At 44.1% G+C, this 235,545-nt stretch overlaps 2 protein-coding genes and 3 long non-coding RNA genes across 9 annotated transcripts; 2 read left to right on the top strand and 3 right to left on the bottom strand.

Annotated features, from left to right (window-relative positions):
- The first annotated feature begins 8,282 nt into the window (after nt 1–8,282).
- LOC309523507 lies at nt 8,283–14,463 on the top strand. The gene is made up of 2 exons (XR_014215424.1): nt 8,283–8,369; nt 13,231–14,463. It is a non-coding gene; the product is annotated as an uncharacterized lncRNA (long non-coding RNA).
- A 23,314-nt stretch (nt 14,464–37,777) lies between these two features.
- On the bottom strand, nt 37,778–47,450 carry LOC309523488. 2 transcript variants are annotated; one of them, XR_014215401.1, is made up of 2 exons: nt 42,773–47,450; nt 37,778–37,854 (listed from the first exon to the last, which is right to left on the bottom strand). It is a non-coding gene; the product is annotated as an uncharacterized lncRNA (long non-coding RNA). The 2 variants fall into 2 exon arrangements; XR_014215402.1 differs by lacking the exon at nt 42,773–47,450 and adding an exon at nt 38,426–39,273.
- Nucleotides 47,451–53,521: 6,071 nt separating this feature from the next.
- VMA21 (vacuolar ATPase assembly factor VMA21) lies at nt 53,522–62,401 on the bottom strand. Of its 2 annotated transcripts, none has more exons than XM_082207337.1 (3): nt 62,243–62,401; nt 57,630–57,739; nt 53,522–55,374 (listed from the first exon to the last, which is right to left on the bottom strand). In XM_082207337.1, exons 1-3 carry the CDS (start codon nt 62,293–62,295, stop codon nt 55,232–55,234), a joined length of 306 nt encoding a protein of 101 aa, XP_082063463.1. In that variant the 5' UTR covers nt 62,296–62,401; the 3' UTR covers nt 53,522–55,231. The 2 variants fall into 2 exon arrangements, with proteins under 2 accessions (XP_082063463.1, XP_082063464.1); XM_082207338.1 differs by lacking the exon at nt 62,243–62,401 and adding an exon at nt 62,121–62,214.
- Nucleotides 62,402–64,053: 1,652 nt separating this feature from the next.
- LOC309523492 lies at nt 64,054–173,812 on the top strand. The gene is made up of 5 exons (XR_014215406.1): nt 64,054–64,074; nt 114,518–114,614; nt 116,257–116,361; nt 169,412–169,554; nt 172,198–173,812. It is a non-coding gene; the product is annotated as an uncharacterized lncRNA (long non-coding RNA).
- GPR50 (G protein-coupled receptor 50) lies at nt 141,857–217,091 on the bottom strand (the record flags this gene model as incomplete). 3 transcript variants are annotated; one of them, XM_082207304.1, is made up of 3 exons in its annotated part: nt 141,857–148,043; nt 198,436–198,491; nt 216,568–217,091. In XM_082207304.1, the coding sequence occupies 2 exons, from the start codon at nt 198,440–198,442 to the stop codon at nt 147,178–147,180; spliced, it is 873 nt and encodes a 290-aa protein (XP_082063430.1). In that variant the 3' UTR covers nt 141,857–147,177. The 3 variants fall into 3 exon arrangements, 2 of the variants coding, with proteins under 2 accessions (XP_082063430.1, XP_082063429.1); XM_082207303.1 differs by lacking the exons at nt 198,436–198,491; nt 216,568–217,091 and adding an exon at nt 190,321–190,477; XR_014215353.1 differs by lacking the exons at nt 141,857–148,043; nt 198,436–198,491 and adding an exon at nt 210,656–212,896.
- Nucleotides 217,092–235,545: the final 18,454 nt, after the last annotated feature.

Below are 235,545 nucleotides of genomic sequence, written 5' to 3'. Positions count from 1 at the left end.
AAGTCTGCCCAAAGGAAAGTGCTATTCAGTCCAACTAAATATGATGATAGAAAGAGAGTGAAGCACATAGAATAATGCTTAACTTTGGCTGCATTCAGACAGCACTTTATTCAGTCTTCCTAGTTCCTTATCTGTTATTTTTTGTGTTTTAAGTGATTTTTCATGTATAAGCAGTTCTGGAATCTAGTGGAATCTAGCAGAAGTTTAGTGCTCATATTGGAAACCGCCCTATGAACATTGGATGAAGGGAGGTATAGAAAATAAATATAATATAAATAAATTTCCATGTTAATTGTTTCAAGAGAGAGAAAATGGTTAACTCAGAAAATTGTAGGAGTTCTGCACTGTAATTTTCCCACAGTTTTCATGATCACACCACTGCTGCTCCCATAAGGAAATTTGCAGCACTATTCTGGCATATAGTGATTTGTCACAATTTAAAATTTAGCATGGCATGGTGGTATATGAATAAAAAAAGCCACAGTTCCATAACACAACAGTGTAAAAGAAATGCTAGAATACAAGACAGAAGTACTAGAATTATAACCAGTAAAACTAACACAGGGATACTAATACATTGAAAGCAATGGGATTTCAAAGTTTTACAATCTTGTCCTAAACAGATTGACTGAAAGACCACTCTAGAAATGGCCTCAAACCAGGATTATCTGCCTTTTGGGGGGAGCTCTCCAAGGTTCTGCAGAATCTGTCCCAGGAATTCATTCACACAGAAGAGGCCCAATACAGGCATCATTCTGCTTAACCATGGTTCTGCAGTTTAAAAACACCCAATGTGTTTGCAGAGTCCTTCCTCCTCCCTTCTTGAGGGGCCATTCCTGCATCACTTTCAGTATTGCAGCCAATTACTGTGAGTGTAACACTGTCATCAGTGTTTTTGCTAACCTTAGTTAGCTGAAAGTATGACTTGTGGATTTGCACCTAATCAAACAGTTTGGAGGTAACCATGGTTAACAAAACCCACCCAACCCAAAAGGAAATGTGCTTATAAGCCAAAGCTAGCCCTGAAGCTAAAAGGAAGTAGGGATTTCTATGAGAAAGGAAAGGAAAGGAAAGGAAAGGAAAGGAAAGGAAAGGAAAGGAAAGGGGAGGAGCACATGAATCACTCCTACTTAGCTAACCATGGTTAGGCAAGCAAGGTGTGTTGCACCTGCACTGGGCTGTTATGAGAAAGACAGCCCCTTTTCTGTTACTTCCCCAAGCTAACCACATGCAAATCACTTCCAGGAGCTCACGATGCAAAGTTTAGTTTCTTAAAACCATGTGATTAGCTACCAGTTGATTAGCTACCGGGCCATAGATTATGATTAGTATTGTGTAGTAGGTTGAAGACTTGACTTTCTAGAATTTCAAGACTGACACAGAAAGTGAAATGAGCAGGTTTCATCCCTTACTAGAACACACCTATTTAACTTTTGGCATATGCAACTGTGAGGCATGCACAAGTCAAAGACTCCAGCAATTCACAGAGAAGAGGCATTTGTCCTCCTGATCTCTCAAAGAAAACAAATCCAAGAAGCAACAGTCACAATCCAACAAAGACTTAAGGATACTTAATTCTCCATTGGATTGTGGCCATTTTAATTTTATAAGATTTGCCATGACTTCTAAACACGTAACTTGTACTTTTCCTTTTTTTCTCATAAACTTTGAGAGTAAACACACAACTTTGTGAACAAAGTCTAATCAGATAACACAGTCCTTCTCAGAGGCATCTGATGTGTGAGAACTGGAACCCCAAATGCAAACATTGGAACACTTTTATAGCTACAAACTAAACCCATAAATTCATATATGACCTTGTGGTAAAATGATTTCAGTTTCATTTGCTTCTGGATAACTTGTGAGCAGCCATTTTGCTTCCTGAAGCAAAGGACAAGATGGTGCCCCCTGTATTTCCCAAGTACAGAAGCCACCTGGGCTGGAAGGTTATTCTTTCTTTAATGCAAACAGTAGCAGGATACCTAAGTGGGTGCAAAACAGGATCTGTGATACACACACACACCTCTTCCCTCCAACAGCGGTGAATAGCTAGGGAGTTCAGGAAGAATGCTGCTACCTCCCCAAGCATCTATAATCAGAGGCGCTATTATGCCTGATTGTCCTGATCCACTAAGCCCAAAGAAGGGCTTGTGGGAGTGTTTGGTTGCAGGGATACTAAAAAAGGATGTCAAAAGCACCGGAGCAATCAGTTCTAGTGCTTTATTAAAAGAAAAAATGTAGGCTTACTGTAAAGCAGCCTGCCAGGTCTCACAGCTTTTACAAATGTGGGATGGATACCGCAGCAAGGAGATGGCTTGTTTGCACTGAAGCAAACATGTGCACATCCTTTATGCATAAAGCAACAAGTGTCAGTTTGGCCTGGACTCCCATCGCACCTGGCCAGTGAGGCCATAGGTGGCAACTGTCCAGAGCTTCTCCCCTCTCTGGGCCTAGAGCCCAGCATCCCAAGGTCCAGAACATTCCTATTCTCCTCAGATCTAGGCTGAGGGAACCATAGGTTAAGGGTGTTGAGAGTTGTTAGAAGATGCTCTGTTCTCCTCAGAGAGCTACAGTTCCCAGAGTTCCCTGAGAAGAGGGATTGACCATTAAACCACTCTGGGAATTGTAGATCTGAATAACAACAACTCCAACAACTCTCAGCGCATTTAACAAAACACCGTTCTCGGGATTCTTTGGGGGAAGCCATGACTGTCTAAAGTGGTAGGATACTGCATGAAAAGTATGGTGTGGATTTGGCCTCAGTGTTAGCACCCTGACACTAGCAGGCATCAGCCCTGCCTTTCTTTTAGACTATCTGGATAGGGAAGCCACCATTTTAATTTTCCACAACACTCCTGGCTTAGCATTGTTCAGGCCCAGAGGCCAAATGCAACCCTCCAGGCCTCTCTGCTTGGTTCTTGGGATTCCATCAGGCCACACAGCTTCTTGGAATGTGTCATTAAACTGGGATAATGCCTCTTGCTTGCTCAAAAGGTGCATGGAGGCATGTGTGAGTGTAGAAATCTCTGCCTTTTGGATGGCTGAATGTAACCTTCTGTATAAAGGGAAGAGTCGCATACAGTGTTCTGCCTACCATTCCAGGCAGCACCTTCCCCCTCACCCCACTGGTTTGTAGGCCCTGGAAGGGAACGCAGTCCTTGGGCCGAAAAATACCTCCCACCCCTACTCTAGAGCAGTGGTCCTCAACTGATCCAGACCCAAGACCACCCACTTAACTCAATGCTGAAATATGGGACCTATTTCCACATTTCATTCACATTTAATAGTGTTAATAAGGCACACTATTAACCCTAAAATGGATATTAACATAGCAATATCCATAGTGTTGATTCAACATTACTACTGAATTATATATATTGAATATACTGAGTTTTATATATACGGCTTGTGCCTTTCTTTCTGCCATTGAAACTGGTAAAATAAACATCTCACCAGAATAACATGTCCTAGTCCAGGCATGCACGCAATGTTCCTTTGGTCTGGGTCAGTCTAAGTGTGGCCTTGCAAACCACCTGGGGGCCCTGACTTACTGGCTGAAGACCTATGGCCTAGGGCATGTGGGTAATTTAAATGGTTTCCAGCTGCCTGGTACTGTTTCAGAGCACTGCTGCTGTCCCTGGCAGCTGGGAAGTTTGTCAGGATCCATCAAGGTAGGAGGGGACCCAAAGGAAAGGAATGGGCCCACGATCCTGCTCCAAACCTGCATACAGCCTGTTCCAAACAACTTCAATTACTCTTGCCTTCATTTGCTTGGGGAGGCAGCTGCCCCTTCTTCATCCCAATGCTTATTCAGCACAGCTGCCAAGTCCAGACCTGGATTAAGTTCCAGTGCCTTTAAGTGTTGCATAGGCATGAGAAGGTTGTTGGGCGTTTTAAATGCTTAAGTGGTGTAGTGGGTGGAGAAGCCACACCCTGTGGAATTTTCCATTCTGTACCATTCTTAAAGTTGCAGGAGGCACCTCCAGATCTGGACCTCAGTTCTATTTATGCACACAATATATATTCACCAATTGCCTCATGACACTGTAGGGCAACCCTAGCATTAAAAGTAGGGCTACAGTGTTCATTCACTTAAAATGGTGAGATTCATTGATGGAAAGTTTTCAGTTGATTAAGCAGGCACTCCTTAGGCAGGAGACAAAGAGATGGAGGTGTTGAAAGACTTGCAGAAGGCCCCAGGTCTAATTTCTAGCATCCCCAGACACTGGAAGATGGTACATGCTTTGAATGTGGAAAGTCCAAGGCTCAAACCCAAGAATCTTCAGGTAGGGTGGGAGAGACTCCTGAATGAAACTGTGGTGAGCCATTGCAAGTCAATTTGTACAGTAGTGAGATGGACCATTGGTGGGACTCACTTTAAGGCAGCTTCCTATGTCCGTATGGACTGTTACTACCAGTCAGCGTAGACAACAGTGGGCTAGGTGGACAAATCGTCTTTGGTGGAACCTCTCTCCCCATCCTCCCAGCTACTTCCATTTGGCGTCCAAAACAGAGGGGCTCCCATCACTATGACCTCCTCTATCTAGTCTCCATTGGCCAGATTATTGACATATAGAATTTGGAACCAATAACTAATAATCTTACAGGGTCATTATTTAATCTTTTCCATTTTTTAAAAAAGTTAAATGCCTGTATACTCCAATTTCCTTTTAACATCAGAATATGGGCCCAGGGTGAGTACATACTCAGCCATACTAAGCATTATGTACATGAAGCAAATGGGTTTGAAATATTCCCAACCAACAAGTAAGGTGTTATTCTAAGTGTTTTGGGTTCTCTATAAGTAATGGGATCTCCTTATACTAGGATTTCCCAAACTTGAAACTCCAGCTGGTTTTGGACTACAACCCCCATCATCCCTAGCTAGCAGGACCAGTGGTCAGGGATGATGGGAATTGTAGCTGGATACCCAAGTTTTGGAAAGCCTTTCCAATGAGAGGCACCTCAGCAGCCTGAAATGTTATGCAGTGGAGGGTAATAACACTTTATTATTTTTTAGAGACATCTAACCAAGTCATTCTCAGAGCTGATCCACTGAAATTAATTATTTAAGTTATTGCAGCCCATTGTTTCTCATCTAGTCTGAGTATAGCTAACATTGGATATCATCCTTTGTTTTGTGCCCTTAAAAGATAACTTGGGATTCCTTTAACTCTAAGTAACCCAACCCCTCTGCATGATTTGGTGCCGGGGCTGGGCAGCAAAGTAAAAAACTGAAAGGTGGAACAGGCCAGTTTCTCACAAAAGAAGGAGAAGAATAGTAGATGTACATTTTTCCTGATACCTCAGGTGGCCCCTTCATGGATCACTGCCTTGTCGTGGCGAAGGGGCTTGAATAACTCAGAGAAGCTATGAACTATGCCCAGCAGGGCACCCAAGATGGGCAGGTCATAGTGGAGAGTTTTGACCAAACGTGATCCACCTGGAGCAGGAACCAGCAAGCCACTCCAGTATCCCTGCCAAGAAAATTCCATGGACAAAGGCAACAGGCATATAAAAGTTATGATGCTGGAAGATGAGCCCCTCAGGTCGGAAGGCGTCCAACATGCTACTGAGGAAGAGCGGAGGACAAGTACAAGTAGATTCGGAGCTGATGAAGCGGCAGGGCCAAAGCCGAAAGGACGCTCAGTTGCGGAAATGCCTGGAAGCGAAAGGAAAGTCCAATGCTGTAAAGAAAAATATTGCATAGGATGAGTTTGACCAAACTGCGGGAGGCAGTGGAAGACAGGAGTGCCTGGCGTGCTCTGGTCCATTGGGTCACGAAGAGTCGGACACGACAAAACGACTAAACAACAACAACAACAACAACAACACATTTTTGGGACATACTCTTTGTAAAATGAAAGCTGGCAATTTGGGGATGTGGTTTGCTTGTGGGGGGCGGCTTTCCCCCACCACCACCAGTGGACTGGCTAGGGACCATCTTGTGTCTTTTAAGAAATTCTCGCAGTGTATGCAACAAGAGGGAATACGCTGAAGTGTGGCATTCCAAGGCTACCCCTTAAAATAAATCTCACAGGAAGAAAAAGTAAACAAAACGATAACGGCACCTGATTTTTGCAGCTTTAACAGTTTGAGAAGTGTGAATAAAGGTATTCGCCAAATGAGGTTAAGTTTTACAACAGTGCATACACACACACACACACACACACACACACACACACACGCATTTCAGATTGCCCCATTTCAACACACTTTACAAACAAATGAGCTCACACAACCATAAAAGAGGTAGCTGTGAGTTTTATTAAGCTCTGTTTAGAGAAATTAGAAAGTGTGACTGGGAAAATATAGGCAATAGAAATAAAGAAAAAGATAAAAGGACACTTTGAGTGACTCTTGCTGTTTTAGTTCTTTATTTAGATTTGGAGGTTTTTTGCTCCATGTCCACATATTGGGAAGTGAAACCCTGCCGTGGCCTCCTATTGAGTGTGCCCTGGATGGAAGAAGAAACTTGTCCAGCTATTCATAGATTAGAATGGAATTGCGAGTGCTCCAATTGGAGAACAGCCTTTACCGAAGGTGGTCATTGACTTTGAAGACGCTCAAACTCAGGATGAAAGGGAGAAACATGCTAAGAGGAAAGCACATTTGGCAAGCCCTCACTATGATCAACTCCTGCCCAGAAACCTACGTCCCCACTGTGGAAGGACGTGTGGATCCAGAATTGGCCTCCACAGTCACTTACGGACTCATCGTTAAAACCATGTTCATGGAAGACAATCTTACTCAGCTATGAGTGATCACCTAAGAAGAAGATACACAGACATTACAGGCTTGCCCTTGCTTGTTCCTTGCTGCTGCTGTGAGTGCTGGAAGAAAGACCTACTCCCTGCTGCAAGACCCATTTCCACCTGGCCTAGGGGGTGGGGCCCAGACTCACCCTGGACAGCTAAAAGAGGCCCCCGGAAGGCCACGGGGACATTGCTGGAACAACTCTTGGGCTGGGGCAACTGGCTGTTTTAAAATGTTTTAAACAATGCTATTTTAGGTTCCTCTGTTTCATTTTCGTTGGGTTGTTGTTGGTTGAATATTTAGTTGGGGTTGGTGATTAATTTGGGTATAACTGTTTGTTATTGTTGTTGTTATTGTTATTTCTTGATTTATTGGTTTGTTTGTTGCTTGTATAGGATATTTTATTTTTTAATGTTTGATGTTTCGTTGTGTTTTATATGTTGTAAGCCGCCCAGATTGGCTGGGGAAATCCAGCCAGATGGGCGGTATATAAATTTATAACAACAACAACAACAACAACAACAACAACTCCACTTGGCAACTCCCTTCTCATCCCCCCCCACTAACCCCTTAGAGCAGAGCCTTCCAAGCTTTTCATGTTGGTGACACACTTTTTAGACATGCATCATTTCGTGAAACAGTAATTCAGCTTTACTTGCAAACAGGAGGTTAAACTAACCCCTTTACAGCCCCGGGAGGAGCACGGGGAGCGTTCGTACAATACACCTACACACTGCAGCCGACACACTAATGTGTTGTGACACAGAGTTTGGAAAGTTCTGCCTTAGAACTTTTACTTCCTACTCTGTGCAACTCCTTGCCACCTTCCCAACCACATTTCTGAAGCTGCCTCTCTAGTCTGTTCAGCGGCCTCACTTGCCACTCTTGTTTCCACTTTCACCCCAGTGTCTGTGCCTCCTTTTTCTTTCTTCTGTGCAACCCTCCATTCACTACAAAGCACCCCTATGGTAACCTCCTGCATCCTCCTCCTCCCACACATCACAACTGCTAAACTCATTTTTCATATTTTGTCCAGTTATGAAGCCACAGTCCCTTCCTATTCTCCAGACCCTCTTATGCCCTTGCTTTCATTTTTCACCCCAAACTATTTAGTCCTTTTTGTAACCCACTTTGCACCTCTTGTTTTCACCTTCACCCCCTTTACCTTGTCCCCTACTCTTTACCTTTCTCAGCTGTCCTTTGCACACAGGGTACCCCGATTTTCCATGCCTCGCCCTCTCTTCTATTCTGCAGTTTTCTTTAACACCCCATGCTGATATATGTTGCTGCATCTTTAAGATGAATAGAATCTTTAACAGCAAGCCTGTCAGCTTGTTCAGTTGATGGATGTTACACATATATGGGTGTTGCTTGTTAGTAAAATATCTCTTCTGAATCACTACACTGAATCTGGAACTCCATATTGAAAACAACACATGGTGCCAGGAGTGAAATACATTCTGTGAAGGTACTGTATAATATTTGAGGCTTCAGCATCCTTTATCTCTCTCATACAAGGCAACTGAGGAATGGAAGAGGGAGACATATGAGTGCAGCAAGAAAGGAGAAACACTGAGAGGACAGAAGTGTTTGGTTTGTATGGGCTTTATTAGGTAGGTGAGGAAATATAATTAACTATGTTTTATTCCTTCACAGACGCACATGTGTGGGTGAACAGACAAAAGGACCAGTTTTTAAAACGTGGGGCCAAGCAGAGTTTAAATTCCATCTTCTGCAGTTTAATTTCGGGAAGCTTTTAATGTTTAATAGACGATTGTATTTTAATATTCTGTTGGAAGCTGTCCAGAGTGGCTGGGGAAACCCAGCCAGATGGGCGGGGTATAAATAAATTATTATTATTATTATTATTTACTACTACTACTACTACTACTACTACTACTACTATCAATTGAAGGCATAGGAATTAGCCATTAAGGCTGATCTCCCCCTTTTTTTAGCCTGTTTATCAAAGAAACAGGCTACAGACTGAAAAGTAAGTTCAAACATATAGTTTGCTTACAGCCAAGTATTTGTCCTTAGCAGCAACAGCAGTACAAATAAGTGCAGGAAAAATACTTGCATTTACAGCAAAAACCATTTCAGGCATGTGCCTGATGTTACTGGAGCAAGTGGACAGACATTCGTTTCTATGGCTGGTTGAAAAGAGAGAGATAAAAGGAAGGAACAGGAAATACTTCTTTTGCTTCTTCCCTCTCAGAAGCAGAGGGGAAAGGACATCACACAGAGCCTTCTCTACCAATTTCATTTCTATGGTCTGAATTTGCCTATCAGCGATACATCTCTATGGTGTTAACCCTTCCACATGTAACTAGCAAGAACATGCATTGTTAGATTGGACTGCTTATCTCCCACAGTTTTTAACAGCAGCAGAGGTTTGAGTAAAGCAGGGGTGAAGAAACACTAAGGTTTTGACAAATGGGCTACCAAAAACACGTGAGGTAAACAGTGGAAGTCTTTTAAAAATATTTTAATTAAGATAGATAAGGATATGATGAAAATACATAACTGAACATAAATATAGATTGGAAATGGCTGTGTATAGTGAATACTTATCTACTTTTAAAATTCACATTCTTGATCTTATTTCTTCCTTTTCTTTATCTTCTTCTTCTTTTCTTTTATATTTTACCTTTCATTTCTTTTCTTTATTGTGAATATTGTTTTGTAGAGGTGCAAATAATTGTAAATATCAGAAGAGGTAAAATGTTTTCTAGTTTTTTATTGGTTACATGTATTTTCCTTTTTTTCTATATTTGTATTTTTTTCTAATTTGTACTCAATAAAATTAATAAGAAAGAAAGAAAGAAAGCTCATCCCGTGTCCATCTCCTTGTCCCACTTGGCGGCGTCAGGCAAGTTCATGTTTTGTCACATGAAATCAAGGAACATGGAGGCCTGCAGTAACCGGCCCAGCCTCTGGAAGTGCCGTGTACGGTAGGAGAGACTCCACAGCTGCTTTGATCCCTTCGTATTGCAAGAGGCTCTCTGGCGTCTCATGCTTGAGGAGGGTTTCCACCACTGCCTGAGCCTCGAGGTAGTTCCACGAGTTTGTGTTCCACGTGATGGAAAACTTTAACACAGCCTCTGGAAGAAGGGGTTTGGGGAAGACACGTCAGGAAGGAGTGCAAGTTGCAGGCAGCGTGGCCACCTTGAACCAACACACCTCTCTTGCGAAGCGTGGCCAGGTCTGGGCACACATCTGACCTGCGCCTTTCTTCAAGGCAGGGAAGCAGATCCAGCACCCCTCCCCACCTAGTAGAAACAATTAATGATGGGAGGGGTGACTGAGTTTATTCCAGACTACATGGCTTGCAGGAATGGGTTTTACAGTGGTGCCTCGCAAGACGAAAATAATCCGTTCTGCGAGTCTCTTCGTCTTGCGGTTTTTTTGTCTTGCGAAGCAAGCCCATTAGCGGATTAGCGGATTAGCGCTATTAGCGGCTTAGCGGATCAGATGATAAGCAGCTTAGCGGCTTAGCGCATCAGCTGTTAAGCGGCTTAGGGGATCAGCTGATAAGCGGCTTAGGGGATCAGCTGTTAAGAGGCTTAGCAGTTTAGGATCAGCTGATAAGCGGCTTAGCGGCTCGGGAAAAAGGAAAAAAACCCCGCAGGAACTCGCAAGACATTTTCGTCTTGAGAAGCAAGCCCATAGGAAATTCGTTTTGCGAAGCACCTCCAAAACAGAAAACCCTTTCGTCTAGCGGGTTTTCCGTCTTGCGAGGCATTCGTCTTGCGGGGCACCACTGTATAATATTTATAAAAGTACAACAACAACAATATGCATTATAATCTTTGCTCTAGTATTACAGAGCTGGTGGAGCTAATTTGTGGCTGTGTACCCACCATACATTAAAAGCATTATTGCTTCTCTCCTGTAAGAATCCTAGGAACTGTGGATTACCCTTCTACCGCATAGCTACAATTTGTAGCACCCTTTACAAACTGCAATTCCCAGGATTCTTTGGGAGAAATGTGCTTTTAATGCCTGTTTTTCCTGCAGCAGGCATGCTCAGCTACCCCTCTGGAAGCTCAATCCCACAGAAAGCTGTGACGGCCACCAACTTGGATGGTTTTATGCAGGAAAGGCTATCAATGGCCACTAGGAACGATGGCTATGCTCTACCTCCACAGTCAGTGGCAGTAACGTTTGTGAACAGTAGTTGCTGGAAGATGCAGGAAGGGAATACAGAATGCTCTTGTTTCCACAGGCCTCCGGTTGGCCACTGTGAGAACAGGATGCTGGACTAGACAGGCCAATGTGGCCTCATCCAGCAGGGACTTCTTATGTCCTTACGTGGTTCAAGGGTAGAGATGGTGAGAAGGCATCTTCCAAAGCAATCCCACCCCGCAAATAGCTTGGGAGCCTTCTTGCCTCTAGCCTAGCCCTCACCCCTTTTCCTGTTCCCGCTGGAGTCTTCTTTTGCTTGCCACGCCTGCGGGCTCTCTTCTGGCCAACGCTGCCAATGACAGATCTTAAAAACTTGGGGTCGGTGAGATTCTGCAATCGCAGCACCTTGTGCCTGCTGGACCTCCTGAGCGGAGCGGGTTGTGTCTTGCTCCTCGTGAAGTAGGGTGAAATGTGAGGAGTGTTGCAAGCCAGTGCAGAGGCAGAAGGTCTGGCCGAGATGGTGGAGCACGGCTTCTCTGTCAGGGGCTTCTTCCTAACCCAGTAGAACACCAGTATCATATGCCTCTTAGATGGGTTGGACATGCTGAAGAAGGTGCTGGAGGCCCAAAGACCAGGGTAACTTCAAAGTGGAGGACGCAGCAGGCAGTTCCCTAGCAATGGTGCCAAATCCAAGCAAATGTTAGCTCCAGTCCTGTTAAATCGATCCAGCAATTATGAACGTTAAATAAGGGATTAATTCCTCAGGCAGTATGAAAAGACTTTCTGTGGCTTTTTAATAGATGGGAGCCCCCAACTACTGCCACTGTTGACAACCTGTTGCCCCTTCACTCTGCTTGAACAGGTTATGTCACAATGGTTCCTTCATCAGGTGTTTGTGAGCATGAAAATGCTGTTGGGAGTTTCAGCAGTGAAGGCTCAGGCATAACATACCGTTTGAAAGTCTGAACATTTCCTCTTTTTTATTTAACAAAATTTATATACCACTTTTATAATTTATATACAAATTGTTAGGAGAGTAAGTTAAAAATATACTGTAGTTTATTCACTTATAGGCTAGTTTAGACACTTTATTCCTTCTTATGCTTCTATCCCACCTTTCCTCCACAGAGCATACACACTTCAGCCTCCACCTTCTCCATTTTATCCTGACAGCAATATTGTGAGCTAGGGCCATAGCTCAGTGGTAGAACAACTGCTTAGCAGGCAGAAGGCATCAGGTTCAGTCCCCAGCAGCTCCTGGTGGGACTGGGAGCGCTCCCTCTGCGCTTCGGAGGCATTCGCTCCAGAGGACGCACACACATTTCCCCTTAATTTTTGGAGGGGGAAAGGTGCATCCTATAGAGTGAAAAATACAGTAAGTTTGTTATTGGTATGAGCTTTCGTGTGCATACACACTTCATCCCATACCAATAACAAACTTAGTTGGTCTCTAAGGTGCTACTGGAAGGATTTTTTTTATTTTGTTTCGACTATGGCAGACCAACATGGCTACCTACCTGTAACTAGAACTAAGGGATTGCTAGTAAAGGATGACATCACAGAAACTAACACCAGAAAGCCATCACAACAGTTTTTTCCAAACTCCCTTCTCACTGTACTCAAACCTGCCACTTCCTTCCTCCACCAATGTTCCTTCCTGCTCACTCTACTCAAACGTCTGCCAATGTTTAAAATCACCACTGTTTTCCTCTCAGCTTTTTGAATGGGAAATATAGACTACAACCCAAACTTAATATTGTTCATGATTGTGCAGTGGAGGACCTATTGGTGTTTTGGTACAATGCATTTTCCCTGATCAAAATAGGATGCCTGCTATATTTTCCCTACTTCTAAGCATGCCTTATTTTGTGTCAGGGGTGAACTCTGTTTCCACTTCCATTTTGTTGTGAATGGGTGGGGGGCATGTTCCTCCCATTGTTGGTTCTACTGGTTTTAGAAAGGCAGGTCTATAACACAGGTCTATAAAAAAATGTTGCAGTGTGAAGCACCAAGTGTCCAAGATACCAGCCACTCCATTCCTCTTCACCCATTTTTCTATTCCAGCCCCACTCTTGATAGTCACTCAGCATTCCATAGCTTCTCCATTGGGCTGTGTTATGGCCATGGGTGGGAACGTTTGAAATATTTGTTTGTACTTCTGCAAACCTTGAAGCTTCCACGAGGTAGCTGATACCTTCTCCTACTATGTGGGTGGTGCCACTTTGGCGATATAATCATTGGAATTTATCAATTGAATATCAAAAATAGAGAAAATTGTATCCTCTCTCTCTCTCTCTCTCTCTCTCTCTCTCTCTCTCTCTCTTTCTTTTATGAACTTGAGGGCAGCATCCATAGGAGTTATCCAGCGATCTACCTTCCAGACAGAACCAGAACCAAACCTGCTTTGGTTCAGCAAACTTTCTACATCATCTGCCTCAGGCCAGATCTTGGGATAGATACTGTGTCTGTGTAAGAAGGGGGAACCCCTTCTTTTCTGGATGGAAATTGGTTTAAAATGGAATGCTGTTGAATGGAAAATTCAGTCCAGTACTGTGGTGAAGAGTGAAACAAGCGAATATACTTTTGTATTTCACAGGCTCTCTATTTTATATAACCTGGTAATACACAAATAGACTTTTCATTAACTGATAATAGGTCCAGATGTAGAACAGCATTCAGTCTGTTCTACATCTGTAACTGTGAGTAACGCCCCAGAAGAGCATTGACATATGTAGGTCAGGAAGGCCACAATGACCTACATCATTATCACCTCTGCATTTTGGCAGTGAGAGGAGGTGGCAACCCAACTACAGAACACTTGAAAGCTCTTTCACAGCAGATGCAGGAGGAGAAATTGCACATGCTGTTTTTGAAAAGGATGTGCTAAGCTCCTCCAAAATGAGAGATTTGCAAGTAATCATAAAGCTGACAGAACCAAAGGGTGGGGGGCTGCTTTGGGTGCAGAAGGTTCAATCCCCAGCATCTCCAGGTAGAGCTTGGGAAAATACTTTCTGTCTGAAACCCTGGAAAGCTACTGCCAGTCAGGGCATGCAGTACTGAGCTAGATGTAGCAATGGTCTGACTCTGTGTAAAGCAGCTTCCTAAACGTTCAAATGGTGTTCATAAAAGTTAAAGATGTTTTCAGTGTGCGATATAAGCCAGTCTGGTTTATGTAGGTTGCAGTTTTGGCATTAGACATTTTGGCCCCTGAAGATCAAAGGCAAAGAGCTCCAGGGATAGGAACGTTTGATCCCTAGAGCTTACTAAACAATGGATGATATGCAGTCCAAGGGCTGATTCACACAACATTTTTGCTTTGAATCTCTGTCTCTCATGTTTTGAGCCTGACACTCTTAAGCACTTTCACCACACTGCCTGTGGTTTTATTCACATTTTCCCCCCGTTGCTCAGATATTTTCATTATTTAACCGCATTATTTTATTTTGGTCATTTTCTGTTATTGTAATTTTAAATTTTGTTGTATGCTACTTTGACATTCTTCTATTTTGGTGGAGAAAGCAGCAGATTCATTTTAACATGAACCAAACATCAAAGCAATAAATAGCAGTTTGAAGAGGAGAGGGCTCTAAAAGTTATTTTATTTAATTGTTTGGTTTATGTCATTTGTATAATGCACTTTCTACATGCACATTTGTACATGTGTTTTTTTGTTATGGATTACTTGACTGGAAAACTGCACTGCAACATTCGCAGAAGAGCGGATTTTGAAGGATGGCTGTGTTTCAGGTCTCAGATGTTTTCATAATGTGTGAATTAGGTAAGCACAGCACTAAATGGGAATCACTTTCTAAGCCATTCCTAATCAAGCAGTGCATAATCTAACCTAAACAAATCATAATGAATACTCAATAAACAAGTCATATGGTGGAGCCCAAGGAATATCCATACATAAAAACTTATCTTACGGTAAAGGTCAAGGGACCCGTGACCGTTAGGTCCAGTTGCAGACAACTCTGGGGTTGCGGTGCTCATCTGGCTTTACTGGCTGAGGGAGGTGGCATACAGCTTCTGGGTCATGTGGCCAGCATGACTAAGCCACTTCTGGCAAACCAGAGCAGCGCATGGAAACGCCGTTTACCTTCCCGCTGGAGCAGTACCTATTTATCTACTTGCACTTTTTGGGGTGCTTTTGAACTGCTAGGTTGGCAGGAGCAGGGACCGAGCAACGGGAGCTCACCCCGTTGCAGGGATTCAAACTGCTGACCTTCTGATCGGCAAGCCCAAGAGGCTCAGTGGTTTACACCACAGTGCCACCCATGTCCATTTCAATTCCACATGCCACTTACAACAGAAGAGCAGTGATTGGTCAGTGGTAGAATTGGACAGCCTGGAAGCTGCTCTTTTCTAAAGCAGATCCACATTAAGAAAAGACCCCAAACTTATTGAACTGTATAAAACTTGAATGGTTTCACATCAGTGCACCCAAATCCCTATATGTGGATCATGACTAGATTCCAAGAAAACACAGCCCACACGCAGATCAAAGCAGTAATTCATGCACATAACTATATTGATGAAGAAAGCACTGCCCCACTTCTAAACACTGACAGCAGAGCACAGTTAAACTCCAGGGTGCTCTAATAGGCTGCTAGAGAGAATTAACAGGAAGCAGTCTTTAATTAAGATCTTTGGAGGGGAAAGAAAGAAAAAGCTAACGACCCACTGGGATTGTGGAGAGCGTAGCAAATGTTCCCGATTCACAGTCATTCAGTTTTACAGCACTGACGTTGAGGCAACTAAACATGGTGTCAGGCTTATTAGGAGGAAGCAGACGCCCCAGGCAAGCTGGTCTAAATGGCTGAGAAGTCTATCACACCTACAGAAAGTGGCCGAGTTGCTTGCTTATAAAATCACAACAACACCTCTATCAGTCGCAACTTTGCTAGGGATGAACATAAGGGAGAGGCCTGAACTTTGCATGCAGACAGTCCCAGAATCAAAATCTTGGGTGTCATCCACACAAAATACATTTAGCATGCTCTCATACCACTAAGAGTCAAGGCTTCTGCAAAAGAATCCAGAGATCTGTTGCTTGTTAACGAAAGTAATGTGGTGGCAAATTCAGAAGCACATGTCCCTTCGTGGTAGTTATAGCCATGCCCCTTTCTAAGGTTTTAATCTTATATAGTAATAGTAGTAGTAGTAATTGTATTACAATGATGAATGCAGGTCTCAATGTGCTGCCTTTCAGTTAGATCTACTGTTTTCTGTGCATGTATATAGGCTAATGATTTGGAGAGCTCCAATATCTTATTTTTGAATGACTTCAGTTGTGTTTTCCTTGATGTTCCATTGTACATAAGAAAATGTACATACTATTCTCTGGTAACTGAAGCACCTTGTGTTTTCAATGTTCCTAAATTCTTAGTTTTGGGGGATGCAGGAAAATTGTCCCTTGATGTAAGGTAAGGGACCCCTGGCAGTTAAGTCCAGTCGCAGACAATTCTGGGGTTGTGGCGCTCATCTCACTTTACAGGCCGAGGGAGTTGGCATTTGTCCACAGACAGTTTTTTCCGGGTCATGTGGCCAGCATGCCTAAGCCGCTTCTGGCAAACCAGAGCAGCGCACGGAAACGCTGTTTACCTTCCCGCCGGAGCGGTACCTATTTATAGATTTGCACTGGTGTGCTTTCAAACTGCTAGGTTGGCTGGAGTTGGGACCAAACAACGGGAGCTCACCCCATCACAGGGATTTGGACCACCAACCTTCTGATCAGCAAGCCCAAAAGGCTCAGAGCTCAGAGGCCAAACCAGGGAGAAGAGTCGGTGGAAGAAGACTGGAGGAAATTTAAAATTTATTTGCAGAAACATTGTAAAATTTTTGAATGTTGATGACATTGAAATGAACTGAAGGGGCTCTAGCAACAAGGCAAAAAGTATGAGGGGATTAATAATAGATAAACTAATAGAATATGAATTTGCTGAACCAAATTTAAAAGGGATACAAAAATGGGAGACGTGAGGAAGTCAGGAAAATAAGTTAACTAAAGTGGAGAGATTAAGAAAGAGGGAAATTTTGTTTTTCTTTTATATGTGTTTTCTTTTTTGTGTTTAATGTTTGTATTTTTGTATTTTGTATTTTTGTACTCTTGTATTTTGTATCTGTTTTGCTCTTGTTTTTTGTTTTTTCTAAATTTTTCTACTGTTAAAACCTATTAAAATATTATTTAGAGAGAGAGAGAGAGAGAGAGAGAGAGAGAGAGAGAGAGAGAGCTCAGAGGCCACAGCACCACCTGCGTCCCTTGATGTAGGGTTGCCATATTTCAAACAATGGAAATACAGAATGAAAAGTTGTTGAATTTTTTGGGGGGCAAAATCACAAAAAGGGCGTTTTTAAGTTGTTGTTTTTTATGGGAGATTGGCAAAAACAGCACTGCCAACATGGGCTAGGAGCCAATCCCAAGGGGATGAGTCACCTTATTTCACTGTGAATAGCTCCAATCGGCACAAAGGGAGAGAAGACTCAGTAGCCATAAATTTCCCTTTCATGCTGACTGGGTGGTTCCACATACTGTACCCTCTTCTCCCCAGGACATTCCCCTCACTTTGCACTCTCCTTGAGTGCTTTTGCCTGGCTGGAATATGTCACTGGGTGAAACATGGGAGCAAGGTGAGAGAGTATGTGCAGAAAACAGCCTACTGTGCAAAGGTTTTAAAAAGTGCAGACTTTGCTCCGCCCTGTTTTTTAACCTCTGTCCCTGCCCACCGGTGGCATGTGGCTGCTGGAAGGTTGCTCACAATGGAATGTGCCCCTCAGGCTCTATGCTTCCATGACAAGCTCGAACAGCACAGAAGGATTATTCGTCACGTATGCAAAGTTTATGTTCTGTATCTTGTAGAATTCTGCATGTTTTGGCACAAAATACCAACTTGGTTTATTCATTGGGAACCCTGTGGTCTTAGCTCAGTCAGTAGAGCATGGGACTCTTAATCTCAAGGTTGTGGGTTCAAGCCCCGAGTTGGGCAAAAATATTACTGCCTTGAAGAGGGTTGAACCAGATGACTGCCGTGGTCCCATCCAACTCTACAGTTCTATGATTCTAACTCCCATTTTCCCTAACCATTTGGCTGAAGCTGGTGAGAACTGGAGTCCAGCAACATATGGGGTGCCACAGGATCCCCAGTCCTGGTCCAGCCATCCCCACACAAAATCATCAGAACAATTCTGTTCCACCAACATACTGGGGTGGGGTATGCCATCACTTCCTGGCTCAATCATTGGTCCTCTGAGATGCCCTAGGTTAGTTTTATGGAATTATGCGAGCAACATTTCCTCAGCTATTCTGCTTCCTTTGCTCTCTTGCTTTCCTATTTAAATGACACGCTTTTACTCTAGTCACACTGACCTCTTTTTTATTTTATTCTTCCTTAAGGGAGCAACACATTTTCTTCTCCCTCCCTGCCTAGACTAAAGCCTCTTACGCTTAGTAACCTGACACATTTCCTATGTGGGAGCCTAGTTAGAATGTGGAATTCTTTTCTTTAGAACCGACATAAATGTTAGCAAGAAAACCTCATCACAGAAGGGGGGTGGGAGGGAGGGAGAAAGAGAGAGCAATATTCCGCAGTGCCTAATGCAACTTGAGAAAACTGGTATCAGTAGATGCTCCAGGCAGGAATCCTGCTGACCTCTCTCTCTTTTGCATGAAAAAATGTGTGAGCATATTGCAGGAGCATTTAAAAGCATCCAGTCTCAGTGGTGAGCTGTAATCTTCAAGAGGCTTGTCTCATACAGACTTCTGCACCTTTGTGGTAATGTAATTAAAAATGCACTTGAGTCTGGTGGAATTGGAATTAGGCTATCGCCTTTCTAATAAACCTGTGTATCTGCTGATTCCCAAGCAGAGTTGCAGGTCCAATGTTCTGAGGCTCAGGGGACCCCGTTTCCCTGGGAGAAGTGAGGCAAAGCAAGAAAACAGTCACACTACATTATTATTAGCAAGTATCCAGTGCTAACCCTACTTGGAACAGACCCATTGAAATTAGTAGACATGACTTAAAAGGTAAAGGTAAAGGTAAAGGTACCCGTGACGTTAGGTCTAGTCGCGGACGACTCTGGGGTTGCGGCACTCATCTCGCATTATTGGCCGAGGGAGCCAGTGTACAGCTTCCGGGTCTTGTGACCAGCATGACTAAGCTGCTTCTGGCGAACCAGAGCAGCGCACGGAAACACCGTTTACCTTCCCGCCGGAGTGGTACCTATTTATCTACTTGCACTTTGACATGCTTCTGAACTACTAGGTTGGCAGGAGCTGGGACCGAGCAACGGGAGCTCACCCCATCACGGGGACTCGAACCGCCAACCTTCTGATCAGCAAGTCCTAGGCTCTGTGGTTTAACCCACAGCGCCACCCGCATCCCAATCCTAAACCAGTTAATTACTGCTGTGTGAATAAGTGGCTCCTTTCAATGTCAAACTAGTGCATTTTTAATTTTTTTTTATCTTTATTGAGTTTATAAACAAAAATAATAATAAGAAGAAAGAATATACAAATAGCAAAGAATTTCCCATAAAGGAAAAAGGTAGCATTTAAGTTTACAAACTACTCAAATCTATGTTCGAGTTCAATTAATCGTAGCTGCCTAAATATAATTTAATATGCCTATATACAATGTAACAAACAGAAATAAAAAGAAATGTGAATAATTTTGATTAAGTCCATCATACTCTTCCTGCTGTAACCATTAGATCCAAACATCGCCTTCCTACTTACCGTATATCCAGTATTTAATTTCGTCATTATTGTTTTTTGTATTAATACCATATGTTGTTATTCTGTAATGTCAGAATCAAACTAGTGCATTAAATGACCTTGTAGTTCTGGTGTTCAGGGATTGTAGCACATCAGTGCCCAATTATCCAAGGGACATCCTCGATGACTAGGTAATCAGTAGAATGCAAAAATTGGAGTGATATTTCCATATAGTTACACAGATACACCTGGGTAATGATCAGGCTATGTTTGAAGAGGAAATAGGAAGTTTTGAGTATTCGAGTTAGCACAGCACATACATTCCTGGCAAAATTTTGGTATGGAAAGAAGGGAGGAGACAAATTCTTCCTGATTTTGTAACATGCAAATTGTCTTCAAAGTATATAACAATGGCCTCAACTGGATCCATTTAACCCCCACCATTTTGCTGCAAGTGTTTGTGCCTTAAAAAACCCCCACAATTCCCCATTGCGTTAAAAAACTGTCCGTCACTTAAGCTCTGCCCCTCTTGCTGCGTAGGAGGTGAACGTTTCTCTGAAGGGGATTTAACACAGTTATATAAAATAACAGAAAGCCATCCCAAATTGCTGAAGATAGATTATAGCTGCAGCTTTTGAGCTTCTGCTAGTGTCAGTGGAATATTCCTGAAAATGATTATAATTATGAGACACATAAATAAATGTAAATACTGGCAGTTATTAAGTCAGCATACAGAAACATAAGCAAACCCTGAAACAAAATAACAGCAGGAAGCAGCAAGCAATGGAGTGAAAGTGTTCTAGTTAGACCATCCAACCTAAGCAATGGAAGATGTCAAGAAATCCTTGAAGTATGGATCCTCAGGACTGAATCTTGAGGGCTCAATCACATGAGAGCTCACTCCCGCCGCCTCCACAGATCCTGCAAGACGAACCAATAAATATATGTGAAGACGTCACCTCGTGCCCTCTCCCAAAGCCTTTGAAATGCTGGGGTCAGCTGTAAGGCCAAAGTCCATGTTGCTTGGTAAACCAGACGAAGCAGAACAATTTTGACTAAAAATCTGATGCAGCCCTAGTGCCTCTTGCAGATTATGCATCAGATTGCGTGTCAGTTTCTTTTCCAGCCACAGTGATCTGCCTAAGTCCAGCACACCAATTCTCTAATATAATCAGGACTCTCCCCCCAGCTGGAACTTGCTGGAACTCAGTTCCTGCACCGCTCAGGAGGGTGCCATTGCCATTCTAAGAGAACAAGGGAGGTGTTCATGGCGAGTTCCGGCACCTCTTTTTTCTAGAAAAATTGCACTGAATATAATGATGATAATTATTTGCTAGTGCTAATGATTCTGCCCACTCCCTGCTTGTGCAAGAGATTGCCCCCAGCCATCTGGAGCAGACTGGAGGTGGGGGCAGCAGAGACTGAAGCAGGGCAAGCAAGGAGAAGCCCTGCTAGGTGAGCAGACATCGCCTCATGCAGTGGCAGAGCTTCATGCTATGGCAACGGGGGTTGGGGAGAGGCGTGATGGAGAGCAGGCGTGGGCGTGGCATGCTGCCTGCAGGGGTGTGGCAACCAGCGCAGGCAGGGGGGGACAGCTGTGATGGCACCCCACCGGGATCGCGCTGCCAGGGGTGGGGTGCTCCCACCCCCCTTCCTCTGCCAGTGGCCTCATGTTACATTGGCTCCCTCTCATTATTTGTTGGTGTTTTAATTGTGGTGTTTTGTATTTTAAACATTTGCTTGCTTTGTAAGCTATGTAGATTATTTTTAGTGTGTGTGTGTGTGTGTGTGTGTGTGTGTGATCCAAATAAGTTCTGATCTAAGTAGAGCCACTGAAATTAATGTGCTCTAAGTAAGTCATGTCTGGACACGGGTGGCGCTGTGGTTTAAGGCTTGCCGATCAGAAGGTCAGCGGTTCGAATCCCCGTGGGGGGTGAGCTCCCGTTGCTCGGTCCCTGCTCCTGCTCACCTATCAGTTTGAAAGCACGTCAAAGTGCAAGTAGATAAATAGGTACCGCTCTGGCGGTACCTGAAGGATGGCCAGCTCCTGCATGAACCTGCCCAGAAGCCAAGAGCATGGTTGGAAGGCCTTCTCCAGATGCCCTCATCAGTGGCCAGGAGATGCCAGGGCTCTAATTCACAGCTGTTGGGTTTGCATGCAGCTGAACTGCGTGTTACAGTATCTGCCCAGCCACATTGTGGGTGGGTGTATACCAATATCTCCACTTCCTTGTTCACTCACCTGGGGCATGTGTGGGGAGGAGACCTAACTAAGGGGAGGGTTTTCAAGAGGGTTATCAAGTACCCACACCCAGCAGCCTCTAGAATCAATCTGGATAAAAACAGCATCCTGAGGACAACCGTGCACAATTCTATACTGGGAGACCTGCTTTGTGCTACCAACGGTAAAGTGTGAACACAGCCTCAGTCACAACAAACACTCCAGCACACACAGTCAATGTATGTCAACCCAAAGGGAAATTAACAGTCCTAATTACAGGAGAAGGAGATTGCACTCTCCTGCTGGCAGGGTATCTGGAGTACCTTCCTTGAGTGCCAAGTGGGTTATTCCCCCCTCCTTTTTTAAATTCTAAAACACAAACACAGGTAATTTACATTTGAAAGGACATCATGTCCTTTTTCATTTAAAGCCTGCTGCTGCCCTGGAGGATAGAGTTACCTAAGGAGAAAACAAGCAGCTTTGCAGCTCAAACGCCCATAGAAAGTTCCTTGCCCATCTATATGAAGCAGGCCTTTGGTGTTCTGTAACACATAATGGAGCAGGTATTGTTATCTATTGTAGCAAAAAAATAATAGAGCCTGGGGACATACAAGGCAACTGAAGAAGAAAGGTGTGAAAGGAAATGTCCAGAAGGCATCTTTTTAAAAATCTAATTATAGTGTGTGTGTGTGTGTGTGTGTGTGTGTGTTTAAAAAAAGCGAAAGGCTGCTCTCCCTGAAATAAACCACTAATTCTGAAAGCAAAGCCACACAAGCACACTTTGGCTGCAAATCAGGAATTCTTCCAAAACAAGATTTCAGAAACTTTCCAAACATCAGGTCAAGGTCAATGAGCAGATTTTAAGTTGGCCAACTTTTATGCCAAAGATTTATGAGCTCAGAGAATCTAGCTGCAGGAACAAAATAACACCCTTTGACTCAAGAGGAACGCTTTTGTTTTGATTTCAGTTAAATTAAAACAAAAAAGACTCCCGGGAAAAATAAAACCAATCTCATTGACTGAGTGCTAAAACCCAAACTTCCAGATGAGTTGTACCTTTCTAAATCTAGTTGAGTGCATTGTGGGAATGCCATGGACATACCGGTAATTTATCTTGATTTCAGAAAAGCATTTGACAAAGCTACAGATTTTGGTTTGAAAATTGATTAAATGTGGGCTTAATCATACTACCAGGTAGGTTCACAACTTAAGGGAAAACCATATTCAAAGAGTGCTTATCAGTCGTTCCTCATAATGAGTAGCACTGTTCAAATAGAATAGGGTTTGTTCTCTGCTACTCACAGAGCTAGGACTATGGAGACAGCCATAGTTCAATGGCACAGCACATGATCTCCATGCAGAATGTCACAAATTCAATCCTTTGTGTCTCCAGACTAGGTAACAAAGGGCTCATATATGCAACCCTGGAGTGTTGCAGCCAGTCAGTAAAGACCAGGGATGAGGGTTGAGAATTGTGCTCAGTACAATATTGTGGATGGGGAACTTGTGGCCCTCCAAACCTGTGGGATGGCAACTCCCATTGCCCCTTACCATTGGTTGAACTTGAGCTGCCTTTGACTAGTGGGAGTTGGACTCTTAACAACATCTGGAGGGACATGGCTCCCCATTGATGATGCTGAGCTACTTAGAACAGTGTAGTCTGATTTGGCATAAAGGAGTTGCTTCCTTATGTTAAAGTGCATGGACACAAAGAGAAAAGATGTCCCAAGTATGGTGGAAAGCATTTTACTTCTAAAACTGACATGGAGGAGGTCTTACATGGACCTAATTAGGTTTGACTTTGCCAGATGCAAACTCCCCCCTTACACACACACCAAAAAATAATAATAAATAAAATAACACCAAGGTTGCACCAGAGGCTAATAGGATAGATATATACACTCTCCCTTTGATTCTATAAAGGTAAAGGTAAAGGGACCCCTAACCATTAGGTCCAGTTGTGGCTGACTCTGGGGTTGCGGTGCTCATCTTGCTTTGTTGGCCGAGGGAGCCGGAGTACAGCTTCTGGGTCATGTGGCCAGCATGACTAAGCCGCTTCTGGCAAACCAGAGCAGCGCATGGAAACACCGTTTACCTTCCCGCTGGAGCGGTACCTGTTTATCTACTTGCACTTTGACGTGCTTTCAAACTGCTAGGTTGGCAGGAGCAGGGACTGAGCAATGGGAGTTCACCCCGTCGCGGGGATTTGAACCGCCAACCTTCTGATCAGCAAGTCCTAGACTCTGTGGTTTAAACCTTGCCATTATTTGGATCTCTCACTAGTAAGGAAAAGCAGTCATTTTCACTTACTGAACACTGATGCTCAGCTCCCCGTTATCAGATTCCAAACTACTTTTGCAAGGCAGCCGCGCAGAAACACATCCTGCACTTATTTTGGCACGAGTTTCAAAAGAAAGGGCAAGTTCAATCAGATATGCCTCGGCTTTCTTCATCTTCTTTTCACAGCACTGCCCAAAATCATTTATGGGGGTGTGTGTTTTTTGTGTTGTGTTGTTGTTGTTTTTTAAAAAAAGACCCATTTCAGCCCGACAGGTCACAGTAGCATAAACATGATCAAGGGAGGAGGGAGAGGAAGGAGAGGAATGGCAGCCTGGCAAACAGTCAGAACTTGTTGTTCCTGACCCAGTAACCTACTTTCCAGAGCACCACGTAACCGCAAAAGCAACTCCAGCTCCCAACAGAGATGTATCAACTCTTATTTAACTTCTGCATGGGCAGAGGCGGGAGTAGATGGGAGGGAGGGGAGACCCTGGGCAGCGAAGAGACGGGAAGGGGGGGGGCAGCTTGCTGGGATGCGGTCATCGTCACTGACTTCACTCTGGCCACAAAAGCCATTTCGAAGACTAGACAGGAACAGCAGAGGACTTTTCCAATCTGACATCATTCAGAACTACTGTCTGGCTCTGCAGTTCCAACTGTCAGCAAATGGTCATTCTTGCAACAGGCAGAAGCGGTTAGGATTCTTATCCCTTCAAGTCACCATGAATTCCTTGCCAGATTTTATTCCTTGGCTTTGTTCTAGGCAAGCAGCAGGGATCTTTGGGGTGTGGGGAGGTGAGAGAGAGAGAGAGAGAGAGAGAGAGAGAGAGAGAGAGAGAGAGAGAGAGAAAGAAAGAAAGAAAGAAAGAAAGAAAGAAAGAAAGAAAGAAAGAAAGAAAGAAAGAAAGAAAAGGCTTTGCAGTGCTCAAGCTATGGGGGGTGGGAGTGGAAGAGGGTTGTTGTAAGTTCAGTGCACAGGCCTCATCCCCTGATGCCTGCTTCCTCCTACTCCTCAGAGCTGGGCTATTAGGACAATTGGGCCACTATCCCCAACAACTTCAGTCTGCTTTATATGCCAGGACCCACATGCCTGCCTTCTTCCTTACACCCAGTCCAAGGGTTGGCACTTAGAATCATATAACTGTACAGCTGGAAGGGACCCTGAGGGTCATCTAGTCCAACCCCCTGCAATGAAGGAATCCTGCCCATAGCTGTCCCTAGGTAGGCTCGAATCACCAACCTTCTGGATAACAGCCGGACGCACTGACCCATTGTGCCACACGTGAATTCTCCTTCTTTGTCTCTGTGTTGCCCCTTGTACAACTCAGCAGGGGGCTGAACTAGAATTAGTTGGCTCTGCCTGTCAATGGCTCTTATTGGTGCCAGCTCCACCTACCATTGATCTTTTGCCTCTGGCCCTGTCCAGTACTGGCACGTGGCCCCTGGAAAGTTGTCCTTGTTCCAACTGTCCCCCCTGCACTAATTTCCTTATTGAAATCCTAGCTTAGTCAGTACAACATGATATTTTTTAATCTCAAGGTAATGGGTTCAAGCCCCATGTTGGGCAAAAGATTCCTGCGTTGTTTCATTGCTTGTTTTATTTATTGCATTTATATAATGCCTTTATCTTCCAAGGAGGTCACGGAGCAGCACGTGGTTCTCCTCTTCTCCATTTCATGCCCACCACAACCCTGAGAGGTGGGCTAGGCTAAGAGATGTCCCAAGGTTACCCAGGGAGCTTCATAACCGAGTGGGGATTTGAACCCTGGTCTCTCACAGGTCATAGCCCAACCCTCTTAACCACATTGTCATAGGTTGGACTAGTTGACACTCGTGGTCCCTTCCAACTCTACAATTCTTTGATTCCATACCAACTGTTAATGCGGGTGGAGTGTGGGAGAGAAGCAGCAATCTGGTATCCATACAGTGCCTGTTCTCCTCCCTAGAGAGGAGACCTTTTGATAAAGGTAATCAGGAAAACAACACATAGCAAATTGACAGGAGAGGAACCTCCAACTTGGGCAAGGGAGCAAATGTGGCCCTCCATCTCTATTGGGCCCTTGGAGCTTTCCCAGGGCAACACATCCTTTTATTCAGGCCACACCGCTCAATGGCCCTGCTTCAGATCTGCACTGTTTTTGCCTGGGTGGAATGTGCCTTTGAATGGGTGTGTTCATACTGCTGCGGGAAAACACTTCAGCCTTTCAAATTTCAACGGCGCCCTCCGCAAGGCCAAAATTTGGCACCCTCCACCATCACCTCTTGCCTTCTGTTCTGCTCGATTCACAATGTCATAGTTGCGTCTGCCCTGCGATGTCCCCTTAGGCTTCCTGCTGCCACCGCCACCCCCGCTTGCCGTTCACATCAGCACAGCTTCATTAGTGTCAGATTGGTTTCAGTGTGCGTGTACACATCAGGGGGGCGTTGGCAGCGCAAGAATGTCTTTACCCCCAACGATGAACGGCTTAAGGACTTCAACTGGAGCGGAGCTGAGTTAAGGAAAAATGCATCCAACGGTAGTAACTTATAGCAAAAGTACAGGATGCTTATTGCATTGTGGGTAATGTTGCATGATCCTGGATTAAAAACCCAGCACTGGAAATGCAGCAAGTTCACAGTAAACAGTGGTGCAAACACAGCTAGTGTTTCTTGCTTGCTTGGATGAATGGAGGAATGGACATAGCCGGGGGGGGGCAATAAAAATCAACAAAAATACATAGCAAACTGAGGTTCTGCCCCCCACAACAAAAGGCCTCTCTCCCCCTAATAAAAGCCAACCCCCCCAAAAAAAAACAACCTGGCTACGCCCATGGATGGAGGATGCAGTGGGTTGAGCGAGTGTGTGTAGAAACTCGCCTACTGCACAAAGGTAGAATTAGTCACTCATTGCTCTCCCCACTTCTGCTTCTAGTCCTGCCCACCTCTGGGGTAAAGGATTAAACAGCCCCTTTCCCAGTGCCATTGCTACAATAAAAATAATGGTGTTAATTAAAACCCCTCAACAGTCCCACACACTCTTGAAAAGTAATGTCAACAAAGCCATGACAGGGGTCCTGTGCCATCCGGGTGTCTGTTTTGGCTCTTATCTTGGAAACAATTGCTCTTTTTTTAAACAAAACAAAGTAAAAAGTTGCCCCTTTGGTTCATTTCCTCTCTTCCTCCTGCTTAGGAAAAACAAACAGCTTGAATTATCTGGTGGCAAGAAAAAGGCAATAAAACTGAACTGGAGCATGTTTGCAGGGCAAAAGTTTCAATGAATCATTCCAGAAAGATACGGGCGTGCTTTTTATCTGCCTCCTCCTCCGCTGCCGACTGCATACCACTCTGCAGCGCCCTTCCATAAATTTCCAGCGGTTTGGATCTAGGCACAGAGAATGAAAGGCAAAGAAATAACAGCAGCTAAATATAGGCTTCTTTTTCTTAAGTTTCCAAGTGGTACAGCTAGCACTGTTTTTTTGCTCCTGCAGTACACTTATCTCTTGTGCCGGGCCTTAGCTCTACAAATTGATTTTCCGTTTGCTGGGAGCCAGCCCTGATGAGGTCATCGGTTTCAGTTTTTGAAGCTAAACCCAAACTACCATGTACTGAATAATTGTTCGATGATCAAACACTACTTTGTGGTTAAACCAGAATGCCAGCTCTGCCTTTCGCTTGCAGCTTCATCTAGCTGTGGTGGAGACAACATGAAACATTGCAAACTGGTTTCCAGGAAAGTCATGGGGAAGGCCCTAGGAAGATGCACCTACTCTGAGCCCAATTCCCCAGCCCTTTCTGCTGCAAAGGACTGGACTCCCTCACTGCAAATAAGCAGCTTTCTCCATGACAATGCTGTCTGTTACATTTAGTGCCTGCCTTTGCTCCAAGGAAAGTACAGTATAGGGAAGCCTGGGGCCATCCAGACATCACTTGCTAGGACTGATGGGAGTTGTAGTTCAACAACATCCGGAGAGCCAAAAGCTTCCCATTTCTGCTCTATGGATAAGGGGTCACTTGTGTGCCAAAAAATTTGAAAAATATATATATTTCCCCCTGCAAGAAACAAAACAAAAACCAGGACAGATTTGCATGAAATTCATATGCACTAAGTCAGAGGTTTTCAACCTTTTTGAATCCATGGCTCCTTTGACCAACTATCTTCTTTCTGTGGCATGCCTGTGGGACTCAGGAGCCCAGTTATGTCACCCCTTGCCTGCAGAGCTAGCAGCTTCTCACCCTTTCTCAAACACCCTCCCTTGGGGAGGGTTCCCTCAGCCTCCTCTCCTTGGGAGTTCTCTGGGCAGTCTCTGAGATGCCTCCCACCCTCCACCCCCCAGACCCAAACAGAGGTGCCTCCTCACACTACCCAAAAGGAGCCTGGAAAGCACCCACTGGCCAGCCCCAGAGGCACTATTCACCTGGGGAGCTTGTAGCCAGGGCTGCTGCACCAAACAGCTGTGCAAACCTTGGGGAGGCAGAGATGCAAGAGGGCATCAGAGGAGGGAGGGAGGGAAAGAGGGACAGAGGCCAGTGTTGCCCGCGGCACCCATGACCATCATTCAAGGTACCCCAAAGTGCCACAGCACACTGGTTGAAAACCACTGGGTTAAAGCATCGTGCTGATAATGCCAAGCTTGCAAGTTAGATCCCTGTATGGAACAACTGCATTGCAGTTGGTACGACTAGATCAGCCTTTCTCAACCTGGGGGGTCCCCAGATGTTGTTGAACTACAACTCCCATCACCCCTAGCTAGCAAGGCCAGAGCTCAGGGATGATGGGAGTTGTAGTCCAACAACATCTGGACTAGATGGTGCTCAAAGTCCCTTCCAACTCTACAATTCTTTGATTCTATGACCAGGCAGCCATTCAAGTAGAGAACTGTCCTATGCAAAGCAGGACACATGGCCACCCTTTCTACAGAGACAAAGGTGCAATACATTAGTCCCCCTTTCCTAATTTTTCCTTGCAACAACCCTGTGGAGTAGGTTTGGTTCCATCACTCTTAACTGCTGAAGCCCTCAGTCTTTCACACAGACTAGCTGCAGTGCCCAAACATACAAGGATCTCCACCGGCACCCAAACAACCCTTGACATCCGCTCATTTTAGGATTTGGGGAGAGGAGACAAGGTGTGGTTCAAACCCTCCACATTTGCTGTTATTCGGCAAGGGTATAAGAGCTCTACCATTGGTTGATTGGGACATCACTCCTTCTCAGCCTCTTCCTCCACTTTGGCAATACAGTGGTACCTCGGTTACATGCGCTTCAGGTTACATACGCTTCAGGTTACAGACTCCGCTAACCCAGAATAATAATAATAATAATTTATTATTTGTACCCCGCCCATCTGGCTGGGTTTCCCCAGCTACTCTGGGCGGCTTCCATAGAAACCAAAAAAACACTAAAATATCATACATTAAAAACTTCCCTGAACAGGGCTGCCTTAAGATGTCTTCTGAATGTCAGGTAGTTGTTTATCGTTTTGACATCTGATGGGAGGGCATTCCACAGGGCGGGCACCACTACCGAAAAGGCCCTCTGCCTGGTTCCCTGTAGCTTTGCTTCTCGCAATGAGGGAACCGCCAGAAGGCCCTCGGCGCTGGATCTCAGTGTCCGGGCAGAATGATGGGGGAGGAGACACTCCTTCAGGTATACTGGGCCGAAGCCATTTAGGGCTTTAAAGGTCAACAGCAGCACTTTGAATTGTGCTCAGAAACGTACTGGGAGCCAATGTAGGTCTTTCAAGACCGGTGTTATGTGGTCTCGGCGGCCGCCCCCAGTCACCAGTCTATAGTGAAATAGTACCTCAGGTTAAGAACTTTGCTTTAGGATGAGAACAGAAAACGTGTTCCGGCGGCGCAGCAGGCCCCATTAGCTAAAGTGGTGCTTCAGGTTAAGAACGGTTTCAGTTTAAGAACGGACCTCCGGAACGAATTAAGTACTTAACCCGAGGTACCGCTGTATTGGAAATTTTTGTTCCATAAACCTAAATATACACATTTGGAATAGGGAATGTACCAAGTGGGTTGCTGGTAAATAAAAGCCCCCGCCCCTGCTCTCAAAGGAGCTAAATGCCCCCCCCCCATTTTAAATCATATTTATTTTATTTAAATAAAGTGGTATGTATGTATGAGTTCCAGTCATGTTAACCCAGCTCTCAGAGGGGCTTCCAAAAACCAGTTATAAGGCAGACCAGGCCCTTAGGCTAAGAATCTGAGACACACACCACAGAAGGAAGAAGTACTGAGAGTGGGGAGGAAGAAGCAAACTTGGGTCCTAGTTCTTGAAGTTCTTTCAACAACAGCTAGAGTGGAAACTGTTCTGGGAAAGGATGAGTTGCTAAATCTCTCAGCAAAGCCAGTGGAGCAGCCCTGCTTCCCTTCTCTTCCTCTGCTTGCATTAAAAAAATTAGCCCGGGACATTTTGGAATAAAAATATTTTTATTCCAAAATGTCCCAGTAATTAGAGGAAGTGCAATATTTAAAAATTGGCAAAAAAATCTATCTAAATTTATATGGCAAGGTGAAAGACCGAGAATTAGATTTAAATTGTTAACAGACAGAAAAGACAGAGGAGGTTTCTTGGTCCCAAATCTAAGACTGTACTATGAAGCCTCGTGCCTGTGCTGGCTTAGAGAATGGGTCACTTTAAAAAACACAGATCTGCTAGATTTAGAAGGCTTCGACCTAAGATTTGGGTGGCATGCTTATCTCTGGCAGAATAACGAAAAGGTACATAAAGGCTTCTCAAACCACATGATTAGAGGCGCACTGTTAGAAGTGCGGGAAAAGAACAAAAAACTATTGGAAAAAAATACCCCCTGGTGGCTATCGCCTATTGACATATTAACTATTAAAAAAACAAACATGGAAGGTGAGAGATTGACCTATGAAGATCTCCTGGAAAGATCGGATAGAGGATGGAAAATTAGACCCTATGAAGAATTGAAAAGCAAATTGACAGGTTGGCTGCAGTACCATCAGATTAATGCCCTATGGAAGGAATACAGAAAAATTGGAATGAATGAGAAAAAAATCTAAATTTCAGGTAGATATAATAGAAAGTAAAACTAAATTGCTATCTAAAATGTATAATCAACTGTTAGATTGGGACACCAAAGATGAAGAGGTTAAAGAAGTTATGGTAAAATGGGCCATAGATATTGGATATATTTTGGATTTTGAAAAATGGACGAAGTTGTGGTCTAAAGGAATGAAATTTACTGCCTGTACTGCCCTCAGAGAAAATATGGAAAAGATGATGTATCGTTGGTACATCACCCCTGTGAAATTACAAAAAATGTATAAGATCGGGGACAGAAGGTGTTGGAAATGTAAATCTAAAGAGAGAAGCGCCTACCACATGTGGTGGAAATGCGAAGAAGTTAAAAAATTTTGGGATTCCATCTACAATGAACTAAAGAAAATACTTAAATACACCTTTGTCAAAAAGCCTGAAGCCTTCCTTCTGGGAATGATCGGAGAGGAGATTAAGAAAGAAGATTACGTAATGTTTCAGTATGCGACTGTAGCTGCCAGGATTCTATTAGCACAAAATTGGAAAACCCCAAATATCCCGACTATCAAAGATTGGCAAATTAAATTATTTGAGTATATGGATTTAGCAAAAATGACGCAGAACATTAGACAGCAAAAAGGTAGAAAGTTTATTGATGAATGGTCTAAATTTATAACATATGCAGAAACAAATTCTAGAGATATAAAAATCACAGTAGGCGCAATATAACTCTTGCGATGTGCAGATGTTATATAATGAAAAACTGCAGATTGGATTTAACATTCACATAACCCAAGACCGAGATGGAGGGAAGTCAACTGTTATTTATTGTAATGTTTGGTTTTTTTGGTTGGTTAAGGTGTTTCTAATTTGGCTGATGTTTTCTTTTGTTTTTGGTATGTGTTTGTTATTGTTCCTTTTTTCGTTGTTGTTGTTTGGTAATAGAAAATGAATAAAAAGAAGTTTTTTTAAAAAAATTGGCCCGGGGTAGGCAAGGCAGTGCCCTGCAGAAACAGAGGGGAAAGGAGATAAAAGAGAGAAAATAAAGAAATGTGAGACCAATTACACAGACCTGCTCTGCATAAACATGCTCTTTTGTGTATTGTTCAAACAAGGTAGGTAACACTTAGGTGTGTTAATTCCTGCAGCAACAGGCACCCACAAGGTATAGCCAGAGTGTGCCATGCTCATGAACAAAACACAAAACTGGCTTGTTTTCAAAACATTAATCAGTCCAGTATTTATTTCAACATTTCTGAGAACTAGCTTTAGCTTTAGTTTCATCAGGCATCTTGATCCACCTTCATTGTTCAGCTAGGTTTACATTTCTCAGCTCCCACAACACATTTGAGACAAGTTTCTAAACTATAAACGTTTCTTTGTTTCATTTAGGGACCTTTTGAGAATGAAATGGAGTCTCTTCTCTAGGAGGAGGGAGATGCTGATCTCTTCCTCTTAGAGATCACATCCATTCTTCAAAAACTAGAGCACGGGTTGACAAACTAAGGTCTGCGGGCTAGATCAGGCCCAATTGCCTTCTGGATCCAGCCCACGGATGGTCCAGGAATCACCACATGGATCACCAGCGCACGCATTCTTTCCCTTTCCCTCACATGGCGGTGGTGGCAGAAACGTCTCCCCCCTCCTAGCTTCTCCCTGCCCTGCCTAGAGGAGGAAGGGTAAGTAGTAACCAAATAAACCCGTGTTGCAAAGAGAACGTCAGCAATGTCTAGGCAACACGATGACCATGGGCATATGCAATAGACAATCTTTCTAGAATTCCTTCAAACCATAACAAGTACAAAATGAAATCTTTAGTCTCAAAGTCTCTGAAAATCTTTTAATGAAGTGAGGTACCAGACTGTGTATGATGAAAGACAAGATGTGAAGCTTTGTGTATTCAGCAAATATGATGTCCAACATTGAACAGTGATTCTGGATATTCACTACTGTTTCGTAGAATTCTTTGTAAGCGTGGTGGGAGGATATAGAATTGCTTCATAAACCCAACTTATTTCGAATTAATGTATGTAAATGAAAATATCAAATGCTGTGGAACAGTGCTCATGTTCCCCATGACTACATTATTACATGAGCACTGTTCCACAGCATTTGATATTTTCATTTACATACATTCATTCAAAATAAGATGGGTTTATGAAGCAATTCCATATTCTCCCACCATGCTGACAAAGAATTCTACGAAACAGTAGTCAATAACCAGAATCACTGTTCAGTGTTGGACGTCATATTTGCTGAATACACAAAGATTCACACCTTCTTTCATTGTACACAGTCTCGTACCTCGCTTCATTTAAAGATTTTCAGAGACTTTGAGACTAAAGATTTCATTTTGTACTAGTTATGGTTTGAAGGAATTCTATAAAGATTGTCTATTGCGTATGTACCTGGTCATCGTGTTGCCTAGAGAAGGAAGGGGGCTGGGCTTTGTTGGTGCCAACAGCAGCAAGTGCTCAAGCGGCCGCCATTTTAAGCAGCCACTCTCTGGAGCCCTTTCGCGCTCTGCTCATCGTTCCTCCGTTGCCGCCAGCCCCTGATACTCGCAAGGCACAGGTAAGCAGCCACCGGGGCTTGTGTTGCTCTTGCACCCCCCCCCAAATATAGTCTGTCCCCCCCAAAGGTCTGAGGGACAGTGGACCGGCCCCCTGCTAAAAAAGTTTGCTGACCCCTGAACTAGAATATTCATTGCTTGGTCATACTAGGATGTACAACAAAGGTGAAACCCATTTGATTCAACTTTTATTTAGATGCTCTCAAAGTACTATCATTTTAGAATCATTGGCACTATACACCTATGGAATGACAAGAACAATACTATAAATGAAGAGTCTCAGGCTGAGGATCAAATGCTGACCTCCAGGACTCTCTCTCCAGCCCTTAGGACTCCTAACCCAGACCTCTCACCAGTCCTAACCTGTGGGATGTTCCCTTCTTTAAGATGCAACCTCCACCATTCCTGACCATAGGGCATGTTGCCTAGGGCTGAGAGAAACTGTAGTCCAACACATCTGGAAGGTGCTATGCTGCAGAAGGCTGTTTTAGGATTTCTTACTGAGAATTAACCTGCTGAGGAACGGCTGCTGCTGGGTTCTCAGCACACCTCTTGGAAGCCACGCAGAAGTGGAGACAGAGCCTTTTATTTGAAAGCATCCATCTTCTGAACCACTTTTGAAATTAGGTAGCGGGTGCTTCAGATGGATTGGTCAAAGTTGGAATATTGGCACATCAAGCTCAATATTGCCCATTCCAATCGGTACCCTGGCACCTCAGCTCTCTATCCTAAAGTTTTCGAGACCTGGATAGGGCTGACAAAAGTTGGAGTCCGATGACATCTGGAGGGACACATATTCCCCATCCCTGGTTTACTGAAACAAGTCATTGCCAATGTCCACGGTTTATGAAGCTGCTCTGTTTCAACAAAGAAATAAAGCATAAGAATAACCACAGTTTAGGGTTCAGATGCAACACTAGGCTGTGGTGCATGGAGGCAAAAGCTTGCCATTTCTTCCTTGCAGCCACACCAGAGTGGAGATGAAGAGAGTGCCAGAGCTTTCTCTAGACTTATCCTAGAGTTGGTTTCCTCCAACTTGGGTGTGTGACCCAAGACCAGAAAACCACAGGCCTTCTGCATACAGTGCACCTGTCCCTGAGCTATGCTTTACCTCTGACATGGTTAACTGTTGTCTTTGATAAACTGATGCACACGAGAGCAAGGATTTTAAAAACCAAGCACCACATAGGGCAAAGCTCAGTGTGAACTTGTTTATCAATGCTTCCAAAAAAAGTATGTTTTCTTTGATGTCAGCTGCTTGCTTGGGTGTCAAAAAGGAAATGAGACAAGGGGAGGTGGAGGCAGGGGGGCTGGGCTGTGGAAGTGTTTTCATTCTATATTCTGGCTTCTGCCCCCCCCCCACAAAGAGATCTCCTGGGGAAGAGCACAGAACAAAGAGAAACACACAGTCAAATGTTTAATTCATACCCAAGATCATCGGAAGACACCTATGTATCAAAATAAGCTATGTTGGTGATACTCATATGTGCCTTCCCTGCTCCTGCCAACCTAGCAGTTTGAAAACACGTCAAAGTGCAAGTAGATAAATAGGTACCACTCCAGTGGGAAGGTAAACGGCGTTTCCATGTACTGCTCTGGTTCGCCACATGACCCAGAAGCTGTACGCTGGCTCCCTTGGCCAATAAAGCAAGATGAGAGCCACAACCCCAGAGTCGGTCACGACTGGACCTAATGGTCAGGGGTCCCTTTACCTTTAGTTATATCTGAGCATGAGGCTGGGCCAGTGGGTTATAATCAGGCCCTTTTTTCAGGCAGAACTCACTGGAACTCAATTCTGGCACCTCTCAGGTGGGCACCACTGCCATAATAAGAGAACAAGGGAGTCGTTTATGGTGAGTTTCAGCACCTCTTTTTCTAGCAATGTAGCATTGGTTATACCTTGTTTGGGATGAGATGATCTTCTAGCTGTGCTGTTTGGCGGAAGAACGTTGGACTGACTGTTTGAAGCTGCTTTTGCCAAGAAAGCTCATTGAGATGTGGGGCAAGGTGGTGGTGGGGACAGGGAGAGAAGAAAACTACTTTATACATTTGGAAGACATTTATTAGTACTACTAAATTAGCTGGTGGGAAGAGAGGCATAAAACACAGCAAATTGTTTCAGTTTGAGATGAAATGTGCAAAAAATGCCTCAAAGCTCTAAATTTTTGCAGACCTGCAATTTTTTAATTTATTTTTTAAATTTGCAGATGGTTTTGGTAAGTATTTTTTTCCGTGCTCCTTTAGGGCATATTAGTAGCTTCCTGAATAATGAGTCATTGCAGTTCAGTTAAATCATAGTGGGCTGTAAAATTGTAAGGGATCCATCACTTTTTATAGCACTCTGGTTCTTAAAATAAAAAACAAGAGCAGGCCAGAAATTATATTTCTCTACTTTTACCTTTGGATAGCCTTGTGCCCCATATTCAGTGAAACATTTAAATTGAGTAAGAAGATCTGTGGAAAGTTAGCAATGAGAGAGAGAGAGAGAGAGAGAGAGAGAGAGAGAGAGAGAGCTGTTAGGATTTTTCAGCTCCAAACACACTATACAGACTATACACACCATAGATTTAAAGACATTTAACCACCCACAAAGAATCCTGGGAACTGTAGTTTCTTAAGGGTGCTGGGAATTGTAGCTATGTAAAGCATAAGGATTTTTTTTGGGGGGGTGGAGTGCTTAAATTTATTATATATACAGTATGCTAAGCACGCAACTGCTGTAAATTATGGTTGAATAGTTTAGCTCTCTCCTCCATAGCTAACACTCCTGCTTTTTCCAAACTGGTATTCCCCAGCTGTTTTGGACCATAAGTTCTCTAAGCACCACCCATTGTGCTGCTATACAAAATAAATGACCACAAATCTGGCATCAATAATGGCAATGGTGAAAGACAAGTGGGAAAACATTTTAGCCTCCTGGAACACTCTAGAAGCACACTTATACCACTTGGAACAGTCATGGATAATCCTGGGAACTGTAGTTTGCTAAGGGTGCTGGGAATTGTAGCTCTGTGAGCTAGGCACCCTTAACAAACTGCAGTTCCCAGGATTGGGGAAGCCATGATTCCCAGCCCACCCACCCCCTGCTTTCAAAGACCCCCCAAATGTGTTCTCTTTCAAGTGAATGTTAACAACTTTAATATTCCAGTTACCTTTCTAAAAACAATAATTTTAGATGCTGCTGTTTCAACTGCCAACTTGCTGATCTTGTTTTTAATGTTTTATTGCTCGCTGTTTTGCTGTGAGCCACCTTACAATGGGTTTGCTCTACAAGGCAGGGTATAAATACTACATTGGGTGCACAAACCTATACATGTGTACTCAGGAGTAAGTAAATCCCATTGAGTTTGGGGATTTACTCCCAGGTAAGTGGGTGTAGGATTGCACCCTAAATAAAGAACTGATCTTTTAAAAATGTCCAGATATGAACTATAGCTGCTCATCTGTATACAAACACACCTGCTACTTAATACACTCCCTTAACTGAGAGCAGCTGCCTAAGAATACATCAAAGCCCTCCCTCAAAATAACACCTGGATCAAATAGTTTTTTATTCCTAACTGTCCAGCGAAAGTTTATAACTCTGGCGGTTATAGTGGAGGGTGGCAGAGGGCAGGGGAAATAAAGGGGTGCATTTAATTGCATGACACCAAATAGAAATCCAATCTAACACCCTCACTCTCTCCGTGATGGTCTTATGAACTTGTTGCTTACTGAAATGAACTGAAAGTCAGCCCCAGCAAATTCTTGTTTTCACTCTTGGTGGGTGGAGGCGGGGGGAGGAAAGGAATCCATAAGTGTTGCAAACAATTTGTTTCAGTTCCTGCCCGAGTCCAATGCCAATTTGCGAGACGTAGTACAAATGAATCCTGAACCTTCAGCATAGACATTAAAACTCTTATGCAAGGCGTAATCCTCTCACTGACTCCTTTATTCGCTGATTTTAAGGTCTGTGGCACAGCAACCAGTCTCAGTTTGCACATGAATGTGTGTGTTTTAAAGACAGAAATAAGATTCTATCTACCAGGTAATTTTCTCATTGACACCTGTGGTTGTCTTTGTGAAGAAAGTCTGGTACCTGGCCGATTAGCAACAACAGAGAAGTGCTTCTGGGTACTAATATTTTGTTGCAGCTTCTGAGTCTCTTGCTGTCTTCATCTACTGCCAACTAAATCACTGCCCTTAAGTCGTCTGCCGAGGCAAAGGATAATCATGTTAAATTTACACTGCACAGCCGCAGTTTAATTAGACACCGTTATACAACTCACATTAACCATCCTGTAAATGCCCTTTACGAAATGAGGATTGTTTTTGGAGGGGTTACTCTTTGTTCTTTTCTCTCTCTTTTTGACATCACAAAAGGAAATTAAAGCCATAAATCTCATAAAAAGGAGGACTAGAGCTCTTAACAAAAAACACCAAGACTGTGTTGACTTTAAAAAATGCTCCTGCATGTGGTCACTTTGCAACAGAGGCAGAGAAAACAAACATGACGTGAAGAAATAAGATGTTCTGCAAATAAAAAAGTGCAAAATGTTTTATTAAAAAGGTATTTCCTTGTTACCAAAACATGTAGCGGTAACATATAATAATATGATCCAGCCAAAGTTGAGCATTTTGAAGTCCAAAGGATACTGAAGAGAGACTTAAGACACAAAGCTGATGCCAGGTGACCAGGGCAGGAAGTTTTTGCAAAAAGGAAGCATGTTGGATTCCACATGCCCCTCCCCTTTGGGGTATTGATGTGGCACAAATGACTTACCTGATGTGTCTGGCCAAGTGAGCTAGTAACTCTGTAGGCTTACAAAGCTGCGTGAAGCAGATACTTAAATATCTTACATTTAAATCAATGGGACTTTGAAGGACCTAACTCCCTCATTCAAAAACCTTCAGGCGTGGTAAGATAGGGAGGGAACAAGGGATAAAAATCATTTCATAATAAATGGCTGGCCAGGTACCTAAGAGATGCAGCTGAAGCAATGCAAGTTAATTTGGATAATTAATCCTTTGCAATTTAGCAAATGAAAAACAAGCTAATACGGAGGCATCTCCTCCACACTCCGCCCCCCCCTCCCCGGATTTCTTGTATGTACTTGTTGGGTAGGACCATAGCTCAGTGGTAGAGCAGCTGGCCTTTTCATGCAGAAGGTGTCAGGTTCAAGCCCTGGAGACCTGCAGTGGGGATGGTCAGAGGTCCTGCCTGAAAACCTGAAGAGCTTCTGCCAGTACTGCATTTGTCCAAGACAAATTCCTATGTTCCTAGGGTTCACTTTCCCCTCATTTCGGTCTCCTACGGAGCTTGTATGAGGATGGCCTGAATGCTTTTCTCGTCTTTGCTGCCCTTCAGAAAGCAAATAGCCAGTGCAGGATTCACGGGCCAGGCTGCTCATTGGGGCAAGAATGTTTGAGCATGTTGCACTGATCTGGGCCCAACTGCACTGGCTGCCCATCAGTTTCTGGGCCCAATTCAAAGTGCTGGTTTTAACCTGTAAAGCCTTAAACGGTTTAGGCAGGGGTCAGCAAACTTTTTCAGCAGGGGGCTGGTCCACTGACCCTCAGACCTTGTGGGGGCTGGACTATATTTGGAGGGGGGGGGGGTGAACAAATTCCTATGCCCCTCCAAGTGTCCCGATTTTCCAGGGACAGTCCCAGAATTACAGAAGCTGTCCCTGTTTCTGATTTGATCCAGGAATTTGATCCCACTTTTCCTTAGGACATCCCTATTTTCATCAGAGAAATGTTGGAGGGTGTGGAGTTATCTGACCCCTGAGCCATGTGAAGGCAGCCCTGCATAGGGAAGTTTTTTTTTTTTAAAAAAATGTTTATTATGTTTTTATATATGTTGGAAGCCTCCCAGAGTGGCTGGGGCAACCCAGTCAGATAGGAGGGGTATTATTATTATTGTTATTGTTATTGTTATTGTTATTATTATTATTAAATAGGACATCCCTATTTTCATCAGATAAATGTTGGAAGATAAGCTCCTCCACAAGAGGTCTGGAAGGTGGCAACACAAGAAACGGACCTTTTCTGTAGTGGCTTCAGATTTGTGAAATGCTCTCCCCAAGGAGATTCACCTTGTGCCTTCATTACGTATAATTAGGCACCAGGCAAAAACGTTTCTCTGTAACCAGGCCCTGGGCTGATTAAACAATCTATAGCCTTTGAAATGTGTTTGTAGGAGGGGGTTATTGGTTTTGCTTTGGTTTTTGTTTATTATGTATTTTGTATTCTCATTGGCAAAATATAAATAAATAAATAAATAAATATTATTTTATTTATACCCTGCCCTCCCCCACCAAGACCGGGCTCAGGGCAGCTAACACCAAATATAAAACAGATTGCTTGAAATACAACTTAAAAACAAGATTAAAATACAACATCAAAATGCAGCCTCATTTCAGCAGAAACTCAAAAACTTTTTTGGGGGATGAAAACGTCAAGTCTTCAACAAGGCCAGCTATCCAGACTGGTCCTACGTGGCCCAGAAAAAAGCCAGGGAAGTCCCCAAGTAGGAGTTCTATCACAGAAGGGAAAAGGAAAAAAGAAAGAGGGGGAGGGAATCAAATTGGCTCCAAGCCAAAGGCCAGGTGGAACAACTCTGTCTTACAGGCCCTGCGGAAAGAAATCAGATCCTGCAGGGCCCTGGTCTCGTGAGGCAGAGCGTTCCACCAGACCGGAGCCAGAGTTGAAAAGGCCCTGGCTCTGGTTGAAGCCAATCTGACTTCCTTAGGACCCGGGACCTCTAGGGTGTTGCTATTTATGGACCTTGAGGCTCTCCGTGGGGTATACCGGGAGAGGCGGTCCCGAAGGTACGAGGGTCCTAGGCCGTGAAGGGCTTTAATGGTCAAAACTAGCACCTTAAACCTGACCCTGTACTCCACCAGGAGCCAGTGCAGCTTGAAAAGCACTGGGTGAATATGCTCCCATGGCAGAGACCCCGTGAGGAGCCTCGCTGCAGCATTCTGTACCCGCTGGAGTTTCTGGGACAGCTTCAAGGGCAGCCCCATGTAGAGCGAATTACAGTAGTCAAGCCTGGAGGTGACCGTCGCATGGATCACTGTGGCCAGGTCGGGGAGGGAAAGGTAAGGGAAGGGAAGGGAAGGGAAGGGAAAGGTAATATTATTATAAAATAATAATAATATAATTAGTCTATTGCGATGTGAAGCAATCTTGTGAGCTTCATTCACAAGAAAAAAGAGCATATTCGAACCTCTTTGGCAAGCCAAAAAAAAGAAGCAGGCTGAGCTAGTTCCCTTCTTGCTCAAGAGACGAGCTTCATTGCTTCATGACGTGCACAGATTGCAGGTCACTGTGCCTTTGCAAATTGTCAGGAAAGTGGATTGGAAAACGTTGTCGTGACCTGCCAATCAAATCTGTAGCCTGCATCACTCCCGTGTCTACTTTGGAAGGTTCACATCACAACCCAGAAGGGGACAAAGCAAATATAGCCAAACGAATGTAGTTTATACAGACTATATTCCTCACCCTGCTTCTTTATGGGAGTGGATAGCACATTGACATGCTATGTCCATTTAAAATGTGGGCTTGGTTTTTTTGTGGTGGTGGGGTTATTGGGTTGTTTTTATTTTGATTAGGTATTTTGTGGTTTTATATTTTGATTTTATTCTGTGAACCATCCTGAGACCTCCAGGTATAGGGTGGTATATAAATAAATAAATAAATAAATAAATAATAATAATCCCTTGCAAAGCCATCCTAAAAATTAAGCATCACAGAACTGAGTGGGGTTTTGGGGAAGGGCTGTAACAGCGCCTGAGGTCCCAGGTTCAATCCTTGGTGTCTCTAGGTAGGGCTGGGAATGGCCCCTGAAACCCTGGAGAACTGCTGCCAGTCAGTGTAAGCAAAACTGAACTAGAGGGATCTTGCATGCTGGTGTGCTGTGCCCAGCCAGAATCCAGGTGCACTTCTCTTGCAGCAAGGTTCATTTCCCCCTCCCTCTTAAATTTAAAATAAATTTTAAAAAGACTGTGTGGGTGGTAGATTGCTGCAATTGACGAGCACTTTTATAGCCTCTGCAACCAAAACCATATGCAGCCTTTTAATCATTTGTATCCTCACCATCCCTTTGTGAAAACAAAAGAACCTTACCTTTTATTTGTACTCATTTGCCTTTGCAGCCATGGGCTGACACACGCAACCGGGAGGCAATATAGCATAATAATTATATTGCAACATTTCTCCTCTCTGTGCCCAGAGATTGTTGTTTTATACAGCATTGTGCTGGAAAATAATTGCTGGTTTCCTATTGCTCTCATCGTCACCCGCCACCCTGCTCCATAGCAACTTAAATTTGCAATCAGAATCACTGGGCACTTTCAGGGTGAGCTCATGATGAGATAAGATGTGGGTGATAGTGACACATCAGACATGGAACCATATATATATATAACCCGCTGATGCATTTGCCATTGGTTGCATTAGAATACTAAAGCCTTTTCACAACTTCTTTTCCTCCAGGAGGGTGGAATGCTGGTTGGCGAGACCTTTCTGTGCATCTCTCCCCCTTCAGAGCACAGACAGGTGAAAGGGTCTTTTCTGTTGGGGACCCAGGATGTGGAACTCCCTGCTGCAGGAGATTCACATGCACACGTTGCTCTGATGGCTTTAAAAGAGGATGGAACAAGTTCACGGAAGATAAAGTTATATCAGTGGCTACGGAGCCTGATGGCTAGGTTCTAATCTCCACTTGAAGAGGCAGTGTGAATACCAGTGGTTGCTGGAAACCACAGGTGAGAACCCTTTTGTGCTCAGCTCCTGCTTTTGGGTTTCCCACACACATCTGGTTGGCCACTGTGAGATGCTGGACTAGGTAGGCCACAGTTCCAGGCAAGGTCTAAAAGAAGGCAAGGGTGATTCCTGCTGAACCTCTACTGGTAGGTAAATGCACAGGGCTGGGCCTTCCACACTAAAGGCGGACCAAACATGAGGGTATGGGGAGCCACCAGAAGTGCCCCATCAGAGAATCTTAGTGATCAAGTTGTTTAGGGCTTTGTGAATTAACACAAGAACCCTCATTTTGGCTTAGGGGCCAAGTGTAGCCCTCCCAGTCTACCAGTTTATACCTCTCACCAACCTTACTTCTCACTTGCTCTTGAGCATTTCTGCCCCTCTGGAATGTGCCTTTGAACTTGTATAATGCCTCTTGCCTGCCTGCCTGAAGCACAGAGAGTGGTGGTTGAGTGTGTGCAGACACTAGCCTACTGTACAATGGTAGAGCTAATATGCTTTGCTCCACCCGCTTTGCCTCTAGCCCTACCCACCACCGGCATGTGACCCTCAGAAGGTGGCCCATGGGTTGAGAAAGGCTCAACATCCCTGTGACAGGAGTGAGCCAGGAGTAATTCACACTGAGCAACCTGGAGTTAACTCTTTATTAGCAAAACAGGATCTGCACAGCAACTCAGGTCTTGCCCCCATGAAGCAATTGGTCCCTGCCTCCCCATAGCTGGCTATGTCTCCTCTTCTCCAGGGTGTTTTCCAAGCGCCTGAGTGTCTGCTTTTGCTCCTCCTGCTTCATGCCTCTCCTGGTTCTTGGAGACCCGGGGGAAGGGAAGCTTGCTGCAGCAGGAGGGACAGACACCTGTGACTCTTTCACCAGCCAGACTCCTCTCTGCCTCTTGGCCTTCCTCCTCCCACTCGCCTTCTTCTGCCTCTGATTCTGGACTTCTCTCTGCCACAGACTCTCCTTTCTCACTAAGCCCCATTACCTCTTCAGTTTCTGCACCTCCTCTTCCTCACCTTCTCCCCCTTCTCCTTCTGACCACTCATCTTTGCCCCACCACCACTCCTGGCTCTGAGCTTTCTTCCCTTGGGGGTTCCCCAGCTGGTTCCTCCCACCATTCCTCTGGGTCCAACCAGTCCATGACACCTTACTGCAGAATAGCCCTCCCCAACTTAGAACCCTTCAGGTGCTTTGGGCTACAGCTCTCATTAACCCCAGACAGGGAGTTGTAGCTCAAAACATTTGGAGGGCCCCAGAGAGAGGCTCTGAGGCCCTGTAGCTCCAGGTGCTCTAGACTATGCATCTACAAGCCAATGCTGATGCCAACCTAGTGACACATCTGCCACATCAAAGCTACTCTCAGTACTGAATCCTATGCAGCCCTAGTGCCTTGTATCACTGGGTCGGCCAGTTCAGTTTGGTTCCTCCCACACTGGGTTCCTCACCATGGTGGCTGATGATAGCTTAGGAAGTACAGCATAATGGCAAAGAGCATTAGCTAGAATTTCCTACCACCAGCCCCCCGAAAACTAGAGCTTCTCCTAAATCACTCTGGTTCATACTTTCCCCTAGTGACAAATTTCCAAGGCAAGCTGCTATCATCACAGCTGCCCACAGGATAAGAAAGATCGTGTGTTGCTCACCATACCAGGTGTTGTAAGTCTTGCCAAGATCTCAAATGCATAGCCCTCCTAAGTGCCCCCAAACTGCTAGGAACGTATTATTCATTACTGTTTATCTGATTTCTTTACTGGCCCTTCACCATCAGGTTCCAAGGTGAGTGACAGAAATTTAAAGTTCGCTGTTAAAAACAGTTTATAACAAATTACAGTCACAGGAATAGGAGTGGCAATGGAGCTTGTGTCATAGTGCTAGAAAATGTTCTTTGAGAGAAATGGCAGTGAGCTAGATGTGAAAATGGCCTGACATAGGACATGGCAGTTTCACTGATTATTGTCACAAGCCATCTTCAGAGGCAGCCCCACATTTAATGTGTTGCAGTAATCTAGCCTACGGGTCACCAGAGCATAGACTACAGAAGTTAGGCTATCCCTGTCCAGACAGGGGAGCAGCTGCAGCTGATGGAAGGGACTCTGTGCCACTGAGGCCACCTGGACCACAAGTGACAGCAAAGGATCCCCCAAACTGCATACCCTCTCCTTGAGAAGGAGTGTATCTCCCCCCACATCCATCCATCCATCCATCCATCCATCCAGAGGAAGCGCCTGCTAGCAGTATTCTCTGTCTTTTCTGGATTGAGCCTCAGTTTGTTGGCCCGCATCCAGTCCATTACTAAGGCAAGGCAGGGTCCAGCACATTCCCTGCCCACCTGTAAAGGAGAAGTAGAGTTGTGTGCCAACAGCATATTGCTGACAATGTACTCCAAAACTCCAGATAACCCCACTCAGTGGTTTCATGCAGATGTTAAACAGTGTAGGGCATAAAATCAAACCCTGAGGAACCCCACAATGAAGTCTCCATGGGGCTGAAGAGCACTCCCCAAGCATCACCTTCTGGAAATGACCATCCAAGTAGGACCAGAACCACCACAAAGTGGTGCCACCCACCATGAGCTCAGACAGCTGTTGCTACAGGATACCATAGTCCAGGCATAGGCAAACTTGGCCCTCCAGATGTTTTGAAACTACAATTCTCATCATCCCTGACCACTGGTCCTGTTAGCTAGGGATGATGGGAGTTGTAGTCCTAAAAAACATCTGAAGGGTCGAGTTTGCCTATGCCTGCCACAGTTGATAGCACTGAAGTCCATTGAGAGCTTGAGGAGAATTAACAGGGATACATTTCACCTGCATCTCTCCTGACAGAGGTCATCATACAGGGTGGACAAAGCAGTTTCCATGCCAACACTGGGCCTAAACCCCAATTTTAATTGATCTAGAAAATCAGTTTCCTCCAAGAGTCCTTGGATCTGGCATGACCTCCCACACAAGAACCTTGCCCAAAAAAGGGAGATTGGCAGCTGGCTGGTAGTTACTTAGATTAGAATTCATTGCATCTTCCTGTCGCTGAATCTGGCTCTGCCTCCTCTTGACCTCGCTGCCTTCTGCGCTGCCAGTCCCAGTGGGCACCAGCCACTGATGCCCTTTCCTGAGCTGGAATTGGCACCACCCCAGTGGCTGCACTACAACGGATGCTGTGCTCTGATCCAGGAGGACAGCTTATATTTTCTTCCTCTTGCTGGTGTAGTGACCTGGTTTTGTCAAGTTTATTTTCCTCCCTTCATCTCTGATGTCTTTTCATGAAGAAGATTTCCATGGCCTTCTCCAAGGCTCAAAGTCTGATTAAAACAAAGCCAAACACATAACAATAATGAACAAAGCAGAGAAGAAGAATCTCCCCTTTACAGATTACATCCACAGGATTCAGCAGGTATATACTGTGCCCTATTTAATTTCGTTTGTGATCCAGTTGTTCAAAGTGTCTTGCTCCTATATAAGACGTGCATATCCCCAGGGAATTGTAGTTCTGCATATCCTCAAGGTAACGTATTCTGCTGATGAACACAATTTACATAGCAGTGATGAACCAGGCAAAACGCAGCTCCTGGATATATATTTTTCCAGAGCAAGAATGGTGATGTGAACTCTCCTTGCTCAGGCAAGTGAATGAGGTAATAGTGACGGATTCCAGGTTCCTTTGTAGCGGATTAGCATAGAGCAGGTGTGGGGAACTTTGGGAATGTTACTGAACTACAACTCCCATCATCCCTAGTCATGGGCCATGCTTGCTGGAGCTAATGGGAGTTGTAGTCCAGCAATCCCTGGAGGGCCAAAAGTTCGTCAATCCCTGCGTTATATGAAACTATTTACCTGCTTGGTATCCATTATTTGAGAAGTGACAACAAATTGACAATCTTAGACTTCAGACTTAATGGTCATTGGGGGCAGCATTAGATGACCATGTGCGTTATGTCAGTTGTGAAGCACACAATTAACATTTCTCTTTTTCTCTCTCTCTCATGCTCCCCAACCATTCTGTTTCATCCCATGCTTTGGCATACCCCTCAACTGCCCCAGTAAAACCAGGCCTCTCCTTCCTTGGGGGTTTGTAAGCAGAGGTTGGATGGCCACCTGTCAGGGATGCTTTAGTTAAGATTCCTGCATTGCAGGGGGTTGGAATAGATGACCCTTGGGGGTCCCTTCCAACTCTACAATGCTATGATTCTATGATGTGTGGGAGGGGAGAGGATTAAACACCTCCACTACAGCATTGTGATCCCAATTCATATGGCCCATAAGCCATAGCTTAATAGTGGAGCACATGCTGTCCATGCAAAAAAAAAATAAAAAAAAAAAATCCCAGGTTCAGCCCCCAACATCTCCATTTAAGGTTTCAGGAATAGGACCTGCCTGAAACTATAAAGCACCACTTCCAGTCTTGCATAGTTAATATTGTCTTGGGTGGGGCCAACCATCTGGCTCCTTAAAAGGCAGCTTCTTAAGTTCATTAAAAAGGTGTGGGCAATCACAGTCATAGATCTCCCATCATGTCATGCTTCATGGTGCCAGAAGGGAATGCTCCCTAAAGGAAAAGCTTTTTTTTTTTATGATGACGCTTTGAATCTGCTGCGGGTGAGCTTCTTATGTGACACCTAGTGGCCAGAAGGAGAATAGGAAGAAACAACATCTGTCCCTTAGGTTGCATACACCTGTACAACTGCATCTTGCACAGGGTTTACTTTCTGGAGATGGCATGCTTGCACAAAAACATGTATGCCTGAACCGCACCCTTGGAACCACCCCTGCACAACAATCCGTACCTTTCAGAGCTGGCATGCCAAGCGGCCCTTACAGGGCTCTGGTATGCTCTCTTGCCAGATCTCATGGAGCTGTCCAAGTTCTCCTTGAGATTTCCTCAGAGCATCCAAGAGCCTGGTAAGCAAGGTAAAGGGACCCCTGACAATTAAGTCCAGTTGCAAATGACTGGGGTTGCGGCGCTCATCTTGCTTTACTGGCCAAGGGAGCCAGTGTTTGTCAACAGTTTTTCCAGGTCATGTGGCCAACATGACTAAGCCACTTCTGGCGAACCAGAGCAGCGCACGGAAACGCCATTTACCTTCCCGCCAGAGCGGTACCTATTTATCTACTTGCACTTTAACGTGCTTTTGAACTGCTAGGTTGGCAGGAGCAAGGACTGAACAATGGGAGCTCACCCCGTCGCGGGGATTTGAACTGCCGACCTGATCAGCAAACCCTAGGCTCAGTGGTTTAGACCACAGTGCCACCTGCGTCCCGGTAAGCAAGGAGGAGAGTTTAAAAGCCAAGAGAACCCAATGCAAAAGGAGCTTTTAATCTTCCCACTTTGCATGCAATTAATTTGTGCCATTCCAACTGGCTAGCTTTCAACCATGCAAGGTTGAAATTGTGCAAGTTAACTGCAAGTGAAATGCATATTTAAAGCACAAAGAATCTTGGAAACTGTAGTTTATCCCTTGCTGAGCTGCAATTCCCAGAGTTCCTTGGTAAGAGGGATTTATTGTTAAAGCACTCTGGGAAGTGTAGCTTAGTGCAGGGAATAGGAATATCTGAACAGCTCTCGTCACCCTTAACAACTACATCTCCCAGGATTCTTTTGAGAAAGCCGTGATGGTTTGAAGTGGAATGATACTGCTTTAAATGTCTAGAGCAGGTAGGGCAAGTTGGTCTGATCTAGCAGGACTCTTCTTAAGAAGACTAAACCTCTGCTGATTCACCTTTCAAGAGAAGAAGAGTTAAAAGAACAGATTCAGCTCTTTTCTAGGCACACCATAGCACAGGAGTGGGGAATGTTTCTCTGCATGAGGGCCGCATAAACTTCTGCGAACTGAATGCTAGTTGTGGATTTGACTAGAGGGAAAATAGGTGGAGCAATGAATTATTATTTTTTAACCTTTATACAGGTGGATAGTTTTCACACACGCTCACACACAGCAGTCTGTCTTCCACATCCAGGCAAAAACAGTCAAGGAGGGTGAGAAGCAGGCTCTGGTAAGAGTCCTGAAGGCCAGATACAGAGGCCTGGAAAGCCACTCCCCATCCCCAGTTTTGGGATTCCCCCGCAGAACCATAGGGACACCGATGTACATACTGAGCTCTGAAAACAAGGGGTACTTGCTGCTCCTTAAGTCAGAAATTGTCAAGATAGACACAAGAGCACTGAAGTAGCATTACTGGATCAGGAGAAAGTCCATATAGCCTGCTCTGTGTTTGCAAGACTCCAAAGTACCACCACAGCAAGGTTGATTCCTCCCCCCCCCCCGTCATGTTAGGGCAGGGATAGTCCTAGACATTTTGCTGCCTGAGGCAAATTGACAAGATGGTGCCCTCCCCTCGTGGTGTGTCCAGAAGCTGATTAGATTATTGGTTGTTGACTCTTTGCCCTGAGGGAGAGCAGGCAAGTTTAAGACTTGCATGACAAGGCACTGCGGAACACGTAGCTTTGACTTCCATCAGAAATGGATTGGTCAAGGGGGTCAAGGGAACAGCTAGGGCTATATGTATCTGCTATCCAAGGTGATTGCCTCAATCTGCCTACTATTGGTAGGGCTGGCTCTGTGCATTGGTAATATTACTGGCAGACTAGAAATGAACGAGACAAAAGCTATGGTGAACTGTGCATGCAGCGTGCACTGTACACGATCTGGAAATAAATAAAAATGGGGGATTCCTAATGCATTGGTTCCACTTCTGAATGGAAGCCATGGTGATTTGGAACTTCAAAAACTAAGAAATCTGGATGAAAAATATTTCGGAAGCATCATCACAAATCCAGTAACTAGATCCTTCTCTCTCCTCCCCCAGCTTTATCATTCCCTCTATTTCCAGTGTTCAGGCTGTGAGTGCTATTGATGACGCAGGCAAAATGGTGCCACCTGCACGCATAAGACAGAGGGATGCATTAGCAGACTTGGAGAAAGTCCAAGCTTTTTGCAGCAACACTATACAGGGGGGGGGGCTGGAGAGACCCCAACCCCCCCCAAATAACAACAGTGAGGGCAGAGTATGATTAGTGGCTACAGAAGGTTCATCATTTGGGAAGGGGGCTGGAAAATGAAAGGGATGTAAATGGAATATTCTATAAAACGGCAGAGTTGTCCTGAAGCCTCAACAAGAACACTCCACACCACAGCTCTCTGTAGCTGTGTAAGAAACTAAAGTGCACTTTACTTACCGCAAATAGCGAAGTGGTTGTCTTCCTCTGACACGGGCACAAACGCATATCGATTTCCACTGAGATAGGAAATTCTGAATTTTCTTATCCTGAGAACTCAGTATGCCAAGAACCTCAATGACTGGGCAAGTCAGCTTTTATTTTTTTTAAAGAAGACGTCACATCTCACTTCTAACTTGTTAGCTGGGGGTGGAATAGAGATAAGTTTTGGCTTTAACATGTGAGTCACTGCTGTAAGAGGATATGAAGTTCAGGCTTGTGTCTCAGAATCAATTGATTGCTTCTGCTGTACATTTCAGAGAGGTTCTTGAGGATGAAAGAGACTGGAGGGGGTGGCAGACTGTTCCACCAGTTGTTCAGCGAAAACTGGACAGTGGAGAGGATAATCTTTATTTAATAATCTTTATTATTAAAGAACATAGGGGGAAACATCCCAATATAATGAAGAAAATATCAGCAGAATGTGAGCCTGTTTGGGGATTTATTTCTTTTCAAAGAGGGTTTTTGGGAACAACTGCCTCATCGGGTGCACACTGAGGAGTAGCTGAGAGACGTAAGACTGATGGACATGTCTTTTCCCGTACTTTTGACAACAGCACCGTTGCCTTGGGATAGATATGGGATCAGGAAGCTTCAGCTCTCCAGCTGTTGTTGAGCTCCAGCTATCACAGCCAACACACAGGGATGGTGTGAGTTGGGCCTATGTGGAAGGTCAAAGGTTCTCCACACCCCGCTCTCTAGGACACTCAACCTCTTAATTCCTATTCCCTACTGCAGGGATGGGGAAATTCTGGCCCTCTAGATCAGGGGTTGGCAAGGTTTACCTCGCCTGGGCTGGTTCACTCCAGCAGAAATCTCTCTGTGGGCCGGATTGCGCGCATGTGAGCCAGTGCACGATTTCTGGCACCAGAGTCCCCACGCACTGCCAGTTTAGCGCAGTGCGCAGCAACTCACCGAGTAGGCGGCTCAGCTTGGGGGCAGCTCGTGGGTTTGTTAAATGACCCTGTGGGCCGCTTGTGGCCCATGGGCCTTACGTTGCCTACCCCTGCTCTATATGCTTTTGGGGCTCAAACTCTCATTAGTCTCAAGTTAGCATAGCCAGTGGGCAAGGATGATAGGAGCTGTGGTCCAACAATGTCTGGAAGACCACTAGTTTCTCATCCCTGCACTAGAAACTCCCCACCCTCCACCAAATCTCATTTTCAAGACACAGCCTTCTGGTATAGGCACCTGATTGGACCACAAACAAGCATACAAAGCCCATTTGTCTTTAGAATGCACAAGGCATACATGTCCTCCAGGAGAATTGCCCTCAGTTGAGGAGCCTGTATTCCCACTGTTGTTCTGCTGGAACATGATGAAGAGAAAGGTCGCCGCTCTCATTCATGACGTCTTCCTTTTAGAAAAGTCTAAGAGCTGCTTAATGAAAATCGTGCTTAAACATCTGCTCTCCCTTCCTGCTGAGCGTCGCTGCTGCCAAGCATGCTTGGAACAGTGGTGGAGCACTTCAGTACAGCAGCTCCACTCATTTCTTTCCTTGTACAAGCTGCTGCTCTCCCATTGAAAACATGGAGAGAGGATAAATTCAGAGCTCAATCAGCAGCCATTGACCAGAAGTCACAAAATAGGAAAAAGTGAATGCAGGCAGGAATTTATCATATATCCAGGCTTGTTTTTTAACAGAAGGTGCCAGGTGCCGGTCTTTATCACTAATCAGTCCCTATGTTCACTGGGCGATAGTCTGAGTCAATTAGGTTCTCTGCGGTTCCATACTTTTTGTCCCTACCGTTGCCTTTGTACCTCTTTAAATTCTGCACTTTTAACTTTTGTTTTACTTGTAAGCTGCTGTGTACAGAAATTTGCCCATAAGAGAGACGTCAACAAGTCATAAATGAATACATAAATAAAAGTAACAATTAAAGAGAGAAAATGGTAGAGAAAAGGAAGCATTTTTACAGAAAATGTTTTGGTAGGGGGAACAGGTGGGTGAGCTCTCACCACCTCAGGCCAAGATGCATTGGAGGAAGTTGCTTGCACGACTAAAAAAATGTTGTGAACATACGAAGCTACTTGATACAGAGTCAGACCACTGATCTATCTAGCTCAGTATTGTCCACACCAACTGTTTCCCAGCCCTACAAGGAAATGCTGGGCATTGAACCTGGGACCTTCAGTACGCAAGAAGGAATATAGGAAGCTGCCCTATACCAAGTGATAAATTTGGCCCATTTAGCTCAGTAGTATTGGACTGGCAGCAGCTCTCCAGGCTTCCAAGTGGGGTTCTCTCGCAGCCCTACCAGGAGATGCCAGGGATTGAACATGGGACCTTCTGCATGTAAAGCAAGTGCTCCAGCACTGAGCTATGACTGTCTAGTCACACATAAGAGACTGCTGCGTAAAGTATTAAAAATGGAATCGAGCTTCAAGGGTTTCTATTCCACTTAATTCCTCTGCCTCCATTTGAGTGACTCTTTTAACAGACAAGCATGGCATTCCTGATCTAGTGGCAGGAAGCAAAGTGTTAAAAGATGCATTACATCCTTTGCTACCTAGCAGGTAAAGTATGTGTCGTAAAATTTCCTATTTCAAAAAAAGAACAAGAGGAGCCATCATTCAAGCTTATTACTGGAGTGGGTTAAGCAGAGGAAGAACACAGCACGTTGTCTACCCAAGGTTTCAAGAGTTTTGTAATTGTATCCCAGAAATAGGTACTTTAAGAACTGCGTCTGGACCCCAGTTAGTGCCCAACACTGTCAGCACCAGCCACTGTTAGATTATCATAACATACTGTAGGCAGCAATAGGCACATTTATAAAGCAAAGGGTTGCGGTTCTTCCAAGTTCATTTGGAAGCTGGCTAAAAGTTTAGGCAAATCCCCTTCCTGCTCCTTCATCTGCAAGAATACACTACTTGTATTTTTCCAGTGTTAAATAAAAGGTCTTCCCTGTGACTTCTGAAGAATGAAATAATATAGAACAACTGTTTTGATATGATTCAAAGTTTCAGTTTCCAATATAAGGATACTTCCAAGAACATCTAAGTGTACCTCCTTGCTGCTTGTCATTCCATTGTCCCAAACACATACACAGATCAGAAGAAACCAGAATATAAGCAAACATGTATGCCATATTATCTATTCCACATTATTAAGAGTGTGTTGGAACAGGACGGAATGACAAGCAGCAAGCAGAAATCTTTGTCTATGGAAAGGAGTACGGGAGCCAATTACTGAAAAAAGAAAAATCACGTAAGACTCACTGTAAGAGAAAAGCATTCATTCTCCCAGACAGTATGCTGAGTACATATTAGGAACTTGACAACATGGCTATGCTGAAAGCAGTTTTCTCACTTGAAGAATGCCTATTCTGGTGGACAGGGCTTAATGCAGGCATGCACCAAGGATCCTCACCCGGTGTGTCATAAGAGCCAATGTATAGAAAGTAATCAGGAAAACTACAGAACTGAAGGTAAGATATTACTTTGCAAACATGCTGGCTAGCAAGTGATGATTCAACAGCAACCGTTTCATTTTTTGCATTTACTTTTGAGTCCACAATTAATTTATGCTATATGCTTAAAGGTAAAGGTAAAGGTACCCCTGCCCGAACGGGCCAGTCTTGACAGACTCTGGGGTTTGTGCGCCCATCTCACATTTATTGGCCGGGGGCCAGCGCTGTCCGGGGACACTTCCGGGTCACGTGGCCAGCGTGACAACGCTGCTCTGGCGAGCCAGAGCCGCACACGGAACGCCGTTTACCTTCCCGCTGGTAAGCGGTACCTATTTATCTACTTGCCCCCGGGGGTGCTTTCAAACTGCTAGGTGGGCAGGCACTGGGACCGAGCAGCGGGAGCGCACCCCGCCGCGGGGATTCGAACCGCCGACCTTTCGATCGGCAAGCCCTAGGCGTTGAGGCTTTAGCCCACAGCGCCACCCGCGTCCCCTGCTATATGCTTATGTTTTATTAAAAAGGTTCACAATACATCAATTCCATAGATAAGGGAAGAGAAATTTCAACACAATATACTATAAAATAAATTTGCAATTCAAATGAACCAGCAGCACGTTGCCCAACATTAGATTCCTCCTCCTTTAAAAAGGATACATCTTATTTACAGACTCCCTTAAGACACTGTCACTATTCTACATCCTTATGTTTTAAAATATTCCTAGTGATTTATAGTAACACAAGTAGGAGGTTCTCATTTGTAAACATTTTCAATCCCAGGATTTATCTCTTAGGTTAGGATTTAAAAACAGAGTATATAAAACTTGGAAGGGTAATGATAAAATATTCAAGATTCAGGAAAGTTGTGCAAGTTAATTTCACCTTAAGGAAAAATTTGTCCTTAAGCAGCACTTCACATTAGCTACTGAAACAGGTCAATTCCCAGCTGCACATTGGTGCATTTCAGCTGTGCTTGTGTGCTGAATCCTGTGTAGCAGGTTCCAGTGAAAATCAAGAAGTGATTTTGGATCAGTGCTGTCACCAGTCTAATCAATAAAAGTGGCAATTTGTTCAAAAGATTTGTGCATTTGTCCATGATTACACATGCATTCGTAGCTATACTAAGAAACTCATTTATCGACAAAGACACAGGTTGAGGAAGAAGAGCAATGGCTATCTGGCAAGATTATGGAAAAGGTGACAGTATGAAATGTTAAAGATATTTTAAAGTATCAGTTGTGAGAGGGCAACACAAATCAGTTACATTTATTAAAACAAACTGTGGGGGTGTTATCCACTCAAGTTTTAGTCAGAGCCGAGCCACTGAAATTAACAGGTCTAAGTTAATCATGTCCACTAAATTCAATGGCCCTGGGTCTCAACAAATAATGCACAAACATTTTTAGGACTGCCTAACACTATTACCGAAATCTATGGTAACGCTGTCAGTGGTAATTCTACCACAGTTCTTGGAAATTAGGCAAAACATTCCATTGTTGAGGAAAAGCATTTCTTGGAAGGGGTTAACTGAATTAAGAGTCAAGATTAGGGTAGACTCTATGCTTTGTGGGGAAAGGTATCCTACATTAAAAGCCACCATGCAAAACTGTGCTAACAGGTGGACTGAAGTTACAAGCTCCTGGACAGGACTCAATGCATCCTTCCTTCTCCATCAAAACGTATACGGAGCCACTTTTTCAAGCACCTGGTGTTCTGTTTAACCATGAAGTGTAGCCAGCATACTGTCAGTCAAGGCTCCTGAAGTTGACCCCAACCCCCATCTAAAAGACACAGGAATAAAATCTATTTCAAAGAACTTCAACCATTTTTGATCCAGACTCTGTTGGCGAAGCTCTGAAATTCTTCATGTTCAACTTTACGAATTATCTAGATGTTCATTTCAAAGCAGTTCTAGGCAGGTTACTAAGCAAGCCAATGTTTCCCAGGAGCTCTCTGCAGACAGATTGTGAAAATTGATTCCAGGGTACTCCTGTTGAGGCTCCCTTCTAGTCTTCCCAACTCTGCCAGGTCTTGAGGCTCATGAAGTCAGAGATGTAATTTAAAAACTAAAAACGCTACTGGAATGGGGGAATGATGCAACCCCATCTTGTCCCATTTCAAACACCGACTATTAGACTTTACACTCTGGGGCTTCGCTCCACCTGGAAACATCCCCTCCTTGCCTGCCACGCTGCAGCGGCGACTTTTAGTCCTGCTTCCCTTCCCGCCATTGCCGTGAGCCTTCGTTCCATGCCACGTAGACAAAAAGAGCGAGCACGACGTGAACAGCTATCACAGCAACTATTGCGGCATAAAAATAGCTGTCTCTGCTTGACATTCCAAAGGAACCTAAAAGAACAAAGGGGGTGGGAGAGAGAAGAAGCATTAAAACTTACAGGAAGCCAGTAAAAAAAAATCAGCCAATGCCTTCATATTTTCTAGTGACCAAATTATTTAAATGATAAAAAGATTGTATGATTAGGGCAGAAGTGGCTAAAGTAAAACTATATCTTCCTTTTAAGGCCCTCAGCTTCTATAAAACCCTTCCAGTGTCATAAATATGTCCTTGATTTGAGGGTTTTCTATGGTTCACACAACAGCTGCAACCTAGAGAAGATTATCAGTGCTTGAGTCTTGAATCCTATCCTCATTTACAAGACAGTAAGCCTAAATGAAACTTACTTCTGAGTAGACATGCAAAGTCTGTGCTGCAAGAATGTTTTTAGTCATGATAAGTTTCACTTATGAAGAAAGCAACACACAGAGGTAAATCATGTATATTGACATTCTTCCATGATCAACATATGCAAACAAAATGGACTTCTTTACTCCATGCCAGCCTTCACTAACTTGGTGCCCCCAAGTGTTCTAGACTACAACTCCCATTGGCTGATGCAAGTTGTAATCCAAACCATCTGGAGGGCACTAGGTAGGTGAAGACTGCCACACACCACCTCAGTTATATTCAACACCTTCTTCTGCCCATTAATAGCAGCGAACAGAAGCTCTGAAGTTAAGTTATGCACATTTTAAAATTATTACTACTGGGAAGGGAGAGAGGGTACAACTTAGCAGCCCTACCAAAACATACACAAATATATCAGCCACGCCCTTATTTTCAGTGTTTATGCTCCGAACATTCAAGATGGGTTACAATAAACTTTAAAAAATGAACACAAGTTTTTGACACCAGCAAGATCACAGGCCAAGTGCCTGTGGGCTGCTGCTAAGTGGCAGGGCACCTTAGCAGTGGGTACCAGCCGTGGGAAAAAGCAGCCCCCGATAATTCGTGTGCCAAGGAACAACAGTCTGCCAATGGCACTACGCCAGCCAGGCAGAGAGGGAATCTCCTTGGGTGAAGTTATGCATGTTTTGTTAAAATGTTTTTGCTTGCAGTTAAATTGTTTTTAGTACATATTGGGAGTACTTGCACTGAAGGTGTGGGCTATAAATAATATAAAGAAAGAAATGTAGAGAACAGATTTTGCAGTGCTGTTTGGAAAACATACATAAAAAGGAGAGACCACATATATTCCAAGAAAACAGATGTTACATTTCTGGGTACATTTTCATGAGTATGTTTTTCCATTTCCAGAGTCTAAACCAGAGGATGACTCAGAGGACGGAGAAAATTTGTAAACTGCTTCTGTTCAGCTATGTAATGACAACTGCCCTTTCATCCAATAAATTGTATTTGGAAATTTCTAAAACTCACTTTAGTAATTTAGGAGGAGCTCTGCTTGTCCCAATTTTCTAACTGAAAGGATAAGATAACTTCTGGTTTCTACGAGAAGCACTGCTCTATCTCCAACACAAAATATATATCTAGACACTACCAAAAAAGTGGTTTTCCAACTTTTCCCCCTGTGGAGCACTGGAACATTGTTGAGGATCATAGAATAATAGAATTTTAGAGTTGGAAGAGACCCTGAGGGTCATCTAGTCCAAATCCCTACAATGCAATGCAATGCAGGAATCTTTGGAGCTCGAACACACAATCCCAAGATTAAGAGTCTCAGGTTCTATCGTTCTATCGACTGAGCTATAAGAAGCCACTTAGGGATTTTTCAGCCCACAGTCCCAATTGTAATGCACTGTGCTAGATGCTTTTAATTGCATTTTTATTATTTCTTTTATTTTGTTAACATTGTAATATCTTAAAAATACAATATAAGAAATGAAAGAAGCAATAAAAACACAATGAAAAATCAATATGAATATTTAATGCAATGGATGTCCTGTCTTCCAACTTCAGCCACAAATCCATTGACAAGTTACAGACAATTTTATGGGAGACACTGCCATAAATTGTTTTCAAAACAAGTTTTACGAAAAATTTGGTTTCTACATTGCACAAAAATTTAGAATGGCACAGAAAAGCCTCTTCCTTCAGTGTTTTGATACTTTAACATCTTGACAAATGCTTCAACAAAATATTCAGAGATCGTTGCTATTATTCAAATCCTGAGAATACAAAACCCAAAGAAATGCTGCTTACCATATAACAATATGTAATTTTTAAAAATAATCCAAATAATTGATTTACTTTTAAGATAAAAAAGCAAAGATAACAAAAAGAAGCAGGTAGTAATAAAGAAAATTACCTTCAAATACGTATACCTTTGATGAGAAATACAGCCCAATGGGTAACATAATCATTAAAGTAGTGAAGAACAGGAGCGTTCTTAGGGTCGAAGCTAATGAAGTTTCATTTCTGCAAGAAACAAATCACAGTGTGAGAAACTTGAGCAGGGCCAGGCCTGACATATGGAACATCCAATGTTCATTTAACCTGGCGTTTGTAGGATGGATGAGGTGCAAGGAAGACAGTTAAGAAAGTAAGGAGGCAAAACAGTGTTTGCTGAAAAAGCATGTTAGGAGTGTAACAACTGATAAGTGAAAATGAATAACCAAGCAGGCTCATACTGCGGTAATCTGAATGCTAAGAAGAAGGTAATAATACAATGTCTTAGTACTGTGCCATGAGGCATCTCTTGATCCCACCACACCCTGGGTGGACAGGGGATCCTACTGCAGTAGTAATGAAAATGTTTTTGCTTTAGAGTTAGGACTCTATTTGTATTAGTCCCACCCAGAAACAGACTAGGCAGCACCGGATCTGCTGGATCCTTAGCTGGCCCCACTGCCCTCACATGATGGTAACGGGCCCAATCCAGGCTTCTTTGCGGTATCAGCCCTGCTGCTGCTGTAGTGAAGGGGCATTTTCCTGTTTCTGCTGTCATGACCAACATGAATAGCTGGGCTGCTCTGTGAAGCCCTGCCACTGCAAGACAGGGGTTAGGATTGTAGCCTACTTTTAGTTGTTCTGAAATCAACCAATAAATGATGGATTTACTTGTGGAATTACACTTCTCAGAACTGCTGAACAAGTCTACTACTGGTAATTAATACTGTCTATGGGAAACAATTAAGGCTATTGTTTTTGACAGACACTATGAAGATGCGCCAATATGTATGCCATATTGTTCAATTTAATGACTATTGATAGGAATTTTAAAATTCTCAAAGTCTACAAACAAGATAACATTTACTCTAATGCTAATACTAAAGTTTTCTATCGAGTGAAAGCTGCATTCCTGGCAAGTATTACAACCAGAATTAACAAGCAATCAAATACCTCTCAATGGATTAACAAGTGATCAAACAGCTCCCTCTGGATACCAGCTGCATACATATTGAGGAAGGAAAATATGTACCGTATTTTTCGCTCTATAGGATGCACTTTTTTCCCTCCAAAAATGAAGGGGAAATGTGTGTGCGTCCTATGGAGTGAATGCAGGCTTTTGCTGAAGCCTGGAGAGCGAGAGGGGTCAGTGCGCACGGACCCCTCTCGCTCTCCAGGCTTCAGGAAGCTATCCGCAAGCCTTGGGAGCCCGGCGGGAGTTCCCGCTGGGCTCAGAAGGCTTGCAGATAGCAGTAAGCTCCGGGAGCGACGGCGAGGTTGCACGCAATCTTGCCACCACTCCTGGACCCCTTCTGGGGGCTGGGGTCGGGGGAAGCTCGGGCTTCCCCCGCCCCAGCCCCAGGACTAAAGAAGCAGCCAAGACAGTCAGCGGGATGGATAATTCCCCCCCTTTATTTCCCGCCCCCCCAACTAGATGCACCCTATGGTCCGGTGTGCCCTATAGAGCGAAAAATACGGTAATTTAAACATAGATCACCTGCATTTTAAAGGGCATGTTTTCACAGAAGCAAGTGCTATTTCAGATGCTGCTGTGAGAATGCATCTCACAACCAATTTAACACAACTGCACAACCGGTGACCCACCACAGAGATCCATGTGTGCAGAAAAATACCAGCACCTCTCTTTTCCACACAGGAATCTCCATTCAATTTGATGGAGGAGCCAACCTGCATGCGCAGATGAGTATGGGTTGTATCCAGTGCTGGTCCTGCTCAGAGTTAAACCCACTGAAATGAATGAACATGACTAACTTAGGTCCATTAATTTCAGTAATTCTACACTAAGTATAACTTAGTTGTGTGCAACCCTATGTGGCATTTTACACTAAGCATCTTTATTTTAGGCATGATAGATTTACAGGCATACTGGAGTAACTGGGCTTGCTTCCAAATTTGCTGGATGAGGCAAATGGCTGGGAATTGTGTGCATCCAATTTTTCACTTTAGTCTTTAAAGACCTAAATGACTTAGGACCCAAATATATGAAAGTTTCCTCACCTACATACCCTCTCAGCCAATAAGAATAGCAAAGGGAGCCCTCTTGGTACTTCCCCCACTTTTTGAAATGTGGGGAATGGCAGCCTAGAAGAGGATTTTCTCCGCAGCAGCCCCTAAACTGTGGAATGCTGTTCCCACTCCGGCACCTTTCATCATACACTGAAGATGAATTTCTTTACTCTGGCCTCTTGACCAGAGTGGTGGTGGTGTTGTATTTATTTACTTATATTCTGCCTTTTTCCCTAACAGGGACTCCAAGTGGCTTATAGATAAAATAAGAACAGCTAAAAGGGAGGGGGTCCATTAAATTCTTCTTCTGATTGCATATTGTTTTAACAGATTTTGATCTTTTGTTTCTATATTGTTGTAGTCCTCTCTGGGACCTTATGGAGAAGGGTTGGTAAGAAATCCAATACATTTTAACCATTCACAAGTTTTTTGGAGCCAGTATAATGGAGTGAGACTCTGTATAGAAACATTGTTCTATATTTTTGTTTGCTTTCAGCCCCTTGCATTCTGACACAAAAGGGCCAAGTTCTATAGAAGTCTTTGTTAACCAAAAACAACTGAAAAATATAAAATAAAGATACTGTTTTAATAAGATTTTGCTTCAGCATTGAAATGCCTATGATGCAACACTGCAACCTAGTGGAAACTGGAAATTTCTTAGCTGCTACTGTGAATCACAAATGCAAGCACATTTTAGTAGTACTTTAGGCTCCATAAGCAAATACAGCATTTGGTTTGTTATGTTAGATTTTACATTCAATCTGATACACGAATCACAGCTTATTTTTATGTGGGCTTCCACTAGTCAATGCTTGCTTTGTTGAGTTAGTTGTTTATACCAAAATAAAGTGACCTGGCCAAATCTAAATGTCAAAAACAGGTGCATTTAGATAATGTAAACTGGCTTATACTGGTCACCTCCTGCTTACATACAGAGGTACTCTGGGCTGACTTGTCTGAACAGCATTTGCTCCTTGAGATCTACGTAACGAGCCAGAATGGTGTGGTTAGAGCTTCAGACTTTGGCTGGAAAGATCTGGATTCAAACGTCAACTCAGCTACAAACCTTACTGGGTGACCTTGCCCAGTATATCCATAAGGTATACTGTTTAAAGAGCTATAGGCTGCCACCATGAATAAGAGGTAATATGAATTCCAGTCATGATCAGTTGTCAAGGTTAAAACTGACAAGAAATTTTGTTTTGTCATAAACTACATGTGGCAACAGGAACACTTGTTTTTGTTTTAAATAACAGTGTTTTGATAATTTTAATTTCAGTAACGAACATATTTAAAAGATAACTTTGAAAAAGGCCTTCTGGTTTTTTGATTATCATATCCAACCCCCCGCCAGGACAATTTTCAATCCAACCCTCTTTCTCCTCATGCTTTCCAGAGGCCTGCATGATCAAACTGAAGTACAACACACACACCCTGCCAAAACCAAACCACATGCTATCCCAAAATGAAGACAATACCCTATCCCACTGTTCCACCGCCCCTACTGTGGTATTCAGCAGCATACTGCCTCCAATTCTCCAGGATGTTCTTTAATTTTTTATTAAATCCATCATCTCAGCTTTCCACTAAATGGGCGTTCCGTACAGCCAATCATCAGGTAGCTGCTGATAAAGACATTTCCTCCAGGTTTGCCTAAATCACCCTTTAAATCCATCATAGCTAGTGACTATCCCCACTTATGCCTATGGGCTGCACCAAAAAGCTAGCATGGTAAGTCAAATAGCTCAGTTGGTAGGGCATGAGACTCTTAATCTCAGGGCTGTTGGCTTGAACCCCACATTGGGCAAAGATTCCTGCATTGCAGGGGGTTGCACAAGATGACCCTCCCAACTCTCATGAGATAACATTCCACTCCATCCCTCTCCCCTTGACAGGAAGTCTCTGCAGCAATCCCTGACACCTCTAGGTAGGGCTGAGGAGGCCCCACACCTGAAACCCCAAAGAGCTGTTGCCAGCCAGTATAGAAACCAAGCGTTCAGGTATCTGAATGAACACCCTCCCGCCAGTAGAGATTCAGAGGGCACCTTCTTGTACCAATCTCTGCTATTCCGCCAGGCAATCCAAGAGAGCTTCCCCTACCCACCCCCTAATAACGGCTTTTGGGGTGTTGTTTTTAAAAAGAAAATCCTTCCCACCCACCCACGCCTTTAACTTTTTATTGCAAATAAATCGATTACACTGAGCCACATAGACCAGTGGCCTGGCTCGGTATTAAGGCAGCTTCCTATGTCCCTGTTTCGTTTCCTCATTTTGACGTGCAGGGAACTCCCCAACCCCCCCCCCATATCAGTCACTGGAAAGCCACGCACGTCGCCCCCCCCCCGTCAAAGCAAGCGAAGGCCACAATCCTACGTTCACTTACCTGGGAGTAAACCTCATCGAAGCCAACGGGGCTTACCTCTGAGTAGGCATACCCAGCACTCTCCCCCTCCATTCCCCCCCGCTCCCCCCCTCCATTTTATGTTATTTGTTTTAATTTATAACCTGGGATCGGGAGGCGAGAGCGCGTTCAGGGCGGCCTTGTCGTAGCGCTCCATGACAGGGACGGTATGAGCCTTTTTACCCCCTGGGTAGGAAGGGAACAGGAGAAGCTGCGCGCGCCGAGAGAATCCTGGTCAGCTGACGCCTTCCCTTCCCATCCTCCACCGCGGCTGCCGGTCACGTGACGGCGGGCAAAAAGAAAGAAAAAAGGCTCGCCGGCGTCGCTTTGCAGAAGGGAGGAGAGCGAGAGAGGTGCCTAGACTGTCTCTCACGGTTTCGGGAAATGCCTAGACCGTCTCACAGAGCGCCCTCTTGGGAGCCCCAGAGGTAGAGGTAGAAATGATAAATGAAAAGCCTTCGGATGTGAATAGGGCTGTGAGGGACTGGGGGCGACAAGCGGATGTAACCGGTTTTAGTCCTACTCGGAGCAGATCCGCCTAAAGAATCCTTTAATATCGGGGTGGAGGGGGGTGGGGTGGGCTAGTCTAGGCTGAGTGCGCACGCGTTCGAAGCGCAGCCTCTTCCGCAAAGTATTATGGGAAATGTTGTTTGCACCTCATATTTCAAAGTGCGCTTCTTTCCTTCAAAGGATTCTGGGAAATGTAGTTTGTCCCTCAGAATTCTCAACAGCAATTAATGCATTACAGTGCCCAGAGTTCTTAGAATCATAGAATCATAGAGTTGGAAGAGACCACAAGGGCCATCGAGTCCAACCCCCTGCCAAGAAGGAAATGTGTTTGTTCGTTTCAGTTGTGCTTTTGAGATACAGTGGTGTACTGTATTAGTTGGTTATAACCCAATTTTTTATATATTTTTTATTTTTAATTACTTTGTGGCCAGTGCAGCCTGTTTCATACAGGTTCATCTGCAGATAGCATTTGTACTTAAAAAACCCCCCAGCAACAGTACAAATTCACTGGGAAAATATTAATACACTATATCTTAAACAGCAATTAAGATATTCTCCATAAAAAAATCTGTGTCAAGAATGACTGATTAATACATATAAAGATTTATATACAGAACTACTTTAAAACAATCTCATAAGTGGGTGATATGAAATGGTATAAGATGCCTTTTTAAAACAGCAATAAAAACAGATTTTAAAATGGTAGATATAACAGACTGGCCAAAATGTAGTTGAAAACAGTGCATAAAAAAATTAGATGTCTAAGCAGGCTTGCCACTTTTCAACCTGGGGTTCCCAGAGCAGGTAATTAAAATCAAGCTCTTAAAACATCCAATTAGCAACAATTATTACTAAAACAGTGGATGTTAGGAACACTGCATAAAATCAAAGCCATAAGATTAAAAAGTAATCACAACAACTGTATTATTTATTTAAGACATTTATGTCCCACATTTCTTCCAAGAAACTCATAAGTAGCATATATTGTTCCCTAGCCCCTTTTATCCTTGTACCCTGTGATGTAGGCTGACAGCTAATTACTGGCCTAATATCACATTGGCTATGTTTGTGCAACACTCTACTATGCAATACGATATAATAAGCATTAATAGAACACTCTATGGTGGCTATTAACAATATCAGCCTTGCATATAACTGTCAGGCTGTATCTCTTTTCATAGCTTTTTGGCTCCCATGTTTACAACCTCTCTCTCTCTCTCTCTCTCTCTCTCTCTCTCTCTCTGTGTGTGTGTGTGTAACATACCTAGGCTTGCCAGAACTGAATTCTCCAGGTTTGCCTGGCCACTCCCAGGTGGCAGTGACTCCGAGGCCTGGCTGGGGGGGGGGGATTCACAAACAGTTTTTAGGGCTTTCTGGGGTAACCCTAACTGTACCCCTTCAGCAGGAGGAGAGCTTGTATATCCTGGTAGGTGAGAGCGCCTTACATTTTAATTATATTATTATTAAGAAGACTGTGCAAGACTGTTGGGCGCAAAGAGTCCCTGGAGTGGCTTGTGGTCGGTAACAATAGTGAAAGGCTGACCATAAAGGAAGTCATGAAACTTTTTGACTCCCTTAACTATTGCCAAACCTTCCTTGTCGATCTGGGCGTAGTTGCGCTCCGCCGATGTCAGAGTTTAGGAGAAGTAAGCCACTGGGACTTCCCTCCCATCTGGAAGCTGGTGGCCCAGTACTGCGCCTACTCCATAAGGGGAAGCGTCGCAAGCCAGCACCACTGGGAGCATTTCATCAAAGTGTGCCACTGGGTTGGGCACAAGCAAGTCTTTGACCCCTCGGAACGCCTTGGCCAGTCGAGGGCCCCAGACCCACTGCACTTTTTTGTTCAGGAGCCTGTGCAAAGGCTCAGCTACGGCTACCTTGTGTGGCAGGAACACGTGGTAAAAATTAAGAAGTCCCAAGAAGGCTTGTAACTCTGCCTTGCTCTTTGGGTCTGGGGCGTCGCAAATGGTGCACACTTTGTCCTCTGCTGGATGGAGGCCGTCCGTGTCAACCCAGAACTCCAGGAAATCCACACTGCTCACTCCCAACAGGCACTTTTTCTGTTTTACCTTAACTCCTGCCGCCTGGAACCATTGGAGCACTATCCGTAATCCGGCGGCAAATTCCTCTCTCAACTGTGTAGCTATCAGCACATCGTTGAAAAACGGCGTGATTCCGTGGATGCCTTTATGGAGACGGTCCATTAGGCTCTGAAATAACCCTGGGACCATGCTAACTCCAAACTGTAGGTGTTTGACCCTGAAAGCACCCCCATGAGTCATGATTGTCTGGGCGTCTGTGGTGGCCTCGTCAACAGTTAGCTGCTGATAAGCTTGCGCTAAATCCAGCTTCCCAAAGATCTTTGCTCCAGCCAGGGTTGCTAACATGTGGCTCACCACCAGAACCGGGTACGTGTGGTCCTGTAAGACCCGGTTCAGGGTGCATTTGTAATTGCCACAGATACGGACTGAGCCGTCCGGCTTAACCAGTGTGATTATTGGAGTTTCCCAGGTTCCTGAAGCTACCGGCTCTAAGACCCCTTGGGCGACTAAGTGATCAAGCGCCTCATCAATCTTGGGTTTAAGCACAGACGGGACTCTACAGGCCTTGACCCGAATGGGTTGCACCGTAGGGTTGAACCACAGGGAAATCTGGGGTTCCGTCGAAGACTGATGGAAACTCCTTGCAGATCAATTTGAAATCTGCCCCTGGGGAAATCTGATTAAGCCCTGAAATACCTAAGCCTAACGGTCCAAACCATTCTAGGCCTAGAAGGCTAGTGAGTGGGCCTTCAGTTACGATGAGGTTCAAATTCTTAGTGTACTTCTTAAATTGGACCTTGAAGGTCCAATTTCATCCCCTTTAGCTGGATTCTTTTTCTCTGGAAGTCCCGCAGCACTACGGGGGCCGGGCAGAGAGGAGGGCCACCCTTTCGAGCAAAGCTCTTTCAGAGTCTTAGCAGATATTATGGAGTAGGATGAGCCAGTATCCAGCTCCATAGTACACCGGGTTCCCTCTATCTTGAGTTGTACCCTAAGCTTATTGGACCCTGGGGACGGAAATTTAAGTACCCTAGCTGGAGAGGTGGACTGTAACTCCTCCTCTATGAAGGCCTTGTGGACACGTTGCTTGGGTCATGTTCCGGAGGTCTTGGAGCGGGCAGACTCGACCAATGTGCCCAGTCTTCCCACAGCAGTGACATGTGGCATCCCGGAACCTGCATGTCCAACGCTCCTGGTTTTCTCCACATCTGGCGTGTGTCAGACGCACAGTCAGGTGCGTCAGATGGTCGCTGATTCAACAATGCTCTCGTAGCTTGGGAGCGGTGGTGTCGGTCGGATTGGTCCGAAGCTCAGTGGACATCCTTATTGTAGGAATCTGCGGAAGACGACCGGTCTTGCTGGATGCGGTGAGTTCTCTTTTCAGTACGTGGGCTGTGGACCGCCTCGTTGGCATTATCCTTCTCAAAGGCAGTGGCCATATTCATTGCTTCCATCATCATGATGTTGTCTTTTGCCAGAAGCTTGCTGTCTCGCACGCCACTGATGAACCTTTTGAGAAGTCATTCCTTGATGTCAGCGAATTGGCAATACATCGCAATCGCCCAGAGCACTGTGATGTATTCACTCGCTGACTCTTGCACTTGTTGCTTTCTCTGTGCAAAGTCGTAGCAGCGGTGGTTCTTAGTTGGCTGAAGCGTGAGGTGTCTTGTCATAGCCTGTGTCAGCTCATTGAAAGTGCATGCCTCTATGTCCCTGGGTGCCATTAGACCTTCCAGTAGAGTGATGGCGGAACTTCCCAGCACCGTCAGTAGCACATCCACCTTGTCTGCCTCCCTAGTGAAGCTTTGTAGTCGGACGTAGCTCCTTATTCGGTGGAGCCACTGCGACCATTCTGCAGGATGGCTCATATCGAAGTCCAGTGGCAGCTGACTATGAGTAGTGGCCATCTTTGGACAGGAGCAGTCACTTGTGTGATTGTGGGTGGTTGCGAAGATGCGGCAGGTGCGGTCTCGTTTTTGGGACTATTTGCTGAGTCCAGCGTGGTAGTAAGTTTGCGCTAACTGTGAGGCTGCAGGCAACGGTTCTGCGGTGCGGTCTTGGGCCTCTGGCAGCCAGCGGGAGTTCATCTATCCCATCCTAGTCGCCAATGTTAAATGTTAAGAAAAAGTCAGAAGTCCAAGGCAGTATAAGTTCCTCAACTATGTTTATTCAACATTTGTAAGCGACAACAGCTTACTCATAGGAAAACAAGAACCGAATGACTGGACAACACAATAATAATAACGAGCATGAACTGACCGTTGACAGTTGACAGTTGAAAGTGCATGCACTTACTTGCCATTAGAACGTTCGTCTACCAAAGCTTATACGATTGGTTAGAATGCGCCTTGTAACATAAAATGTGTTAAACCCAATACATAACATAGACGCTTCAGGATACAGACTCCACTAACCCAGAAATAGTACCTCAGGTTAAGAACTTTGCTTCAGGATGAGAACAGAAATCGGGCAGCAGCGGCACAGTGGCAGTGGGAGGCCCCATTAGCCAAAGTGGTACCTCAGGGTAAGAACAGTTTCAGGTTAAGAACGGACCTCCAGAACGAATTAAGTTCTTAACCCGAGGTACCACTGTATACCCTGCCATTTTCACTGAAAGGACTCAAGGAAGCTTACAGACAAATATGAGAACCACTGAAAACTCAGAAACAACCAACCATTAAAGACATTGATAGAAAAACAAATGTATACATATCTTAAAGGTAAAGGTGAAGGACCCATAGACGATTAAATCCAGTCGAATTTGACTATGGGGTATGGCACTCAGGCTGAGGGAGCTGGCGTTTGTCCACAGACAGCTTTCCAGGTCATTTGGCCGGCATGACTAAACCACTTCTGGTGCAACGGGACACCACGATGAGTGCCAGAGTGCACGGAAATGCCATTTGCCTTCCTGCAGTGGTGGTATGCATTTATCTACTTGCACAGGTTTGCTTTTCGAACTGCTAAGTTAGCATATAGTATACATATCTAAAATCTATTAAAAACATACAAATAATTACAATAAGAATAGCCACAGTACAAGATGTTCTTCATGGCTGTCAGTTGGTGTGTGCTTGTCGGTGTCAAGGGTACGTTTCGAATGTGATCAAAATGGGCTCCAGTGGAGGGAGCCATGAGTGCTAATAGGCACCTGGTGTGAAGTGAGAGGAGCGCATAAGGAGCAAGAGCTGTGCTGCGTCTGCCGCCCACAGCAACTCCTGGATGGCCTTTTGTTTTTATCAACTGAGCTGGAGGAAGCAAGCGGAAAGATTGATCAGGGGAGACCAGAATGCTGAGAGACCATGGAAACTGAAGTCTGGACTGGAGGAGGTATTGATTATTTATTTTCATTTGGAGTGGAGTGGAGTGGGGATGAGGTGAATCATTTAAGGGAGAAAACAGGTGAGGTGTGGGCTGCCTCTGAGGCAGAAGAAAATAAAACTCTGGGTTGGGAAGTTCTGGCATAAGTTTTGGTGAGGAGGGTATAGTTAGTCAGGTAAATGCATAAGCTACTGACTGCCAATTGCATCATTAGCACCAGCTGTTCGCAAGCACCGTTAAGCATAGGCTCTATAAGTGTCTCAGAAGGAATGATCCCCTCACTTCAGCTGGATCTGGGAACATCCATTTTTGCTATGGATCTTAATTTCCAGGCTGTGACATATCTGCTCATTTGTATTTGATTTTGTGTTTCTTATTGGAATGACATGCTATCAGATACTTAATATAATCATGCTTGATGGCATCACTGGGGCCTGACTCTAGGTCTCAGGTTTGGGCCATGAAATCTCAGGGTCTGGGATGCTCCTGACCTGGCAACCCAAAATGCACCCATCATCCCAATGTGAATGATATAATACGTTATGCATATAGTTCTGCCACAGCGAACCCATACCTAAGCCCACTTACTAGTTAGAAAGGTTATAGTCCTATGTCTTCTCAGAAATAAGTTGCATTTAATTCAGTGGGGCTTACTGTGTGGTAAGTGGGGTGAGGATTGCAACGTAAGACCCGTTTCACTCAATGAGATTTCTCGGCAAAAATACTTAGAATATGCAATTAATTCATAAGTCACTGTGTTGAAGGGGGGTGACTCCCAAGTAAGTGTGTACAGGATTGCAGCCTAACAGTGGAAGCCCGATTGTACAGAATGTAACTTACTTCTGTGTGGATGGCATTATGATTCTCCTGCAAGTCTGTTAAGGTGCTCTTTTAGGCTTCAGTCCTAAACCACTTCCTCTGGAGTAAGCTCTCATTGAACTCAATGGGGTTTACTTCTGAATAAACATTTTTTAGGATTGCATTTATTATTTGTACCCTGTTCATCTGGCTGGGTCTCCCCAGCCACTCTGGGTGGCTTCCAACAAAGATTAAAAATACATTAAAATGCCACACATTAAAAACTTCCCTGAACAGGGCTGCCTTTAGATGTCTTCTAAATGTCAGGTAGCTGTTTATCTCTTTGACATCTGATGGAAGGGCGTTCCACAGGGCGGACACCACTAAATAATTGTATGCATGTGTTTTAACAGAGTAATTAATGTATAGGTAAGTATATTAGAGGAAGTAAGGAAAATGTTAGGCAGAGAACGAGAGAGAGTGGGTTTGGAATGTTGGTCGTGAATGGTGCTTGGATTGGAGTTTAAAAAGCAAGTCTGACTACTGATGGCAAGACAGTGGAGGCTCAGTTTAGCTGAGTTTGGAGTCAGTTGAGCTGGAGTTGAATTTGGGAGTGGGTGGTTGATAGCATGAGAGTTGGTGGTGAATGGGGAGCAAAATTCTTTTATCTAAAATAGGGTTAGTAGTGTATTAGCCATTTTGTATAAACAACAAGGTAATAAGATAAACTGAAAACATATGCTTTACATCAGTGTTTCCCAAAGTGGGCCATACCGTCCCCAGGGGCCCTGGAACGATTCAGGGGGGCGGTAGTATCCTCAGGTGCAATCAGGAGGCATTGAATAAAAATAAGGGGGCTATGGAAGCATAAAGAAAGAAGAGAAGAGAAATTAGAAAAAAACATGTTTCATCTGTTGTGTAATGACACTTACTGCCAGGTTGGGCATCTGTTGTGGAATGGTGACAACACCTCTCATGGATCTAGTGGTCATGCTGGGGTGTGTGTGTGTGTGTGTGTTTCCCAGCCTAGGGTGAACTCTTTTTGGCTTCATTCAAGCTCAGGAATTGGATTGCAGCTTGCCTGCCTATTTGGCCAATGGGTGGTGGGCTGCGGATTTTTCTATCTTCAGGGTGTCTTATTTACAATAACATCTTTCTTTGCTATGTGTAGGACATAGGTAGAAATATAGTTACCTAAAGGAAGCGCAAATTTGTTGCCGCATCTTTTTATTTGTTTGCTTAAAGAAGGTAGATTTCCAAGAGGGTGCTGAAGATTGTTTTCTAAAAAGGGGGTGGTAGGCCAAATAAGTTTGGGAACCTCTGCTTTACACCAAGTAATTATAAAACCCTTTTAATTATTGATGTTTAACAAATGGTTGCGTTATACCACATGTCTCATATTTGGCTATGCTGTGAGTGGAATATTAAGATAAATAGAATCTGTGGCGGCAGCAGGAATAAAGGGAGGGTATAGAAATATCTGTTGAAACCCAGATCTGAACTGTACATTTTGTTAAGAGTGGGAGGACTATACAGGGGAGCTTGGTGCAGTGCCAGAGCACCACATACGCTGGCAGAGGCTTCCATAGACCCTAGCAGGTTTTACATATGTATAGCTGGGAGGGGGTGTGTGTTAACAGTGAGGCCAAAAGGTCATGAGATGCAAGAGGTACAGACTGTGACATTTCTCTGCAAATGTTTGTGACATTTTAACAGGCATGCCTGCCAGCAGGGATTGTCTTCTATTTTGGTTTTGTGCTGTGTGCCAAGTGCCTTTAGAAATAATAATTCATTTGTAATTAGGATTAGAGTGCAATATTATACAGTAATTATATTTCATAAGAATGTGACCTTTTTGCAAAGCCCCTTGCCAGAAGACAGCAAGTAAGTGGCATAGATAAGTGTATGTGTCAAGTGGGTTGCTTTGTTCCTGAAAGAATTGCAACCAGTCCACATGTGGTTCGAGTAGCATTTCATTCAACAGGGAATGCTTGGTCTAGATGCATAGCAGAATACACACACCCATGAAGAGGCTCTTCAGGCAAAATGGCTCTAGCCCAGGTCCCATCTGCATTATGCATTTAAAGTAGAGCCAAGACTCCCCCTACCCCAGGAGTTTAAGGGTATTGAGAGGAGTTAGGAGACTAGATAGAACAATGATCTGACTCAGTATAAAGCAGCAAGTGAAGCATTTCCTGGCATGGAGCTCAAGCATGCCCTCCAACATTTGGGGAAGTGTCTTAGCTCAGTGATAGAGCATCTGGTTTGCAGGTATAAGGTCCCATCATCTCCAGACAATGCTAGGATGGACAGTTCAGAAATCCCGGAGAGCTGCTGTGTGGACAGGACTGAGCTAGATGGGCCAGTGGTCTAATTCAGTAGTGTTATAGATTTGGGAGGGGAACACCCCCCCCCCCAAAGCAACCCAAGAAATTAATCAGTGGTGGATTTTTGATGATTTGTAACGTGAAGGGAGAAATACAAACTTCAGAGGAATTCTTGGGCTAGTCTATGCAAAATGGCCTGACCAGGCTGGGGCCATTAAGAAACAAAGAGGGCCATTGGCAATGCAAGAGCACTGTCCTTCCCCTCCTGCCCTGAGGTGCGAACAGAAACAGGGGTTTGGAAGGTTGTGTTTGAGGTGACAAGAAAAGGGAGACTGGTAGCAAGGGGTTATGAGAAAGAAGAAGAGACTGGGATCCATTTTGGCGCAGGATGGCTGAAGGCGGGGTGCGCTGCTACAGGGACAAGTCCCTCTTGAAATGACCATGCTGTAAGATCTGGACTCCCTCCATGCAGACTGCAGGTGTAAATAGGTGAACAAGCCATGTTTCTTAAAGCTACTACAGTCTCCTCTATATCTTAATTCTCCAAACGACCACAGACCCTGGGGGAGTTCTTAGAGTAACATAGGCTCTTGCCACCACTCAGCAGAGAGAGCGGGAGGGACCCAACTTTTGTAACAGTATATGTAGCTTCCTATATTCACATATAAGCTTCTAACATGAGTTTGACCAAACTGCAGGAGGCAGTGGAAGACAGGAGTGCCTGGCGTGCTCTGGTCCATGGAGTCACGAAGAGTCGGACACGACTAAACAACAAACATTCACATACTCCTAATCTTTACAAAAGAGGATTTTAGCTTTTGGTCGTAATGTAGAAATGCACAGGCAACTCGTCTTAAGACTCTGCTAGTAACTTGCTTGTGAATGTTATTTACAAAGCTGGTGATGAGCAACCACTTTTCCGAGTTGCTAAGAAGCACTCTTCTTTAGTAAAAATTGAGAGGAGGAAGTTACTTAACATCCTTTAAAAGCAGTTCCATCAGGGCTGAGATTCTTCAGCCTCTTCTCTGCTTGTCTTTAGGCATAACAAAATGTTCTGTTGCCAAATAAAAGAGCCATCAGTACATGAAATGCTAAGACAACAATCAATAGTGTTCTTATTAATCATACAAGTGGATGCAGTTCAAGTTGTGGAAGTAATCTGCATTACCCTCTTCATTGTGAACGAGCCTGCTTTGATGGAAAGCTTTTAGGTTCCCAGTCATTTTAGAACTCTCTTAATTCCTTTATGCATCCCGGCCCATAAACGTCTCTCGAGCTGTTGCTCTTGGCATGTTTTTTTTAAAAAAAATTAATGTAGTGATACCCATTACTGTGCAGGTGAAATTATAACAGTTACTCTTTCAAAGCCCAGAAGCTGGAATTCAGATTCTACTCACTGAACATTGTCTGATAATGTACTAAATAAAACAATTGCTTAAATGGCCCTACTTCTGAGTGAGGTGGAGAGTGGAAACACACCAATGCAATTAACAGCATGGCTCTTTCGAACCTTGGAGGCACATTTGGAAACCTAAGAAACTGTAGTAAATACATATTTCACAGAATAAAACCTAAGAATCCTCAACATCCCCCCCAAAAAAACTCCAGGCAAAACACCTACACCCCCACAAAGACAAAAACACTGACAGAGAAACTGGCAATATCTTCCCCAAACAGGCAACTTCCCAAGCAAACAACCCCCCCCCCCGCAAAGGCAGTATACTCATTTAAAGGTAATTGGGAGCATGGCCTTGGAGGTGTGCCTAGGTCAGTGTTTCCCAACCGGTGTTCCGCGGCACACTAGTGTGCCGTGAGACACCGGCTGGTGTGCCGTGGGAGGGAGGCGGGCGAGTCGGGCGGCGAGAGGCGGCGGCGGCGAGGATCCGCGTCGAGCCGGGGGCGGCTCCGCGGTGGTGGTGCCGAGCGGCGGGGCAGCGCGCGCAAAAGGGAGGAGCGCGAGACAGCGGAGGAGGAGGAGGCCGGCATGTCCGGGCAGCAGCAGCAACAGCAGCAGCAGCAACTCCCGGCGACGGCTCCTCCTCCGCCCGCTATCGCCGCCACCACCACAACAGCCGCCGCCGCCTCAGCTGCCGCCGTCCCTCAGTCCCTCGCTCTGCTGCCTCCTCCCACCCCGGCAAGGGGAAGGGAAAAAACGTTCACTTTTGTGCGTCCCTCCCGGCGTGACGCTGCGCGCTGACGTCACGGGGCGGGGCTTTAATGGTGGTGTGCCGCGAGATTTTTTTCCGGTAAACAGGTGTGCCGTTGCCCAAAAACGTTTGGGAAACACTGGCCTAGGTCCTAGGAGGATGCCCGAGGGTGCTCCATTAAGCACCCTAGCTTTAGAGGAAAGGTTAAGCAGCTAGGTGGTTGGATGCAAAAGAGGGCAGGGCTTTGACACCTTGAATAGTTATGCAAAAGAGGGAGTTTTGGCAACACTTACTGAAATTGCATCTTCTACCATGACAAGATAACAGTTATTGACCATAAAATCACAATATTAACAACACAACACAATTTAAGCTCACAGAATTATAACTATGTGATGTTTTTAAACAAATATTTACTGAGTTTTTAAAAATAATAATACAGTGGTACCCCGCAAGACGAACGCCTCACAAGACGGAAAACCCGCTAGACGAAAGGGTTTTCCGTTTTGGAGGCGCTTCGCAAGACGAATTTCCCTATGGGCTTGCTTCGCAAGACGACAGCCCATAGGGAAATCTCCGGGACAGCGGGGAAGCGCAGCGCGTCTTCCCCACTGTCCTCGGACCTCCTCCGAAGCCTGGCGGCGGGGCGGGGACACCTCCTCCCGCCGCCATCGGGCTTCGGAAGGCTCCTCCGAAGCCGGGCGGTGGGGCGGGAACACCTTCTGAAGGCGGGCGGGGGGCGAAAGTCTTTGCTCCCCCCTGCCTGCCTGTCCCGGAGGGCTTTTGAAGGACCTCTTCTGAAGGCTGGCGGGGGGAAAAAGTTTTTGTCCCCCCTGCCTGCCTTCCAGGGGCTTTTAAATCGCCCCGGACAGCGGAGAAGTCCTCCGCTGTCCTGGGGCGATTTTAAAATGCCGCCCACCAGCATTTTAAGATCGCCCGGACAGCGGAGAAGTCCTCCGCTGTCCCGGGGTTTTTTAAAATGCTGGGGGTGGGAAGAAAAGCCCTTGTCCCCCCCCCAGCCTTCAGAAGAGGTCTGGGGACAGACTGTTCCCGGACCTGGTCTGAAGGCGGTTTCCCTAGGAACGCATTAATTGATTTTCAATGCATTCCTATGGGAAACCGTGCATCGCAAGACGAAAAACTCGCAAGACGAAGAGACTTGCGGAACGAATTAATTTCGTCTTGCGAGGCACCACTGTACAAGAACCATTAAACACTTATCCAGCAGTACATCTTATGGTGTTTGTTCTATCCGTTGACTTTAGACATAAGCTCACACATTCAGTGTTCAAATCTATTAGTTAACGTAACCTCTCCACTGAGAAGACTGAGTGGTTTGTATAACAAGATCTTGGTTTTGGTCATTAACATAGTTAAAGAAAGGGGTCCACGTTTCTTGGAAGGTGAAATATACTTGGAGTTGAGTGTGAATTTCATGCTCTTTATTCTGCTCATAGTAGCAATGAGTGAATCTTTCCCCAAAACGTCTAGCTATACAGTATATACAGTATATACATTTACACAATGGGCCCTGTGTGATTGGCTAATTCCAGGCTGCTCCTTTAGGCCAATCAAGTTGCAGATTCACCTCCTCCAGAAGTCTGATTGGCTGCTCCTGCAGGCCAGTCAGGTTGCTGATTCACTTCATCCAGGAGCCTGATTGGCTGCTCCTGCAGGCCAATCATGTCGCTGATTCACTTGGTTGATTCACTTGATCCACCTGGAGCTGGATTGGGCGGCTCCTGCGGACTAATCAGACTGCTGCATTCTGGATTCTATTGTTCTAGGATTCAGCTCAGTACCTACCAGAAGGTGTGTCTCTTCATTATCCCTTCCGTTGCCTTCCTGTGTCTGGTGAGATGTTCAGACACTGCTGTATCCCAGATATTATTTTCCCATATCTTCAGGGGTATCAAAAAGAAGCAACAGTGCAAAAGTCACTGAGGGCTGGTGTGGTCTAGTATTTAGAGTGTCAGACTCAGTCCTGGGACACCAGAGTTCCAATTCCCATCCAGCCATGGAATTCACTGGGTGGAGATGGGCCAGTCACAGTCTCTCACCTTAACCTCATTGTTGTGAGGAGAAAATGCAGGGAGGGATGAACTATGTCATCTTAAGCTCCTTGGACTAAAGGTGGGATATAAATGCCATATGAAATGAAATCAAAACACAGCTTAAGCCAAAGCCAATAAACCAGCGACATAATCAGTCAAATTATCCCTGTTTTTTTTTTTATCCCCGTTTAAAAGCCATTATGTTTATTTATTGTGGCACGGTGTATAGGAATTACTGCGTTATCAGGGTGATTCTTTTACTTAGCTGAAATACATGGCACGGATGTAGTAACAACCTGATCCACGTCCCCTCCTCTGCTCTAAAGCTATTAATCATTGTGGCGACAGGTCAGTTATTTACACTTGCCAATTTTTAATTTTTTTTTTAAAAAAAATATCTTCAGAGCGATCTGGAATTACAAGGAATTAAATATATGCAAGCTAGATTAGCAGTGTACATTTAGTTTGCTAATTGGGCCTGGGTTTTAATTGCACTCTTCATAATGATTTGAAGACTCCATCTGAAATAATTTACTTTAGCAGCAAATGTTTTACTGCCAACAGAGTAAATAATATACTGAAAATAAGGGTTGCATGCTTTTCAAAGATCAATTCTGACCAGCAAGAAAAGCATTGGGATGAGAGATTTCTTGTACATCAGTCTTAACAGAGAAACAATCTAACTGGAAATAGGAAAATAATTAGCAATTATTTTCATATTTTAGTAAGATTGCTTCTCCATACAGACTGTTGTGTATGCGATGGTTATCCAAATAGCATATTGTATATCAGAACTGAAAACAGAAGCCTGTGAGCCGTTTTCTGAAGCTGTCATCTTCTGTAATGGCAGTAGAAAAAAATAAAAATGCTAAGAATTGTTTCGCTTTTCATAAAATTTCCTTGATATTACTACTGTAATAACCCTGCCTAGAAAGTGCTTTTTCATCAGAGACAACACAGGAAAAAAGGCAGAGAGGTATGTTCTTTCACTTCCACACTGCCCTGCATTTAGGGAGAACAAATCAAAGGCATATGTATAGGATGGGAGAGAGATGCTTTTTGCAGTGGTATGATTACCTTGAATATAACCCCGCAGTGTTATTCAGCTGCAAATAAAGCTAATGCAATCTCAGGTTTCCTCCAGATGTCCTTGTTATCCATGCATTCATGATTATTTGTGCTCATGATGGTATTGGGACAGTTACCTGCCATCACACTTTCAATACTGTTTGGACCTGCAAAGGTTTTGGGATGGACACACTACTTTCTTTCCAATCAGCGTAACTTGTTTCAGTCCTGTAACTTCCAGTAAAAAAAGTCCAGTTTTTATACCACAGAAGATCTATCTATCTGTCTATCTATCTATTCACAGTGGACCCTCTGGATACGAATTTAATTTGTTCTGGGAGTCCGTGTGCACCCCATAAAATCCGTATCCAGAGGCGCCACTTCTGCACATGAGCGAGTGGTGAAACCCGGAAAAACACTTCCGGGTTTGCCACTTTCGCAAGCCGAAGTTTACGTTACTCGAGAGTAACATAACCCAAGGGTCTTCTGTATTTATTTTGTCCTGCTTCTGCTGTGCTGTAGTGCAAAAATAACCCTCCCAGTGGCAATAATACAATAACAATTGGGAAGCATCACAGACCAACTTATAAAGAGGAATGATGTGTGGATGTCCCAGTATAAACCCACCACTAAAGTACTATTACTGCATCAATGACATGTAGCAGAATATACCAGCCAAAAAACTTTCACCAGACTGCATTAACAGAAGCATAATGACCACATTATGAGATGTAATAAGCCCTTTTGAGGCATTCCCCTGCATGTGATTGCAGTGGCGCGAAGAGGAGACTTACCCTGTCCCTCTCTTGCATCTGTTGGTTTATGGTAAAAGGAAAAGAATAAATATGGTAAAATAAAACAAGAATTCTCTGGTTTACCTAGATCCAGGTTTGGAGCAAGCACTATTTGGTTAGAAAGCCCCAGCAGAGATTTAAAATCACAAAACGTAGCAAAGTAAAGTGTGGAAATGTAGGCTGTTAGACCTTTAAAATATGCCCTTCTGAGTTACTTCCAAAGTTTACCACTTCCCTAGTATAGAAAAAGACCACACGCTTGGTGAGTTAAAAATGGTTTACTTAGAAACTCTCCAAAGGTCAGATTTATGTGTATTTCCATATATCAGTCGGAAAACAAAGGCAGTAAAACTTATAACGGTTGAGTAGAGCCTTCTCTCTCTCTCTCTCTCTCTCTCTCTCTCTCTCTCTCTCTCTGTGTGTGTGTGTGTGCATGAGCATAGCCAGTATTTCTGTTGGGGGGGGGGGCAGAACCAGCGTGATTAGTCAGCTAAGTATTTCTATTGTTTTACTCCCTCCCCGGCTACACCCATCTGTCTGTGTGCTTGTACATACGTGTGTAGGTGGGGCTTGGGCATGAATCCTTGGAATATGATTGGGCGCAATTCTCTACTCTCCTGGAAAGTGGAATTCATTGGGGCATATTTCTGGATAAACATGGATTGTGCTGCTTGGGTGTTGCAAGCATTTTCCTGTTTTCATATATCTGTATTTCCTCCTAATAGGGAAAAACACCCTAATTTTCATATATTGTACTATTGCCCAAACTAGTCCTAGTCAAGGTGTTCCAAGACTGTGGTAAATGGACCACCAGTAGTCCATGAGCTTTGTTCATGCAGTCCACAGCATGTCAACCTTAAATATCAATATCAATTTTTAATTGTACTTGTATTGCTTCTTTTAATCCATCCTATTTTATTGTACAGTTGTACCTTGGTTCTCAAACGGAATCAGTTCGAAAACCAAGGCACGGCTTCCGATTGACTGCAGGAGCTTTTTGCACTCAAGCGGAAGCCGCGTCGGGCATTCGGCTTCTAACAAATGTTTGCAAACCAGAACACTCACTTCCGTGTTTGTGGCGTTTGGGAGCCAAAACGTTCCGAGTCGCAAGGCATTCGACAGCCAAGGTCCGACTGTATTACGGTCTGAATTCTGCTGAATGTAAATTGTAGTACAATGAACAAAAGAAGCAATTTAAATACATTTAAAATCATACAGAATATAGCACAAGACACTGCAATTGCTGCAACAGGTAATTTGTGCTCTGAGAAGGCCATGAGTAGTTTTCAAGTGCCGTGGGGTGGGGTGTTTGGCAACTGCTTGTCTTATCCTGGTTGTAGTCTTGCCTCTAAGGTCCTCTAGATGGAGCTGCTAAGAAGGAAATGAAGGCAGGAATCTCCATTGCTCCTCAGTATCTCAAGAGAGGTAGCAAGCCATGTGTTGATGTTTGCAAAGAGTTTTTAAAAGGAGTGAAAATTAGAAAATTCTAATGAAGCCACAGACTTTCTTCCTCCTCTTGCAATGTATTTTGCAGGCTGCCCAAATCAGGTTTGTTTGTTTTGCAAGAAGGTTGCTCCAATAAATGTCAATCATCCCACCTGGCAATTCATCCCAGTTCCTAAGAAGACATAGTTGGAGTCAAGCAGCAGTTTCCAAAACCCTAGGGAGAAGGTGGATCATGACCTTATAGAGGAATGGGCTGCACAAGCCAGTGTATTATAAACACCAACCATTGGTGTCAAGTCTTGATGTGTTTATTGGTTTCTAAAAGGGCAGATATGGCAGGAGACTTTTCACACAGCCACTGGGAGCATCGGAGCTGCAATGCAAGGGGTGCATTTGGCAGCTTTATTCAGAGAAATAGCAGGTCTTAAAATTAATAAAGATAAAACCAAACTCCTGGTAAAATAAATGAAGGTTGAGAGTAAAAATAAATTACAAAGTTTATCATACTTAAAGATCGAAAACAATATTAAATATTTGGGTATGTGGTTAACAGCAAAGAATATAAATTTGTATAAAGATATTTACAGTGGTACCTCTGATTGCGGATGGGATCTGTTCCGGAGCTCCGGTCAGATCCCAAGGTTTCTGCAACTAGAAGTGCCTGTTCTGCGCATATGTGTAGCACGATAGACAGTGGCTGCACATGCACATGATGCGTAGAACACTTCTGTGCTTTGTGTAGAGCACTTCTATGCATATGCAAGCTGTGAAACCTGGAAAAATACTTCTTGGTTTGCCACTTTCGCAACCCGAAGTTTATGTTTTTTTATATATATATAAAATTTTTATTGGTTTTTCAGTTTTTATAAACACAAACAATACAAAATACAAACAAACACACAAACGAACATGTATAATTTCATATCCCTTTTTCTTAAACCTTACTTTGCCGACTTCCCCATACCTCCTCTTTCTACATCCCAATTTCCAAAATTATTTCAGCAAATGCTAAAACTTGGTTTTATCAAATTTTCCCCTTATTCTTTTCTTTTACTTAATCTTTTACAGCTGTAGACCCCTTTCCCCCCCTAAAATCTCGACATTTTAGCACTCATTAATTTTACAATGTCTCTTAAGATAATCTTTGAATTTCTTCCAATCTTCCTCCGCCGTCTCTTTCCCCTGGTCACGGATTCTGCCGGTCATTTCAGCCAGTCCCATATAGTCTATCACCTTCATCTGCCATTCTTCCAGAGTGGGTAGATCTTGAGTCTTCCAATGCTTTGCGATAAGTACTCTTGCTGCTGTGGTGGCGTACATAAAAAAAGTTCTATCTTTCTTTGACACCAATTGGCCGACAATGCCCAAGAGAAAGGCCTCTGGTTTCTTAGGGAAGGTACATTTAAGTACCTTTTTCATTTCATTATATATCATTTCCCAGAAAGCCTTAATCTCAACCCGAAGTTTATGTTACCCAAGGGTAACATAAGCTGAGGTTCTACTGTACTTGAAAACTTGGGAGGATATTAAAAGGAATTTGCAAATAGGGAGTAGAATGAAACTTTCATTATTGGGTAGAGTGTTGACCCTTAAAATGAATGTACAGTGGTACCTTTGGTTACATATGCTTCAGGTTACAGACTCCGCTAACCCAGAAATATTACTGGGAGCCATCATGGTGTAGTGGTTAAGAGCAGTAGTCTTGTAATCTGGTGAACCGGGTTTGCTTCCCCACTCCTCCACATGCAGCTGCTGGGTGACTTTGGGCCAGTCACACTTCTTTGAAGTCTCTCAGCCCCATTCACCTCACAGAGTATTTGTTGTGGGGGAGGAAGGGAAAGGAGATTGTTAGCCGCTTTGGGACTCCTGAAGGGGAGTGAAAGGCGGGATATCAAATCCAAACTCTTCTTCTTCTACCTCGGGTTAAGAACTTTGCTTCAGGACGAGAACAGAAATTGTGCAGTGGCAGTGCAGCGGCAGCAGGCGGCCCCATTAGCTAAAGTGGTGCTTCAGGTTAAGAACAGTTTCAGGTTAAGAACAGACCTCCAGAACGAATTAAATTCTTAACCCAAGGTACCACTGTATTGCCACTGATGTTATTTTTGGTTCAGTCAATACCAGAGATGTTAGCAACATGGTTGCAATATCATCATCTGAATAAAGTATTTAAAGAGGATATAAAGCAGGGGTTTGGGGAACAAACATCACAACTAGAGACCTGTTAAACTGAAATGTTAAAGTGCTGACTAAACTGTATAAGAAGCTATTGGAATGAGAGACAAAGGATGAACAAGTGAAATCTTCAGTGATACCCTGGGCAATAGATATTGGTTATAATATAGAAATGGATGCATGGGAACGTTTATTGAACATGGATTTAAAATTTACAGCATGTTATAGTTTAAGAGAAAACTATATGAAAATGTCATATAGATGATACATAACACCTAGTAGCTTGGCAAAAATGTATAAATCCAAATTTAATATGTGCTGGGAAAGATGGTACGTTTTTCATATGTGGTGGTCTTGTAGTAAGGTTAAATCCTATTGAGAAATTATATATAATGAACTTTAAAAGATGTTTGCAATAATATTTATTTAAAAAACAAAAGCTTTTCTTTTGGGAATTATAGGATCAAAACCACCGAAACTGTATAGAAATTTATGTGTGCAGCCACAGCTGCAAGAATGTTATTTGCCCAAAAAAGGAAGGAAGAAGAGGTATCAACAAGAGAAGAATGGATACAGAAGTTAATGGACTACGCAGAAATAGTGAAACTTACCAGGAGAATAAGAAATCGAGATACCAATTTTTTTGTAGAAAGGAATGGAAATGGTTTATTGAATATTTACAAACAAACTGTAAACAGATCAAGAAATTGGCAGGATTAATGTAAAAACCTGCAGTTTCAAAATATATAAAAGAATATGTTAATATAATTTGAGTATGCAGGAAGATGAAAAGAAATGTAAAGAACCACAGAAAGAGGGGTAAGGGAGTCGGAGTTTGAAATGTTAAAATTATGATTGAATAATTGTTGTAATGTATATATAAATGAAAAGTATTATTATTATTATTATTATTATTATTATTATTATTAAGTACTTTTCTGAATCTGTCTCTCTTTACCCCAGCCTTCTTTACCAGAACACCTGGGAGATTTTTTAGTACCCACCCTATTCTTGTTTGTTTTACAACTTTATCATTATTACTTTAGACTATATATATATATATATATGCTTTCGTAGATTTTCACGGGTACAGGAATGCAGGTTTTGGTGTCTTCGGGTGTCTTCCCGTGTAAGAGTCGGGGTGTCTGGGCGACGTTTCGACGAGGTCTCACTCGTCATCTTCAGGCTGGTGCTTTCGGCTTCTTGTTACTGGAACAGAGCAGAATCTGGTGTTTGAGTTCCTATAAATACTGTTGAGGGGTGTGGTGTATAGCCTCCAACGTTCTGGGCAGAGAGGAAGTTCCTAGATTAGTGTGCCTTTTCTTCTTTTGTTCCTTAATTACTTGAGGGATATCTTGAGTGATTTCATGAGTGATATTCTGAATACCAAATTGCTCTTTAACATGGAACATCACCACAAGAGAATAATAACATATCCAAATAAGAGAATAACATATCCAAATTGCTCTTTAACATGGAACATCACCACAAGAGAATAATCATGGAAGCCATCGAGATAGAAAAACACCCTCACAACATGAACAAACGTGACGACACGTCCCGCCTGCCACACATCTGGAAATTAGCCCTCCCCACAAAAACCGACACCAGAACCAGAGGCACACAGAACGCCGTCACCAATCAACCACACCAGACCCAAACCCAGACCCTCTCCACAGACATATTACAAACTCCATCCAGTAGCCAAACTATAGTGGCACCTCCGGATGCTGCACCCCCCTGCAATCCCTACACAGATCTGGCTGGCACAAGGCACAAAATCACAGCTCGCCCCTATACACGAAGCCAAGCCAGAGCACAACTAAATGCAGCACAGCCATCTTCTCAGAAAAACTCTTCACAAGCTCAAGAGGTCAAGACACGAAAGCTTTAGCAACTAATCTACACTTAATGACCCACCCAGTGGTATTCAGAATATCACTCATGAAATCACTCAAGATATCCCTCAAGTAATTAAGGAACAAAAGAAGAAAAGGCACACTAATCTAGGAACTTCCTCTCTGCCCAGAACGTTGGAGGCTATACACCACACCCCTCAACAGTATTTATAGGAACTCAAACACCAGATTCTGCTCTGTTCCAGTAACAAGAAGCCGAAAGCACCAGCCTGAAGATGACGAGTGAGACCTCGTCGAAACGTCGCCCAGACACCCCGACTCTTACACGGGAAGACACCCGAAGACACCAAAACCATATATATATATATATATATATATATATATATATATATATATAGCTTAATTGCAATTGTCTCTAAGTGGTGTACAATTAGTTAAAAAATGAGGGGTACAGTTAAAACTTATAAAATCAGAATTCAGTTAAGATGCCTGCTGGAATAGAAAAAGTCTTCATTAACATCACTGTAAATTACTGTAATTCGCTCTGGAGCCTTATGGAGAAGGAGAGGTAAAAATCACCGTTGTCATCATCATCTGCTGGAGAACTATACATTTTTCAAAGCACTATTATGCCACTTTGACTGTCTTGGCTGTCCCCCCTCCAAAATAAAAAATAAAAAATCCTGGGATGTGTATATTGTTAAGGACTCAGAGTTATTAGGAGACTCAATTTCTCCTTCCAGAATTTCAATTTTCAGAGCAATTTAACAATCAGTCCCTCTTCCAGGATTCTTTGGCAGAAGCCATGACTATTAAAGTAGTAGAATAGTCCTTTAAACGTGTGGTGCGGATGTTGAAAAATTGGTTCTAGAACCTGTAGAGCAATCCTAACCATGCCTACTTAGACGTAAATCACATTGAATTCAGGTAAGAGCAGGAGGGAAATTCAGTTCAGTTCAGTTTGCATTTAAAGGCAGTCTTGCCTAACTCACACTTTATGAAAATTAAAATAAATACACAAACTGAAACAGCGCTCCATTGATACTTACACTTCTATGAATTTTGCAGTGCAGTTCTCCAGCCATGAAATGTGTTCAAAATGTGCACACATTCATGAAACAAACATACAAAATGCATTATATTTGGATAAATGGCACTGTGAAAATGGGCACACAAATGTTGCACGGGCAAAGTTGCACACAAATGTGCATACAGTCATACCTCGGGTTGAAGTAGCTTCGGGATAAGTATTTTCTGGTTGCGCGCTGCGGCAACCAGGAGCTCGTTACTTCCGGGTTTCACCACTCGCACATGCACAGACAGTCAAAATGACGTTATGCACAGAAGCAGCAAATTGCGACACATGCAGGCGCGGGTTGTGTTCGCTTCTGGATGCAAACAGGGCTCTGGAATGGATCCCTTTCACATCCAGAGGTACCAGTGTATTAGGAGAATTCACAGTAATGTGAATTTAACATACAGTGTATAAAATGGAAAACTGACATAAACTGAAATTGGCAGATTCTCCCTTCCCTGCTTCCAGGTAAATGAGGTTAGGATCACCCAAATCAGCCTAAGTCCCACCTTGAAAGGCCACTGAATTTTGCCTCTCTGTTTTCTCTCTATTATCTCCAGCTTTACTTTCCCCATTCTATTCACTCATCTTTAACTTTGCATCAAGCCTGGCATGTGCAGGAAAGTTTATTATGCCCCATCTGCGCCAGTCTAGTTACATGCCCAGTGAATTATTTCTGGAAAGAATCAGTCCAGCACAAGTAATTTCAATAAAACAACCTTTATACTTTAGGAAATATAGATGTAATATTGCTGCAGTTTAATAGCAAAGACTAGAGCCTCTGTGATAATATCTTTAAAGTGTAATTTTGTGGTAGGCCTTTTCATTGCAAATGGGAAATACATTGTTGCATGCTACCCCAGCCTCTGAGTGGTGCGAAATTCCAGAGGTTCCGGGCGCTTATCCAGGGTTCGGTTTCCTTGGAATAAAGGACAGAAGAGACTGTGGTGTCTTTAGGATACAGTGGTGCCTCGCAAGACGAAATTAATTCATTCCGCAAGTTTTTTCTTCTTTCAAGTTTTTCGTCTTGCGAAGCATGGTTTCCCATAGGAATGCATTGAAAATCAATCAATGCGTTCCTATGGAGACCGTCCAGGGACAGAGGGGAAGCGCCGCTCTGTCCCCTCTTTTGAAGCAAGGGGCTGCAGGGAGAAGATAGCTTCTCCCCGCAGCCCCTTCAAAAGAGGTCTGGGGACAGCGGGAAGCGCTTCCCGCTGTCCCTGGACCTGGGGCTGCGGGGAGAAGATCGCTTCTCCCCGCAGCCCCTTGCTTCAAAAGAGGTCCGGGGACAGTGGGGAAGACCCGCTGTCCCCGGAGGTTGCGGGGGAAGCTTCGTTTTGCGAAGCAAGCCCATAGGGAAATTCGTCTTGCGAGGCAACTCGAAAACGAAAAAACCTTTCGTTTTGTGAGTTTTTCGTCTCGCGAGGCGTTCGTCTTGCGGGGCACCACTGTATATAGTTTGTTTATACATAGATACAATCTGAGCCTAGGATGGAAGGGCTCACAGCATTAACACCCCAAGAGGGTCTTGCTTCTCCCATGGCCTGTTGCAGAATACCTGGGGGAATAAACCCACCAGTCTGGATCCATTATGTTTCTAAATGGCAGCTTCTGAAAATCACAGAAAGGGAGGTCAGGAATGCCTTCAGGTCCTGCCTGTGGGCATCTGGTTGGCCACTGTGAGAACAGGACACTGAAATAGATAAACCACTAGCTTGATCTAGCAGGGCTGCTCTTAGGTTCTTAATCTGAGCATGATCCACTCTGCCGTTTGAATGCTTACAGCACAAAGCAGATATTGAGAGTTGTGTGGGAAGGAGCCACTCTAAATTTGCCCTAGTTTTGGCTGTGGCTGGAGTTAAGTGGTTGTCTGATCATTTCTCAGAAACTAGCCGACCAACCAAGCGTTGAAAAGCTCAGACAATATATAGTTTTAATATGTTTTCTCTTTTTAAAATTATAGCTAAGTAACATGCTGAAGCAACCTGGTGGATTAAATTGTAATTCTGAGAAAGAAAGAGAAACTAGCATCTATCCCATTTACATTCATTCTAATGCCAGCTCATAAATTACTCCCCTTTCAGGTAGGGAACATTCAGCCACATCCGTAAATTAAACGAAATGTAGAATTGAATGTTCTTTGGAGATGCATTTAGTTCTCTATAAAGTCCAGCTTACATTTACTTGATGTAACTGGTTGAGTGCAATGGTTTTGTGGGGTAATGAAAATGAAGTGATTCATTGTATTTGCTAGTAGGGGTGTCAAAACAAAAATAACAGCCCCAGACTGGAAGGCAGAAATTATGTTGATTGGCTTTTTCTGGTATGGTGGGTATTAATGGCACTGGAACAGGGTCGGGGGAAATAAGATGGTATCCCAAGGGACAGCACAAGTAGGGGGTCAAGTGAGCATTAAATGTCTCTGCTAGGATATCCATATGTCTTACTTTCCAGAAGAAAGTATTGTTGTATGCATCCAAATCTCCAAGCAGTGAGATACTCCATGTTTTCCACAGCTTATCCACTGTTCAGTTTCATTTGAATGGAGGTCCATGGAGACTGTAATGTCTTTAGAATATACCGTATTTTACCGTGTATAAGACAATATTTTATCCTTAGAGATAATAGTCAGAAATTGTGTTTTGTCTTATACACAGATAGCAGAGGGAGGTTGAGCAATTGGTGGCAGCAGTCAGCAGGAGATTTTCAGCGCCGACTGGGGGTGTGATTGGTTTCTGTGGCAAGGCCTGCTGACAATTGGGTGTGGCTGCATCAATTGGGCGGGCTATTTACGGCATCGGTGAGGCATGCGTGCAATCGGCTGTTTTTGCATTGAGCATGCAGGTTGGCTTTGGGTGGCAAGCATTCATATGATTGGCAGCTGCGGTGATGCATGCGATTTGCATTGGTGGGCAGGTTGTAGAGTGACTGGCCCAACAACTTTGGGCAATTTCCTCCCCAATTTTTTTTGTTGTGGTCCAAAAAAATAGGGGTCGTCTTATACATGGGGGTGTATAATATACACGGAAAAATATGGTACTGTTTTATTTACACACATATATAACCTGAGCATATCACGGAAGGAAGTGCCCACAGCATTACCGTATTTTTTGCTCCATAACACTCACATTTTTCCTCCTAGAAAGTAAGGGGAAATGTCTGTGCGTGTTATGGAGCGAATGCCTACGGGTGGCGGGGGGGATCTGCTGCAGTCGTGAGCAGAGGATCCATGGTTCCCTTTCCTTCCCTCCTCCGTGGCTCGCTTTGAAACAGCAAAGCGGGAGAAGAGCCACTGAGTGGGGAGGAGAGAGGGACAGAGAGCCTGCTTACTTTAAAGGAGCAAAGTGGGAGAGGAGAGGAGCCGCTTACACAAGTGTAAGCGGCTCCTGTCCGGTTGGCTTCTTTAAAGCAAGCAGGCTCTCTGTCCCTCTCTCCTCCCCACTCAGCTGGCTAAATAGCAGCAAAGTTTTTCAGCTCACTAAGCTGGGGAGGTGGGAGAGAAGCAGAGCCTGCTTGCTTTAAAGGAGCAAAGCGGGAGAGGAGAGGAGCCTTCTCCTCTTATACCCCTTGCCTGCATTATTAGCAGCATCCTTCTCCACACACCCCATGCGTGCTCCTTGTCCCTTGAGTGCTTTTCCTTCCCTCCCCACTTAAAACGTGGTTACAAAGCACAGATCCACATGGATCCTCAGGATTTTTGCATTGGGCTGCCCCAAACTCACCGTCAGATCACATGTCTGGGCCACAGCATGAACCACAAAAATCATATACCCACTGTTTCATTTAGAATATTTTTTTTCTTGTTTTCCTCCTCTAAAAACTATGTGCGTGTTATGGTAGGGTGCGTGTTATAGAGCGAAAATTACGGTAACACTCCAATAGATCTTGATTTCCCATTAGGTTCCCACAGAGTTCCTCAGATCATTGCTTTGGGTCAACCACAGAGCAGAAGAATCCTCTTTTTCCTTTCCACTCCCAAGCTTCAGTCAAACTCACCACCACACAAACTGTGGCTATTATTCTTCTACCTTACAAGGTGATGCCACTTCCAACTTCCATTTGTCTCTATGGCAACAGGGCAGACTCTTTGGACACGTAAATGGTGGTTCTTCACTGGCCAGCTAAAAGAATTATTTTTACAAAGAAACTGGTCTGACTGGTTTAGTATGTTTCCTCTTATAGATTCTAACCCCGCAGATACAAGAACATAGATCTGGAAGGGACCCTTAGAAATCATCCGGTCTGACCCACCAATCCTATAACTTTGGGAATTAGACTCTAGTTCCCATTTGCAAAGTATGCGGAAAATAGCCCTGGTTCATTTCACCCTTTAATTAGTTCTCTTTTCCTTAAAAAACTACGCAAGACACTCTCTTTTAAAGTTTAAAAGAACATGCAACTTTTACTTACTGTAGTGTACAGACAGGGGTACCTTTACCTTTACTTTTACCTTTACTTGCAGTTGCAGATTAATTATACTGTGCAGGTGGATGTTTCTTAAAATGCTAATACGTCTTTCATAGATTAAACTGTTGCAGACTAACTAACTGAGGCAGACAGCAGCACATCAGAACATACCTGCTGCTCTAACTGCTAAGACTCTTTATACCAACTGGCATAACTGCCTCAGGTGAATGACAGCATAGAATTCTACAGCTCTTGCAATTAACCCTTTACATATGCATTTTGGATGCTAACATCCCACATCCTATAATAGTATGTTTCTAGGGTGTGCAGAAGGTAGATCTTTTGATTCCGCACAAATAACACCGCAACATTCATTAAACACTCCCCTGAGCATGCATAGTGGCTATCTCAAGTGTATGTACCATTCTTAGGGTGAGTGCTGCTTTAAAAACTAGCAATGGGATTGTGCATTCTAAGCTTTTGATTGCTGTTGTTGCTAAACTAAGCTGCTGAGATGAAGAAAGTTTTGTGTGACGGGTCTGAACCCAGTTTTGGTACTGAAAACAAAATCCTGTGCCAAGCATTTGCTCAGAGGTACCCTGTACTTTAATTATTTGCCCACATCTGCTCTCCTGCACCTTTTTTTTTTTTTTTTGCACCTGGCTCTGGTTGCGGTTTTCCAGTTAAAAACCCCCAACCTTGTTGTCTGCCCACTCCTGCTCCTCTCTCTGAAGGGCTGTCTAGTCAAGATAAAGAGTAATCTGAGGCACTGAGTTCCACACAACATTGGGGAATAACATTGGCTGCTTGTTTGTGTGTATGATGTCACACGTGACACCATCCATGTCGGGAGGAGGCCATGAGGCCTGGGGCAGACCTCTGCTGCTGTGGGTAGGCACGACAGGGCCCTCCACCACCACCATGGACAGGGCCTAGCCACTCAAGATTGGGGAGGCTCAGTTCTATCTCCACATACTTGGGGGGGGGCTGAGCTGTCCTCAACCCCATAGAGTTGGGGCCCATGGTAGGGAGAGCAGCAGCAGTTGTCCATCAACTGTTACTCTCAGGACAGAGGACTGAGAGTTGTATCCTGTAGCGCTAAGTTAAAGTCGCTCAGCAGTATGCTTGTTACAGTGGTGAAATGTATTGTACCAGCTGCACAAGAGAATGCATAAGCAGATTGCAGTCTCTGCACAGTTTATTGGGCAATGAGCTTCTATGGGCACAACTCTTGCATTGTATTCCTGTGTTGTGCAATGTTCTAATTCCCCTAGTGGACAGAGAAAGCTGGATACAGCTCTGAGCAGGCAGACAGGTAATCTGACCACAGTCCCTTTTTTTTGCTATGGTGAGATGTAATCTGTTTCTTGTTAAATTTCAGCCATTGTTTCTAAGTTTGCATATATAAAATTAATTAGCATATACTATTTTATGCAAGTTTGTGTCCTCTTCTTTTGGTGATACATATGTGGTCACCTTGGTCTCTAAATTGGACTGATAGTAAAATGTGATGGACAGTAAGAATGCTGTATTGCATATTAAAGGAAACATATGAAAGCAAGTATATGGTAGATGAAAATGCAGTTGATGAAAAAAAAAATCGGGTCCAAACTTTGAGAATTCTCTGGAACCTTTAAGGGTTGCACAATCTGATAGATAGCTTCATGTTTTCCTGCTATTGCAGCACATGGTGCCAAGAAAAAAAATGCATTTAGCAAAAGCCACCCTTTTATACAACTTGTTAAAGTGCAGCAGCCCATTAAGGACCTGCACTTGGCAACAAAGTAAATGTGATTTGAGCTAGTTGGAAATGCCAGCTGGGTTTCAGCCCTTGGGCAGAATAGATAATAGGAAACAGGTCTTCATATAAATATAAACCTGCCGTGTCCTTTTGGAAAAATGGCAAACCACTCTACCAGCAATTCCAACCATGTTTGACCTAAATGACACTTGCAAGCAAGTAGCTAACCTCCTGTTGTTGACTTGTCTTCAGAACATAACTAAAAGCTTTGGCGATGTCTCCCACCCACCTGTAAGCTTTCTATAGCCCAGATTTCCAGAAGAGCAGGTGGGAGGCAACAACTGCAAAGTAAACATAATTTGTGTATAATGACTGCGCACTTAAGCCATGTTTTCCTGCAGCCTTGTTTTGAGCAATGGTTTGCTGTTGCCTATAAAGCTGGGGAAGATGAAGCCTCATGGGCAGAGAGATAATGTACTGCTGCATGCCACTCCAATCTCTGTGTGGTGTGCGATTGCAGGGGTTCCAGATACTTACGCTGGGTTCGGTTTCCTTGGAGTGAAGGACAGCGGACATGGTGATGTCTATGTGATATGGTTCATTTACATATATACAGCCTGATTCTAAGATAGAGGGGCTCACAGCATTAACACCCCAGAAGGTATTGCTTCTCCCATAGTCATAGCCTTAGATTTAAACAGAAATCATGCATGGCTCTGGCTCTCTGGCTTCTACCAGCTTCTGCCTGCTTCTAGCTCAGCTCTGTGTCACACACCTGCGGGAGACTGCAGGAGGAGGAGAAGGAGCCAGCACTGGAGCTGCACCACCTTCTGCTCTGTGCTTCGCCTCTGCTCTTTTTGGACATGGGGGGCAGCCCCAACTCCCAAAATATAGAAGGGGGGCAAAGGAGCTGGAGCTCGTGCCCCTGAAGATGGGTTAAGACCATAGCTCGGTTGTAGAGCATCTGTGTTGCATGCAAAAGGTCCCAATTTCAATCCCCAGCATCTCTGGGTAAGGCTGTAAAAACTCCCTGCCCCAAACCCATGGGAGTGATGCTTCCAGTCAATATAGATAATAGTGAACTAGGCGGAACAATGATCTGATAGTTCCACTGATATAAGGCAGTTTCCTATGTTCCTTTAGTGGGGAAGATCCATAGGTGATAAAACATCCCCATAGCGTTCAGAAAAGTTCACATGAAGCCAACCATTTATTTGTCTGATGCTGAGAATGCTGGGGCAGCTTCTGCTGAATGAAACTCTGTTAAGGGTTCAGAATAGTTCTTTTGTTCCATTTTTAGTTACTGGAACCTGGTTATCCTGTGCCATCAGCTGCTTATTATAGATCTCAAAAAATTTCCACATGACCCCTGTTTAGGCATCTACCTGGCTGACGTAACAGAGCTCGTTTGGGAACAAAGGTGAATTTATTTTGAACAGAGACAGGAACAAAGAGGCAGGATCACTGCTGAAACTCTGTTACGGAGTGTTTCTAGAGTTGGTTGGTGTATCTGTGCTTTTGGCAGCTCCCCTAATTTCTTCTGGCACAAATTAATTTTTTGTTTGGCCAAATGTCAGTGCGGCTCTGAGATCTGAGTTGCATTGACATTTGTCAAACAGAGATTAAATCAGTGATGTGATTTTTTGGCAGATAGCTCAGTGGGTAGAGCATGAGACTCTTCATCTCAGGGCTGTGGGTTTGAGTCTCATGTTGGGCAAAATATCCCTGCATTGCAGGGGGTTGGACTAGATGACCCTCACTGACCTCTTCCAACCCTACAATTCTATGATTCTATGACCCTTCTCTTTGCTGCTATTGATTTTCCTGATTACATTTGTGACAGATGTTAGACAGAGGTCTCATCAAACAATCTGGAATTTCATGCAGGTGGTTTACAAGAGGATGGAGTTCATCTTGGCATTCCACTTGAAGGAGCACATCTAAAGGGGAGAGAAAGAGAGCCAAGTTAAGATAGCCCCTTCCAAGCAAGGATGGGGAACCTGTGACTCTCCAAGTGTTGTTGGGCTCCAGCTCCCATCAGCCTCAGCTGTCATGCTCAGGGATGATGGGAGTTGCTGTCCAACAATATCTTGAGGTCTACAGGTCCCCTCCACCCAACGAAGACTAAGGGCACTAAAAGCATCACACATCAAAGGGTTGGGTAATGTGATATAGTTAGACTACAACTTCTGTTGTCTTTGGCCATTGGCCATGCTGCAGCTGATGGGAGTTTGAGTTTCAGTCCAACCACATCTGGTTGGCAACAGGTTCACACTCCTGGGCTGAAGGCACTGTGTGAGCACCTGCAAAAGCCACAAGTTAGGAGTGGAGGCAGAGCAGAATATTTAAAGGTGAACGGGCCTGTTTTTCTAGAGAAAAGGTTTTTAACGTGCAATCTGTAGCATTATTTTCAAAGCAGCAAGGAAGCTGGGGTATTGCTTACAGCTACTTGCAATGTGCAAACAGTCATCAGATTTTATATACAGTGGTACCTCGGGTTACATACGCTTCAGGTTACAGACTCCGCTAACCCAGAAATAGTGCTCCAGGTTAAGAACTTTGCTTCAGGATGAGAACAGAAATCGTGCTCTGGTGGCGCGGCAGCAGCAGGAGGCCCCATTAGCTAAAGTGGTGCTTCAGGTTAAGAACAGTTTCAGGTTAAGAACGGACCTCCAGAACGAATTAAGTACTTAACCTGAGGTACCACTGTATAGAAAAGATTAACCTAACAAAATTTTAATAAAGAAAAAAAAAAGTCAAGGACATTTCATTTTTAAAAGTATCCTGAATAAACCTCAGTGTTCTTAACTTGTGTTCCTCAGGCTGCACTCCTGAACACACTTAGCTAGGAAAAAGTCCCATTCAACACAATGGATGTTACTTTTGAGTAGGCATGTATGATATTGCTGTGTATATCTATATATAAACACATTTATTTAGGAATAATTCCCATTGAGCTCAGTGGAACTTTCTTCCAAGTAAATAAACATAGCATCAGGCTGAAAATCTTGTTTAAAAAATAAGGAACAGCCAAAGTTTTAAAAGTATCAATGTTATTACCATCTTCAAGTAAAAGCTCTTCTGTCTGAGGAATGCTAATGCAACCGAATTTGAAGAAGTAGTAGTACCGTTGTTTCCAATTACAGAGATATTTGTGGGAGTACTTCCCTAACCTGTGTTTGGTAGAAAGTGACCCTGAGCTCTAAATGCAGACAGCTCTTTGTATCTACTTCATCTGTCCAATATAGTCTCAAATGGGGTTGCAAATGACATCTCACCTGCAGCACTTGAATACTCATCTGTTCAACAAACTAATTTCCTACAAGGCTGAACTTCAGAGTGCCAAAGAGGGTAGCAGATTATCTCTGTACAAAATAGGATCGCCCAGCAGACATTAATAATAAACCATTAAATCCTTCCATTGCAGATTATAGGAATAAGAGATTTGAAACTAGCTACAACACTGAACAACAACTTGTTTTGCTGCAGAACATGTCTTAAGAGGCAAACAAATTTCAAAACCCACTTTAGAAAATGACCCACTGTTCTGTATTACAGAGAAGCTTTTGAAGTCAATTAGACCCTGATTATTTGTACACTGTAGACAAATATTTTAAAAAAACAAAATGATTTTTATTTTATTTTTTTGCTGTGGTCATCTACTTGTCAGCTTCCAACTTAAAAAGGAGGGATATGAAAATAAACAAGCACATTTTCTATCCCTGTGAAGAGAGCCCTTCCTTAAAGCATTTTAATCAAATCAGGGTTTGTACATATTAGTGGCAAAAATACAGTGGGGTTGTTTCCACTCATGCTGCTATTTAAGTTGCATTTTCATATTGCTTTACACATCAGAGAGAGGCAGGGGGTGTCTTCATCAAATGTGCATTACCTGATTTGTTTCCCCACGTCTGCAACCCCCTGAACTATTTTTCAACAAAGTTGTTGGCTGCACATGTGCAATGGTATCTCAAATATTCACACCATAACTGTCAACTTTCAGATTTGAAAATAAGGGATCAGCAGCCTCACCTGTCCTGGGGACAGTCTATGGGATATCCAACAATCCGGGATAGCAGCGGGAAGCAGCAGGAAACGGCGCTAGAATAAGGGAATTTCCCGCAAAAAAGGGGAAGGTTGACCGCTATGGTTCACACCTCAGCTTAACTGCAGTTTATGTTGGTGGAAGCTAGTTTGAGGGATAATGCACCAAGCAGCAGTATTTCTCAAGAAACTACAGAATACCTGTGGCTTGTGGCTAATGTAATTTGTACAAAGGCCAGGGTAAAGAGGTGTGTCTTAAGGTAGCGTTGGGGAAAACTCCTGCTTCAAGCCATGGAGAATCATTGCCAGCCACTATAGACAATACAAAGCTAGATCAATCAGTGAGTTTGACTCAGGCCACATTTATACCATACTTTTAAAGCACTATGGAGCCACTTCAAACATGGGACTCAGCTACATTAGTAAAGAAAAAGTGTTTTATACGCATTATAACACTGTGACACCAGATGGCACTGTGGAGTCCTGTCTTTTGCCAACGTGATTTCCCAATATGAGGTTTACAACGTGTTTAACTGAATTTCAATTTTGATGTGTCTAGAGCCAGCCAAACACAGCTTCCCCCAAAGAATTCTGGGTGCTGCATTTTGATAAGAGTGCTGAGCGTTCTTAGGAGGCCCTATTCTCCTCAGAGAACCACAATCCCCCAAATTTCCTGGGAAGAGGGCTTGCCTATTAAACCACTTTGGGAGTTGTAGTTGGGAGGGAAATAAGGGTCTCCTAACCACTGCTCCCAGAAATCTTCAACTGAAGTGGTAACATAGAGCTTTAGATATATGGTGTGACTGTGGCCACAGTATAAGGCAAGGCAACTTTCTTTATTTCTTTTTCCCAGCCATCCATTCATTACAGTCTGACACTAAACTTCTATCCTGATCAATTAAACTATTTATGCTCAGCAGAGAACATTGTTGGCTTTTCAAGCAGATTTCTTCTGCTTATTGGCTCTGATGGTGAGTCAAGGCGATCCACTCATTTCCTTCACTTTATATGACTTCCTTGACTGACTTTCTCCTTGAGGAGCTGGGCATGTTTGTCAACGGCAGTCATGTTGCACCAATGTTGCATCGTGCTGCTAGCCAGGACAAAATCAGAAGGAAGAATCGAAGGAGGTATAAAAAGAATTATTTCCCCCGCTGCTGGAAGTTAACAGTCCTGTCTATTATTTTCCGATGGCAGCAGAAGATTTGTTTAGTTCCTGAAACAGCCTTGGGCAAGGGAATGGAACATTTATGCAATAATGAGCTAAATGACTTAAGAAGAGTCCCTCTGGATTAAGCTGAATGCACACCGTGAGCTGTCCAACATCTTGCTTCCAACAGCAGTGAGCCATGTGTTTTTTTGCCAAGCCTACAAGCAGGACAGGGCAATAGCCCTGTGCCACAGTTTGTCTTCTAGAATCTATCATTCGGAGGTATCATCCGACATAGAGATCCCTTTTTATTACCCCTCCCTTTAATAGCAAGCTCAAGCATTGAGTGCCAATGCCCAGTGGTTCTCAAAAGGGTGTGGCATGCTGCATTACTGTGGCAGGGAAGGATGGCAAGTGTGGCGATAAGATTCAAGGACAATTAAAGAAACATTTAAAAATTTCAATGTAGTATAGTATAGCTTTTAAAAAAATGCTTTATTTGCCGAATATAGATAGGTATCTTTTCAAAGTGAAAGCAAGAGTATCTCACCGCTCGTTGAGTTTGTATACATACTGAGGGTACATTTGTAAGATGCTCGTTTGTAACTACATTTTGGGAATGAATCTTGTAGCTGCATTGTTTCATACTTTCTGGATTTCTCATGATCCTATCATATAGTCGTTGTGTTCCATGTTATAAATCAAGCATTGCTAGGAGTTGTTTGTGATTTTCCCCTTCAGTGCATTTCTTATCAATTTAAAAATTGGTTTGGTGTGAGCAGATTTTTATTCTGAAAGAGTGGCCCAGAGGAAAAAGGTTTGAGAACCACAGGGTTTGACAGTCAAAATGGGGACTCTGGGAAACAAAAGAGAGGTGTCTGCAAGGTCAAGGGAAACCCAAATTTTATGTAAGTGCCAAAATCCTTCCACAAGGTCACTCCCCCCTCCCAGCAACAGTACAAAGGGGTCTGAGTATGTTCATGGGTCCCAGAATACTCTCTGCCTGTTAGAGGGGAGAATGGAAATAATGCAAGGAACATAATCCTGGAACACGGCATTGTGGGGGGCCTGCAACTCTGAAGAGGAGCACTTTATGCTGCAACACTGGGTTGCAGGTCCCATGTGTAAATGCCAGTGGCCATTCATAGATGATTCTCCATTAATTTGACAACTTCCCATTTTAAAGCTAAGTATGACAAAGAAGCCCTAACTTAACGACAGCATATTTTGGAAGACCAGTAAATGAAGATACATGTGTATGTTTCTTTCTGATGATATATACTGGTGTATATATAAATATAAGAATATTTCAATATCCAAACTACCCTCATTCTTAAAAGTAATTCTGCAGGCTGCAGTCCTGCTGCTTAAACTCTATCTGCATATAAGTAAAATTTCAGCAGCCCAAGAGTCACAAATCTGACCAATCATTTCCAAAATTGGTGACGTTCCATGGTGATGTTTAAGGGTTACATCCAACTACTTTCTACTCAGAGTAAATTCATTGGAATTAATGGACCTGAGATAGTCTATTAATTTCAGTGGGTCTATTTTTTTGGATAATATTTTTATTGATTTTTTACATAACAAATTTAAATTCGCATCCATCCATCACCTCCTCATTTAGGATTCTCTGAATCCCTTGACTTCCCTCAGCTCTTCCATGGTTATCATTATCAATCCAATTTTCTATCTGCTTATCTTATTTTCTCTAATTTATTAAAAGTATATTGTCCATTTTCCTCCTTTTTTTTTGTACATTACAAGCATTACTCGAATCCTGCCAAAGTTTTTTAGTTGTTTACACTGTTCGCTTAAGTACATTATAATTTTTTCCCATTCCTTCTTAAAAATTTCCTCTTCCTGGTTTCTGATTTTCCCAGACATTTTCGCCATTTCAGCATGGTCCATCATCTTCATCAGCTATTCATCTCTGGTTGGAACTTCATCTTCTTTCCATCTCTGGGCCGGTAGTATTCTCGCTGCTGTTGCTGCATACATGAATAATCTTTTTTGCTCTCTCAGAATCTCTGTACCTGAAATGACTTACAAAAATGCCTTTGGTTTTCCCCTACAAATGTTATTTTAAATATTTTTTTCAAGTCATTATAAATAATTTCCCAGAATGCTTTAGTTATCTTGCGCGTCCACCATATATGGTAGAATGTGCCTTCTTTCTCCTTACATTTCCAGCAAACATTAGAAGCACTTCTATACATTTTCACTAATTTTACTGGTGTTAAATATCACCTATACATCATTTTGAGCATTGGATAGAACCCCCAGGATTAATAGATTCAACCACACACAAAAACACATTTGGAAGAACAACCCCCCCCCCTACAAAAAAGGTAAAACTGTGAAATCTAAAGCAAGTACCCAGGAAAGCAGAGTTCGTGAGTCCCTGGATGTTCTTTTCCCACTGCTAACTGCTTCCCCCTGAAAATCGAAACAGCTTGTGACATATAGCGCAAAGTACTCAGAGTGAAGTCCCAGCTCCTAATATTGTATTTTCTTTTTGGAAGACAGACAGTTCTCTTACCACATACACAAATATTGATCTGTTCTTCTTGGCTGCCTACTGTGACATGGCAGCCTTGCTGCTTTTTACACCAACAGAAGGTGTATGATTCTTTGATTCTAAACAGGTGGTCTGGAAGTATGGGTGAGGGAGAGATTGATTCAGTTTGCATTTAATGGTGAATCTACAAAAAAAAATCTCAATGAATAATACATGAACACAGCTATCCTTTAGAATTCTCTGTAACCCGAATTTTGTGATGTAGTTGTCCGGTCAAACTATGGGTACAAAAATATTAGGGGAAAGTATGCATTGAACTAGGACGCGAGTGGCGCTGTGGGTAAAACCTCAGCACCTAGGACTTGCCAATCGCATGGTCAGCGGTTCGAATCCCCGCGGCGGGGTGAGCTCCCGTTGTTCGGTCCCAGCTCCTGCCCACCTAGCAGTTCGAAAGCACCCCTAAGTGCATGTAGATAAATAGGTACCGCTTTATAGCGGGAAGGTAAATGGCATTTCCATGTGCTGCCCTGGTGCCGGTTCACCAGAGCAACTTCGTCACAGTGGCCACATGACCCGGAAGTCTCTGCGGACAGCGCTGGCTCCCGGCCTCTAGAGTGAGATGAGTGCACAACCCTAGAGTCTGTCAAGACTGGCCCGTACGGGCAGGGGTACCTTCACCTTTACCTTTTATGCATTAAACAATGTATTATGGAAAATGGCATAACAAAATGCATTGTATATGGGGAAACAGCTTGCAAAAATGTGTACATGAGTTAAAACTATATGAAAATGAGAATGGCGGGGGAGGTGTCACAAATTGCAGAGAACCACATCTAAGTCTGGAAAAATGAGAAATGGATAGGATCAAAATGGACAGATACTTCTATCTCTGTTTGAAAGCAATCTCAGAGAGAATGTTTGCTATTTAGTACAGGCTAGAACCTGCTCTGCACTTGTCCCTCTGCGGATGTTAGAAATAGGATGCTTTTGATCCTTCTGCTCTTTTGAATTTGTCCATCTGGAATGTGGCTGATCCCTGCTCTCATTTTCATTATCTGGGTTGATCTAGGAATGTTGTGTGGGGAAGAATGAACCTGCCTTTGTTACTGTACCTATCAAAACCAGCCCGGTCATTTCCAGCCACACAATTTTATGATCCTAGAAAATAAATTTACAAATTCCCCCAGAAACATGAAAAGCAGAATACTAGGTTTTGTGACTCATTTCATAAGCAGACGTAAAAGAAAATATGTTGTGTTTCTTATCACTGTAATATAAAAGGGAAGGATCTATCATTCTGGTAAATCGATAGAAGAAACAGATGTCCCAGGAAGTGATGGTTGATTTTCTTTGAAGGATATTTACTGCTTGTTTATCTCACCTTTGCTTAAGTGCCATACACACTTCCCCCTCCAGTCCTTTAATCTTCACAACAATCAAGTAAGATGGGTTTGTCTCGAAGAAAGTAACCGACCCATGATCACCCAGTGAGCTCCATGGCTGAGTGGAGACTTAAACTCAGGTCCCTCTCTTCCTAGTCTTCAGATATGTATGCACCATATCAAAAGCATGTCACACCCACTCAAAAGAATCCTGAGAGCTGTAGGTGATTAAGGATGCTGGGAATGGTAGCTCTCCAAGTAGTAAACTACAGTTCTCAGGATTCTTAGTGGTTTCAATGTGCTTTAAATGTATGGCATGTATGCAACCTGACACTAATTCCTAAAGAGAAGTCTGGCTTGGAAAAAGACTGAAGTCTTTAATCAAAGCTCCTGTTTATGTTTGCTGTAAGAAGGACAAGCAACAACAACTGATGCTTAAGCAATTGCTTGTCACCTGCTGGATGTGAAAATCCATCTGATTGTTATTAAGGCTGATTAAATTTGCAATGCTGATAGATCTGTAGCAAGTCTCCCCCTCTACCTTCCCATGGCTTGAGGTGATGTCATCAAAGTGTGTGGCAATAACATTGGCAGGGCTGGAACTGGGGTCGAAAGAGTCCTGACTTTCTGGGAGATTTCTCATTCACTCTAGAATAAATTCTATGTTACATTTTAATTACAATTCTGAGTCCTGGGGCTTCCATACTCAGCTTGCTACCTGTATGCCTAGGCTCCTCGGGGCAGTTGGGGGAAATGTATAATGACAGCTCATAACTGTCCAGACCCTCCAAGTGTTCCTATTCTCCAGGGATATTTTTGATTTAGAGATTTGATCTTGGAATGTCCCGCTTTCCCTAGGATGTCCCTATTTTCATTGGAGAAACGTATGGAATTACCCAACCCCTGAGCCACCTGAAGGCAATCCTGTAAAGGGAAGTTTTTGTTCTTTTTTAACATTTTATTTTATTTTATTATGTTATTATATATGTTGGCAGCTGCCCAGAGTGGCTGGGGTAATCCAGTAAAGTGTGTGGGGTATAAATAGTAAAATTATCATTATGGAATGGGACATCCCTATTTTCATCAGAGAAATGTTGGAGGGTATGAACTGTCTGCTACCTGGAGTGGGAACCCCAGAATTGGCATCGGCACCACTGGGATCTTCCAGGAGCCCTGGAGCCCTGGCAGGTGCCTGCTAGTGTCAGGAGATGCTGATGCCAGGCCTGGATAGCTGCATCATATACCCTCAGATATTATCCCATGCAGATATTTCTTCCTGATTTACTTACCACACCACATTTGTTTTTCAATGTGTTTGTGTAGCAACGGGGACTGTACGTTGTCACAAATGATTCAAGGTAATTCTTATCGTAGCAGTGTTTTCCCTTTCTGGTTAAATGTCTGCAGGCTCCTCATACCTCAGCCAGACATTTATTTACATACCCCTCTCTTGCCCTGCTTCCTCCGTGCGCCGGCTACATTTCTCATCATTAGTTTTGCTTTTGCAGCCACAATTTTATTTGTTAATCTTGCAAACTGAGTGCAGGTCAAGATGGCTGCATGCCAGCATTATAGGTTGCGGGGAGCAAAACAAAAAATGAAAAACAAGCAGCACGTGTCAAGATGAGATGGGAATTACAGGAAGGTCCTGGTACCTTGCCAAATAGCAATGCATAATGCGTACTCTGTTGTCAGAGAAACGTGGCCTGACTCCCATACCTTTTGGGACGTTCCCCATTAGTACTGCTCTCAGAAGGCTACAGGAAGAGGGTGTTTGTTTGTTTGTTTGTTTGTTTGTTTGTTTTACCAAGGTTGTGTTTAGTCGTTTAGTCATGTCCGACTCTTCGTAACCCCATGGACCAGAGCACGCCAGGCATTCCTGTCTTTCACTGCCTCCGACACTTTGGTCAAACTCATGTTGGTAGCTTCGAGAACACTGTCTAACCATCTCACCCTCTGTTGTCCCCTTCTCCTTGTGCCCTCAATCTTTCCCAACATCAGGGTCTTTTCTAGGGAGTCTTCTCTTCTCATGAGGTGGCCAAAGTATTGGCGCCTCAGCTTCAGGATCTCCTTCCAGTGAGGACTCAGGGCTGATTTCCTTCAGAATGGAGACGTTTGATCTTCTTGCAGTCCATGGGACTCTCAAGAGTCTCCTCCAGCACCATAATTCAAAAGCATCAATTCTTCGGCGATCAGCCTTTTTTATGGTCCAGCTCTCACTTCCATACATCGCTACTGGGAAAACCATAGCTTTAACTATACAGACCTTTGTTGGCAGGGTGATTAACTCAAAGCAAACCTGGAAAGCCACTGCCAGTCAGTGAAAACAATATTGAGCTAAATAACCCAATGGAGTGGAGTGCGCTTATCTAGACAGGGATAGCCTAACATCTGTTGTCTACGCTCTGGAAACCTCTAGGTTAGATTACCAGTACTATCTGAAGACAGGTTTGGAAACTGTAGCTGGTGCAAAATTTGGTGGCCAGATTGCTCACTGGGGCAAAATGGTTTGAACATATCACGCAGATCCCGGCCCGGCTGCACTGACTGCCAGTTAGCTTCCTGGACCAATTCAAAGTGCTGGTTTTGCATTATTAAAGCCTTAAACAGCTCAGGACCGCAATACCTCCAGGACTACGTCTCTCCACATGAACCTACCTGGACCCTGCAAATAATCATCTGAGGCCCAGGGGTGGGGCAACACAAAAATGGGTCTTTTCTGCAGTGGCTCCCCATATGTGGAATTCTCTGCCCAGAGAGGCTCGTCTGGCTCCTTCATTAAATATATTTAGGTGCCAGGCTCAAACGTTTCTCTTCAACTAAGCCTTTGGCTGATTAACATTCTATGTCCTTTTAAATGTGTTTCTGGCAGGGAGGTTAATGGTTTGGTTTGGTTTTATTATGTTGTTTTGTATTTTGTGTTCTCATTTTGTATTTTTATGTTGTGAACTGCCCTGTGATCTTTGAATGAAAGATGGTATACAGAATGAACGAATGAATGTGCTTCCTATGTTCCAGTTTTGCTGCTAGTAGCTGGGGCCCACCAACTGCGTTAAAATTAGCCAATTGGGAGCGGGGTCATGGAGGTAATCTTTAACATTTTGCAATATATGTTTTTTCCTCCTAAAAGAAAACCTGCAGCTGGAGGCATTATGGATGCGCAACTTCCTGCAAAGCAATTAGAAATATGATGAAATGAAACCTGGGTACACAGACACAAAAAGACTTATGAATATCAATACTGGAGAGACCTACTCAACTATAACAGGAGCAGTATTTCAAAATGCACCTTCTGCTTCCAAGCGCTTCTTTTCTTTCAGATGAAAATAAGGGAAAGGAAAGAAAGGATAAATTTTCAGACCTTCTAGATAGCATTCAAGACTTTCCACCTCTGTTGCTCTCTTTTAAAAAGCAATTCTTACTTTTGTTAAAAAGCAATTCTGAGTAATAATAATAATAATAATAATAATAATAATAATAATAATAATAAATAAAATAATTATTTTGCAATCACTTTTAACTGCTGGGCTTTGCCCTCATTCTTTGCTAGTTTGAGGAGTGAGGAGTAACTGGTAGTTTAGCAATAATTCTCAGACACTGGATCTGGGGTTACTGGGCCAGCAATGGGCAGCTCCCAGCAGTGGTAGCTGGAGATCACTAGGACCAGTGGGTTGGAAGGCAGAGGAACCAACAGGAGCTGCAGCCAGAGTCAATGCCAGGCATAATCCAACTATGATACCACGTTAAGCAGTCATGGTTTCCCTCAGAGAATTATAGGAGCTGTAGTTCATTAAGGGTTCTAAGTATCGTAGTTTTCCGTGTCTAAGACAATGTTGTTTTTTAATTGTAAATGAATGTTTAAAATTGGGGGTGAGCAATTTTCGGCAATCCCCCCCCAAAAGCTCAACAACTCTGGGCAATCTCCCCCTATTTTCTTAATTTGGAGTCCCCCAAAATAGGGGTCGTCTTATACACGGGGGCGTGTTATACATGGAAAAATATGGTATATTGTAGTGTGATTTACAGAGGTACTGCAATGTACACATTAGGGCCTAAGGAGACCTGGGTTCAAAACCTCACTCAGCCTTTAAGTCCACTCTATGACCCTGGAGCAATTGCTATGATTTCTACTTTGGTGAATGATGTCTGCTGCCTGCAATCTTCTGTCTACTTACACGAGAGTAAGTTGCCTCAAGCTCCTTTCTTAATTCAACTGGGAAACAAGTCAGTGTGGTTGATGCAGTATTAAAGCAGCATTACTCACAAGGGAAGAGGATGGTGTCCTAGGTGCCACACCAGGTCAAGGTCCCACTGTTCAGGCCCCACCTTTGGCATTCTGATTTGGAAGTCCCACCTAGGGCCGCAGTTATGAACTGCTCTCCTATAGCTTAGCGTCTCTCTTTGGACCCAACCCATACACCAACCAGAGCACACTTTAGGCGGACATCACAATTCTAACTCTTTACTCCTGTTATTGCTTGCTCAGAGATGACATTGCTGGAACTCAAAGAGACTTCTCGGTGCTCTGGGGAGTATGTTAATAGTGCCTTAGAACTGGATTCAAAAGAAATTGGCTGGACCTCCAGGTCAAGTTATCAGCCTGTACATCAGGAACTTGGGGTTTATGGTGCCTCAAACACCACATAGTTTGATGTCCGGTACACGTTGCACAGCATCTACTTCCTCTTGTGTACAATCTAACTTCATTTCTAAAAAGAGTAGGTTGGGGAGGAATGAGATAGGGAAAGGAGGGTGGGATAAAAAGAAAGGAAAGAAGGGAGACCAGATCGTATCTCCACTTTTCTCTTTTATTGAAGAAGGATATTTTAATGCCACCATCATCACAGAGCTGTCTGTGGAGGGGAATGTATTGCTTGAAAATGTATTGTGTTGTTACTTTTGAATAAATCTTTTTTTAATAACCTATTTTTTTAAAAAAGGAAAGAGAACAAATAGTGGAGGTTGGTCCATTAGGCCAATGCCCCACTAATCTCAGCCTGCCCTTGGCCAGCCCCCTAGCTATGGGAAGGGTTGTAGCTCAGTAATAAGAGCATCTGCTTTGCATACAGAAGGTCTCAGGTTCAACCCCAACCCCAGCCTAAAACCCTGGAAATCGACTGCCAGTTAGAGTAGACATTCCTGAGCTGGATGAACCAGTCTGGCTTGGTATAAGGCAGCTTCCTGTATTCCTGTCCTGGGGTTCATCCTCCCCCACCCCTATCCAATCTCTGTCTTTTGCAATAGGGGGACCAGCTATCACTGACCAAGGGATCTAACAAGCAGTACTGGCTACTATGGCTTTCTCAAGGTCAAGCCAGTCGTCATGCTCATCATGTAGTGCTGTCCTGTGTACCTGCTTGCTGGTTGGTATGTAGCCAGCATGGAAAAGTAGGGAGGGGAAGCTGGATCAGGACTGTGGCTGGGTATACCATACCTTTGAAGCACATTCCCCCACCTCAAAGAATTCAGGACATTGCCATTTATTAAGGGTAGCGAGGAATTGCAACTCTGAGGAGTAATCTGTAGTGCAGAACCCTAGGGACAGGGGACTCAGCTACACTGGCAAAGAAAAAGCGCTTCATATGCACTGTATATACATTATAACACTCTGACACCAGATGGGGCTATGGGAGTTCTGGTTTTGCCAATTTCTCGTACAAAGTTTACAAAGCGTTTAACTGAAACGCTTCTTTGATGTGTCTAGAATCTAGTGAGAGAAAGTGAATCCACCCTGCTTCATTGTTAAAGGCTGGGAGGGAAAGGGGTTGTCTACTGTAGGGACAACTTTGTAGCTTCCATTTGGTTGTGAACTTCTTGCCTTGTTCATGTGCCTTGGAATCTTGACTTTCCATGCTTGCTGCTGAGCTTGTGCTGCCATTCACCTGAATAAATATTCCTTCCTTATTTTCATGTGAGAGTTGCTGTCATATTTTGGGACAGGAACCCAGCAACCACAGATGTATGATGGGAGAAATGAGCCATTGCCGCCAGCAGCACTTTGTTCCCACTGCAAATAGATGGGGTGGATTCTGATCAGGATCACAGTGTGGCCCAAGGCACTTTTGAAATCAAATAATGCAGCCAAAAAATACAATAAAAATTATGTCATCAGGTGATTGACAAACTTTGCTTTTAAGCAGTAACTGTAATAGTAATGTTGTCCTTGTGAAGTATGCTTACTTTTTAAAAGTCCCCCTTCCCCCGACTACTGCAAATTGCTTTTTTTTTTTGTTTGCAGAAGGCACAACCTGTTTTTTGTGTTTGTTCAGCTTGTGGTTCCTTTGAAGGCTGTAGACAGCTAGGAAGCATTTTTACAATGGCCATCACCTCCCATAAATATATGTCATTGCTTGGGCACTGAGTTAGCAGTTGTGCGGAAACCTCTCTTTCCCCCAAAAAAACTAGACTAGAAAATAAAGGCGTCACATGACCAAGAACCAATTTATTGGTGCTGTGCTTCACAAAACAACACTTTCAATTTCAGTACAGGTTTTTGGTGACCCAAAAAAGCATGTTGCTTAACCAATCAGAGTTTTAAATCTTTTTTTGACCCAGTTTTCCTGCCAGCTTATAAGTTTCGTCAAAGAGGGAAAATTAAAAAATAACTTGCATGTAGAATTTGAAGCCTATGTAGTAATGAACATAACTTTGTGATTGGACAGAAAATAAAGGAAACATACTCAGGGTCCCTTCCCACTCCATGATTCTATCCCTATTCCTATGTTCAAGAGAAAGCAGGGGAAGGGAATTTCCAGCCTGGGTGTGGATGTGGCCCTCCAGGCCCCTCTATCTGGTGCTCAAATCTCTTCCTAGGTAACAGCCTCCACTTCTTCACACCTCAAGTATTATTTTGTTTGTTCTGCTTGGGTGAAATCTGTTCTTCAGCTATGAAAACAACTCTTTCTTGTCTGGGTGGAGAACAGGGAAAGGTGTAAAAATAAAAAAATTCCTTCCAGTAGCACCTTAAAGACCAACTAAGTTAGTTCTTGGTATGAGCTTTCATGTGCATGCACACTTCTTCAGATACCACTTCCATTTCATGTGGCTCAATGTGGTGCCTTCCATGGTTCCAGTTACAGGTATCTGAAGAAGTGTGCATGCACACGAAAGCTCATACCAAGAACTAACTTAGTTGGTCTTTAAGGTGCTACTGGAAGGAATTTTTTTTATTTTGACTATGGCAAACCAACACGGCTACCTATCTGTAAAGGGAAAGGTGTGTTAGTGTGCCTAGGAATCAGCCTACTTCAAAAAGGTAAAATTAACAGTGTCTCCATTGCCCACTTTTGCCTCTCGCTCCACCCACCACTGTGTCCCTCTGAAGGCTGCTTAGGAAGGCATGTCACCCTTGGGTTAAAAAGCATTCCCCAGTCCTGCAGTAAAACCTCAAAGAGTTGTTGAGGGATTTTATTAGCCCACCTTGGAGCTAATAGCATCCTAAGGTGGAAGGGAACATCAGACAAGTGCAGAGCAGTAGGGCGCTGCTCTTGGCCCTACTCCCAGTGTTGGGCACATTGTCTGGCCCCACAATTAGACACCCAGGAGTTACCCTGATTGTCTGTAATGAGAATGTCCATGCACCTGCTTGTGCCTATGCCAAGGCTCCTCGACTTTTTAGGTCTGGGGGCATATTAGGAAATCTAAGAACCACAAGACAGACAAAAAACTGGCAGAACCTAATAAACAGGCAAAGCACCAATATACACCACAAAACAAATAAAATGCAGACAAAAACGGACAGTGGGTCTTGCTGGGCACCACCAGGGTGTCTAAGGGTGCCATACTGGTGATCTCAGGGCTAAGCTTTCACTCCTCCATTGTCTCCTGAGACAGACAGATGCCAACAAAAGGAGTAGCCTTGACAAAGCAATGTCAGTGTAGCCACCCATTTCCCATAGCTGGTTAGATAGATGCTTGCTGAGAAGCTTTTCAGCAGAGCATAAAGTCATTGCCCTCCCTGCTGTTGCCACCTCCAGTCACTTACTCAGTGGCATACCGATCCTGATGTTGGATGCTCCATGCAACTATCATGCTATTTAATGCCATGATCCTTCACAAACTTGTCTCATCTTTCTTTTAAGCCACCATTTCTACTAAATTTAATGGTCACAAAAGCCTCTTGTGATTTATTTGAGAGAGAGCAAGATGGAACATTTGTGCGATGCTTTTCTTTGGGAACACTCATTCCAAAACGCTTTGCTGATGTTCCTTCCTGTATCACGTCGAGCTTTCCTTGCCCAAGCTATGCAGCTACCCTTCCCATACCCATATCACCACAGATGAAAACTGTTTATCTCTATGATCATATAGGACCAGAATGGCATGGAAGAGTCTATTATTATGCCGCAGTGCTATCCATGGTGCTGATCACCACATAACACTATTTAAAACAGCCTTTCTCGACCTTGGGTCCCCAGCGGTTGTTGGACTACAACTCCCAGCATCCCTGACCACTTGTCCAGTTAGCTAGGGATGATGGGGTTTGTAGTCCAACAACATGTGGAGACCTAAGATTGAGAAAGGCTTATTTAAAACAAACATGGCATTGCATTTGGATTTTGGACATTCAGAATAGAATGTAAAAGAACACAACAACTGGGAACATACAGCCCAATCCTACCCATGATCATGCAGAAATAAGACCCATTAAGTTCAAAGTGATTTATTATTAGGTAAGACTGCATAAGATTGCAGGCATAACATTGGAAATTACTGGGGTGATAGATCAGTTCCAAATCCCCAGCCTGTGTAAAGGAAATCTCTTATAATCCTCTCTGTATTCAGAGGCTTTCTTGTTGACAGCATTGATTTAGCTTCCCTGGAATACTGCAGCCCATTATCAGTTTGGATTATAAAATGGATTCCTTGAATATCAAGGAATGCAACACTGTAGATTCACCATCACACTAGGATTCAAAGGTCATTAGGGCCATTCCCTTCTGCTTATGTTAGCAAAACTGTGGCTGTTAGATTTGCCTTTGAAGACTCTTTGGAAAACTCAGTATGCGGCTGCCTGATTAGTAACTAGGATTGGGCGTTGCTATCGTATTAAATTCGGCACTTGAGAAGTTAAGTAGAGCTCTACTGGATCAGGCCAAAGGACAGTTCGTTCAGCATCCTGGTCACACAGTGATCAACCAGATGCCCAAACAGGCCCTGAGGGCAACAGAGCCCTGATGATTTTAAGCAAAGGGTATTCAGGAGCATTATGCTTCCAGCAGTGGAGGCAGAAATGGCTAGCAACCAAAGTTAGCCTTATTCTCAATCTAATCCTCTTTTAAAGCCATCAGGCACCTACCTGGTCATCTTTCCATCACCCAGCAAAGACCTGTTTATTTCCTAAGTTCTTTACACAGAATTTTAATCTTGTTTATTGATTTACACTGGTCTTGGTGCTACTGGTTGTACCCTAGTGCAGGGTTTCCCAAACTTGGGTCTCCTGCTGTTTTCAGACTACAATTCCCATCATCCCTGACCTCTGGGCCTGCTAGCTGGGGATGATGGGAGTTGTAGTCCAAAAACAACTGGAGACCCACATTTGGGAAACCCTACCCTAGTGAGCCTGTTCCTGTTACTGATGGGTGAAGGTTAGTGCTTGACTTACTGCTTTTCTTTCCTGCTTGCTGTAGCACAGGAGTTCATGTTTAGTATGCAGAAGACCCCAAGTTAAATCACTGGCATCTGCAGGTATGAGTAAGAAAGATCCCAGTCTGAGATCATTGGGGAGCCACTGCCAGTCAGTGAAGAGAGCACTGAACAGTTTCATAGACACATACATTTAGAAGCGGTCATAGCTTAGCTTATGCAATTCGAGAAATGCAGAACAAAGCTGAGGTGCAGGAGGCTAGCAGTTACATGGTCTGGTTTCTCCATAAAAAGTGAGAGAATGGAGGATGCCATTTCCAGATTAAATAAGAGTGGAAGCCTAGGTGGAAAACTAGAGAAAAGAAAAAGTAAAGGCACTGAGAATCCCATGTATTATCAGAGAACCCCACGTGCAGGTAGTATCAAGATACAGGGAACCTGGCAGAGGGCCTTCTCGCTAGTGACGCCCGCCCTGTGGGACACCCTCCTGCCAGATGTCAAAGAGATAAATAATTTTACAACCTTCCATAGACATCTGAAGGCAGCCCTGTATCAGGAAGATTTTAATGTGTGGTGTATCATGTGTTCTTTTATATTCTGTCGGAAGCCACCAAGAGTGGCTGGGGCCACCCAGTCAGATGGGCAGGTACAAAAAATAAATTATTTTTACTATTATCTCATTATCTTCAAGTACAGTGGTACCTCGGGTTAAGAACTTAATTCGTTCTGGAGGTCCGTTCTTAACCTGAAACTGTTCTTAACCTGAAGCACCACTTTAGCTAATGGGGCCTCCTGCTGCTGCCGCGCCACCAGAGCACAATTTCTGTTCTCATCCTGAAGCAAAGTTCTTAACCCAAGGTAATATTTCTGGGTTAGCGGAGTCTGTAACCTGAAGCGTCTGTAACCTGAAGCGTATGTAACCTGAGGTACCACTGTATTCTGTTTTTACTCTATGAATGTTGCTGCTCAGTATCACAGTCTGAAATCTGACTTCCCAAGCTCATTGAAAGAGGATGAAATCCACTACAGAGTAATGCATACAATCTATGTCAAGCTCAAACAACAATTGCAGTAGAGTTTGACTTTGAGAGGGTTTTAAAAAAACACACCAGGAAAAAAACCCACAATCTCTTTCTCTAATGAAATTACCATGGGGAATTTCTCAGGGGAGAACACATAGCTCAATCTCATTTAGTCCACGGGAATTTCCTTCAAGGTGAATTGACTTTCCTTCATTAAAATCGAGAAATGCTATTAACTATCCATGCTCCCCAACCCCCTTTCTCCATTCACAGAGTATAGATTCAATAATAAACACAGCGGCATATTTTCAAAGGGAAGAGATGATGAAATATTTGGGCAGGCAGCATAAGACCAACTTGCAACATTTGTATCATTAGCCAGCCTGCAAGCAGGTTTTGCTTCTGGGCTTTTATTGCTTTCATATGCAACATTTTCTTTTTTTAAAAAAAATCCATATTTTTTTCCTGTTTTAGTAAACTTTAGAACTTGTTCCATAAACCTGGCATAGCCTCTTTGTATCTTAACACCCTCATGCTTCACTACCTAAAGAGACCCCAGGAAAATTTGGCAGCTAATTGATAATGGGTGGGTATATTATTCATCCTTTGTCTAGTAGCAGCTGTGGATTTTAAAGGGAGAGAATAGGCATGAGTAGAGGATTCACTCTGTGCTAGCCAGGAACACTATCCCTCTCAGATAGCATGGAACCCAGCAGGGACGGCCGACCCATAAGGCAAGGCGAGGTGACAGGTTGATCGCACCCCCCCCCGCTTTCTCCTGATGTAGATCTTCCCTCACACTTTCTTCCCTGGAGGGGGTGTGCCATTTTGGGACCACCTCAGGTGTTAAAAGGTCTTGGGTTAGCTTTGCAACCCAGGGTCACTGGGAGTTGGTCACTAAGGGAGGCCAGAAAAATATGGAAGACTGCAGGTTTCCCTGGTACAGATTCAGCCACAATCATTTGCCCCTCTGCCCCCCTTTTCTTTAAAAATGTTGTTTGTTTGTTTTCCAGATATCGAGCCTGTCTACACACTTAGCATTGGGGGGGGGGGAGGTTTGCCTGGTGCACCTTTGTACATAGTTATTTGAGATCATGCACACATTTGTACGATAACATCACCAAAGTGACAGGAGCTATCTGTGTACACACAGGTAGACATGCTTTCAAACTAGTTCACAACAAAAATTGTGTTCTCTATTCTGCTCAGTTAGTGTTTCTACAGGCACTAAGATGGAATCTACACACATATAAAAACCATTATGAAAATGCTCTTTAAAAAAAGCGTTTTTAAAAATGCATTTAATTTTCCATAAGGCTCACCATCGCAATCTGTGCCACATTGTATATTTCACTTAAAACACACTTAAAATGTTTTATTTGCAGCTGTATAGTTGAGTCCTTTGTGTTACACACACACACACACACACACACACACACACACACACACACAGTTGTGTTAATATACTGATATACAGAAGATATGGGATGCAGATGGCGCTGTAGTCTAAACCACTGAGCCTTGCAGGCTTACTGATCGGAAGGTTGGTGGTTGGAATCTGCACAACAGAGTGAGCGCCCGTTGCTCTGTCCCAGCTCCTGCCAACCTAGCAGTTCAAAAGCATGCCAGTGCAAGTACAGTGGTACCTCGGGTTACATACGCTTCAGGTTACAGACTCCACTAACCCAAAAATAATGCTTCAGGTTAAGAACTTTGCTGCAGGATGAGAACAGAAATAGTGCTCTGGCAGCGCAGCAGCAGCAGCAGGAGGCCCCATTAGCTAAAGTGGTGCTTCAGGTTAAGAACAGTTTCAGGTTAAGAATGGACCTCCAGAACGAATTAAGTTCTTAACCTGAGGTACCACTGTAGATAAATAGGTACCACTGCAGCGGGAAGGCAAATGGCATTTCTGCGCACTCTAATTTCTGTCACGGTGTCCAGTTGCACCAGAAGTGGTTTAGTCCTGCTGGCTACATGACCTGGGAAGCTGTCTGTGGACAAACGCCTGCTCCCTTGGCCTGAAAGTGAGATGAGTGCTACAACCCCATAGTCGCCTTTGACTGGACTTAACCATCCAGGGGGCCTTTATCTTTATACAGAAGATACATAATGGGATACGGAGGCAGCTAAGTTACCATGCTGCTTCCTGTTTTGCCTGTTTTGTTCACAGACAAGTTAAACATGATAAGAGGGAGTGGCCTCAATAGGAAGTCCTTTCTGTGTACACATGTACATAGCAAATGCTTGAGAAGTCCAGGGCTTTTTGTTTTTTCAGCCAGAACTCACTGGTACTCAGTTCCTGCAGCTCTCAGGTGAGAGTCATTGCCATTATTAGAGAACAAGGTAGAGGGTGTTCATGGTGAGCTCTGAGACCTTTCTTTCTAGAAAAAGAAGTCTATTCTCGGCAGACAATGAATTATAACAATTCCCACAGGATGTGTTTCAGATTGTGTTTCTTTTTCCTTTCTCCTCCTGCGATGAGGCTGCATTTTAATATTTTAATGTTTCAGTATTTTAATTGTTGTATTTTAATCTTGTTTTTAAGTTGTATTCATTCAACTTGTTTTTATGATTGCTTGTTAGCCGTCCTGAGCCCGGCCTTGGTTGGGGAGCGCGGGGTATAAATAAAAATTATTATTATTATTATTGACAAATAGTGTGGGATGGGAATGATGCAATGTGCAGGTAAATTCAATGTGCACAGCACCTCAAAAAGGCATTTGATTAATCAAAAACACACTTTTGATTAAGCAGGGTAACAGCTCAGAAGAGTGAAACAGAACCCAGCAAATGTCCTTTAAATGTCTCTGGTCTTGTTTCCCTGCCTCACTGGCTCTGATGTTGCCTCAGACTAAGCTGAATGCCTAGATATTTCAGATTCATGTCAGAAGAGGCTCAGGCGGGAGAGCCTGACAAGAGAGAGCAGACTTCTTGTCTCCAGGCCCCTGCTAGGGTGAGGAGGAAAAGTTCAGAAGGTAATTCAAAACGGAGAATTGGCAATTTAGTAGAACATGATGGTTCTTTTGTGTGTGTGACAGCTTCCCTGTTGAGCACAGCACAGGTCTTCATAGAGGCTAAGTGCCCTGCATTGTAAAAGCTAGGTTTGCAGCAGTTTTGGGTAGAGGAGAAATAATATAGTATGATAGTAATAGTGCTCAGTGCTATAGTACTACTCAGAATGCATATACACCATGCATTTATAGCGCACGCACGCTCACACTCACACACACACACACAAGAAGCCTGGGAACTGTAGTTTACTTCTGGTACAGGACTGCAATTCCCAGCACCCTTGAAAAAATAAAATCTCCAACCCTTGTGGGTGGGGGATGTGCTTTAAATGTACTTTAAATGTATGGTGCTAATGCAGCAATAATAGCTAGTAACTGCAAAAGTTGCTAGAGAATCTTACGGGGATGCAAGTCCTCCATTCCTTTCAGTTCACAGTTCTGGGGTAGCAAAATATACATGCCAACCCATTATTAGCTAATGGCATGGTTATAATTTAGAGCTGCATACTGTAAGAGGCAGGCAGTGGTGGCCACTTGCTACTCAAGAGCAGTTATGGCTCACCCTTAAAGACCAATGGACTTCACGGTCATTCGCTTTATGGTCAAGAGATGTCAAACTAGTCCTCCAAATAACTTCCCCCGTTATTTGTTATTGCTTTTGTTTGCATGTTTATTTCATGCCTTCTGCAGGCCTGCTTGCCTCAGGATGGTTTGCCTCAAAGGAACAACCTTATTATTACTATGTCAAGGTTACCCCACAGTGTTTCATGGGCACGCCGACATTCAAACCTGGATCTGACCCACCTAAGAACTTGTCTACACTTCTGATTGTCCTGTGCCTAGAAAGCACAGGTCCGAGCGGTTTCCCATTTTCCCCGTGCTTTCTAGGCAAGAGTCTGAGCAGTTTTACCTTTGCCACATCATTTCCCCTGGAAAACCCACTCTTTAGTGCTAAATCTTCAGTCTGGGGAATACCCAATTGATATTTGCTCCAGTTCAGCAGTAAACAGCGGGTTTTCCCCACCCAAAGGGAAAGTGACAGGGCAAATGGAAGTGAGGATGAGTCTGTAGTGAAACATTCTATTGACTGCACAACACCGGCTCTCAGACCTCATCACAGTACACACAAATGCACAGAGTCATAGAATCATATAATTGTAAAGTTGGAAGGGACCACAAGGGTCATCTAGTACCAAGATCTTTTTGACCAGTATGGGGCTTGAACCCATGACCCTGAAGTTAAGAGTCTCATGCTCTACCAAAGTGCCTGCAGAACAGACATAGCCATTGCCTCCCATTTTTCAGTTGCTTTATCATTCTTGAGTGTATAACAGACTCATAGTTCTGAATCTGATGTCTGGTCTGCTTTTCCAGAAAGCCTTCTATGTACCATGTCCACATCACCAAACAAAGCAGACAAAGGCTTTGGGGTCAAAGACAATCAGCCAGCATGCTAAGTCAACAGCTGACCTTTCTCTGCAGAACCTTTCCATCTCTATTTTACCCCCCCCCCCCCACCTCTGGCTCAGATTGCTAAGCCCTGTAGGGATGTTAAGAAGCTTTTTTCTGTGTGTCACTGGGGGGGGGGGGAGGCAATTGGGCTGAAACTGATTCATTTTCCTTCTGCTGGAAAACAGCCAGGTCTTATAAATGGCCAAAGGTCTTATAAATGGCCAAAGGATGGTTTTAGGATTGCCTACACAATATCACTGTGAAGCTTTCCTGTTGTAAGTCTGCATGGAGAAGGAGTGTCTGTGTGATGTTACCATAATCAGTACAAAGTCACACCCCAAACCCAAAGCATGTGTGGAAAACCTACATTGCAGTATTAGCAGAATTACTAATCCAATTAATTCATATAACACCTTTTTCTCACCCAAAACCTCCCCCAAATGCTGAACAGCAGGGCTTTTTTTCAGCCAGAATTCGCCAGAACTCAGTTCCTGCACCTCTCAGGTGGGCACCATTGCCATTATAAGAGAACAAGGATGGTGTTCATGGTGAGTTCCGACACCTCTTTCTCTAGAAAAACAGCTCTGCTGAACAGCGTATTAAAATTACCATAGAGTACAATAAAATGTCCATAGCAAGCAAAACATGTAACTGATGAATCCTAACTATAGGAAGTCAGCAAAGTCTAGGCTGGGATTACCGTAGATACTTCAAATCCAAACTCTCTTATCCCAGCGGATCTTGGATTTCAATTGTGCTGCAAATCAGCAAAATCTCATCGCAGGGTGAGAGCCAAAGGAAAAGTTTCAGAAGCTAGGGGATTAAAGGGTGCTCTCACCAACTTTCCACCCCCCTCAATTATCAAACAAATGAAACAAACAGTCTGGGGGTGGGGATAATTTCGGACGCCTGCTGGTCTGGCTTTCCAGGACGGGAGGCAAATGATACAAAATAAACATTAGCTGAGCGAATTAGGGATGCAGGCTTTAGGCGGCCATCCTCAGCACACTACTAGGGAGCAAGTCCCACAGCACACACTACTTCTTGCTCCCTACTTTTTAGTACCATTTATCACACAACCCCTCCCTTCCCACAGCATGCAATCACTTCAGTGCACTCTTGGATCCCCCACTCCCTCAACCCATATCATGTACTACTCAACTGCTTGGTAAAGGTAAAGGGACCCCTGACCATTAGGTCCAGTCGTGACTGACTCTGGGGTTGCGGCGCTCATCTCGCTTTACTGGCCGAGGGAGCCGGCGTACAGCTTCCGGGTCATGTGGCCAGCATGACTAAGTCGCTTCTGGCAAACCAGAGCAGCGCACGGAAACACCGTTTACCTTCCCGCCAGAGTGGTACCTATTTATCTACTTGCATGTTGATGTGCTTTTGAACTGCTAGGTTGGCAGGAGCAGGGACTGAGCAACGGGAGCTCACCCTGTCACGGGGATTCGAACCGCCGACCTTCTGATCGGCAAGTCCTAGGCTCTGTGGTTTAACCCACAGCGCCACCCGCATCCCAACTGCTTGGTACCAGCCAACAAATCATCAACAAATTGTCAGTGGATAGAGAAAAGTTTTTCTCCCTCTCTCATAACGCTAGACCTCATGAACTTCCAGTGAAGCTGTAGGATTCAGAACAGGCAAAGGGGGGGGACCCTTATTCATGCAGCACACAAACTGTGGAACTCACTTCCACAAGACGCAGGGATGGTCACCAACTTGGATGGCTTTAGAAGACAATTGGACAAATCCGCGGAGGAGAAGGTCATCAATAGCTACTAGCCTGGATGTCTGTGCTCTGCCTCTACAGTCAGAGGTAGCAATGCTTCTGAATACCAGTTGCTGGAAGCCACTGGAGCAGAGAGAGCCAGTGTGGCGTAGTGGTTAAGAGCGGTAGACTCGTAATCTGGTGAACCGGGTTCGCATCTCCGCTTCTCCACATGCAGCTGCTGGGTGACCTTGGGCCAGTCACACTTCTTTGAAGTCTCTCAGCCCCACTCACCTCACAGAGTGTTTGTTGTGGGGGAGGAAGGGAAAGGAGAATGTTAGTCGCTTTGAGACTCCTTTGGGTAGTGATAAAGCAGGATATCAAATCCAAACTCCTCCTCTTCTTGTTCTTGTTCTTGTTCTTGTTCTTCTTCTTCTTCTTCTTCTTCTTCTTCTTTTTCTTCTTCTTCTTCTGCTCAGATCCTGCTAGAGGGTTTTCCAGAGGCATCTAGTTGGTCATTGTGTGAGCAGAAATCTGGAGCAAGCCATTGGCCTTTCCCTAACTGAAGATCCAAACAAACTGAGGTAAGAATGATGCCATCCAGGGCTCTAGGCACTAAATCATAACAAACACCCTCACCAACACATCTGTCTCCCCACCCTCTCACTTAGGGCCACGATGACTCCTCTCCTAACTTCTCCTCAGGACAGAACTCTTTAGCACCAAACTTAACTTTACTCACTCCATGCACCTGGCTGTCATCTGGGAGCACTATCTCTCCAACCCTTGGGCTCTCAGCTATCACCTGGGAGCTCATAGTTTACAACTGATACTTATGCATCCAGTGCAGAGGTTTCTCCTCCCCCAGATGACTTGTGTATATTTTTAAAAGTTCCCAGTGTTTAAATAAAGCTATTGCTATTTACAACTGCCTGCAGAATTTACAAGTGTGCACCCTGAATCTCTTAAAAGGCTACTTCTGCAGCAGCTGAGCAATAAATATTTTGCCCTTGATTGATATGCAAATTTCAGCTAAACTAATTGGATTTCACAGCTGCCTCCCAGGATCCCATGTATTATTCATAGAGTTTGATTCTGCGCTATGGAGGATGTTAGAGCTAATAAGCTGGAACCCTGGCAAAATGCAAAACAAAAGAGTCATCACAATCTATATGGCCACACTTGAGTCAGATGACTCTTAATTTCCTACTGGATCAATGCAAAATAACCCATTCCCAATGCATCCAAAATCACAGAGTCATAGTAACCTAGACTTGGAAGGGACTTAGGTAGTTTAGCCCCTGCTCAATGAGGAATCTGTAATGTAGTATGAAATGACAGCATTCTAACAGATAACCAGGCTCTGCTTAAAGTGCCTTCATCAAAGGGAGCACAGAACCTTCTAAGGCAGTTGGTTTCACTGTTGAACTGTTCTTTAGTGTTTGGAAGTTTCATCAATGTTTCATCAAAGTCAGCTTTCTTGCTATTTCCACCTGTTGGCAGTAGTTCTGCCTTCTGGAAAAGCAGAGTAGAAGCCTGCTCCATCTTTTTGTAACAGCCCTTCAGATACTTGAAGGTAGCTTTCATGTGTCTACTTTAATCTTCTCCAAAGGCTAAATAATGGTTGTGTCCTGGTTCCTCTGTCCCAAAACAGGCAGACAGAGACTCTTACTTGGAAGTAAGAAAGAGATCATTATTCAGGCAAGTAGCCATGCAGCAGACTTAGAGCTCAGGAGTCATGATTCAGGAGGTTAGGAGCAAAGCAAGGCGATAAGGATTGGACAGAAGAATCAAATGTCCATAGGTACTTGTGTTTCACCCACAACCTCAATTTTTCTTGAGTTAAAAAATGCACACACATTTGTGGGTGCACATAAAAACTCTGTGCAAGCAGGGAACTTATACAGGGGCATGTCGACCTAACCGACCTCACAGGGTTATCATGAAGATAAAATAGGATGAGCTCCATTCAGAAAGCAGGCTTTTTTAAAAATAGAAAAAAGTAATTGATAAATATAGTCCAGATCAAACAAAGATCCTCAAGGCTGAGTGAAGCACAGAAATCATCCATCATGGATACCTGCTGAGCCACTAGAAGACAAACAGCATTGCCGTTAATGGAAATTGCTCAAATAATAGCACACATATCAACATAGCTGGCATATTATATCAGACCATAATACTTTAGAGACAGGGAACTGTATCTTCATATTGTATATTACATAAGCTGAGCTCTGAGGAAAGCTGGGAGATGAATCCAAGTAAAAAATGGTCCAAGGAGAGGATACATCACCTGTCCTAAAAGCAGGGATGCAGACAATTTTTATCATCCAAGAGCCTCAACATTTTTTAAACATAGACAGACAGACAGACAGACAGACAGACATATTTGTTTTTTTTTTATAATAATTTTATTGCATTTTTCCAAATTACAAGTAAAACAGAAGAAAAAACAGAACAAAAGAAAAGATAAGAAAAGAAAACAAAGGATTCCATTTCAATAACTTTTTTTCAAATTTCCATTGGACTTCCCCACATCCCCCGGATAATGCATTCTTGATAATAAAGTCATCAGCAAATTATACCCTTATTTCATATATTTCTTTATATTTTCAATTGCAATTTAAGTTTAAATCTCTTGTTCTCCATTTACTCTAAAAATATAACCTGATATCATTTTAACCCATTTAAACTTTGGTTCTTTCACAAATATTAACAATTTCATAAATAATTAAATTTCGTTGCTGGGGCTAGCGTTCTGAATCATACGTCATCTTATGTTTCATACAACTTATAATACTTTTGCAAATAGTCTTTAAATTTTTTCCAGTCCTCCTCCATTGCCTCTTCTCCCAGGTCCCGGATTCTTGCAGTCATCTCAGCCAGTTCCATATAGTTCATCAGTTGCGTCTGCCACTCCTCCAGTGTGGGCAAATCTTGGGTCTTCCAGTATTTGGCGATAAGGATTCTTGCTGCAGTTGTAGCGTACATAAAGAAAGTTCTGTCCTTTTTTAACACCTTCTGGCCGACAATGCCCAGAAGAAAGGCCTCTGGTTTCTTGGGAAAGGTGTACTTAAACACCTTCTTTAACTCATTATAGATCATTTCCCAAAAGGCCTTCAATCTTGGGCACGTCCACCAGAGGTGGAAAAATGTCCCTTCAGCCTCCTTGCATTTCCAACATTTATTGTCAGACAAATGGTATATCTTAGCAAGTTTGACTGGGGTCATGTACCACCTGTACACCATTTTCATAATATTTTCTTTCAAGGCATTACATGCCGTGAACTTCATACCGGTGGTCCATAACTTTTCCCAGTCTTCTGACATGATGTTATAACCAATGTCTTGAGCCCATTTTATCATGGCTGATTTAACTGTCTCATCCTGAGTGTTCCATTTAAGCAGCAAGTTGTACATTCTCGATATTACCTTGGTCTTTGGTTCTAACAGCTCTGTCTCAAGTTTCGATTTTTCCACCTGGAATCCTATTTTTTTATCTAGCTTGAAAACCTCATTAATTTGGGCATAGTGTAGCCAATTTTGCACCTTATCTTTTAGTTTTTCAAAGCTCTGCAATCTCCAATTACCTCCAATATTCTCTATTATTTCCCAATATTTCGGCCAATATGCCTCCATATTGGATGTTTTCCGAGCTTTGGCCTCTATTGGTGAAATCCACCTCGGAGTTTTACTTTCCAATAAGTCTTTGTATTTTTTCCAGACCATGTATATTGCTTTCCTGACAATATGGTTTTTGAACATTCCATGTGTTTTCCCCTTGTCATACCACAAATACGCATGCCAACCTAGCGAATTGTTGAAGCCTTCCAGATCTAGGACATCAGTGTTTTCCAATAAAATCCAATCTTTCATCCAGCAGAAGGCCGCAGCTTCGTAGTATAACCTTAAGTCCGGCAGGGCAAACCCCCCTCTCTCCTTTGCATCAGTTAATATTTTAAACTTTATTCGGGGCTTTTTGCCCTGCCAGACAAATTTAGAAATGTCCTTCTGCCACTTTCCAAAACAATCCACTCTGTCCACAATCTGCAAGGCCTGGAACAAAAACAACATTTTTGGCAAAACGTTCATTTTTATAGCTGCGATTCGGCCTAACAAGGATAATTTCAATCTTGACCAAATTTCTAAGTCTTTTTTAACTTCTGACCAACATTTTTCATAGTTATCTTTAAATAGATTCAAATTCTTAGAAGACAGATTGACCCCCAGGTATTTCACTTTTTTAACAATGTTTAGTTCTGTTTCTTTCTGAAACTCCTCTGTTTCAATAACCGTCAGGTTTTTCCCTAACACCTTAGTTTTTTGTTTGTTCAGCTTAAAACCCGCCACCCGACCAAATTTCTGAATCAATTCCAAAACTCTTTTTGTACTAGGTTCTGGCTCCTGTAATGTTAAAACCAAGTCATCTGCAAATGCTTTCAGTTTATATTGTTTCGCTCCGACCCGTATTCCTTGTACCTGCCGATCCTCCCTTATCATGTTCAGCAAAACCTCCAGGACTGAGATAAACAACAGAGGGGATAGGGGGCACCCTTGGCGTGTTCCTTTTTCAATATGAAGTTCTTCTGTCACCACATTGTTCACTATCAACTTAGCTTTTTGTTCAGAATAGATTGCCTCTATTCCGTTCTCAAACCCCCTTCCCACTCCCATCCCTTCCAAGTTTTTCTTCATAAATTTCCAAGAAATATTATCAAAGGCCTTCTCCGCGTCGATAAAGATTAACACCGCTTTGGTGTTAATATTTGTTTGTAAAAGTTCCAAAATATCGATAATGTTCCTGGTATTATCATACAAATGTCTACCTGGGAGAAAGCCTGCTTGGTCCTTATGAATTACTTCATTTAATACTTTTTTAAATCTGTTAGCCAAAACGTCCGCAAATATTTTGTAATCCACATTTAGGAGTGAGATGGGGCGATAGTTCTTAAGTTGAGTCTTTTCAGTTTCCACTTTAGGTATCAATGTGATGAATGCTTCTTTCCACGTATCTGGTGTCCTCCCTCCCCCCATAATATAGTTGCAAACCTCCATTAATGGTTGTATCAGATAGTCTTTTAAAGTCCTGTAATATTTGGAGGTAAGTCCATCGGGGCCCGGAGATTTGCCTAGTTGCATATTCTGAATGGCATCCTCGATTTCCTGTAGTGTTATTTTACAATTCAAGATTGATCTCTTCTCTTGAGATAATTTTGGAAGGCCATTATCTTTCAAGAATTGTTCTATCTCAATTGCTTCCTCAGGTTCTTGTGTGTACAATTTTTTAAAATATTTCTGGAAACACTTTCTAATTTCTCCTGGTTTCTGAAAGTTTTTCCCTTCAACTTCTAGGTTGGTGATATAATTTAATTTTTGTCTCTTTTTCAACTGCCAAGCAAGTAGTTTCCCACATTTGTTTGCAGATTCAAAGGATCTTTGTTTCATTTGTTTGATTTTCCATTCCACTTCTTGGTTAATCAATTTCGCATATTGTGACTGGTGGAATTTTATTTCTCTTAAAGTCTCTTTTGATTTTGGATTCACTCTTAATTTTTTCTCCCCATCACTTATCTTCTCCAAAATCTTGTCTTTTTTACTATTCCAGAGTTTTTTCTTGATTGTATTCTGTTGTATCAGGAACCCTCTCATAACAGCTTTGCTTGCGTCCCAGATAATTCTTTTTTCCACTGAGGTATTCAAGTTGATTTCGAAGTAATCCTTTAAAGTTTTTTGGGCCTTCTTTACGATCTCTTGATCTCTTAACAAGTTGTCATTCATTTTCCATCTGAAAGAATCGGCAGTAGTAAATCTCATTTCCATTTTCAAAGCGTTATGGTCGGAGCAAGTCTTTGGGCAGATTTCTATTTTTGTAGTCTTAGGTGCCAGCCCTCTAGTTGCCCAGATTTGGTCGATTCTTGTCCATGACAGGTGGGCCTCAGAAAAGAAAGTTCCTTCTTTACCTAGGGGGTTTCTCGTCCTCCATAAATCGATTAAGTCCATATTGTCAGTTAATTCAAAAAAAGTTTTTGGTAGTCTTCCATCTTTAGTCAGATTCTGATTCTGTGACTTATCCATCAAAGTGGAGACAACCCCATTCATATCTCCCATCATAATGATGTTGGAGTAGTCCAGATAGTCCAGTAGTGTCTCATGCAGCTTCTTATAAAATTCTGATTTCCCCTCATTTGGTGCATAGATTCCTAATATCAAAACTTTTTCTCCTTGGGTCGAAATTTCAATAGCCAGGATTCTTCCTTGTTCATCTTTAAACAAGAATTTTGGTGATAAATTCTCTTTAGCATAGATCACCACACCTCTCTTCTTAACTCGGTCTGATGAGATAAATTCTTGGCCTAATCTTTTGTTTATTAACACCTTCCTATGTAACCTGGTCACATGGGTTTCTTGCAAGCAAATTATGTCCAAGTTCTCTTTCTTTAATATATAAAAAATCCTTTTGCGTTTTTCTGGGGAATTCGCGCCATTAATGTTCCAACTGTAAAGCTGCAGAGACATCCTGTATCAATCTGTTGTTACTCTTATTGGGTGTCTTCTTTTTTGTCCAAATCCGAAGGTGGTGGTTCTTTTCCTAGCACTGGTGGTGGCCAAATGGCTGCCACTCCTTTCTGCAAGTCTTCTCCGTGGTCGTGTAGGAACTTCTGGCTATCCTCTTTCGTTTTGATCTTTATCTTCTTTCCTTTGTATTTAAACGAAAGACCCTGTGGAAACTCCCACCTGTAAGGTATTCCGTTGCCTCTCAAAAGTCCAGTTAGGTCGGTGTAGTTAGATCTTAGATCCAGTAATTGTTTAGGTATGTCCTTGTAAATTTGTGCTCTTCTGTCCTGGATCTCAAGTGCTTTATTAAAGTGTAGGTCAAGTAGCTTGTCTCTCTCCTGCTTGGTCCTTAAGATAATCAAACAGTCCCTAGGTCTGTCCTTCCCAGTCGCCCTTCCCAATCTAAATGCAGTTGTTATTTTAAAATCTGTATCTTCGTTTATGCCCCAGAATTTAGAAAATTCTGCTGTCAAAAAGCCAGTCAGATCCTCTTTCTCAATCTCTGGAATAAAGCGTAATCTCAAATTATTTTCCTTGTTTCGCAGTTCCACCAAAGACAGATAGGCCTGCTGGTCAGTAATATGTTTATGGAGTGGCCTTACCTCTCCTTTCAGTTCCTCTACTTCTTTAGTTACTGCTTCTACTTTCTCATTCGCAGCCTCGGCCAGTTTTCGATTTTCAGATACTACGTCCTTTAGGTTTCCAATATCTTGTGAATGCTTAGCCACCTGTTCAGAAAGTTTGTTAATTGAAGATGTAGCTAAGTCAATTTTTGCAGTCTGATCATCCACTTTTTTGTTCAAAATTGCAAATTGTTGTAGCATTTCCTCTAGAAGAATGTTGGATCCCCCAGCTGCCATATCTTCTTCACTTGTTAATTGTTCTAATTCTTCAGCTGGGGTTGTTGGTAATGATACAGCCTGTAGTACCGCAGGGACTGAAGATCTACGGCCCTGGGAAACCAAAGTTGTTTGTACCAATTTGCCTTTCCCTGCTTTCGACGCAGCTCTTGTTTTTGGTTTGCCACTCATTCCACCCTCATTCCACACCTGTCTTTGGATTCAAGGTCAAGCTGTCAAAAGTTCCATGGGAAAGACAGGCCTCAGAATGAGTCACCAAGCCACGGAGAGACAAAACAAAGTCAGTTCTCAGGAAATTGTAAATCCCAAACTCCACTAGAGGGAGTATAGCTCAGTTCATGAAAGAAGAAACAAAGTTTCAGTCGCCATTAAAGTTCCTACAATTAGACAAGTTAATAAATATCTTTAGAGAAGAACTTTTCCTTCTTGCAGAGCCCTCTCAGTTTTGCCACAATAGTTTCTTAAAAGGTGCAAAATACAGTTGCTTAATTGTATCCACCGGTAGACATCTGTTTCAACTTTGTAAATATATCCGCAACATAACTTTTACCCGCTGCAAGTCCAGGGCTAGGGATTCTCAAGTCTTTAAAGTTTTAAAAATTTTAGCAGAGAAGAAACCCCAATTAAAATAGACACAGTCACAGAAAATTAGAAATAACTTGCCTTTCCCTTCAATTTCCAAGCTTCTCCAGACGTATGGTATCTCTCTTTTTAAAACCTTTTTCTATTGCTTCCAGCTTGTCAGTTTCTTTGCCTTTAATCATTAAGCACCTCCGGGAGACGGACTTCCTTTTTCTCGTCTCTCGCTTTCAGCCGAATTCACAATTTGTAATCCAATCTCATATAAATCCTACTCACGAGTAGTTGATTTGTAATCCAATGTAAAGGAAGAAAGGTCGGCGCTCATCGGTAACAGCCGCGCGGCTTCACTCCCGCAGAAAGAGCGATGAATCCACAGCACCGCTTCCCCTCCGCGCTTCCGGAGCCCCTTACGGGGTCCCTTCTTCGTTTTGGGGGTCGCTCTCGGTGCCCGCCGGATCCCACGGCCACGAGCTCGCTCTGCTCGTGGTTTAACTTAATGGGTCGTCGCTTCGCCGTAGCAAACAACCCTTTTCTGCGGAGCCCCTCTCTGCAGCGCAAAGAGGACCGCCATTACCCGTTTCGCGCCGCCTCCGGAAGTCTGACAGACAGACATATTTGGTGGTGTTAACAACTGCTGAATAATACATAACATCACCTCCTTCTGTTTGATTTCACTATCTTTTCCTTTTCCTATTCAATTTAAGCACATTCAAGCGCATTCATTCTCTTAGCAGCTCCTGCTTATCTTTCATCTCTGATTCTTCTCTATGTTCCCTTCTTTGGTCTCTGCTGTGGGTTCTTTCTTTCTTGTTAACCCCCCACCCCAAGTATTTCCCTAGATATCACATCTTTATTCTTTTCCTCCCCCTTATCACTCCCTGTCTATTGCTAGTAAAAAAAAAAAAAAATAGTCGCCAAACTTATTCTCCTCCTTTCTCTTTTAAGTCTCCCATTTATTTTGGTGATAGATTTTGTCCTCCTCCGGTTTGTAATTTTATTATACAGACCTTGGCAGTCATAGTGGATAACTTGATGAAGGTGTTGACCCAGTGTGTGGCAGCTATGAAGAAGGCAAATTCCATGCTAGGGATCATTAGGAAAGGAATTGAAAATAAAACCTGCTGCTATCATAATGATGTTGCACCAGTTTATGGCGTGACTGTGTTTGGTATACTGTGTACAGTTTGGGCCTCCAGGCGGATATTTGCAGGGTTGGAAAAGGTTCAGGAAAGGGCAACCAATGATGATCAAGGGGATGGAATGACTCCCCTCTGAGGAAAGGCTACAGCATTTGAGACTTTTTTTTTTTGGTTTAGAGGGGGGTGGGAATGAGTAGCAGATGGCATGATAGAAGTTTGCAAAATTACACATGGCATGGAGAAAGTTGGTAGAGAAAAGTTGTTCTCCCCTCACCTAGCACATCCAATGGATTTGAACGTTGGAAGACTCAGGACGGATAAAAGAAAGTCATCCTTCATAATTTAAACTATAGAACTTGCTCCCAGTGGAGGCAGTGATGGTCAACAACTTGTATGGGTTTAAAAGAGGACTGGACAAATTAATGGAGGACAAGGCTATCAATGGCCACGAGCTCTGCCTTCATGGTCAGAGGTGGTGATGCTCTTGGCTCCAGTTGCTGATCAAGTCCTGCTTGGGGATTTCTCCCAGGCCTCTGGTTGGCTATTGTGAGAACAGGAAGCTGGACTAGATGAACCATTGGCCTGATCCAGAAGGCTTTTCTCATGTTCTTTTTCCTAGTTTTGTATCTGTTTGAAATTAGGATGCAGCTGCCCTTTGGCCTCCTGTCCCAAATAAACTGCCCTTTTCAGCAAGCATCCCACGTGGCAATGGTGAGAAAGCATCTCCCCCTCCACTGGCTTGGCCAATTGCCATTTGGCGCCACCAGTCCCCAAATAGCTTGCCTCAACTACATGCCCAATAGGTTGCAATGGGGAGGTGAGGCAGAGGAGCCCCCTCCATCAGCCTGGCAGCAGCTAACTGCCACTTGGCTCCTCTCTTTCCAGAACAGCTTCTCTCTCAATGGTCATTCAGCTGCATCGCTTCAGAGGCCAAGGCCAAACAGCCCTGCCCAATGGCCTGTCAGAGATCCAGCGCTACTTGGCTTCTCCCTTAGGCAGAGGGAAGTGACTGGCCAAAGCCAGAGTTTCATGGCTGAGTGGAGATTTGAACTCAGATCTCCCATGCACTCTAACCACTACACCACACTCCTTTCCTTTCCTCCCTAATGCATTTTATGTCTATCTTTATGTTGTAAGCCTGTGGGAAGGGCAGCTCTTGTTTGAAACGTATATACTGTGCCTCAGTTTGTAAGTGCTTTATACTAATCTGGAATACAGGACCTAATATATCCTGCATATCCTTTGCCCATTGCTCTGGGGGCATCATTCTCCAAATGGTACCTCCTCGTCTGTTCTGCTGTGGGAAATTACTGGAAGAGAAATCGTATGATCCATTGCCACTTTCTGTCCCTGGCTACTAAGAATTCAAATGTACATGCCAGAAAATGCATTTGAATTCCCATCACCAACCCAGCTGTACAAAACAGAAATGAAAATTGGGATTCACTTATACATTGCTAGAAAACAAGAAGAAGATGTATTAAGACATAGGAAGGTCCACAGCCTGGCATATGAGCCTTGGAGTTAATTTAGTGCCATTTAATCACAGTCCCTGGCCTTAATGGGATAAAAATGGAAAGTATAAACGCAGCACAATTAAGCGTGGTGCATAGGCCAACGCGAAATCTTAATCGCGCTTAATGATATATATTTGTCATCCAGACTGAAACAGGTTTAGAAAGTTGGTTTTTTAAAAAAAACAAAGATGTTTTATAGCACTGAGCTTTAGTGCCAACCTCTTAACTGCTGCTGTAATTTCTAAATTTCCCATGGGAAAGAAGTAGTGTATGAAAGAAGCCATTAGCATGGAAAAGAAACTCATTCACATTTTGCCACAGGTGGAGATGGCAGTGCGTATAATAGGAGACACACTGATTTCCGTATGGGGGAGGTGCTTAGCCAATTACAGGTATGAAAGTAAAAATAGCCTGCTGGTTTGGGCCAATTCTAGTTCAGAATCCTGTCCTCACAGGAGCCAACCAGACACCTGCAGGAAACCTGTAAGCAAGTACTTTTAAACATTTTGTTGGGGATAATTCAGACTAAAAATTCCCTGGTGTCAAAAGGTCATTTATGTATGCCACTCCTGCGGCCCATGTTTAGCCCCAAAATGGAAAACGAGCGAGGTCTCAACTAAAGAAGAATGGCAGCTTAAGCTGATGGAATATGCACAGCTTGCAGACTTAACATATAGAATAAGAGAACAAGAAGAACATACGTTTAGAGAAGATTGGAAAACGTTTATTGAATATATGGGGGGGGGGAATTGTGTATACCTGAAAAGTTGGCAGCATTAAGATAAAGTCAACAGTGTAAATAAGTTTTGATGGATGCAATAATGGAATACTGAATGGTTTAGTTTTTGTAAAATACGCAGGGATTTATGATATGCAAAAAGAATCATGGAAAGAGAAGAAGTGAAGTCATTGATATTTTAAGGATGTTTAAATGAGTATTTTAAATTGTAAAACAGAAAATTTAAATATTAAATCTTTTGATCACCAAGAGTCGCCATATCACTTTCATTTTATTCTTCACCTCCTCCCCACACAAAATGCAAAGCAGGGATGGGGTGACTGCCAAATACTGTTGAACTCCATCAATCCTAGGCAGCATACCTACTGGTCAGAAATGCTAGGAGCTGTAGTCCAGTAACATAAGGAGGGATGGGTTTTGTGGGAAGGAAACCCAAATTTATCATGTATTTTCAGAAGGCCCAGCCTTAAGCTGTGCAGGTTAACTTTCCTTTCCTATCTCAAGTTCTCCTTTCCTTTCTGAAGACCCATCTGGCAAGGCCTAGCTGGGAAAGGGGGCACGTAGGCCTTCACTGGGACCTGGGCAGTGAGAGAAAACCAGGCTTCTAGTGTTATGTATATGTCATCACCAGTCGCCCCATACAGTTGCTGCTCCAGACAGTTTTTATATTTGGGGGGGGCAGGAAAATTGTCCTTACAAAAAGGATAATGAAATCTTTGGATTAGCAAAGATGCAGGCTATAAAATCTCCTTTCAGAGAGATTCGGTTCACTTACAGCATTTGCTGAACTGAGAGCCAAGCCACATGGCTCTTTCTTCACTTGTTCCAGGATGCACAATGAGAAAAGCCTGAGAAGGGGCGGGGAGCAGAGCCTGCTGAGAGTCATGGGTTCCCTCAAAGGATCCTGGGAACTGCAGTGTGCTAAAGGTGCTGAGAGTTGTTAGGAGACTCCTGTTCTCCTTCCAGTTCCCAAAGGGGTTTAGCAAACTTTCTTCCCAGGGAACTCCAGCAAATTTAGCTCTGAGAGGCAAATGGGTTTGCTAACAACTCCGTAGACAGCACCCTTAACTGTGTGTTGTGAATGTGGCCTTTTTGGTTGGTCCATGACAAGCAGATTGTCACTTGGTGACAACAACACAGAAGTGGAGCTCCTTGGTGATAGCATATCCTTTGGATAATTTGTGAAGAAGAAACAGTAATCACCATTAATTGCTTCTCAAAAATGTAAATGTTTACCCAAGTTGCATTGGACACTCTTAAAATTTTTATTTTTGTTTTGTATTTTGCTCAGCTGTATTGGTGGCACATGTCTCTGTTTCAATCTTGCTTTATAGCCTGTTTTTTAAAAATGGTTTTATTTAGTGTTGTTTGCGTTTCCACTGTCATTATGGTATTTTCATTGCACACTGCTCTGAGATTTAAAAATAATTATATTTAGCGAAATAAATTGTTAATACACAAACAAACACACCCACACACACTTAAGCTGCTGTTCCACCTGTGATGGAAAAGCTATTGGTGCTGTCTATATTCCTCTGTGGGTGGAAAAGCAACTGAGGAAGGGAAATTTTCAGATCCAAAATAATCTGAGGGAAAGGGTTGTGCATTCAGTCCCTTCTTCCACTTCCAATTTGAGTTTTTCTTACTTTTTAGCCATTGAGAGATTGCTACCTATGTCTGTTAACATCTAGTTTAACCCTCACCCACTGCACTAATTCGCTGTTGCTTAACTCTGATGGAGGGTGTAACTGTTGTGATTTAACCAAGGGGCCATAATTCAGTAGTAGAACATCTGCTTTGCATGTGGAAGTCCCCAGATTTGATCCCTGGCATCCTCAGACAGGGCTGGAATATAATTCTGTCTGAAATCCTGGTGGGCTGCTGCCACTCGCTGTAGACAATACTGACTTTGGTGGACCCAAGGTCTGACCTGCGATAAAGCAACTTCTTTGGATTATCTTTTGTACTTGTTACCTTTTGCTCCCATTCTGGCTCTGGTTCTTAGAGACAACAGCCACTCTCTTAGTCAGATGCTATTTCAAAACCTGCAATGGGAAGGAAATGACCCTCAGAAAACTTTTATGTTGCTCATTACCTTCAAAACTCATTTAGAGAATTGAACAGTCCGTGTGAATCCTCTGTCACAAGCCCAAAGTGGCAACTGCAGCTTTATCCATCACAAAGACATTATCTGGGCAAGAGCCAAGCCCATCAGAAGTGATGTCACACATAAATTCTACACCAAACAGGTGCAACTTAGAAAGGTAGCATATATTGTCTTAACTCCAGAAAGCATTCAAACTCCCAGCTGAGAAGCCCTTCACCTTCTTCCACTAAAACCAGAGGGGAGAGGATACTTGTGGCCCTCTAAGTCTTGCTTAAGTACAACTCCAATTATCCCTGATCCCTGGCCAGTTATTCTGGGTGCTAGAGTCCAGTAGCATCTAGGGTCACTGGTTCCATATCCATGCCACACAAGCAAAGGTGCAGTGGTCTGGGGTTGCGAGCATTCAAAGATGCATTACTATTTCTGCAGCATGGTCTCCAATGCCCCGGAGCCACCCAGTCAGCTTGAGAGAGGAAGCTTACCACGGTACGTTTTGTACTGATTGGAGCAAATCAGAGTGAAAGGAAGTGAGTCAGCCACTGAGGATTGGTTCCTAGGGTCCCTCTGGAGAAGGTGTGCAGCATGATGGAGCAGTTGTTCTATATGCTCCGAAGAATTTTAAAACTACTGGCAACACAAGATGCTTCAGTTTCCAGGGAATGGCGTGCAAGTTCTGTTCTGTACAAAGGAACTTCAAGGAAAACACAACTGAAGCCACTCCAAAATAGGATATTAGAGCACTCCAAATCATTTACCCTTGCATGAACACAGAAAATAGATCTAGCCGAGAGGCAGCACATGGAGAGACACACTGATCGTTGCAATACATCCCTAACTGTTGTTGTATATAATTATAAAATAACCAAGAAGGCTGTGTGACTGAGATGGCATGGTTGTGATTATCATGGGCACAGGCAAACTCCGGCCCTCCAGATGTTTGGGACTACAATTCCCATCATCCCTGACCACTGGTCCTGTTAGAGATGATGGGAATTGTAGTCCCAAACATCTGGAGGGCTGGAGTTTGCCTGTGCCTGGGCTAGAATGAACCTCAGGGTCCCTTCCAACTCTATGATTCTATGATGGGGGCCTTCATAGAGCCTGAATTTGGTGCTGCGCTATGTGGTGCATAAAGGAGCATTTTCTTCTTGGTCAATCCTGAATCTGTTGTCAGTTCCTTTCACTGGGTGTCCCTACCCCTGACTAAAATTCTGTTGCTCAGCGTTTAGGAAATTGTAAATGCTGGAGGTGTTCAGAGTTGGATTAACCAAGAAGTCAAATCATCTAGAGCAGCAGTCTTAAACATTTTCACACCTGGGACATGCCTTTACCCTAAACATGCATTATGGGACCCGATTCTTGATTTCTGTGCAGGGTGGTAGTGCTGCTGGACCTTACAAGTTGAAAACCAGCTCTCCAGAATAACTGTCTATTTACACCCAGGAAGACACTTTCATTTCATTTTATTAATTGCCACACATCTTCTCTTTTTCTGCACTCTTCTTCCTACTCTGAATATGTATTCATCGCTTCACACACCCAACGGTATGCCAAAGCATTTCACAGTAATAAATTCAAAATGCATTAAGAAGTTCAATAAAACAATGCAAAGTACTAAAAGTGTTCATCAAAGGGGGGCGGGAATCAGCAGCTCAGTCAGCACAAAACATACATTCCTTCCACACAGCCTAAACCTCAACAGCCTGACCACCAGGGCTATCCAAATACCTGAGAGAATAATATGCCTCTGCTTGGCACTGCAAGATTGGCAAAGTTAATGCCAGTCCAGCTTCCTAGGGAGGTCATTCTGCAAGTTGGAGGGGGGGCATTGCTACCACAGAAAAGGCCAATTTTCATGTTACCACCCTCTGAGCACACTTGGAAGGAGACTCACAGAGAGGGTCAGATGCCAATCCCAGGATCTGAGTATGTTTGTACGTGGAACGGCAATGGCCTGTGCAAAAAGGTCTTCCTCCAAATGGTGGTTGTACCCATGGCAAAGTGTGGGTTGCCAGCGCACGGGGGTGGGGGTGGGAGGGAGGATAACGGGCAGAGTACACATGCGCATTCAACTGCCTAATAGTGTATGTGTCACCCAGGAGATTGCAGCCACAGAAACAAGAAAAGAGGAGTTGTTCTGTTGTCTGGAGATGTCACGTACTGGAGAAGCTTTTTTCAGTAGAGACCAGCTACAGAAGCACGCAGCTGTATTGAGGCAGCACAGGGTGTTCAAGTTTTGCTAACAATGTTGTGTCCAAGGCAACCGCTCCTCTGCTTTCCCCATCCTATGCCAATGGTTGATATCTCTGGTATGAAACCACTTTAAAAACCCATCCTTCTCCTTATGCAAGAACTATGGAAAGATTTACACTATGCATTTAAAGCACATTCTGTGCATTTTCGAAGCACATGGCTTCCCCCGCAAAGAATCCTGGGGACCGGACCATAATTTTCCCCTCACAGGGGCTACCATTTCCCTTGCCTACTGTTCCCATGATTCTTTTTGGTGATGCCATCTGCTTTAGACGTGTGTTGAATGGGCATTCAATGTTTGGTGTTCTTCTGCTCTAACTTTCCCATCCCATTGATTTCAGTATTTTGCAGAGCAGATGTCTTCGAGAATGCTGCTTCTAAACTGCTCTACTAATTAATCTGTGTCATTTTCTGCCCTGGCGCAAGGCAATTTTATTTGTAATTAATATGGCTCAGCCCTCAAGCAACAGTTCTCTGCAACTCAGTTAACAAACTCTTTGGAACAGCAAAAAAGAAAAAGCAGACAGATATTTGATGGCTTTGGTTGAAGCAATGCTCATATAAGGAGTCAGCGAAATCAAAGCTGACATTGTCTTAGGAATGAGGTTTCACCTTTGGCTGTCTGAAACATTAGCTGCTGACACATCAGAAGAAAAAAGTGATGGTAGACCTTTAAGGTCATACTTCATAGGAAGAGGAGGAGAGCGAGAGGGAAAGAATTACGCTTTTTAAATATGACAGATGCATAACTCAAGGAACAGCAAAAGCATTGCAGCTCGGCCATTGGATCTTTTTTTTTTGGGGGGGGGGATATTCATATAGTTCCAACAAACACCATGAATTACAGAGGAAAGAAATGAGCCTACAATCTCCACTCTGATCTCTGATCCGGAAGGGATCTTATGGAAGAGATATTGTTCCAAATATGTGAATAGGAGATGAGATAGCAAATGGTTCGATACCACATTCTGACCATGGTAAAGAACATACAAAACACAGGAATAGTTACAGTGGCCTTTAGCCAGCCTGGAGGGGTGGGGAGGAATCAGCCTAATTTGGTAATTATTTAACTCTGCACTTTCTGTGAACTGTAATAAATGTTGTGCGTATACACAATGAATCACTGAGAGCTGGTGCAGAGCAGTAGCTAATAACGTGAGGTTTGAAGTTCCTAGCTCAAAAATAATCTCAGCTGTGGATACAGTGGTTGGACTTAAGCAAGCAACTATCTTGATCCTATGCCTGTTGATTTGTAAATATGTCACACTGTGTTCAGCTGGACGTACTCTCAAGAAATTGGTCACCTGGGGATAATAACGCTGACCTACCATACAGGGCTGCTGTAAGGGGAAGGGCTGTAGTTCAGTGGCAGAGCATCTGGTTGGCATACAGAAGGTCCCAGGTTCAATCCCTGGTGTCTCCAGGTAAGGCTGGAATGTCCACTGCCTGAAATGCTGGAGAGCTGCTGCCAGTCAGTGTGGACAGTACTGAACTAGATGGACTGATGGTATGAATTGATAGAAGGCAGCTTCCTATGTGCCCAAGGAGCCCTGAAATAATGTTAGTGCAATATGGCTTAGCAGTGTAAAAATGAAGCCTAAGCTGGTTTTTCCAGATGAGGTATCTGCTGGGAGGGACGCTGTTAAGAAGAACAAAGGTGTTGATGACCAATCATCAGCTGCAACCCTAAATCTGAGTAACCTGATGATATGGCATGAATGTCACTGCACTAGTGGAGACAGAGATACACCTGTGGTACACAATGCTTACACTCTCAACAGCTCCCCCAGGGCAAGGGCAGCCCAGCCCATTCTGCCACCTGAGGCGAAACAGGAAGGTGTTGCCTTGTGAGTTGCCACCCCGCCAAAGCACTGCGGTTGCACAGCAGCTCCTTCCAGGGTCTGGTGAGTGCAACCTTCCTGAGACCCAAGCAGCAGCAGAACTACATTTTGGGGGCCCTGAAACTTGAACTGTCCTGGGGATCCCTTTGCAAGCAGTAGTGAGACCTGGGCAACCACTGTTGTCTTCTTCAATGGGGTTGTTCCATGTCTGATCACCACACTTTGCCATATCTGTGCTACTGACTGTCAAACTTTGGGATTGTTGAAATATATACAACACAAAATGAATCAGTTTCACTCAATTCAGTGTGACTCCAGTTGGGTCTACTAGACCCAAAAATGTTAAGCAGGGGCTTCCGGGGCCCCTCTGAGATCAGAGGCCCGGAAGCTTAAGCTTTCATTAGTTTCAAAGATCTGCCCCAGACACATGTGAGGCACTCCCATGAAATTTTGCAGGGCTGTCACGAAATCTCACTGGAACCCAACCCAACCACTTTTCCTTGCTTCTTTGGACATGCTACTTGGATTCCACTGCTTGAAGTGGCTGCGTCAGTCTACCTCCTGGAAGCGCCAGCAACTTGAACATTTTGCTTAGAGTAAAGCCTTTTGCCTAGCCGTACAGTTGTGCTAAGAGCAGGCCCCTTGTTACAGTAAAGCAGGTGTGAGGGACCTTTGGCCTTCCAGATATTGCTGAACTACAACCTCCACCATCCCTGGCCATTGGCCATTCTTGCTGGGGCTGATGGGAGTTGTAGTTCAGCAACATCTGATGGGCCAAAGGTCCCCCAAAGAGCAGTTTGGGGGGGAGAAAGTGATATGATAAAGCCACGGGTGCCCAGTGAAGAAAGTGAATAAGGTACAACGTTCAGCCTCATATATGTGTCCAGCTGGGCTACTGCCAGCATCTAAATTCATCCACCATACCACAACTGAGCCCATTTTCATTCATCAAGCTCTCTTTTGTCTCTTCATATCATTGTTGAAATGGCTTCCATAGCAAGCCATCTGCAATACTTTTGTTTTTCTCTAATTACCTTTGGATTATTAAATCATCCTTTGCTTCCAATATCTGTTGACAGGCATTGATACTGCCCGCGAGCTTGCTTTTAATAATAATTAAACCTCTCACAGAATCGAGTGTAAGTGCACACTTTCTGTGTTTTGTATCCCTTCCTAGATAAGCCAGCTTTCATTAAAAGTATATATTAAACATCATTTATATCTTAGGAACATGTATTCTTATAATTCTTTTTTTTAATGTATTTTTATTAAAGATTTTCTTGATTTACAAAGGTATGTGCAATGTCTCTCCTATTTTTTTTTCCATGTAACTTTTTTTTTTTTTTTACAAATCGGTTTCATTTGTTTAGGAAGAATAGGAGGAAAGAGGTGGGGGGGAGCTGAGTGGGGGTGGGGTCAGGTGTGATGTTTCTATTTTACTTAATATATGTGGGGTTTTGTGTCAGCGTTGCTTGTGCAGGTTCTCAGCTGCTATGTACTCTTATAATTGAACAGTCTGACATCTAGCATAACCATAGAACAATTTTGGATTTCTTAAAAGGTAGTAAATAGGTAAAATAAATATGGTATTAAAGGCAAGTGATTAAATAATGTAATAATTGCTACTGTTTATCCTGCAGTAATACACAAAGGAAAATTACAAAAGTGGGGAAGACAAATGAAGGTTTGGAATCCAAACTTAAGTATTCATCATTCCTATTATCTAATAGCAAACATGTGACACCTCCAGGCTGTCAGTATTTTGTGCGAAGGATTCGACCACACACTGGGGAATTTTGGTTTGTGCAATTAAAGCAGATTAAAGTGTTCAGTCATGCTACTGCAACAACCCCCCCCCCCTTTTAAAGCAACAGGTTTTTGCAGGTAGGAAAGTGATGGGGAAATGCTTTGAAAGATGTGGCAAACTCCATGATCATTAAAACATTCAACATTCACACCCAAATAGCTACATAATGCCATCAGCCGTAAATATTCATAAATGCTAATGGCTACAATCCCTTTTTAATTGCTCAAGACAACTTTAATGAGGTTCTAGCTGGCAACCAGCCAGATCTGAGGACCTGCCTTCTGTGTGAGAGTGCAGAAACAATCCATTTAACTAGCAGCAAAAAGACCAAGGGTGCAATCCTTGGGAATAAGCCCCACTGAACAGAATGGAACAGTAAAATTAAAAGTGCCACCTGGAGACAGCATTAAGGAATCACAGTTCTTGAGTAAACAGAGCTGCTTAAAAATCCCTTGTAAATGTCCTCTGCATGCCTTGACTGAACGTACAGAGAGGGAAGTGTGGGATTGAGGTTTTTGAGGTCAGAATGTTCTGCATGTCTGGTGTGCTACCAGGCCATAGGTGCCTGCTCCCTGGGGCCCTGGGTGCCCGAGCAGCCACAAAATTCCCCCTGAAGGGGCCGGGCACCCACAAATTTCAGTGCCAGGGCCATACATGCTGCCCCAGGCACCCACGGTCGTGGGGCTAGGCTGGCACTCCTATACCAGGTCTACTGGCCTCACTCTTTCCATGCTTTCTGAAGTCCTAAATAAACTGAGGAATCAAAAGAGCCTTGTTATAGGAGACAAGACTGCACCTTTCTGTCCAGGCTCCTGCTCCACCTCACCCTTCACCTGATCATCCCCCTCCTCCCATGATCCTCCATTGGGGCTCTCCAATCCACATGAAGGTGGGTGGGGAGAGCTGGCATCCCTGCTCCCCACCTCCAAAGCAACTGAAGTTGGGGTGGGAAGGGGAGATTTCCCTACCTCCGACCCAGGTTCCCACCACTTAGCCCCTTTCTCTACTCCATTCTCCTGTGTCAACTCAAACCAGATCCCTACAGGCTTCATGACTTGATATAAGAAGGTATAGATTTCTGCTCTGGACCATATTCTTGCAGAGCTGTCTCTATTCTGCTGCAGTTCAGCCTCTGAGAAATTTTTTACATGATTAATTATCATTACGCTATTCAGCACAAGAAAAACAGTGGGACATGTCCACAATTATGCATTGTTCTTTTCTGTTTTTCTTTTTATTGTGTTAAATTTTAATTGATTTCCTGATGAGTTGTGTGTTACAGCACTCATAATATTTTATATATTTTGCAGTTGTTTTTTTAAAATGTATTTTTATTAAAGATTTCTTGGTTTACAAAAGTATGTGCAATGTCTCTTTTTTCAAGTTACATTTTCTTCAGATCAGTTTCATTTGTTGAGACATTAGTGTTAAATTTGGAAGAAAAGGGGCAAGAGGTGGAGGGGGAATGGTGAGTGGGGGTGAGGTCAGGTGGTGATGTTTCTATTTTACTTAATGTATGTGTGGGGTTTTGTGTCAGTGTCGCTTGTCCAGGTTCTCTTTGCTACTCGCTTGTGTTCCTTTGGTGTTGAGAAAGGTTGAGGATTGGCCTAGGGTGTGCTTGTTCATTTGTGATTGGCTGTGGTGAACTTTGTTTTCATGTATGTGTGGGGTGGGTGGGCGTTTTGGATTAGGTCAGCCATATTGATTTGTATGCTGTTGGTGGATTCTTGTCGTCTTGTTGGGCTGTGTATGTGATAAAGGGAGCCATACCAGGGTGAAGGCATCTTCTATTTGTCCCCGTGTCAGTTTCAGTTTATTGATTAATTTTTCTAGTAAGGCTGTTTCCCATACTATTTGGTACCATTGGTCCATGCTTACACCTGACAAGTCTTTCCAGTGTCTGGCTATGATGTTTCTGGCTGCTGAGAGTAGGTGGGTTATGAGTTCTTTGTTATGTGAGTGGGCATTATTATCTTGGAAGATGTTTAGTAGGGCCAGTTCTGGGGTTATTTCTAATACTTGCTTAGTTATTTTGCATATTTCTTTTATGGCTGTTGTCCAGAATAGTTGGATTTTGGGGCATTCCCACCACATGTGGAGGTATGTGCCTGTGGAGGTGCACCCTCTCCAGCATTTTGGTGAGGTTCCTGGGCGTATTAGCACTAATTTCCTTGGTGTTAGGTAGAGTTTTAGATTGAGTTCTTTCCTTTTTGTTGATATAGATTTAAAGGGGGGGTTAGACCACATTCTGGTCCACTCAGTGTGGTTAATCTCATAGCATTGTTTGTGAACTAAAGCAGGAGCAGCAGCAAACAAAGATCCCTGCAGGATTGATTTCCATTCTAGAGATGGGACAAATAAGCAATAACTGGCAATTTCCGTTCCTGCTTCAGTTTTCAAAGTAATTCGGAAACATCTCTATTGTAACTCTAGATTCCTCATCCTGAAAGGACTATGGTACCAGTTCAGACTTGGGAGTCTGTCCACTCTCTTTGGGATCTTTGTAAGAAATCAGAAAACTTCTTGGCATGTTATTGTCTTATGCGGAGGGTATTGTTCTGCAGAGAGGTATATTAGGCTACCCCCCATCTGCAGTCGGGGGGCTATTGTTTATACGCAGGCTAAGAACTGGAAATGAACTAGTCTTTACCATAAAATTTCTTTTTAAGGACAGAAATCCACAAATAGGATTGGAATCATCCATTGAAAAATGAAGTGTTATGTACCTGCTCCCCCACCCCCTGTTTCTTGGGGAGGAGGGAGGAGGAATATGAGAAGCATTTGCTCAAAAACCCAGAACTTGCCTATGATCCTAAAGAGGATGACAACCCCCTGATTTAAAATCAAATGGCTCTTTCCCCTGTATCAATGCAGCAGTAATCCCAAAGGCACAAAATACAGGCAACAGACACATGCTAGGTAAAAGGAATAAATATATCTTTATTAACAAAGCCACCAATCACACTTTGAAGGCAACAATCTGTATTCAGGTAGACACAACATCAATATATAATTTCATTTTCCCAATTTTTTCACAGTGCAGATCAATATATAGTTCTCCCCTGTTTCATTTTTAAAAATCTTCTAAATAACAGTCATCAGCATCCTCTAAGAAAAAGTGTGATGCAATTACCTTCACCCTGTGACATATTTGTTCTTTCTCATTTGTAACTCTAATTTAAAAATAGATAAAATTTTGAGCAGTTTTACGCAAAGGGCATTTATGGACCATTTCACACATGTTAGCCCTGCTTATTTGTTCCATGTAATTGTTTATCAGTAAAGAGATAAGTGCTGGGATCAATGGTGTCTCTGTGGCTGTCTCCCTGTACCAGTCCAGATCACCACAAATCTGCCTACCTCTGAGCACACCAACCATGTGGAGAAAATAAAGGTGACCTGTGCATGAGAACCAGTGCTAAGGAAAATCAGGTTTCTTGGTATACAAGCAATAAGCAAGAACTGATTCCAAACTGCAGTCCTAGCTATAAATTAACCTGAAATCACTAGGCTCTTTGGAGTCTAATTAACAATTAAGGCTTACTGGGTTCTTGTGCAAAAAGCACTGGATGGACCTGTGCAAATCTCTCCAGAGATGTCAACAGAGTTTGAGGTTAAGTCAATCCAAATTTATTCTCACCAGCTTTGGCCAACATTAACTGCAAGATATTCACCCCACCACCCTTTTTTGAGGGTGCTTCCGCATCAGGGGTGGGGAATCCTTTTTGCCCAAGAGGCCAGATATTTATGTCCCCCGCCCCTTTTGGCCAACTTTTAACAAATGGGTGGGATGCCCTGCTGGTCAGTCATCTGACATCATAACAACATCAGATCACCAACACAAGTCAAAGCAGAGTGCTTCCCAGATGCCTGACAGCCTGTGGATTGTTGGGTGCTTTGGAAGCACTGAATTCAAAGAGCTTTGCAAGCCCTGTGCTCTGGGCCTTGCAAGTGCTGAGCACTGGTCTTGCAAAGGGCTTTCTGCAGCGCTTCCTGAATGCCAGACAACCAGCTGTTCAAGGGGCTTACCCTATACTTGGTGCTTTGAGAGGGCTCCCTAATGTTGATTCCATGCATCCACATGGCAACTGGGCCAAGAGTCACTCTGATCCCCATTCAGAAAAGTTGTGCAGGCATGACCACCCAAACTTCAAGGTGGGAAGGTCCAAGGACCTGGGGTAGACTTTGGACTCCCTGGGGATTAGAAAATAAATCTTCTTGTTTTGAGCAATCACAATCGGATTTTGAAACTAAGAAATGCATTCTGCAGCCCCTTTGTAGACTGGTAGAGCTGCAATCAAAATAATCCAAGGCCATTTTGCCACTGTGTTGCACTGAGATAAGCCATGGTTTGTTTCAGCATGTCATCTGAATCTCATGGTTCATCTGTCTCCAGACAAACCACAAGCCTAATGTTTTTTTCTGGGAGAGCTAAACTATGAACCCAGGTTCAGATGACATGCTAAAGCCAACCATGGTTTAGCGCACCACTGCAGCAAAATGACCAGGGAGGAGCAAAGCAACTGGAATCTCATCTCCTGAACAAATGAGGGCAGTGTGTCTTATGCTGTAGAGCTTTTACTCTGATCCAGTTTAGCGCCTTACCCTCTGCTTTGATGGGAGATACTAATGCATTCCTTACAACCAATGTGTCTGGTCTTAGTCGATCGTGCATTGAAACAGTTGTGCACGTGTTATTATACTGTTCATATTAATGTGGACAATCACTCCTTATATATTATACCCAGTGCTTTTTTTCTTTAAAAATGTTTAGGGGTACTCTCATTTTGACTCCAGAAAATCACCATTTTATAGTTCAAATCGGGGAAAATAAATACAGTAAATGGACAAAAGTACAAAGATTCACAAAATGTTTAGGGTTATGTGTACCCCTGCGTCCCCCCAGAAAAAAGCACTGATTATACCTGTTTAAACCAAACCTCCAGGCAGATCTGATAATTTTAACCCTTCCCTCTTTCTGTCAAACTCCTCTAATTAAATCACCACCAAAGTGGCAAACTTCTGTGCATCTGCATGTGCTACTAGAAACCAGATGCTTAAATCTCCTTGCCAACTGCACGAGCACTTAGCAACCCATTCTAGTGTGACTGAATGTGCAACAACACAAAGACACACTTCCTAGCACTTTCTTCGCTGTTAATTCTACATAGTCTTTTGCTGGCCTGTAAGCTGTAAAACTGTATTTGTTGATTGTAACTTAGTGGCTGATCTGTGATCCTAATAATAAAGATTCACTGGTTTATTGTGCCTTGCACCAACCATTTCCAACTCCCAGGTGCTTCTGGCACAAAACTATGTATATTATCTTACTACTGTGATACTTCAGAATAGTTTTTCTCAGAATAGACCCATTGAAATTAATGAGCATGACTAAGTTAGGCCCGTTAATTTTAATAGGCGCACTCTGGATAAAAATCAATTGGTTACTACTTGATGTGTCCTGAGATGTATGCTGTTCAGACCACTTAGTGGTGACCAGCTCCTGAGATGCTGCAATTGTTTGGCACGATTCCTAGAAGAAGTGGGTGCTAGAGATGAATTAAAGATCGCATTTACTTGGAGGAGCACAGTGCTCAGAACAAACAAGCATTGGTTCTTATAGATGCAGCAAAAAACCTGCATTGTCATATTGTTCATTCCACTTTGTAACTAATGGGTATGATATACAGAAGCCCTGCTCCAGCAGCTACTGGATACACACAGAAGAGGCTACTTCAAATATGTTGAGGGGAAATCAGCTTTGGAGAAAACAGACCACTTGTTTTCTCCTGCTCTGGAGGTAAGTCTCGAACAAATGGCTTCAATCTCTAAGGAAGGAGATTCCAACTAAACATCAGGGGAAAAAACCTTCTGACAGTAAGAGCTGTTTGACAGTGGCAAGAGGTTGTAGACTCTCCCTCCTCTGAGGTTTTTGAGCAGAGGTTGGGTGGCAACTTGTCAGGGATGCTTTTGCTGAGATTCCTGCATTGCAGGGGGTTGGGCTAGATGACCCTTGCGGTCCCTTTCAACTCTGCAATTCTATGATTCGATGATTGTGCCCCATGGAACTCTGGCTTGTAGCAATAACCTTTCCAGCTTTTGGCTCGGTTTGACCTCACACCTAGAGGAAGCTATTGAGCGAAATGAGGGCTCTTATATCTCAGCCTCTGATGGGTTTGGGGAGCTGCCAAAGAGTCATTTGGCAATTCACTTCTGATTCAAACAAGCTGCAGTGCTCTTCAGAAGGCCCAAACATCAATTGCTTCTAAATGAGACTTTGCATTTAATAATCCCTTTTCTTTCTTTTACGTAGCTGGCAGGTGGAACATCAAAAGTTTTCTTTTTGCATCTTTCTCTAAAATTTCTTTTGCCTTCTCTCTCTTTATTTACGGTATTTCTTCTTCTTCTTCTTCTTCTTCTTCTTCTTCTTCTTCTTCTTCTTCTTCTTCTGGAGTTCCATGTCTGGGGCCTTTTATTAAAGTCTATAAACTGTATACTCATGGAGGTGGTGGATGATTTATGGAGGACCCTGGGTGAGAGACAGGGAAGGGTAGGTTTCCCGGGATGAAAGGCTGGGAGGAGCTACAGTCTGTAAGGGCTAATAATTACTTTTAAGAGAGGATCCATATTCCACTTATCTGATTTGTATTTCTGTAGTTACTATTTTACTGTGTTACGGAATTTTTAAATCTCATTCAAACCTGCCTGGTTAAAAAAAACACAACCAAAACAAAGCTAGATTGCATCAGCCCGGAGGGCTGTAGTTATCAGACCAGGGGTAGAGAAAGAATCTAACTCTTTCCTTTCTTAGCTCTGCTGAAGTCCTTAGGAGAACTCTTCTTCTAAAATTGGCATTGACTTTGGGGGGAAATCCTGCATGGGCATTCTCTCCCCTCCGCACAAACACTAGCTTAAAAGGAGGTGTTTTCTAACTCAGTGCAATCTGGTTTCTCTGCCTGCTTGCTCAGTCAACTTCTCTAAATGAACCATTTAAAAAATAAATTTAGGACCTAAAATTCAAAAATTAATTTATGATATGTCTAAAATTACAACATGTGCCAAATCAATCAAATATTTAGCAATTCACACATGCACACATTATTTCACATGAACTATAATCCAATTATGAACATATAATAAAAATGTGGAAAACCAAAAATCTCTCAACTTTGGGTAGAGCAGCTACAATTCAAAAGGTGTTTTTAACCTTGCTTTCTATTTTTATTCCAAACCTTATAAATGATTGAAAACACGGCAACTTACAATAATGACTTTTATTTTCCAAAACCGAAAACCTAGACCAAGGTAAATCCTTTTTTTATTAAGCAGAGCTAAATCCAATGAATGGAGTACACCTCATTTATATTTCTACTGCTCTGCATTTCAACTGAGACAATTATTATATACAATAAAAGGGGAACTGAATCAACACAGAATAGACACTGAAATTAAACTTTCCAAACATCTCTCATTAACAAGCTCTTGCATTTAAGGATCTTAAATCAAATCAATTGAACTCTTTAACAAATCCATTTACTAATTGTACTATCCAAATATGGACAATCTGACAATGTAAATTTGCACCTATTATGTCTCCATTAATCCTATTATCGTACCACCCAGATTTTTTTCCAGCAAGGCAATCTGAACACTGGGAATCCAAAGGTTTAGACACATTACAAGATTTATATACGAATAATCAACCAATATCTATTAACCTGATAACATTAACTTTGTCAAACATTTACACAAACTAGATTTTAATCAAATTCATACTTTTAGTACAAAAGAACATTTAAAAATACAAGCTTTGAGACTCTTAAGGCAATTTTAAAATTTATTAAGCACAATGGAGATGGAATGATTAGTTTCTAAATTGTACTCTAGCTTATGGATCTATGGATATGGGAACTAGATACTGGCACACAAATTACAGTGGTACCTCTGGATGTGAACGGGGTCCGTTCTGGAGCCCCATCCACATTCAGAAGCGAATGCAACCCACGTCTGCGCATGCGCGGTTTGCAATTCGCCGCTTCTGTGCATGATGTCATTTAGACCATCTGCACATGCGCAAGCAGCGAAACCCGGAAGTAACACGCTCCATTACTTCCGGGTCGCCGCAGAGCGCAACCTGAAAATACTTATCCCAAAGCTACTTCAACCCGAGGTATGACTGTATTCCCAAGGATTGGAATAAAATTTGGGAATTGTGACTCTTAAAATCTGTTTCTGTTTTTTCTTAAAATTATTACACAGGTGGTATCACACTCCTTTGCAAAGGTAAAAAAAAATGTTTTCTTCTATATCACCTAATTGTTGGAGGAGTTGCAATAAACTTTGTACATATTTTCATTTAGGGTAGGAATGTCCATTTGTGAAAGATTTTTGGAATTTGATTTTGACAGAAATAATAGATGTTACTAAAGAAACTATTGTTTGTTGCCAAAATCTAATGTTATTGAATATTTTTGTGGATACCAATGTAAATATATTGTCAGAAAGAATGGGTCTTATATATTATCTTGGCAGCACAAATAGTAATTGCAGCTCAGTGGAAACCAGCCCAAAATCTGACACTGGGTGTTTGATGCCACTCACTCTGGAATATAGATGTAGTGGAGAAAATCACACATAATTTGAGATTTTAACAAGGTCTAGGTTCTCCAGGGACATGGGTGGCGCTGTGGTCTAAACCACTGAGCCTCTTGGGCTTGCCGATCAGATGGTTGGTGGTTTGAATCCCCACGACGGGGTGAGCTCCCGTTGCTCGGTCCCATCTCCTGCCAACCTAGCAGTTTGAAAGCATGCCCCAAAGTGCAAGTAGATAAATAGGTACAGCTCCGGCGGGAAGTTAAACGACGTTTCTGTGTGCTGCTCTGGTTTCGGCGTTCCGTTGTGCCAGAAGTGGCTTAGTCATGCTGGCTACATGACCCGGAAAAACTGTCTGCAGACAAACGTTGGCTCCCTCGGCCTGTAAAACGAGATGAGCGCTGCAACCCCAGAGTCGTCTGTGACTGGACTTAACTATCAGGGGTCCTTTACCTTTACCTTTAGGTTCTCCAGACACCTTTTATATGATTTGAAATTCTTTACAACATATACAACATTGCTTTCAATACAATCCTTGTCATAAGCCTGTCAAATCCTGAACTAGGCTTGATAATCTGATGAAGTTGACAGCCTTTACTTAGACTTTGCTATTCTAACTCATGTGCAACTACTCATTCTGCATGCCTATTTTATGGTTTTGTTTTTCATATTTTAATTTTTGTCTGTTGTTATAATTGTCCTTTCTGTTTGAATTACATTGGGGAGGGTTCAGTCTCCCCTTCATTCAGCCTCTGGTTCCATTAATTATCACCCCTTGCTGAGGCAAATTGCATTTTTTAAAGAAACAAAAAACAAATACGCCATTTTGCAGGCTAGATAAGACGTATTTAATATCACCTGCAGTTTGCCCTTGTGTGTGTGGCTGTAAACCAGTTCAAAATTCAAGTTTTAGTAAGACTGCTGTATTGCAGATTATATATCTATATGGACAAAGGGGAGGCTGGTCGGGCAAAATATTCCAGCATTGTAGGGAGTTGGACCAGGGGCCCTTGTGGTCCCTTCTAACTCTACAATTCTATAAGTCTAAGGTGAGGTAGAGCCCTACCGTTATTTTTTCTGCACTCTAAAAATCCAAACCTCTGTAGCAATGCCATACTCATTAGTAGAGTGCCAGCAAATTTGTCAATTTGAGTTTCTCTCTGTTCTTCAGTTCTGCAGCCTCGTTCAAATTTCCACATTTCCAAATCAGCTTGAGCTGCTTTAAAAGAAAAGTCCTCATGAGAATTCATCGGCCTTTTTTGTGTGTGAGCTTCTCCTAATATACATTTCTTCCTATGGGAAAATAACTGCTCTCCAATTTTACAGCAATTTCTCCCCAATTTCTGATTTTTGTCAATCAGAATTGATCTCAACTGATTAATTCAACCAATTTGTTGATTAAACATTGGAGAGCTAGCTAGACTTCTGGTTTTTCCCAAATGATAGGATTTCCCATACCTGGGCTTGCAGAGAGAGGGCACAGTGTTGCTTAGGAGAAAGACACACATCACAGAAAGCAAGACAAATGACCTCCAGATGTTGCCAGGACTACAGCATCCTAGAAATTCATTGTCCTGGCTGGTGCTGATGGGAGTTGGAGTCCAGCAACACCTGCAGATTCCTCGCCCTGGATATAAAGAGAGAACCCACAGCATAACCCTCAGCTGCCAGTGAACCTCAATTATTGTAGTGCTAGGTATTCATACCAGCAAATCATATGCCAGCCCAGTCACTGGTCTTCCCTTTCCCAGCATTCCTCTGGTGGGAGGGCTGGCTGGCTTTCTTTATATTTACATGCAGTGCATGGGCAATCATGCAGATATGCATTCATCCATCTGTGGCTTTATTTTGTTTTCCAAGTGCAAACTCCACTCCCACCCCAATGCAAACATGGTCCAAGGATTAGGGGAAGGGCCAGCCAATCTGTGCCACACAAAGCTGCTTTTTGTTTCAAACTTTCTAAATTGACTCTTCCCTCCCCTGCTGGGGCTGAATTAGACACTTGAGGAATAGGTACATTCTGATGGACCGCCACAGGTCCTGCTGTTCTAAACATGTCACTGCTGTATTCACATTTAAATAGCAATCCATCAACCGCAGGTTAAAAACTGATTTGCTTTGCTTTTTCTCCTGCTTTTTGGTTAAGACACTTTAATTTTTAACAGCACAGGCATACCTTTTTTTGTTTTTTTTTTTTGCTATTTCCTTAAAAAATAGGCACACTTAAATAATACATTGCAAAAGGTTTGTTCTTAAGAGCATATATAAATAAAACAGCCTTTCTACAGGTGAGCTCATCCTCACTGTTTTACTGTACAAGCCACTGTTCTGGGCATACCTCTGTATTGGAAAAGCTGAGAACAGTGGCTCATACAAAAGCCCAATGGGCAGCCTCCTTCCAGGATGATTGCTGTGAGGTTACATGAGCCCTTAATGGTCTGTAATTCACCTTGCATGCCACATTAGCAGCCATCTCATGGCACACTAATGTATCCAGTCTGGCAAGGACACAGCTCTTTGTTGCTAAGCTTTAAAGAAGAATTGCTGGAGATATATCATCAGGTTGGTGGCAAAACACTGGTTAACACATACAGTAATCTAATATAGCGCAAAGTTGGTCATGCGGCCTAGAGCTTTTGCACAGTCCAGCAGAGGCACACCAGAAGGAGCAGAGCGTGGCACATCTGTCGGTAGAACACTACAGAGAAGGACAATGCACAAAGTAGCACATTCTCAAGGCTGTATGCACCCTTCTAGGAATGCTTCTTGTCTTAGGGAGTCATCGCATATGTGCAGCACACGCATCCCAGATCGATCAGGCACACTGTGGAAAGCAGCATTGAAGAGAACAACAAGACAGGCAAGCACCACCCTGCAAATCTTTACACAAATCCATGACTTCAGTGGGAATGTGAATGAGGTGTGTGTGTGTGTGTGCACACACATGTGTGTGTGCACTAATGCTGAGAGGGGATAAAACCCACAGGTCAGTGGCAGAGCACATGCATTGCACGCAGAAGGTTCAATCCCAGGCATTGTTCGCTGAAAGGGTGGGATAGACCTCTTGGCCCCAGATGCTGAAGAGTTTGGTCAGCCAGAGCAGAGAGTCCTGGCCTGGATAAAAGGGTCCAGTTGAGCTTAAGGCAGTTGCCCCAAGGCAACCTTGTAAGCTGGCGGCCAAAGAAGGCTTCTTGCTTCAAAAGTGTATGCTCTTTCTCAGCAGAACCTAGGAAACCATAAGCCGACTCTCACAAAGCATAATAACAAGCCCATTGTTTGAAGAGAGAGAGAATGAGACAGAAGGTGGTGGAATCATTTGTACGAGTCAAATTTGGCCTTTGTGATAGCATGTAGAAGATGAGCTTTACATAGTGCATATGGACAGAGCCGAATAAACAGTCCTTCTATTTACAATAAGATTTCAGCCTGGTTGTTGTTTGTTCCGGCCGGGGATGGCTTGCTTTTAACCCCCTCCGTCCCACCTTTCGAGGCATCAAGAAAGAGCAGGCGTGGACTCCAGAGGCCAAGAAGGATTCTCTTGTACTCCTTCCGGAAATTCTGGTTGAGAATGCCGTATATCACAGCATTGAGGCAGCTGTTAAAGTAAGCCATGAAGTAGCTCACCACAAAAAGCCACTCTGGAATCTGCGGGATGATCTTCGAAGGGTTGATGGAGACCGCCAGGCCGATGAAGTTTAATGGCCCCCAGCACACTGCAAACAGGACAAAGACCACAAACATGGTCAGGAAGTTCCGCACGTCAGCCGTACGCACTTTCTGCTTGCAGTCATGCCTCACCCGGTGCTTGACCTGGATCACGAGGATCCAGATCCGAAGGTAGCAGAAGGTCACGATGGAGAGAGGGATGATGAAATGGACCACCACCACAGTGATGGTGTACGACATGCTCACCGTCTGAGCAAAAGTGCATGAATAAATCCTCTGGTCATACTGCAGGGAGCCCACGAAAAGGTTTGGCAGGATAGCCACCAGGGTCAGCAGCCACGTCAGGCAAAGGTAGCCACAGGTGTTCTTCAGGTTGAAGAGCTTGTCATACCGGAGGCTGTGGCAAATGTAGCAGTACCTGTTGATGGCGATGGCTGTGATGTTGAAGATGGAGCCAATCACGCTGAGGCCCATGAAGAAGCCGCTGATCTGGCAGTGGATGTCGCCCATGGTCCATTCATTGTGGAAGATGGCGGTCAATATAAGAGGGTAGGGATAGACAGCCACCACCAGGTCTGCCACAGAGAGGCTGACCACAAAGATATTGCCTGGGTGGGGGTGGGGAGAGAGATGAAGAAATAGTTAAACCCCTGGCTTGTGTAAATATTAATATCCAAAGAACATCTGACCCAGCTTTCAGGGCACACCACCAGCTTACAGAAGAGTTCTGAAGCATAAAATTGCACCAGATTTAAACATCAGCCACTGGTATAAAACTGGTAGCAGCTAATAAAAATTGTATGGTATTTGTTTCTCTGACTTTCAAGTTGTGGAATGAAGAGGCCAGATGAGAAATGCACTGTTATGGGAATATAGCTCTGTAGTGGTAATCTTGGGCAGGAGTAGCGAAGAATTCTATTCAATACAAAGTGATCAATTCAATCAACTGCAAATTCCTCCACTCCCTTGGGCACCCAGATCACTCCAGTTGGATATTTCTGATTCCTTCCATTGGCTTGCCAAATGGATCCATTCCAAGAATCTGAAAATATAAGTTCTGAGTTGAAATTGTTATTTAGAAGCCATACTGGTTTTGTAAACACACACACACACAGAGAGAGGTTTTGAAAAATGCGGGCCAAGAGCTAATAAAAATATATAGAAAGGTCAACTGAGTTTAAGAAAGCAAAGGGGGTAAAAGCTAAGAAAGTGGAAAAGTAAATATTTAGTGTGGTTGGGGAGGCAATAAAAGTGTTCTGCAAACAGATAATAGAATTTGGCATACAGACAGAAATAAGCCTGCCATATGCTCCTGTAGCCCCAGAAAGATAAACATGAGAATCTTGTTGTGGACTATAACTTTGAAAAAATTACAGAAAACATATTTATCTCCAGATCCTTCCCATCACTGATCTTCACTTTCCTGCTGCCCACACATTTCAAGTATTCAGCTGGGAAAGAACTATAAAGTTCCTTCTGTTGTTTGGGAACACAACAACAAGGAAGCCACAACAGTTCCAATCTTGTGCTGTTGGGTGTGCAGATGGATAAGGACGTAGGAAGCTGCCTTATACTGAGACTACGGGGCCCTTCCAGCTCAACCAAGTCTACCCTGATCATCAGCTCTCCAGGGTTCCAGGCAGCAGCCTTTCCCATCCCTACCTGGAGGTGTCACAGACTGGGCCAGGGACCTTCTCTGTGCAAAGAAGATGCTCTACCACTGAGCTATGGTGCTTCCCAGGGTGTGTGTGAGAGACGAAGTAGCCCAGCTCAGGAGGAGATAAGTTCAGGAGAGTGTAGAGAGAATTAGGCTTTTCCAGGGCAGACCCAACATATTGTGCTGTTTGAAGCAATAAAGAAGTCAGGCTTGCTACACTAGCAGGTCCTCCCACTCATTCCATTGAGTGGAGCTGTAGACTTCTGCCCTAAAGTCCTGCTCAGATGAGCAGGTGACAGCAAAGGCTGCAAGATTTTTTAGCTGGGGCAATCAGAATAAGATCCACTATTTGACTATTGATTCAAAACCCTAAAGTGTATTTTATATAATTGACTTTTTGATTTCTATTCTTTGTATATCGTATCGTTGTTTTATTGCTATGGCCGATGGCTGAACACAAATAAAGATTCATTCATTCATTCCTGCTCAATGCCCTGGGCTCAATGCCCTGGGAGGTGGCACGTGAGGACTTTCTAGGCCTCTGGTCTATGTCACTATCAAAAGGATAGGCAAATCTGTCAATTTTTCCAATCTGGTAGCCAGAAGTAGAGAAGGCACAAGATACTGTTCTGTTGCAGAGGCAGAATACAATTCTTCAAGTATTTATCCTAGGCCTGACCAATCTAGAGGCTTTATTCAGCCTCCCAATCAATCACAGAGGCTGTTCCACAATGATGAGGACACAGAGGTCTTAGCCTTTGGCAGAACTCACCAAACAAAGGCCTCAACCTCGGACCTCACAGTTCCCTGTTCAAGGCAGAAGAAACCCCTGACAGCACTGCAAATTTTTGACCTGGCAGAGGGTAAACGAGAAGCAGAGATTCACAACCACTTGAAGATAATGCTCTTTCTTATTCAAACACTGCAATCTGTCAATGGACACTGAGAAAAGTGAGACTGGCATGTGGGATTTCCTAGTACATAGCGCTGAAGTGAAACACGAACAGGCACTGAGGAAGTACATGTCACTTGAGAGGCAACCATTAAATTCATGGGATCACATGCCATTCATCACCATCAGAATGACTGAAGGCAGCATACAAGGAGCATTCGCAAGAAGCTGACATAACGATGAAGGTTTGCTACAGCAATCCATTTGGCACTGACAACACTCTCTATAAATTCTGCTCAAATGAGAGTCTGGAATGACCATGTGGTTATGAATGTTCTGCACCACCTGCAATCTCTGGCAAGCAGTAGCAAGATTCCAGGGGTTCCATGCATTCACCCAGGGTTGTGTTTCGACTGGGAAAATCAAGGCACAGCAAAATCTAATGTCTTTAAGAAATATAGGGTTTATTTTACACATATTTAACACCTGAAGTCCTCCATGGAGGGGGTGCAGAACATTATGCCCCAATAGTGTCTCTTGTTGCCCCTCCCATAACTTCAGCAAGCTTATCTTCAAACCAGCAATCAGTGACGGTTTCTGGTCTTCTGTAAGAAGCTGGTAATGCCATAGATCTAGAGTACCAGAGTCTGTTAATGAAAAATTGAAATTAATAAACAGCAGTCTAAATCACAGAGCCTAGGGCTTGCCGATCAGAAGGTCGGCGGTGTGAATCCCCGTGACGGGGTGAGCTCCCGTTGCTTGGTCCCTGCTCCTGCCAACCTAGCAGTTCAAAAGCACGTCAAATGCAAGTTGATAAATAGGTACCACTCCAGTGGGAAGGTAAACGGTGTTTCTGTGATCTGCTCTGTTTCGCCAGAAGCGGCTTAGTCATGCTGGCCACATGACCCAGAAGCTGTCTGCAGACAAACGCTGGCTCCCTCAGCCTATAGAGCAAGATGAGCACCGCAACCCCAGAGTCGTCTGCGACTGGACCTAATGGTCAGGGGTACATTTAACTTTACCTTTTAGTATTTAGATAACATTTGGCACATGTGGGGGGGGATGCAAGCTGCAGAACTGTGCCAGACTAGGAATTCCTGGGTTAGTTTATGCAAACCAGCCTGGCCAGGCTAGCTAAGTGCAAAGCCATTGAGAAACACTGGGCCATTAAAAGGGCATTTGGCATTGCAGAAAGCTACCATTCTGAGGAGTGGACAAAACCAGGAGATCTGGGAGGTTGCCAAGGTGACAGGGGTCATGATGTCACAAAAACAGATGTCCTTTTTGAAATCTAAAGATGTTCTGAGTACAAGGAGAAGGAAGTGGGCAAAAGTAGCTCTAGCTGGAAAGGCTGCACCGAGAGACCAGGTGCCATGACTGACTGCAGCTCTGGAGCCAAGCTTGCTGAAGCTATGAGAGGGACAATGAGAGAGATTATTGGGGTATAATGTTCTGCACTCCCTCTACTGAAGACTTTAGGTGCAAATAGGTTTAAAATAAGCCCCATATTTCTTAAAGGAACTAGCCTCCACTGTGACTCAGTTTCCCCAATGGAAACGACAACCCTGGTTGAGTGCATGGAACCCCTGGAATCTTCTTGCTGCTTGGCAGAGATTGCGGGTGACAAGAAACCTTCGTAACAATATGGGAGAAAACCCCATTGACGTTTGCTCTGATTCAGCGGTAAATATTGTGTTTCCCTGGGAGAAAGCAACAAGACTGCATGAGCCCTAAGTCAGGTTGCTGGTGGATCTTGCCCACTGCTGGGTACCCCCCAACTGGCAGAAGCTCTCTAGAAGCAAGGACTAGAAAATCCTTCTGCTGCATAACTTAAGGCAGCCTTGCCCAGGAACACCACAATGTGTCTTATGTGCCTCATGATGGATTGATAGGGCAGGCAGACCTGCAGAGGCTGCAGACAATGAAAGGGAATGTAATTTTCTGAACTCTGAAAGTGTTAAAGGTTAGAAATGATGCTGTCACCTGAGTTCACAGTTACATTTCTCAACATATGAATTTTTCCTACTCAGCTGTGTTGCAAATCTTGCAGCATTCCCTCCCTCCCCCACCCAAAAAAAGTTCTTGCACTTAGAATTTGGAATCAAAGGATTACAGAATCATAGAGTTGGAAAGGACCCCGAGGGCCATCTAGTTCAACCCCTGCAATGCAGGAATATGCAGCTGCCCCATACAGGGAATGAGTCTTTCTTTCTCTGGTGTCTTCAGTGTTGCACTGGTAACATCTTATTGCCAGGGACACTTGGGAATGTTGTTTTATAGGGCTTCTAAGAGCTTAGTACAGGCATAGGCAAACTGCAGCCCTCCAGATGTTTGGAACTACAATTCTCATCATCCCTGACACTGGTCCTGTTAGCTAGGGATGATGGGAACTGTAGTCCCAAACATCTGGAGGGCTGGAGTTTGTCTATGCCTGGCTTAGTATTTGCAACAGGAATCTTAAGGCTTATCCACACTTCTGCTTCTCCCGTGCCTAGAAGGCATGGGATCAAGCAGTTTCCCACTTGTCCCTGCCACTTCCTTTGGGAAAACTGCTCTGTAGCACGGAATTGGAGCAAGCGTCAATCTGGGGGAAATCCGATTGATGCTTGCTCTGATTCAGCCTTAAGGAAGGGGTTTCCTGTTAAATAGAGGGAATGATGGATGAAGGACACAGCTCTGTTAGATTCACAACTCTTTATCACAGCAGTTAGAACTGCTCCTGGAGACAGACAGACTTGCATATGTATATGGCTGCTTTATATAATACTAAGTAACTTGTAACAATAACAACTCCCAACTAGCTAACCAATCAGTGAGCTGCAGTTCTCAGTCCTTCATCTGCATACTGGTGGACCTGAGTGAGAACTGCAGCTACTCTTATTACATTACATTTCCCCGGGGGAAGTGGCAGGACGAGCAGAAATCTGGATGAGCCCTCAGAGACCACATGCCCCAGGGCTCATTGTTCCTGAGCATTCACATTACAACATGCAACATGCAAGGAGCCTTGGAACATGTAATTCCCAGGGCGACTGTTGATCAGAGTGAGCACTCGCGTGCCCTGGGAAGATTGCATTTCCCAACGTCTGTGTGCTTGTGGTTCTACTAGAACAGCACTGAAGGCATTCAGGGGCAGGGGATGTTGTGAGTATTCCTAGTTACCACTGCCAGATGATAACTGGAAGGGAAAGAGAAGGGGGTGGGGCAACGTAAGTTTGGAACTGGCTAAGAAGTTTTTAGAACTGTTTTCCCAGAGGGTTTGCCCAACAGAAGTTAGATTCAACACACACACACACACACACACACACACACACACACACACGAGAAACTTCAGCTCATCACTGCTATGCAAGTTTAATATACTTAAATTCAGGCAAATAACCCCTTTCCTTGCAGGAGATTTCCATTGGGAACCCACCCATTTCAGGGTTGGGCCATCTCAACCGGAACAGCTCCCTCTAGGAAAAGTCACATGCATTTGGTGTAAAACCTAAGGTTATCTTGATCGAACACAGCTGCCTCTTGGACCAAAACCAGTATCTTCTCAAATCCCTTGGAACCACAAGTGTGACATCTATAACTGAAGACATAGGAAGAGGCACCAGCATCTTTGGGATCTCTAGGGACAAACAAGGCATTGCTAGGCTGGTAGCCATGCCCCCCCCCGCCGCCCAGTGGTGAGCAAGGGTCCCTTTATAGTAAGAAGCAAAGCAGCCCTGAGTGGAACTTCCTTTTCCCTATATGGCCTCAGGCCACTGATGTGGTTGGCTCCAGAGGCATTTGGGGGAGATGGAGATGGGAGGCAGCTGTATTTTCAGCCAGCACGTTTCTCTGTGGCATACACATTGCCCTGGTAAAAAGGTTTTTAAAAGGGGGGAGGGGGAGGAGATTGATAACCAGAATCAGCTCCCGGTGACCTCTCCTATGTTCATGGGTCTTGGCACCTGCCTGATCATGTCAGGTGCTGGCTCCAGGCCCGCAACAGATCCACTTCTCCTAGCCCTTGGTTCTCCCTGGTATGAGCCAGCAGAAGAAAACACTGTGTGGCATCATTGCGCTGAGACTTTCACATGTCTCTGGCAGCTCCTTGAGTGGGCAGGGAACTCATGCCATGTGTCTTTTTTTACTAGATGTTATGAAGAATATGTGGGGAGGAGATGTGGGGCTGCTGCTCTCAAGGGCAGCCACATAACCCTTGTATGGCTGTTACATATCATGCCTTGAACTCATTAGATATTATATATAAGCAGACAAATAGTAAAGATGTGTTACGGAAATTACGGGGGGGGGGGGCACATCTTTAAAGTTGTTAACAGTTACAAATATTATGCCTGAATGTATCCTTTCAACTTGACAGCTCAGGGGATATACCTAGCTTTATGAATCATATAAAATCAACCCCTTTGCCAAGTTCCTCCGTTCCAACACCATTTTGCCCTTGGAAAAGGGACTCTTTCCCTGTATACACACCTACTACCCCAGGAAATGCCCAGAGGTGACAATTGCTGGGCTCACTGTTCTCCAAGGGAAGCCTAATCCCATCACCAGGCCTGCCAAGGGGTCCAGACATGCAAAGGAAGTTCTATTGTACTTTGGGTGGTGGGACTTCAGAGGTGTTTGCCTATGCTAATCTTATACCTGGGTCTTGCCCTGACATGTCTGCTTATGCTAATCTTGTACCAAGGACTGGTTTGGACTTATTTGCCAAGGTTAAACTAGTGTAACCCCTGTCTACCCCTCCCCTTTTGTGACATGTCAGTGATGTGGCAATAATGTATCAATGATGCGAAACAAACTGTATTCTGGGATATGGTGGGAAACTTTTAAAAGTCATTGCCACCCTATCCTCAGGGCTCAAAATTCCTCCTTGAACCTGTTGCGCAATAAGCTTTGGTCTACAGCTATTTGTTGGTGGCTGGACTCCTTCCTTTATTCTGTAGGGACCTGTGGTCTCTGCCCGACCAGCTGGGTGACTGAGCAGCCTCACACCTAGATTTTCCCGTTACAGATGCATTGCCAATATTTGGCAAAAGCATGATGTTCAGATGAACCACTGAGGACTGGGATCATGGGAAGCTGCCATATACAGAGTCAGACTATTAGTCCATCCAGCTCATTATTATCTACACTAACTGGAAGCAGCTCTCCAGTGTTTCAGAAGGACATTCGCACCTGGCAATATTGGGGATTGAACCAGAGACCTTCTGCTTGCAAAACAAATGCTCTACCTGTTTTCCCCAAATTAAAAAAAAGGTAAAGGGACCCCTGACCATTAGGTCCAGTCATGACTGACTCTGGGGTTGCTGTGCTCATCTCGCTTTATTGGCCGAGGGAGCGTACAGCTTCCGGGTCATGTGGCCAGCATGACTAAGCTGCTTCTGGCGAACCAGAGCAGTGCACAGAAACGCCGTTTACCTTCCTGCTGGAGTGGTACCTATTTATCTACTTGCACTTTGACGTGCTTTTGAACTGCTAGGTTGGCAGGAGCAGGGACCGAGCAACAGGAGCTCACCCCATCGCAGGGATTCAAACCGCCGACCTTCTGATCGGCAAGTCCTAGGCTCTGTGGTTTAACCCACAGCGCCACCCATGTCCCTCTTCCCCAAATTAACAACCAATTAAATGAATTAGCAACCCACTTCTAATATTGTCTGCAGTCCAGCTTCTGTCTAGCTTAACCAAGCTATCACCCATCTTTCCTGCTCCACCAAGACAATTTTCCAAACCCCTGCAGAAAGTAGTAAGTCCTGCTCAGTTTTCAGCTGGATTTGTGACATTATGACATTCCAGCAAAGGAAATTGGAGACAGCTGCATCACCTCAAACACCAGGCTGGACTCAGATGAGTGAGCCAGCACATCTCTGCTACTAATTTCTGGCTATTCTCCTGTCAACCAGATTTTTCCAATCTCCAGTTTTGTATTATTTTGACAGCCATAAAATCTGAAAAAGGAACTGTGGTTTTCTAATCAGCTGTCAGTCAAAATAGGCCTTTTTTATTATATGCTGAGCTTTGCCAAAAGGACAGAAGGACCTATTTTGACATTTTATAATAGATTTGCATATTATTTCATTTGCAGAAGTATTCATAACAATTCTGAGGAGTCCTCATAAAAATCGGATTATTTATAGGTTTTCCTTTGCCGCTGAACGGAAAGCTACAACCATCCTTTATACAGAACATAGGAAGCGGCCTGATCCTGAGAACATTGGTCCATCCAGCTTAGTACTGGCAACACCCCACTTGAGCGGAATCAACTCATGCACCGTGGCACAAAATAAATAAATGAATGCATTCAAACACAGAAGTGGTGGGAGAGAGCTGAAAAGTGCTCGTGATTCGTAAGGAGACCCTCCCCAGAGCCTGAAGAGGATCTCAGCGAGCCAAAATTCAAGAAGTAAGGGTTTAAATTCCTTTTTAAAAAAACACTTATGGGCTCCAAAATGGCATGTGGGAGCTCTCACAACTGTGGCAGCTGTTGGGCAGGAAGCTGTATTGCTCAGACACATTGTTCCCTGTCCTTTCTGGCCATCTGAACCAAAGAGCATGGAGAGCAGCTAAAAAAGACAGGTGTTTAGAGGCTTTAGATGGTGCTCATTTTACTTATGCATGCAGAGGCCCACAACATAACCCCAACGAAAGCAGGGGGAGTTGCCTGTGCTGTCTAGACACGTCAGGGTTTCTGTTATGTACAGTCATACCTTGGTTTGAAGTGCTTCAGGTTGAGCGCTTTCGGGTTGCGCTCCGCAGCGACCCGGAAGTAATGAAGTGCTTTACTTCTGGGTTTCGCTGCTCGCACATGCGCAGATGGTCAAAATGACATCATGTGCATGCACAGAAGTGGCGAATTGTGACCCACACAGATGCACACACGCGGGTTGCGTTCACTTCTGGATGCGAACGGGGCTCCGGAACAGATCCTGTTCGTATCCAGAGGTACCACTGTATTAAGATTAGCTGTAGTTCTCACTCAGGGCCACCAGTATGCAAATGAAGGATTGAGAACTGTCACTCACTGATTGGTTAGCTAGTTGGGAGTTGTTACTGTTACAAGTTACTTAAAGCAGCCAGCTAGGCTGCAGTCAGTCTGACTCCATGAGCAGTTCTAACTGCTGTAATAAAGAGCTGTGAATCCAACACAGTTGTGTCCTTTGTCCATCTTTCCCACTATTTAACAGTTTCAGAAAGGGGTGTCTTCCAATCCTACGTGGATTGAAAGAAGAGGTCTTTTGCATGCAAAGAAGATAATCCACCACAGTTACACCCCATCTGTGCATCCCATCCCATCTCTATTACAAATATTTGTAATAACCATTTTTATCTTCAGAACAACTCAATAAATTAGATCTGTAAAAATCAGGGATGGATATGCTAATAGATCCATGAATCAGTCAAACAAAGTCCTCTTGAAATTTATACAAAAAATAATAATACACAAAACATAAGAATAAATATTGTCAGCTCACATTAACAATAAGAATAATCCATCAGCCATCACTGATATATATTAATATACACCATCCATCTGCTCTGTTAATAATAATAATAATTTTTTCATTGAAAAATTGCTTCCTATGAGGCATTCCAAAGCAATTTACATCTACAAAGATTACATACATAAAAGCAGTTAAAACAATTAAGAGTGGGAAATAGTGGGATACAATTCCAAATTAATACATGCCTCTAAAGCTGCCTAAACCACTAACAGCATCTGTGGTGGAGCATAAACCACCAAAGTGGCTCATTTCGCATAGAAATCCATTCCTAATCCATCCGTCCAAAACATTTAAGCACCTTTTTGTGTATGTTTGTATTTTAAAGGACTTTTCCCCACTTGGGAATAACTGGGAGGCCAAGGCAACACTATTTAGGATGGCAGGAACCCAACACAAACAAAATGAAGCCATTTTGCTCTGTTGAGTCCAAGAATTATGCAAACCAGACAGAGGTCTTTAATTTTAGCACAAAGCCATCCCAGAGTAGTACTGGGATGCATGTTCCACGTGCTTCTCATTCCCTTTTGGATCAGTTCTGGGATCAAGGGAGGCATAAGTATTGGGTAATGCTGAGCACCTGGAAAATATGCCTTATGAAGCAGTAATGGAAGTTAACCCATTGCCCGTGGTGGCTGGTGCCTATTTGGGGCCAGTGGGGCTGAATGCAGGGAGGCTAAGAGTATGCAGAGCCAGAGCTGACAGCAGGCCGATCCAGATACTTACAACAGAGAGAGGCTGTTCTGGTTTTGCTCCCATCTTCCTCTTGCCTGAGTTCTGCAAGGGCAACACTGAGACTAAAGAAGAAGTAGCAAATGCTATCACCCCTGAACTGGCTGTAAGTCAGGAGGAAGAGAGGTGGAGGCTGACTGAGTTTGTTGGGGGCAGTGCCTCATTTGCCCAAATGGACCAAGCCTCCACTGCGTATGGAGAAGCTCTTTAAGTTTAAAAGTCCTTTATGATTGCAGTGCAGAAGGATGTCAAAGACACCAGTCCGTCATCAGTGATGCTGCGGGCTGATGGAGAAGCTTCACAGGCATGAACAGAAACATTGGAGAAGCAGGTGAAACTGGGAAGAAGTAGTGATGGACAGTTCTCTATTTACCTCCTCATCCAAGAGGTTTTGGTGACAAGATGAATCACCGGTGCTTTTCATACTGCTTGCTGTCAGGTCCAACTCCAATGCAGTTAAGTATAGAGCTGGCTAAAATTTGGAAAACCAAACATTCCATCCAAATTGGGTTGGGGAGCATGGTGTAAGAATCAGTGGGAGCAACCCCACCCTTTGCTAATTCCAGAGGTTGTGGGAAATGTTTTTTTTTGGGGGGGCTTAATGGAGCTCTTCAAAGCTCCATCAAGGTAGCAGCTGCTATCTTAATGCCCCAGAATGCCCTATTTTGACAAGGAACTTGCAGGGCTGAGGGGCAGATGATGGTCACCACAGGGAAAAAAAAATGGCAGCCCCTGGGGGGTAACACCTGAGCCACTCTGGCCTATGAGCACAGCCTGCAGTTCTCTTCTTTGGTGCTGTTATGTATTCAGACTGGCTGCAGTTCTCACTTTGGGCCACTAGTATGCAAATGAAGGATTGAGAGTTGTTTTCACCTATTGGGTAGTTAATTGGAAATCGTTACTGTTACAAGTTACTGAGCATTATATAAGGCAGCCAGCTTCCCTGTTGTTCAGAGACTCAGAGCAGTGCTAACTACTGTAATATAATAATAATAATAATAATAATAATAATAATAATAATAATAATAATAATTTATTACGGCCATAGGCCCATACAGATAAAAACAAGACATAAATAACAGCTTGTGCACGTGGGAAAAAACAGCCGCTAAAACACTACTATAACAATAAAATACTATAAGATGGAATGGCATACTACGCCTTAATTAGCTTGTGGTGCTCCTTGGCAACGCTTTTGGGTAAGGACAGCGACCAGGAACCTAGCCACTTTCAGGGTCGTATGGGTATCCTTATCCTGCAAGATTTGGGCAAGGTGGAATTTTGGTGGGGTACCCTCTAGTTTCTGTATGATTGATCCCAACAAATTTGCCCGTGGCACCTTGAATAAGGGGCAAGTGAACATAATGTGCTGAAGCGACTCCGGCGTCTCCTTATCACATTCGCACATGGCGGAGGCTTGGCCCTTTGAGAATCTATGTCTCAGGACATTGGAGGGAAAAACGTTAAACCTCGCTTTGGTGAAGGCCAGCCTATGGGCAACAGTCGAAAGGGAGGAGAGGTATGATGGAACGCAGTAAGTTAAAGTGATACCAATGTTCTGGGGCGAACAAACACCTCCCCCCAGCATATAATTTCGCTGTAAATCGATGTCATCCAGTCTTTGGCGGATCAGTCTTTGAGCAGTGATTTGATCTAGTTTTAGGGAATCTAAGGGAGAGATTCCATAGCTCAGGAGTTTGAGTGCTAACTACTGTAATAAAGGGCTGTGTCTGTCGCCCATCTTTCTGACTATACAACAGGTGCAAAGGTTAAATTCCAGGTTTACAAGTGGGGCACTGCCTCACCAACCTCAGTCTGTGCTTAGTCACACCCCATCTGCCTGTTTCTTCCTTAAAACCACCCCAAGGGAGAGAGGAGGGGAGGCTGCTCCAGCCAGAGTCCACCAATTCCACCGGTGGGTGCAGAATAAGGTCTGTTTCTAACCAGCAGTTTGCAGGTGGCTGCGCCCTGGCCAGACGAGGAGAGCCAGCCGCTCCTGCATGGTGCCGGGATCTGTAAGTGGTTCAATGTGCGGATTGGGTTCGGCTTCCTCTCCAAGGCCACCAAGGAAGGCTGCCTCAGGTTAACGTGCCTTGTGTCAATGGGGGCAAATGCATTGGTTTATATTGTTGCCAGAAGAAAAGGGATGCTTCCCCAGAGTGTGTCCAAAGATTAAAATGCTACCCCTTCTAGTTTTGCATCCGTCTTAAAAATAAAATAAAATACAGTAGCATTGTTTCCCCCCTATTCCCTTCTTAGATATTTAGTATGTGTAAATATCTTATGTAAATCTTTCTGGCTTATTTCCAGTTTTCCTTTTTGATGATTGTTCACAAACTTGAGGGTGTGGGAAATAGCCAAAGCATGTGGTGGGCATTTGCACCAGAGGGGCATAGAGGGAGGCACCCTCTTTGCACCTTGCCACTTTCCCACATGAAAGCTGGTTAAGGGGGGGAATTTCCCCTATCTTCCTACAACCAATGAGAGAATTGGACTTCTAAAATAACAGTGATTTATCTGCAAGCCAAGAGGAACAATGTTCTGGGGGGGGGGAGGCGTTGATTGCAGCTTCTTCCACCCACTAGTTTGCAGAATTGTTTTGGAAATTCTTTAGGTCAGTCTCCCAGGCCTTTTTTTAAATGACAAGATGGTTTCTAAAACTCATCAGCTTGGTCTTGCAAATAAATCCCTGCTTGGAATTGGCAATATCATTACCATTTTAGACAGTGATGGACACTATGAATTAGGGCAAGCAGTGTGCATTGCAGTCAGCACCAAGTCAGCACTCAGGGTCACTGTGGAATAGGGAGCACTGAATATATTGGGGGTGGGAAGGGTGGGGGGATGACGACGACTTCTTGCGTGGCTCCATTATTGCGTACTAGGAGACAAAACGAACGTTAACTCCCATGTTTACTGCTAGCGACCAAAGCTTGTTTTGTGTCAAACTCTTTGACTTTTTATGAAGCAGGTGGGTGGATGGGTGGGAGAGGGTGGGGATGAGAGGGTGACTGTGTGGGGTTCTTTTTAAAAGGGGGGAGGGTCATGTCTGATCTGCAGGACTCTTCAAGCAAGCAGCTATCCTGCTGATTATGTCTGGTGGCGACGTCAAAAATCCCCACGACTGCATTCCCCTCCTCTTCACTATTTTCATTTTTGTACCAGTTTTGGAAAACGATGGAAACAAATAAAGAATATGGATTATTATTTTTAAAAAGGGGGCAGCCCTTTACTGTCAGTTTCCTCCTCCTCCTTAGTCTCTGTTTTGCCCCTGTAGAACACAGCAGGGAGCACAACGGGGGCAAAACTAGAATGAGCCCGTTCCGCCTGCCATTGGTCCACCTACCAGGGGGCTCCCTGTCTTCTGGCCCTTCAAGTCCCAGTATGCACCAGTCAGCAGCCACAGTCTCACACATCACTTGGGATTCCTCTCCGAGGAGCTGCTTGCAGATTTGAGCCTTGGCACCTGCACAGCATGCTGGTGGAAGACCTCATTCCCTGACAACTCCCTTGCAGATGGCAGAAGGTCATTCAGCAAATGAAAACCCCCAACATTCCTGCCTCAAAGGTAAAGGGACCCCTGACCATTAGGTCCAGTCATGACCAATTCTGGGGTTGCGGTGCTCATCTTCCTTTATTGGCTGAGGGAGCCGGCATACAGCTTCCGGGTCATGTGGCCAGCATGACCAAGCCGCTTCTGGCGAACCAGAGCAGCGCACGGAAACGCCGTTTACCTTCCCGCCTGAGCGGTACCTATTTATCTACTTGCCCTTTGATGTGCTTTCGAACTGCTAGGTGGGCAGGAGCAGGGACCGAGCAATGGGAGCTCACCCCGCCATGGGGATTCAAACCGCCGACCTTCTGATCGGCAAGTCCTAGTCTCTGTGGCCACCCACGTCCCACATTCCTGCCTTAGCTACCAGAAAGTGGTAGGTGATGGCTTATTAGGGCAGAAGGCAATGGCAGCTTTTCCCACCCAAGCCATTACTAGTGGTCAAAGCCTTCTAGAGCATTTGCTCACACACACACAACCCAATGTATCTCCATGGCTGGGAATGAGAAGCTTTTGGGTCATTAGGTAGGACAGAAGAATTTCCTGCAAGTGAGAGATGGGTTAAGTATTCAGGGGCCCTGTGTTGCCTTTCTGATATCTGTTTCTCATATTACAATAAGTGTCAAGAGCCATGCCAGTGACACACACACATAGCTTGACTACTGCTGCTGCTGCACATGTGCTTCACACATGAAAGATCTACACAGCCTAATTTCAGATGTCTTGCTTCATGTGTTGCAAGGATCAGCAGTGGGTGTGAATGTGGACAGTAACAAAGTGGTGGCTGCCAGGGCTCCATGGAAAGTGCTGTGTTCCCGAAACGCTGGTGGGGGTTCCTCTCCTGCTCCACAGAAAGTTGGAAAGTAAATATGCTGGTGGCAATCCAGTGTGTGTGTGTGTGTGTGTGTGTGTGTGAGGCCAGGACCGCCATAGCAAAAAGGAATGGGGGAGTTCTTCACAACAGTCCCCAAAGCATTTGAAGGAGGAGACCAAGGTCCCTGAGGAGCCAGGATGCAGTGGGATAGGAAAGCGCAGAAGAAAGGCTTGTCCCTTGTCTTCTCATCCTGCTGAAGACAAATCATCTTCTGAAGGTGATCAGATGCCTTGCCCAGGCATAGGCAAACTCGGCCCTCCAGATGTTTTGGGACTACAACTCCCATGATCCCTAGCTAACAAGACCAGTGGTCAGGGATGATGGGAATTGTAGTCCCAAACCATCTGGAGGGCTGAGCTTGCCTATGCCTGGCCTTGCCTCTTCTTCTGACAGATCTTACCATGCTCAATGTCTGTGGCAGCTTTGGGTGAAAATCTGTACACATTACATGTGTTTGCGTACAGGTTTCTGAAAGCCTAGCATGACGTGTCGCTTACTAAAATAAACTAAAACTTGAATGACTACAGTGGTGCCCCGCAAGACGAATGCCTCGCAAGACAGAAAACTCGCTAGACGAAAGAGTTTTCCGTTTTGGAGGTGCTTCGCAAAACAAATTTCCTATGTTCTTGCTTCGCAAGATGACAATGTCTTGCGAGTTCCTGCTGGTTTTTTTTCTTCCTTCCCCCCTTTTTTCTAAGCTAATACTGTAGCGCTAATCTGCTAATCTGTCAATGGGCTTGCTTCGCAAGACGAAAAAACCGCTAGACGAAGAGAATCACAGAACGGATTCATTTCGTCTTGCGAGGCACCACTGTATAAGGCAAAACTAATATATTTCCTGGGAGCTTAGCTACCAATCAAGCATTGCAGTGTTGAGTAAGTAGTAATAATGGGGTCTGGTGTTAAGTGGCGTGGTCTACTTCTTTCTGAACTCCTTAAAGTTCTGTGCCAGGTGACTGTATTACCTTTTTTTAAAAAAGAAAGAAAGAAACAAACAAACAAACAAACAAACCTGTATTTGTATTTTGATGCAATTCATTAGCTTGAGAGCCAGTGTGGTGTAGTGGTTAAGAGCGGTAGACTCGTGATCTGGGGAACCGGGTTCGCGTCTCCGCTCCTCCACATGCAGCTGCTGGGTGACCTTGGGCCAGTCACACTTCTTTGAAGTCTCTCAGCCCCACTCACCTCACAGAGTGTTTGTTGTGGGGGAGGAAGGGAAAGGAGATTGTTAGCCGCTTTGAGACTCCTGAAGGGGAGTGAAAGGCGGGATATCAAATCCAAACTCTTCTTCTTCTTCTTGAGTGACATGTCTTGGACTTTCTCTCTGAGAGTTAGAGAAGGGTGAAACTGAAACTCGAGTTATTTAAACTGGGAACACCCAAAAGCATAATTTGTAATAAAATAACTTGCAAATTGAAGAGAGAGAAAACCCCAATTAGCATCAGTGATGGCTGGTGCTCATTGAGACTGGTAGGGTGGGAGGCAGAGAGGCCAATGAGAGGTGGAACAAGCTCCTGCTAGTTTTGTCTCCATCCTCCTTCCTGCTGTGTTCTGTAAGATGAAGAAAGAGGAAACTGACTGGAGCTTCTTCTGGTGTGTATCTTATTTATACATATTTGAACACTGACATTTTAATGTGATTTTATTTCATGTTTTAATTCTGGATGTGTTGATTTTAATGCTTGGTTTTTATACATTACAATTGATTTTTATTCACATGTAAGCCACTTAGAGCAGGCACCCCCAAACTCCAGCTGCTTTGGGACTACAACTCCCATCATCCCTAGCTAACAGGACCAGTGGTCAGGGATGATGGGAATTGTAGTCCCAAAACAGCTGGAGGGCCGAGTTTGGGGGTGCCTGACTTAGAGACTTATTTTGGCATTGGGTGGTGTATACATTTACTCACCACCACCACTACCACCAAACTAATTTGGAAGAAAGACTGGCCACCACAGGAAGCAGGACCTTTTTTATTCTACCCCTTGAGCTCTAGAGTGTTCACTTATATCCTTGTTAAATAGCCTTTTACAGATCTTCTCCCCATTCATACATTCAATACATGGAGCAGAAGGTCAGATGATCCTACCATCTGACCATGAACTCACCTACATTAGTAAAAAAAACAGTGTTTTGAATGCAGTATAAACATACAGATGGCGCTGGAGAGCAAAAGAAATTCTTCGCTATTTTTCATAGCGTTTTCCTCCTTTTATTATAATGATTTAACTTCTGACTTATTTATAGCATTTTTTCTCCTGTGGGTAGATATAGCCCACGTTGCATTCAGCATAAGGTCTAAAAATGTGTGGAAATTGTGGGTGAGACTTTTATGAACACTGGAAGAGTTTGGCTTCTGAGTTAGAACAAAAACCCATCTAGCCGACCATCCCGTTCTCATAATGGCCAACCAGATGCAGGACTCAAGTACAATTGGTCTCTCCTCTTCTTGTTCCTCACCAAGTGGAATTCAGATGCGTTCATTAGCCGCAATCTTGCTCCTCCTCCATGCATTCAGTCAGCCTTTGGGAAGATGGTTTGAAAAGATGTACTGGTGTTTTGCAAACAAGTGAATTTCATTCTGTGCCCTTCTGCATTTGTGAGTTTGCACCGCTTCTCGTATTCATCATCTACAACTGGTCTTGCTTATTTTTGTTGTGTAAGAGTTTTTTTAAAGCAGGCTTTAGGGGTTTTTGCTATTTATATATTGATTCTAAATTGTTTGTATGTAATTGATTTAATTACATCCTACTTTGATAGCACAGCACTGAAAAACAATATATGCATTCTGTAAGCATATTAGTACTGTAGTTACAAGTGAATAAAGTGCAGGCACAGGGTGGGCAGAGGAGTCAATAAAGTTTTTCACATGCCAGTGACTTTGTTAGACTAACATGCAAGGGCAGGACAGACAGTATTCTCCACATTTGAAGCATGGGATAAAACAGTCTGTAACAGACCAAGTTATGAGACCAGGTTAGCAAGAGCTTCTCTCTATCTCACTCTGCAAGTGGGAAAGCCCAGTCTAACTCACTTTACCTCCAGCTTGTTTCCAAGCTCACATGAGAAGCTGAGCTTGGGAACATACCTTCAGGAACTGAGAATGGAATCCTTTTTAGGGATCAGCCAGTCAGTCATGCAGAGTAAGCCCCCGGCTTTGATTCTGGTTTCCCTTTCTGAGTACAGTAACTCAATCTTCCGCCAAGGTTCTTATTGTCCAGTGAAGAAGAGAAGCAAAGTTTGCTGGGAAAGCTGTATCCTTCCCTTGCTCTTAAGCATCCTCTTTTTTTTCTTTTTTCTTTTTTGAAGTGGCAACAACCATTAAATAAGAAAACTGCCCACCCCCTACTTTCCCTGCACATAAACAGTCTACCCAGAATCTTAGGCTGCCTGTTAAGCCTTTTCTGCCAGTCATGGATTAATGTTCCTTGGAAGAGAAGGGTTCTCATGTGCTTGGAGCTGTGTTTTGAAGCAAGGAAAGCTGGATTGAATCAAGGAATGTCACTCTTGCATGCACTCCAATCTCCAAGCAGTGAGATACTTTTGAGGTGCCTGCACAGACCTGAGGTTGGGTTTCCTTGGAATGCAGGTTACCGGAGACTACTGTGTCATTGGCGATATATGGTTTTACTTACACACATATGCAGACTGAGTGTAAGATGGCTCATGGCATTAATGCTCCAGCAGACCCTGCTTCTCTACTGGGTTTCTAGGGGTCCCCAAAGTTATAGCTTTGGTTTCAGCACAGAAAGCAGGTCAAGCCTCTCTGGGCTCCTTCAGACGCCATTTGCATTGTGCACTCATCTTCAAACATATGAAGGCTGGCAACATTAACCCCGCTGTGTGGGAATCCCTTGCAAGACAACCACAGTGCCTGAAGACAAGGCAGGTTGTGTATCCACAACAGAGGAGAAATGACTGCTGGGAGGAACACAGAGAGGAGAAACGCCATGGTGCATCTGCAGCAACACAGCCACACACCTTCATCTGCCCCAGCTGCAGCAAAACATGTCTCTCCCGTATTGGTCTCCACAGGCATAACAGGCACTGTAACCTTCCAACAGTTTGACTTCACCCCTGAAGACACCCTCTCTTCCATTGCCTCCCAAGACAGACAGATGCCAACATCTTGACTTATGCTCCTGATGGTATAAAGGTGGTTACATGCAATCTGGCTTTCAATGCCATTTGCACCTGCAAAAGGTTTGGGCTAGACATACTGCTTTGCTTCCAACTGGTGCACGTCCTCTTGCTGAACTCCTGCAAGCATTTACACCAGACTGATCCTTGGCTGACTCTGCTACACCTTATAGGACTGCATCGCCTCTTGCCATGGAAGGTGGCAGAGAGGCCTTTCTCCTTTCTTCTGGAAGCATCTCAAGCAAGTAGTCTCTATGACAACACAGTTTTTCTCGGTCAACTCTTTTTAGTCCCTCAAAGAGGTACATGATAGGCTTAGCTACATCCATTAACTTAACAAAGGCTGCATTTACACAACATTTTTTTTCTAGACTCAAATGGGATCAAGTGCTTGTTTTTTCCATGTAATCCACATATAACCAAGATCTATTGCATACTTTTTTGCCCCTGAAAAGTGCTTCTTGAGAAATTGGCTTCATGCCTAAAATAAAAGCTCGCTGCATATTGATTCTCCTTTACCCTACAGCAGAGGTTTTCAAACCTTTTGAGTCTACGGCTCCCTACATTCTTTCTGCACTCAATGTGAGGAGGCAGTCCTGTGGGACTCTGGAGCCTAGTTATATCACCCCTTGCCTACAGAGCTGGCAGCCTCCCACCCACCCTTTTAGAGTTCCCCCAGCCTCCTCTCCCCTCTCCTTGGGAGTCCTCTAGGCAACCGCTGCCACCACCCCTGCCCCAAAGAGAGGTGCCTCCTCACACTGCCCCACAGCGGCCTGGGAAGAAAATGCCCCAGCCTTAGTGGCCCAACAGAGACTGGCCAAAGATGACTGTGAGGCCAGCACCTTACCTTGGGAGGCAGCAGTGGCAACAGCGGGCACTGCCGGGCCTGCATGGCAGACTGTCTCCCCTTCAGCACCAGGCACTCAGCTGCCAGGCAGGCCTTGCACACAGCAAGCACAAGAAAGGCCAGTGCAGTGCCTGCCTGCCTGGCCTCCCACTTGTCTGTCCATTCCCAACAGCAAGGGCTGGAGGACTAGCTGGCTGGGCTCCCTCTTCTGCTTGGTTGCTTGCTTGCTTGCTTACCCATCTCCTGGCAACCAGCACCCTCTGGCCAGCCCCAGAGGCATCAATCGCCTGGGGAGCTTATAGCCGGTGCTGCTGCAACAAATAGTTGTGCAAGCCTTTGGAAAGCAGAGACACAAGAGGGCATCAGAGGAGGGAGGGAAAGAAAAGGAGAGAGATGGAGGATAATTTGCCCGTGGCACCCCTGACCATTTTTCAAGGCACCCCGGCACACTGGTTGAAAACCACTGCCCTACCATATGACCATGAAAAAAAACAAGCAAAAACAGATTTAGGCTGTCTTAGCAATGTAGGGGTGTATCTTCAACTACAGTCATGACTTTCTTCTTCATTCACCTGGGCTGTATGTAGGGAGGAAAAGACATGGATAACCTAATCATTGGAGACTGAGTACTTGCTTTTTTCTATGTAGTCCACACACGAGGTTTACTGCATATTTTTTGCCCCTGAAAAGTGCAGCAAGAAAAACTAGTTGCATTATAAAAATAAATGCGCACTGCCAATTAATTCTGCATTGCCCTGTACTCAGGGTATTTTCCCTCAGCCGGAGCTCATCAGAGCTCAGCGACGGCACCTGTCAGGTGGGCACTATTGCCATTCTAAGAGAAGAAGGGAGAAGTTCACAGTGAGCTCCGGCTCCTCTTTTTCTAGAAAAGTAGCACTGGCTGTACCATCTCTGTTTGAAAACACGTGTACCTACACCTGCCCAATGATGTGGGAGGGCACACCTCAAGACTGCAATTACCACTTCTTTCTTCATTCACCTGGGCAGGGAGGGAAACGTATGGGAAACGTAATCAGAGACATATCAAGTAACCACACACAACCTTGTGGATGAACGATTCTGGGTTGAGGAAAAACTACATTTTGGTGCTACAGACAGGTTAGTGTGTATGAAGCCCAAGAGACGGGTTTGACCACTTGAACAGTTCCTTCAACATTTTACAGGTATAAAACTACAGAGGGGACCCAAAGGTAACGTCTAAACCAACCAACCTCTCACCCCATCCTATAATGTAATGATATCTTGCTTTCGATGCAAACTCTCTTCAAAAGAATCAATAGCCAACAAGGCAGATGAAGCTGGAGGAAGAGACAAACAAGCAACAAGCTTCAGCAATGATTTCTCCTTGTGCACAAAAAATTGTGCCCAATTTTTTCTCTTGAATAAGAAGATGGTGAGATAAAGCCAACAAACTCAAATAAAGCTGGCAAGGATGAAGGTGCTTCTAAAGACACCTGTGCTAACAAGGACTCCTAAGTCTGCTAATTCCATAGCTTCGCTCAGTTATATTTGCTCAGCCAAAGCTGTGTGCTATTAAGAATGGAAGAGTGTTTTCTGCTGCTTCTCTGCAAGTTCCACAGATCTACTTTTGCCTGTGTTGGAGGTGTAGAAGGCAGGTGATTCTGATGCTATCTCTGCACCAGGTACAACTCTGTCATTACATTATTCCTCTTGCAGAGATGCTGCAGAGCTGAGGGTGCTTTTTGCACCTCTTTCCCCAACTCAAAACTGTCCTGAAACAGGATCCCTGTGTCTTTTCCCCTGCAGAGTGAAAAGCAACCTGGAGATGGTGACTTTGAACAGAAGATAAGCGGGAAAGGAGGATATGCAGCTCATGGCAGTCCTCTGAAACAAGGAGCTCCACGCAACGGCTTTTCAACTGAAAACCAAACAAAAAAGCATCCCTCCAGGTTTGCCAGTTCCTGGTTTTCAGAATAGGCTGCTTGATTTGAACTGACTATCTATTACAGTGGTGCCCCGCAAGACGAATGCCTCGCAAGACGGAAAACCTGCTAGACGAAAGAGTTTTCTGTTTTGGAGGTGCTTCGCAAAACAAATCTCCTATGGGCTTGCTTCGCAAGACGAAAATGTATTGCGAGTTCCTGTGGGGTTTTTTTCCTCCCCCCCTTTTTCTAAGCCACTAAGCCGCTTATCAGCTGATCCGACAAGCCGCTAAAAGCCGCTAATAGCGCTAATCCGCTAATCCTTCAATGGGCTTGCTTCGCAAGACGAAAAAACCGCTAGACGAAGAGAATCACAGAACGGATTCTTTTCGTCTTGCGAGGCACCACTGTACCAGATACAGGAAAGTGGGTCCCCACCCGCTCTGCAGGTTTTCCCTCAAAAAGTTTATAGGGCATATCTTTACCAAAAAATCATGCAAACAAGACTGTCCTTGTAATAACAGAGAGATGGAATCAGCAGCACTTTAAAAAAAAACTGGATTTTTTTATCCTGGGGTGATGAGAGAGGCAGAGAAACTGTGATAATACTCCATTAAACAGACCATCCCAGGCCCGTCTTCAGAGTCTCTGATCGTTTTATTGGAGAGCTCTGGTTTTTTAACAGGTAAGTTGCAAAAATTATCACTGTTTCCATTAATCTATTATTGCTTTCTGAGGTCCCCCCCTTCCCCTCCCCTCTGTATTTTGCATCCTATAACTTTTTATTTCTGGTCAGTGGGCTGTAAATTATTAACATTTAGTTTGAGGTTCAGAGGGGCAGGGCTGTAAGCAGAGAGAGCATTTCTAAATCTCCCGTGTGTCATTTAGTTTGGTTCTCATCTATCAGAAGTTTGGGAAATCTTTGTTCAAGCCATTCCAGATCATTGGTTATAAAACTGGGTGTAGAACTCTAAAAAAAGAAAAAAAGGGGTAGGGGTGGGGAAGGATATTTTAAAACTCATTTTAACCATGGTAATGGCAACACCCTTGCCTGTCCCAAAAGCCTAACTACTTTCCAGTCCTAGGAGAAAACATTTCTCAGAACACAAAGTCTTCATTATAACAGATGAGCATGCATTGGCTGCCAGCGCGAGACAATCCAATTAAGAGTTCTTTACTTTGCAGCGTCACTTGGAAAGTTAACATGCATAAGTGTAATTCTGGGGGGCTGCCTGGCATACCAGATTATAGCATTTCATCTTATTTAATGATACTCAGAATTCAGCTAGGCAGACTCCTTCAACACATCCATTAAGTTTTGATGGACTGAGCCCTGTGGTTTCATAAATGGCAACAGGCCCAAACTCTCACTTAAGCAAGCTTTGTTTAATGGTTTTTAAAAAATAAATAAATAAGAAAACCACTTCCTTACAAAATGTATAACCCACCTGGAAGGAATAGCAGTAACTCTCAGTCATTGCCATTGCCAGGCTGTTAACAGCTGCCAGCAAACAAATAACACTGCGCAAACGGCACAGTGTTTACGAAGCCATCTAAAATGGTGTGGGGAACCAGATCCAGTCACCAGGCAAGATCCTTATCTCCACCACCACACACCCCACAGGTGGGTGGAGCTTATTGATCATTGGGTCTTGTGTGGCTGTGGCTGGTAGGGCAGAAAACAGGGAGCCCAAACAGTAGCTGGAGCCAAACTCAACAACAGGCAGAGCCAACTAATTCACGTTTTGCACCATTCTCCTCCCTACTGAGTTCTGCAAGGGACAACAGTGAGACTAGAGAGGAGGAAACTGACAGTTTCCCAAAAAAGGGGGAACTGCTCTGGAAACTGTGGTTCAGTGAGGGGAATAGGGAGTCTCCTAACAATGCTCAGCATCTTCAACCAGCTACAGTTCCCGGGGTTCTTAGGGAGATGCCATGGCTGTTTAAAGTGGTACGATACTGCTTTAAATGTGTGGTGCAGATGAGATCTAGATTATGCAAGGAAAGAGACCTCAGACAATTTACTCAATTTACATAATATATAAATTGGTGGCTATAGAACTTCTACATTCATTTAAACTGCCTGGATGTAAAATGTGTTTTTTCCCCTTTCTTTAGGATTGTTTAAATTTCTGCAAGTGCACCCAGTTTAACTTGGTAGAGCAAGTTCTGAAACTGATTGCAGTTCAAAAATGTGACACCTTGTTAAAAACACACAGATATACACACACACACTTTTCCTCATGCCAAGTCAACTACAAAATTCATAAAATACCAGGTGGCACCAAATAAGCTTATCTCACAATAAATCTGTTAAGTATTTAAGGTGCCACAAGACTTCACTGCGGGATTTTTTCCAAAGCACACACACAACCAAAACCTTACTGGACCAAATTTTAATAACTGTTCTCTTACATTCCCTTCTCTTTATGGGATTTGCTCTCAGTTCACAGAGGGACACAGTCATCTGGCTGACATCACTGCCAGTCCAATAAAGTGAAGATATACAACCCACAACAGCAAGAAATATCTCTCTTGATGTTGTTGCTTACATATTTCTGCCCTTCAAATTTGGCTCTTGTCCTTCCATCAACACTGCAATGCTTTCAGCAATTATTACTTAGACATTGTTTTGTTTCTTGAAGTGTTTTGTTTTTTAAATATGCTTAGGAAAAGCACCAGCGCATTCATCCAAGCAAGATGCCGCAGCAGTTGAAAGCAGCAAGCCAAGCATCTCTTTGGAACTGGCAACCAAGAAGCTAAAGGCAATGGAACAAACTGTTTTCATTGACACTCAGCCAATGACTTAAACGGAGGACACCCCCCCCAAAAGAATAACAGATACCCACCAGACACTGAAAAGCAAGGCATGAGTCTCAGAGGGCACAGCTTGCCAACATGCTATCATCAACCTGTGTCTTTTGGCTCTGCTAGAATATAGCCTTTATTAGGACTGCTGCTGAACACTGCCCAAAACATTGATTTGCCAGTAATTAGTTCATCCAGATAATGCAGAACAGGGAACTTGTGGCTCTCCAGATATTGTTGAAGTACAACTCCCGTTGTTAGAGGGAAGGGCGTAGTGGAATGTTGGACTGGGATCAGGGAGATACACACATAAATCCCTCCTTAGCCACAAATCTTACTGTGTGACTTTGGGCTTGTCGCTCTCTCTTCCTCTGTCATAGCCTAACTCACAGGGCCGGTGTAAGGATAGAATTAGCAGAGGGAACATGGTTAAAGGCTGCAGCCCATGCTTATTATCTGTATCTTTTGATGGTAATGTAGAAGCACCTTCTAAAGACTTGATTAGGTTTATGCTTGTGGCAACAAATTAAATGATGGTGCAGCAATGGGAAAAGGCTTGCAGTTCCAAATATCTAGAACTGGTGCCCCAAACTTCGGGATTTAGCAATAAAGGAGAAACTGACATGTCACCTTAGAAACCCAAAGGAAACAGATTCATTTTGAACACCTTGGTATTATTACTTCTTTCATTAATCAGGAAGAGAGTGAGACACAATTCCCAGTCACGTATATACAGATTTAGGACTCAAAAAGTTCAAATGTGTAACTGCAGTCTGGAGTCAGGAGGTGCTACTTTTAAGGACGGTCCCCAAGATGACCTAAACGTCAGAGAAATGCAAACTATATTTGTGGGTGTGAGTGTGTCCTCACCAGCCACTGGGATGTTATCCTAGGATGTTATCCTGCACTGTTATATATGGATTTACATTTTAGGTGTGTTTTATGCTGGTTGTGTTATCTTGGAGTATTATTTATCTCTCAGAATAGTATTTTTTTATTTTATTTTATTTTATTTTATTGAGTTGGGACATGAATACCTTGAACTCATGGGAGGAATCACAAAATTATGAATGTAATAAATAAGTGTGCAAAGTCCAGGTGAGGCTGAGGTCCATGGAAGTGAACAGCAGTCACAGGGGGGCAGGTTGGGCTTCAAATGGCCACAACCTATATGACTACTCTAACTAACAGTTGCTTGCAAAGAGTGACCAAGCCTGAAGCAGCAGCTTATATTGAAGGGGAAACTATGGGAAAACTTTCTACATGTAGAACTCCAAACCATAATTTGTGTTCCAAGTAAAGCATGGTTTATGCAGTCTCTCTCTTCACTGACTTCGCTATGAATCTCAGTAACCTAGAACAGCTGGAAGAGCATCTCAAACCATGGTTTTGTTGGTTCAGCTTAGTGCCAAACTACAGTTAGCTGAAACTGTGATTTGCAGACAAGCCTCAAACAAACTATGGTTTCAGGTCCTGATTTGGTGGGCTCAGATGATAGCATTATTCAAGATACCCTGGCAAATTATTGTTTGGCATTAAGTCTGAACTGGATTCCATATTCCACAAAAAGGCAGCACGGCTGTAAACCCTGAAGTCTGAAGAAGCAGCTGTTGCCTTCTACACATTTATCCAATATGCTACCTTGTAAACTTTCAGCTCATTGCAGATTTTGTCCCCACCCCACCCCAGCCTGCAAGTTGATTCAAACAAATTGATTTATTCATGGGTCAAGCCACCGTTCTGTCTGTTAAAGTATTCCCCATAAATTCTCTTGGTTTATTGTACTGCTAGGTCATCGCTATAAAAGAGCTCATCTCATTTTAGACAGAAGCTTTCAAAACCATGTATTATTCAGAATTAATAAGCTCATTATGCCACTCTCAGTCCATGTGATCACTGGCTAGAATTTTTTTTGGAAGAATGATGGGATCGTCATGGTGCTATTGCAATAGATGGGGATCATTTTACAAGGAAGCATTTCCGTTTCGAAATGACAACCAGGCAGACAGGATGCATGTGTGCCAGATTCTATGCAGGCTCAAGCATCAACGCTTTTTGCATTTAGTAAAACCTAAGTTAAGGACATGATTCTGTTTCCAAACACCCCATTTAACACCCAAAATCCTATGAAGTGGATTCAGCTGAGGGAGTGACTGTTAAGTTGTGGGTGAACATATCAGACGACACAGTGATTCTTCAAACAGCTCTTGTTTATTCACAGGCCAGAACAGCACTGAACTGAAGGGTTCAGTCAGCCTGCTTATATAGAGCTCCAGTACAACGTAACTGTAACAATTTTCTAAAACTATCCAATCACTGAACGTCACTTTCGATACCTTATTTGCATAACTACAGTATCCCCCTGCTGGCCCAGGGTGAGAACTTCAGTACATAACAGTGACTGGCTCCTCAATCCTAGACTAACCACTCTGTCGCACTGGGCCTCATATTGACATGTCCTGACACATTCACAAGACCAGCCACCAGGCCAGAAATGCCAGCACAAAATTTAACACATGGTAACGTAACACTTCACTGAGGGCAAGTGCAGTTTTATGCTTAGGAGGATGAATATGGATTCAAACCTTCAAGCCTCCATCACTGAACCTTGCCCTCTTCCAGATTCTACGGAGCTTTATCTTATATGTGTGCATCCCCTTTCTTATGAGTATCCCAGCACAGAATTTAATTTGCACACAAAGGACTGTGACTTTATTTTTATAGAAAGCAGAGATTTTCCTACGATCACCCACTGAGATTTGTTCTATGATCCCAAGTGCTAAGAGACAATCAAAATGTCAGTCGCTGGCAATATCATTTTACACAGGGAATGCCCACTTTCCTAGAACAGCAGTCCAAATCCAGAAGGCCCCTGCAGTTTAACGGCAATAAATCAAATTGGATTCTGGCCTCATTGAATCCACCATCTATCAGCAATCCTGATAGAGGACAGAGAGCCATCCAGGGTACAATCAAGGTGTGCTTTTTCATCCTGCTACTGGTAGAGAGTTGGGGAGGATTCAACAATGACAACAGAGAAGGCAATTACTAGGAAGATGACTTAAAAGGAGTGTGTGTGTGTGTGTGTGTGTGTGTGTACGTGTGTGTGTGTGTGTGTGTGTGTGTGTGTGTGTGTGTGTGTGTGTAGTCTTCCTATTAAGGCATAGTCCTACTTTGGTATTAAGCAATACATGGAAATGATGTGAAACCAAAAATAACCCAACCCCCTGCCTTTCTCCAAACAATAAAATCATAATATTAGTCAAACTGAAGATCTTTATCCATGTGTGTGAGAGAGAGAAAAAGAGGGAGGGAGTGAGGGAGAGTGATACTAATAGAATCCTAATCCCCTAATTATATATATACTCGGGGATTTCCACACATTTCTTTGAAAATGCTCAGGCAGACTCATGTCTATAGCAGAGTATTCACTCACGTTGTGCTAATTTAAGCACGTTCTGTTTCCACTCACTTGTGGCAAGAAGAATTTTTCAACTTCCATGCCATCAATATTAAGCATTTTGTACAGCCCAGTTCCCAGGAATGGTGATTCAAGCTTGATAATTTCAAGATTCAATTGTTTCAATGCACTGCTATGTGGGGCTGCCCTTGGACCTGGTGCAGAGGTTCCATCTGGTGCAAAACATGGCAGCTACCGAGACACTATCACCAGTGCTTAAGAGCTTTCACTGGCTGCCTCCGGACCATGCAGGCTAGGGGAGAAACCAATTACACTTGCCCCGGGCCTCAGAGAGCTAAGCAACCAGGGGGCCCTGCCAGGAACCTGCCAGACTATGCTGTCATGCCAAGAATGCCCCATGCCTCCCAGCTGACCAGAGACTTAATGGGCAAAATGGGCATGGGCAAAATGGCCATGCTTATCCATATGCACTGCAAGCCTTTGATAGTAAAATCTGGACCTGCATTACTGAATACTAGCATGTAGCTCATAGCTTCCAACATTTCTCTGATGGAAATAGGAACATCCTAAGTGTTATGTACTGAGTTGAATAGGATCCAAAATGCAGCAGTCTGATTGGTCCTAGAACAATGTAGCAGTATGATTGGTCGGCAGGACCCACCCAATCCAGCTCCAGGTGGAAGTGAATCCACAACCTGATTGGCCTACAGGAGAATCCCGGAATTAGTCAATCACGTGCAGCCCATTGTGTAAATAACGTATATAAAGCAGACATTCTGGGGGAACTTCCATTCCTCCTTACCACTATGAGCTGAATAAAGAGCATGAAATCCACTCTCCGAGTATATTTCACTAAGGAAAAGGAGGGATTCCGGGATCAGTTCAGAAACTGGGATGGCTTCTGTAAATCCGGGACTTTCCCTGGAAAACAGGGACACTTGGAGGGTCTAGTAGCGTCCGATGAGATTAGACAACACTACCGCAGTGGTGCATGCCATGGACTGCAAGCCTGTCGAAGCCACATAATGCGTCCGTCCCATACATTTCCTATTTCTAGTCTTGATCTTCTGTTTGGATGACTAGTCGACAACACAAAGGCCAGTGTGACCAAAGGCCACACAGCAGGTGGGCAGGCGGGTATGATTGATTAGTGCTATAGATGGTGCTATATACTGTAATACAGGGGCTTGGTGGCACTGTGGTCTAAACCACTGAGCCTCTTGGGCTTGCCGATCAGAGGATCGGCGGTTCAAATCCCCACGACGGGGTATGCTGCTGCTGTTCTGTCCCAGCTCCTGCCAGCCTAGCAGTTCGAAAGCACGTCAATGCAAGTAGATAAATAGGTACCACTGCAGCAGGGAGGTAAATGGCATTTCCATGCGCTCTGGTTTCCGTCACGGTGTCCCGTTGCGCCAGAAGCAGTTTAGGCCTACTGGCCACATGACCCAGAAAGCTGTCTGTGGACAAACGCTGGCTCCCTCAGCCTGAAAGCAAGATGAGTGCCTCAACCCCATATTTACGTTTGACTGGACTTCACCGTCCAGGGGTCCTTTACCTTTACTGTAATATATCTCAAAGACTATAAAGTATTTTTGTACCTTGCTCATATGTGGCCCATCTGTTTTAGGAATACAATATCTGCAGAGTTTTCTGTTTATCTCCCTAACTTAAGAATCTGACCGTACCAAAGTATCACTGTCTATTTTCTAAAGCCAGATTAAATGTCTCCATCTGAAATGCTGAGTGGAAGATTGGCTGGCATACCATACCAAGCTAAGCTGTGCACATGTTCCCAGGGTGTTGCATGTATGGAACACTCTGTCGTTGCATGTATGGAACACTCTGTCGTCTGTAAAAAAAACAGGTTAGACAGCTTCTAATCAAACTGATATTAACAGAACAACCTGGAATTGCTGAATCCTTTTATGAAATAAAATTAAAGAATTCCTTCCAGTAGCATGCACACTACGAAAGCTCATACCAAAAACTAATTTAGTTGGTCTCTAAGGTTCTACTGGAAGGGGGTTTTTTTGTGTGTTTTTTTGTTTCATTTCGACCAAGGCAGACCAACATGGCTACCTAACTGTAACCGAATCCTTTTATGTTAAGGTTCTCCTTGAGGATAAGACTGATACTATTACTCTGGCTGTTTCAAAATTTCTCTCACAGGCAGTAACGATCAGAAATCAGTATATGTGGACTAAAGCTCCTCTGTTGGTTAGCAAGGCCACTCTTACGCATTAATAACTGTTGATATCATTGTTGTACTGTGTATTTTGGATCTATGGGTCGCAATAAAGCTGAGTGGTTTCTTGCCACTCAACGATGCCAAGGTGTACATCTGGTTCTGCACCCAAAGCAGAACATTACAGAATGATGATTTCTGTTATGTGTGTAACGAGGACCAATATGCCATGGACCTCTGTGCAAATGGATATGTCTATAAAAAGCCTTTGCTTTGGTTTTGGAATGCAAAAGACTGGAACCTGCTCTTCACGCATTATTAGCCCTAAACAAAAACAGCCGTGCAAAAGCACCAGAGTTTGACTGGCAACCCCGCTAGGCAGAAGTGACTCAGCCAAACTTAACAATTTATCCCATTAAAATTCAATAAAAAGCAATAATCAAGTCTTTGCGCAGATTCCAGTAGCAAGCATAGCATTCTTGAAATGCATTGTCAAAATATTATGACACATAAATATCAAACTCTGATGTTCTTTTGTTTTGCTTTGTGTGCCTCTAGTGTCTGGGATCTCTCCTAGCATGGTAAATCCAGCTGCTATTGTGTTGTCTTCTGGACTGCGGATTATTACACAAGACACGAATGCACACCACATTTAGCTTGGCGTCTCTTCATGCATTACCTTTCTGAGTTCGTACACCTAAGGTGGTCTCGGTGTACACATAAACATGCAATCTTTGAATGGAGCAAGTGCATATATCCTATGGTTAGGGTGTGATGAAACTAAAACAAGTATGGTTTCCTGCAGATTTTGGACCAAAGCCACCCAGTTTGGCCAATGCTAAGAGATGCTGGAAGCAGTGGTCCAACAAGATCTGGAGGGCAACACATTGGCTACCTTTGCCATAGATCATCCATGAGAAGGGCATTGGACTGATATCATCTCATCAAATATGCTGAAATGAGAGCTGTGCACATGATACAAAAGCTTAAAGGGGAACCAGCTTGCTCCCCCAATTCTACTCCTACAGTTAGGTCTGTCAGCCCCCCTGCTGGACTCTCAGCAGACCATAAAAATTCTGCTTGTTCTAGCTCTTCTCTCCACGCCAAGGGGGAAGAGGAACAAAATAAATCCACTGTGTAGAAAACGGGTTTCCCATGCAGGGAAAAGTCCTTACAGGGCCATCCCCTGGGAAACGAAAAGGAGGCTTCTCTTCTTGAGCAAGTTCTCTGGAGAAGCCGTAAGGACTTGCTGGTGTGCAGCAAACCATTTCAAAGGTCCAGTTAAGAGGGCAAGCATTTGTTCTATTCCTGTAAATTTACTGTTGCATCTTCTCCTTCTCTTCAAAGTAATTTAATGCATTTTAATGACTGGATATGCTGCTTTGCAAAGTGGGGTGCTTATTATTTAAGGAAAGGTCAAGGGACTGGAAAGCTTTTGAAATGAAAAACAACTTTTTTGCCTTTGTTATCTCTCTCTCTCTCTCTCTCTCTCTCTCTCTCTCTCTCACACACACACACACACACACACACACACACACACACACGAGTGCTCAAGGTTCCTTACAAGCTGCTGACAATCCCAATATTTGTAGCTTTGAAATGTGTTGGTTATCTTCAGAGGATTCCCTTCTCTCAGAAAAGCACTGCTACTGCCAAACGACCATGGCTGGAGGGTGCAAGTAGACACCAACCCCATGCAGAGTGAGACTGGCTCTGCCCCAACCCAATCTCCCTTTTTTGACATTTGTGAGCCAGGCTTTCATTAGGAAGCATTGTTCAGCAATCCTGGGAAGGACTTGCATGCCTTAGAATATGGTACATAGGATGCTGACTTATACCACTGGTCCATCCAGTTCAGTATTGCCCCCCCCCAGGCCTACCTGGAGGAGATGATGGGGATTGAACCTGGAAACTCCTGCATGCACAGCAGTTGCCCTACCACTGAGCTAAAGCCCATCTTTATGCTTCTCTCTAGCGTTGCCTGCTGAAAACCTCCTCTCAGTGCACCTGAATCCCCCTGGGAACAGTATGTGCTGCTTTGCAGACTGCACATTGATTTGAAATCAAACATCCTCTAATAAAAAGATTACCCATCATGAAAACCGCTGGGCTAGCATGCATTGTTTGATGAGAGCGATTCCAGGGGATTATTGGAAGGGTTAAAAAGCCGCCGTGCCTGCTCATTTGTTTATTTGAGTTATTTATATCAGCTTTTAATGACAGTTCTCAAGGCGGCTGACATGACCCAGGACTCCCAACTCCCCATCCTTAGAGGAAGAGGCTGGGCATACAGAGGAGTGTATCTCAGACCAGGCACAGCCTTCGCCACCCCACCTTCCTCAGGAGTTCCAGCACCAGAGCAGCCCAGAAGCTATGATAGAGGGAGAAGAAATACCATTCCCCACAGGGCTCTGTATCCTGAGGATTTTGGTCTGCCTGTGATGTGTCGTTGATGCTTCTTCCTTCTCTGGATGGAGGATAGAGACAAGGAGGCCACTGAGAAAACAGGTCTAATCCAGTAAGCTCTTCCTATGTCCTTATGTAGCAATGGCCTCCAACTTGGATGGCTTTAAAAGAGGATTGGACAAATGCATGGAGGGTAAGGCAGTCAGTGACTGCTGGCCCTGGTGGCTATGCTCTGCCTCCATGGTTAGAGACAGAGATGCTTCTGGACGCTCACTGCTGAAAAACTTCAGGAGGGGGGAGTGCTTGGGTTCTCCTGACGCCCTCAGAGGGTGATGGGCTCTCCTTCATTGCAGGTTTCTAAACAGAAGTTGGACAGCCATTTGCCAGGGATCCTTTGGCTGTGATTCCTGCATTGAAGGGGGTTGGACTAGAGATCCTCGGCAGGCCCTTCCAATTCTACAATTCTGCAATTCTGTGTATAATTCTGCAGCCTGCTGTACAAAGGGGAAGCTTACATTTGTAGCTCTGACCACTTTTGCCTCTGGCCCGCTCAGCACAGGCATGTGGCTCTCAACAGGTTGACCAGAGGAGAATGTGGCCCTTCGGTCCCCCCAGCCTTGCTCCAGACGAAGAAAACAAACATCCATTCTGAATTTTAAGGAGCAGAGTGGCTCTGTGGATGTGCTCTGCATAGGGATTTGTTTTCAGTGCCATAAAGTTAAGCTCACAAAGCTCTTTTGCGTGAAAATCAATTCCTGTTTCCCCTCTAAATTTCCTCTTTTCAGTTATCTAATTTAGGGAAGGGGGAGATGTGCCACTGTTGCCATTCAGTTGACCTGTGGTGTTTTGATTCAGGCTCCCTTCCCCTTCGCAGTAATGGCAGCTAACAACTCTGCTCTTAGGATATCACAAGGGCAAACAGAGATCAGCTTTCACTGCCATCTGGATGGGGCTATTAAAAGAAGCAGGTCCAATTAAAAGGTTATTTGATGCTCCCATCACCATAGAGCCTATACAAAGGGACACTGTGCATTTCAGAGCAGGTAGGTAGATCTGAATTCCTGAGGTCTAGCAGCGTCTTGTTCCCTCCTCTGTTCAGATCTGCTTTATTTTATGCTTTGTCTGAGAACTAAACTTGCCAACACACTGGGCTTTGAAGGAAACCTGCCTCTTAATTCCCATAGTTGCCAACTCATTTCTACAAAATTTTAAATATTTTCTTCCACTTCTAGAATCAGGCATTGTTCAACCATGCTTTCCTCCAAGAATAAAAATATACAAAATGTAATAAAATTAAGTATCTGAATAAATGAAGGATTTTTTTTTTTGAAAAATGGATTCCAAAGTTCTCTGAATTAAAAGAGCTTAGCATCTTCAAGTATTTTGTTGTTGTTACTGTAATGTGATAAACATTGGGATGCATTTAACTTAGATTTCTGCTAAGGGTCAGCAGCTGGCAGACTATGTGTTGAACCTGGCCTCCTGAAGAATGCAGCTTGCCTTTCCCCGTCTTTCTATTCAGGGACAGAATATGAAGTACTGAAATGGTCAAGGTAAGGAGAAGTGGGCCTAGCCTTGGCCCTCTTGTGGTTTCTCTCCAAACTCCTTGTTACCAGGATATCCTCTCCGCCAGTCACCAACAATCCAAATCAACATTAAGAAAATATCTGTCCATGACAAGAAAGTCAAACTGGTTTCCACAGACACTGGCATTTCCCTTCTTCACCTCCAGGTCTACTGTATGACTGTTAACAGCTGCCTGATCGGTGTGCAGCTCCCCTTTGTGGTGAACCATTGAACTGCAGCACACAGCTTCTCAGAAGAAGACCTTTAGGCTCTGGATTGACTCTCCCCAACCTGGTTGACCCCTGGATCTTCCTGCTCAGCCATGCTGGAGCAACAAGGTATTTTTGGTTAGCCATTGGACTTGCCTTGCCCACAACCCCACCTCCTAACTTGTCACCTTCTGGTTTTAACTTGCACAAGGCAAAGGAACGATTCAATGGCAGATGCTACCAGAACAATCTCAAGCTTAGCAGGTGCCTGCAAAAGTCCTGAAAAAATAATGGGATATTCCGACCTTGTGACAGCATGCATTTCAGTTGTTTTAATATTAACTCTAAGAGTGACTATTTCTGAATGTACGCTAATCCGTTTTCCTTTAGCCCAGCCAAGAAAAGCAACTGAATCTTACTTGGAAAGTTATTACATACACCAATGACACAAAGGGGGAGGGAATATAATTGGCTTTGCCAGCCCAGCTTCAGCTCATGAGCAGAAGGTGTGTTTTCCTTGGCAGAAAGCACACAACCACATCCCTTTCCCATGGCCATGGTCAACAATATCCATCATCTAAACCTCTTCCAGGTCAATACTTCCACCTGCTCTATAATAATCCCCAGCTAGAGTGACCAGGTTATCCCCTGGGGATTCCCCCTTTCCCAACTGAGTATCAAGTTTTAAAAGATAGGCATAAAAGCCAGGGCTTTCCCCATCAATCTTCACACACCTGTATCCTTGCTCACCAGACTCACCTGCATAGCTCCCCTGTGTGGTGGGCCACTGAACTGCTACTAACAGCTTCTCAGTGCAAGAGCCACCTCTGGGCTCCCTCTCCCCACCCAGGCCACTGAAACTTGGCAACAGGCAGTATTCTCAGGTAAGGGTCACTGCCGCCCGTGCCTGGCCCCTTTTTCCAGTACTCTAATGCACAGCTGTCATTGCAAGTGTCTACAGTGCCCAGGACTGATTGTGTTTCAGAGCACTGCAGGAAATAAGAACTGTGGTTGCCAGGTACATATCAGAGAAGAGCTGCCTTCATCTTCTTCATTGTTACCTGGAGAGCCTATCTGCCTGTGGAGCAGATATACAGTAATTAGGATGTGGAGGAGGAGCTGCCCACTGCCTACCGTTGGGAGTGGCCAACAGAGGGTGACATGCTGAAGACCAACTCAAACAAGGAATTAGGATGGAGAGCCTCCGAAAGCACCATGGGTGAATAGGCAGCAGGTAGTTGCCTTAACCTCTGGTTTAGTAGTCAAGCTCACTTCAAAGAACAAGAGAAACAAAGCACGTCCGATCTGAGGACTTCACCTATGAATCTTCTCATTGCTCAGTGACTGCCATGTTGAGTGACGAATTGCACGTGGGGCCAGAACTTTCGATCACCTTTCTAACAAAGTTCTTTTGCAGAAATGCAAAGTTTCCAAGGGCTGCTCAAGGAGGTTGCGGCAGCCAGTGTTGATTTGTATGTGTGAATGGGCCGCTGCCAGGCCTAGCAGAACTTCCCTCTCACCTTGCCTTGCAGTCTTGTGTGTGCTGCAGTGGATGGGATCATGAGCAATAAAGCCCCAGATTCAAGCCTCACCAGACTCTCTCTCTCAGGCTCAGTCTCCCCATCTGTAATATGGTGATAAGGAAATTCACCTACTTTCCCAGGTACCATAATTATTGCAGGGATTATCTGGATTTTGTCTAAACACATGCAGCAATAAAACAAGGTGGGATGAGATGGGAAGCACAGGTGGAAAGGGTGTGTGTGTTATATTTTCAGATACTCCCCAGTGCAAAAACCTCCCCATAAAAAGAGAAAACCAGCACAGAAGCCAAAAGGCCAGGAAGCCGGGGGTCCCCCGTCCCCCCCCCAGTGTTTTTTCAATTTGCAGGTAGTTGTTTCCTCCCCCAGTTGGGAGAAGGATTCCAAAGCAATATCCAAAGTGGTACAGTCCATTTCTGCTGCACGTGCAGGCCCAACCTAGGACAATGTAGAACTCTGAAACACACAATATGAATTTTGGAGTTTGGTGTATATATATACTGCAGCAAAGTGCAGAAACAAACAGTCTGGTAAGACGGCTAACTGAAAGAATAAATAACCTGAAGGCGTGATACTCCTGGCAAACAAAGCCATTCTGAGTACAAGCTGATATGTGGCCATCATGAAGTCATTAGTGTAACCAACTGAAGGCACAGCGCTAACCGACTGAAGGAGGAAGGAAATAATGCCTGAGAAAACAATCTACAGGTAGTCACTTAAGAACGAATCAGCCAGGGAATAGGATACCTTTATGCCTTCCGCCCCCTACTGGTTCTGGTAACTTATTGCAATTACTGTTGCTGTACCCTTGATAATGAACACCGACTGTTTTCAGTGGTTGTTGGTTCACACACTCCTTTGAAAGTCATCAAGTGCAGCGACAACAAGCGACGGGGGGTGGACGGGTGGACGGGGGTGATTCAATCCCACGTTTCCCTGGTACTGTAGAGTTTACAGAGGAACCTGTGCTCAGACCTGGATGCAATGGCTAGAACAGAGGAAAAACTGTAAGGGGCCAAGCAAGTTCTAATGCTACAATCACTGGACATGATAGCTGGTGTATAATTAGAGAATACGAGAAACCGGGTGGCACAGTGCAGGGATGGAGGGGTTCTGTGGGCCTTCGTATGTCATTCCACTTCAGCTCTCATCAGTCCCACTTCTTCACCCTTGGCAAAGTGCTAAATTGGGACCTGCTCAGCCATGAAACTAAGAGGGTGATTATGGGCCAGTGACTGCCTAGCCTACCTTGAAGGATAAAATGGAGGTGAGGGAAGAAGCAGGTATACTACTGCAAGCTCCTTGGAGGAAAGGCAGGATATAAATGTTGCCCAGGTGTAGCAGCCCAGATCTTGAGGTCTATATCAGAGGCCCTTCTCTGTGTGCCTCATCGAAGTTAGGTATGGAGGGTGGCTGCATGGCCTTTTCAGTGGTGGCTCCATCTATGGAATACTCTCCCCAGGGAAACACGCCTGCCATTACCATTATCAGGGTTTTAGGCTTTTTCCTTCATTCAAGCCTTTGGTAACTAAGACCCCATCTACATTATTTAAAGCAGTGACATACCACTTCAAACAGTCATGGCCAGAGAAACCTGGGAAGTGTAGTTTGTAATGGCACTTAGAGAAAGCTAAGATTCTGAGTAGTGCAACCATCAATCCCTCTTTTTAGGCAACTCTGGGGATTCTGAACCTCTGTGAGGAGAACAGCCAGTTGTTAAATCTCCTAACAGCTCTCAGCACCCTTATTTGTGAAAGCCACCATGGTCAAAAGGGGAGTGGCACTGCTTCAAATGTATAGCACAGATACTTCTATGGGAGTCATGGGCATAGCCAGGATTTTTGTTAGGGGGAGAAGGACTGGATTGCCGGGGGGGGCAGAACTGATGTTTTACTTGATCTAGAGGGGAGCTGCCCCTGCCCCCCCCCCTTGAGTGGGATGGATAAGACTTGTCATTATTATGTTACTATACCTTGTTTTAAATTTTCTGGCTTTAACTGTTTTTCATCCACTGTTTAACCTCTTGTTCAGTTAAAGACTTCTTTTTTCTATTCTTTTTTGCTAAATGCTCCCAACAAATGTAATAAATAATAGCAATGTTATATACACAGGGAGTTAAGGTCCGCACCTCCTGCTCTGTTTTGCTCAATTCTCTTTTGCTTCAGTAAAGGAAAGAAAGAAAGAAAGAAAGAAAGAAAGAAAGAAAGAAAGAAACCCCTCACACTTACCCAACTTCAAAAAGTTTCACATATAAAGTTCCCAGGAAACAAAACCATACGAAGCAATTAGAGACAGTGCCTTTCAAAGTCTACAAAGCAATGTGAACTTTGTAATTGCCCTTGAGGAAGGATAAGGTACACTGGCACTTCAGTCTGAAATCCCAACCCTGCTCCTAAGAAGTGAGCTGATTATATACCTCTCCAAAGGGTTTTTAAACTGGAGAGGAGTGCCTCATTATTGGATGAACAAATGGGACAATTGCAGCCTTCCATATGCTCTGTTATATATATATATATTTTAAAAGGAGAAAGGAGAGAGAAGGTGCTGAAGAGAAGAAAAACACAATTTTGCCACAAGCTCATCCTTTGCAATAAGAAATAAATGCTGGCTAGGAGGAGTCGCTGGAACAAGATAACAAGCGAGGGCTCTCTGCGCAGAGGCGGACCTAGCTCCTCCAGCACCTGGAGCGGCACACATGCTGTGCACTGGGGGTGGCGCTAGCTGCCCGCAGGGGCAGGGCGAGCATCCCAGGGGGCAGGGGTGCGCTGTCACCCCCTCATGGATGACACCCAGGGCGGACTGCCCCCACCGCACCCCCTTTCCTCCTCCAGTGTCTCTGCAGAGAAGTAAAGTTCCCATTTCATCACATTGAGGCTCCTCAACTCAGTGAAACATTCAATAAACCCAAACATCAACTCCCTACAATTCTCCCCCCCCAATTGTTTTCTTTGCTTTCACTTGATGTCTGTTTTTCTCTCTCTCTCTCTCTCCCTGTCTCTGCCCCGTGCTCTTTACTGCTTCCCAGTGATTTAAAACATGAAGCATCCAGGAGATTTCAACCTTAGGCACACCTTCTTAGCAGAATGGGTCCTACTCTCCAGTGCTGAGATGCTCAGCTGTGTATTAGAAACACAGCCATGCTGCACACACAAGTTTCCTTGGTTAGCTATGGGCCTTTCTTCAAATTACTTAGGGGTTTACCGTGAGAAAGACCTTGGTGGCTGACACTGCCACGCTGCCCAAAATGAGGCTCTTCCTGAAGCCTTGAGAACTGAGAGCAAACGGGACAGAACAAGCGTAAGAACCTTTTGAGATTGAAGAGCACATTCCCCTCCAGCCAAGGTGCCAGGAATAGGCAAAAGTGGGCAGAGGAATCAATGCAAAATTTACATTTGGACAGTTGGTTAGGTTTCTACAAGCAGGCACACACCTTTTTATCCTCCACCCAGGTACGTACAACTCATTACAGTGGTACCTCAGGTTACATACGCTTCAGGTTACACACGCTTCAGGTTATAGACTCCGCTAACCCAGAAATAGTACCTCAGGTTAAGAACTTTGCTTCAGGATGAGAACAGAAATTGTGCGGCGGTGATGTGGCAGCAGCAGGAGGCCCTATTAGCTAAAGTGGTGCTCCAGGTTAAGAACAGTCTCAGGTTAAGAATGGACCTCTGGAACGAATTGAGTTCTTAACCCGAGGTACCACTGTATCAGGGGGGAGTGTTTCCAGCCGGGGGGGGGACTACTCCAGGAGAGTGAGGGCTGATAATGGGTCTGGTTCTGGAGGGTTTGTGACCCAGGAAGAATCACAAGGGCCACATGATGAGATGGGGAATATTTGCCCCCCCCCCCTGGGCTGAGATTTCCCCATCCCAGAGACAAAGTAAGACAAACTGGCTTACTTAGTGTGATCCATAAGCCTTTAAAAGGGTCCCCTAAGGCAGAGCTTTCTAAGCTCTTCATGTTGGTGTTTTAATTGTTTATTTCACTCTTATTGTTTAATTTTGGTGGTGGTGTTTCTTTCTTCCCAGTGTCAGTTTGAGTAAAAGTGTTGTTATTATTCTGCCAGACATAAGTGTGTGGCATTTTACAACATACACACAGGCGTTTCAATCTGTAATTCAACACAAGAAGGAAGAAAGTTTAGACGGCATGAACAGGGGAAGAATTTGCAAATTATTTCAATCATCTGTACTTAAGCTTAGTTAAATCAAATAAATACAGACAGAAAAATGAATGAAATAAATTAACATTCTTGGTATTTGCCACCAGTCTGGTTTTCCCTCATACATACAGTTTCCTGCTTGGCAGGGGGTTGGACTCGATGGCCCTTGTGGTCTCTTCCAACTCTATGATTCTATGATTCTATCTGCACCCAGACAGAGACTTTAAAGCTGTTGTCGACAAGTTCCCTTTCACACCCACTCCGATTTGCCATCCTCAAAGCAATCTCATGGTCAATTTATTATTGGAGGAAAGTTGGAGTCGAGAGACTCTGGTTCCCTCTGAGGGATCTCATCCCTGTCTAAAGATCTGATCAGATGCATTGCACACACGGCAGGAAACGTTTCTCTGCATTGCACTGTCTCTGCAACTCATGCTTGTGCGTTATGGCTATTACATTTCCTACAGATCCAGGGTCCTTAGACTGTGCTGAGCCTAAATCTTCTTCTAAAAAGCCCTTTTTTCAGCTCTCTCCCCACATGCAGGCAGGATTTTATTTCTAAAAACCAGAAATGATGTCTGGGCACACAGAGGTTTCTCTCCTCCTCCTCTGAAGATTTGTTTTCCTAATGGTAGTCCGGACAATGAGAGAAACACTCTGCACAAACTCAGGGGCATGAACTGGAACTGCACAATCTTATACATATACAGTGAGGAATAAATTCCACTGAGTTCGTGAGATGTACTGCCAAGGAAGTGTGTTTGGGAGTGCAGCCCAAATCACTTTCCCTATCAGCTGTAGATTGCTTGCCCAGGCTGGGGGTTGGACTAGAGGACCTCTGAGGTTCCTTCCAATTCTGCAGCTCTCTGTCCCTCCTCTGCCAAAAGGTTTGTAATTGGGGGTGGGGTAGAAACTTTTGTGGGCTAATTTACAGTGATGCCCTAAGTGAAAGGTGCTTCCCCCCTACTTTCTTTTGGGAACAAAGAAGGCAACAATAAAGGGAAAGGGGGAACTGGAACGTGCACACTCAAAGAAGCCCCAAAGTGGAACATAAGGAACATAGAAAACTGCCTTACCAAGTCAGATCATTGGTCCATCTACTGTAGTTTAATGTTGTCTGCACTGACTGGCAGCAGCTCCCCAGGGTTTCAAACAGGAATCTCTCTGAGCCCCACCTGGGGATGCCAGGGATTAAACCTGGAACCTTCTGCAGGTAAAGCAGGTGCTCCAGGACTGGGCTATGACCCTTCCTGGAACGGGACACGCATCTTTTTTGTGTGGTTAGCACTGAGTACTCCAAGAAGGAGGGCAAACTTCCAGGCCAAGCTAAAAGGAGGGGTCCCTATAGACAAATGGCAACTTAAGACTGATAGCTGCTGCAGCAGCAGCATAGTGCTTCTTTCGTCTTCTTTGCACGGGGATGTTGCGTGCACCCTCCTGTACCTTTAAGTCACGTTCTTTCCCTCAAATAATCCTGGACACGGTAGTTTGTGAAAGGCTGCTGGCAGTGGCGTAGCGTGGGTTGTCAGCACCCGGGGCAAGGCAAGTAATTTGCGCCCCCTAACCCTAACCCCCAGATGTTGCGCCCGGTGCGGCAGGCCCCCCTTGCACCCCCCACGCTACGCCACTGGCTGCTGGGAACTGTAACTCCGTGAGGAGTAAACTGCAATGCTCGGGATTCCTCGAGGGAAGAAAGCAGAACCCTGTCAGGCTCGGTGGGGTTTTCTTCTGAGTAAACGTGCCTGTAACCTTGAGCAATCGTAAATGCGCTTCCTAGGGCTCAGGCAGCCCCCCATTGAATAAAGTGAGAACTACTTCTCTATAGGCATGCGCTGTCAGCTATGGGTTTTTCGGAAGTCCTTGGTTTGAAAACCGGCTGTATCATAAAACACACGAGGTGCTCTTCGCTAGGAAATTCCCTCTGAGCTAAGGTTACCAGACGTCCCCGTTTCCCGGGGACAGTCCCCGGATTTGCAAATAAGCCCCCATAAAAAAAATCCACTGAGGTTGAAAAGTGTCCCCGGATTCATTGGGGGGGAAATCTGGTAACCTTACTCTGAGCTTCAACTCTCTTCCCCGCCCCGCCCCATCCCGTAATATGGGAGTGGAGGATAATAAACCTGGGCTGCCTTACAGAATTGCTGTCAAGGATTATAAAGTCAAGTAGGTGTGAATGACTTTAAACACTTTAAAAGCCAACTACTGCAGTAAACATGCAGTAAACCACTATGACCTGTCTCCCCTTGATGTACGTTATTGTCTTACCAAGAGATGAGACACTTACCATACTTTTGTACAGTTGGCGGTCAGAAATGCAGGGGGCATTTGCCCTAACAGGGCCACACAGACGGCCCGCGCCCTCCGGCACCTTACCACGTGCTGGCCTTCGAAGTGGTGGTTCCCGCATAATCCCTCCCTGTCCTAGCAAGAGGAGCCTTAATCAGCGGGCCGGAGCCAAGGCTCTCCCTTCATTCCCACGGGACAAAACTCACCGGCGTTACGGAGCTTGCGGTTCCTCAGCACGGACATGATCACCAAGACGTTGCCCAGGATGTCCACGACGATCGTGAAGATGAGCACGGCCGCCAGGGAGTGGCGCGCCTCAGGGTGGAAGCGGCATTCCGGGCAGCTCGCGTTGTTGTCCAGCATCTCCCCGCCGCCGCCGTGCAGGTCCCGAGCAAGGGAAAGCCCTCCCCGGGACTCCCACCCCATCGGCAAAGAATCCCCAGCGCCTGACTGCCCGCCCAAGGCGCGCCCGCAGAGCCTGAGCCGCCCGGTTCCCAACTCCAAAAGTTTAGCTCGCCTGGAAAGAGCGACGGGTCCTCCCCCTTTGTGCCTTCCCCTTCTCTCGGTAAGCGTCTCAAACTGCGCGGGGTAGCATGGAGGCGGGCGTTTCTCCCGTCACCTGCCTTTCCCGAAGCGCCGGGAAGGAGGTACCCAAACGTTGCGCTTTTGTCTCTCGCGGGCTGGCAAAAAAGACAAAAACGCACACAGACGCTCACGCCCCTGTTTCCAGGAGCGTTGAATAAGTCGGGAAACCCTCCCACCTCAGAGGGCGCCTCCTTGGGCTACCCTTCTGGGACAGCGCGGCTGTGTCCTCCTTTCCTATCCTTGAGCCGTGCGTAAAAATGGGGACTTTGGAGAAGCGTGTGGGGAAAAGGCAAACGCCAGTTTGCCGTGCGCCTTGCAGGCTTTCCGCGTTGCGCGGAGCTGGGGATGATCTACTGCTCTCTCTAGCCAGCTGCAAGGATTGACGTGGAGGCTCAGATATGCTTTCCCACTTCTACCTGTTCCTCCTCTGCCACAGAGAGGAAGGGAGAGAGCCAGGATGGTTAAGAGTGTTGGTCGCTCGCCACTTAGCCATCATGAAGCTCATTGGGTGACCAGGTGGCCAGGGACTGCCTCTCAGCCTAACCTGCCCACACAAGGCTGTTCTTAGGGGGAAATGGGCAGTGGGAGGGGGACCCATGTGCACACCCCCTTGAGTTCCTTGGAGGAGGGGGCTGGCTATACAATAACAACAGGGATAATAATGTGAAATGTGAATGCTGTCCATAGAGGCAAAGTGCCTTCCATGTTGACTTTTCCATTCCTGCTAAAGACATTCCTCTTCCAACAAGCCTTCTAAAATCTCAGTTGGTATCTGTCTTGGATCTGAATTTATTTTAAGTATGTGCTGATGTTTTAAACTGTTTTTTTAATATTTAGAGTTGTGCTTTAATTGTTTTAATATATTTAATATATTTTTATTGCCATGCAATGCTCAGGTGGTAGAACACAAGACTCTTCATGACAGGGTCCTGGGTTCAAGTCAGCAAAAGATCCCTGCATTGCAGGGGGTTGGACTAGATGACCCTCAGGGTCCCTTCAAACCCATGAGTCTATAATTCTACCTTATTGTGCAATTGTTCTTAACCATTTTATATGCAATTGTTTTTAACTTTTTTTTTTTGTAGAAGTAGAAATCAAAAGGTCTGCTCGCAAGGAGAAATGCAGGATGAGGATCAATAGTGAAGGGGCACATCCAGCACCAGATACAGGAATACTTATACAGTAAATAGTGACATCCAGTGAAGGCAACTGACAGGGCTATCTTTATCAGATGTGGCGCAGGGGTGCAAATATCCACCAAGCACCCCCAAATTACCACGGATAGTGTTGGGGTGGCTGTAGCTGCCCACTGCCAGCCATCTGGGAGGGATGCAACTCTCCCCCATGCCACTGTGGGAGAGTGATCCTCACAGAGGCTTGGGAGTGAAGTTGTGCCCCTCCCAAGCCTCCTTGGGAGGAGAGCGATCCCCGCAGGTGCTTGGGAGGCAAGCTGCGCGCCCGCCAGCCTTATGGTTGGCAGGGCGCAGCTGGCAGGTGTGCAGGGAAAGGGGAGGCTGCCAGCAAAGCCACACAGCTCCCCCACTTGCTGGGGCGCCCCTGAGAGGCCGGCGCCCTGGCACGACGCACCACTAAGCCTTATGGGAAAGACGGCTCTGGTGACAGAGACCCACAGAAGCAAAGGGAGAAAAGGCTTTTTCTTTCAAGCTTTCCATCCTTTCGGATTCCAGCAGACCTTCAAGCTTGTGACACAAGCAAGCATTGCAAACCCAAATGCTGCAGCTGTGCAAACCTTGGAGGAGACACTGGAAGGGACACAAGGTGGCCTAAGGGAGTAATAAGATCCCTGCTGGGTCCATCTAGGTCCATCTAGCCTTCCTCAACTGATGCTTTGGCTCCCATCAGCCAAAGAACCCCATGCATCCACAATGCAGAAGAAGGAAAAATAATTACCACCAGCTCTCCCACCCCCCACCTCTTTCTCCCCACATCTTCCCAATGTCTCACACTAGTGTCTCAACACCAAATGTAACTGACCTATAGACAGGACTCTATGAACTGAAAACAGAGATGTTAGATGTACCTTTGTTGTCCGTGGAAAATCTTTCAATGGAAACAATTATATGTAAAAAAAAAAAAAAAAAAAGTTTCAAAAGGTGATGAGATAAATTTCTGGATTGGGTTGGCCCTACTCTACTTGCAGGAGGGGAGAACGCTGCTACATTCAGGTCCTGCTTGCAGGTTTCCCAGAAGCCTCTGTTTTGCCCCTGTTAAAAGCTGGAATAGATGTGGAACTATTCTGGCCTGATCCAGAAGGGCTCTCCCTTTTGTTCTTGTGAGATGGTGAGATGAGACTGGGGTGGCTCAACCAACCAAATTAATTTTAACAGGGGCTGGTCCAAGACATTTTGCAACCTGAAGTGAAGGGCAAGGTATCAGCAAGCCTCTCCACTGCACATACCAAATCCAGTCATATTAGCCCTTGAAACTCTCCTTATCAATTGGACCATGTTGTCTGCTGCACCTGAGAGCAGTAGGCTAGTTTAGCGGGTGAAGGGAGGCACACACAGGTCTGTCTACTCCTTGACTCTCAGCATTTGCCACCTGAGGCAGATGAATTATTCTGATTCATGGTAGGGCCGGCCTGTCAATTAAACTTGCATATTTGTAAAACAAACATTCCAAAGTGGGGAGGGGAGCAGCCTTTTTATTTCTAGATACATATGTGTGTGCCATCAGGCATATCTCAGAAGGACTTAGAATCATAGAATCATAGAGTTGGAATAGACCACAAGGGCCATCGAGTCCAACCCCCTGCCAAGCAGGAAACACCATCAGAGCACTCCTGACATATGGATGTCAAGCCTCTGCTTAAAGACCTCCAAAGAAGGAGACTCCACCACACTCCTTGGCAGCAAATTCCACTGTCAAACAGCTCTTACTGTCAGGAAGAGCTACTTTGTTGTGTGCAAGAAAAAGGGAGACCTCTTTTTTAAGACAGTGTTTTGGCACCTACCATCTTTGTAGATATTTGAAGTAAAATTCCATATGAACAAACTTGAGCCCAATTAACCAGGGCAACCCTCATAATAGCATTTAAGGTTGCCTCCAGATTATGAGTGTTTTGTAGGAGGGCGTCTAGTGCATTCTGGAATGTTAGGTTTGTGCAGTTAAGGTGGATTAAAGACCTCTGTTGTCTTGCTGAAACAAAGCCACTTTTTAAAAAGGACTTTTGCAGTTTGGAAAGTGACAGGGATGAAAAGTGTGCCAATGAATCAGAAGGAATGCCCATATGACTACCCTGTGAACAAATCAGAACAACTGCTCAGTAATGTCCAGATATTATCTAACCTCTGCCTAAGTTTTGTTCCAGGAAATCAGGATGAATGATCAATAAATATGGTGGGCCTTAGGAAGATAAGGGATGGGCACAATGAATTTGGAGCAACAAGTCTGAATATCACCTGTGTGGTTTAGTTTTTATCTTCACAAGTAGAGGAGCAGTGGGGAACCTCTGGTCATCGGCCAATCTTGGTCCCCCAGGGCATCTAAATTTGGCCCATAAAGCCATTTTTCTAAACCCATGCCCAACTGTCAATCAAGTAGCATCTCTTCGGTAAGTGGGTGAGATTAGCAGATGGGGTGATCAGGGAACTGGTGTGCACAGCCAAAGCAGCTGGCTTCATCTCCACCTTTCAACTGGTTAAATCCTGCTCAGACCACTGCAGAGAGCAGGGCTGAACTCTCCGCTCAGACCTTATCAGTACTTCATTATGGCATGACATGATGGACAGGGGTGGTGGTCCTATGCACCTGTCAAAGTTGCCCCACATAAGCCAAAAAGATTCCTCACCCCTCTCTCAGTTGCCGCACCCTGCCTGCTCCTCTCCCCTCCCGGCAATTGTCTGTAGGAAATTTGGCACATTTCACAGCATGCCCTTGAGCTCGTGCTCCCTCTCTCGTTCTCATGTTGCTGCTTCCACTTCTCTTCCACTCCCAGATACTAATTTGCATTAATTAATCATCAGCTAAAAATACCACCAGTGTTTATCTTCTTCTTCAAAGCACGGGTCACATCACCCAGGATGCTGGAACTTATATTTAGCACCTAGTCCTCCCCTCCCCCTCTCCCAGAAGAGGAAAGTTAGCATTTGTTTCTCGTTTGCAGGTGCTGTTCAGCATAATCTAATATACACTTCTCTTTAAAAAAAAAAAAAACCACACCAAAAAACACCCATTGCCTTAATAATTGCTCTAGCACTTGGCCAGAGAGCTGTTTTGTGATGCTGAATGGGGGGAGAGGAGAGCAGTGGTGAGAAGACGTGAATGGGAAGAGGTAACCCATAAAACAGATCAGAAAAGAATGGTGCAGTTTCAGAGCCCCTGAGGGAATATACATTTCACCAAGCAAAAGTGCTGGAAGTCTCAGAACACAGGATAGTTTATCCTGGGAAGGAAGGAAGGAAGCTGTTTGATGGCGCCACCGTGTGGTCTTTAGCAAACTTGCTCTTAGATTATTATTGTTATTATTATTCAGCATAAAATTTGTGAGCACCTCTCCCAAGGGGCTTTTGGGCCCTAGGGGATTCTATTGCCTTGGGGGGGGGGACGGAACCCTGGAGAACTCTTCACTTAGAGCAGTTTAGAGCTCTTCTGAGATCTATTAAAGCAGTTTTCCTTCCCTGATAATCTCTCTATCATCAGTTGTGTAATTACCATCCCCCTTAAGTCAATTATTTCACTCCTTGGCTCGCCATTGGGGAAGCCAGCCCCATAAATGCTGTCTTTTCCTTCTTTCCCTAAGTTGCTATGACAAAGGTTTGCCTGCAGGTTAGCTCACTTTCTTCTTTTGTTCTTTATTATTATTATTGATTTTTAATTTCCAGCAACAAAACATACTTGTACGATGAATACAGAGTTTAGTAGGTTACAGAAAAGAAAGAAAAACAGAGGCTGGTGGTTGTAGTTTTCGATGTTTCAAGAAAGGCAATTAAATAAAAGTGTCTCTCCATCATGTTCCGTGAGTCGATGGAGGGTGAAAACCATTTTGATTGTCTTAACAAAGTCAATAAAAGGATACCATGTCATACAGAAGGTGTGAGTCCTTTCCCCCCCCCAAGATCGATATTCTTTTTGTGAAATGGTTAATTTGTCCATAATCACAGCATCCCATGCTTGCAAAACTCATGCTTCAAAAAGATTTGCATTTAAAGTTTTCTAGTTTTTCGCAATAACTAATCTAGCTGCAGTTAATAAACAGATGTGGTCTTTATTGGTTGTGTTCTTAATCTGATGAGTAAAATGATATATTTGGGCTCTTTTTTATGCTGTTCTTGTTTTAATCATGTATAGAGAATCATGGAGTCCCTTTAGTCGTGTCCGACTCTTCGTGACCCCATGGACCAAAGCACGCCAGGCACTCCTGTCTTCCACTGCCTCCCGCAGTTTGGTCAGATTCATGTTTGTAGCTTCAAGAACACTATCCAACCATCTCATCCTCTGTTGTCCCCTTCTCCTTGTGCCCTCAATCTTTCCCAGCACCAGGGTCTTTTCCAGGGGGTCTTCTTTTCTCATGAGGTGGACAAAGTATTGGAGCCACAACTTCATGATCTGCCTTCCAGTGAGGACTCAGGGCTGATTTCCTTCAGAATGGATAGGTTTGATCTTCTTGCAAGTCAATGGGACTCTCAAGAGTCTCCTCCAGCACCATAATTCAAAAGCATCAATTCTTTGGCGATCAGCCTTCTTTATGGTCCAGCTCTCACTTCCATACATCACTACTGGGAAAACCATAGCTTTAACTATACAGACCTTTGTTGGCAAGGTGATGTCTCTGCTTTTTAAGATGCTGTCCAGGTTTGTCATTGCTTTTCTCCCAAGAAGCAGGCGTCTTTTAATTTTGTGACTGCTGTCACCATCTGCAGTGATCATGGAGCCCAAGAAAGTAAAATCTCTCACTGCCTCCATTTCTCCCCTTCTATTTGCCAGGAGGTGATGGGACCAGTGGCCATGATCTTCGTTTTTTTGATGTTGAACTTCAGACCATATTTTGCACTCTCCTCTTTCACCCTCAATAAAAGGTTATTTAATTCCTCCTCACTTTCTGCCATCAAGGTTGTGTCATCTGCATATCTGAGGTTGTTGATATTTCTTCTCTCCCCCGGTATTTGTAAGGCCTCGTTGGACAGCCACTTTACTTTCTTGCATTTCCTTTTCATTGGGATGGTTTTCGTTGCTGCTTCCTGTATAATGTTACGAGCCTCCATCCATAGTTCTTCAGGCACTCTGTCCACCAAATCTAAATCCTTAAACCTGTTCCTCACTTCCACTGTGTATTCATAAGAGATTTGATTTAGATTGTATCTTACCGGTCCAGTGGTTTTTCCTACTTTCTTCAGTTTAAGCTGGAATTTTGCTATAAGAAGCTGATGATCTGAGCCACAGTCAGCTCCAGGTCTTGTTTTTGCTGACTGTATAGAGCTTCTCCATCTTTGGCTGCAGAGAATATAATCAATCTGATTTTGATGCTGCCCATCTGGTGATGTCCATGTATAGAGCCGTCTCTTGTGTTGTTGGAAAAGAGTGTTTGTGATGACCAGCTTGTTCTCTTGGCAGAACTCTATTAGCCTTTGCCCTGATTCATTTTGAACTCTAAGACCAAACTTGCGAGTTGTTCCTTTTATCTCTTGATTCCCTACTTTAGCATTCCAATACCCTATAATGAGAAGAACATCCTTCTTTGGTGTCATTTCTAGAAGGTGTTGTAAGTCTTTATAGAATCGGTCAATTTCAGTTTCTTCAGCACCAGTAGTTGGTGCATAAACTTGGATTACTGTGATTCTGCTACTTGCTCTTTCTCTGCTGGGAAACCTCTCTAAAACTGCTGCCCCCATGCCTTAAAATCTTCTTGCTCGGTGGTCCCTAAATGTTCAGGCCACTGCTTGTTTGGTTCCATCAATTAACCCCCAGTGTCCCCTACCCTATTCAATGCATTATTCAGAACAGCAGTTTCCACAACCCACTACGGACAATAACAAAACAATAAGGTTCAAAACAGCAACAATTAATTGTACATTCATTCAAAATCCAGTTAATTCAAGAAAATTAATGAATTTATCCAGTGATGCCCACTGTTGAAAGTCGAATAGTCATTGACCCCACTGCTGTCCCTTGCTTCTTAGTATCCCCCTAGGTAAACCCCATCCCCACCTCTCTTCCTCCAACTGGGGCCACCCTGTTCATCCTCTTCTAGCCTCCTTGACTCACCTCTGCACCTGACTGTTGAGATGAGTTGAGTCCGTCCTGGCAGAATTACAAAAAAGAAGTGTTGCTTATGTATCTATTGTCAGCATCATTCCATGAGTGTGTGTGGTGCCTTGCAAAGCACAAGAGGACAGGACCCTGCCCTGGGAGGGATTACAAATAAAACACCACACAGATGTGCAGACAGCAGAAGAAAATGAAGGAAACAGAGGTGGAGAACCCCAGCATCCTTCGCAGCGAAGACCTGGTGAAAGTGGGTGTCTCCGCAGACAGGATTGGAGGGCCCAGATCTGAATGTAAATGATATGAAATGAATGAAATGAAATAAACAGGTGAATGTTTATTTTACCTGTAAATGAAATAAAATAAACAGGTGAAGAATATAGGGAATGCTCTCCCTGGTGCCTTTGCTAACATCTTTTCGGTGTCAGACAAAGCCTTACCTTTTCCCCTCCAGGTTTTCAATGGGCTGAGCTGATTTCTATATTTATTGGTTTGTTGCATCTCTGTCTCACCTTTCATTCAAGGAGGTATATATAGTTCTCCTCTCCATTTCATCCTCAAAACAACCCTGCAAGGTACGTTAGGCTGAGAGTGAGTGACTGGCCCTGGGTCACCCAGGGAGCTTCAAGGTTAAGCAAGGATTTGAACCCTGGTCTCCCAGGTCCTAGTCCAACATTCTAACCACTGCGCCACACTGGTGCTGTTGTTGTTGTTGCTGCTGCTGCTGCTAAGCATACCAGAAAAGCTTCCTGAGGGTGTTACATAGTGTGTCTCTGTGTGCATAACTCATAGGCATTCTTATGAGAATGTTAATGTTTTATATGCATTTTTAATACAGTAAGCCTGCAACTTGAACTCAGCTCCTTAGCTTCTTCCTGGATTGCTCAGTTGGTTAGAGCGTGTTTCTGATGACGCCAAGGCTGCAGGTTCGATCCCTGAATGGGACAGCTGCATATCCCTGCACTGCAGGGGGTTGGACTAAATGATCCCCAGGGTCCCTTCCAACTCTATGATTCTACACACATTAGCTTCTTCTACACAGTCCAGTGCTGAAGACCCTTTTATGATGGCTATATGTCAAAACTAGTCTTGCTGTTAGTTGCATGGGAGCAATTGATGTGCATTGTTTGCTTGATTTTAATACCTTTTATTCATTATGCACATACCATATTGGCCAAAATATAAGCCGCACTCCCCCCCCACCCCAAATTCCGACTGTGAAAAGTGAAAGTGCAACTTAAATTCGTGACCTTACAAAAATTGGCTTTTACAGTATCACTGCTGAAACAACATATGGCAAGACGGAATGGGAGTGTGAGTGCATGCAGAATTTTAAGGAAGCAGCCTATATTCAAGTATTGTCTTTTCTTCTTCTCTCTCTCCCGCCCCCCCCCCGCCCGAATTTTAAAGGTGAGGCTTATTTGCAGGTGCGGCTTATATTCGGGCCAATACAGTAGTTTAGAAAATAAAGCAAGCAGAATAGGGGAGAAATTGTGAATCACATTTTGATTGACGGAAGATATTTTTAAAAATATAAATGACTAGTGTATCATATACTTCACAAATGGAATACAAATAAAGGAAATCAGCTAATAAGAAGGGGGGAAGGGGAATGCCTTAAAAATATAAATGTAACCCTACACAAATCATACCATTTGACGTGGACACTTTCTGCCATATAAATAGGGAAACCTTAAGCAGCTCTGAGGGACGTGGGTGGTGCTGTGGGTTAAACCACAGAGCCTAGGACTTGCCAATCAGAAGGTTGGTGGTTCAAATCCCCGCGACAGGGTGAGCTCCTGTTGCTCAGTCCCTGCTCCTGCCACCCTAGCAGTTCGAAGCACGTCAAAGTGCAAGTAAATAAATAGGCGTTTCCATGCGCTGCTCTGGTTCACCAGAAGTGGCTTAGTCATGCTGGCCACATGAACCGGAAGTTGTATGCTGGCTCCCTCGGCCACTAAAGCAAGATGAGCGCCGCAACCCCAGAGTCGGCCACGACTGGACCTAATGGTCAGGAGTCCCTTTACCTTTATCTTTAAGCAGCTCTGGGACTATGGGGGCAGTATGAGGAAGGGAAAACTTGAGAAATAATGCTTTCCTATCTTTTCAATATGCTCATTAAAAATGCCTCAGGGTTTTTTTCCTAGAGTAATTTTGAGTATGTTTTAAATTTCGCATGCACACAATTCCTTTTTTTAAAAAACTTCTCCACAACCCCACCATAAGTGTATTATGGTTCCCTCTACCTCCTTGGATTTCCAACAAAGATTGCACCTCGTATATTTTGGCAAGGTTTTGAAGGTGTTATGTGCCACCTGTAAAACATTTTCATAATGTTTCCTTTTATAGAATAGCAGGCGGTGAACCTTATATCAGCCTTTAGAAGCCTATCCCACTGTTCTAGGTATATTCCCTGTCCGATGTCTTGGGCCCATTTGATCTGTACTTCTTTTACTACATCATCTTTTACATTCCATTCCAATAATAAATCATATACTTTTGATTTAAAAAATTGTTATTTCCTACTACAACTTTTTGTAATTTTGATTCTTCCTTCTCAAAGCCTAATTTTTTTATCCAAATTAAAGAGGTTGCTTAGCTGATGGTATTGAAGCCAGTCTGTGAAGTGGTGCCTTATATCTTCAAATAATTTCAACTTTTTCTGGTCTTCTTCTTCTTTTAATAGTTGCCTATACAGTGCCCAGTTCCCTGTCGTATTTAGTTTTTTTAACCGCGAAAGCCTCTAATAGAGACAGCCACCATGGTGTGTTTGGTTCTAGTAATGGTTGATATGTAGCCCACCCTTTGTATAAAGCACTCCTGATGATATGGTTGTTAAATCCTTTGTGGATTTTTATTTTGTCGTAACTCAGGTAAGCGTGCCACCCATATATGTTATCAAAGTTTTCTAGGTCTAATAGATCTAATTTTCCCAATAAAATCCAATCCTTTATTCAGATTAAACACTCAGCTTCGTAATAAATTTTGAAATTTGGCAACGCACATCCTCCTCTCTCTTTCCTACCCATCAATAGTTTGTAACTGATTCACAGTTTCTTTCCTTGCCAGATCAATTTTGTTAAAACTTTCATCCAATTCTCGAAACAATCTTTTTTTGTTATGATTGGAATCATCTGAAAGAGGAAAAGTGGACAATATATTCATTTTTCTTACTGAAATTCTTCCCCAGAATGATAGTTTCAATCTTGACCAGATTTCTAGATCTCTTCATATTTCTTTCCAGGTCTCTTTATAGTTGTCCTCATACAAATTAATGTTTTTCATTGTAATTTGGATGCCCAAATATTTTGCTTTTTTGACTGTTTCCAATCCTGTTATTTCTCTCAAATCTTTTTTTCCTGAATATTTTTGACCATTAGTTTTGTTTTGGCTTTGTTGAGTCTGAATCCCGACACTTCACCAAATTCTATTATTTTTTCTAAAGCTTTAGCTTTAGCTTTATCTTCTACTGTTAATATAGCATCGGCAAAAGCCTTCAGCCTGAAGGACCTTTTCCCTAACGTAATCTTCTTGATTTCTTCCTCCTTCCTTGTTATTGAATTTAATATTTCTAATGTTAATATGAACAGTAACAGGGATAAGGGGCAGCCTTGTCATGTTCCTCTTTCTATAGAAATATAGAAAGACTCCTACTTGCTAAAATCTGGAAAGGAAACTACATAGCTACAAAGGAAGATGGGCTACATAAACTTTTAGAATTTATTGAGTTGGCAAAATTAACTGCAATAATAAGATATCAAACAAACCAGAAACTAAGGTCACAATGGAAATGATTTGAAGAATACATGAGCAAACACTGTTCTAAAGACAACATGCTGATATGTTTAGATTAAGTTTGTAAAGTTGGCTCTGAAAACAAATATTAGTAAAACAACAATACCAAGGATGAGAGATACAAATTGCAATGTAAATAAGAACATTAATGAAAAGAAATGACAAATAATGATGGAGGGAAGTGACTTAAATGTAGCATTTATGTTGGTATTCCTGCATTGTTTGTATTTAAGTTTTGGTATATGTGTGGTTGTATGTGCATTGTAAATAATAATAAAAATAATAAATAAGTAAAAAGAGGAAGGGAAAACTTAACTTTGCTCTATCCAAACCATGGTTGTCACAAGGCCCCATGAAGCTACAATTCCCAGTTTCCTGGGGAGAAGGACTGACTGCTAAACTACTCTGTAGCTCTCAAGACAGAGAAACCAGTAGGATAACACTTCAGTCTCCCAGGACATTCAATACAAGATCTCAAAGCTGCTGTCTTATTACAAGAGAATTTCAGAAATAGACTTGAAAGAGAAGTTGCTGAATTACATCTTATCACCAAACTGAAAACTATGGAGAGACCTGGTCTGAACAGAGATATTGGATTCTTGTCTGCATACATGCATCTGCATACTATCCCTTGCTTTTCCTGTTGGACTAATTGCAGTCATGAACAGTCATCAACAGGTTTACTATAACAACTGGGCCAATCACCCATCTCCCACTACCCTTCTGAGAAATACCCCACCCTCCTAGTATATATAAGGGTCTGGTGACTTCTGTTTCAGTGTATCTGAAGAAGTGTGCATGCACACGAAAGCTTATACCAGAACAAACTTAGTTGGCCCATTAGGTGCTACTGGACAATTTTTAAAAAATTTATTTCGACTGCGTCAGACCAACCTTCCTGAATCTGTAGCTCTGTGAGGAGAACTGAGGTCTCTTAAAGACTCTCAGCCCCTGCATCAAACCACAGTTCCCAGGATTCTTTGGGAGGAAGCCATGACTGTTAAAAGTGGTATAAGAGAACTTTAAATGCTTGGTGCAGATGTGACCTTCGTTGCAGGTCTCCTCCACTTACCACCTCTAAATTTAGAGTTTGCAGCCACTGGAAAAAAAATCACTCTACGCTAAGCTTACATTTCAGGGGAAATCCCTCTGTCAATCAATGTATTGACCAGCAAGAAGGAAGTAAAGCAGGTTGTGTGTTTGTTTGCTTCTTTTGTGCTTCTGTGTGTGTGTGTTTTTAAAAGCAGAAAGAGCCCGCAATCTCTGCTGGGGAGCAGAACTATGGATCCTGCAAAAGATTCCTGCATCGCAGGGGGTTGGACTAGATGACACCGGGGTCCCTTAGTGCTATGAATTTATGTCAAGTTTGCAACCTCTGTTCTTTCTCAGCCGCTTGAGTTCTGTGCCTATCTTTGAAGTCATGGGAATGAAGCATACAAAGACTATGGCTTCCTAATTTAGGTCAGGATTGTCAAACAGTCATCAGGGGATTTGAGAGAGGGTGGGGGTGGGATCCATTAAAAGAGGCGTCTGATCATCTCGGCTTCTCATTGGCAGCCTCCACACACAAACACCATGGTGGAAGGAAGAGTGACAGCAGAGACAGGGAGCTTTCTTTTGCTGCTTGGAAGACAAGAAACATGCCTACTCAAAGCTTTAAGGAGGACAGTGGTTACAGTAATTTACTTTTCCCCTGCCTTTTAATCCAAGGTGAGAACCTGCAAATTCCCTTTCTACAAAAGCCACAAAGAATCTTATGCCATCTTAAAAATAGGTAAAGGTGACTGTTGAGTCCAGTCGCAGACGACTCTGGGGTTGCAGTGCTCATCTCACTTTACAGGCCAAGGGAGCCAGCGCTTGTCCAGAGACAGTCTTTCCGGGTCATGTGGCCAGCATGACTAAGCCGCTTCTGGTGAAACCGGAGCAGTGCATGGAAACACCATTTACCTTCCTGCCGAAGTGGTACCTATTTATCTACTTGCAGTTTTTGGTGTGCTTTTGAACTGCTAGGTTGGCAGGAGCTGGGACAGAGCAATGGGAGCTCACCCCGTTGTGGAGATTCGAACCACTGACCTTCTGATCAGGAAGCCTGAGAGGCTGAGTGGTTTAGACCACAGTGCCACCCACGTCCCTTAAATGCCACCTTAAAAGCTAGCAAATTTATTATCACATATGTGGTCATAGACCAGAATGCACTTCACCAGATGCATGAACCTGAGTCACAGGTGCATGGTTGGAGTGGAAGTTAGGAAGAAATCAGGTTATGTATCTTGTTAGTTAGTTATTAATCACCTTCCACACATGCAGTTTACAAAATTCAACAACAACAAAAACAGTTAAGAGCAACATTAGATAAAAACCGTGCCCATGGCAGAGGCCACTCATGGAAAAGCCAGTCCAGTATACCTGAAGGAGCGTCTCCACCCCCATCGTTCTGCCCAGACACTGAGGTCCAGCTCTGAGGGCCTTTTGGCGGTTCCCTTGCTGCGAAAAGCCAAGTTACTGTGAACCAGGCAGAGGGCCTTTTCGGTAGTGGCACCAGCCCTGTGGAACGCCCTCCCACCAGATGTCAAAGAGAAAAACAGCTACCAGACTTTTAGAAGACATCTGAAGGCAGCCCTGTTTCGGGAAGCTTTTAATGTTTAATAGACTATTATATTTTAATATTCTGTTGGAAGCCGCCCAGAGTGGCTGGGGAACCGAGCCAGATGGGCGGGGTATAAATAATAAATTTATTATTATTACTATTATTACTACTACTATTATTATTATTATTATTATTATTATTATTATTATTAGAACAAAAATAACTCCAGTTGTTTCTGTAAAGTTAAGTTGATGGGCACCTATCTTATCTCAACAATGGCAGCCACACTGAAAGATCTGCTCCAAGTCACTGTGAAAAGGTCTTCCAATATCTTTGAGACTTGCAGGAGAACCTCTCCCACATACTGCAGTGACCCACTAGGCTTATATAAGGGTTGAAAGTGTCTCTCAAGCAACCTGGTCCTGAGCTGTATAGGGCCGACTCTGGGGTTGCAGCACTCATCTCGCTTTATTGGCCGAGGGAGCTGGCGTACAGCATGTGGCCAGCATGACTAAGCCGCTTCTGGCAAACCAGAGCAGCGCAAGGAAACACTGTCTGCCTTCCCGCTGGAGCGGTACCTATTTATCTACTTGCACTTTGACGTGCTTTCGAACTGCTAAGTTGGCAGGAGCAGGGACCAAGCAACGGGAGCTCACCCCATCACAGGGATTCGAACCACCAACCTTCTGATCGGCAAGTCCTAGGCTCAGTGGTTTAACCCACAGCACTAACCGTGTCCCGCTGGCAGTAGTAGCCACAAGCAACCTAGGTACAGCATTCTTGCACCAGCTGAAACTTCCAGATCAACCTCAAGGGTAGCTGCACACATGTAAAAAGAAGCACAACAGGTTTTATATATATATATCTGGGTTGCCATATGTCCTCATTTTCCAGGACACATCCTTTTTTTTCATGGGCAGATTCTCCGTAGCGCTAAAAGCAGAAGTCAGCAAATGTGTGTCCTCTTTTTTGCTCTTCAAAATATGGCAACCCATATCAGCAAAGCAGGAGATAAATTGAGGTGGGAATCTACTGGAATCTAAAGAAATCTATTGTAGTCAAATTGCGTAGTATGACGTTTTCCAAGATGCAAGCTTGGACCATAATGTTCCACCTGATGTGGAGTTAATCCATTTTTTAATGCAAGGCCACAAAATGCAGCAGACTTTTTTTAAAAAAAGTACTGTATTAATTAAGGCCAAATGAATGGAAAATCTGCATCTATCTGTTAACTATTATTTTAAAGAAAAGCAATTTACATCTTATCAAAGGTCTCTTTCCCCCTCCCCCAACAACCTCAGTAAAAGAAACACAAGACACCCACAGCTGCATTAGTCCAACTTGGAGGCTTTCTGTCTGAATGACTGCAATACCCACAAAATCTAGATCCATTTAGTAAGCAGCTATTTATACCTCCCTTTGATCCTAAATCCTTATCTAATCAAAGAAAAGTAACGTCTATAAAAATCCAGGTTGAAGGGCAGAGAAAGCAGTTTAGCATACACTAGTACAACTTTTTGGTGGGGGGTGGGGTGGGAGCAGATAAAAAAAAATTGGAAAAGAAATAGGAAAGATATGAAATTATGGGGAGGGGGGAGACCAGGAATTCCTCTTTCACAGCTCTCCAATGCCTTTTTGATTTTGTGTACCTATTGCCTTGGCAACCACAACTAAGCATGACCTTTCAGCTGGCTTTTCTTTAGCTGATGGCTGGTGATGTTTTCTCCTTCAGTGCTAATGAGTGAAACTAAAGATGTTCCTTGCCGGTTTGTGATGGCTGGTGCCTACTAGCTATGAAATCTCCCTAACTGCTTGGGTAGGGGCTGGAGAAAAACAGTCTGGGCAGTCATAACATAGCCAGACAAGGAAGTCTTCAGTTTTGGAACTGACTTGGGGGAAAAGAGGGAGAAGAATGGATTAAGAAAAGAAGTTGTGTGTGGGGGGGGGAGAGATATTTGCACGCAGGCACATGCACGCACACACACGCACGCACACACGATTTATTCATTTACAGTTATAAATTGCTTCCCAGACTATATCTCAAAACAATTTGGCAATAAAAACATTTACACAATTATGACAATTAAAAAACCATTAAAAACACTTCCATATGTAAAAAATAAAATACATTTCATAGGTAAAAGCAATTTCAAATCCAGTACAAATACAGATTGGGTTGCATCACCCTTCATTGCAAGTGCTGGTAGAGGGGTCAGTCAGCTTCTCCAAGTATTTCCTAGTCTTTCTGGGCCATTTACCTGTAATTTCCCTGGCAAAAGATGTGCCTGGACCACGTACCATTAAGGAACATCAAAGCATTCATCCTAGCAGTCTTAAATCTCTGCTGTCCAAACCCAAATCCTTCACAACAAACATATAAAGAAAGCTTGCCGCAATTTAATCTGCGTCAGAGGGGGGGGGTCTACCTACCCTCGCTTTTTAGAAGCAGGACTGCATCTTGCAATCGTTAGCTGACCTTTGTTTCACCCCTGCCATTATTTGCGCCGTTGCTAAACCTTTTAAACTGCTCCTTGAGCAGATTGTGCCATTGAATCAATTTCAATTAAACTCCTTCCCTGAACATATTGCCCGTGACCTTCCTTCAGATTCCTTGATGTCCCCAGGGAGGTTCGCAGCAGGTTTAAGGGGCTTTTTCAGCCAGGGAGCCACATTCCCTCACATGCAACCTTTTGGGGGTGCCACCTGGCAATGGGGAGCAGGGCCAGAGGGCAAAGTGGGAGGGGCTACAGCCAAAAGTGGGTGGAAGAACCGGTGGAACTCTTAGCTTTGTACAATAGGCTACGTTCCAGCATCATAAAATCTGGAAGTTTTTGAATGACACACAAACACCCCCTCCATATCTGCCATTTAGGCAAGCTAGAAATGCTATCTGAGTGCAAAGACACATTCCAACGAAGCAAAAGCACTCAAAGGGGATGCAGAGCAGAGGTGTTGTGCCCATGGAGAAGGAGTGTGTTCTAGATCTTGGGAGAGTCCCAAAGGCCAGATAGAGAGGCTGGGGAGGGGACACATTCAGCACACTGGCCTGAGGTTCCCCACCCTTACATTGGAACAGCTTTTCCCCTCAAAATTGAGTCCCCTGCTGTTGCTGGACTACAACTCCCACCATCCCAAGCTAGCAGGACCATTGGTCAGGGATGTTGGGAGCTGTAGACCAACAACAGCAGGAGGAGACCCAAGGTTGAGAAGCACTGCTTTAGAGAGGCTTCATCCTTACCCAGTACCCTAGTTAACCTTGGCATAAAAAAGCTGAAGAATCAAGACCTGCCTCAACCTTCTGCAGGGCTGGGGAACACCTCTGCCCTTCTTCTCTCACCATCCCATTGGCCATCCTTGGTGGGGCTGCTGGGAGTTGTCAATCAGCAACATCTGGATGGCCAAAAGCTCCCTACCCCAACCTACTGGGTTAATAGAACAGTAAGATTCTTCTGATTAAGGGGGAAGTGGCAGGAGCACTTATAGAAGAAACGCCCTGGTGCATCAGCAGCACCACAACTGCATGCCTTCCTCTGCCCCAGCTGCAACAAAGCATATCTCTCCCGTATCAGTCTCTACAGCCAAAGCAGGCGCTGCAACCTTCCAACAGCTTGACCTCAGCCCAAAGCTACACTCCTCCTTTGTCTCTCAAGACAGACAGATGCCAACCAGAGAGGACAGAGAGAGAGAGGTTGATCCAGGGTCTCAAAATATAACCCTGCCAGCTTCCAGTCTCTTAACTGCTCAACACCCTAGAAGGTTTACAGCAACTTAGCCAGGAAGGCCAAGGGCTGAGCAGAACTGCAGAGAGAATCAGGTGGCCGATGCAGAGTGTGCAGCTTGAAGACATGCTGAACTAGCAAGCAGGTCAGATCAGAGACGCATGTGCTGAGGCATTGCATGGATACGTGTGTGTCCTCCCTCCAGTAATGCAGACCCCATACAGTTGAGCCTGCTGCTAGTTCCCCACAGCTGAGCACACTCACCACCACCTCAATGCAATGTGGAGCTGGACCGAAACTTACAATGAGCCCCCTCTCTTCCAGTAGACAGTAGCCCTCACATTCCTTTCCCCTAACTGCAGATTTCCCAGGAAAAGAATGTCCCTACATTCATATACAGACACACTGGAGGAACACTTGAGTTCACAAATACAGTATCTCGATGGGACAATCGCCTGTGAAAATGCGCAGCTTGGCATGTGCATCTCTAAAACCCCAGCACTGCCTTCGTGGCCAGACTGGGAAGATGTTGATTCTGCCGCTACAGGCATCTGAGCTAATTAAAAGCCCAGGCAAGCCGACCAGGGCTAGATACAGTAGCTCACAGTGCCGTGCAGTCTTTCCCAAGTTCTAAGTTTGTTTGTTTGTTTGTTTGTTTGTTTGTTTGTTTGTTTGTTTGTTTGTTTATAAGGTTTCTTACCGACCCAAGGTCCCAGGGCAAGTTGCAAGCAATAGAAAACAACAATGATAAAAACAGATGCAATTGTAAAATGGACAGAGCAACATACATTCAGCAGAAGAAGTGGGTCCATCAAAACAAAAGAGAGAAACTGTCAAAAGGTCAAGGTAAGGAGGTGCATTTTCAGCATCCAACAAAGCTGTACAATGAAGGTGCCAAACTGATACTGATGCCCTGGGAAGATAAGTGTACGGCTCCATTTAATCAATGGGTGGAAGCTATGATGACCCTTACGGCTTATAGATGTGCACCTCATGTGGACAAGTATCATGACATTTGGAACGCATTTGTATATAATGTCGTCAGTTAGCTCAGTTGGTTGAGGTTGAGGCTCTCAATTCCTTGGTTATTCAAGGGATGCGGAGCCAGATGCTGTTGAATGCCCACTCCCATCAGCTCTAGCCAGCATGGCCAATCGCCAGGGATGATGGGAGCTAGAATTCAACATCATCTGGAGGGCTACAGGTTTGCCCAGTCCTGCCCTAAACAAACCCACTAGAGAAGACATTGTACTTGATTGTACACAAGCATAACATTTCAATGAACAATTCATAATCAAAACAGAAAAATCTGCCATTGTCTCTTCTTCTACTCCAAACATACTACATATAATGAGACTATAAAGGATAAAATATAGCTCAGGATTTCTGAAATGATGCATGCCGTTTTAGGGAGAATGGCTTTTGTAAATCATTATTCTGCAGCCACACTCCTCTGTTTGTTACCCTTGAGGTTTGGGGCTTCTCCAGACCACCTGTTTATCCATTCATCCTGATTGATTTTCCGGGAGACTAGATGAAGTTGCCTATTTAATTAGCATTGCCTTGATTTGTTTGCGGGGAGGTTAGATGGTACTATGTCAAAGCAAGGGCTGCAAATTCCTGTACATTTTCCTGTCACTTTCCTTATTGCATAAAGTCTAATCTTTTGAGGAAGTGAGTTTGTTGCAATAAAGACATTCCCATCAACTATAATTGTGCAACCTGAATTTGCCAGAATCCCATTCGAAAATAGTCTCAGTCCAGAATTGTCCTGTGCCTGGTCTTTATTGAGCATTCATTCTTATTTGTTTAAAGTGTGGTTAATGATTAGTATTCATCCTGATTTACTTTGGGGGCATTTATACACCTTCTAATTAACAATTTGTTAATTCCACACTTTTTGGAACATTTCCCTGTTACTTTCCTAACTGCAAAAAGACAGTGTTGTCGTTTTTAAGAGGATTTGTTGTGCCAGAGATACAGAGTGCTGTATTCCACCTTAATTGCAGAAAATAACTATGCACTTGAACGCCACAGAAAGGTGACAGTCTTGAAGCACCCCTGGTCTATGGAGGTGGGTTTGAATTAGCACCATTAGAAATAATTTTTTGGAATGACCCAGATTTAGTTCACTTTAAAAGGGGACGAGTTTAAAAGGAAGCGACAGCAGCTCTAATGTGAAGTTTTACAAACTGACACACTGAAATCGCAGTGGGCGGCACACTGAGGACAAAATGTTTCAAATTAGTATTTCATTCCAAAAGGTTCTTACTAATTGAAGAGTCGGTAAGGTGATGGCTGAATTATACATAAGAGTTTCTCTGATTTCTCTCTGTCAAGGGTCATGCTAGCTGCTAGAGTAACTTCAATATTTAATTCTTCCTGCTAAACAGAGGAATGTTTGCCTCGTTTTCACTTCCCGGACAGAGCTGAGAGCAGCATTTTGAACCTCACAACGACCTTGTAAAGCAGACCAAGCCAAACATTAGGGTGCCTAGTAAACATGCCAGCAGAGCAGAAATTAGAATCCAGATTCTGCAAATCCAATTTTCAGACATAGAGGTGACTAACAGTTGGTCAAGGAGATACTGTTTGTTAAGTTGTGGGTGAACATATCAGACGACACAGAGATTCTTCCAAAGCAGCTCTTTATTTGTAAGATGAAACAGAACTGAACTGAAGGGCTCAGTCAGCCTGCTTCTATAGAGCTCCAGTACCTCGTTACTGTAACAACTTTCTAAAACTATCCAATCACTGAACGTCACTTTCGACCTTTCATTTGCATAACTCTCTACAGTATCCATCCATTCACTGAACGTCACTTTCGACCCTTCATTTGCATAACTATCTACAGTATCCCCCTGTTGGCCCAGGGTGAGAACTTCAGTACATAACTCTGTTGTTATCTGGTCTTTGATGATGAATCCACCAACTTTTGATAAAGACGTAGAATAATAATAATAATTATTATTTTACACTTTTGTTCCCAACAAATAGAAAATAGCATGTGAGAGATATAGCATATACACCAGCCTTCCTCAACTTGGTGCCTTCCTGCTGTTTTTGTACTGCAACTCCCATCATCCTGGACCAGACGCAATGATGGCTGGGGCTGATGGGAGTTAGAGTGCAAGACATGTTGGGGACGCCAGGTTGCAGAAGGCTGACTTACAGTTTCCCACAAAAACAGAGGAGCTGTCAATGTCCGCTTTAGTCTGTGCATCACAATGGAGTATTAGGTCCAGTTAGGTCCTCTGCCTAAGCCTAGTATTTGTTTCAAAGAGCTGACACTTTCCCTTGACCCAGGCCTAGAAAACGTGTGTCTGAGAGACTTTTCATTTGTCCTGCTGTTTTACTTGGGAAAAACTCACTGTTTACCACTGAATTAGAATAAATGTCAAGCTACGGGGGTGGGTGGGTAGAATTGATGTTTGTTCCATTTCAGTGGTGGGCAGCAGGTTTTTTTCTGGGGAAAGCAATGTGAGAAGCAGAAGAGTGGAGAAGACCACAGACACTCAGGGATGGAATTATTCCATTACAAATGGGAGTCCAGCTACGTCTGAGCTGCTTGCAGATGACCTTCTGGCCATTCAATGAGCATTCACTCTGATTTGCTTGCGAGAAGGCTAGATGACGTTGCATCACAGCAAGCGCGTTTCCCCATCACTTTCCTTACTGCAAAAAGTCAGGTATTTGGCAGGAGAAGGAGGTTTGTCGTGTAAGACAACCTAATCAGTTTTAACTGCACAATCTGAATTTGCAGGTATGTGACTGAATCACCAACCTAAAATGGCAACAGTCTGGAAGTGTCCCTGAAGGACTAAAGATTTCCCATCCTTCACACCGACATATGTGTAGCTTTTTGGATCCAAAATTATTTCGTTAATTTGTGTCACTGGGGTTGGGAATCAAGGGAAGGGATTGTTATGCAACAGGCAAAAAACAATCAAATGTTTAAAATGTTAATTTTCTAGGCTAGAGACACGAAAGTGAACGTGTTTGACACTGAGGGGGAGGGTGGAAACTGTTTAGGAAGGAATCACTCTGTGGATTCTTCTATGTAATTCTCAGGATTCCCAGCTGCCTGGTGTTATCGGAGGCACTGCTAAGACCCAGTTGCCTCTAAAAGAAGCCTGTTTATACTTTTGAAAGGAGAGTAGTGAATGGTTAGCATCTCACTCACTCACAAACCCTCACATTCTACAATCACGTAACCTGAATGATAGCAGACTGCTGGATTGCACAGGCTAAAGGTTACTCATATTAAAAGGCACACTGTGGCCTAGTGTGAAAAGTTGTGGCTGGCATATAAAGCTTAAAACAAGCCATGGTTCTATATAAATCAAGGGGAAACTCTCTCTCTCTCTCTCTCTCTCTCTCTCTCTCTCTCTCTCTCTCTTTCCCTCTCTCTCTTTCCCACTCATAAATTGCCTGACAATGGGTTTTACTGCAGGACTTAATTTGCGTCCTGGTTGTCAACATGGCCCAGTTGTGAGGGCCTGAGAAAGCTATGCTGGTCACATGAGAAGGCTGCCTCCTCCTCCTCCTCAGCAAGAAAGGACAGTGGCTCCATTTGTCTTCAAGATCTGTCTCCAATTAGAGAAAGAGGAGAGCTTTTTCAACCGGCTTGCTACCCGTCCCCTCGGCTTTTTCATGACGCATCATAGGAGAATGCATTTAAAAGCGGAATGCAAAGAGCATAGGCAAGGAGACAAGAGAGCAATTGTGTGGAGGCAGGACTCACAACAGGCCTGTCCATTTTTTTCATGCTTCCCTTTCTTCTTCTTCTGCCTGCCTGCCTTCTTCCCTGGCTCCTCTCTCTTAACGCAAAAATATTTCAACAGCTTCTGCAGTGGGTGTGGGCCCTTTTACCTGAGGGAAGAAAAGCACTCATCCCCATGTGCACAAAAATACAGTTATTACACAGAGACCTGCAATGCTGTTCGTATGGCTTATTAGTAGTAGTATGTAGTACAGTGTTAGTATTAGTATTATTAGTATATGCTGTCCTTCCGACTGGGCTGCCCCAGCCTCTCTGGGGGCGGATCCCAACAGATGATAAATGTCGTATTGATTTGTTAATAATATAACATGACTTTTGCTGCAATTGTGATGTTTAGCTTATTTTTGTTAATAGTGGTTTATAGATTGCAATCATTTTAATGATGACTTGTAAATTATTTCATATGCTTTATGCCAGATTTGTGATGTTTTGTTCTGTTCTGTTATTGTTATTTATTGTTTGCAAGCTGCTTTCAGATCCACCTTAATGAAAAGCAGCACAAAAATACAGTCAATCAACCATTCCATCAATTGAAGAAGTATTTTACCTCCTCTGAAGATGAACAGGCGACTGCCCCGCCAGGATATCTTACAGGGCAAGGTAGCAAGAACGTACCCTGTTGCTCCTTCCCGTCAGAGACACACACTTGGGGCAGAAAGTTACATGCCGAGGGATGCACAAACAAACAGCAATTTTGTTTTATGCTGTTTCGGAACAGTCTTTGCCCTTCAGATGATTTGGTCTACAAGCCCCATCAACTTTGCCTGTTGGCTGTGCCTGATGGGAGTTGCAGTAGTCCAACAACAACTGAAGGGCATCAGATGGATGAAGACTTGCTGTAGAGGGTAGGTAAAGGTAAAGGTAAGGGACCTCTGGACGGTTAAGTCCAGTCAAAGGCAACTATGGGGTTGCGGCACTCATCTCACTTCAGGCCAAGGGAGCTGGCGTTTGTCCACAGATAGCTTTCCGGGTCATGGGGCCAGCATGACTAAACCGCTTCTGGCGCAACGGAACAACCATGACAAGTGCAAGAGCACACAGAAACGCCATTTACCTTCCCGCCAGAGCGGTACCTATTTATCTACTTGCACTGGTGTGCTTTTGAACTGCTAGGTTGGCAGGAGCTGGGACAGAGCTACAGGAGCTCATCCCATCATGCGGCTTCGAACTGCCAACCTTCTGATCAGCAAGCCCAAGAGGCTCAGTGGTTTAGACCACAGCACCACCCGTGTCCCATGCTGAGGATAGGACCCAAACCAATATGCTGGAATTGCAAGAATGGACACTTGGAATAACTAATTGATGGTACAAGTGTTCAAAAGAGGCTGCGTCAGAAGGGGGTAGGCTCTCCCCCGTTAGAGAAGGGCTGGATGGCTACCTTTCAGGGATCCTGGCTGCAGATTTATTGCATTGGTGGCAGGTTGGGTTTGATGACCTTCGAGGTCCCTTCCAACTGGTAAACATCTGGCAAGAAGCACATAGCATGGCCTCTTTGTGCTCAGAGACTTTGCCCACCTTTGCCGCTCCAAGGAACTAGGGGAGACCCTGATGGCTAGCAGCAGCAGCAGCAGCAGCAGCTGGGACCAGGATTGAATGTACTGGGTGACCTTGGCCCAGCCTCCTGTCTCTCAGCCTAACCCACCTCATAGGGTTGTTGTGAAGATGAAATGGAGCAAGGGAAGAACTGTATACGCCACCTTGAGCTTCTTGGAGCAGAGGTTGGGTATGAATGTGTGGCCCCATTAGGACTATGCATTTAAAGCAGTATCGTACTGCTGAAAGTAGTCACAGCTTCCCTCCAAAAATCCCAGGAACTATAGTTGGTTGTGGGTGCAGAGCTGGTAAAAGACTCCTCTTCCCCTCAGCTGTGCTACAATTCCCAGAATTCCCTGGAAAGAGGGACTGCCTGTGAAGCTACTCTTGATGTAGTAGTTCTCTGAGGGGAATAACAGACTAGTTTATAGGATTTGGGGGGGGGGATCCATGACTGTTTAAAGGTGTACGGCAATGCTTTATATGGGGCCTCATACATAACAGCAGGGTCTATGCTAGGTCCCTGGTATAGTCCCCTAATAGTGAGGCAGCCTGTTGATTTACACTCCCACTCCCTTGATGGGCGGCAGTGCCTGGGTCTGAGGATCCACACACCAATTTCAATTTTCCAAAATGGCTGAAAGCGAGGCTATATCAGGTGCATTGTGGGAAAATCAAAAGAACGGTCAGCTTCCCTGCCACATGAAGGGGAACAAACAGGACAAGCAGGTTGCACACAAGCACTGGTATGCCCCTATGACACACTGTGGTCTAAATCACTGAGCCTCTTAGGCTTGCCAATCAGAAGGTCAGCAGTTTGAATCCCCATGGCGGGGTGAGCTCCCATTGCTCGGTCCCTGCTCCTGCCAACCTAGCAGTTTGAAAGCACATCAAAGTGCAAGTAGATAAATAGGTACCACTGCAGCGGGTAGGTAAACGGCATTTCCATGTGCTCTGGCGTCTGTCACAGTGTTCTCTTGCGCCAGAAGTGATTTAGTCCTGCTGGCCACATGACCCAGAAAGCTGTCTGTGGACAAACGCCAGCTCCCTCGGCCTGAAAGCGAGATGAGCGCCACAATCCCATAGTCGCCTTTGACTGGACTTAACTGGACTGGACTTTTTTTTTTACCTTATGGCAGCATTTGAGCCCCCATAAGTCACCTGGGGGTGCGGAACTGCCTAACAGCCAACTTGTGTAGGCTCATTTTCCCAGGCAAATGATAACAGTTCCCAATGAATTCCAACCACCACCGGTGACTTCGGTGACTGCTTTGAAACAGTTTATTGCAGTGGCGTAGCGTGAGGGGTGCAGGGGGGCCCGGCCGCACCGGGCGCAACATCTGGGGGTTAGGGTTAGGGGGCACAAATCCACGGGTTAGGGGGCGCAAATTACTTGCCTTGCCCCGGGTGCTGACAACCCACGCTACGCCACTGGTTTATTGGAAACTTTATGAGGACCTGGCAGCGTGCATCCTGTTTTGAAGCTGCCACTAGCATGCCAGAGAAATTAAGGCGAAGAATATTTACACGCTCCCTACTCAAAGACCCTGAGCACTTAATTGGGGAGTGTGCTTGTAAACGGGACCCTAATGTGGGCTGGCTGCATAACATTTCCAATGCTGATTTTTTATTATCAGAATCCACCTGATAAGAGCAGGTGACTATTATTTTATTGGAGAGGTTTCCTCTTAAGGAATTTATTGCTGATCCTCCCTCTGCACCCCCCCTGCCCAACCGCTCCATCAATTACAGGAACTGGGCTTTACGGCCCTGAACAAATTGCTTTGTGAGAGCGTAATGGATGTACACAAGAACATATTATGTTCTCAGCAGCAGGCTCTGTTAAAAGGCATTGCTGAAAATGCATAGGTCAGAAGAGATAAATGGGGGACAAGCGAGGGTGTGGGGAGGATAGTGACAATGAACAGCAAAGTCATTCTAAAAGAAACAGAAGAAACAACATCCATGCTGTTGAGCCCCACCTTATCAAACTGTCCCTGTGGCGTTCGGAAGCAGAGAATAAGTCTTGCATGTGTAACGTAAAAAGAGCCCTGTTGGATCAGGGCCCAGGGACTCTCTAACCCAGCAACCTGTTTTCACAGCAGCTACCCAGATCCCTGTGGGATGCATGCAAAGAGGACCTGAGTGCAGGAGCAACTCTCCTCTCCTGTAAACCACAGGTTTACAACTGGTAAAAACTAGGTGGAGCAACTTATGCAGTTCTTACCTTCGCACAGTTGGCTCCATCCCAGTCCTGCAAGACCCAGAGGTGTCTTATCTGCACATCTCTTCAATCTTCACCCAGGCAAGCAAGAGGTGTGATCCCAGTTCAAGAGTGCATCTTGTCATGCAGCGGTAAATTAATCAATTTGTCTCATGACACATCTTACGCACGTAAAGGAGCACGTGGAACAGAGTCTCAGAAGCTGGGCCTGAGGTTCCTTACCCCTGCTTTGCAATTCTGTCTTTCCTCCTGCATGAAGAAGGAAAATGCCCTACACCACAGCCAGAGACTTCCAAGCATAGATTCTGGTGCAAGCAGTAGCAATCTGCCATCTGTTATCCAAACAAGGCAGAAAGCCAATATGCAGTCCTCTAGCTCCCCTGAAGAAATAAGACCACGCCAGCTTGGGAAACAGGGCAGCAGCAAGCTTTTCATTTCTGCTCTTTGACTGGAATAGGGGAATAGATAACTGTATTTCCTTCCGAAGAGGTGGTTTCCTTACTCTTTGGAAATATTTTGAAGCAGAAGAAGCTGCAAAACAGTTGCATGTGTTTCTTTGTTTGTTTACTGAATTTTTCCTTAATAACATTCTGATAGCTTTACACACATAATTAAAAATCTCTTCCTGCATGGAGATGTTGCACTAACTGTCAGAATGCAAGCCTTCCAACGCCTAGTGCTGAACAGCAAACAGACGGTGGCCGGCTCTAGATGTTGATGCGTCACATTCTGACATTTACCGGTACTCCATGCATGAAGAGGTTTACAACAATGTGCGTAAAGTCATCTGAACTTTATTAAGGAAAGTGATCAAGCCCAGAGCTTTCTGTGTGTGCCTGAGGAGTCTCTTGCTGATGGTACTGCAGGCACGTTGTTTCTGGGATTAACAAAACAATAAAAAACAGCAAATACTTTATGACTAAACTAGTTTGCCATGAACACTGTGAGCGTGTCATCTTCCCAAGATATTTTGATTTCTGACAGTGGTGTAGCATTGGTTGCCAGTGCCCAAGGCAGGAGCATGTTCACATGCTGGGAGAAGGCAGGGCGCACACACACTGGGCAGGGGGATGCCAGCCCTGCCGTCACCACTGATGCCGCTGGAATGACCCCACCATCACCGGAACAAAGAGGGGCTGCACTGAACTGCTTGCCCACCTGTACAGAGGGGAACCTGGCCAGCCGACTTGGCCCTTGGCGGGCAGAGAGGAACACCAGGCTGGGGAAACCTGTTTGGGGGGGCCCTGGTTTGCACTCCCTCAAAAACTGTGTGCCCAGGGTCACTACTCCCTCCACCCCTCAGCAGTCCCCACACTATGCCCCCGCTTTCTGAAGTGAAACAGGAAATCCCACCCTCTCCCCAACATCAAGGTCCAAATTAGTCAAGCCTGGGCATGGAAGAAAATCCAACAAGCACATCTGCTTGGCAGTAAAAACAAGTTAATCAGATATATAAAAAATATATGGTGCCCTTTCAGGATTCAAAAATGATAATTGCCTGAGGCAGCTGCATCGCCATGGCTTGGAAGTGCAGCTTGAATTCACCAAGTGGTTTCAAGTACTCTGTGCCCAAAACTCTCTCTGTGTGTGTGTGTGTGTGGAACTCCCTGCCACTTGAGGTCAGATCTCTCTCTCTCTCTCTCTCTCTCTCTCTCTCTCTCTCTCTCTCTCACGCACACACACACACACACACACACACACACACGCCTGGTTGGACTTCTGGTACCTACTGAGTACTTTTTTATTCCAGCAGTGTTTTAACTGAATTCTGATTTTATAGCCTTTATTTTTATTGCGCTGAGTTACCTGCATACCAGGGGACATGGGTGGCACTGTGGGTTAAACCACAGAGCCTAGGACTTGCCGATCAGAAGGTCGGTGGTTCGAATCCCCGCAACGGGGTGAGCTCCCGTTGCTCAGTCCCAGCTCCTGCCAACCTAGCAGTTCAAAAGCACGTCAAAGTGCAAGTAGATAAATAGGTACCACTCCAGCAGGAAGGTAAACGGCGTTTCCGTGCACTGCTCTGGTTTGCCAGAAGTGGCTTAGTCATGCTGGCCACATGACCCGGAAGCTGTCTGCGGACAAACACTTGCTCCCTCGGCCAATAAAGCGAGATGAGCGCCGCAACCCCAGAGTCAGCAACGACTGAACCTAATGGTCAGGGGTCCCTTTACCTTACCTACATACCACCTAGAAAGCGTTGTAATTAAGTGGTATATAAATTGTCAAAATAATAAATAAAGAGGAAGTAGGAGAAAGAATGCACACCAGGAGCAGCGGTGCAGGAGGGTGGCCAGAAAATTTGGTAAGCCAGCCTGGGGACTGGTGGTGGCAGCTGCAACAGCAGATTGCCAGGCCGGCCAGCCACCGCTTCTGGTCACTTTTCTCTGTCCAGCCCTGCTTCTCCTGTTGGACCAAGTCATCATCCTAATCAGCCAAGCAGCCCTAGCTGTACAACCAGCAGATCAACAAGCTGGTCTGTTTCAATATTTATTGATGCTTTACTGAATGCTCTATTGATGGATTCTCTGTTTTCGTTTTCCATTCTTACAATGCTATGTATGGATTTCCCTTTTCTTTAGTACTGACCTTACTGGGTTTTATGCAAGCCACTTATGAATTTTGCATAGTAAGCAGTGTATAAATATTATCAATAAATAATAACAACTCAGCTTACTTCATGTCAGCATGCAGCAAGAGGAAGGTGCAATCACAGCTCAGTTGCTGTCTGTTCACCTGACCACTCTGAGGAAGTTGAGCATGGAATAGGAAGCGACCTATGTTTATACTGCCCAGGCTGAAGAACCTATGACCCTCCAGAACCTATGACCCTGTTTTGGACTAGAACTCTTTTTGTCCCTGACCACTGGTCATGCTGGTTGCAATTGATAGTACTTGGAATCCAACATTCTGGAGGGACACAAGTTCCTCAGCCATGATCTTGCCCAACCCCACTTGGTGACTGCACAGCAAGAATAGGGAAGCTGTGGTCCTGTGGTCTCTTAGCCTAGCACCAAAAGGTGTATAATGAAGGAGACAGATGAACCTCCCTGGGGAGAGCATTCCTCAAATGGGGAGCCACCACAGAAAAGGCCCTTTCTCATGTTGCCACCCTGCAGGCCTTTGATTGAAGACACATACAATTAAGGGCATTTGTATATTAATTTTAAAGCTTACAGTCATGTATTAATCTTATTTAGAAAATGTCTACATTTTTCTGGTGAGCTATGGCTGATTTAACTATTGCAGTGATAATTTGCAACAGCTTATAATACAACATGGGACTGCAGCAGGTTGTATCACATGATTTCCCTCCCCAAAGACTAAAAAGAAGATTTTCTCCTATAGACTAGAAAAGGAGACTGTTGTTGTTGTTTAGTCGTTTAGTCGTGTCCGACTCTTCGTGACCCCATGGACCAGAGCACGCCAGGCACTCCTGTCTTCCACTGCCTCCCGCAGTTTGGTCAAACACATGATGGTAGCTTCAAGAGCACTGTCCCACCATCTCGTCCTCTGTCGTCCCCTTGTGCCCTCCATCTTTCCCAACATCAGGATCTTTTCCAGGGAGTCTTCTCTTCTCATGAGGTGGCCAAAGTATTGGAGCCTCAGCTTCACGATCTGTCCTTCCAGTGAGCACTAAGGGCTGATTTTCTTCAGAATGGATAGGTTTGATCTTCTTGCAGTCCATGGGACTCTCAAGAGTCTCCTCCAGCACCATAATTCAAAAGCATCAATTCTTTGGCGATCAGCCTTCTTTATGGTCCAGCTCTCACTTCCATACATCACTAGTGGGAAAACCATAGCCTTAACTATACGGGCCTTTGTTGGCAAGGTGATGTCTCTGGGAGACTAGTAAATGGTGAAGAAATGTGCCATTAATGGTTGATATATTCAATCTCAAAGGATATTGCGTTTTGTTTTTCATTTTTGTTTTGCTGTAAATTGTTCAGCAAAACACAAAAGGTGCATCAAACCTGCAACAAACAGATTCGAAAGACTGTCAGAACATTGGTGCAATTTTGTTTTTACATGAGAACAATTCTGACCATTTATCAAACCTGGAGAGAACTTGAATTGCACTTATCAAAGCGGGGGGTAGTGAGAGAACAGCTGATGTTATTAACCAGCAGAAAGTTAGGAAAGAACAACATTGGCAACCAATATTGGAATGCTTGGACTTCTGGTCTGTTGTGGCCATCAGAAAGGAGCACAAGGCTAGCCCTCTGGGGAAGCCTTGAGCTTTGCGGGGGGGGGGGGAGTCACACAAAGGCTCTGTGAACCTCGGAACCCAAAGGGGATTAATCTTTGGGAATGTGGGATCCAACTGCACTCTTGCTGGCTCTCCTGCAGGACTAACCGCTCCATGGAAAACCAACTATATATATATGGAATGCTTGATTGCTTTATCAGAGTTCTTGGCATTCCGTGGTAATTCTCTATTTGGCTTCCTCTATTTGGCATCTTCAAAAATTATATATACTGAAGATGTACTTAAGGCCTGCAAGAATTTGTAAAAACCATTGATGCATAATGTAAACAAAGATATTGATGCTGAAAATCTGTACCGTGAATATGTAGCTATCCCTTGAAGACTCCCAAAGTCCATGCTGCCGCAAGGAATGCTTGTCTTCATACTACAACAAAAACTCCTGAATAGCACACCTAATGTTTCTGTTGCTCTAAGGATCTTCCTCACACTTCCAGTGTCAGTGGCAAGTGGTGAATGCAATTTCTCAAACCTTATAAAAACTTGCATGCGCTGAATAATGTTGCAAAAGAGACTTGTTGGCTTGGCAACTATTACCAGCTGAACATGCCCAAGCATCAGCACTTGACCAGGAGAAATGGGTGGCAAAATTTGCAGAGGAAAGACACGCAATGTGAATTTTGATGTGCCTGGAATTGAAACTTTTAAGAGGCTTAAATCTTAACATCACAAGATTATTCAAAATGATTTGTGTGCTAAATCATTTTCTTTCATATTTGAGCAAGATAATAAAAGGCTGTTGTGTTACATATTCTTGCAATTTAAAATCAATTTAGAAGTTTCAGGCTTTGTGGTTTCCTTTCCCCCCCATAAGACATCTGTTTTTGAAAATTGAAGTTAGCCATTTGGGGGGGACAAGGTGGGACTACTTAGGCTTGCCTGAGGCACAAATTAGCCTGGCACTGGCACCTCCTGCTAGGAAACTACAATTCTCACAACACTCTGTGGGGAGGAATGCGAAGGGCTTAGTGAGAGATTTCCCCCTTTCTCTCTAAAGACATCACTATGGAATGGAGCTATGAATGTTTCCTTCTCAGACATGACTATGTGATCTAATAATAAACCATTTTAGTGAGCAATAAAACATTGTTCCACACAACGGCAGTGTGCACCTTCCCCATAAGAAGGAATAAATGGCTACCTGTTGCATGCAGGGACATGTTTTACAAGGGGTTCCAGTTTGATAGGCCAATATTACACAACACTACAAGGTTTTTCTTTACCTACGCGATAAACATCGTAACAGCACGGCAACAGCAGGAAGTATAAAAGATACCTCTTGGGTATCTTTTACCAGTTGCTGAACACCGCAAACAGGAGGGATGCTATTGCACTCATGTCCCGATTACGGCGTTGCCATAGGTTGGCCACCATGGGGACAAAAATGCTGCACTAAATGGGTCTTCGGTTTGATCCAGCCAGGCTCTACTTATGTGCTTAGGACATTTCATAAAATGTCAAAAGGTACGTGTATTAAATGTGTGCTTTCGAACACATGGGCTCACATAATATGCACCCTGTTCATTTTGTTGCTTTCTTTTTATTTAAAGGTGGTTTGTTTGTTGTCTACTTTGCACTGATATTCCAAGTCTTGCAATAACCTAACTACCTTACCTCACATGTGCAAACTCGTCCACTTCAATCAGTAGAATTGGCACTACTGCAGGTGCCACATAATACCTGTTCTGTGTCTGTAAAAATTATGTTACAAAACACTACCAAATAACATGCCACTACTATGAGTAGGAGAAGAACCATGCTTTCCAAAAAATGAGATCTCTTTAATTCGTATGGAATTCATTACCCATTATCTATGATTACTAAGACCCAGCACAAGTTTCTGAAAAACAAGTAATGCCAGATGACTCTCCCTTCCTCCCTTCCATTGGATAAAGAGTTACAAGCTTGGTGGATCAGGGGGATTCTGTGGACATACTGTATCTTGATTTCAGTAAGGCTTTTGATAAAGCCATCCATTATATTCCTGCGAGGAAGCTGGTAAAATGTGAGCTGGACGAGGTAACTGTTAGGTGGATTTGTAGCTGGTTGACTGAACGAACCCAAACAATGCTCACTAATGGTTCCTCATCAACCCGGAATAACTTGGGTGAAGAAATTGAGAAGATTCTCATCAAATTAGCAGATGAAATCAAACTGGGAGGGGTAGCTAATGCCGCAGAAGACAGAATTGGGATTCAAGATTACTTTAGCTGCAGATTGGAAAACTGGGCCCAGACTAACAAAATGTATTTCAATAGGGATAAATGTTAAGGTTCCACACTTAGGCAGGAAGACCCAGCTGCACAAATATAAGATGGGGGACACCTGGTTTGCCAGTAGGACCTGCGAAAAGGATCTAGGGGTCTTAATAGACCCAAAGTCTTAACATCTAGTGGGTCATCTAGTTCAACAACCTGCAGGAATCTCAACTAAAGCAGCCATGACAGATGGCCACTGAAACTCTGCTTAAATACCTCCAAGGATGAAGAGCCCAAAACTTCCCAAGGGAGTCCGTTTCACTATTAAACAGCTCTTGCCACCAGACAATTATTCCTGATGTTTAGTCAGAATCTCCCTTCTTGTAAGTTGAAGCCATTGGTTTAGATCCTAGCCTCTGGAGCAGGAGACAACAAGGTTGCTTAAGATATTTTAAGATGGCCATCATATCTCATCTCAGTCTCCTCTTTTAAGACTAAACATACCCAGCTCCTTCAAGCGCTCCTCATAAGGCTTAGTTTCCGGACCCTTGACCATCTTGGTTGCTTTCCTCTGCACACGTTCCAGCTTGTCAACATCCTTCTTAAATTGTGGTGCCCAGAATTGGACACAGTATTCCAAGTGTGGTCTGACTAAGGCAGAATAAAGTGAGACTATAATTCCCTTCATCTGGCCACTCTACTTCTGTCGATGCAGCCTAGAATAGCATTAGCCTTTTTTGCTGCTTCATCACACTGTTGACTCGGGTCAACAGCTCGGATAGTTTGGTTGGTAGAGCATGAGACTCTTGATCTCAGGGTTTGATCCCCATACTAAGCAAAAGATTCCTGCATTGTAGGGGGTTGGACTAGATGACCCTTGGGACCCCTTCCAACTCCACAGTTCTGTGATTCTATTATTCTACCCAACTCTTGCTATTATTATTATTAAGCAAATACAATTTTCACTCTGTGTGGGAGCCAAGGACATGTGACTGGACAGTTTTAGCATTCCCATGTCCCTGGAACAAAGGTTTCCAGTATATTGGGAGATGAAAGGATAACTCACACATCTCCCCCCAGCTGATGTATGAAACTGTGAAAAGCCCTAACGCATCCCACATCCCATTGCACTGTTAACAGAACTGCTATCCCCAGCATTCCAGATGGCTGTCAGGGCAACGTGCAATTCTCAGCAACTACCTGAAGATGGCAAGATAATACCACACTCCTAAATCCGTCAAATCATGGGGAGGGGGGAATTGGATTGCACTTAGCAGATAGGAGTGGAATTATTTTATTTTATTTTGCAACCCACAAGATGCCAAAGCAAAACATTGTAATTACTGTTTTTATGATACTCTTCTTGCCTTTTTTTAATAAGAGAGAGAGAGAGAGAATAATTCTCTTTTTAAAAAGACCAACACTGTTATCAATGACGGCATGTGAAAACATATGCTGTATTACTGTACTGCAGTGGCTTTTTGAACCCGCATGCAAAGTGCGAAGACGAAATTGCACTGCATCCAACTGCACCAGGGACTCATAGAGCCACACTCTGCCTGCAATAACTTATCCTAAGCCTTCCAGTGACATTTTATGTCTTTTTGCTGTAGTGCTATTACGCCTTTGATTACTCCATTTTTATGTTTGTCAGCACAGCATATGAGAGGGATAATTTGTATTCAACATATTAAACTGGTCATGTAAATTATTAAAGACCCAATTCATAAAGGCATTACACACGCCATATGCAGATTTCCCCTCCACCTCCTCTTCATTACAGAGCCTTGGTTTGGGCATTTCTGAACGCTGCATTTTCCAAGCTGAGGAGAGAGAAGTGCTCCGTTGGGCAGCTAATTTACACTTTATGCTGGCTTCCTAAGGATCTCTCCCCTTCCCACATCCTGCAAAGCATTGCAAAACAACTGGCGTTAGTTGGTGGGATGCACCTCTGCCTACTTCATCCTTAGCTGGGCAGGGGAACAAATTCCTGACATCAGCAGGACCAGCCCTACTGTTAGACAATGAAGCAGCTACCTCAGACAGCATATTGTAGGAAGCAGGAATTGAATGCAAGGTGTTGGTGTCAGAGCTATGTATGTTGTTCAGTCTGCCTGCATCCTTTAAGCCAGGAGTGAGCAGAAGCTCTCCTGGATCTACCTTGGGGTGATTTGCAGTTGATCAGCAATCATTTTGACTCCCAGTTATTTAACAGTAGCAACAACCATAGCCACACCTGCAGCTTACATTTAACGCAGTGTCAAAAAAATCCTGGGAACTGTAGTTTGTTTAGGGTGCTGAGAGTTGCATGCCCCTCCCTGAGCTAACATTCCCAGAGTGGCTTAACAATCCCTCTTCCCATGGAACTCTGGAAACCAACACACTAACTGAGGAATGGGGTCTCCCAGTCCCTGTAACAAACCACATTTGTTGAAGTCAAATTGCTGCATTAGCAGCACTGAAGCGACCTCCACGGGGGCACAGGCCTGCTTGGGCAGTGTGCATGGAGGTCCTGGGCTGCCCAGATAACAACCCCCCACCCTCTGGATTTGTGTAGGGTTTACTCCTTAGCTTTTTTCTTCTTCCAAAGATATCCTGGGAGGCAGCGGAAGTTTAGGACCTGAACTTTCCTTTTCCTAGATGGGCAAGTCCCCTTTGCCCCTCACTTCCCTCTAAACCACATGCAGAATCTGCCCTCTTGACCATTGGACCTACTGTTGGGTCTTGTTCGCTCAATCTGTCGGAGCCTGTCTTTGCTTGCAGGGAAAGTCCTTAACTGACCAAGGGCTTAAGACCCATCGGCTACCCTCACCTGGTATAGCCAGCCAGTCAAAAGCCGTTCCCAGGGTGTGGCCACTGTCACATGCTGACAGCTTCTAGGAGTTTCTAGGTGAGAGCACCTTCACTTAGGGCTGGGCAGAACTGTAGCTGGGGGGGGGGGGAGCTGGACATGTTTTTTTGCCCTAGGTGAAGTCTCCAAAGGTGCACCACTGAGGCCCTAACTGAAGGTGCCATAGATTAAACCTGAGACCTTCTGCATGCAAAACAGATGCATGCAGAAGCCATGGCCCTTTCCAGGGTGCACATGAAGCAATTAATAATCTAAGGTCTCTCCCTCCTCCCCATGCACCTTCCTCCCTAGAGACCTTCTCATCACTGTTGAAGGAGCTAAGCTGGTTCTTTTTTCATATCAGTACTTTGGTTTAATTAATTAGACGAAATAGAAGGCATGAATGCCAGAGTGAGACAGACGAAAGTGGCAAGCTCAAGCGAGAGTTGGTCGGCTGCCGGCAATGCACATGCACTTTGCTGAAAACAAAAGCCACCATCATGGAAATGTAGAATTGGAAGGGATCACTCTAGCAGCGCAAAATAGCACAAGCCTGCAGCATAGGTAGAAATGCTCATTCACTGCCACCACATCTAGCAGCTTCATTCGGAACACAGCACCACATGATTTTGTGCTCCCCTTACCCCTTTATGAACCACATGATTTTGTGCTCCCCTTACCCTCGAAACACACAGAGAGCACGAAAGAAACCTCTGTTGGGTTATTTTACACCAAGCTCGCAGCAGGCTAAGTACCGTATTTTTCGCTCTATAACACGCACCCGACCATAACATGCACATGGTTTTTAGAGGAGGAAAATCCGTAGGCATGCCACCCGTAGGCATTCCCTCCATAACACGCACAGACATTTCCCCTTACTTTCTAGGAGGAAAAAAGTGAGTGTTATGGTGCAAAAAATACAGTAGCTGCTCCTTGCTGTAGGTCATGCTATTTCAGTGCTCGAGATAAGGGGTCACCTTTTTAAACAGCTCCAATATTTCACTCGCTGCAGTAGCTCACTTCAGTGTGCTCTGGCAACCCAAGTGCTCCTTAGAGCCTAATATCACAGGAACTGTGTGAAATGTCTTCAGAACACAGTGTGTGTGTGTGTGTGTGTGTGTGTGTGTCCCAGTCACTCAATACCAAATGTACCCAGCCACTCAACATACAATGGAAATGGGGACGCACAGCATGTGCATAGCTTTGATTCAGCACTAGATTGTTTCATCGATAAGATCATTTTTTTAAAAAAGGAAAGAAAACACTTGACACTTTGCACTGAGTATCAGTCTTGGCACTTAATACTATTAAGAGGTCCATAGAAAGTGGTGGGTCATTTGGAAACCACAGGAGCAAGAGAATGTTTTGCACTTGCTTTAGATAAGATTTGGGCACTCAGAACGTCCCTCTTCCAATATGTGCTGAATAAAAGATCTACAGAAACGTAACAGATTTAAGAGGACTGAACCCCATTCACCTGAGGCTACAGTCCTATGGACACCTCTTCCTTGGGAGGAGTGAACAGCCATGAGATACTACTAAGAAAGGTGGTATAAGGCCTGGTATAGCTAAGCCGGCTCTGGCCCCGGCCTGGTGGAACGCTCTGACTCATGAGACCAGGGCCCTGCAGGATCTGATTTCTTTCCACAGGGCCTATAAGACAAGAGTTATTCCGCCTGGCCTTTGGCTTGGAATCAACTTGATCCCCTTCCCCTCTATCCTTTTTCCTTTCTCCTTCTGTGATGGAACTCCTACTTGGGGACTTCCCTGGCTCTTTTCTGGCCCACGTAGGACCAGTCTGGATAGTTGGCCTTAGTGAAGATTTGACGTTTTCATCCCCAAAAAGTTTTTGATTTGAGTTTCTCCTGAAATGAGGCTGCATTTTAATGTTGTATTTTAATCTTGTTTTTAAGTTGTATTTTAATCAATTGTTTTATACTTGGCGTTAGCTGCCCTGAGCCCAGTCTTGGCTGGGAAGGGCAGGGTATAAAATAAATAAATATTATAACAACAACAACAACAACAATAATAATAATAATAATAATTATGATTATAAAAATCTTTTATGTATTTATTGCATTTGTATTGCACCTTTCCTCTAAAGAGCTTGTTGTCGTATACACAATTCATTATACGCACAAACACCCCTTAGCCTCCACAACAACCCTGCTAAAATGGGGGGCGGGGTGGGACAGACCTGCGTTTTAGAAAGGGGTTTCAGTGCAGATCACTTGTGATCAGGAAGTGATTTTGCACTGAAACCTCTGCCAAAACAAAGGTTTTTTCCTCCCTTCCATTTTAGCAAGGTGCTTTGAAGTCCCAGCTTTAGGAATTCAAAGTGCCAAGTCACCTGATATCATTGCAGCATCGGGTGATTGAGATGCATTTAGCACATGAGGCCAATTCTGGCAAGGATCTGGACCCTCGGAGCCAAGAGATTTTCCCGTAACTGACATATAGGAAACTTCTGGTTCATAAAGCTCAGTATTGTTCATACTTGAACAATGGCTCTCCAATGGTTTTTTCTTTTTAGCCCTGGAGATGGCAGGATTTGAACCTGAGACTTTTGCATGCAAAGCACATGTTCTGCTCCATTCTCTCTTGTAGCTGTGGCATAACAAAGTTAGTCCTTTTGCTTACCAGGGCCTGTTAAGGGGTTGGCTGGCAGCTGAATAAATTTTGTGCAATTTAGGAAGTGGGTAAGACCTTACTCCCTCCTTGAAAGCAGCATTATGGAAGGGAAGGGAACCTAAAGCTTCCAGAGGATTTAGCCAGTTAGAACCAGGTGAAATAGAGGCATATGACTACTCAGTTGCCTTTCTGTAAATATGGATAAAATAGTTTCTGTTTGATAAAGCACAATAAACCAGGTTTCTGGGGCCTTCAAAGCACATTTAAAGCTCATTCTTCCTCTCAAAGGATTCTGGGAACTGCAGTTTGCCCCTCATGGAGTTACAGCTTTCAGCAACCCTTAACAAATTACAATGTCCAGAATTTTTAAGGTGGTAAATGTGCTTTTAAATGTATATAGCATGTGCAGCCTGGCTGTGCTGTCCTTTCCATAAGATTTTTTGGTCTAGCATAACTTCAGGCCATCCACCACAGCCAGCACTGTCGGCCAGAACCTTCCCCCTCAGTTGTTGTTGTTGTTGTTGTTGTTGTTGTTGTTTTGGAACATTGGCAGACGGATAAGGATGGCTGCTAGGCAACACAGTCAGTCATATACACAGAGCGGCAGCCAAAGATAATGGCTGACGAATTCACACTTAAGAAGAAGAAAATACTAATTTCCCCCAGTTCTGCTCCTTCTAATCCTTTGGAGTAGATGCTGGAAACTGTAGAGGAAGAGGTGCCTCCTAACAACTCTCAGCGCCCGTAACAAACTAGGGTTCCCAGGATTGTTCCAAGAAGCCACAACTGTTTCTAGTGATTTAACGCAATTCTGCTTTAAATGTACACTTTGCACGTGAAGGTTCAGAGGTCACCCTGCTTGCTCTGTTCTCATGAATGGGGGCAGATGCATGCATATTACCAAGTCGTAAAAACAGAACAGTAGCCCAAGCCAGGAGTATTCTGGGCAGTGCATGAATTCTCTTCTTTGACCAGCCCTGCAAAATACCCCATGCCTAATCCATATGGTTGCGGGTTCAATACAAGTTCAGCAACGCTCAATATCACATTTGTTTACCCTTCCCTGTAAAGAGTAAACTCTCCCTGGTCTTGGTTCCTGTATATATGATGGTTTTCCAGATGCTCCTCCTGTCCTGTCCTCACCTCAAACCACCAACCCCTTCCAGGTCTCCTGTTTCTTAGTTTATCACCTCCTCTGCTCTTCCCAGCCTTCCTCAGCCATCAGCCCCTAGGCTCCCAGCACTAGACAATAGCACACCTTTAAATTATCACATGCAGGAAAATTAACACATGCAAATGAACATCAGCATTTTACTTTGTCTTGCTAAAAGAGATCGCCTTAATAAAGCAAATACTTCTGTGTCCTATTACTGAAACAACTAGCCCTCCAAAAACACTTTGCACTTGTGGTTCTTAGGTGTTTCTATTTTCATTCGGTGCCTTTTCTCTTCTACAAAGTATTTCTGCAATATTCCTTCCTCCTTCCTCCTGTTGCTGAGAGTTAAACAATGGATGTGGCTTAGACTGTCATCTCCTCCAAAACTACAGGTTGTAAACCCAAGAACAAAGCTTGGTTTATCTGGAGCAAGACAAACTACAAGCCCAGATTCAGACAACATACCAAAACAAACCATGACTTATAACAGTGGTACAGTGACACTACTAAGCTATAGTTTTGTTTAGCATTATGTGCGAACTAACTCAGGGTAAGGCACTGTTCCTTTCTTTTAAAAATCATATTGGCTTGGAAAATTAGATTCAGAGCATCGTGCATCCTGTAGCCCTGCCTTCACACCCTCTTATTTTGTCCAAGAGACAACCTGATACCAGAATCGTTGAGAATGCCCAGCAAACCTAAGTGTTACAAAACCACTGCAGTCTCTGCAGGCATTTTCCTGTTTGCATTTCAAGGAGTAGCAAGTTTTATGCTATCAAGAGCTTAACCTCCTATACCAAGGAAACTTAACTCCATACCAAAAAAAACCAGCAGTGCTGCAATCAGGTTATTTTACACTCTGAACTTGATAGTCGGTCTAGATGGCAACATGCATTGCTTCACCCATATGAAGCAAGAGCTTGGTTACCCAACCGGTGGTTATCAAGGCCTGCTGCATTTCAGGGCCCTCTGTTCATTCTGCTGAGCGAAGCCCTGGACTTCTGCCCCCAAAGTCCTGTTCTGGCATTAAGCACCAACCCACAACTCCAAGTCAAATTTCAAGTGTGCTAAAGCCTAATAATAATGCAAAGAAAGAAAGTGATCAGCCCAGCTCGTGAGCACAAACGGTGGACCTTAAAAGGGGCTTCTACCGTCTGGGCTATGTGTATCTCTAAGTTGTCTCTTGAGGTTCCCATAGCTCAAATGAAAATGATTCCAAGCAAATCAGCTACCGGTTCTTGCATAACGCTGGCAGGCCGAAGTTTGCAAAGAACAAAAGGAAATGATTAACAGAGGAAAGTTGCATGTTCTATAAACTTCTTTAAAAAAGGTGTCAAGATGTTCCTCTGAAATGCACCTTGACTGACATTTCCCAGACACTTGACCACTGGGACAGCCTTTCCCCCAAAAAAATAAAAAGGGAGACCCACCACAGTCTTACACCTGCAAAGTGGTACCATCATGGTGGGGCTTTGAGGCACCCAGCAGAATGAGCTGGCAGATCCCCAAATGCAGCCAGGTTAGCTTACCTTATTTTGAAGTCATAAAGAAAGATCAGATATCCATTAAGTTCCCCATGCCATGTTCCTATGTAACTTACTGTTCCTGGTGTATTGCATGATTGAAAGAAGGCAAGTTCAGAGCGGTAACTCACACAGAGATACAGCAGGCACCTTCTTCTCCTTCTGTAGCCCCACTACATGACCAAGCAAATGTTCCAGTCATGCCTGAAGCAAAGATGGGACAGAATTAACATCCTCCAACGGTGACTGACTGAGAGAGTGGTAGTACAGAACAACTATTCATACAGGTGCACAGCAAGCAGCCTCCTTTACAAAAAGATAATTTGAGCTCAGATATGGCATTCATAGGGATGATCACTTGGTGGTACAGAACCTAATTTACAAGCAAAAAGTCTTAGGTTCAACCCAAAAATATCCAGTTAAAGGAATCAGGTGGCAGGTGGTGTCAAAACGTCCTCTTGCCTGAGGCTCTGGAGTCTAGATGCTCTAAGAGCAAATTTAAAGGGGGGGGGGAGTGCTGCAAAAGAGCTCAGTCCTCCCTCTCCCCTGCCCAGACAGGATGGCAGGCAATGGATTAGATAGATGGGTGTGGCAACCCGTGTATCATGAGATGTCATAGTGATGTCAAGAGATTGATAAGTGGGTTTACCCACCTGTCAAAGATGCTCCACTTGAGCTAAGCAGTTTCCTCAGCTCTGCTCTGGAAAGCTTATCAGAAAAATATAGGCAGCTTCCACTGTTCCTTATGCACTTTCTACTTGTGACACATTGTTTGGGAACTCCTGCCCTCATCATCACCTCCTATATTTATTCCTCTTTGTGCAACCAATAATTCCTTCAACAGATTGCTTGACTGCATTTCAAGGCATGTCCCACCCACCCAATAAGAGTAATTGCAAAAAACCTATTCGTAGAGGGTTGTGCCAGTCTTTGCACCACTCAGCCAATCGCAAAACAAAAGTATTGCTATGGCAAGGAGGTCCTACCCGTCTGTATCAGGGCAGAAAAACTTAATAGTTCTTTCATTTTTCTAAGTGGCAAATAATTGTTGCTAAGTAGAAATACATACACTGGAAATGATGAGTGTGACCCCCCAGCAAAATATGCTCATGATTCCAGACAGCCATGGCCTTTCCCAGCAGACTCCCTTTCATCTACCGTCTCCCTCCCTAGCAAATTGGCTCCCCACCCCGCCATTTTTGTTTTCCTGCAAAACTTGGGTCTTCCCCACAAGCTTGATGCTGCTTGTGCATGGATGATGCCATTTTCTGAACAAGGAGCAACAAGTTCACTGTTAAGTTCCTAAGATGACAATATTTTAGATACTCGGGACCCAGAATTGATCCACACAGAATTGGCATGGGAATGGCTTCTAGGTAATTGCACAGGAATTTGCCCTGCAGGAAGAACCAGGGATTTTCCTTGGTTGGAGAGAGGTGTGGATGACAAGTCACTGAGAACACACACAGCCCGGAGACTTGCATTGATGTGACTCCATGGAGAAGCAAGTTGCCCCACGAGAACAGAAGATCGGCTACAGATAGCAATTCCCAGCCATCATGCAACTGTGGCTTTTGATCGGTATGCTAGCACACCACACTAATTTTTTTTCTATGGTGTTGGAACAGCACAATGTGTAAACTGCAAGGAAGATGACAAAAAAGCTCCCACGATTTTCTGAGTTAACAGGGTTGCAATGGGATTTCCACCCCCACCCCGGAAACAATTAACACAGTAATGAGTGCTAAATGTCTGCCAGATCCCGCTGGATTTCCAGAAGCGGCTTTTCCTGTCCCGTGAAAGATCGCGCAAAACACAAAAATTGACAGGTAAGGAAGTGTTGGGAAGATGAAATAAAACGGGGCTTTTTTGTTTGCTTTATGGAGGTCTTTCCCATAGAATCATGTAGGTGAAAAGCTCTCTTGTCAACCGCTCGTCACTTCCAATACAAAGGTAGCCCCATCTCTACAGTACCTTCCAGCCATATATATATTTCCATTCAGTTCAAAACCGGCAGCATTCAGGTGCCAGCCATTAGTTCCAAAGAGGATAGCCTGCCAATTTATTATTATTATTATTATTATTATTATTATTATTATTATTAGAAGCAGCATACAAAATAAAGGGTCTTTGCAGAGGTATGAAGTTGAGCCAGACACCCAACCTGGTCCCTGCCTATGTTGCTGGGCTTTCATCACCCTTGACTGTTTGGCCATACTGACTGGGGCTGATGGAATCTGGACAAATATCTGGGGGATTCCACATTGGCTAAGCCCATAAAAGGAACAGATCAGGTAACTGGATGGGCAGAAATGTTTGCAAGCACTTAAAAGTAAGAACACACCTGAGAAGGATTTTCAAGCAATGAGGAACACGCAGCAAGTGCAATGCACTCTAGAGATCTCCCAACACATACACCACAATAAACCAAAAACTAGGGTATTGCCATGTATGGACAACCAATCCAGTCCTTAGCCAAGAATCTCATTGAAATATGATTCAAGTCAAGAGTTTTTGAGCCCAGAGCTTGCAGTCATTCCAACTCTTCCGCTGCACCATCATTTAGATGTAGTGAACTTTGGCCTTCCAGATGTTGCTGAACTACCTCTCATCACCCCTGGCCATTGGCCATGCTTGCTGTGGCTGCAGCTCAGCAACACCTAGAGGGCCAAAGATTCCCCACACTTTAGAGCCGTGTCAAAAGCTTACCAGCCACGCATTTCTACAGAATCCACACCTCTTATCAGTAGTTCTTCCATATTTTAGAAATGACCCATAATCATACACAGCCTGAAATAGACTGAAGCATGGAAAGTGGAGGGGAATTGGGTTCTCCTGAAACACAAAGTATCCTGCTTCGAATACTGCTTTTTCATGGGAAACGCTAGTTTTTATTATTCCCCCGCCCCCATCACAAGAGATTTTTGTTTTGGGTCAGCAACTGGTTCTGCTGGAAAAAGACAACTCAAATCCCACCCTCTGAAGTCACCTGGCTACATACATGGTGCTTATTTTTCCAAACCTCATTCCTTTGTTTCCTGCTTGGCAGGGGGTTGGACTCGATGGCCCTTGTGGTCTCTTCCAACTCTATGATTCTAAGGGGTTGGGGCCCTGCACTTGCTGATCCCTATTCAATAGCATCTTCTTTCCCCATGATTTTTTCTTTCATTCCACCCAGCAAAGGTAAGGGACCCCTGGACGGTTAAGGTAAAGGTAAAGGTACCCCTGCCCGAACGGGCCAGTCTTGACAGACTGTGGGGTTTGTGCGCCCATCTCACATCTATTGGCCGGGGGCCAGCGCTGTCCGGGGACACTTCCGGGTCACGTGGCCAGTGTGACAAAGCTGCATCTGGCGAGCCAGAGCCACACACGGAACGCCGTTTACCTTCCCGCTGGTAAGCGGTACCTATTTATCTACTTGCCCCCGGGGGTGCTTTCGAACTGCTAGGTTGGCAGGCGCTGGGACCGAGCAGCGGGAGCGCACCCCGCCGCGGGGATTCGAACCGCCGACCTTTCGATCGGCAAGCCCTAGGCGTTGAGGCTTTAGCCCACAGCGCCACCCGCGTCCCCCTGGACGGTTAAGTCCAGTCAAAGGCGACTATGGGGTTGCGGCGCTCATCTCATTTCAGGCCGAGGGAGCTGGTGTTTGTTGACAGACAGCTTTCTGGGTCATGTGACAAGCAGGACTAAACCGCTTCTGGCGAAATGCAAACTCATGACAGAAACCAGAGGGCATGGAAATGCCGTTTACCTTCCCGTCGCAGTGGTACCTATTTATCTACTTGTGCTGGTGTGCTTTTGAATTGCTAGATTGGGAGGGGTGGGACAGAGCAACTGGAGGCTCACCCCATCGCAGGGATTCGAACCTCTGACCTTCTGATCGGCAAGCCCAAGAGGCTCAGTCATTTAGACCACAGCACCACCCGCATCCCACTATTCAGCTGCAGCCTTGTTATTTGTAAGCATGGGGCTGGCCTTTAGTTGCTGCTTGTGTACTTCTGGGCATTACCATCCCACGCAGAGTGGTGTGTCCACATACGCCAAGAGTCTTTCATTTGGGATAGAAGTAATGTTTCTTAGATGTTCCCTTGGGTAGCATTTTTCACACTGCTGATTACTAGGGCAGCGAAGCTTTTTCCAATCAAACTAAAAACAACATGCTAGCAATCAGCTAAACACATTGCTGCCTGAACTGTAAAATTAGAGGCATACCAAGCCTGCACCGCAAAAGTTATAGCCTGCTAGGGGGTAGAGGAACCCATTCTGTAATCTTCCACCTCATTTTTACAGTACTACTGTGGAAGAGGAATCAAAGACTGTTCCCCATGAGATCACCTGGGGCTTCTGACATGTCAGAAGGTACCAAAATACAGCAA

This window comes from Podarcis vaucheri, assembly GCF_965113315.1.
Source record: "Podarcis vaucheri genome assembly, chromosome: Z".
Lineage (NCBI taxonomy): Eukaryota > Metazoa > Chordata > Lepidosauria > Squamata > Lacertidae > Podarcis > Podarcis vaucheri.
The sequence above is the reverse complement of the archived record's forward strand: the minus strand, read 5'-3'. Positions and strand labels throughout refer to the sequence as shown.

What these genes read in the sequence shown, in the direction of transcription:
- VMA21 (XM_082207337.1), bottom strand. Translation starts at nt 62,295, where the DNA reads ATGGAGCGCTACGACAAGGCCGCCCTGAACGCGCTCTCGCCTCCCGAT. An exon ending in CTCTCGCCTCCCGATCCCAG is followed by an intron (nt 57,740 to 62,242) that starts GTTATAAATTAA and finishes TGTTTCTTGCAG; the next exon opens with AAATGAAACTTCATTAGCTT. An exon ending in AAAGGTATACGTATTTGAAG is followed by an intron (nt 55,375 to 57,629) that starts GTAATTTTCTTT and finishes TTGTTCTTTTAG; the next exon opens with GTTCCTTTGGAATGTCAAGC.